The sequence below is a fragment of the Pinus tabuliformis genome, chromosome 9, assembly GCF_031772625.1.
Source record: "Pinus tabuliformis cultivar Carrire ecotype Pingquan chromosome 9, CPIR1, whole genome shotgun sequence".
Taxonomy (NCBI): domain Eukaryota; kingdom Viridiplantae; phylum Streptophyta; class Pinopsida; order Pinales; family Pinaceae; genus Pinus; species Pinus tabuliformis.
This window is the reverse complement of record NC_142307.1, coordinates 213,407,470-213,695,827: the sequence shown is the minus strand read 5'-3', so window position 1 is coordinate 213,695,827 and position 288,358 is coordinate 213,407,470. Positions and strand designations below refer to the sequence as shown.

Here is a 288,358-nt window from a genome sequence, read left to right as displayed (position 1 = left end):
CTCCTTCACGTTTTACACAGGTGTCATTTTTTTGAAGACATTTCAAAAAATAAAATTGTCTCGGGAGGATTGATGCACCTTTGGAGCGACCTCGGGAAAATAAAGTTTTCTCCTAGCTTGGTTGGCCAAATGACTTTTTTGATGCTCGAAAAGATAACTAGAGACAAGTATCTTTCTGATGAGCTATCATGAGCTCAATTTTGGGTTGAGGAAGGCATTCAAAAGTTGACCGCAACAGCACTCTGCCTTCAGGCAGCCTCATTTGGCACATTTTTACCAATCTTGGGAGCTTTGATTTTTGACAAGGAAAATTAACTCCAAAATGAAAAATTCCAGTTGGGTTAGAACGTAAACTCAAAGACCTTTCCAACGAGCTATTCTACGCTCAATTTGCACACTATGAAGGGCTCCAAAAGTTACCTAGAAAAGAGAGCGACACACAGGAGGAGGATTCACGACTTTTTGTAAGTGGGCCCACTCATATGCACTTCAGTTTTTCTGCATGGTCAGTTATCCAAGTGGCAAAGGAAGGCAAAGGGTCACCCAAGACATTTGTCATGATTTTGGTGCTGCACATGTAGCTGATGTTTGGCTCTCCACCTTCATTTTGTGACCCTTGGATGTTTTATCTCTTCATGGCACATTCTATATATTGTATGAAAACCATCTGCAAAGAATTGGTTGGTTGTTTTGTAACTTCTGGGGGACTATGGGAAAGAAACTTTGTTTCTGCACTGTATATTTTTACAGAGAATTAATGAAAGGCAACAGCTCTATTTCACGAGATTCATGTGGTTGTGAGTGTAGCAAATGTGTTCTTATGTTTCATATGTATCTTGTTATGTTCCATATTGCATTTCATGTTTCATTTCAGTGAAATTTTTCGAGTGAGATTAGGTAGAATTCAATTTTATTGCTTTACTTGTGGAAAAATTTCATGTACAGTGTTCATTCTTCTATTGACAAGGATTCATGTTGTCCATTCCATTTTCACCTTCTTAATCAATCTCTCCATTCTACCATATCTTAAAACTAAATTGCTATGCTTTCTTCCTACCTTGCCTCACGAAATAATCTGTGCCTTTATGTTAAGTTCTCTGTTCATTGAGGTCCAGTGGTCCCATAACATCCCAGAAACATAGTCATTCATAAAAATCACTCCTTATATTCATTTTCACTTACTAGCCTAAGACAAATAGTTTATTGTAAGTCATCTTAGGCCATTTCATTTACTTATTCACTGAGTGTGACTCGGAGAGAGCCCCCTCCTGTTCTGGTAGGGCTAGCTACCAGACTGAGCATGGTTTGTAGTTACCCTGAATTTTTCCTTCTTTTAGCTTGAGGCGGATTTAGGTGCTAACAGTTGGGAAGGGCATGAAAGGAAAAGGAAAGAAGGCCCAAATAATGCCAAAGTCTAGCCAAAAAAATGGCAAGAAGAAGGACTTAAGCAAGATAAAATGTTTTCATTGCCATGAATTTGGGCACTATGCGACGAAGTGTCCACACAAGAAGTCTAACAAGAAGCCTTCAGGAGGAGAAGGAGGTGAAGAACTTACCTCACAATTCGAATTATACTTCATGCATGGAAAGCATAGTAATAGGGAGTGTGTGGTATCTAAATTATGGTGCCTCATTCCATATGACAAGATGCACATAATTCTTCATTAGCCTAGGGGAGAAGGATCTCTAGATGCACATAGAACTTGGGGATGACAGACAGTAAAATACTATAGGATTGGTACCATAACCTTTAATAGGGAGTCAGGCTCCCATATTCATCTGAAAGATGTTATGTATGTATCTGGGCTAAAGAAGAACCTGATCTTTGTAGCTGTATTGGAGAATCATGGCTATGATGTTGTTTTTAGCAAGGGAAAATGCTTTCTAAGATATGTAGCTACTAGACAGGTGAAACATATTGGATTTCAAGTGAAGAATCTCTACAAACTTGAGGTGGAAGCTTGTGCTACATTGAGTAGCAAGACAAGAGAAGTGTAGATTTGAGATGTTGGAGAACTTTGGCACAAGCGCATGGGACACTTACACCATGGAGCCTTAAAAATCATGCAACATATTACCATTAGTCTCCATAAATGTACCCTTAACCAACATGATGTCTACAAGGGAATCACATTGGGGAAATATGTCAAATCCACCTTCCAGGGTTGAGATAGTAGATTTGGAGCAATCTTAGAGTGAGTCCACTCTAATGTATGTGGACCATTTTATACAGCATATACAACAAAACACAAGTATTATTTGATTTTTGTTGATAAATTGTCTAGAAAATTTTGTACCTTCTTCATGCAAAATAAGGATGAAGTTTTCTCAAAATGTGTTGTATTCAAATCATCGATTGAAAAGGAGATTGGTCAAAAATTGAAAGCCCTGAGAATTAATAGTGGAGGATAATATGTATCTAACACCTTAAAAGAGTTTTGTGCCAAAGAGGGTATTAAAAGAGAACTGATAGCACCCCATAACCCACAACAAAATGGAGTGGCTAAAAGGAAGAAAAAAAGCATAGTGGGAGTAGCAAGAGCCATGTTGCATGATCATGGGTTGACATTACACCTATGGGCAGTAGCACTCAACACTATAGTTTATTTGTAGAACAAGAGTCCTCATAGAATACCTGGCATGACCACACCTTAAGAAGATATCTCTCAGAGAAAGCTTGACGTATCCAATTTCATAATTTTTAGAGCTATTGTGTATTGTCATGTCTCTAAGGATAGCAAGAAGAAAATTGAGCCTATAGCTGAGATGAGAGTCTTTGTAGGATACACATAGACACCACATAATTATCGGGTGTATTTTCCCTCACTCAGGGTGACATTAGTGAGGAGAGATGTCAAATTTGATGAGGAGACAACTATGGGATGCTCTCTAGAGTGAAATTTAGTATCCCGCTATAGGAGGAGCCTCATGTAGAGCTCCAAGATGTTGTGGAGCAGCCACAAGTGGAGGAGCAAACAGGAGGTCGACTGGAGGCACCCACTCAACCAGAATATTCGAGAGAGGGGGGGAAGAGAACCAAATAAGATGACAATTTGGTACAAGATGCATGGGAGCATGTGGGAGCTCCTACATCTGAACACAAGTAGAGGATGTCACCAGAAAGGTACACTAGGTATATGGATCTCACGACAGATCTCATTGGGTCAAAACCTTCTTCATTTGACGAAGCAATTTCTCAACCAGTGTGGGTTGATGCCATGGTGGAGGAGTATGAATCCATCATGAAGAAAAGTGTATGGGAGGTGGTGCCAAGACTAGATAACAAGTCATTGATTGGTTCTAAATGGATCTACAAAGTAAAGGCTGTAGTTGATTGGAGCATTGAGAAGTACAAGGCCATATTTATTTCCAAAGGCTTCTCTTAGATAGAGGGAGTGGACTATGAGGAAACATTTGAAGCAATGGAAATATATTCCTTGATCATAACCATTCTAGAATTAGCTATGTAGAAGAGGGGGGAAGATCCATGAGATAGATGTGAAAAACACCTTTCTTAGTGATGTTGTTGAGGAGGAATTTCTCATAGACTAGCTAGATGGATTTAAGATATAAGACAAGGAGACACATGTGTAGACTCAAGAGAGACTTGTATGGTCTCAAACAGGCACCCAAAGCATGGTACACTTAGACAGACACATATCTCATTGGATTTTGCTTCACAAAAAGTGAAGCATATGCCAATCTCTATCACATTATTGTAGATGGAAAGTTGCTTATCTTGGTTGTGTATGTTAATGACCTGATACTTATAGGCGATGAGAAGTTGATCCACTCTTGAAAGGAGTACCTTGCAAGAGAATTTGAGATGAAGGACATGGGATTGATGCATTACTTTCTTGGGCTAGAATTATGGTAGGGTGATGGTGAGTTGTTTGTGAGTCAAGGGAAGTATTCCTCTGAAATATTTTAGATATTTCACATGGAGAACTGCAAGCCTATGGACACACCTCTAGCTACAAATGGAGGAAGGAGAGTGCTTCTTTAGGAGTGGAAGTAGATGCTATGATCTATAGACAACTTGTGGGATCCTTGATGTATTTGATGAACACAATCCCTGACATATGCTATGCAGTTAATCAGTTGAGTCGATCCATGGTGAAGCCTACTAAGCTATAACGGAAGGAAGCAAAGCATGTGTTGAGGTATCTCGTAGGCACAATTGGGTATGGGTTATGGTACATGAGGATAGAGGGAGTGAAGCTCCAAGGATTCACTGATGCAGATTGGGCAAGAAGCCCATAAGACAGTAAAAGTACTTAAGGTGTTATCTCCAATGTTGGGTTTGTAGCTATTTCATGGTATAGTGAGAAACAAAGGTATGTGGCACTTAGCTCATAGGAGGTTGAATAAATGGCTGAAATTCAAGCAACATGTGAGGCCATATGGATGACGAAAATACTTGTGGGTATTTTCATTCAGGGGATGGATCTAACATTGATATATTGTGATAATCATAGTTTTATCAAACTCTCTAAGAATCTAGTATTTCATGATAGGTCCAATCGCATTAACATAAGGTACCATCACTTGTGGGATTGTGTGTACAGGAGAACTATGATGATACAATACATTCAAACTAAGGATCTAGATGAAAATATATTGACAAAGGAATTTTAACGAGGCAATTCGAATTCCACGGGTGCAAGATAGGGGTGGTGCAAAATCCCTTTCTTTCTAAGAGGGGGTGTTAGAAATTATAGCAAGAAAGGTTAAATTTGACTTGTTCCTTAGTCACATTTAGTAATTCAATTTTCCACATTAGCAAGATGACTTGGATTGCGGTTAAGGTGTGTGACATGGCTTTATCTACTAGTTAAATCAATAAATTTTTGTTATATACTAGAAGCAAAGTTATGCATGTAGTGATTGCTAAAATTTAGTGATCTAGTTCAATTATTTTTAGTTTGACTCAGTTAACTGGGCTCAAGTACCTAGCTGAGTTAGTTGAAGGTCAATTGAGTAGCAGAATTGTTGTTAACTCAGTAATCTCCAAGTTAAACTTGTCAATCAGCTAAGAATGGCCCATACATGCATGGAATTTGAATTGTGTAGATAGAGTGGAGGAAAAGGCACATTATAATTATCAATTGTATACTAGTTAAGTGTACAAGCTTTGTAGTTAAGAAAGTGAATCATTCCTTGGGAATTGTGCAAGAAAATAGGAGGAAATTATTATCTTTTAGGAGCTAATTTCCTCAAGAATTGCACAAGGAAATAGGAGCAAGTTGGGGCCTTGAATTGGATAAGTGTTGGACAGAGTAGTATAGTCAGTAGGAGAACCAGTTTACAATGCAGCGTGTGCTTCATGATTGAAGAAAGAAATTGTAATAGTTTATCATTCTCATATGATTAATGAAAAGCAGCAGAGGGGTTTTTCCTAGATGGGTTACCCTATAAATCTTTGTGTTCTTGTGGTTTTTATGGTTGTATGTCATTGCACATGTTTCTAAATTATGATTTCCATTCTACAGAATAGTAGAGGAAATTTGTAATCTCTTGATTTCAGTTTGATTTCATCAGTAGTAGAAAATTTTATTAATTTCTACACTAAGCTTAGGAGCTTGAAGGTTGAACTGGAGATCTGCAAGGCCTAAATTAGGAAGCTCTCCAAGAAATAACAATAACTAGCTGAGTGGAGCTTTGAACTGCAAAAGAATTTGCAAGAATTGACATATCAAACTAAATCCTCAAAAAGGGAAAGGCATATTGGTAGGAAGAGGCCCCATGAGGATAAAAAGGAGGAGAGTATATTTCCCTGTTGGTATTGTAGAGAAAATCATCTAAGAATGGATTGTACCCACATACTAAAAACAAAGGAAATAGCCCCTACAAGCCACAGGGACACAAACTAGTGATGCATGATGCCGAGAAGGAGGAGGTGGCATTCCCTCAAGCTCCATGATATGTACACATGTGTGATGAAATTGTTCCTTATGAACTATTGGGAAATGTAAGACTTCAAGGTTGTTGAGAGCCTCGTAAAGAAGCCTTGAACTAATTTTGATGTGTGAATATACACATGTATATACATATGCACAATTATTTGATGGTTGAAAGCACCAAGACCTATGGAATTCTAGGGACATATTTTATTTTTATACTTATGTGTTTTGGTTTTAATTTTATTGATTTCATGGATTGATATCATTTTATTATACAATTGTGCATGGTCATGCTATTTTGTATGTGGTTTTATTTTATGATTGCTATTGTGGATTTGATTTTACAATGTTTCCCTTTGTTTCGTCTTGAAATTGTTTTTTATTTTATGCTTAGGGGGCTTGGGGAAAGTTGGTTGGGGTGGTAGGAAGACATGAAGGGATCTGGTAGAGGGTTGAGGAGGACCAACAAAACAATAAAAATTGAAAGAGGCATATGCATAAGCCGTGAGCATAAATGAAATGAGAAAGGTTTGGAATGGGCTTTATATGGATGGAATGAACAAGAACATGCTAGTGGTATGCAGATGGGCCAAAAAAAACCATCACTGGAAGAACTTGAAACATTACTCATAGAAATGAAAAAAAAACATAAATGAGGAAATATACATGGTAGTAATTTGACTTTGTAAATTCTGCTAGTTGAAATAACAATTGAGAGAATTGGTGTTAACAAAAAAGTCAAAGGATAAAGGGAGGAATTTGGAAAAAATATTTCCTTTAGCCAGAAACAACTGTTGTCAAAATTTCATGCATATTTGCATAAACACAGGGAGTTCTCTAAAGCTTGATTCTAGTTGACATGATTTAATGTTTGTTGATAGCCAAGTGGGTTAGTTGGTCCATGGGATAATGGACAGTGATATGGCAGTCATGTGAATGGCTCAAAGGAGGTTCTTGTAACCTTAGCCCAAGCTACATTTGTAAATTTGTGATATGTTCATGATCATGTCAATGGTTATATACATATATAAATGTAATTGTGATTGACATGTTATTATCTGGATGATTCTTGTGAAAGAATGATTGATCATGCTTATGAATTTAGCATGTGAAGGGATGGCATGTTTGTGGTTCTTGGTTATAAGATAAAACAATTGGCAAAATAGTAGCCCTAGCTAATTATGACTTTAATATCATGTGAATATAGTTTGTATATTGTGCCCATGTTTATATTATGAAAAGGGGATGTTGAAGGATATATCAGCAGAAGGAAAGTAGTGTGATCTATTGCATGTTGGGATAAGCATGGATAAACCACAAATCCTACATTTTAATTGTGGATGCATGGAGTGAAGCTTGGGAAAGGCACTAGAGCTAGTGTTTCATGGTGTCTATGGATGGAGATAATGTGGTCTCTATATTTTTAACATTGTTGTGTACATATCATATTGTGCCATATGTATTATGTATGTTCCATTTCACACATGTGTATTCATTATGTTATATCATGTGTGCATGTGTATGTGTTTTTTTTATGCTATGTATACATGCATGTGTTGTGTAATGTTTGGAATAAGAAGTTATGGGATTGTCTGGGCCCTTGTGTTTAGTAATGTTATTAGGACAAGTAGACTACCTGGAATGGGGGTTTCCTAGGTCTATTTTGGTTAGGACAAGTATACTGCCCATAATGGTGGTTTCTTGGCTCTACGAAGGTGTGGAATAGAACTATATTTCTATTGACATAAGACTATCTTGTTTAGTAGTGCCCATATTTGTAGGGTAGCCATTGGGGTTATTATTATTTATCTCTTACTAAGTGTTTTCCTTGGGGCTCACAAAACACCTAGTAAATTTGAAATCAAAGATAAGAGAAGAGAAGGAAATTGGTGCTTTCCAGGTTTGGAAATTGATCTAGTGTGTGTACATGGTTAAGAGAAGAGAAGGAAATGGGTGCTTGTTAGGTTTGGAAATCAATATAATGTGTGTGCAATCAAGAGAAGAGAAGGCATTGGTTTCTTTCAATGTTTGGCATTCAATCCAGTGTGTGTAGGTGGTCAAGAGAAGAGAAGGAACTAGGTGTTTTCCAAGTTTGGCACTCAATCCAGTGTATGTATAAGAAAAGAAGAGGCCATTGGATGCTTCCCAGGATGGGCAACCGATCTAGTGTGTGTGAAGAAAGGAGTAAATGATAAATTCAAATATCAATATCAATATCAATATTCCATTCATTTCTGAATTGTGAACATAATTTAATGCTATGATTTATGATGATTTGGTTTATCATCTAACTTGGATTTTTTGTGATATGAATCAAAATAAATTTCATGTTCACCTCATGGATAAGTTACTGATGAAGTATGATTTAAATTTATTACAAGTCATTTTTAGGGTCTAATGGAAATTATGTGCTCTGATGTAGGAAAGCATGGATTTTCCCGACTTGGGTGGTTGAAGTTGGCTACAAAATTGATAGCAACAACAACCAAAGAATTAAAACATGCAACAATATGCTTGTAAAATATTTCAAGAACAATGCGATTGTGGGACATTGGTATCCAATAGTGCCCATTTATTTCCATGAAGCATGCCATGACTAGTACAAAGGTGTTGAGGTAGGGACTTGCCTCAGTTATGAGATTATTTCGATGCAAGCGAGCCTTGATAAGGAATGGATCTCCCGAGGAACTGAGAGAAAAGAAGGGATGCTTGAACTTGGAAGGTCAGTGACTACATGGAAGGGGAGTTGACCAAATTTCTATAGGGAATAATAAGCAAAGGAGGGAAGGCTAGTAAGTAATATTGGTTTTTGGTCATGAGCATAATTGATTAGAATTGGAAGCACATTGGGGGTGTGCCCAAAAATAATGAGCCAAGAACTATTTGTTGAAGGAACGAGGAGCACAAGATAAAAATGTTGGACATTGGAGGCAGGAAACATTCCAGAGAAGAGGAAAAAATCCAATTTGGATTGATCTCAGCAAAAGCACCAAAATATTTCAAAAATGGCCATTGGGAGGTGGTTGAATAAATTAAGAAATGTTTACTAGGTGGTTGGGTGAGCCAATGTGCATATAAAATGTGTTTTAAAAGCTAAAATGAGTTGTGTATGTAAAGCTCCATATAATTTTTATTGTGTCCTTTAAGAATTTATTTTTATAATGATTTTGTGCGTTAAACACCAAGGATGATGTTTCCCCCAAGGGGGAGTGGACTATGACATCATGTGGTTAATAATTCTCTCTTTGGGGAAGGGACTGTAAATAATTGTAATTATTAAATGGCCGAGAGAGGGACACATATTACATTACTTAACGAAGGAGATTGTTTGAGAGAAATGTTATTCTAAATATCATTCCTTGGTTGGATGAGTGGCTTTAAATTGGCTTGACAGTGAAATAAATTAAATTGAAAGAAAAAGACAGGCCCAGGTGTCCTTTCAGCTCCAACCATTAGCAAGAAAAGGAAAAAATATAAAGACAAGCATAGTATTCGCTATCAGGAAGTTGATTGTTGTACAATTTTGGAGGAGGATGGGCAGTTAATGTGTTGGGGGGAAGGATGAAGGACCTTCATACATCCATCCATTTAGACATGTGCATTCACTCATGCATAAGTAGAGGCATAAGAAAATAAGGCAGTTTAAGAGTTGCTGTGAAAGAGAACAGAGAGAGGAGCATCTATAATATTTGCTACCAAGCATTGGAAAGTGATTTCTTTACCCACTGATGAAACTCTGTTATTGTGGGTTCTCTTCTCCTAAAAGTGAGCTAAATTTCTCTACATTGTGGTATGTCGACATGGACATTAACATGCTTGAGAAATGTGAATGATAATGTGTATAGCTAGTGGATGAAGGAAGTTTGTCCTTGTGGCATCCTATTTCACTTGTTTTGTTGTTTAAAATCTCTCAGAAGCACTCCACCTCAAGCTTTAGAATCTGGCTTGGGGGTGAAAACTACAAATAATAGTGGTTGTAGCATTTTTATGGTTGGGTGGTTATTTTAGAGTCCCAATTTTAGTTTCAAATCCTATTTTTCCTATCAGATAATTTATCTAACTGGGTTTCTATGGTTTGAATGACATGTAAATCCTCAAGATGATAAATACAAGCTTATGTTGGTTGAGAAAGGTGATTCTATGTGTGTTGATAGATACTAGGCTCCTTGCATAAATGCTTGAAGGAATGCCTAAAATTCTATGTGTGTTTTGTGAGCATGAGTAAGAATGATTTTTAGTTTTGATGACTAAATGAATCTTTGTGTGCATTCATGAGATTCAGTAAAATTGGTATACGAAATGAATTGTACATATCTATCTATGTATTCATTATGTGTATGACTAATAACAACATGATTATGTATTTGAAATGAATTTGAGAAAACTAGTTAATTTCCTTGTCATTTGGTTAATGGAACTAAGGTTCTTGTTTTGTATAGTCTAATGGGAAAGTCCCTTTCCTTCTATTATACCCTGCTGTATTACTTTTAAGATCAGGAAGGATAGCTTAACCTAAGGTAAAATGGGTTGGGCAGATCCCTATTGAAATCTTAGGAGGGATAACTCCTACTAAAATATTAGAAGAGGTAGCTCCAAAGTGAGCCATGTAAACACTCTAAATGTGACAAGCCAAGTCATGGAGTTAGGCTCAAATGGTCACAAAACCACCATGGCTAAGCCATATGTAAAGACTCTACAAATGTGACGTATACTTGATAATAGGTGTTTCCATACTATCGCTAGTGCTCATCACCTTTAAACTCCAGCTAATAACTGATTTCCTCATAACCAAGATCTCAGAATACCAGATCTCGTTAGTTCTTGTAGTACAAATCCTCCCATTCTTCCGAGATTTTTTTCTCTGAGGTTTTGTTCTGAGCCGAAAAAAGGGTTTCCATCATTTGTTGTACTTATAAAAAAATGAGCACATTGACTTGTCAAACTCCATGACTGTGAACATTCTCCATCTCTTAAATGATGCTTTTCCATCAACTGTCGACAAATTTCTTGATCTTGATGGTTTAGTAGATATTTTGTCAGATTTTATCCTGAGATAATTTTCTCCAAGAGCAGATTTTCCTCCGATGTAATTTTATTCTAAGAAGGGTTTTTGCTAAAAAAGTATTTACTGTAAGGTGGGTTTCCTCCGAGAATTTTTTTCTTTAAGAAAGGCTTTCATCCAAGGTGAGTTTCCTTAGAGAATGGTTTTCACTGAGAAAGGCTTTCCTTTGAGTTGGGTTTCCTCTGAGAAATTTTTTCGATGAGAAAGGATTTCCTCTTAGGAAGGTTTCCACTCAGAAAGGTTTCCTTCGAGAAGAGTTTCCTCCGAGTTGACCTAGTAGGAGTGGGTTCAAGCATGTGTTTACTCTGAGAAAGGTTTCCTCCCAGATATATTTTGCTGAGATGGGTCTCCACTAAGGTGGGTTTATACCAAGGTTAGTTTCCATTGAGGTGAGTTTCCTTCGACATAGTTTTTTTGAGTTTTCTTTCAAGGAGATTTTCTCCTAAGATGGAATTTTATCCGAGATGGGTTTTCTCCAAGATCTCATAATATCAGATCTTAGAAGTTCTTACAACTTAGAATTTCTTACAACTCTTTTCCTCTCAATCCTCTAATATTATTTACTTTGAGATATTTCCTTTTGAGATGGGAACTCCCTCTAAGTCGGGTTATTATGTAGTTGTCAACTAATACAACACTGTAAGGTGGCGGTGAAGAGGCCAACTAGGATAGACATGTGGGGGCCACGTGGTGGATTTATGATGTGGAACTAAACTTGAAATGGTCATATATTTCGATCGAGAGGTCATATCAGGACAAAATTTACATCACTAGAATTGTCTTGACAAGACAAATGTAAAGACACCACCCATTTGAAGTTTTGAGGAAGTTGGAAAGGATAAAAACATTTCGAACCCATTTCCATAAAACTACCTTGGATGGACCAACATAGTAACCACCTCCTTCAATCCTATTAAGTGCGCATGTGTTAGGGAAAATTTTAGGGGTCAAACTTCGCAAATGGGCTATTTTTTAGACATTTACTAATTTTAATAGTAAATTACATGTTTTTTATTGAATATTCACATACAGTCTATACATATTAATTTTCAAACTAGAATAGTCACCTACAATACTATATATAGGAAAATATCTAAATCCTTAAAAGACACCTTGGAGGGGGTTTGTTACAAATCAATGGTTCATAGTAACCACCTCCTTCAATCCTATTAAGTGTGCATGTGTTAGGGAAAATTTTAGGGGCGAAACTTCGCAAATGGGCCATTTTTTGGACATTTTCTGCAAAAAATATTCGCCAATTTGGTTAAAATTTCACTTACCTTTTACATAGGTTAAAATTTCACTTACCTTTTATATATATATATATATATATATATATATATATATATATATATATATATATATATATACATACATATGTATGTATGTATGTGTGTGTGTGTGTGTGTGTGTGTGTGTGTGTGTGTGTGTGTGTGTGTGTATTATTAAATGAATTATATTCACCAAAAATTTACTAATTTTAATAGTAAATTACATGTTTTTTATTGAATATTCACATACAGTCTATACATATTAATTTTCAAACTAGAATAGTCGCCTACAATACTATATATAGGAAAATATCTAAATCCTTAAAAGATACCTTGGAGGGGGTTTGTTACAAATTAATGGTTCAACTTCTAGGTTCTTCTACACTATGAGGAGTCTATGACATGGATGTATGATGCCTCCATTATTTGTCATTTGGTGAATTAAGGGTTCTTTAGGATGTTATTACCATGCAAGAGAAAAGGTTCTATTACTAGTATCAATATGGGAAACTCAATAAATACAACTCATTTAGTATTTGTACACTTTTCCATTTTATTTAGACAAGGATCATTAATGGAAGCTGCAAAGTATAAGGAAACTTTTGGAATTTTATAGTAAAGCTATACAAAAGAAGATGAACATTAACATATGGTTTGTTTTATTTAATGGGATACTAAGAAGAATTGAAAGATATTGGAAGACATTATTTCCACATTTTTTGACCAAGGCCAAAACTATTTAAGGTCTTTTCTAAAGCCTAATGATTATAGATTTAGAGACTCATACTGAATTTATGAAAACATTGAAGGAACGATAATTAACTAGTGATATAGTGGGTTATCAAAGGGAAGAAGGTTGACTTTGGTAAAATATGTATTCAAAGGTATTTTTATTTATTGGTTATCTTTAGATCATACTCCAAAAAGAATGCTAGGAGTATTAGGAAAAGTCTTTTTAGTTTCTTCTCGATAAGGAAATTATAGGAGCGGATCCCCTTGGTTGAGTGGAAAAAGTAGGAAAATACTAATGAGGCTAGAGGGGCGCTAGAGGGTCGGGCCTTAATAACAAGCTTTTGTTTGGATATCATTTAGATACAAAACTTAATGAAGAATTCAATTAATAATGACAATATGTGAAGAAACTAATGTTAGAAAAATTATAGCTTCTAGCTAGGTCAATAGATGATTGGATTTGAAAAAAGGTGAAGACTTTCAAGTGTATCAATTGTCTAAGAGGCACTAGAAAAAGAATTTCTATTGATAGATAAATGGGTATTGTTGAAGGTAGGTAGAGGGAACAATGTAATAATTAGGGAATACCATTAGATGGGGTGTTTAGACAATTTTAGGCTATATGGTATTCATACATTATAAATTTATAATTTTGTAGATGTAATAACACAAGTGATAGTTCCCTTTGGAGAAAAGGATAGATGTAACACCCCTCCCTTATGTACTACATTATTGTAAACCTAAGCTAAGTTAAAGCTAGGTATGATATCCTCCCTTGTGTGTTAAAAGTTGTAGACCTATGCTTAGGAAAGCTAGGTTTGATACCCTCCTTTATGGGTTAAACTATTCTACACCTAAGTTGAGGAAAGCTAGGTGATATGTGATACAAAAAGAAAATGTATTATTAAATAAATTAATAAAATAAATCACTTGGAGGGTGGAGCACCAAGAGAAAGGAGATGCTTGCCAAATCCAATGAGGAATGGGATAGAGATGAATCTTTCATGATAAGCTTTTAGATGTGATTCTATATAAGCTTGGATGGATTGGATATTCATCGGATGGATGGGAGATAAAGATCCATCGAACATAAAAGCTTTGCATGAGATAAAGGCAATATTTTATGTGGAAAAGCATCATGGGAGATAAAGACAAGCTTTTCCGGATAAGACCTAGGAAAATGGAAAAATCCATAAAGCGGGACACCGCTAATGGTAACCAAATCATGAAAGAGGGTATTAAATACCCAGTGCATTGGTCAATTGAGGATAGTTGATCCTTAGCAAGATCTTCGGCTCGGGGGGAATCAAAGGTGATTCATGGCTAGGTGGTGGTGCTCGTCCATCCAAGTGAGGTTTAGTTGGTGTCAGATGTGTGGAATGGGTGTATGATGATTCTTACTCTCTCTATGTTATTCATTCAATTGTTTATGAGAAAAGTTCTTACATTTCTTCTTCATGAGAATATTTGATGAAAAATGTATGATTATGACATGTCTCTCTAATCTGATGTGATTCACTTGCATGGTATGTGTTCCTTACCTGCTATGAGATAAAATAATTTAGCAAAGATATGAGAATGGTTAAATTTATCTCAGCTATGAAAAGGATGGTTTTCTTATGCATGTTGTATTATAGTGTAAAGATAGTCATTAAATTAACATCAAGTGGTAACTCTAGTGTATGTGGGACACTTAAGGTATCATGCTTCTAATTGAATAAATAGAGAAATTGTTTCAGATAAGAATGGTTTAATTAGTTAGTTATGCATGTTGAACCAAGGTTTGGTCAGATAACTTCGATGATGCTTAATTATATTAGTGTTGCATGGTCAAAGTCGGATATTGCTCCATTAATGACATCTGCATTGGAAGATTTTATAGGTTGCATGCCATGATTATTCCTTCATACTAAATGAAAATTCTTCTATACATAAGTTGTTTATATGAATCTAAGGGTTCCCAGTATGGATCTGATAAAGCATTAAAGAATGGTGTGATATTATTAGGTTGTTTAGACTATTAAGAAATGAGTATAGTAACAGGAATAATACTAGTCCCTGCCATGATAACTATGGACAATAGTTAGATATTAGTTGTAAAAATAAGAAAAAATTTAGATTGGGAGCCTTATACGCTATTATTCTGGGATAGGCCAAAGAGGTACGTTAAAAATGGTATTAGAGGCTAGGATGAAACACTGAGGCCTATGGACTCATCCACCTCCATAGAATTCCATTGACAAATTTTGGTTATAAAATTCCTATAAGAAAATTAACCCCAAAATTTTTAAAAGGGTGAAGCCGGAAACATAGAACATGATTTCTTGTCAATCAAAGGAAGTTACGATTCCAATATTAACATGGCTATTGATCGGTAAAAAAATCATTCTTCGTTCAAATGGATGTCAAGACAAATATACACGGATTCATGATCTAATATTCATCATTGGATGCAAAAACTGTAAATTTCCTTCACGGGGGACAGATTGGGTACTTCGCCCAGATGTTAGGTAGAACCCTTCCTTGTGCGTACTTTATCTTTGACTTCTAGTAAGTCGTTAACAAGGAATTCTTAAATGTTTGACTACACTGTGTATATGGTTTATGGTAGGAAATGGATGTCTTCCCCTCATGCATCACATTAAATCCTTGGGAAAATAAAACAAGCTGTCTCTGAACTCTCAAAGATGGTGATGGCTATGTCACCAATCAAAAAAAAATCCACTGGTTGAGGTTTTATTGTTAATGTGCTATGTAGCTGGTTGTTGGAAGGCAGGAAGAAATGGTGAGTCTATTTGCAACCAGGCTTGGTACGTCCTGCAGTTTGAAGCATGTACTCGTGCATCTTTCACAAGAAAATACGTCGGTGTGCTTTCCTTACATTCCCCATATTATCGATTTTATCTTTGCTACCTTTTTTGTCATATTGGTGGCCTTGTTTACCCTTTTCAAATGGAGGATCCCTTTTGTAATTTTATTAACAAGATGATCGCCTCCACACATAACCCACTTGCAATCCATTTGTGTATTGTGCATATTCTAGCTTTGATCTTTTCTCATAAGGCATCCATTTTAGGATATACAATATGCATTGATCGGTACTATTAGAATATGCACAACTTTCTTCTTGTTGTACGATGTTTTCTAGAAAGCCTCGTTTGATTCTAGCGGAATGTTATTTATTTTTAATATTTTTTCTAGCGGCCTTTATGGAAGAATTGGTTGCCTTATGTTGGGTAGCAAAGGACCTATGTAATGGTTTTGGGGCTTAAAGCCCATAATTTGGGGTAATGATATTGTAAATGTTCCGCAAAGTGCACGGAGTGCAAAATATAATAGGTCGAGTCAAAGGGTTGTCCACCTGAAAATAATGTGAAATAATAGAAAGTGAGTCAGCCTGCCCATGGTCCGCGGACCATGGAAATGTATAAATAGAGTGAGGCTCTAAGGGTAGGAGGTAGCTTTTGAAAAGAGATCCTAGATATTATGGGTTTGTGAATGGAATATTCTCTCTCAGTCTGGAAGTCTAAGTCTTGGGTTGTAGGAGGAGATAAAGGCTCCGCAGCTGTGTGCGCGGAGGCCTTGTAGAGTCCGCAGCTATGTCCGCGGACCCTTGCAGCTATGTGCGCGGGGTAGGAAGTGGATTGTACTGTAATGAAGACATTAATAAAGATAAGTTGGTCCTGAAATATTACTGGTGTATACATCTGTTATGATCTATCTGTTTCTTCTTTTGTATAGTGTTTATGTAATATTTATGGGTGCACGCACTGGTTATAATTGTTAAATGCTCTCTTAAAGACCTTAAGACCTAAAATAAATCCTTTAATAATAAGAATCTAGGAAGCACCTATTGCAGATCTACACTAAGGCCTGATAGTAGTATAGAGTAGCGCGAGGGCGTAGGTCGATCCGCGAACCTTCCAAGTTCCCATCAAGACATCCCTAGGCTGTGGAAGCCTGGTTCCAGCACCCTCCGATACTACCTTGAGTGATGTTGTTGGGAAAAGTATCCAATACGGAATGACCCTATCCCACTCTAAGGGTGATAGTACCTCAGCAACAACTAAATGTAAAGCTATTCAAGATTACTTCTTTATGAGATGAGAGAGAGAAGAGAAGGATGATCTACTAACCATTATCTTGCACTTAATAGTCGATCCAGTCTTCACTCCTTGCTGCTTGCTCCTAGCTCCTTGCTCTTTCACCGGCCCAGCTACACAAAGATCCTGTAAAAGCATAAGAAAAGGAAACTACAAGAAGCATACATCCATAATCGATTCAGGGATTAGCATAAATCAAATATACAAGCATCTATTCACCATAAAGACACATGCATATAGAAGAACCTCAAATACTTTATTAATGGAAGAAGTAAAGTTCTGAGAGGATTACAACCATAAGAGGCCCAATCCAGCAACACCTCCCAGCAGAAAGAAATCTCCTCTTCACCTCCTTCAAGCAATCACCCAATAGTTCTATACACAAACCAACAGCACTTCCTTACTTGCACAAAATTCCAGCCTCCCTAGACCTCATGAGAGAGCTCTATATATAGGGTTTTGGAGAAAGGATGAGTCATCTTGAGACTGGCATGAAGGTGACTAGTGTCCTCTCCCACTTTAGTTAACCTTCAGTTCTTGAGTCCACTTGGAGATTCTTGCTTCCACTTGGAGATCAAGACCCTCTTACTCATCACAAGGCGAATTCCTTGACCCAAGTGTCAGTTTGGAAGCTTCCTAGGCAGTTGACACCTTGCAGAATGACTGTGCCACTTGGCCAATCTCGCCCAGCACAGGTAGCCTTCATTAGTTTTGAAATTCAAGGCAGGTACAGAGTGGAGCAGTTGACATTCAGCGCAGATGCTCAGTGGAGCAGCTGACATGATCCAGAAACTGCTTGTTTTTTAGTGTTTTCAGGTGGAGAACTGATTTTCAGTGCTATGGTTTGCTGACCTTGTTCCTCTAAGGGTAAGAACAACATGTTTAGGGACTTTGGATCCCTCAGATTATTGACATTTCATGCTTCATGCTGTTAGGCACAAAAATGTCTATAACAGTTGCCCCCTAAAGTATGAGGTCGTTTATCGGGTGAAATGCTTTATCAGGAGGATCCGAAGTTCATTCAATCGCTGAGAGGTGCCCTGTAATAAAATACAATACAATACATTATTTTTCATTCTGCTTTCATGATCTAGCTGAGGCGGGCATTCCCATGCTCAGCTTTATAAATTCATTTTGGTACATAGAACAGATGATCGTCTGATGGTAGACTGATAATTCTCTGCTGAAATTATCATCCTTGGAGTAGGATGATCATCTGCTGCAATGATGTACATAACAAATGTCTTTATATTTCCTGAATATATATCGCAGCCCGGATGGATGAAACTAGATACGGGGTCTTCAAACTCGTTCGATCTTCACTCTAAGTACAAGTTGATCCATGTGAGAATTTCGCTGAAGTCGAACATGGAAAGACATCGCTTGATTACCGGTCAATAATGTAAACCGTTAACAAGCGCGAGAGGAATCACCAATAATGATAATGACCCTCAAGGTACTGCAGTACAATTCACGTGGTGTGAATAAAGGACTTGGCGTCGAACACCACGCAAAATATTCTGGTCGAAGGTCATAGATGTATACCTCTCGCCGGAAGTGAGAAACTTGCCATTGAGGCATGCAAGCTTCAAAGTACTGGGGGGTTTTGTTCCTAGATCAACTTCTTGGATAATGAGCTGAAGTCGACAAGAAGCGATCCGTCAAAGGAGGGCCTTAATGAATCCCACATCAGTGACACGGAACGGAGCTAATGATTTTAGTGGAGGTGAAAACAATCTGTGAAATATGATTCAGGGTGGCGATCATGGGTGCATGAAGGATAATGTATGGCAGTGGATGGGACACGGTTGACTCTTTCTGAACAACATCTCTTGAACATATAACGACACTGATGTGATGGATCGGTAGCATTACCCCAAATGTGGATGGTTTGGCGAGGACCATGGTGATGAGACCGGTGAATGAAACAACCCAACCCGATGTGATACGGAGGACAAAGTGTCATGTTCAAGAGCGACTTGCTACCATTAAAGCTTTGAGGTTCTCCCAATTTTTCCCAGTCATTTCTGACCAGTACCTCTTTATTTTTGTCAAGCTTGAGGAGGATAACATATGCTTGTTCTATAACCTGCCCTTCGGGCAAGCCCATCGCTATGTTTTAACGAGCCTAGCGATAGGGAAACTCGTTCTCGTCTAAAGACAAGTTTGTCGCTATTTAATCATTTTAACGAGTTTAACAACAAGGAAAACTCGGTCCTTTTCATTTTTAGAGAGTCTGAAAAGGTACAGAAAGTTAACTCCAAAATTCCTTTTTCGTCATCTAATCCCTTAAGTCCGAAAAAGTATAAAACAATACAGAAGGGATGAGTTTTCGATAATTTTAACGAGCCGAATAAAACAAGCGCTCGACCTTTTTGTGTAATAATCCCTCAGGTCCAAAAAGATTAAAATCTAGAGGAGGGATAGCTCTTCCAGTCACTTTTAACGAGCTGGAAGGCCAAAACTCGGCAAACTTTTCATATTTTACGAGTCAGGAGAAAAGAGCTCAAAGAAGACTCGTCTTTTGAGGAACGAGTGATAAACAGGGATAGCAGCAGATTCCAGGTACAGGTTGGAATTTCCAATTACGGCAGTGTCACAAGGATGGCTAAGTGAAATCACTCTTCGCAGCTGTTCCTCAAAATGGGTAAACAATCATATGGAGGTGAACGATAGGCCAAATGAAATGGAGGTGGCGGGTGCAAACACGACCAAGGCTTTTATGGCTAATAAATTTACGATCACAATGGTTATTTACCGGTACTGGGTTCATTTTTTAAAGGGCTTGAATGCGCCAAAACACTGCTCAAAATCTTATGTTTATTTTTTAACGAGCATGAACTATGACGCTAAAACTGCTCGGATCTCGCTTTTCTATTTTTTAACGAGCATAAATTCCGCGGTAAAACTGCTCGATTATACCAGTCATAAGATAAGAAATGTCTCTTGTGAGATAGCTATTTTTTATGGAGCTTTATCTCACGAAGCTATGCTCCTAATTTGGCAAATTTTGACCTTTGCCCCACATCCTTTCTTCATGTAAGTTAGGAAACGATCAATGACCGCTCTTTGCTTATACTCCAAAAGGTTTGCATGCCCCTAGGTATAAAATACAATTTCAAGGCTGCCCCTCCTCTCCTCCACCTTTGTTTTTCTTTGGGTGTTCACAGCTACTTGTCGTCTTGCTAGTCTAATGTTAACGATACTTGTCTTCTCGTTATTTTTTAACGGGTCTTACGTGGTACTTGTCTTCCCGTCGGCCCAAATTTTAACAGATCTTTTGCAAGATCGCAAGAGAACAGCTACTTGCGACAAGAGAAGAACACTACTCAAAGACAAAACATTAATGTTGTTGAGGGAGGCTTTCCTCTTTCTGGTTACCCAAAGAATGGTTTTATTTGCTGCCGCAAATGAAACTCTTTCTTCGACGATGTCTATCATTAGGTTACTCAAAGATGGTTACTATTTGTTGCAACAAAAGAATCTCTTTCTTTGGAGGCTACCCCTACTTATCCTCTAAAACATTAGTTTTAATGGGTGAGGCTTGCCTTTTACCCAAAGAGGGTTAAAATTTGCTGCCGCAAAAGAATCCCTTTCTTTGGTAGCCTACCTGTTTAGACAAAGTTGAATGACCTTTGTCAAACAAGTAACCTTGAAAAAAGAATCATGTTCTAGAACAACCCCTCTTCCTTCTTTCGGACGGGGTACGGACTAGTCATATTCTTTCGCGGAAATCCTACCTTATACCCAGGGTTTCTTCTGCCCGAAGTAGACCAGGATGCATGCCCCCTGGGTTCCAGTTCCATCTTTCTGAATCACTCGCACTCATCGGGAAGGAGGACTGGTGGTGGAGACATTTCTTGGGTGAATAGACCATTGAGGATTGGTATTTGACTATTTGCGATGCGTGATCCCGGAAATGAAAGTTGGTCTACGAGCTTGACCATTCTTCCTTCGTGTGGAAAACACATTACTCTAAAGAGTGAGGAGACTATAGCTTCCATGCAATATATATAGTCTCGTCCAAGGAGTAGGTTATAATCAAAGGGTCCTTGAACGACCATCACGTTCATTTGAACAGTCTTCCCTTTCAATGTAACAGGCACATTGGGGAGGATCCCTAACGGTCGACTGGTTCCTTTATCAAAACCTGAGAGATTTCTCATCTCAGGCAAAAGCGCCGGGGAACCCAGTGCTTTCCAAGCAATAGAGGAAAGGATACTCACAGATGCCCCTTCATCAATGATAGTTCCAGCCATTACCATTCTGTAGATTTGGACTATGATTCTGAATGGTATACTGGCTGGTAACCGGGGTCTGCCTAATTGGTTCCAATCAAAGGACACAACTAGGTTGCTTGGTGGTGGGACTGAATACACGGCCGGATACGACCCTGACGATGTTCCTTCCTGTGATAAAGGAATGGGCGCATTGCCCTGATGCTCATCAGAATTTGTGTTGATGAAAAGAATCTGGATGGTGTCATCCTTACTCTCTTTAGTAAGGGTGTCATTTGAAGATGAATCTTCAGTGACGGTGTCATTTGAGGATGAAACCTCTGAAGGAAGAACCGGGTCAACTGCCGTATCGACCTTTAGACTTTCGTCTGGTCTGGATTCAGTAGGTTCATTTTCAATGACTAACGCTTCAGCTGACCACTTGAGCGGGCCGGCTGTATTTTCAACCAACGAAGGACTCGGCACGAGTTTTTTGTATCCAGGAGGAAGTATTACCGGTGAAACCAGGCGATCTTCCAAAACTCTCTTCGCTTCGTCTAAGAAGGGACAACGGTGGATGGCGTGATCGCCTTCACACAGTCTGCAGGGGGATCTTGATCTCCCTCTTTGTCTTGAACCTTCACTTTCACTGGTTGACGGTAAGCAATCAACATCGCTGTCAGAGGTTGATGCTCCCGAATTGTGCAAACAAGGTGACCAGTCCCTTAGTATCCGAGGAATACAGGGACAATCTCTATGGAAGTGGTCTCCTCTACATATGACACATGGCGATTTAGGCCCGGTCTGTGCTGTGTGTGGGTTTTTTTCAGATGTCTTTTGTTTGCCCCCAGTCGCCTTAGGCTCCTTCTTCTTCTTTTCCTTCCTCTTCTTTTCCTTCTTCTCCATGGGAGCTTGGTTTTTGCCAGCCCCGCCTTTCGAAGATGAAGGATTGGAGGAAGAGTTATAAGAGGTAGAAGGCTGGTGGGCAGCTCTAGACTGATCTAACTGTTGACTCGACTGATCAGGAACCATGGTGGTCTGAACTACATTAGTTGAGAAAAGCCAAATAGGCAGGCCAATTGTCAGTCCTGGAAGCGACAATGTGGCCATGTGGGGCGCACCAACTTCTCCCCAAGAGGAGAATGGACTAGGATTTCCATCATGTGGAGTTCCTTGGTTGGGGCGTTCCATGTTCTCAACTTAAGATCAACGCGGGAATAGGAGGTGATTATGTTCCGTTTAAAATAAATTTTATAACGACGCTTAGACACAACTTGCTTTTTCACTTTTTAAGAGTCAAGAAAAGGCTAAAGATGACTCTAGTCTCCTTCGATGTTTTAACGAGCCCGAAGTGACAAATGCTCGGATGGACTTTTTCAGTTATAGAGTTTGAAAAAGGCCAAAAGAAACTGCTCTGGAGTTCTAGGCAGAGGGTGTGCCAAACTTTTCGCAAAACCACAGAATACGTTTTACGGTACGGGTGGTCGATCTTCGTGAATGTTGTGTTCACTGCATTGCGATCAGTAGGGCGGCCGACACGGTTTCCTATGGATAAAGGCTTTGATCCTATAGGGGTCTCCCAATATATACGCGACGGTACGTGGGAGCACAAGTCCGTATTGATACTTATCGCTTCACAGTGGAGGAATCACCCAACCACTCAACGCTAAGATATCACGTTTAACGACGCCGGAACACGTCTCTAGCTTAGACCTCTAGATGTTTGCGTTATGTTTCAATGCGTTGTTATGTAAATTCAATTTATTTTAAGGTTGATCTTGTTTAGCAGTTTGCCTTTATGGATCACCACGAGATGTATAGTAACACTCCTAAATGCAGTCTAAGATGATAAGCAATCTTTTCAATCTTTCAACTTTGAAAACCTTAACTACAGAGGGAAAAGAAAGATAACACCTTTTCTCACAGATCATAGAGCACACACTAATGCACTTTTTCCTAAATCAACATGCAAACTGTCCTAATGTATATGCACAATGCAAGTATTTCTTTTCTCTTTCTTAATGTTGGTGAAATGCAAAAAGAAAGCTGTTGTATAATTTTGAATTCAATTTCAAGTGAAAGCAAACAAGCTTGTCCAAAATCAAAAGACACCTTAAGATTTACTTGTTTCGACACTAGAAATATATAAATTCAAACCAATATGACGAAAGCAAAAGCTCAATCAGCTATGAACAACAAATAAACTAACTCTTAAGATCGAAACGACACTTTATCATAGGTCTAGATCTAAGAGGCCACAGCACGACTAGTTCACTTTCGTTATGGGAAACTGTAAATGTATAAGAAATACACAAAGAACAAACACAGTTTCTTTATAAAACCGAGGCAGAATAGTGACAAGGAAAGTTGGTTTCAGATAGGCCTACTGACTGGTAACAAACAGCAAAAACAAGAGTGAAAACAAGGCAAGACACAGCAGGAAACCCCAGCAGCACAAGGCAGGACTGGTCCAGCGCAGGTGGAACACTTCCTGTTTGACCTTCAGCGCAGGTAGCCCCTTCGGGAACTGCGCTGAAATGCAAACAGCTTTTGTACAGCCTGCACTGAAGAACGAAACTTTCGTTTCTGGTGGTTTCCGGGTCACAGATTGCTCAAAACTTCACAGTTTTTGCTCAAATCAGAAGCTATCAGTCAAGGACACACTAAGGAATGATAAGGAGGATGAAAAGCTATCACTAAGAGCTTATTAGAGTCCTTTTGAATCAGCTCTTCAAATTATAAACTTGCCCAAAAACTGAGCTAGAGTAGCTGCCCTCTACTTTGTATTTGAAAGATTCAAATACAATTCGATTCGGTACTCCCTTTGTTTATAAAATGAATAGCAAAAAACACAAGTAACCAACAAGATACGGTCCCCAGTGGAGTCGCCAATTTGTTGTTGGGAAAAGTATCCAATACGAAATGACCCTATCGCACTCTAAGGGTGATAGTACCTCAGCAACAACTGAATGTAAAGCTATTCAAGATTACTTCTTTATGAGATGAGAGAGAGAAGAGAAGGATGATCTACTAACCGTTATCTTGCGCTTAATAGTCGATCCAGTCTTCACTCCTTGCTGCTTGCTCCTAGCTCCTTGCTCTTTCACCGGCCCAGCTACACAAAGATCATGTAAAAGCACAAGAAAAGGAAACTACAAGAAGCATACATCCATAATCGATTCAGGGATTAGCATAAATCAAATATACAAGCATCTATTCACCATAAAGACACATGCATATAGAAGAACCTCAAATACTTTATTAATGGAAGAAGTAAAGTTCTGAGAGGATTACAACCATAAGAGGCCCAATCCAACAACACCTCCCAGCAGAAAGAAATCTCCTCTTCACCTCCTTCAAGCAATCACCCAATAGTTCTATACACAAACCAACAACACTTCCTTACTTGCACAAAATTCCAGCCTCCCTAGACCTCATGAGAGAGCTCTATATATAGGGTTTTGGAGAAAGGATGAGTCATCTTGAGACTGGCATGAAGGTGACTAGTGTCCTCTCCCACTTTAGTTAATCTTCAGTTCTTGAGTCCACTTGGAGATTCTTGCTTCCACTTGGAGATCAAGACCCTCTTACTCATCACAAGGCGAATTCCTTGACCCAAGTGTCAGTTTGGAAGCTTCCTGGGCAGTTGACACCTTGCAGAATGACTGTGCCACTTGGCCAATCTCGCCCAGTGCAGGTAGCCTTCATTAGTTTTGACATTCAGCGCAGGTACAGAGTGGAGCAGTTGAGATTCAGCGCAGATGCTCAGTGGAGCAGCTGACATGATCCAGAAACTGCTTGTTTTTTAGTGTTTTCAGGTGGAGAACTGATTTTCAGTGCTGTGGTTTGCTGACCTTGTTCCTCTAAGGGCAAGAACAACATGTTTAGGGACTTTGGATCCCTCATATTATTGACATTTCATGCTTCATGCTGTTAGGCACAAAAATTTCTATAACAAGTGAGACTTCAGTCTGTGCTCTGCGAACTGTTTGCAAAAGGGCTGGTAGTGGGGGATTTGTTTGGCTAAAACACTTCCGAACCAGGGTCAAGCCTCAACAAGCCAACAAATGGTTCCGTTGCTGGGACTGGGATCTGCCTAAGGGATGTCTGATATTGGAACGTTGGAACCTTATGAAGGAAGAAATTGAAAAGTGAGTGGATCAGAAGTTGTACGAGTTCGTGGTTGGCCTTAGCACACACGCCCACACCACCTCCACCAAACCAGAAGTTTAACATGGTGAGCGCAATCAAGTTGCCTGTATTCAGAGGAGTAGGAAGCAAAAATCCAGAATAGTTTTAGTTCGTAGTAAGGGTAGTGTGGAAAGCACACGTTGTTATGTATGATAACATTAAAAGTGATGACTTGGTGAGCGCACTGCAGGATCGTGCATTGACATGGTATATAAAGCACTCTAGCGATCATCCAAATGCGGGCATAACAGAGATCTAGGATGCCTTGAACAAAGAATTTGGCTAGCCAAAATCAGAGACGGATTCGATCATAGGGTTCAAGGAGATCGTGATGCTTTCAAGTGAAACCCCTTAGGATCTAGATCAAATACTAAAGAGTACGATCCATGAGGCTAACATGACGCTGACATATGCATAGCACCACGCGTGGTTTGTGGCATCTTTGACACCGCATCTGAGAACGACATTGTCATAACAGAAGATCTCATCACAGGCTGAAGCATTAGAGGTAGCCATGAGGTTGCATGAGACTCTGATACAGGATATTGGGTTGGGAGTTTAGCAAATCCACGTGCAACCACAAAGCCTATGCTTGGAGATGCAGAGTTTGAAACAAGAGAAGGCGCCCCATCCAGAAGCACAAGAAGAGGTGTGGTGCATAAAATTTAAAGTCTAGGGCCATGATAAGGATCACTCTCCGGTATTTGCAAACTATTTAGCAGGGGGGGACCAATGCCATTACGACCAAAGGCACAGGTGGGGCGAAGCACGGTGCCCTCGCATTGGTGCATGATATTTCAGGTGGGAGGAAGGCACACCACAAACAACTATCACCTACTGCAAAAATTTACCCAGACCCCCCAGCAGATATTTTGCATTTTTTGTAGATCAGTGGGCCAAGATGAATGAGACTGCTATAGTTATGAATTGTTGATGGATTGAATACCCACCTATAGGATGAAAAATGAGCAACGAGGTTAGGATCTAGCTGCCACGATAGCATGCCATGGGTTCAAGGGCTGAGGATGAGGACGGGGAGGAATGGGGCTAGGAAGGGGTTGTGGGCAACTAATCTATTATAACTATGGAGGACCAGGCCACTACACTCGTGATTGTGCCAACCCAACCAGAATATTGTGCCCCTACTGCAAGCAGTTTGATCATGAAATGATAGATTTCCCCATGCTGATAGCACAGATACGTGAGAAAAGGGCAGCAAAACCTACACCGATGCAAAACGTCCAAATGATGAGGTTTGAACCGCGTGAGGAAGACCCCAATGTGAACATGATGCTCAGAAGTGGTGTGGCACAGAGGAGGATAAGGGGAAACTAACCAAGGAAGACATAGGGGTTCGCAAGGAGACATGTATGGAAGCTAAGAAGAGCTTTGTAGAGGTCTCTACCCCAGGTAGTAAAGATCGACTTGAGCCCGAAAGGGATCCCTTTATGCTAACTACCTTTTTAGAGACATGTATAAAGTTGCTACATGAAAATAAGGCAGTTAAGGGATTACAAGAGCTAATAACCAGGTGCACAGGGACAGGTGAACCCTGTGTGGTCCGCAAACTCAGAAGGCATTGTTGTGGGGAAAAGTGCCTATGCAGGATGACCCTATCCACCTAAGGTGTGACAGTGCCTTAGCAACAAACAAAGTAACTACTTGAGTATTCTTCCTTATGAATGATGAACAAAGAAGGAAGGGATGAACTAATCGTTGTCTTCCGCTAGTTCCCTTGGCCCAGTTCCTCCTCTCTTTGATAGCTTTCAACCTCTTGCTCCTTCACTGGCCCAGCAACACAATACCTGCAAGATCAAAGGAGAGAGAGACTACACAAAGATATATGTTCATATGCATAAAAGCTTAGGATCAGATAATAAGCAAAACATACTAATGCAACATACATCAAAGAAACACAAGTATGTAGGAGAAACTCAAATGATTTTATTGATAGAGTAACAAAGGTTCAGGAAGAGATACAACCAAATGAGGCCCAATCCAGCATCACCTTCCCAGCAAAGGAATCCCTTCTTCACCTCCTTCAACGCAAAATCACCCAATAGTTCTAATCTCAAACCAACAGCAATTCTATGCAAAGTACAAAATTCCAGCGTGTGGATCTCTTGCATGAGGGATCCATATATAGTTATTTGCAAAGAGGATGAGTCAGCTTGTCACCTGACTAGTGTCCTTTCTCTCTGTCAGTTCTTACTTCCACTTGGAGAGTGAGAGCTTTCCACTTGGAGACTGAGAGCCTCTTACTCATCCTTGGTCGAATTCAGTGAGGCAAGTGTCATTGGAGAAGATTTTGGAAGCTTCCAGTGTCTTTCCACCTCGCATGATGACCTTGCCACTTGTCATTTCCCGCTCAACGCACCCTGGTAGTGCATTTAGGTGCGTTGCAACGCACCTAGCTAGTGTACTGGGGTGCTTTGCAACGCAGGTAGCTAGTGTAGCCTCTAAAATGATCCTGATTTGACTGTTTCTGAGTAGTTTCTGGTGGAGAACTTATGGGAGGAGCTGTAGTTTGCTGACCTTGTTCCTTTAGGGGTAGGAACAACATGTTTAGAGACTTTGGATCCCTTGGATTATGGACATTTCATGCTCAAAGCTGTAAGGCACAAAAATGTCTATAACAGTTGCCCCCTAAAGTATGAGGCCATTTATCGGGCGAAATGCTTTATTAGGAGGATCTGAAGTTCTTCCGATGCTGGGAGGAGACCTGTCATAAGATACAATACAATACATTATCTTCATACTTGCTTTTCATGATCTAGCTGAGGCAGGCATTCCCATGCTCAACTTTATAAATTCATTTACATGTACATAGGACAGACAATCGTCTGATGGTAGACTGATGGTTTTGATAGAGCCATCATCCTTTTGGTAGGATGATTATCTGTGCTGCAATGCTGTACATTTCAATGTCTTTATTTTCCTGAATATATATCGCAGCCCAGATGGATGAAACTAGATCCGGGGTCTTCAATCTCGTCCGATCTTCACTCGAAGTACAAGTCGATCCACGTGAGAAATGTGTTGAAGTCGAACATGGAAAGACATCGCTTGATTACCAATCAATGATGTAAACAATTAACAAGCGCGAGAGGAATCACCGATAATGATGATGACCCTCAAGGTACTGCAGTACAATTCACGTGGTGTGAATAGAGGACTTGGTGTCGAACACCATGCAAAATCTTTCGGTCGAAGGTCATTGATGTATACCTGTCGCCGGAAGTGAGAAACCTGCCATTGAGGAATGCAAGCTTCAAAGTACTGAGGGGGGTGTTCCTAGATCAACTTCTTAGATAATGAGCTGATGTCGATAAGAAGCGATCTGTCAAAGGAGGGCCTTAATGAATCCCACATCAATGACACGGAACGGAGCAAATGATTTTGATGGAGGTGAAAACAATCTGATGATATATGATTCAGGGTGGCGGTCATGAAATAATGAAGTATAATGTATGGTAGTCGATGGGACACGATTGACTCCTTTTGAATGACTTCTCTTGAACATATCGGCGACACTTGTGTGATGGATTGGTAGCATTTACCCCAAATGTGGATGGTATGGCGAGACCATGGCGATGTGACCGGTGAATGAAACAACCCAACCCGACTCGGGCATGGAGTGGAAGTGTCATGTTCAAGAGCGACTTGCTACCAATCAAGTTTCTTTGACTTTTTCCCAATTTTCCCCAGTCATTGCTGACCGGTACCTCTTTATTTTTGTCAAGCTTGAGGAGGATAATATATGCTTGTTCTATAATTTACCCTTCGGGTAAACCCATCGCTATGTTTTAACGAGCCTAGCGATAGTGAAACTCGTTCTCGTCTAAAGACAAGTTTGTCACTATTAATTCTTTTAACGAGTCTAACGACAAAGATAACTCGGTCCTTTTCAATTTTAGAGAGTCTGAAAAGGTACGTAAAGTTAACTCCGAAATTCCTTTTTCGTCATCTAATCCCTTAAGTCCGAAAAAGTATAAAACAATACAGAAGGGATGAATTTTCAATAGTTTTAACGAGCCGAACTAAACAAGCGCTCGATCTTTTTGTGCAATAATCCCTCAGGTCCAAAAAGATTAAAATCTAGAGGAGGGATAGCACTTCTGGTCGCTTTAACGAGCTGGAAGGCTAAAACTCGACAATCTTTTCATATTTTACGAGTCAAATGAAAAGAGCTTAAAGAAGACTCGTCTTTTGAGGAACGAGTGATAAACAGGGTAGCAGCAGATTCCAGGAGGCTTGGAATTTTCCAATCACGGCAGTGTCACAAGGATGGCTAGTGAAATCACTCTTCGCAGCTGTTCCTCAAAATGGGTAAACAATCAAATGGAGGTGAATGATCGGCCAATGGAAAAGTCGAGGTGACGGTGCAAACACGACCAAGGCTTTAATGGATGATAATGCTACATTCACGGTGGTTATTTACCGGAGGATAGTTCATTTTTTAACGAGCTTAAACGCGGGTTGAAACACTTGCTCGATCTTATGTTTATTTTTTAACGAGCATGAACTATGTGCTAAAACTGCTCGAAACTTATGTTTATTTTTTAACGATCATGAACTATGCACTAAAACTGCTCGAATAATCCAGTCATATGATAAGAATGTCTCATGTAAGATTCCATTTTTTATGGAGCTTGCGCCTTACAAAGCTTTGCTCCGGATCCTTTCTTTATGCAAGTTTGGAAACGACTAATCCTACGAGTTTAAAGGGTTAGAGCCTACAGGTTTAAAGGGAGGACCTAAAAATTTAAAAAATAAATAGTCGCCCTTCGCTTGCACTCCAAAAGGTTTTCAATTCAATTCAATTCAATTCAATTCAATTATAGGAAGCAATTCAATTCAATTATTTTGCTACCCTATTTTGGATCCCTTGGATTATGGACATTTCATGCTAAGAGCTGTAAGGAAAAAATATGTCTATAACAGGCATGCCTTGCACACCTAGCAGAAAATGCGATTGACAACATAGATTGGCGAATTTGAAATGGATCAGGTCATCCTGGACTTGGGTTTGGATGCAAATGTGCTTCCTAAACAGACTTGGGAACACATGGGCAGGTCGACATTACAATGGTCTTCTATTCAACTACAGATGGCAAACCAAAACAAGATCTCGCACATGGGGAGATTGCAAAGAGTAACCGTGGACATCGAAGGCGCGAGCACATAAACGGATTTTGAGGTAATATAAATTTTGGATGACAACAACCCTTACCCCGCATTGTTAGGGATAGACTAGGCCATAGATATGAATGGAGTCATTAACTTAAAGAAATGAAAGATGGTATTTGAGAAAAGGTCCCTGTGCATAGTTATTCCACTAGATCCATCTGAAGGAGCACACTACACTGAACCCATACACAACAATGAAAGTGATGATGAATTGGATCATATCTACAAGATAACTGTGCGGGATCAATATTGGGTAAATCTGACTGCAGAAAGAAGAATATCGTGGGAGTGCGCAACGTCTTGAACTTCTGACTCAGATGAAGAAGATGAATGATGGCATAATCGGCTGAACAAGGTAACAATGCTAAATTGTAATATGATGACTAAATCATTGCGTTGTGTATCAGTTCAGGATCGAGATCTACCGAATTATGATGGGTTGACAGTGGTGGATGAATTCCTGACCAAGTTTGAGAACACGGTACCAGAGCACCAGAGGTTCGATGCTTTGATTTTGGCGCTGCGTGCAATGCCTGCATGCTGGTGGGGAACACATGAAGGAACCTTTGAAAACTGGTGTGGTTGCAGAAGGATGATGCAGATAAGGTTTGGGAAGCCGGAAATATGAATAACTGTGAAATACAATGGACGTGATGATCCCCACGTACACCTCACAAAATGGACCAAAGCCTATGGAGAAGAACCCCAGTCGGAGTGGGTACACTTACTTTACCATACCCTAGATGTCATCCCAAGGAATTGGTATACTGAAACAGAACTCCGACATGGTACAGGTGAATGGGATATCTTGCGCGAAGGATTTTTATTAACGTTCTTGTTTGAGGACCAATGGATGGATACTGCTGACAATGTGTTGCAAGTTGTGAAGGCTGCCATTTTCAAAATACCACTAGAACTAGAAGAAATAGTGCAACCAGAGTGGTCGCATTAGTTGAGCCAGGCCCTAGAATGTTACAACGTGTAGGTAGAAGATGATGATGATGACCCCAGAAACATCAATATTCTGGAAACAGAGTGGAGTCATGAGGTTCGTGGACCAGCGATCGAGGACCTTGACATGACTGTGCCACTAAGAATGAAGCAGGTAAATATCGGTACAGATGAGGAGCCGAAGTACACGATGCTGGGAGACTATCGGGATGATGCCACAGTGGATAAGGTTGTTGAGTTTTTTTTTTTCCAAAGGAAAAAATAGTAACTTTTTATTAAAAAGATAATGAAAATTTACACTAGCATATGCTCTGAAACATTCTGTAAGCTGCCACAAGGGCACGAGTGCATTTGCACCCACCGCATCGTTAGAAGACTAACGTGCACAAAGAAAAAGAAAAAGAGAAAAGAGAGGAGAAGGAAAGAAAGAGGCAAAAAACTGAACTCACACTTCAAGTTTTTCTCCCCTTTTTCTTTTCGACCTTACGCCACTCTCCTTGAGTGGGCTCGATCGAAGCAATGACTATCTGTATTTCTGAATTTTGTGGGCCAGTTTCTTTGTCTGAGTCTGAAGTATCAGAGTGGTGCTGCCGTTTGATGCCTCCCATGCTTGGATCCACTCTTGTCATTTCTGTCTTGTTGTTCGGTGTGGTTCCCTTCTGATTCTCCATTTCTTGAGATACCTCAGTCTTCTCTGCAGGGGCCTCTTCCACCTCTGCTTCTGATTCTTCTTCCTCTGAGTCTGGGGGATAAGGTTGTCGAGTTACTTTGAGAATATCAAGAATTATTCCTGACCAAAACCACGGAGTTAAAAGGGATCCTTAGAGACATAGGATTGATGAAAATAACTTTGAAACTTGATGCGAAGCCAGTTAAGTAGCATCCATACAGCTTGAATTTGAAGTATAAGGAAAAGGTCCGTGAAGAATTGGAAAAAATGCTGGCAGCAGGAAATATTGAACTGATGGAAGAATCTGACTGGGTGAGTCCTATGATAGTGCAGGAGAAGAAATAGAAGGGTGAAATTTGAATCTGTGTGGACCTCCAAAAACTGAATGACACTTGTGTTCACGACCCATTCCCAACGCCGTTTACAGATGAAGTTCTAGAGAATGTTGGTGGACAAGAAGCGTACTCATTTATGGATGGGTTCTCAGGGTACCATCATATCAAGATTGCATCGAAAGATAGAAGCAATACCACCTTCACGATCAAATTGGGATGTTTTTAGTACATGGTTATGTCCCTTGGGTTTAAGAATGCCCCAGTGCTATTTTCATGCGTAGTAGTGGCTGCATTCAAGGAATTCGTCCATAAGTTTTTGGAAGTTTATTTTGATGATTGGACTGTATTTTGGCTAGTCAATAAACATAACGTGAGCTTATAGTTGATGCTGGATACGTGTCGATGACACCAGATTGCGCTAAACCTTAAGAAATGCACTTTTCTCGTCCCCTTCGAAAACTTGCTTGGTCATGTGGTCTGCCAACAAGGATTTATGGTGGATCCCGTGAAGGTTGTTGTCATACTCAATCCGGAGGTGCCACGAAGTGTCAAACAATTGCACACCACATTGGGACACACTGGGTACTACCGAGAGTTCATTAAGAGCTATGCACAAATCATGGCACCAATGGAACAGTTGTTGAAAAAGGACGCTACATATTGTTGGAATGAGGAATGTAAGAATAGTTTGGAGATTCTCAAGGAAAAAATGCCATCCACACCCATTCTGGTCTTCCCAAAGTGGGACATCGAATTTCATGTATATGTTGATGCGTCGTGTATTGTATTGGGAACTGTACTTATGCAGGAAGGTGCATAAGGCATTGATCACCCGATCGCATTCACGAGCCGGCAACTGTCAAAAGCTAAAAAGAACTATTCTACTACTAAGCATGAAGGATTGGCGATGGTATACGTGCTCCATAAATATCACCACTATCTGCTGGGTGGGCACTTTAAAATGTATAGTAATCATTCCGGGTTGAAATACTTAGTGAATAAGCCTGTGTTAGGGGGCGTATTTGTAGATGGTTGTTATTGTTTCAAGAATATGATTTCAAATTCATCGTAAAGCAGGGACATCTAAATGCAAGCCTAGATCACCTATCCCAAATTGAGAATACTGAAGAGCCCACAAAATTATAAGAATGACTACCTAATGCACAACTTTATGTAGTGCGTGTTGCGGATGGCCACTTTAAGGATATAATCCACTTCTTAACCACAGGGACTGCATTGCAGGGGTATTCAGTTCAACAGAAGAAAGAACTGGTGATACGTGCAACAGACTTTACTATTATTGCAGGGCACCTCTACAAAATGGGCAACGATGAAATATTACGAAGGTATGTACCTGAATTTGAGCGAGGACAGATCCTTGCCGAAGCACAATGGGGAGTTGCAGGAGGACATTACGCGGGATGTGCCACAGCACAAAATATTCTTCACACTGGACTATGGTGGCCAACTCTACATCAAGACTCAAAAGTGTATTATCGGGCCTGTGATGTATGTCAACCATCGAGAAGGGATGAAATGCTGCTCAAGCCACAGATGACATTGCAACCATTTAAAAAATGGGTGATCGACTTTATGGGGCCTATTACACCTCAAAGAAAGATGGGTGCACGCTATATCATCACTGCAACAGATTACTTGACTCGATGGGCAGAAGCACAGCCAGTTAAGGACTGCACGACTGTTACAGCTGCAAAATCTTTGTTTGAAAATGTGTTGACGCGGTTTGGATGCCCAAAAGTTCTAATGAGCGACTGCGGAACGCACTTCCTGAATGAGACTATCAGCGCACTCACTAAGCAATTCTAGATATATCATCAACAAAGTACGCCATACCATCTGGAAGCGAATCGGACCATCAAAGTTTTCTACAAGATTTTGGAGACTGCATTGACCAAGGTATGTAATGTAGCGAAATGATTGGGATTTGCGCATACTTGCTGTGCTATGGGCATACCGAACCACATGAAAGAAGCTGATGGGTCAGACACCTTTCTAGTTAGTCTATGGCATGGAAGCCATTATGCCAATGGAATATATCATACCTAGTTTGCGAATAGTAGTGATGACAGGCATGGCAAACTATGTGGCTTTGGAAGAGAGGCTCACGCAACTGGAAGAACTTGAGGAGGAACTATTTCTAGTAGGATTCCAACAATAGGTACAAAAGTAGTGCGAAAAGGCTTGGCATGATTGCCATATCAAGTTCTGCATGTTCAAAGAAAAATATTTAGTATTGTTGTATGACAGCAAGTTTGAGAAATTCCCTGGAAAGCTCTAAATGCATTGGTTGGGACCATATGTAGTCAAGGAAGTCACAAATGGAGGTGCGGTCCAGCTCAGCAGGCTTAATGGAGAGCCCCTCCTAGGAAGAGTAAATGGAAGTCACCTGAAGCTCTACATGAGTGGGCCAACATCCTAACTAACTAACCAAAATACAATCTCACTACTCCAGACAGTTGAAAGAGAGTGCGGCATGATAAAGCAGTCTATGAGGGAGCTACATGACAACAAGGGTGCATCTAGAATCAGTATGTCACAAGGGTCGTGGTTGGGCAGAAGGAGCTGCACTACTACGTCGATAAACACGGAGGTGACTGGTTTTTTCACTGTTCATGACAAGATGTTTGAGTTATGGTGAAAGGGAGCGGGCGATGGGCAATTAAGATACAAAGTATGTGCTAGATCTGGAATGATCTACTGTAGATTTAACATTAAAGCAACAGAAAAGGAGGGAAAGGCTGAATTTGAATTTCAATATGTCTATAAATCATAGGGGGCATCCACCGAATGCTTTTTGGTATCGAGAGAAGTGAGCTATTGTGCCTTCCCACCAGTATGGAACTGTTGATCATTAATGCTAAAGGAGAAAGCCCACGGGTTGTAATATGGATAATGGTGATGCAGGACCTTCTGGATAGTGTGTTGTTGAAGGCTACAGACGCCATGCTGAGTTCAACACTGACGGTAGGGAATGTACCAAAAATTCATAGACATGAAGCAGAATTGGTTCGGATGTCACTTCCTAACCCATGAGTTTGCCGCCAACCATTGAAAGATAAGGAAACAACCATGAATATGGAGAAAAATGATGAAATTATAGCTAACAGTTCATCTCTGATGCACCTTGAAGATTGGGACCTCGTAGACAGCAACATCTTTCTTGCAAAAATGCAACACAAGCTGCAACAGACAGTGCGTATAGTGGACTGAAAATTCGAGATTCACTCACGGGTTGTAATATGGGCAATGGCGATGTAGGACCTTCTAGATAGTGTGGTGTCGAAGGCTGCGGACGCCACACTAAGTTCAGCACTAATGTTAGGGGATGTACCAAAAATTCTTAGACATGAATAAGAATTGGTCCGAATGTCACTTCCTAACCCACGAGTTCTACGACACCGCCTGAAAGATAAGGAAACAACTATGAATATGGAGACAAATGATGAAATTACATTTAACAGTTCGTCTCTGATGCACCTTGAATATTGGGACCTCATAGACAACAACATCTTTCTTGCAAAAATGAAACACAATCTACATCAAACAGTGCGTATAGTGGACCGGAAATTGGAGATTTGCTGCTTGGACCCGAAGAGTTCCCGCATGCGGCACCCCAGCTTAAGCTAAAATCCTATGAGGGGGTGCTCTATGTTAACCGAGCAGAGTAGAATGAGCATCATTGGTCACGCTAATTAGTAGAGGCAGTGGAGCAGGAGCTTGAAGAAGAGTTGCAGGAGACAAGGAGGGAGCAGTAGAACATAGTGCATCACTCACAGGGATGGTGGATCGTGAAGCCTTGGCAGTGCATATCACCGCACCAACGAGTGACACTAGGTGAGTCACGATGATTGTGTTGGGGGCCTGTTGGGTAGCGGAGGCCCCCCATAATGGTTTTGGGGCTTAAAGTCCATAATTTAGGGTAATGATATTGTAAACGTTCCGTGAAGTGTGCGAAGCGTGAAATATAATAGGTCGAGTCAAAGGGTTGTCCGCCCGAAAATAATGTAAAATAATAGAAAGTGAGACGACCTGTCCATGTACTGTGGACCATGGAAATTTGTAAATAGAGAGAGGCTCTAAGGGTAGGAGGTAGCTTTTGAAAAGAGATCTGAGGTATTATGGGTTTGTGAATGTAATATTCTCTCTCAGTCTGGAAGTCTGAGTCTCAGGTCGTAGTAGGAGATAGAGGCTCCGCAGCTGTGTGCGCGGACCCCCATAGCTGTGTGCGTGGGGTAGGAAGTGGATTGTACTATAATGAAGACATTAATAAAGATAAGTTGGTTCTGAAATATTACTGGTGTATACATTTTTTATGATCTATCTTATTCTTCTTATGCTATGTGTTTATGCAAGATTTATGGGTGCACGCACTGGTTATAACTATTAAATGCTTGCTTAAAGACCTTAAGATCTAAAATAAATCCTTTAATAATAAGAATCTAGGAAGTGCCCGTCACAGATCTACACGAAGGCCTGACAACGGTATAAAGTAGCGCAAGGGCACAGGTTGGTCCGTGAACCTTCCAAGTCCCCATCAAGACATCCCTAGGGTGCAGAAACCTGGTTCCAACCCCCTCCCATACTACCTCGGGTGAGACTTCAGTCTGCACTTCATGGACTATTGCAAAAAGGGCCAGTAGTGTGGGATTTGTTTGTTGGAAATAATACTAAGAGGGGGAGTGAATCAGTATTATCAAGTCAAATATTCCTTTTTCAAATCCAGATGATATATGCTACTTCAGTTAATTAAAACCGCGTATATACGCAACTATGTAGAAGGAAACTTGCATATAGAATGCAAACTTATTATTTACGTTATATTTCAGATGTTGATTATTAATCTTTGTATCAGAATCCAGTAACCAGAAACAGTAAAACAGAGCATAGGACAATCACACACAAGAACAAAAGATATAAGGTGGAAACCTAATGTGGGTGAAAACCACCTGCTGCAATTCATCTCTATCTTCTTTTAATTAGAAACTTCCTTTTACAATGTACTAGTGTATTCCTTTACCAGTACGCAGGCTGCAACCTGCAGAGAGCTACAACCCTCTCTCATTCTCCAGCTTCTCCTGGAAGGGAGCTACAACCCCCTTAGCTCTTATACTAGCCAAGATACTAGTATGTAGGTGCTGGCCTACTGAAGGCTACAACCTTCTGTTTCTTCCAGGGATCACGTTTCATAAATTTTCAGAGTGGATCCATGAACATCAATCAATCATCAAGTATATATGCATCAAACAATCTCATTTTCCCAATTAGAACTAAATCAAGTAAACACTTCTCTGACAGTTGTACCCAGAACACAATAACAGTAACCACACACCAAATTCTGAACCCAGAATACTGCAGCAATAAAGAGAGGCAGCTAGATCATAGTTTAAAGATATACGCTAATTCAACAACCTGAAACCTGTGTGCAGATCTATAAAGGATAATTCATTCTTTCAAATATTCAGACACTATTTAACCCAGACTGTCAGATTTATAGATCAAGCATGCGCCTCATATAACAGATAAAAATCATACAAAGATACTGTCATTCAAGCTTAAATATTATGACCCATCAATAGAACTTATCCTTTTTTATGTGCTAAGCTTCCTCCTTCATTCAGATCCAGATCTACACCATAACCCAATCACAAATATTTCAAATCTAGCACTTATTAGATATTCAATTCATTCGATGATCCTTTGCCAAATGATCTCCTTCCTCTTTTATAGTCTTAGGCCTTCCACAATACCACGGTCCAAAACCGTAGGATCAAAAACTGTTGGACTAATACCATGAACTAACCATGAAAGTGCATGAGATCAACACTTTTGGATGCAATACCACGGACCAAAACAATAGGATCAAAAATTGTCGGACTAATACCATGAACCAACCATGAAAGTGCGTGAGATAAACACTTTTGGATGCAATACCACGGACCAAAACCATAGGATCAAAAACTATCGGACTAATACCATGAGCCAACCATGAAAGTGCGTGAACGTTTCTCTTCATGAAAGGAACTTTTCTCTGCATGAAAGTGCGTGAACTTTTCTCTACATAAAATAAACGTTTCTCTGCATAAAAGTGCGTGAATTTTTCTCTACATGAAATAAACTTTTCTATGCATAAAAGTGCCTGAAATTTTCTCTACATGAAATAAACTTTTCTCTGCATAAAAATGCGTGAACTTTTCTCTACATGAAATAAACGTTTCTCTGCATAAAAGTGCGGAACTTTTCTCTACATGAAAGAAACTTTTATCTTCATGAAAGTGCGTGAAATTTGCTGCACTATAATTTATCATCTGAGATGAGTGGGTTGCCATCAAGTACAACATATGTATCATAATGCCAACAATCTCCCCCTTTGGATTTGATGGCAACAACAACCAATCACTCTCCCCCTTTGACATCAAGGGCAAAGGGAAAACCAACATAATCTCTTTCCTAGAGAAACATTCCGCTACCCATACTCCCCCTGAGTACCTGCTGAAATCTCTGAAAGAGCTCCCCCTTTGAATATGCCAAGGTGTACCACTCTATCCATGCTTCCTCTGAGTACATGTTGAAGTCTCTGCTCTGTTGAAGTGTGTTGTTCATGCTCCCACTGACTATAAGCAAGGTCTACAAACAGATGTTTTACAAGAAGAACATGACTCTATCATAAATGACCTTCCTATCACCAAGGACTCATACATACATCCATTTCCCAACCAAGTGGGGATACATCAAAAGTTTACACATGATAAAACAAGAGCATTACATCTTCATCCCAGGCATAGTGGGGAAACCAAGATAGGGCGTTACATGACCTTGACACCATAAAAGAGATACATGACATAGAGACAAAATATCTAGAGCAAGACTTATGAAAGTCACCAATAACTGATAGTAGCAGCATCTGACAATCACCATTCAGATCAGCAACCATGATTTCCTTCTGTTCTCCCTCTGCATTTGTTCCACCTGAAACCAACAAGAGCTGTGAACTAGAACCAAAAGCTTCTAAGATAATGCCAACAATGCATCATTAGAATTTTATCTGCTCCCCTTGAACCTGTGCCAGATGGTCTTTGTCACACCCATATTAGACTATCTTCAACCAGAGCCTGTCCCTACTAATATCCATCAATCCTCCACATACACAACTGTCTCTGCACAAACCGGTGTATGTACGCAGATCCTCCTTAGGCGACTCGCGTATACCCATCTTTCTCTGAAACAGACAAGTTTTAACAGCAAGATGATGTGTCAACTACTCCCAGCTTCTGTCTGAGGTATTAAATGTCTCCCTGGGCAGTGGTTTGGTGAGTATATCAGCAACTTTTTCCTTAGAGGGAACATATTCCAACTTGAACTTTTGTTCCAACACTTGTTCCCGGAGAAAGTGGTACTTGATCGGTATGTGCTTGGTCTTTTAATGCATGACTGGGTTCTTTGAAATGCCGATTGCACTTGTATTATCACATAAGATGGAGGTAGGTGGTGTACAAGCGATTTGAAAATCCTGTAAGGTTTGCATCATCCAAAGGAGTTGAGTGTAGCAAGATGCAGCAGCCACATATTCCACTTCGGCTGTAGATAAAGCAATCGAACTCTATTTCTTGTTGAACCAAGACACTAATCTGGAACCCATAAATAATGCTCCACCACTTGTGCTCTTTCTGTCATCCATGCTTCCAGCCCAATCTGCATCTGTATAAGCATGTAGAGTGAGATCTGTATCTCTAGGATACCATAAGCCATAGTTTTGGGTTCCTTGAAGATACTTGAAAATTCTCTTTACTGCCTAAAGATGGGTTTCTTTAGGATTTGCTTGAAATCTTCGAACTATTCTCACTGCATGCATGATGTCTAGTCGAGTACCTGTCAAATAAAGAAGACTTCCAATCATGGATCTATAGGTTGGTTGAAGCACTTCTGCAGATTCATCATTTGCACTGAGGCTGCATCCTGTAACCATAGGGGTACACATTGGTTTTGAATCTTCCATGCCATATTTCTTCAAGATTTTCTTGAGATACTTGGTTTGAGACAAAAAGATACCGCCTTCATTTTGTTGGATTTTCAATCCAAGAAAATATGTTAGTTCTCCAAGAAAAGACATTTCGAATTCTTTCTGCATCACCAAGGCAAAGCTTTGACTCATAGCTTCTTCATTGCTGCCAAAGATAATATCATCTACATACACAACAAGTATTAGCAATTTGTCATTTTCAATTTTTATATAAAGATTGCTATCTGCTGATCCTTTTGAAAAACCTTGTTGATGAAGATATTTGTCCAAACGGTAGTACCAAGCCCTTGGAGCCTGTTTGAGACCATAGAGAGCCTTTTTTAGTCTGCATACAAGATTTGGATCATTCCCAAGAATGAAATAATCTGGTTGCTCAATGTACACTTCTTCTAAGTCTCCATTCAGAAAGGTTGATTTCATGTCCATTTGAAATACTTTGAGCTTTTGAAAGCTTGAGAGAGCAAGGAACGTTCGGATGGCCTCAAGTCTAGCAATAGGAGCAAAAGTTTCTTCAAAGTCTATACCTTCTTGTTGAGCATACCCTTTACAAACAAGTCTGGCCTTGTTTCTAATCACTTCCCCATTTTCATTCAACTTGTTTTTAAAAATCAATTTTGTCCCTATGACATTCTTATCTTTTGGTCTAGGAACTAACTCCCAAGTGTTATTCTTTTCGATCTGCTCAAGTTCTTCATCCATTGCCTTGACCTAGCATTCATCTTTGCATGCCTCTTTTACATTTTGTGGTTCAGTGGAGGAGAGCAATTCCAAATAGCTTGAGGCTTTTGCAATTGTTCTTCTTGTTCGTATACCTGCCTCTTTCTGCCCCAAAATTTGAGATTCTAGATGATTCCTCTGAACGTACCTGGATGGAGTCTTCTCTTCTATCCTTATCTGTTCCTCTGGTGCCTCTTGAGGTTCTTCTTCATCATCAGTCTGATTTGAAGGGTAGTCTTCATCCTCTTCAATATTTTCATAATTTACTTACCTAGGAATGTTTCCTTCTTCATCAATCACTACATCAATGTTGTCGACAATTCTTCCAAGTATTTTATTGTAACACTTATATGCTTTGCTGTGGGGAGAATAACCAAGGTGAATGCCTTCATCTGCTCTAGGTTCAAGTTTGCCAAGATGTTCATCATTGTTCTTAATATAGCATTTACTTCCAAAAATTTTGAAATGTTTCACTGAAGGAGTCTCACCATACCATAGCTCATGAGGAGTTTGAGTGTTATTCACTCGGACATTTTTTTTGTTGAGAATAACAACCACAACAAATGCAGCTTCACCCCAGAAGGTTGCGGGAGTTCCAGATTCATCAAGCATAGCACGAGCCATTTGTTGAAGCGTTCTGTTGATCCTTTCCACCACTCCATTTTGCTGAGGAGTCCTAGCTGTAGAGAATTCCCTTCTTATTCCATGTTCTTCACAGAAATCGAAAAATTCATTTGAGGTAAACTCCCCACCTCTGTCAGACCTGAGGCACTTAATTTTTTGATCTGATTCATTTTCAGCCAAGGCTTTGAAAGATTTGAATTTTTTGAATGCTTCGTCTTTGTGCTTCATAAGTCCTATCCAAACCATCCTGTAGATGTCGTCAATGACTAATATAAAGTATTCTTCTCCTTGAGGTGACCTTGTCCTAAATGGACCACATACATCTGTATGGACTAGTTCAAGAGACCTGATAGCTGATCCTTCCTTCTCAGGGAAGTTAGTTCTGGTTTGCTTACCAAACTGACATGATTTGCATATTGTATTGTTCGGAATTCTAATGTCTAGAAGACCACGAACTGCCTGGTATTTGCATGCTTTCCTTATCTGTGAAAAACTTAGATGCCCCAACCTTTGGTTCCATAACTAGTGTTCATCATTCTTGCTCAAATAGCATTGTTGTTGTCCTTCTTCAAATATGTATAAATTATTTGGAGTTCTTATGCATTTGATCACTATTTTTCCTGTATCAAGATCACGAACACTACATCCATTTGATCGAAATATTACTTTAGTTCCTTGATCGCACATCTGACTGACACTCAGTAGCTTATGCTTCAAGCCATCAACATACAAAACATTTCCAGCTTTGACCTTTTCTTTCAACTGAACAATGCCTTTTCCTTTTATGACTGCAAGGGTATCATTTCCAAAAGAAACTTTCTTTCCCTTTTCTAAAGCACTATATGATTGAATTTTTTCTTTATCACCTGTCATATGCTTCAAACATCCACTGTCGATGTACCATTGATTTTCTGTCCTTCTGCATAAAAAGCTATCCCACATCTTTTTGGTTGTGGTTCCTTCATTCTCCATGTTCTGTCACTTGAGGCTTGTTCTTTCTGAGTTGTTTGTCAAAACCTGCTCCTGCATTCAGAATCTTCATGACTGAAGTTATTGCAAATAGAACATTCGATTTCATTTTCAAGGGCGAAAAAATTGTTATAGGTCCTTTTCGTGATCCCAGTCATACTTCTTTGTTTTTGAGCTTCTCTAGTCATGATTGTCTTATAGGCAACACATTGTGCTACTTTGTGGCCAAAGTTATGGCAAGAGAAACATTGGCCATTGAAGAAACTCCTGCGATTATCAAATCGACCGGCCAAATGATTGTAGTTTCTATTGTCATACATTCTTGAGGAAAATTGAGAATATTTTACCTGTGGCTGGTCGTAGCTTTGGTTCATCCTTAAGGTGGATTGCCCTCGATTTACCTGGTAGTCTGTTGTAGGGAAAAGTATCCGACTCGGATGACCCTAACCCACTCTAAGGGTGACAGTTCCTTAGCAACAACTGTAAAACAAACTACTGAAGGTTTACTTCTTTATGAAAGCAAAAGAGGATGGAGAAAGCACTAACCGTTGCCTTGCGCTTAATGTCGAATCCAAACTCTTCTCTTTGGCCGCTTGCTCCTAGCTCTTTGTCCTTCTGCTCGCCCAGCTACAATGAGATCCTGCAAAACAACAAAGAAGGAAACTACAAGAGGCATGCAATCATAACTGGTTCATGGATTAGTGTAAACCAAACATGCAATCATCACAATATATAATTGAAACAAGAGCGCATAGAAGAACCTCAATAGCTTTTATTAATGAAGAAATAAAGGTTCTGAGAGGATTACAACCATTGCAGGCTCCAACCCAGCAACACCTCCCAGCAGAAAGAATTGCTCTTCTTCACCTCTCTCAAACAATCACCCAATAGCTCAATGATGAAACCAACAGCATATCATTACTTTGCACAAAATTCCAGCCTCCTGAGCTCATAGGAGAGAGCTCAATATATAGATGAATTGAGAAAGGATGAGTCAGCTTGCAACTGATGTGTAGCTGCCTTGTGTCCTCTCTCTCTTCAGTTAATCTTTAGTTGATCTTCAGTTCTTGAGTCCACTTGGTGAACCTTGCTTCCACTTGGAGAAACAAAGCCTCTGACTCATCACAAGGCGAAATACCTGATCCAAGTGTCATTTTTGGAAGATTCCAAAGCAATGACTCACTGTGCCACATGTCCAAACTCGCCCAACGCAGGTGGGCTTTGTTCTACCTGCTTTGCAACGCAGGTACACCATGGAGCAGTTGTGTTTCAGCGCAGAAGCCTAGTGGAGCACCTGCTTTGATTTCAGGATTGCTTGTTTTTGAGTGTTTTCAGGTGGAGAACTGATCTGAGAGATGTTGGTTTGCTGACCTTGTTTCTCTAGGGGTAGGAACATCATGTTTAGGGAACTTTGGATCCCTTGGATTATTGACAATTCATGCTTATTGCTGTAAGGCACAAAATTGTCTATAACAGATGCCCCCTAAAGTATGAGGTCGTTTATCGGGTGAAATGCTTTATTGAGAGGATCCGAAGTTCATTCAATCTACTGAGAAGTGTCCTGTCATAAGATACAATACAATACATTATTTTTCATACATTTTTCATGATCTAGCTGAGGCGGGCATTCCCATGCCCAGCTTTATAAATACATTTTGGTACATAGAACAGACGATCGTCTGATGTAGACTGATATTTCTCTGCCGAAATTATCATCCTTTGAGAAGGATGATCATCTGCTGTAATGATGTACATATCAAATGTCTTTATGTCCTGAATATATATCGCAGCCCGATGGATGAAACTAGATCCGGGGTCTTCAAACTCTTCCGATCTTCACTCGATGTACAAGTCGATCCATGTGAGAATTTCTTGAAGTCGAATATGGAAAGACATCGCTTGATTACCGGTCAATGATGTAAACCATTAACAAGCGCGAGAGGAATCACCGATAAGGATGATGACCCTCAAGGTACGGCAGTACAATCTACATGGTGGGAATAAAGGACTTGGCGTCGACCACCATGCAAAATCTTCTGGTCGAAGGTCATTGATGTATACCTGTCGCCGGAAGTGAGAAACTTGCCATTGAGGCATGCAAGCTTCAAAGTACTGAGGGGGGTGTTCCTAGATCAACTCCTTGGATAATGAGCTGATGTCGACAAGGAGCGATCCGTCAAAGGAGGGCCTTAATGAATCCCACATCAGTGACACGGAACGGAGCTAGTGATTGTGATGAGGTGAAAACAAACTGTGATGTATGATTCAGGGTGGCGGTCATGAAGTGGATGAAGGATAATGTATGGCAGTGGGCGGAACACGGTTGACTCTTTACAGAACCACATCTCTTGAACATATAACGACACTGATGTGATGGATTGGTAGCATTACCCCAATTGTGTACGGTGTGGCGAGGACCATGGTTCTGCGACCGGTGAATGAAACAACCCAACCCGATGCGGTACGGAGGACAAAGTGTCATGTTCAAGAGCGACTTGCTACCATTAATGCTGTGAGGTTCTCCCAATTTTTCCCCAGTCATTGCTGACCAGTACCTCTTTATTTTTGTCAAGCTTGAGGAGGATAACATATGCTTGTTCTATAACCTGCCCTTCGGGCAAGCCCATCGCTATGTTTTAACGAGCCTAGCGATAGGGAAACTCGTTCTCGTCTAAAGACAAGTTTGTCGCTATTTAATCATTTTAACGAGTCTAACGACAAGGAAAACTCGGTTCTTTTCATTTTTAGAGAGTCTGAAAAGGTACGAAAAGTTAACTCCAAAATTCCTTTTTCGTCATCTAATCCCTTAAGTCCGAAAAAGTTTAAAACAATACAGAAGGGATGAATTTTCGGTTGCTTTAACGAGCCGAACAAACAAGCGCTCGATCTTTTTGTGCAATAATCCCTCAGGTCCAAAAAGATTAAAATCTAGAGGAGGGATAGCTTTCCGGTCGCTTTAACGAGCTGGAAGGCCAAAACTCGGCAAACTTTTCATATTTTACGAGTCAGTGAAAAGAGCTCAAATAAGACTCGTCTTTTGAGGAACGAGTGATGAACAGGGATAGCAGCAGATTCCAGGTACAGGTTGGAATTCTCCAATCACGGCAGTGTCACAAGGATGGCTAAGTGAAATCACTCTTCGCAGCTGTTCCTCAAAATGGGTAAACAAACATATGGAGGTGAACGATTGGCCAAATGAACGGATGGAGGTGATGGCATATAAACACGACCAAGGGCTTTTAATATGGCTTTGAACTGTTAGGGAAAGATTGCTCACAAATTATGTTTATTTTTTAACGAGCATGAACATTGCTAAAACTGCTCGATTCTTGCGTTTATTTTTTAACGAGCATGAACATTGCTAAAACTGCTCGATTATTTTGCATGCCCCCAGCATCATAATAACGCATGTCAAAGGAGGGTGCCCCCCAAGCTTCATTGCATTCAACTTGGTGGTTGGAATGAAGGTTTACCTTTGAATTTTGAAAAGTGGATTTGTTTCATTTTTTGATGAGGTTGACATAGTAAAAGAACTATCCTCATGACTCCTTGTTTCATTTTTTAACGAGGTTGACACGAGATAAGAACCGTCCTCAGGGCCCACTGTATTTACAGTATTTCCATTAGGGCGACGATCCATGCTGACAAAATATTTAGGAATCTTCTGAATCCGTTGGATATAGAAGATTTCATATTGTAGGTTTCCACTGTGGCTACTTCCGCCAGATTACCTGCCAGCGGTAGGGCAAAAGTACCCATTAAGGCAGGGTCTTTTAGGAGACCTACTCCGATATTTTGGAGTGATTGATTACTTTCATGGATCATTGTGCTGCTTCCCGTAACTTGAGAACTGTTGGGGAGAAATGTTTGTTGGTCGACGATTGTAATTTTTCCTTGAAAAGGAAATACAATCCTCCTGAAGTAGGTCGACACAACTGCAGCCATGGCATATATCCAAGGCCTTCCCAGTAGGATGTTGTAATCGAGGTTTCCGTCGATTACTTCCACATCAACTTCTACTGTTTTGCCCCCCAGTTCAACTTGCAAGTTATTTAAAATCCCGTATGGAGTGTATGATCGTCCATCAAATGCTTTTAACGTCGTTGACGATTTCGACAAGGGTGGTGAGCCTAAATTTTTCCAGCAACTCATTGACATAAGACATGTAGATGCCCCCTCATCAATAATTGTTCGATGAACAGTTTTGTTGAGGGCTTCCACTTTAATAAGGAAAGCTAGTTGAGCTGGTAACTTAGGGTCATATCCTTTATCATCAAAGGCCACAAGATTGGAATCCATTGGGCCAATCCCACCTATGGCTGATAATAAAGCTTGCTCTTGGGAGGTGCAATTTTGCGCTACCTCAAGTGTCGACATAGCGGACGACGATTGGGTCAGGTCCTCTATTATATTATAATTCTGTGCTACTTTTGCACGAGGATTAAATGTCGACTTGTGTACTACTCCCTTTGGCGAGTTTATTATTGGCTTAGGAACGATGGGTGGCACAACTTCGTTCAAAGTTGTTGTCGAACTACTAGGTTGTTTATCAGCCTTGTTATTCGACCGTTGTGGATTCCGGTAACCTTTATTCCTTGTCAAAGCATTATTCTGCTGCTTTGAGGTGGACAACATAAGCACTTGGGATCGGGAAGCATTTTGATTCGCAACCAGATTGTGTCTTGGATTAGGAAACGGATCAGTCAATACTGCCGGGGTTTTTGAACTCTTGAAGAGTTTCTTAACCTCAGGTATATGTGGACAATCTTTTGTCCAATGATCCTCATCGCATATATGACACCTTGTCGGGGGTCTCCCGTTCCTTTTCTTTTTCTTCTTGCCCCCTGGTTGCTTCAGTTGTTTGCCCTTGTCGGTCGACATGGCATTTACTTCTAAGGCAAGAAGTCCCTCATTTGCATTTTGACTAGAAATTTTGCGTTTGCCAGTCACGCCATTACTGGCGTGAGAGTTAGTATTCGATTCAGGAGGGGGAGGAATTGAAAATTCAGGTCTAGGGGCGTCAGGTATTTTGTCGTAGAGCGTGCCCGACTGAGTATATACTAAGTCTAAATATTGAGCACGAGCAATGACTTGCTCCTCTGTTACGACTCCTCTCTTGGCCACATCTTCCGTTATAGCCGGAAGTAACGACTTTATAAACCATTCAGCTAACAGCTGATCGGGAACGTAAGTTTTCACCATCCTACGACAACGTCGCCACTCATGTATATGATCAGATATGTGAGTGGCCGTTGTCTGTTTGAAGTTGGTAAGGAGTTCCGTTCCTGTTTCATACCTTATCGGTAATTGAAAATGGGTTAAGAAAGTCGTGGCTAAGGAGCTGAAATTGTCGAAAGAGGCTCTTGGCAATTCAATGTACCATTTAGCCGCTGGACCTGTCAATGTCCTCTGGAAGAGGCGAAGTCTTATCGAATCATCATTCAGGGTGTTTGATGAACACCATAAGAGGAATGTCATCACATGATTCGACGGATCTTCACCTGGATTTCCATTGAATTTAGGAATATCCGATGGAAGTTTATGCGGAATCGCTGGCCACCAAGAGGCATAAGCAATTGGATCATTAGTCAGCCTGTTTAGATCTGGTAATTCTAGAGTTGCTATAAAAGGCAACTGTTGGTTCAGGTTAGGCGAAGCATATCCCGGATAAGATGGTATCGCCTGAGCAATGGGTCTTTGCAGACCAGCATAATGCTGACAACTTTGACAAGGTTGATGGGCATAACCATTATAGCATGGTTGCCCATTACTTACAAAGACTTGTTGCTCAGGTCCTTGATATGATTGTTGGAATGGCGGTTGTTGAGATTGAACCAGCTGTGGTTGTTGGACCATTTGCTGTTGACCAATACTGGATGATTGACCAAGATGAGGAGTCACAGTACTTGTTTGAGCCTGAGTCGCTCCAGATAAGGAGGCACTACCCTGAGGTTGTGATTGATCCGCTAAGACAAGAGGTTGTGGTATTACAACAGGTAGCGCTTGTACTTGCGACGCATTCTCCATAGCAGGTGTGGTGGTAATATTCGACACAGGGTGTACTGGTCGCACTGAATATGCAACTCCTGATTGTTGAGGCAGTATTGGTACCCAACTGCCGGATGTAATTCCAGTTTGACCTGATCCTTGTTGTAAACTCTCATATGGTTGTTCTCTAGGAGGGAACAATGAAAGAGCATACTGCCCTCCATATGGTGGAAATCCAGTACTTAAAGGGCAAATTGGCCCTTGAAGACACATTGGATCAATTTGTCGAGTTTCAACATAAGAAGTACCAGATGATAATCCGGATGAAGAAATAGGAACTAACCATATTGTCGTCCCTGATGGGACTCCGGCTTGTTGTTGACAATTTGCCGGGACAGATGGTATACCAGCGAACATCGTTGGAGTAGCAGCAGGAGGTTCTGCTGCTGCTGTGTCAGACGACACAGTCCTAGATGTCGACGGTTGTTCAGACATATCTAGTCTATCCAAAAGATTTCTTAGCGATTCTACAGGAACTTCCACTTGTGGTGGACTAACTTCGAAGATCAACGAGGGAAGGGTGATGATTATTCCGCTTAAAATAAATTTTATAACGACGCTTTAGACACAACTTGCTTTTTCAGTTTTAAAGAGTCGAGAAAAAGCTAAAGATGACTCTAGTCTCCTTCGATGTTTTAACGAGCCCGAAGTGACAAATGCTCGGATGGACTTTTTCAGTTATAGAGTTTGAAAAAGGCCAAAAGAAACTGCTCTGGAGATCTAGGCAGAGGGTGTGCCAAACTTTTCGCAAAACCACGGAATACGTTTTACGGTACGTGTGGTCAATCTTCGTGAATGCTGTGTTCACTGCATTGCGATCAGTAGGGCGGTCGACACGGCTTCCTAAGGATAAAGGATATATGCCTATAGGGGTCTCCCAATATATACTCGACGGTACGTGGGAGCACAAGTCCGTATTAGTGCCACCGACTCTCAGGAGGAATCACCCACCTTCTTCGAGATCGACAGTCACTACGTTTAACGACGCCGGAACACGTCTCTAGCTTAGACCTCTATGTGTTTGCGTTATGTTTCAAAGCGTTGTTAGGTTCATTCAGTATATTTTAAGTTGATCTTTTTAAAGTTTGCCTTTCAAGGTTCACCACGAGATGTATGTGACAAATTCCTAAATGCAGCCTAAGATGAGAAGCAAGCTTTTTCAAATCTTTTTGACTGATGAAAATCTTAACTACTGAGGGAAAAGAAAGGCAAATCTTTTCACACAGATCATAGAGCACGCACTAAATGAAAATTTTTCCTAAATCATTAAGCAAACAGTCAAATGCAAAATGCACAATGCATGTATTTTCTTTTCCCTTTCTTAATGTAGATGGGTTACAAAAAGAAAGTTGTTATATAAATTTGATTTCGATTTAAAGTGAAAGTAAACAAGTTTGTCCAAAATCAAAAGACACCTTAAGATTCACTTGCTTAATCACTGGAAATACATGAAATCAAACCATACTAACGAAAGTAAAATGACTAATCAGCTATGGACAGCAAACAAGCTAACTCTTTAGACCAGCAAAACGCCTAACACAGGTTCAGATCTAAGAGGCCAAAAGCATGACTAGTTTACTTTTCGTTATGGGAAATTGTAAATGAGTAAGAAATACAAAGAAAAAGTACAATTTCGTTATATAACAGAGGCGGAATGATGGCAAGTAATATTGGCTTCAAAACAGGCACAAGACTGACACCTAGCAGCAAAACTAAGTGAAAACAGGCAAGAGAAAGGAGGAAACCCCAAATGTACTAAGCCAATTTGGGTCAACGCAGGCTCTGCACAGTCAAACTGGCTCTCAACGCAGGTAGCCAGTTCGGGACCTGTGTTGCAAAGCAGGTAGCCTGTGTACTACCTGCTTTGGAAAACGAGAATTGCGTTTTCACAGTCTCCGGGTCATAATTTTCTCAAAAATGCACGGTTTTTGCTCAAATCAGAAGCATTCAGTCAAGCACACTCAAAGGGATGATTCAGAAGGTGCAAAGCTATCACTAAGAGCTTACAAGGATCCTTGTAGATCAGCTCTTCAAATCATGAATTTGCTCAGAAAATGAGGAAGAGTAGCTGCCCTCTACTTCGCTTTTGATATAGTCAAAAGCTTTTCGATTTGGTACTCTTTCGTTCAGGAAATGAATAGCAAAATACTACAAACACAATCAAATGGATACGATCCCCAGCGGAGTCGCCAGTTTGTTGTAGGGAAAAGTATCTGACTCGGATGACCCTAACCCACTCTAAGGGTGACAGTTCCTTAGCAACAACTGTAAAACAAACTACTGAAGGTTTACTTCTTTATGAAAGCAAAAGAGGATGGAGAAAGCACTAACCGTTGCCTTGCGCTTAATGTCGAATCCAAACTCTTCTCTTTGGCCGCTTGCTCCTAGCTCTTTGTCCTTCTGCTCGCCCAGCTACAATGAGATCCTGCAAAACAACAAAGAAGGAAACTACAAGAGGCATGCAATCATAACTGGTTCATGGATTAGTGTAAACCAAACATGCAATCATCACAATATATAATTGAAACAAGAGCACATAGAAGAACCTCAATAGCTTTTATTAATGAAGAAATAAAGGTTCTGAGAGGATTACAACCATTGCAGGCTCCAACCCAGCAACACCTCCCAGCAGAAAGAATTGCTCTTCTTCACCTCTCTCAAACAATCACCCAATAGCTCAATGATGAAACCAACAGCATATCATTACTTTGCACAAAATTCCAGCCTCCTGAGCTCATAGGAGAGAGCTCAATATATAGATGAATTGAGAAAGGATGAGTCAGCTTGCAACTGATGTGTAGCTGCCTTGTGTCCTCTCTCTCTTCAGTTAATCTTTAGTTGATCTTCAGTTCTTGAGTCCACTTGGTGAACCTTGCTTCCACTTGGAGAAACAAAGCCTCTAACTCATCACAAGGCGAAATACCTGATCCAAGTGTCATTTTTGGAAGATTCCAAAGCAATGACTCACTGTGCCACATGTCCAAACTCGCCCAACGCAGGTGGGCTTTGTTCTACCTGCTTTGCAACGCAGGTACACCATGGAGCAGTTGTGTTTCAGCGCAGAAGCCTAGTGGAGCACCTGCTTTGATTTCAGGATTGCTTGTTTTTGAGTGTTTTCAGGTGGAGAATTGATCTGAGAGCTGTTGGTTTGCTGACCTTGTTTCTCTAGGGGTAGGAACATCATGTTTAGGGAACTTTGGATCCCTTGGATTATTGACAATTCATGCTTATTGTTGTAAGGCACAAAATTGTCTATAACATAGTCTTTGTTTATTCTTGATGTAAATCGTCCCTGTTTTACCTGGTGATCTCCATTGCTCTTTTGCTCATTCCTCCTTGCTACATCAAGATAACTTTTTGAGGTGGATGGTTTCTGCGCTTGAGATGCTTCTTCATTATATCCTAGACCTGTCTTGATTAGTGGGGAACGCTGCACATTGATAATCTCATCTAGAGTTTCAGATCCTTTAACAAATCTAAGATTAAGAGCTTTAGTTTTCTCAATCTCTTTTCTAAGACCCACAATTTCACATTCCAATTTTTCATGATGTTTTTCCCTTTCAGCCAGTTGACATTGCAGAGAATCAATAATCACATTTTTCTCTTCTAAACAAATTTTGAGATTAGAAATCTCTTCATAAAGACCATCTACATCTATAGCATCCATGTAATCATCATCTTCAAAATCCATTAAAATTTTATAATTATTACCTCATTCATCTTCATCACTATTTGATAGTCCATCACTATCTTCATGAGTGTAGTAACTTTTCTTGGTTACATTCTGTTTCTTGTTCCATCTAACAGGTTCCTTCCCTTTGTCAATCTTATCCTTATGAGGACACTTGGCAGCATAGTGACCAACTCTTCCACAAGCAAAGCATTTGAAAGTTAACTTACCACGGAATCTCCCAACACCTCGTTGAAGGTTTTTGACAAAATTTGATTCTTCCACTTCTTCTGACATGTGTCCTGACTCATAGTAGTCTCCTTTGCCTGAAGCCTTGAAGGCAGCTTTTCTTCTATCTAATGGTACTCCTTTCCTCATTTCATAAGCAGTTAGAATCCCGTGCAGCTGTGACATGGTAAGGTTTCGTAGATTCTCTTTTTCTTCTATTGCAGAAACTTTAGATTCAAACCTAGGGGACAAAGATCTTAGAACTTTTTCAACCACAAAAACCTCCTTTATTTCTTCACCCAAGTTTTTCATACAATTAACAATCTCATCTACATGAAGGACATAGTTAGCCACACTTTCATCGCTGTGCATTCTAAGATTTTCATACTGAATTCTGAGGGTTTGAAGTTTTGCTCGTTTTACCTATTCATCTTGTTCATAGCTAAAAACAATCTTGTCCCATATTTCTTTTGTGGATTTATACTGAATAACCTTGATGAATTCTAATTGAGATAGACATCCTAATAAGGTATTGACTGCCTTTGCATTTGTTTCATATTTCTTCTTCTCAACCGGATCTGTAGGAGTTGCTGATGGAAAAGAGTACCCTATATCTATGATATCCCAGACTTCTGTACCACGACATTGAAGATAGGAAGTAACTCTTACGTTCCAATATACGAAGTTTGTCCCATCAAAAATCGGTGGCCTGATAGATGCTTCTCTCTCGTAGTTGCTCATGATGATGGATCTTCCTCCAAGTGATCAAGCTTCTTCAGAAGAACCTGGCTCTGATACCAATTGTTGGAAATAATACTGAGAGGGGGGTGAATCAGTATTATCAAGTCAAATATTCTTTTTTCAAATCCAGATGATATATGATACTTGAGTTAATTAAAACCACATATATACGCAACTATGTAGAAGGAAACCCGCTATACAATGCAAACTTATTATTTACCTTATCTTTCAGATGTTGATTATTAATCTGTGTATCAGAATCCAGTAACCAGAAATAGTAAAATAGAGCAGAGGACAATCACACACAAGAACACAAGGTATAAGGTGGAAACCCAATGTGGGTGAAAACCACCTGTTGTAATTCATCTCTATCTTCTTTTAATTAGAAACTTCCTTTTACAATGTACTCATGTAGTCCTTTACCAGTACGCAGGCTACAACTTGCAGAGAGCTACAACCCTCTCTCGTTCTCCAGCTTCTCCTGGAAGGGAGCTACAACCCCCTTAGCTCTTGTACTAGCCAAGATATTAGTACGTAGGTGCTGGCCTACTGAAGGCTACAACCTTCTCTTTCTTCCAGGGACCACGTTTCATAAATTTTCAGACTGGATCCATGAACATCAATCAATCATCAAGTATATCTGCATCAAACAATCTCCTTTTCCTAATTAGAACGGAATCAAGTAAACACTTCTCTGACACCTGTACCCAGAACACAGTAACAGTGACCACACACCAAATTCTGAACCCAAAATACTGCAGCAATAAACAGATGCAGCTAGATCATAATTTAAAGATATATGCTACTTCAACAACCCGAAACCTGCGTGCATATCTATAAAGGATAATTCATTCTTTCAAATATTCAGACACTAATTAACCCAGATTGTCAGATTTATAGATCAAGCATGCACCTCATATAATAGATCAAAATCATACAAAGATACTATTATTCAAGCTTAAAGATTATGACCCATCAATAGAACTTATCCTTCTTTATGCGCTAAGGTTCCTCCTTCATTCAAATCCAAATCTGCAACATAACCCAATCACAAATATTTCAGATCTAGCACTGATTAGATATTCAATTCATTTGATGATCCTTTGCCAAATGATCTCCTTCCTCTTTTATAGTCTTAGGCCTTCCACAATACCACGGTCCAAAACCATAGGATCAAAAACTATTGGACTAATACCATGAACCAACCATGAAAGTGCGTGAGATCAACACTTTTGGATGCAATACCATGGACCAAAACAATAGGATCAAAAACTGTCGGACTAATACCATGAACCAACCATGAAAGTGTGTGAGATCAACACTTTTGGATGCAATAGCATGGACCAAAACCATAGGATCAAAAACTGTCGGACTAATACCATGAGCCAACCATGAAAGTGCGTGAACTTTTCTCTTCATGAAAGGAACTTTTCTCTGCATGAAAGTGCGTGAACTTTTCTCTACATGAAATAAAATTTTCTCTGCATAAAAGTGCGTGAACTTTTCTCTACATGAAATAAACTTTTATCTGCATAAAAGTGTGTGAACTTTTCTCTACATGAAATAAACTTTTCTCTGCATAAAAGTGTGTGAACTTTTCTCTACATGAAATAAACTTTTCTCTGCATAAAAGTGTGTGAACTTTTCTCTACATGAAAGAAACTTTTATCTTCATGAAAGTGCATGAAATTTGATGCACTATAATTTATCATCTGAGATGAGTGGGTTGCCATCAAGTACAACATATGTATCATAATTCCAACATTGTTTGGCTAAAACACTTCCAAACCTAGTTCAGGCCCCAACAAGACAACACCTTACCTTCGGGAAATTTGTTATGCCACATTTACCTATATTTGCACATGACTGTCAGGGACCTCAACCCTACAGTGGTTAAATTCAACGGCCGTTTTCACACTGCAGCATGTCACTGAGGGCTTTGAACGTAGAGTATTTTGATTCAACCACTAGGCTAGAACAATCAACCACTTGACATGATCTTGGTGAACGTGGTTAAGCGAGAAAAGAGAAAATTACAAGTTTGATGGGATCGAGGAAAAGTTCTTTTCGTTCAATTTTCCCAATGGATGCATGTGTAAAAGCAATAACACATGATGTGTAGATAGGGAACTAGATTCTGTTAGCGCTTGAAATTTCACCTCAGGCTGAGAAAGGTAAACCTCAAGGCAACATCAAACCACTTAGCCTCGTAGCTAGCCCTACGGGGCAGGAGAGGGCTCTCTCCGGTCTATCTCAGTAAAGATCTTCAATTGGGGAGATGACCAATAGGGTAACATTGATTTTAGGCTAGTAAACGGATCAAAAGGGTTGATTTTGAGATTTCTAAAGTTTTGGTGGAAAATTGGGGAATGGCAATTTTGGGTGCGGGGATTGGACACAGTTTCTGCAGGGGGTTCTTTGGGGCGAGATAGGAGACAGTATTGATGCCTTAGACTGAGGTTAATGGATGAGAAAGACAGGTGAGGAGCTAAGGAGAGCAAACAATAACTTTGAATTCTCCTTAAACAGTAGAAAACATTGAAATTAAACAAACTTAAAAGCAGAGCATGACAGTCATGAATTCTACTTTAACACTTCATTTGTTTAATGTGCAGAAGGAAAAGAAAGGAAATGATTCACATAACACACTTACAGGTACATAAAGAAACACACCATCAATACAGGTAACCACAAGAATCCCAAAAAGGACTGCAAAACCCTGGTCTTCCTTAGCCAAAAATTGCAGAGATACAGTGAATAATACAATGATAGCTTCTCCCTCAAGAGTCCAACCTTCCAACCTCTGAAAATGATTGAGAAAATACATAATATAGGCAAGCCAACCTCTTCCCTTGCCTCTAGGGGTCGAGCTCATCATCCTAGGAGCTATTTCAACCAATTCTAAACTGAGCACTAAAATCTAGGCAGTCAAAACAACTTGCCTCTATAAGCTAGGAAACCAATTCATTCATTAAATTTTCACCTTTTTCATGAATGAATCTTCTAGAAGAGGTACATAAGTGTAAAAGTGTCATAAAAGTACATTAATTACATCAAAGAGGATAATAATCCACCCCAAAAAGTCAAACAGGGTCAAACTGCGTTTTTCTGAGCTGTACACTGAAATTTGGAGAAATTTGCCTGACGGGTCGCGCGCCTCTGCCTGACGGGTCGCGCGCCTTTGAGGGCATATTTGGGGCACTTCCAGGTGGCCAAATTGAGCAAGAGTAGGCTTGTTGGAAATGTCTGTGAGTCTACTTTCCAACCCAACTGGAATTTCGGAATTTGGTGGTCATTTTCCCCTCCAAAATTGCAATCTCCCAAGACTGCTTTCTGTGTCTCAAAAATGTGGCAGAAAGTCATTTGTTTCTTGTTTTTTGACTTTCTGGAGGCCCAAAACTTCATAAAATCTCTTGTCCATGGATGAGAATATGTAAATTCTCATGAAAAATCTGGAAATGCTGAGTTTTTGCAAAATGGAGTTGCCACGATGAAGGGTCGCGCGGGGGGTGAGACCCGTTAATGGAGAAAACCTGTAAATTGCCTGAAAAAACCAAAATTTACCCAAAATGCTCAAAATTTCTTGGGATTTGTGCTGTGGCTAGGCTATTTAGTGCCATTCGTAGTCAAAGAGGCTTTGGCCAAAATTTGGAGTGGATCGGGCCTTTTCCGTCATTTTAGTGCCTTGGCCAACCTCCTTGGATCTAGCGATTGCAATTTTGACATTTCTCTAAAACCATGACACCTGTGCAAAACATGAAGGAGGGTTTTCTTCTTTGGCATGTTATGGACAAAACCTCTCTCAGTTTCCCAAAATTCATCTTTTATTGCTCTGAAACATCATTTGAGTGCGACTTGTCCCAATGTGTGAAACAAGGAATTTTGTCGAAATGGAGCGAAATGAAGGGGATAGGGGGCTTCTAAATTCTTGGGGAAATTTTTGGGAGTGGGGAGGGATGTTAGGAAGTAGGGGAAAGTGGAATCTCAGAGATTGAGTTAGGAGAAGGGGTCGAAAAGGGAAAAACACAGGCCCAACCTAGAAAATTGCCAGGTTGTAGCTAGAAACTAGGGTTTGTGCGAAAATGAGGAATTTGGCGGATCTAAGGGATGGGAAGCATTTGGTAAAGTAATTTAAGGATAGGAGAAGGTGTATGAACATCAGGATACAAGTTTTGCCGATGATTTGACCGCCCAAGAGAAATTGCCTTCAAAACCCTAGGAGAGGGAAATGACCTTGCCTAGGTGCAACTGAAGCATGGACAAGATGTAAGATGACTCATTAGACACTGAGATGATAATCAAAACCCTATGAATGATGATAGACTCAGCTGAATGATGACATGGATGGGCCTTTGGGAAACTTTGAAAAGAGTGAGAGCAAACCCTAGACCTAATGCCTAGTGACCAAATTTTGCTTGAAGACTCACTGAAATGACAAAATTTGACCTTGACACTCTGAGACCAATTTGTAAGAGCATATTTGATCACTAGAGGAAGGCTAGAAAGACTGACACTAACAGATTCGACCTTATGTATGAAATCAACGTAAACTACCTCTCCGCTTGCTAATGAAAGTTATCCTCATTCCACATACGCAAGCTATTATCTGGTGAAAAAATTAGAAGGCAAGAATGCCAGAAAAGGCTCATTCCGTTACTTGTATATGTTAGGGATATATTCAACCTTTTCACGGCTTGGGAAACATCTCAGATTGATCTCATCCAATGATCCAGAGAGGTACAAAGCCAACATTTTTCTTATGGATATAGAAATGTATCCATGATTGCACTGCTAAAAGTAGGAAAAAGTTTAGAGATAAAGGAAATCAGCGTATAAGCCTTGCCAATATAGAAGCAGTGGCTTTCATATTGATTTTCTATTTTTTTGTTGAAAGAAAAAAGAAAAAAGAATCACGCCTTTCGGGTTGGCTAGAATTTTCCAGTTTTTTTAAGTTTAGCACAGCAATTGATTGTGTTCGCAACCACCCGAGATAAATCAATGAGGGGTTCCATAAAAATCAAATACTCAATCTTTCTTACAGTAAAATTTTTGAGGATTCAAAGAGTGTATGGGTAGTGGTTACAGTCTTTCATGGCATGAAATGCATGAAATGTTATGTTTAGTCTCATTTGAACTGTCGACTGCTGCTGAAAAATTTCTGAGCCAAGGGCCCCTTGGTTAGATTGATTATTTTGCAGCAACAAATGCCTATGTTAGGGGAATCGATGCATTGTGATCATCAATTTCACCAGTTAAGTTTCAATAATAGCTTGGGAAGAAAGGAAGGAGGGCTTCGAGGATATTATTTTATCATGTTGGCCATGGAATCCCCCTAGAGCATTGTTTGGGGCTCAAAGCCCACGTTTTTAGTAATATTGTTGTAAAAACTCAACAAATTGCAGGCACAGAGCGTGAATTGTATATTAGAGTCATAGGGCTATCTGCCCTAAGTTTTGAATGTAGTGTTGGCCTACCCATGTTCCACGAACCATGGGATTCTATAAATAGAGCAAGGCTCTAAGTTGTAAAGGAGTGAGTTAACCAACGGATGGAGTCTGAAAAATAGCGAAGCATAGAGAAAGAGTCTAGTATCTTGGGTCATAGTAGTAGGAAGAGGTTCTGTGGTTGAGTGCACAAAGGCCTAGTAGAGTTCGCAACTTAGTGTGCAAACCCCTGCAGCTGAGTGCGCAGGGCGTTTTTTTTTAAAGTCCATAATTTTGTTTGGGAATAAGTCTTGGTATTCGTGGAGTAACTCAGCAACCTTATCCACCATGGCATCATCCCAATAGTCCCCAAGCATTGCATACTTCATCTCCACCTCCGTTCCAATGTTTACTTGCTTTGTTTTTAACAGTGCGGTGATGTCAGGATCCTCAATCGATGGTCCTCAAACCTCATAATAGCCTTCTGTTTCTGGAATGTTAATATTTCATGGGTCCTCATCATCCTCCTCAACATTTACATTGTAACACTCGAGCGCGCAGCTCAGCTGTGTCGCCCATTTTGGCTGAAGTACTTCCCTTGGCTCTTGGGGTATTATGAAGATAGTTGCTTTTACTGCTTGTAGCGCATCATCAATAGTATCCCACCAACAATATTCAAATGTGAAATTTAACATAAATCCCTTGCGCAAAATATCCCATTCGCTCATTCCATGCCAGAGCTCCATCTCAAAATACCAATTCATGGGTATGACATCCAGGGTATGATAGAAAAAATGTACCCATTCAGGCTGTGGCTCTTCCCCATAGACCTTGGTCCATTTCACGAGGTGTGTATGTGGATCATCTCATCCATCATACTTGTCTACTAGCCGCATCTATAGTTTCCCAAATCATAGGTGCATCATCCTTCTACATCTGCGCCAGTCCTCAAGGCTTCTCTAATGCATACCCCACCACCTTGTGGGTGTCATGGGCAGTGCCCATTTCAGAGCATCGAACCGCTGCTATTCCAATACTGCGCTTTCAAATTTGTTTAGGAATTCATCCACCATTATCAACCCGTCATACTTATGTAGATCCCTTACCTCTATTGTCACGTAGCGCAGTGATCTAACCATCATGTTGCAATTGAGCGTGGTTTCCTCATGTAACTAGTTCTGCCATCGTTTTGTTTCCTCGTTCGAATTTGATGTGCAAGAGCTTTCGCGCTCCCACAAAATCCAACCATCCATTGTAGGATTCACCCAATCCTATTCCCGAGCGGTTATCTTATAGATACAATCGAGCTCATCATCGCTCACTGGCTCTGTGTAGCGTGCTCCATCCACAGGGTCTAAAGGCACCACTACGCGTAGTGACTATTTCTCAAAAATCATTTTGCACTTCTTTAGATTTATTACTCCATTCATATTGGTGACCCAGTCTATTCCCAATAGCACGAGATAGGGATTTTTGTCATCGACTATCTCTATCACTTCGAAATCCACCAACATGCTCGCACCTTCAATATCCATCATTACTCGCAATCTTCCCATGGGTAAGATCTTCTATTGGTTCACCATTCGCAATAGAATAGGAAACCATTTTAGCGCAAGTCTTCCCATGCATTCCATGTTTTTTTTGGCAGTACATTCACTTCCAATCCTAGATCTAGAATTACTTGATCCATTTCATAATCCCCAATTTGCACAGTCAATCTCATTTCCCTTCCTATTCACGATGTGTGCTTTCTGAGTTTCCGGACTACACACCGTTCTCATGATCCAACGCACCTAGTGATAAGTTCCTACAACCCTTTCATAGCCTTGCTATCGCACAACAATTTCATACATGTCTCCAGAAAGGTCGTGATCATTAAAGGATCCATCTCTGGCTCTAATTGATCCTTACTACCTGAAGTGGAGGCCTCCATGAAGCTCTTCTTAGCTTCCATGAATGTCTCCTTCGTGTGCTCCAGATCAAATTCAGGTTCCTTTGTAGGAGCCTTGCGAATCCACACACTGTCTTCAGGCTGCTTACCTTTGTCCTCTCCTATCATGATACCGCTTCTGAGAACTATGTTTACATTCGGGTCCTCTTCACACGGCTCAGATCTCATCATTTTCAAATTCTGAGTCAGGGGAGGCTAGAGTACGCCTTTCTCATGCAGCCTCACTATCAGTGTAGGGCAGTCCTTTGCCTCATGATCAAACTAAGTATAGTATAAACATGATGTTCTCATCAGATTTGTACAATCGCGGGCATAGTGCCCTGGCCCTCCGTAATTGTAACAAATTAGTTGTCTGCGACCCTTTCCTGGTCCCACTCCACCTCGACCTCATCCAAGCCCCTGAAATCCAGCATGCGCCATTCCCGTATTTGGGTCGAGGGCTCATGTTTTAGCCTGCACTCTATAGGCAGGATTTTGATCCATCATTAGCTCGTAACTTCTGCAGGTGCGCTCATCATGGCCTACCGACCTGCAGAAATTACAAAACAATTGTTGGGATGTCTGTGTATACTTTTGAAATAGATGAAAATTATCTGTAGCGTATTTTCCTCCTATCTAACAAATCACACACCATAGTGCAGGCACCACGCTCGGTCTTGCTTGTGCCTCTGGTCATAATAGCATTGGCCCTCCTCCCGCCAAGTAATTCGCGAAGACTGGAGAATGGTCCTTGTCATGGCCCTAGCCTTTGCCTTTTATGCACCATACCTCCTTATGTGCTTCTGAGCGGGTTGTCCTGTCCTGTTTCAAAATATGCATTTCCAGACACAAATTTTGTAGTTGTGCGTGGATTTGTTGGACTCCTAGGCCAGGATCTTGTATTGGGATATTGTGCAGTCTCATTGCAATCTACAAAGCTTCAGCCTAGGTGGATAAATTTTTCTACGACAACGTAGTTCTTAGATGTGGTGTTAGTGACACTACAAACCATGCGAGGTGTTGCCCATCTGTCAAGGTCATGTTGGCTTCACGAATAATACTCTTCAGTCTCTGATCCAGATCCAATGGGGTCTCTCCTAGAAGCATTGCGATCTCCTTAAACCCGATAATCGATTGTGTCTCTGACCTTGGCCTGCTAAATTCCCTGTTCAGCGCGGTCTGGATATCTGTGATCCCTGCTTTCAGATGGTCATTAGAATGCTTAATCTAGCATGTCAATGCATGATCTTGCAATGCACTCACCAACGTTGCCTTCTTTGTATTGTCATCTACAACTCCTTGTGCTTCCCATACAACCCTTACCATGAACCGAAATTGGTCCAGATCTTTGTTCCCTACTCCTTTGAATACCAACAATTTTATCACACTCGCCATATTGAACTGTGATGGTGGCGGAGGTGGTGTGGGCAGAGATGGAGGTGAAGATGGTGAGACTGGTGGTAGTGTAGGTGGAAGTGGTAGGCGCGGAATTTGCTACCTTATCAGACTGACCGCGATTCTCGAAGAAACTTTAGCAAGCTCTTCCTTACTTTCCTACCATGGTGAAATCAAGGGGTTATTCTCTATCTTTGTGCTACCTTCATTTCTATAGATCATCCCACCTCGCATAGCCCCAAACATCAATTTATTCGCGTAACCCACTTTTCACACAATAAAATCTTAATCCAAGTGTTCAGAGATTTAATGTACTTACCTCGCGGTCCTTTGAGGAAGCGTCATTTCGCCTCACTGTAGGTGATTTTTGTGTCTATCACAAACTTGGTGATAAACCCTCCTATAATTTGATCAAGCCAATGGTCCACAGTCCGTGCGATCTTATCTTCCTATGCTTCTAGTATATGCACTAATTCTGGAGTCCACACAATTGGTTTGTCAAGCCTACACCTTCGTTGATTGTCTGCTAGCTTCACAATCCACTCATACAACTTAGAGGGAAAGAATGCAAAGAACATTTCATGGATTTCCATATATAAGTAGCGCTCCAACCACTATTCCTTTGATACTCGTGGATTCTTGCTTTCCTGCATCGCTAACTCATGAATCTTTATATCTAACCACCCTTCAATTTATTTCTTTGTTGGATTCTAGTGACATGACATCAGACATCCCTTATGCAGATATCACTCCTAGCAATGGAACCATTTATTGGCTTGTTGGGGCCTGACCGAGGTTCAGAGATGATTTAGCCAAACAAATCCTTGTACTACTAGCCCTTTCAGCAATAGTCCATGGAACGCGGACTGAGGTCTCACCCGAAGTAGTATGGGAGGGCGCTAGAACTAGTTTCCACACCCTGGGGATGTCTGATGGGTTCCAAGTGGTCCACGGTTTGACCCTGCGCGCATGTCGCTACACGCACTTATCAGTACCTCGCAGCCAATGATGTTGCCTTCGCACAACCCTACTTGGGGGCCGAATAGTGTTATTATCAAAATCCTTACTAGGAACCGGATATTAGTTGATTAACTTATCTTATATGTATGCTTTCATGTATACATAACAATATTCACCATTCATACAAAAGTGTGCAGTAAATAAACAATATAATTGCACTTGATATCAAACATGTAATAACTTAAGAACGGATACACGAAATTCAGATAAGACTTCTCTTTATTATTCTTCTTCCTTGGTTACAGACTGGACTTTGCCCTGCGCACTCAGCTGCAGGGGTCCGCACACTTAGCTGCGGACTCTACCAGGCCTCTGTGCACTCAGTTGCAGAGCCTCTTCCTACTACTATGACCCAAGATACTAGACTCTTGCTCTATGCTTCACTATTTTTCAAACTCCATCCGTTGGTTAAATCACTCCTTTACAGCTTAGAGCCTCACTCTATTTATACATTCCCATGGTCCGCGTACCATAGGTAGGTTGACACTACATTTAAAACTTAGAGCGGACAACCCTATGACTCTAACATACAATTCGAGCTCCACTCCCGCAATTTGTGGAGTTTTTACAACAATATTAATGAAAACTTGGGCTTTGAGCTGAACATGACGTTCTCGATTAGGACTTCAATGGGAAGCTGGTGAATCAGACATTGAATCATGCTCCGTCATCCGATTTGTTGCATTTCAAGGATTTCGGTGGATTTTCTTTGGTAAAAATTTGAGCTAGAATCTCACTGTTATTGAGGTCCGCTCTATGTTTTTTTTCCAATGATTATCTTAAGTGCATTTTAACATTTGGTTTAGATGTTGGAATGGTTGTCGTTAGAGATATTGGACTTCATTTAAGCCAGAGTTTTGTCTTGATTGGAAAGCACGGGAGTATATTGATAGAAGGAAAATGCAAAAGATTGGATAATGGATTATCTCGATTTCGATCAAATTCTCACTCCTCTGATGCACATAAATAAGTGAGAAAACATGATCCTTAGGATGGGTTTGCTAGTTAGTGGAAATATTTCAGTTGTTCTCTGAATTTCGTCAAGAGGGAGTGCAGTGCAATAGCTAGTCGTGCTCGCAACATTTCCCTCAGATTCTCTGCATAAGTGAGTGCATTGCCTTGGGGGTAAGAAATCAGAATGAAGACTATCTACGCATAGTCTATGTGTGGTTTCAAACCTCACATCCAACAAAGTTAAAGGAGCAAGAGGTTTAGGAGAATAAAATACTCCAACCCTTTTTTACTGTAAATTCCTGTGGATACAAAGATATAGTATGGGTATTGATTTTTTTTTTTGATGATTTTTTTAGAATCTGAATCAGATAGATATATATTACAATTATGGGTTATGCAGGACAAGGTTCCCACCAATCTGATCATTGACCAAATAATGATGCACATGTTTAATTGGTCAATGTATATACCATAGTCTATGATATTGTTTTGAATCATTGTATGTATTATATGTAATCATGTCACAAGTTTCGTAAAAATATTGTTTTGAATTAGTATGTAGAATTATTTTTAAGAAGATAGTACATGCCTAAATCACATAAGGTCATGTGAGGTGAAGGAAAAGTATGCATAAGCATGTGTACGAGTGACATAAGCTATTTTGTTCCATGCATAAAACATGAGTAGATTTAAGTTATACATTTTTTTATGCTCCCATAAAATATGAATATTTATTGAATTTCTTGAATTACGTTAATCCTTGAAGGATTGTATCATAGCCTCATTGTACATATTTGTATTATGTGTTTACTATGAGCAGCAATGGTATGCATGACAAGGCTATGAGCATCTCTCATGTTTGAAAAAATAGATTTAAGATATTTTGGAAGAGATAGAGTTAGGCTGGATAAGTAAACGAAAAGCTATTAATACTTATAGTTATGTGAAAATTATTAAAACTAAGTTATTATTGAATGCTTTGGGAGCACATAAAAACTATATACCATGATGTACAAGTGGTTTAAGATGATAGACCTGGTTGTAAATAAGTATGATTGTGGTATTAAAAGATTGAATAAAGAATTCTAGTGGTGTGGAATAATACTAGTCATTGCATATTTTTATGATTTGAGAATGTTAAAGTTGCCTTGAGGTGAGAGGGTTGATAGGAGACATTGAGGAGTCTCACATATGGTCATATGTAATGAGAACATAAGTATTGTTGATGTTTAACTATTTTCTGCTATCATATAGACTCTTTAGAAAATAGGTTTTGATTATAAGTACTGATCAAATGATGCTCAAAGGGGAGCCTATCTGGTATATGGTTACAAGAAGTTGTTTTGGTATGTTTACATGCATAAAGCATTGCTAAGTGAAGAAGTAACATGTTATCAAGGTTAATAAGTTACTAATATTAAGTCCCCTTCTAAGATAAGGAGCTTAAAATTTTATCATATATTGTGGAAGTTTCAAAATTTAAGCTATAGTTGAGTGTGCCTATAAGGACACAATGACTATATGTCATGATTGGAAAGTGATGATTGCAGATATGCATAGAGAATAATTAAACAATTGGTAACCATGATAAAGCATGTCCATCATATTAATTCATACTAAATAATACATGAACAAAAATAAATGAGTACTTAAGTACACAAATACATGGATGCCTTGCATATAGAACTCATTGTGGGGGTTCAATGAGCTGAATGGATATGCTTGCATATGTGGTGTAATTGAGGTCAAATAGTAAACTATGTTTATCTTCAAAAAATCATTAACCAAACCTCTAAAATGGATGCCTATGTATAAAGGCCAAGTGGAGATTTAATCATCACACCTATGTTAATGGTATGATTAATTAGTGAATATGGTCAACATTTTACTCATATTTGTTCTGAGATGGCATGGATGCTATGCAAGGGAAAAGGGTAATACAATACAAATTCATTGAGGTAAATTAGTAATATCATCACCTCATTCTAATCGTATTCAAAATCAAATGATGATTTGTATGGTTTCTAGTTAAGAACATAACTTAATGAAATTAAGTTATGCTTAAAAGATCCCAAGAAGGGATAGAGGATGTGAAAAACAAGTGTTTATAACATACCTTGTGTGCATGCATGAATGGATGTCCGGCCAGGTAAACAAACTTGGAGGGTACCCAAAAGAAGGAAAGTAAGTTTGGTATAAGTAACTATGGTTAATCGCAGTTTGGCATACATACAATTACGATGAATATATGTATATGAATATATATTGTGATGTGAAATAATCTGTTATGACTTTGTAGGCATATTAATGTATAAAATATGTAAACTGATGTATTGTATGCAGAGAGACTGCAAGAAGCAGGTGTTCGACAAGAACACAAAGGCTTGAAAGAATGCAAGCAGAGGACATGAATTCTTCAGATAAAATAAATGATAAGCAATAGTTGCTTTAATAGTAACAGATTATGATATTTATCATAGTTAAACTTTGCATCGATAAATTCTCACAAATGATTTGAAAAATGTGTGACAGGTAGCTATGGAAGGAGAGATTCTAGTAGCACTCCTTGAGACCGATGTAGCTATGGTAGGAAGGATGTTGGGAGCACTCCTTGTGGCAGATGTACATCAGAAAATTTGCATCAGATGGCAGAGCCATGAGAGCTATTCATTTGGAAACCAACTACCTATGAACGAGGATATGATGTAGTGAAACACCAAGGACGGTGTAAAATTTAAGGGGGGAGTATGTAACACCCCTCCCTTGTGTACTAAATTATTGTAAACCTAAGCTAAGTTAAAGTTAGGTATGATATCCTCCCTTCTATGTTAAAGGTTGTAGACCTAAGCTGAGGAAAGCTAGGTTTGATACCCTCCTTTGTGGGTTAAACTATTCTACACCTAAGCTGAGGAAAGCTAGGTGATATGTAATATGAAAAGCAAATGTATTATTAAATAAATTAATAAAATAAATCACTTGGAGGGTGGATCACTAAGGGAGAGGAGATGCTTGCCAAATCCCATGAGGAATGGGATAGAGATGAATCTCTCGTGATAAGATTCTATATGTGATTCTAGATAAGATTGGATGGATTGGATATCAATTGGATGGATGGGAGATAAAGATCCATCGGACATAAAGCTTTGTGGGAGATAAAGGAAATATTTTATGTGGAAAAGCGTTGTGGGAGATAAAGATGAGCTTTTCCAGATAAGGCCTAGGCAAAGGAAAAATCAATAAAGCGGGACGTCGCTAATGGTAACTAAATCATGAAAGAGGGTATCAAATACCCAGTGCATTGGTCAATTGAGGACAGTTGATCCTTGGCAAGATCTTCGGCTTGGGGGGAATCATAGGTGATTCATGGCTGGGTGGTGGTGCTCCTCCCTCCAAGTGTGGTTTAGTTGGTGTCAAATGTGTGGAATGTGTGTATGATGATTCTTACTCTCTCTGTGTTATTCATTCAATTGTTTATGAGAAAAGTTCTTACATTTATTCTTCATGAGAATATTTGATGATAAATGTATGCTTATGACGTTTCTCTCTAATCTGATGTGATTCACCTGCATGGTATGTGTTCCTTAACTGTTATGAGATAAAATAATTTAGCAAAGATATAAGAATGGTTAAATTTATTTCTACTATTGAAAGGATGGTTTTCTTATGCATGTTGTATTCTAGTGTAAATATAGTTCTTACATTAACATCAAGTGGTAACTCTCATGTATGTGGGACACTTAAGGTATCATGCTTCTAATGAATAAATAGAGAAATTGTTTCAGATAAGAATGGTTTAATTAGCTAGTTATGCATGTTGAACCAAGGGTTGATCAGACCACTTCGATGATGCTTAATTATGTTAGTGATGCATGGTCAAAGTCAGATATTTCTCCATTAATTCCGTGTGCATTTAAGAGAAGATTTTATAGGTTGCATTCCATGCTTATTCCTTCATACTCAATGACAATTATGTTATACATAAGTTTTTTATATGAATCTAAGGGTTCCCAGTACGGATGCGATAAAGCATTAAAGAATGGTGTGATATTATGAGGTTGTTTAGAATATTAAGAAATGAGTATAGTAACAGGAATAATACTGGTCCCTGCCATGATAACTATGGACAATAGTTAGATCTTAGCTGTAAAAATAAGAAAATTTTTGGATTGGGAGCCTTATACGCTATTATTCTGGGATAGGCCAAAGAGGTACGTTATAATATAAATCAACTATATAATTATATGTTGAAAATGAATTAGTGAAATAATGGAAACAATACATCTCTAGGATAAAACATAGTGTTTTAAGATTAAGAAATGAATAATATGTCATCATATAGTTCAACAAAATAAATGGAATGTAAATATAAAAATTGGGATATGAGATTAAGTAGAAGATAATGTGGAAGGCGATAGGAAATGGAGGTTGAAGATGATATAGAAAGTAATTAGTTAATTGAGAACTCAGATATCAATCATTGTATCTATCCAATATATTTCTTACCTTAATTATGAGAAGAGGTCATGGGAAGGTATAGTAATATGTTCTCTTAAGAATGATGAATATCTAATAGATCAATTATCAGAGTATAGTTTACTTTTGAAATCATATCGGAGAGCAACTCTAAAATTATCAAATATTAATAGGAAATTGGAAAGGGTAGAATATGTTTTAGTTCTTCAAGAACTAATGCATTAATAAAATTATAATATCCCATAAAGCATTTACTTATACAATTGAATGTGCACTTTAACTTGCTAGGAATGAAATGAAATTCAAGGGAGATAACTATTACCAATTCACTTAAGTCATAAATAACATATGCATATGAAGTAAAATGAAATCCATTAAAGGTACATCTTATAATAATTAAAAAAAAATCATCATTAATTTCCCTAAATCTCGGGGATACTTTTGTAGTTCAAGCCAATGCTCCCAAAACATATGTGAATTTAATGAGCCTTCATTTTTTCTACAATTCATCACATTTCCTTCAAAGTTTCATTTGAACATGGCACAAATAAAAAAAGTGAGAAGTGCGTTACATGATTAAGCTTAAAAGTATAGTGGAAAAAGTGTTAATTTTGGGCTAGATTGATCTATACCATAGATAATTGCAATTTTCAACTATTTCAACAATTTCACATTACATTCACCCCATATCATAATAGGAAATTATATAGAGAGAATATTAACATCAACAATGTAACATAACATTATGGAACATTATAAAAAAACATACACAATGGAGACACTAGGATTTAGGTTAGAGACCAGGGCAAAGCCCCACAAGGGGTAAGACCCATAATTTCTTCTTCTTCTTCTTCTTCTTTAGATATTCATCAAATTTCCATCTAAGATACAAAGTAAAATAATCATGAGACATTAGTATTTCACCATAAATAATATTAGGCCTCCTAGGGCTAACCCTGGATCATACAAGATCCTCATAAGATGGCAGTAGATAAGTCTATCAAGGAGGAATTCACAATCCCTCTACAAGTCCTTTGATAGGTCTAAATCCATATCACTATCACAAGAGGATATATATAACTCAAGTAGTATACATGTTATTGTATCATGGTCATATAATTGTTAAGTATTTCTACCGTCACAATCATAAGCATCATTTCCATACATCATTGTCATACTACCATACATCATTGTCATAAGGATAGTTCCATACATTATTATCATAAAGATATTCTCATGCATCACTACAGATTATGGCACATAAACCCTTATCATAGACCTTATATAAGGATCATAACTTATGTTCCTTTAAGGGCTCTTCTAACCAACCCTCCAATATGTACACTAGCTACCTTATATGTCTATCCAAACCAGACTTACAACACCTAGCATCCATCAATATAAAAGAAACAAACACATACCTTTTAGGATTTTGATTCTGCCTTGAAAATACTCCTCAAGTTTAGTACATATGCCTAAATTTTTTGGCCCCTGATTAGGGCTTCTAAGTCCTTGTTCCATCCTTCTTGTCAAGTCAATTTTGGCCAAAAAACATACTCCAGTCTTGCCTCTTCACAACCTCAAAATTCATACTTCTTTTCTTAGCAGACCTCAGAGAAAATCCCCTTTATGTAGCTCACACACCACAAAACAATGTCTTTCTATAGCTTGCATATAATAGACTTTATATAGCTCACAAATTGTAGAACAAAAACTTTTTGTATCTCGCATATCACATACGTTTTTTAGCTCACAAATCATAGAATGACGACTTTTTGTAGTTCACATATCACAAAATTTAGTAGCTCACAAATCACAAAATGATGAATTTTTGTAGCTAGTAAATAGCAAAATGACGAATTTCTATAACTCACATATCACATATTTTTTGTAGCTCACAAATCATAGAAAAATGACTTTTTGTAGCTTGCATATCACATACTTTCTATATCTCTCAAATAGAAGACTTTTTGTAGCTCACAGTGTTGTGTGTGGAGCATGATTGTTCAGAGGTCTTTGTTTTAGCCAGATGTATACCCAAAAAAGTTTGTACACTCCTCCACTGTTAGCAGCACCCCCGAAGCTAAAAACTGATGTAAAATTGCCTTATAAAAGTATAGTAATTTCTAGTCAATCTGGGTCATTCATTAGGCGGATGATCTGATGGTAGAGTTTATGTTTAGTTTAGGGTTTTTTACCCTAGAAGGCAACCCATCTCTTTGTATGATGACATTGTATTGAGTCTATGTAATATATGTGTATTCCCTGAGCGAGAAACAAAGAGGTGAGACTATGAGAGAAAACAGAGGATATTACAGTAGATCTATTGTAGGTTGTGTCTCTTCATTTTGCTGGATAATAGAAAGGAAGGACTGGCTGTTCGAGGTGGACGTAGCCCAAACTGGGTGAACCGTGTATATCTGTGTCTCGCTTGTTTTATGAGTTTTTTGTGTTTATATTTCTACAATATTTTATGTGTTCCATTGCTCCGTAATATATAATGTTCTGACACACATATCATAGACTTTATGTAGCTTGCAAATCATAGAACGATGACTTTCTTTAGCTTGCATATCATAGACTTTCTATAGCTCACAAATCAAAGACTTTTTATAGCTCACATATCATATATTTTTGTAGCTTTTAGATCACAGACTTGTTTCCTTAGATCATTTGAAGTTATCACAGATCAAGATTATTGTGTGTGTGGAATGAGCTTCAAGGCTTGTTTATATATACCAGACTGTGGAGGAGCCATGGGGGGTCTTAATGGAAATGAGAACCGTCAACTAGTGAGGATGTATTGAAGAAAATCCTCTTCCAATTTTCTCTTGAGAATATTTAAATATATTTATCAAATTCCTTGATGGTTGATAGCTGAGACAAATTTTATGTCACATTAAATAATAGGAGGAATACCAAGTCGATTTGAAAAATTTAATAATAATGATTTTCCTTTATCCAAATTAAATTCTCTTTGGGGGCAATATGGATTCTCCTTGGGGTAATTTGGTTTCTCTTGGGGAAATTCATTTCAAAGCTACCCTAAATTTCAACACTCCCTCTCAGCTAGGGAGGAATATGTGACTACACCATTAGACTCATCTTGAATGTACATGTCTCAACATGAGATAAGTTCATATCATCTCATAAAAGAAGAATAATCCACAACTGAAGGTAGGGGAGATAAATTTACCAGAACCAAGTACAAAGAAATCACATTTGGACTTGGTAAATATCACACACCCTATGTCCACTAGCTGACCCTCTCCAACTTGATCCTTAATAATAAAGTGGTAGAACACCTGCATAAAATACTTAGGGGATATCAGTTTACCACAACCAAGTCTATGGCAGGTGCATCTAACCTTGGTAAAGATCACACACACCTAATTCTCCTCTACCATGTGGTCAAGATGGAAGCTAATTCCAAGAATCTTAACCGAGTCCATGACCCCTATATGAGGGTGACTTGTGGGAATGATGAAAAATGGAGTATGTATTCAAATAAAGTCTAAGTCCATCGATTTAAGGAGTACCCTCACCCAAGAGATATATTTCTCTTCTCCTCTCACCAAGTCCATGGATATTCGTAAAGATTGGGAGCTTGAGCATAAATCAATATTATTGATCAATAGTGTTCCCTCTTGGGGAGGGATACATTCTCCTCCACTCTAATATGCTCTCATAAAAATTTTGTTTCAACAAAGGCTTGGAGAGAATTTCTACAATCTGCTAATCTAGTGAAGCCCCACTAGTTCAGTTCTGTAACAAGTGATTGTTAGAGCCGCGTTGCTCTCTTTGTATTAGAGCCTCGTCACTCCCTTAGTTTCACCATGATGATCCTACGAATAAATTTTGAAGCCACATTGCTTGAAATATGATCGACCATTGTAGGACAAAGTGTAATGGAATTCCTCTACTTGCTCATCCAAGAAATCAAAATAAGACTCACATTGAAGCAACACCTCAATGTGTTTTTTTAATTCACAACAATCTCGTTTCACTTGGCATTGACACTGACTCAATCCATGACTGACTATGCCATGTACATATCTTAATACCATGTTTTCAGCATCCCTATATACATGTCTAGGCTCTATTTGGCTTAGGGTGTATGTTGCAAAGCAAGGACCCATCTGGCTTCTTTCTAATCATGATATCCACCAAATATGAATCTGAAGATGAGTCTCTCAACTGTTTCAGTGTAATTTATCATGCCAAGTCTCTAATAACATACTTCCCTTGACAAGTACTCATCATCTCTTTGTTACACTTATAATCTAAAGAAATGGATCACCAAGGCTTAGAGGTAAACTCCCTATGTTATTTAACAATGAAATGATTCGGTGCTATCAAAATAAATTATCATTATCATATTTAAAACCAAATATCAAAGACATACCTTCAACCTTAAACATAGGTTGGTGTCCGCAATCGATGTACATCAATCCCATCATACCAAGCCCAAGGGACTTTCTTCAATCCAAAATCATGAGTATCCTACTCATGCACCTCAAATCCCTAAGGTAGCCCTAATTATAATTCTTCCTTAAGTATCATGGAGGAAGCCAACTTTAGATACATCATAGGTGCAAGGATCTTGTCATATTTATTTATCACATATGATATTTCTATAACAAAAGTGCCTAACACTATTGCATCTTGTCATCTTGAATGGTCCTTGCAAGAAGAAAATGTCGCTCCTAGAATCTCATATGACTATTTCATTCATTCTGACAGTATATGCCCTCTAAATTGGAAGCCTCTTCAATCATAGTCAAGCTTGGGAGACTGATACTTCCCTAAAGTTCTGAGCTCTTGTTCATTTTCCATCACCACTCTAATCATGGGATGACTCTAAATCCACCTCAACCTCAATATTGAGGACTTTACATCCATATGATATTCCTATTGACGATAGAACAAGAGAAATAATAACAAAGTAAATAAACATAATAAAAGTGTACATGATGATGAGGCAATATTTTCTTTCTCCTTTAGATATAAGAGTGGCTCCTTCATTTTCTTGCACTAGCTCCCTATTTGAGATAACTCTTCCTGCATTACTCTACGTCTTGATGATCCTCAAGATGGATCTATGTTCCTTGATCACACCCTTAGAAGAAGTCTAGGAAAGAAGAATTAGTTTAGCCAATTACTCATGCAGGAAGACTAAACATTAGTCTAAGAAGATAAATCAATGTAAACAAGAAAAATGTCACAAAGAAATAAAATAATTCTTGAAAGAACTTATCTTTAATGAGTATTGTAGGAAGATATCAAATCCCTCTTGATCTTGCCTCTTTCTTAGAAATGATGCACCAGAGTCCATCAACCATATGTCAATGTCAACTGCAAAATAAGAAGTTCTTCCTCTTGAGCACCATCTGCATTCTCATTTGAAAATATTTAATATCCTTCTTGAGAAAGCAAGCCAAATATCACAAGATGACCACTAGATCTGCATCACACCATCTCTTATTGGATAAGAGACAAGCCCAACTAGGGGAACTATAAATCTATCATTGGTACTTGAATAACTCAATAAATTCTCATTGATCATATTATATCATGATAATTATAAATCACACTACGGTTTCAATGCTATAGAACCCATTCCTTTATCATATCCAAGGCCACTCCTAGGGTTTCTCACAAACCATAACCTTTATTTGTACGAACAATGGATCCCTAAGGTTTCATTCAAACCCTAACATTCTTTTAGGTCTCCAACACCTTCATATATTTCACTATGATTAATCAGTAAATCCATCATATGTGTCTACACGTGGGTGACCTCAATGAATTTTCTTCAGTGGATCTTTAACACCACGTTAATTTTGGGATAGATTATTCTTTGCTGTAGATAATTTAATTTTTAAACTTTTTCAACAATTTCACTTTATAGTTACCCTATATAATCATAAGAAATTATATAGGCAGAACATTAACATCAGCAATATAGTAGAATAGTAAGGAACATTAGAAGAAAATAATACACAATGGAGACACCACGATTTATGTCAGAGACCAGGGATCAATTCTTCTTCTTCTTTAGATATTCATCAAATGATCAGTTGATATAAACAATACAATAATCATGAGACATGATTCCTTCACCATCAATCACATTAGGCCTCCTAGGGCCTGTCAGGGTCTTGTAAATCATAGGATCTCAAGGTGATTCAGTATTTTGTATTTGTAATTTCATATTGTACATAAATTTCAATATTCAAATGATTTAAAAAAAAATGAAAAAAGAAAATTAAAAGAGGGTACGTTAAAAAATAAATAAGAAAAAAAGGAAATAAGAACCACATAAAAGAAAAAATAGAAAATAATATTGAAATTGTTGCAAGTCTAAATGCCACTACTGATAAGTTAGTTATTTTAATTCATTATCAAATAAGGTTGTGTGAAAATTGTTTTTGAATGCCACAATGACTAAAATTATGTTCAGGTCATACAATTTAATCATGACTGAACACATTTAATTTTTTGTTAAATAGGTTAGTGAATAAAGGTTTACCAAACAGTTTAATCTTGGTAAATCAGTAGCTAAGTAGAAATAAAATTGATTCAACAGTTTAATACGAGTCAATGGTGAGATAAGTGATAGGATAAGATAGATTTTCATAAAAGAAAAATGATTTGGGTATGCTAGTTTAAATGCACCCTGCAAAGCAAGAAGAGAAAATGTTAACCAAGAGAAAGAATTGAAATGAAAAATGGTAGGTAGAAGCACTATGGTGATTAGAGGAAAAACATGAAGATTTTATCCTAAATTAAATGTTAAATATTATTTTCATGTGCAGAAGAAAAAGCAAACGAATTAGAGTTTGACTCTAAAATTTGGTGTGTCAGATAATTTTTGGTATATTATCCCCTATCCCTAAAGTTTCAATACCCCAAAATTACCCCTCTGCTCATATTTTTCCTCCACTCCCTTACCCAGCCATACACAAATCATTCACCCGCTATGCAATAAATACTTTATTCTACCCCACCAAGTGCCCTATCACATCACGTTAACATCTCGTCACTTCTCCTCTCATCCGCGCCCACCTCCTAAAATCTGACAACCTACAGTATGTTTCGGCCCCCCTCACCATCTGAACTTTACCGTTGGGGGCGGGGGGGTCCGAAATGGGTGGTATTCAAACCCATGCCCACCCTAACGTGTCACTACCATATGATTTTGCAACCACCGCGACCGAAACCATTAACCGCCTGCCCCCCCCCCCCCCCACGAAAAGTGGTTTCTCTGCTACGAAAAACCACTACCCTATCTGTTGCGCTCCTGCCAGTCATCCTTCGCCACGTCATTCATTTGTTGCTCTGCCAATCATAGCCACTCCCTCCAAATTAATCCATTAAGCAATTAAATTGCTTCACTATTAATCCAACAGAACCACACCACCATCAACGGGAAAGCCAAAAAACTATATAATCCGTCCTTTCACTGGTTACTGATATTATACACTGTTATTGCTCTGTTATAGGTGTGGTAGTCCAAATTGCAACAATTTCACCAAGCCAAGGATATTTCCAGTTAATCCAATTTCAGGCCAGTAACTCTGTTGGCTTATATCGGCCTGACCCAGGTTCAGAAGAATTATTTAGCCATGAAAATCCACAACTACCAGCCCTTTTGGCAATAGCCTTCGAACCACGAACTGAGGTCTCACTCGAGGTAGCAGGGGAGGGTGCTAGAACCACGTTTCCACACACTTGGGATGTCTAGATGTCGGTTGGAGTTTTCGCGCCCCATTTTGCTACTTTGCGCTACGTTGTATTCACACAGATCTTGAATACCTCTGACTGTCTATTAGCACGCAGTCTACAGATCTAATCGATTGGGTGAAGTATTGTAGCTCAGATCTACTTAGAAGGTCTTTAAGCAAACATTTAGCAGATTTGGCTAGTTCACGTACTTAGAATACACTTAGATTCACTCATATCTATAACATAAGCATATGTACTTAGATTAAATAGTTATATCAATCATTCATACAATTAGATTCATGATAGCTCAAATTGTAACACATAATCTGCAAAAGAAACTTATCTTTATTTCGACTTATCACCAATACATCCAGATCTGCCCTACGCACTCAGCTGCAAGGGTCCGTGCACACAGCTGCGGACTCTTCCAGGCCTCTGTGCACACAGATGTAGAGCCTCTATCCACTACCCAAATTGTTGACTCGGACTTACAGATGCTTACAGAGTGTTCTCCTCAAAAACCCATTACAATTCAAATCTAAGATGAAACCCAAAACAAGAACTGCCTTTCCCTCATAGAGCCGCACTCTATTTATACCTATCTATGGTCCACAGACGAACTTACTTCCTATTATTTTATATTATTTCTTGGGCAAACAACCCTTTGACTCGACCTTTTACATTTTGCGCTTTAGAGGTTTACAATAATTTTATCCTACTTTCTAGGCTATCAGACCCAAAACTGTTACGTGGGACCTATGCTACCCAACAGTCCCCCAGCACAATCATTGTGACTTGTCTCGAGTCACTCGTTGGTGCGACTAGACGTGTTGCCATGGCTTCATGGTTCACTTCCCTCTGAGTGGCACTCGTCGTCCCACTGCTTCTTCATTGTCTCCTGGCACGCTCCATTCGGGTCCTTCTTCAGTGTTTTTACCACTCCTTGCAACCAATGATGCTCATTCTACTCTACTTAGTTAACACAAAACACCCCCTCACAGGATTTTAGCTCGAGTGGAGGAGCCGCATATGGGACCTCCTTATACCACTACAGCCACTTCCAACCATCATATCTGCTCTTTGCACTTTCTGTTGTAGCTTGTGTTGCAATTTTGCAAGACCGTTGCTGCTGTCTGCGAGATCCCAATCCTCAAGGTATTTTAGAGACAACTTATTAACTTCATTTCGACCCACAATCTTTGTTTGTCCATCCTTTCTCTGTATTTTTGTAGTTCGCCATCCTACCCGCTGGGGGGGGCGACGACATCTGGACCAATTCTACTTCATGTCACCCCTTTTCCGGTACATCCCCTACTGGTGATGTTGTAGCCTGTGGAATGCCCACAATTGTCAACATCCTACTCCTTAGGGAGTCTTGCTTCTCCCTCAGCCATATCACCGCCCTCGAGCTTACTCCTTGTGCAGAGATCATGAACTACTCCATATCAAGAACCAGCATATGTTTTCCAAAAGTGTAGGTCACCTGGTGGATACCCCTCGGTGATTTATAGGCAATTTGAATTTCAATTGCAATGGTTCCCACCTATTCTAACATCCTCGTGTAATATCTGTTGCAGCTCGTTCCATATCTGGCTCATACTCGGTCTTTTAATTGCCTGCCACCTGCTCCCTTTCACCCTAATGCAGACATCTTGTCATGAATAGTGACATAACCGGTCACCTTTCCTCTTGGAAATGCAGTAGCATACTTTGTACTGCATGACTGTGATCTTGGTGACAGGCCAGATCAATGTGTATCCTAGAAGTCGCGCCTCTTTCCCCCAGATTGCTTTACCGTCCCACACTCTCTTTCAACTGGTTGGAGCAGTGAGATTGTCCTTCGAATGGTTAGCCTGGCGGCTAGCCTGCCCGTATAGAGCTTCAGGTGACTACCATTCACTCAGCCTAGAAAGGGGTCTCCATTGAGTTTGGCAAGTTGAACCACACCCCCATCGGTATACATCCTAAAATGGCCTCCAAGCAGATAGTGGTAGAATTTGTGAAGCGCGTATACCATCGCTAAACCCTCGTGCTAGGTAGTGGAGTAATTCTCCTCATCTTTTGACAACCGATGAATTGCGAGTGCAATCAGTTGGTCAATTCCCTCCACTCCTGGTTGAGTAAGTACTGCCCCCACTACGATACATGATGCGTCGACATGCACATGAAACTCGATGTCCCATTTCGAAAAGACCAATATAGGGGTTGATGCCATCTTTTCCTTGAGTGTCTCCAAACTCTTGTTGCATTCCTCATTCTAGCAATAAGTAGCATCCTTCTTCAGCAATTGTTCCATCGGAGCTGTGATCTGGCCATAGCTTTTGATGAACTTCCGATAGTAGCCCATGTGTCCTACTGTGGCGCGTAGTTGTTTGACACTTCGCGGTGCTTGTAGATTGAGTATGACGGAAATCTTTTCCGGAACCACCATCAAGCCTTGCTTACAGACCACATGGCCTAGCAGGTTCCTGAATGGGACAAGGAAAGTACACTTCTTCAATTTTAGAACAATCTGATGTCAGCGGCAAGTATCCAGCATCAATCGTAAGCTCACTACGTGCTTCTTAACTAGTCCAAACATGGTCCAATCATCAAGGTAGACCTCTAAAAACTTATGGATAAATTCTTTGAATGTTGCTACCACTATTCGTGAAAATATCACCAACACATTCTTCAATCCAAAGGGAATTACCGTGTACTGAAAGAAACCCCATTCTGTGTCGAACGTTGTTTTACTACTATCCTCTGGTGCGATCTTACTTTGGTGGTATCCCGAGAACCCATTTGTGAAAGAGTAGGCTTCCTGCCCTCCCACATTTTCCAGTACCTCATCTGTAAATGGAGTTGGAAATGGATCGTTAATGCAGGCATCATTGAGCTTCCTGAGATCCATGCAGATACGAATCTCACCCTTTTGTTTCTTCTCCTGCACAACCATCGAACTTACCCAGTTGGTTTCCTCAACTGGTTCAATGATTCCTGCTGCCAACATCTTGTCCAATTCTTTGCGGACCTTTGCTTTATATTTTGGGTTCAATCAGTAGGGTCACTGGTTAACTGGTTTCGCGGCTAGCTTCAACATTATCCTTATCATTCCCAAGTCTCCTAGGATCCCTTTTAGCTCCATGATTTTGGTTTGGAATAAATCTTGATATTTAGGAAGCAGTTTGACGACCTTCTCCACTGTGGCATCATCCCAATAGTCCCCCAACATTGCATACTTCGGTTCTGATGTTGATTTATCTCGTTTTCAACGGGCCTATGATATCTGGATCTTTGATTTTAGGTCTGCGCACCTCACAGCTCCCCTCTAATTTTGGAATTTTGACGTTTCACAGATCATCCTCATCATCTTCTACCTAGACATTATAGCATTCGAGAGCCTGGCTCAACTGTCATGACCAATTGGGTTGCATAATTTCCTCTGGTTCCAATGGTGCCTTGAAAATGGAGGTCTTTACCAACTATAATTCTTTGTCCACGGGATCCATCCATTGATCTTCAAATAGGAATGTCAACAAAAACCTTGCGTGCAAGATATCCCACTCGCCTGTGTCATGTCGGAGCTCCACTTCAATATACCAGAATCTGGTAATGACGTCCACGATGTGATAAAATAAGTGCACCCATTCTGGCTAAGGTTCCTCCCCGTATGCTTTGATCCATCTGGTTAGGTGCATGCATAGGTCATCGTGTCTATTATCACAAAACCCAACCCTGATAGGCTACTAACCAGGAGGACCTTGAGTAACTATTTCAAACCAACTTTTGGCTTAGGCGTAGCCTCCCCAACCTAAGAGGGCTCTCTCACTAGGTTAAAGATTTCAGTAAAAGATTAGATGGCTAACTATATGAAACAAGTAAAGGAGTATAAATGGTTGAACATTATCAATAAACATCTATTGGGCTTATAGAGTGAGAAAATGTTTATTATGACAACAATATTAGCTTAACATGGAAGTCGGGGAATCAAGAGTTCAATAACTAAGTAACACATAAGAACACGTAGGAAACACAGTCTACAAGTGCATGAAGGAAGTTAGAGAATTTCCAATGAGTTCTAAGTAACATACATTCATACCACTTCAAATGAGGAAATGAGGACAACCATAAGACAATCAAGCATTGAACTCTCTTCTAAATCCTGAGTAGTAAAGCCAAACTCTCTATTACATAAAAACATAGTCTTCCACCATGACACAATATGAGTGTTCTTCTAAAAAATTTCCAACCCTGGGGCCTTCCACCTCTTGTCCTTTATGTATTTTTCATTACAATCTTGGATTCCTCCCTCCAACATGAGGGGAATTCAAGTTTGCTTGACCTGACACCTATAACCTAAACAGACTATTAATTACAAGAGACAGTTAACTAACAGTCCTAGAGTCCTAATACAATTAGGAGTACAACTCCTTTAACGATAGTAACAACCTAAACTATGAATTAAATTTGATTTTTGACAGCTGCTCCTCCTTCACTTCGACCTTGGTGATGTCCATAACCCCCCAACTAGCCTTCAATAGCTTCTCCTTCATCTGCCCTAAAAACTAGGAAACTGTCCCTTGCTCTGTTCTGGCCGAAAAATAGGTGTTGGGATAGAGCTTTTTTTCTCCTCATCAAAATTGTATTTTCAAAAATGGAAGGATGCTTTTGTAGAACACTATGTGTTGAAAACAAACCTCTCTTGTTTTTTTTCAATACCCTTCATGTTGCCCAAAAATTGTCTTTGAATATCAGGTGTAAACTGGGAAATTCTGATTTCTAAAAAACTACACCTATAGCAATTTCGTAGTGCATGTTGGGTCATTCATTTCTCCCATATCATAATGAATTTGAATAAAGTAGAAGATTTTTTTGTATTTCAGTATGTTAGGAATAAAAACCTCTTTCAGTTTTTGAAAATATGCTTTCAGTTGCTCAAAATACTTTCTGGAAGTTGACTACTTAAAATAGTTTTTCTGCTGAAAAAGGCTGCTTCAGTGATTTCGTAGTGCAAAACTGGTTTTTTACACTATCTGTGCTATGAAAACGTGGATTTGTAGCTTGTTACTGGGAAAAGTGTCTATTTAGAACTGCTCTATCCCACTAAGGTGTGACAGCTACCTTAGAAAAAAACAGAGAAAAACTACTTTTGTATTTCCTTTATGAATTATAAATAGAGAGGAATAGAAAGAACCAACCTGTGTCTTGCGCTAATCCTTTGATCCAATCCCTCTCTTCTTTGATAGTCTCCAGCTACCTGCTCTCTTGCTTGCCCAGCTTCACAAAGTACCTGTAAGATCACAGAAGAAGAGCACTATACAAAGACATGGATCTATATTCATAAACAACTTAGGATCAGATTTAAGTTAACCATACAAAATGTAACAAGCATCAATGATACAAAAGCATGGATGAAAACTCAAATAGTTTTTTTGATAAACAAGAAAAGATCCAAGAGGAGTTACAACCAGTGGTTCCGACTCAGCATCAATCTCCGAGCAAAGAAGCCCCTCTTCACCTCAAAAAAAGCATAAATCACCCAACAATTTGATGTTTATCTCGAGAAACCAACAACAATTCCTTACAATATGCAAAATTCCAGCCTCCCGATCTCTGGGATGAGGGATCCATATATAGATATATGTAAGGAGGATGAGTCAGCTTGTGATTTTATTAGTGTCTTCTCTCTGTCAGTTCTTGCTTCCACTTGGAGACTGAAGGGCTCTTACTCATCCTTGGTTGAATTCAATGAGGCAAGTGTCACAGGAGAAGATTCTGGAAGCTTCCATTGTCTCTCCACGTCGCGGAATGACACTGCCATTTGTCATTTCTCGCCCATCGCACCCCACAAAAGGGACTTTTGAAATGCAACGCACCCTCACACCGTATTTAGGTGCAATGCAACGCACCTAGCTAAGTGAGCAGCTGAAATGATCATGTTTTGACCAATTCTAAGCAGTTTCTGGTGGAGAACTTCTGGGAGAAGCTGTAATCTGTTGACCTTGTTCCTTTAGGGGTTAGAACAACACTTTTAGGGACTTAGGATCCCTTGGTTTATGGACATTTCATGCTTGGAGTTGTAGGGCACAAAAATGTCTATAACAGTTGCCCCCTAAAGTATGAGGCCATTAACCTTTTGGTGTCGGGTGAAATTCTTTATTATGAGGATCTGAAATTCTTTCAATGCTGGGAGGAGACCTGTAATAAGATACAATACAATACATTATCTTTATACTGTTTTCATGATCTAGCTGAGGTGGGCATTCCCATGCTCAGCTTTATAAATTCATTTCCATGTACATAGGACAGACAATCGTCTGAGTGTAGACTGATGATTCTGGTAGAGCCATCATCCTTTTGAGTGGATGATTATCTGTGTAGTAGTGATGTACATTTAATGTCTTTATTTCCCTGAATATATATCGCAGCCCGGATGGATGAAACTAGATCCGGGGTCTTCAATCTCGTCTGATCTTCACTCGAAGTACAAGTCGATCCATGTGAGAAATGTTCTGAAGTCGAACATGGAAAGACATCGCTTGATTACCAGTCAATGATATAAACCATTAACAAGCGTGAGAGGAATCACCGATAATGATAATGATCCTCAAGGTACTGCATTACAATTCACGTGGTGTGAATAAAGGACTTGGCGTCGAACACCACGCAAAATCTTTCGGTCGAAGGCCATTGATGTAAACCTGTCACCGGAAGTGAGAAACTTGCCATTGAGGCATGCAAGCTTCAAAGTACTGAATGGGGTGTTCCTAGATCAACTTCTTAGATAATGAGCTGATGTCGACAAGAAGTGATCCATCACCGGAGGGCCTTAAAGAATCCCACATCAATGACACGAAACAGAGCAAATGATTTTGATGGAGGTGAAAACGATCTGGTGATATAAGGTTTAGGGCGGCGGTCATGAAAGAATGGAGTATAATGTATGGTAGTGGGTGAGACACAGGTGACTTCTCTGGATGACTTCTCTTGAACATATCAGTGACACTGATGTGATGGATTGGTAGCATTAACCCCAAATGTGGATGGTATGGCGTGACCATGGCGATGTGACCGGTGAATGAAGCAACCCAACCCAACTTGGACACGAAGTGGAAGTGTCATGTTCAAGAGCGACTTGCTACCGACAAAGTTTCTTTCAGGTTTCTTCCCAATTTTTCCCTAGTCATTGCTGACCAGTACCTCTTTATTTTTGTCAAGCTTGAGGAGGATAACATATGCTTGTTCTATAATTTTCCCTTCGGGCAAACCCATCGCTATGTTTTTAACGAGCCTAGCAATAGTGAAACTTGTTCTCATCTATAGACAAGTTTGTCGCTATTAATCTTTTTAACGAGTTTAACGACAAAGATAACTTGGTCCTTTTCAATTTTAGAGAGTCTGAAAAGGAACGTAAAGGTAACTCCAAAATTCCTTTTTCGTCACCTAATCCCTTAAGTCCGAAAAAGTATAAAACAATACAGAAGGGATGAATTTTCGATACTTTTAACGAGCCGAATAAAACAAGCGCTCGATCGTTTTGTGTAATAATCCCTCAGGTCCAAAAAGATTAAAATCTAGAGGAGGGATAGCACTTCCTGTCCCTTTAACGAGCTGGAAAGGCCAAGGACTCAGCAATCTTTCCATATTTTACGAGTCAGTTGAAAAGAGCTTAAAGAAGACTCGTCTTTTGAGGAACGAGCGATAAAACGGGTAGCAGCTGATTCCAGGTAAGGTTTGGAATTTTCCAATCACGGCAGTGTCACAAGGATGGCTAGTGAAATCAATCTTCGCAGTTGTTCCTCAAAATGGGTAAACAATCAAATGGAGGTGAATGATAGACCAATGAAAAAGTGGAGGTGACGGTGCAAACACGACCAAGGCTTTAACGACTGAAGTATTACATTCACGATGGTTATTTACTGGGGAATAGTTCATTTTTTAATGAGCTTAAACACGAGTGGAAACATTTGCTCATGTCTTATGTTTATTTTTTAACGAGCTTGAACTATGTGCTAAAACTGCTCGATTAATCCAGTCGTATGATAAGAATGTCTCATATAAAAATGGAAACTTTTAGAGTTTTGCCCCACATCCTTTCTTTATGCAAGTTAGGAAATCACCAATCCTACGGGTTTAAAGGGTTAGAGGTCCTAAAAAATTTTAAAAAATAAATAGTTGCTCTTTGCATGCATTCCAAAAGGTTTGCATGCCCCCAGGTATAAAACAGAGTTTCAAGGTTACCCCTTCTTTAGTCCGTTAAAACATTTGTTTTAGCGAGAGAGGCCTACCTCTTACAGATTACCCAAAGATTGTTCTATTCACAGCGCAAACAAAACACTTCTTCGGAGATGTCTACCGAGATAAACAAAGGTGAGCGGCGGTGCTCGCCAACTCACATAACTTTGACAAGAGAATCTTGTTCCAGTCCAACTCCCTCTTCCAATCACGGATGGGAGTACAGAGGTCATATTCTCTCACGGAAACCTACCCTATACCCAAATTTTTCCTGCTGAAGCAGGCCAGGGTGCATGCCCCCTGGGTTTCAGTCATATCCCTCCGAATCACTCGCGCTCATCGGGAGGACGGACTGGAAATTGAGACATTTCTTGTGTGAAAAGACCATTCAGGGATGGTATATGACTATTTGCTCTGTATGATCCGGGAAATGAAAGCTGGTCCACGAGCTTGACCACTCTTCCTTCATGCGGAAAACACATTACTCTAAAGAGTGAGGAGACAATTGCTCCCATGCAATAAATATAGTCTCGTCCAAGGAGTAGATTGTAATCCAGGGGTCCTTGAACTACCATTACATTCATGTGAACTGTTTTACCTCTCAATGTTATGGGCACATCGGGAAGGATCCCTAACGGTCGACTGGTTCATTTATCAAAGCCTGTCAGATTTCTCATCTCAAGCAAAAGCGATGGTGAACCAAGTGCTTTCCAAGAAGTTGAGGAAAGGATACTCACAGAAGCCCCCTCATCTATGATGGTACCAGCCATAAACATTCTATATATTTGAACAATAATTCAGAATGGTACGCTAGTTGGTAAACGGGGTCTGCCTAGTTGATTCCAGTCGAAGGAGACAACTAGGTTGCTTGGAGGTGGGACCGAATAGACGGTCGGGTACGACTCTGACGACCTTCCTTCCTGCGGTAAAGGAATGGGTAAATTGTCCCCATGTTCGTTGGAGTTTGTGCTTATGAAAAGAATTTGGATGGTGTCATCCTTGTTCTCTTCAGTGATTGTATCATCTGAAGATGGAACCTCTGAAGGCAAGACTGGTTCAACTGCCGCCTCGACCTTTTGACTTTCGTCTGGTGTGGATTCATATGGTTCATCTTCAATGACAGATGCTTCGGCCGACCACCTGAGTGGGTCAGCCGGATTTTCAACTAGTGACGGACTCGGCAAGAGTTTTTTATATCCAGGAGGAAGTCATAACGGTGAAACCAGACAATCATCCAAAACTCTTTTAGCTTCGTCTAAGAAGGGACAATGGTGGACGGCATGATCACCTTCGCACAATTTACAAGGAAATCTATATTTCCCTTTTTGTCTTGGGGCTTCACTTTCACTAGTTGACGGTGTGTTTTCAACATGATCATCAGAGGTTGACGACACCGGATTGTGCAAACGAGGAGACCAGTCCCTTAAGATCCGAGGGATGCAAGGACAATCTCTGTGAAAGTGGTCTCCTTTGCAAATGACACATGGCGATTTAGGCCTGGTCGGTGCAGTGTGTGGATTTTCATTAGACGACACTCGTTTGCCCCCATTCTCTTTTGGCTCCTTCTTCTTCTTCTCTTTGTTCTTCTTTTCCTTCTTCTCCTCAGGAACTTGACCTTTGGCTTTACCAGCCCCATCAAGCGAAGAGGAAGGAGGAGAGGAAGAATTAGAGGAAGTAGAAGGCTGGTGGGTAACTCTGGACTCGTCTAATTGCTGATTCGATTGTTCAGGAATAGTGGTGTTCTGAACGACAGAGGTTGAGAAGAGCCATACATGCAAACCAATTGTCAGTCCTAGAAGCGACAATGTGGCCATATGGGGTGCACCAACATCTCCCCAAGAGGAGAAGGGACTAGGATTTCATCCAAGGGGAATTCCTTGGTTGGTTGACTCCATTTTCTCAACCCAAGATCAACGTAGGAAAGGGGTAATGAATATTCCATTTAAAATAATTTTTTATACGCTTTGACACAACTTGGATTTTCAGTTTTTAAGAGTCGAGAAAAAACAAAAGATGACTCTAGTCTCCTTTGATTTTTAATGAGCCTGAAGTGACAAGTGCTCAGATGGACCTTTTTCGTTAAGGAGTCTGAAAAGGAACGCAAGGGACTACTCTGGAAGTCTAGGTAGAGGGAGTACCAAACTAATCGCAAAACTGCAGAATACTTTTTACGGTACGGCAGTCGATCTTCCCGAATGTTGTGTTCAGTGCATTGCAATCGATAGGGCGGCAGACACGGCTTCCTATGGATAAAGGATTTAAGCCTATAGGGGTCTCCCAAAATATACTCGACGGTACGTGGGAGCACAAGTCCGTACTGGCACTTATCGTTTCAAAGTGGAGGAATCACCCAACCATCAGTGAGGACAATAGTTACCAGGCTTTACGACGCCGGAATACGTCTCTAGCCTAGACCTCTAAATGTTGTGCATTAAGTTCCAAAGTGTTGTTAGATTCATTGAATTTATTTTAAGTTGATCTTGCTTATGAAGTTTGCCTTTTGGGTTCACCACGAGATGTAGATGTAATTCCTAAAATGCAATCTAAAGATGATAAAAAAACTTTTATCTCTTTTGTGCAATGAAAATCCTAGCTACAAGGGGAAAAGAAAGACATAATCTTTTCACAAAGAGCAAAGAGCACACTGTAAATGCACTTTCCTAAATCAAGACAAACAGACTGTCTATATGTAAATGCACATGCATGTATTTGTTTTCGACTTTCTTAGTATTGATGCTAAAAAGAAAGTCGATGTACAAATCTGAATTTCTTTTCAAGCGACAAATATAAACAAGCTCTTTTTCGAAATAAAAAACAGAGATGATTACGACACCTTACGATTTTGAAATGAACACTTGTTCTTGACACTAGAAAATCAAAAATTCAGACCAAAGGCAATAGTAACAGTATAATCGACCATCAACAGCAATCAAACTTTCTCCTATGATTGAAATCGATACTTGCGACAAATCCAAATCAAAGGACAACAATACGACTATTCTACTTTTGCAATGGAAAACTGTAAACGACTCAACAAACACACAAAAACATCTACAGTTCTTTTGTACAAAGGAGGCGGAATAACAGCAAGGAAAAGAGGTTTCAAACAGACATATACTGATCACAGGCAGCAAAATCCAGGGATAGAACTGGAAAGAATGAAGCACAAGAACCACAGCTGCACAGAGCTAGTCTGATCAGCGCACCTGTAACACAGAGAATCTGAAATGCAGCGCAGGTTGCCCCTTCGGGAAGTGCGCTGAAATTCAGAATCTCTTAACAGTACCTGCGCTAGGCTAGAAACGAGACTCTGTCCGGGTTCCGGGTCAGAGTTTGCAGTTCAGTCCTTGGTTTTTGGCCGAGTAAAAGGCAATCAGTAATGCAACAATCAGGGGTAGATCTAAGGAGGGTCTAAGAGCTATCACAAGGGCAATCAGATAGTTTGTGAATCAGTTGTTGAAATCATAAACAGATCCAGTGAATGGATTGAAGCATCAGTTATCTACTTTGCATTTTTTATGGCAAATGCAATTCGAAAGCTACTTATAAGTTTATGAAACAAACTAATTAGACATTCCCCAGTGGAGTCGCCATTTTGTTACCAGGAAAAGTGTTTATTTAGAACTTCTCTATCCCACTAAGGTGTGACAGATGCCTTAGAAAAAAACAGAGAAAAACTACTTTTGTATTTCCTTTATGAATTATAAATAGAGAGGAATAGAAAGAACCAACCTGTGTCTTGCGCTAATCCTTTGATCCAATCCCTCTCTTCTTTGATAGTCTCCAGCTACCTACTCTCTTGCTTGCCCAGCTTCACAAAGTACCTGTAAGATCACAGAAGAAGAGCACTATACAAAGACATGGATCTATATTCATAAACAACTTAGGATCAGATTTAAGTTAACCATACAAAATGTAACAAGCATCAATGATACAAAAGCATGGAGGAAAACTCAAATAGTTTTTATTGATAAACAAGAAAAGATCCAGGAGGAGTTACAACCAGTGGTTCCGACCTAGCATCAACCTCCCAGCAAAGAAGCCCCTCTTCACCTCAAACAAAGCATAAATCACCCAACAATCTGATGTTTATCTCTAGAAACCAACAACAATTCCTTACAATATGCAAAATTCCAGCCTCCCGATCTCTAGGATGAGGGATCCATATATAGATATATGTAAGGAGGATTAGTCAGCTTGTGATTTTATTAGTGTCTTCTCTCTGTCATTTCTTGCTTCCACTTGGAGACTGAAGGCCTCTTACTCATCCTTGGTCGAATTCAGTGAGGCAAGTGTCACAGGAGAAGATTCTGGAAGCTTCCATTGTCTCTCCACCTTGCGGAATGACACTGCCATTTGTCATTTCTCGCCCATCACACCCCACAGAAGGGACTTTTGAAATGCAACGCACCCTCACAGTGTATTTAGGTGCAATGCAACGGACCTAGCCAGTGGAGCAACTGAAATGATCCTGTTTTGACCAATTCTGAGCAGTTTCTGGTGGAGAACTTCTGGGAGAAGCTGTAATCTGTTGACCTTGCTAATTTAGGGGTTAGAACAACACTTTTAGGGACTTAGGAGCCCTTGGTTTATGGAAATTTCATGCTTGGAGTTGTAGGGCACAAAAATTTCTATAACATAGCTAATTTAATTTTTTTTTCAAAATGGCTAAACACATGACTTTCAAAACATGATATCGGACCCATAAAGTGTAAAAAAAGGTTGTTGATCTTTATTTGATGATGGAAATGAGACTCTAACCTTATGACTTAGACTCTAAAAACCCTAAAAGTGACTTAACCACCATCTAACTTTATGACTTAGGAACAAATGTAAACTGTTCAAGTTTTAGAGAATTTTTGGTTGATAACAACATCCATCATATTTCTCTATTATGCATAGTTCCGCCTTCCCAAATCTGATCTTCATCATGCACCTATAGCCGTGACAATCATAGAAAGTCCCCTCATGTGTGCCCCACCATCGCACAGGTGTCGCGTGCAACACTAATCTCAATGCATCAAACCATTGGTTCTTTGGTACTATGATTTCGAATTTGGTTAGGAATTCATCTATTATCGTTAGCCCATCATATGTTAGCAATTCATGATCCTAGGCCCTTACACAGTACAAAGATTTAGTCATCATATTGCAGTGTAGCGTAGTTACTCCGTTCAACCTATTACACCACCACTCATCTTCTTTGTCTGAATCGGTGGTGCAAGATTCTGCATAGCCTCGTGATATTATTCTATCCTTCTATTATTCTTGCGTTTGTGCATCTATTCTGTAGATACCATCTAATTCGTTGTCACTCTCTTTATTGCACACAGGTTCAATATAGCGTGGTCCTTCAGCTGGATCTAACAGAATGACTACGTGGAGAGACTTTGTTTCAAATACCATTGTCCGCTTCTTTAAATTAATAACCCTGTTCATATTGGTGGCCCAGTCAATTCCTAATAGCGTAGGATAGGGCGTACTTTCATCCATGAGCTCAATAACTTCAAAATCCGTTGTAGTACTTGTGCTATCAAGGTCTACCGTAACTCCTTGCAACCTTCCCATGGGCAACACCTTCTACTAATTTTCCATTCGCAGTTGGATAGGGGACCATTGTAGTGTAGGCTTACCCATGCTCTCCCAAGTCTGTTTAGGAAGTATGTTGGCATCTGAGCCTAGATCTAGAATGAACTGATCCATTTCATACTCATTGATCTATGCTATTAGTCGCATTTCGCTCTCGGTCTGCGATGCATGTCTTCCCAACTTTCAAACTACATGAGGTTCATTCCATCCTACGTATCTATTTATCAGCTCCTGTAAGCCTTTAACTGACTTGTTATCCTGAAGCAATGTTATACATGTCTCTAAAAAGGTAGTTATCACCAAGGGATCCATGACCGGCTCAGGCTGATCCCTACTACCTAGGGTAGAGACTTCTGCGAAGCTCTCCCGAGCTTCTAGATATGTCTCCTTACCCACCCCTTCATCTTCCTTACTTAAGCTCCCTCTATCTGCTTCTGTGGTCATGCCACTTCTTAGTACCATGTTAACTTTGGGATCTTCCTCGTGGGGTTCAGACCTCATCATTTGCACATTTTTGGTTATTGTTGGTTGCGCTGCCTTTTTTTCTCAGATCTATGCTATCAGCATAGGACAATCTATCAACTCGTGATCAAATTTCTCACAATAACTACATGAAATTCTGGTGGGGTTGGTACAATCACGTGCGTAAGACCTCTGCAGTTGTAGCAAATTAGCTGTCCACGACCCCTTCTTGGCCCCATGCCACCCTGTCCTCGCCCACGGCCCTAGAACCCACCGCGCATGATCACTGTGACTGGATCCTGACCTCGCCCCTCAGTCTTCATTTTGTAAGCTGGTGACTGGTCCATTAACATTTGGTAGCTATGATAGTCTCTTTCTTCATGGCCTACGGACCTGCAAAAGTTACAAAATTGCTGCTGGGGGGTCTAGTTGTATTTTGGTAGTAAATTGCAGTTATCAGTGTTGTGCTTGGCTCCCACCTGACAAATTACACACTAGAGAGGGGCTACGGTGCCTAGTCATGCATGTGCCTCTGGTCGCAGCAATACAGGTCCCCCTGTCGCCACAAGATTCACTGAGACCGGGCAGTGATCTTTGTCGTGTCCCTGGATTCTGCACTTTATACACCATACTTCCTCCCGGACTTCCAGTTGTGGCACCTATTATTGTTTTAACTTCTTCATTTCTAAACAGAAGCTTTGGATCTGTGCTTGGATTTGCTAAACTCTCAACCCTGTGTCTTGTAACAGAGTTTCGTGTAACCTCATCGCTATCTCTAGTGCTTCGGCCTGGGTTGAGATCTTCTGTTGTGATAAAGCCATCCTCAGATGTGGTGTTAGGGATGCCATAAACCAAGCGCAGTGTTGCGCATCCATCAATGTCATGTTAGCCTCGTGAATAGTACTTTTCAGTCTTTGGTCCAAATCCCACAGGGTTTCACCAGGCATCATCGCGATCTCTTTGAACCCTATAAGTGACCATGTTTCTGACTTTGGCCAGCTAAAATCCTTCTTTAATTCAGTCTGGATGTCTTCTGTCCCCGTTGTTGGGTGATCGCTTGAGTACTTTATGTACCATGTCAATGCTCGATCCTGCTGAATGCTCAATAAGGTGGCCTTTCTGATATTATCATCTGCAATTCGCTGTGCGTTCCATACTAATGTTAGTACGAACCAGAATTGTTCCGGGTCTTCGTCTCTTGCGCCTTTGAATACTGATAACTGGATTATGCTCATCATTATTACCCCTGAGCTAGTACTGTTCCTGGTCCCTTCAATCCTCCAATTTTCTTCTCTCTCGAATCCCTGTGTTTCACATCAGACACCCCTTAGGTAGATCTCGGTCCTCGCAATGAAACCATTTTTTGGCTTATATGGACCTGACCCAGGTTAGAAAGAATTATTTACCCAAGCAAATCCCGCAGCTACTCATCCTTTCAGCAACAGCCCGCAAAGCGCGGACTAATGTCTCAACCGAGGTAGTAAGGGAGGGTGTTGGAACTAGGTTTCCACACCTTTGGGATGTCTAGATGTGGGTTGGAGGTTTCGCGCCCCGTTCTGCTGCTTCGCGTTGCGCCGTATTCGCGCAGATCCTGAATACCTCTTACTATCTATTAACGTGAAGTCTATAGATCTAATCGATTGGATGAAGTATTATAGCTCAAATCTACTTAGAAGGGTCTTTAAGTAAACATTTAACATATTTGGCGAGTTTGTGTACTTAGAATACATATAGATTCACACATATCTATAACATAAGCATATGTACTTACATTAAACAGTTATATCAATCATTCATACAATCAAATTTGTGATAGCTCAAATTGTAACACAGAATTTGCAGAAGAAACTTATCTTTATTTCCACTTAACACCAACACATCCAGATCCACCCTACGCATTCAGCTGGAGGGGTCCACGCACACAGCTATAGACTCTTCGAGGCCTCTGCACACATAGCTTTAGAGCCTCTATCCACTACCCAAATCCTCGACTCGGACTTACAAATTCTTATAGAGTGTTCTCCTCAAAAACCCATTACAATTTAGATCCAAGATGAAACCCAAAACAGGAACTCCCTTTCCCTCATAGAGTCGCACTCTATTTATACCTATCTATGGTCCACAAACCGACTTACTTCCTATTATTTTATATTAATTCTAGGGTGGACAACCCTTTTACTTGACCTTTTACATTTCATGCTTTAGAGGTTTACAATAATTTTATCCTACTTTCTAGGCTATCAGACCCAAAACTGTTATGCGGGACCTCCGCTACCCAACAACCTCTGTTTTCTTGTATAAAAATCCCAAGTCCACTCTATACACTGTAAGCCTGTACCATCCAAATGTCACCAGTATTTTAAATTTATCCATCCATGCCTCTGAAAGACAAGGGATCAGAGGAACCTGTGAGTCCTCTGATCCACCCTACCATCGACTTTCACCATATTCGTTTGGCAGACGGAGACTATAAAATCCATGAAGCCCTCTGTGAATTTGATCTTTTTGAGATGAATTGTTGTCATGAGGACAAGTTTATAGATAAATACACCCTATCAAAGTAGCCTTTATCATGGTCAAACTAGCCGTTATAACTAACTAATATTTTCATTTAACAGTTCAAATTTAATTTTATTCTTATTCTTATTAATTAATATATTTGAAATTATTTATTTATTTATTTTTAATAATTTACTTATTATAATATTTTATTTTGACTTATTCTAGTACACATTTCTAATAAATTTAAATTAATGTAAGTTAATAAATATATAAAAATTTCATTTTTTAATAACTAAAATTTCTGTTATATAAATAAAATAAATAAATAATATTAATACCTAGTAGGTCAAGCTAGGTGTTATCACGCCAAATCTAGCTGTTGTCTTTTTAGCTGTTACCTTATCAAGAAATTGGAGTCATTGGATATTCTGCCCTTTCTATTTAAAGTGCATAGGCGAGATCTGCTTATTCAACTTGTAATGACACTAACCAATGGAGATAGAGTTGAAATCTGAAGGGAGCAAATCCAGCTCCATGTCCAGATTCAAGACAGTGTGCGTATACTGTGGGAGCAGTCCATGGAAGAGAAATAGCTATGAGGAGGCTGCAACTGAATTGTGCTGGTAGTATATCATTTTATTACTCCTGTTTTCAATTGTCCGGAGATGTAATATATATGCCAGTAAGATTTCCGTGTGCATTCAAAGTTTACTCCATTTGGTTTTTGGTTAGGCATCATTGTTTAAATAAGCAATTCCCACTACCATTCCTTGCAAGTTTACTCCTCCATTTGGTGTTTAGGTTAGGCATGAAGAATCTATACAGTGAATTTGTCATTCTGTTTATAGTTCCATGGTATCCCAGGTTGATATTGGGAAAACTTCACAGAAACTCGGTGTCTTGCCTCCAGGCATAATAAAAGCGTGGAGGCAACACACCGAGTTTCTGTGAAGTTTTCCCAATATCAACCTGGGATACCATGAAACTATAAACAGAATGACAAATTCACTGTATAGATTCTTCATGCCTAACCTAAACACCAAATGGAGGAGTAAACTTCCAAGGAAGACAAGGAATCGTAGTGGGAATTGCTTGTTTAAACAATGATGCCTAACCAAAAACCAAATGGAGGAGTAAACTTTGAATGCACACTCGAATCTTAATGGCATATATATTACATGGCCAAACAATTGAAAACAAGAGTAATAAAATGATATACTACCAGCACCTTTACCAGTTCAGTTGCAGCCTCCTGATAGCTATTTCTCTTCCCTGGACTGCTGCCACAGTATAAGCACACGGTCTTGAATCTGGACATGGAGCTGGATTTGCTTCCTTCAGATTTCAACTCTATCTCCATTGATTAGTTTCAGTCTATCGATAGTTCATTCAAAAACTTTAATATGATAGATGAGATAGATCAAAAAGTTATTGATATCATATATATGTATGTATTAAACTGAGAGTTAATATGCAGATTACAGGTGAAACAATAGGTTAAGTGAAAGCTGTAGGCGACATGCATCAAAGAAAAGCAGAAATGGTGCGTCAATCGGATGCTTTTATTGCCTTGCCAGGTTGGTCTCTTCTCATTCTTACTTCTGTAAAAGCCTCTCATTATTTAGAACCCCAGGGTTGGTCTATTATCTTATTCTGTGGTTTGGGTTCACTGTATCTTCTCATTCTTGCTTTTGTAAAAGCTTATCATAATTTGGAACCTCAAGGTTGATCAATTCTAATAACAAAAACCTCAATTTAAAATACAGTCTATCTAAAAGCTTCTCATAATTTACAACCTCAAGGTTGGTCTGTTGGGTCGTGGTTTAGGTACACATTATCTTCTACTTTCTTCTGTAAAAGCTTCTCATAACTTACAACCTCAAGGTTGGTCCGTTGGGATGTGGTTGGGTAAACTGGTTAAGTCCATGTACACTGGTAACCATTATGCACAACGTAGGGGACCATTCCCATTTCTATGCTGCATGGACAGCATTATGCACTGAATGGGGCATGATTGAATATAATATCACAGGATATATGCTTCGAGATTTTAAATCTAACTGTATATATCTCAATATCTATTAATTTAATGTTTCAATATCAATAGGTGTAGAATTTAATGGTGCACAGTTCTCTTCTAACCCTGTTTGCATGATTCTCCATGCAGTTATATATATAAATAAACTTTAACCATGTATATATTCCAAACATCTATTGAATTTAATGTGTATAAAGTTTCACAGTGTATATATCCCGTATCTATTAAATTTAATATCGATCTTCACAATCTTTATTAAATTTAATATTGATCTACACCATCTTTATTAATAAGCATGTTTGATTTTTATATGAGAATTATATATTTTATTATTATAAATATAAAATTTAATACTGTTTTATAGGAGAACTTTTTATGTAGTTATTTGACTGATAGAGTCTATAAAACTATGGGTTTATTATTTTTTTTCCGATTTAGATTAAATCCATTTTATTAAAAATTGAGCAAATGATATTATAATTTTCAATATATGTATTATTAATATTTAAAATAATAATTAATTGATAAATTTAAAATTCTATTCAATTTATTAAAAAATTTATTTAATTAAAAAGCAAATAATATTATAAAATTAAATAAATATATTATTTTTAGTTAAATGAAATATATTTAATTAAAGATTGAGACAATAGTGTTATACTTATAATTTGAAATAATTGTTTTATTAGTATTTAAAACAATGAGTAGCTTTAATATAGATGAATTAAAAGTTCTATTCAATTAAAGAGCATAATATTATAATTTGAAATAATTATTTTATTAATATTTAAATAATAATTAATTGGTACCTTTAACTTTCACTTTCATCAATGAGAAGTTATTTAAATAAGGAAGAATTATTTATTTATTTTAGTGTTTGAAATTATTTTTTATATATTTTATTTTTCTTTGGACTCAAAATATTCATTAAATAAAACTATTACTTCAAATAATTTTATTTTTATTTTTATAATTATTTTATTAATAAATAAAAATATAATTAATTAAAATTGTTCTTTCAAATATTTTTTTATAATTATTTTATTAATAATTAAAAACATAATTAATTGATATTCTTATTTTTATAATTATTTTACTAATATTAAAATAATAATTAATTGATAGCTTTAATATTAATAAATTATAAAATAAAAAAGAAAAGAATAATTCTTTGAAATTGTATTATTATTTTAAATTATCTTATATATTTTCCAATTTTTATGGAATTAAACCTACTCAATTAGCATCCATGGTTGTTCATTGTTTGAATCTTGAAAATATAAGTTATTGGTTAATTTTATTTATTTATTTTCTGGATTAATTTTGGGCTCAATTTTGCTCTAAATTTAATAGAGATTTTTTAGAAATACATATTGAGATTTATGCTTTTTTTTTAACTTTTAAAAGCACATTCTAAATAAAAATAATACATATATTGGATTATGAAATCTGCATAATATTTGTATTTCAAATGGTTTTTAGAAAACATTTAAAAACACATTCTAAATAAGAATAATCTCAGCATTCCAATTGTTTTTAGAAGGAATTTAAAAACACATTCTAAATAAAAATAAAACCACTCACTATGCTAAAAATTCTATTACCTAATTTGTCACGACTCCATGACAACTATCCAACTCAAAAAAAATTTAATTAATTATCCTCGGCCTAACATATACCCATATATCATCAACACATAATATACTATGCATATACATGTAATTTGTTTTAATTGCTGCAACCAACGTATACATATGAACTATATTTACGTTACCATGGCGTATCAACCTGTTGATTGAATGTAATAATGTTTATACTAAAGGCTAAGTCAAAGGCACAATGACTTTACTACCCAACGAAGTTCTGGCACCAAGTGGTGAAGTCGTGTTAATATCTTCACCTACCTCTGCCAGGTGGCTAGCACCGTGCAGAGGCCATGTGAAGTATTGGTATTCCCGTGGGGTTTAGCGCGCCAGGTCTTTGATTCGATGGACGGCCCGGATCACTTACTCAGATCCAAGGGTTCACAGCAGTTCAAGGGTTTTAGGGCTTTTATAAACCTTCAAACCGGGGTTTTCGGTTTCATTTGCATCTGTCTGGGCCGCATCCTGCTCCGTTCAGCTGTCCTCCATGCATCGGTGAACAACCTGCAACACCCTCCAGGTATTCAACCTCCATTACGTGCCATATGCTGGTTCTCTGCACTCATACATTCATACTGGTTATGCTTTCGGTCTTATTTATACTCTGGAACTTGTTATGTCCTGAGCTTACCTTGTTTCATTTGTGTACAGGTCATCGATTGGGTTTCAACACCGCTCGGAGATTGATATGCAGCCCCGACACATACAGGTATTTACCCATACGATTTCTCAGCTGGAATCGTGGTTATTTTATTATGAGGGTTTGATAATACGGCTTCTCATATAGTGATTTAATCCAGCCTGAGGTATTCCTCACGGCAATCTATTTTAATGGCCCAGGGTTCTATCTTTCGATCAACCCTGGTTCGAATCAAGGACGGCTTTTCCATTCTTGAGCATACAGATGTGGGTTGGTTATCCTCTCGGCATTTTGCCAGGTTCCAAGTATTGTTTGCTTGAAGGTTCACGGCCCTCTGCCGGAACCATAAACCCTGAATGTATTAAGGTTTCCTGCTCGCTTATTTATGTTATTTGTCGAGAGGGTTTTCATTTGTTTTTTCCTAATGTTGGATGAACCCAGGACGACCAAGAGCCTCCTTCAATACTCTGTATTTTTTGGGATATTTATACTGTTAAGATACCCGAAAGGGTTTACTGTTATAGTACTTTTAAAGAATGGATTTGGAACTTTACTTTGCGTATATTTGTCAAAGGTTTCGTTTATTCGGCTTGCATGTATTATCAATGGTTTCGTCTATCCGACTAACATGTATTTTTCAATGGTTTCGTCTATTCGACTTGCAGTTATACTGATTCACAGTTAATGTTTTCTTATGAATATGCTGTGCTCAGTGCTTGACACCACGCACAGGTTCACTACCATTCATTTAGCTTAGGGTTTGATTTATTTATTGAGGTTTAAAGTAACAAACGCCTACCTCAGGTAGCGGCGACTAGATCACCGACCGTTCCCTCTACGGGTTGATGGCACGGTGGCCTCGCACCATTAACAGCTTATCTTTGTTATTTTGACCAGCTGATATTGTTAGCTATACTACTATGTCTCCATTACTTCACATAGTTTCTACGCATGTTGATATGCCGCTGTATTTTTCCTTCACAAAGGGTTTGAATATAACCCTCGCACAGGGTTTATTACATTCTTGTTACAGTTTTATGCTATGCTTATGAACACTGATATGTTATCATTTCACCGGTACTTTGTTTCCGTCGCATTACGGTCCGGCTATACAGTTCTGTGTTTGCACTCCAAATCATTCTAATGTTGTATTGTGCTGTAATCGATCCCTGCAAATCACTAAGGTCTCTGCCTCCGGATTTGCATACAGTTGGTTATAATAAAAATGTCTCCGTTTGTTACATATTCCAGTTATACATTTACATTGAATAACAGGTCCTTATTCCTGTGTCAACAACGTGTTTTGGTGCTCAGTTTATAAAGAAGTTTGTTTCGATTCTCTATATAAACAATGTATTTATTTTGCCTATAAATGATTTGTTTCTGTCCTTTATAGGTAATAATAGCACCTTTCATTCTGCGACATACATTGTATATATGACAAATAATCTCTGTTCTTCCTGTTTAAGTACCCAGTTTAGGTATTAATAAGGACTGTTTTGAACATATACATGTATTCTTGCATCTCAGAACGCAAGGACTTAGTTTACTGTATTTTCCTCCTAAACACCACTAAACTAATACAGAGATATAAATCTAATAAATAATGGCGTATAATGGTGAATAATGGTGTATAACTCGTACTTGGTTTACCAGCTACAAGAGTATTGCTCCAAAAGTTCACGTGCAACTTACATATTTTCTCTTAACCACCGAGCCATGAGATCCATCAGTTCATTGGATTCTCCCCCCGAGCTGTCCTGCAGACCTACAGCCCTCAACAAGACTCTAGCACCTTAGTGCTTAGGTTATCTGGTCCTCACCAGACTTAACCCTTTTCCTTTTCTTTTTCCTCTTTCCTCTCAGATTTTTCCTCTCCCTCTCTGTCACAACAGACCAGGGGTTTTCCCTCCCAGGACTTTTCCTGGCTGAGGGTTAGTTTCCTTTTCAGTTTCTATAACTGTTTCTTTTTCAAATCCTCCCTTAGGAGACTGCCAGCAATTATCCAAAATGTCTTCCATTTATAAAATAAAAATAGTATCTTTTAACAAAAGTAATTAGCAGTTCACACTAATTTCTTACCATGGTAACTTTCATAATTACAAGTTTTACGGGGTCATTACATCTTCCCCCCCTAGGATTGGACATCGTCCCGATGTCTATTCCCATTAAATAAGTTTGGGTACACTTTCCTCATAAGCTCCTCGTCTTCCCAAGTAGCCTCCTCAGGCCCATAGTGCTGCCACAGCACTTTAATTTGGGTAATGACCCGTCTCCGCAGCCGCACTTCTCTCCGGTCGAGTGGTTCGACCAGAACCTCGCCTTCCGGTTCGACCTGCTGACAATCAATATCCTTAATCAGTTTCCATTAAGTATATTGACACATTTAAACAACGAGGTTAATTCTTACCCGAACATCTTGCCATTGGATCACATGTTTGGGGTCGTATACATATTTCTTTAGAACAGAAACGTGAAACACATTGTGAATTCTAATATGGCTTGGCAAGGCGAGTTGGTAAGCCACCGACCCCACTCTAGCCAAGATCTGAAAAGGACCAAAGTACCGAGGAGCCAGTTTGGCGCATCCGCTCCATTGCAGTGTGCTCCTTCTAGCTTGGATCCTTACAAACACATGGTCACCAACCCGGTATTCCTTAAACCTTCTTTTCCTGTCTGCAAAACTTTTCTGCCGGTCCTGTGCAGCCTTCAAATTGGCACGCACCTTTTTCACCGTGTCTTCCATTTCTTTCAGCATTTCCGGACCCAAACTCAACTTATCCTCAGGCCCACCCCAACTTGAGGGTGTGCGGCATTTTCGCCCATACAAAACCTCAAAAGGGCTTAATTGTGTCGAGGTATGATATCCGTTGTTATATGCGAATTCAACCAGGTGCAAATATTCTTCCCATTGGTTTGGTTTCATCATCACATACGCCCTCAACATATCTTCCAAAACTTGATTTACTCGCTCGGTTTGACCGTCGGTCTGCGGGTGATATGCTGTGCTAAAGTTCAGCTGTGTTCCCAACTCAGCGAACAACGTCCTCCAAAAGGTGGATGTGAACTTGACATCCCGATCTGAAATGATTACCTTTGGTAGTCCATGCAATCTGAACACATTTTTCATAAAAAGATGAGCAATTTGCACTGCTTTAAAGGTGGATTGCACGGGTATGAAGTGTGCTGCTTTACTCAGCTTATCTACCACTACCATGATGGAATCATGGTTTTTCCTTGTTCGAGGCAAACCTGTTATAAAATCCATGGAAATGGTTTCCCATTTCCATTCCGGAATAGGCAAAGGTTGCAACAGCCCGGCTGGATGCTGATGTTCTGCTTTAATCTACTGGCACTCTAAGCACTTTGCCAAATACTCAATCACTTACCTCTTCATTCTAGGCCAGAAGTATTCTTTCCTTAGTGCAGTGACCATCTTTTGGTACCCTGGATGGCCAGTATAGTGGCTGGTATGGAACTCGTCCAAAATCAGGTTCTTAAGGTCATTTGAATCAGGTACATATAATTTCTTGTTAAAGTATAACATGCCAGCATTGTCCAATGTAAAACCTTGTTGCAGTTTTTCATTATTTGATTGTTGTACCTGCTGTTTTAGCTGCTGGTATTCAGCATCCTGATTTGCTGCTGATTTAATCCGCTCAAAGAGAGAGGTCCGCCACTTGCTGACTGAAAGTTCACACAAACACTGCACCTTTCGACTCAAGGCATCAGCCACCCGATTCTCCTTGCCCTTTAAGTGCTTAATCTTGAAATCGAAACCACTTAGGAAATCTGCCCAACGTCCTTGTCTTGCATTCAAAGTAGGTTGGCTGAAGTAATTGGTCAAACTATGGTGATCCGTTAACAACAGAAATTTCCTCCCCAAAAGGTAATGTCGCCATATTTTCAGAGCATGGATCACTGCTGTTAACTCTAAATCGTAAGCAGAGTATTTCTGCTCATGCTCTTTTAGTTTCCTTGATTCATACGTGACTACTCTTCCTTCTTGCATTAATACTCCTCCCACCCCCTCTTTACTTGCATCAGTGCATACCACGTAATCCTTATTAGGATTTGCTATACTCAAAATGGGTGCAGTAGTGAGTAAATGCTTCAACCGATCAAAGCTCTGTTGACATTCTGGTGTCCATTTAAACACCTTTCCCTTTTTCTGCAAGGACGTGATAGGATAGGCTATTCTTGAGAACCCTTCCACTAACCTTCGATAGTAGCCTGCTAGTCCCATAAAGGATCTAATATCAGCTACGTCCTTGGGTATGGGCCATTCCATAATAGTCCTTATCTTCTCCGGATCTACTGCTATTCCTTCTTTAGTAATCACATGGCCCAAATATTGGATTTCCTCCTTGAAAAAGTCACACTTACTAAATTTGGCATACAGATGATGTTCGCAAAGAGTTTGCAGCACCATCCGAAGGTGTTCTTTGTGTTCCTCATGGGAACGAGAATATATGAGAATGTCATCTATAAATATCAGCACGAGTTTGTCGAAAAACCTGTGAAACACGCTGTTCATTAAACACATAAAGGTGGCGGGTGCGTTGGTCAAGCCAAAGGGCAGCACCACAAACTCGTAATGACTGTAGCGTGTTCTGAAAGCAGTTTTGGCAATGTCTTCTTCTTTAATTCGGATTTGATGATAACCAGATCGCAAATCGATCTTAGAAAACACCTTTTCTCCCTTCACTTGATCGAAGAGTTTGTCAATCCGAGGCAGGGGGTACTTGTTCTTAATCGTGAGCTTGTTCAGCTGACGATAGTCTATACACATACGGAGAGTCCCATCTTTCTTTTTGACAAATAGTACCGGAGCTCCCCACGGTGACACGCTGGGGCGGATATAATTCTTTTCCAGCAACTCTTGTAGTTGCATTTTCAATTCTGTCAACTTAGGTACACTCATCCGGTACAGTGCTCGTGACACCGGTGCTGCTCCTGGTGTCAACTCTATAGTGAAATCTATATCCCGTTTCGGGGGTAATCCTGGTACTTCTTCAGGAAATACATCCACAAATTCTTGCACTACCGGAATATTGTCCAATGCAGCTGTCTTGTTCTTCTGATCTGCATAACCAACTTGAATAGCGTAAATCTGACACTTTTTCCTGAGACATTTAGCTAGCTGGGAGGCAGTGATAGGCCGGATCTGTACAGGGTGTTTAATCCCTTGTAATTCTTGCTGCTGTCCCAAGTCATCCTTGTAATAAATGGTTTTGGTCTTGCAGTTCACCAACGACCAATGTTTTTCCAACCAATCCATACCAATCAGAATGTCATAGGACCCCAATGGAAGCACATTCAAGTCTGCTGTAATTGACTGTCCAGCTATGCTAAAAGAACAGTTATTTATTTTGGCTAAGACTCTTCTTTTAGCTCCTGTGGCTAGCTGTACCAGCCATGGGTTCTTGAATTTTTCAGAAGATAGCTTACAATGTTCTACTACTTTTGGGCTAACATAACTTAAGGTAGCTCCTGGGTCAATAAGAACAGCTATGGAAAGATTGAAAATTTTAACTTCAAACTCCACCATGCTTGGTTGGTATTCCGCTTGACGGTCCTCCAGAGCCGCGTTAATTCTTGGCATGCTGCGCGCCACTTCTCCAACAGTTGATGCTTCTTGGATTTGAGATATCTGATCCACTCCTTTACGCTGAGGGCAATTCTTTACATAATGTGGGCCTCCACAACCCCAGCATTGGACTGGAGGTATGGCCATTCCTTCAAGGTCTGATCTGGCAGGTGGTTCACTGATTCTGCTCTCACTTGGTTTAGTCTAAAGGGTACTCTTTGCTACATTTCTGCCAACCTGTCCTTTACCAGCAACCTTGCTGCCATTACCACGACTTCCCTTGCTGTTACCAGCAATTCTGTTGCTTCTTCTTTCATTCCACCTTTTATTTGAAGTGTCTCCTTTCTGCTTGTTTTGCTGATAACAGATTCTTGCTTTACGAATCGCCTCGTCCATTGTCCTGGGATTATCGAACTCAATACGTTCTCTTATATAGGCTGGCAAACTGCTCACAAACCTCTGCACCTTGGCCTTCTCCTCCTTGATATATGGTACATAGCGAAGCAGGGAGGTAAAGCGGTTAATGAACTCGTCCATGGACTGTTGTCCCAGTCGTAAATCATGGAACTCCCATGCTTTCTCATCGTAGAAACGCTCCGTTAGATATCTCTCCTTGAAGTACTTCTGGAACTTTTCCCAAGTTATGTTCTGCTCACTTACTCCTTTTACAATTTTGATTTCTTCCCACCACAGGGTTGCTTTGCCCTGTAGCTGGAAGATGGCCAGCCGCGCCTTCAGGTTCTGATCATACTCATACAGCTGGAAGTACTTGTTAATGTTAATCAACCAAGCCTCTGCCGCTTCCTCCTGCTCTCCATCAAAATGTGGAGGTTTAATTTTTCAGAATTCTCCTTGTAATTCCATTCTCTGTCTCTTTGGCGTCTGCTGTTCCACCACATTGTCAGAATGATCTTCCTTCTCCTCTGAAAATTCAGGTGCGTAATTTCGCTCTTCGGTTGCCCTTTGTTGTTCCGCACTAGGATTGGCTAATGGTGGGTTTTGTCTTTCTGACAGACTCTTCAATATTCTTTCCTGTTCCACTGTCAATCGTGCGTTGTCTTCTCGCAGACGCGCCATTTCATCTTTCAGTTCTTGAACAGTTTGCAGTATCGCCAGATTGGTATTGCGTGTCTCTGCACCAAGCTGTATCCACAGCTCTGGATTTTCCCGAGGAACGCCGTCTGCCCCCTGCATTCCCTCCATCTTCACTGTTGGCCGTGATCGGTTTGCTGTTTCTGTATTTGTTTCCTAATTAATAAACAGAAACCAATTAGTCGAATTTAATTCTTTCTCATACATATATTATATGATAATTCTCATGCAGCTGGAAGTACTGCTCCAGAGGCCACAGATTTGAAACCTCTGCTCTGATACCACATTGTCACGACTCCATGACAACTATCCAACTCAAAAAAAAAATTAATTAATTATCCTGGGCCTAACATATACCCATATATCATCAACACATAATATACTATGCGTATACATGTAATTTGTTTTAATTGCTGCAACCAACGTATACATATGAACTATATTTACGTTACCATGGCGTATCAACCTGTTGATTGAATGTAATAATGTTTATACTAAAGGCTAAGTCAAAGGCACAATGACTTTACCACCCAACAAAGTTCTGGCACCAAGTGGTGAAGTCGTGTTAATATCTTCACCTACCTCTGCCAGGTGGCTAGCACCGTGCAGAGGCCATGTGAAGTATTGGTATTCCCGCGGGGTTTAGCGCGCCAGGTCTTTGATTCGATGGATGACCCGGATCACTTACTCAGATCCAAGGGTTCACAGCAGTTCAAGGGTTTTATGGCTTTTATAAACCTTCAAACCGGGGTTTTCGGTTTCATTTGCATCTGTCTGGGCCGCATCCTGCTCCGTTCAGCTGTCCTCCATGCATCGGTGAACAACCTGCAACACCCTCCAGGTATTCAACCTCCATTACGCACCATATGCTGGTTCTCTGCACTGATACATTCATACTGGTTATGCTTACGGTCTTATTTATACTCTGGAACTTGTTATGTCCTGAGCTTACCTTGTTTCATTTGTGTACAGGTCATCGATTGGGTTTCAACACCGCTCGGAGATTGATATGCAGCCCCGACACATACAGGTATTTACCCATACGATTTCTCAGCTGGAATCGTGGTTATTTTATTATGAGGGTTTGATAATACGGCTTCTCATATAGTGATTTAATCCAGCCTGAGGTATTCCTCACGACAGTCTATTTTAATGGCCCAGGGTTCTATCTTTCGATCAACCCTGGTTCGAATCAAGGACGGCTTTTCCATTCTTGAGCATACATATGTGGGTTGGTTATCCTCTCGGCATTTTGCCAGGTTACAAGTATTGTTTGCTTGAAGGTTCACTCTGTCGGAACCATAAACCCTGAATGTATTAAGGTTTCCTGCTCGCTTATTTATGTTATTTGTCGAGAGGGTTTTCATTTGTTTTTTCCTAATGTTGGATGAACCCAAGATGACCAAGAGCCTCCTTCAATACTATGTATTTTTTGAATATTTATACTGTTAAGATACCCGAAAGGGTTTACTGTTATAGTACTTTTAAAGAATGGATTTGGAACTTTACTTTGCGTATATTTGTCAAAGGTTTTGTTTATTCGGCTTGCATGTATTATCAATGGTTTCGTCTATCCGACTAACATGTATTTATCAATGGCTTCGTCTCTTCGACTTACATGTATTTTTCAATGGTTTCGTCTATTCGACTTGCAGTTATACTGATTCACAGTTAATGTTTTCTTATGAATATGCTGTGCTCAGTGCTTGACACCACGCACAGGTTCACTACCATTCATTTAGCTTAGGGTTTGATTTATTTATTGAGGTTTAAAGTAACAAACGCCTACCTCAGGTAGCGGCGACTAGATCACCGACCGTTCCCTCTACGGGTTGATGGCACGGTGGCCTCGCACCATTAACAGCTTATCTTTGTTATTTTGACCAGCTGATATTGTTAGCTATACTACTATGTCTCCATTACTTCACATAGTTTCTACGCATGTTGATATGCCGCTGTATTTTTCCTTCACAAAGGGTTTGAATATAACCCTCGCACAGGGTTTATTACATTCTTGTTACAGTTTTATGCTATGCTTATGAACACTGATATGTTATCATTTCACCGGTACTTTGTTTCCGTCGCATTACGGTCCGGCTATACAGGTCTGTGTTTGCACTCCAAATCATTCTAATGTTGTATTGTGCTGTAATCGATCCCTGCAAATCACTAAGGTCTCTCCCTCCGGATTTGCATACAATTGGTTATAATAAAAATGTCTCCGTTTGTTACATATTCCAGTTATACATTTACATTGAATAACAGGTCCTTATTCCTGTGTCAACAACGTGTTTTGGTGCTCAGTTTATAAAGAAGTTTGTTTCGATTCTCTATATAAACAATGTATTTATTTTGCCTATAAATGATTTGTTTCTGTCCTTTATAGGTAATAACAGCACCTTTCATTCTGCGACATACATTGTATATATGACAGATAATCTCTCTTCTTCCTGTTTAAGTACCCAGTTTAGGTATTAATAAGGACTGTTTTGAACATATACATGTATTCTTGCATCTCAGAACGCAAGGACTTAGTTTACTGTATTTTCCTCCTAAACACCACTAAACTAATACAGAGATATAAATCTAATAAATAATGGCGTATAATGGTGAATAATGGTGTATAACTCGTACCTGGTTTACCAACTACAAGAGTATTGCTCCAAAAGTTCACCTGCACCTTACATATTTGCTCTTAACCACCCAGCCATGAGATCCATCAGTTCATTGGATTCTCCCCCCGAGTTGTCCTGCAGGCCTACAGCCCTCAACAAGACTGTAGCACCTTAGTGCTTAGGTTATGTGGTCCTCACCAGACTTAACCCTTTTCCTTTTCTTTTTCCTCTTTCCTCTTAGATTTTTCCTCTCCCTCTCTGTCACAACAGACCAGGGGTTTTCCCTCCGAGGACTTTTCTTGGCTGAGGGTTAGTTTCCTTTTCAGTTTCTATAATTGTTTCTTTTTCAAATCCTCCCTTAGGAGACTTCCAGCAATTATCCAAAATGTCTTCCATTTATAAAATAAAAATAGTATCGTTTAACAAAAGTAATTAGTAGTTCACACTAATTTCTTACCATGGTAACTTTCATAATTACAAGTTTTACGGGGTCATTACATAATTTTTAAAATTCTATTACTGAATTGTAATTAAAAAAAGGCAAAAACTATAAATTTCTATTACTAAATTGCAGTCAAAAAATCAAAAAACATAAAAGAACTATAAAATTTTATTTTTGAACTGCAGTTAAAAAAGAAAAAAACATAAAACATAAAAATATATATATATATATATATACATATATAAGACTCTTGATAATAGATAATGGATCGCAGTCAAATGCAGTTATAAAAATGATAAGACTTTTTGATGAGAAATAATGGATGGTAGTCAAATGGGGTATAAAAATTATTAGATTCTTGATAGTAGATAAATGGATGGAGTCAAATGGGGTTATTTAGGGTGGTTAAGTGGAATTACAATTATCTTTGCTACCTAAATTTAAGATTTGGTAGATAATGGACTGAATTAAATTTTGATAAATATGATCAGCTTACATCCATCTTAAATACGGATTTAACATGTGCTGAGGGATACAATTTCTGCCGATGTACAATTTTAATAAGCTAATATTATTTAAATGTTTTGTATAATTATTTAATTTTTTTAGATTAAAAGAAAAATTGCGAACATGAACAATATTTCAATTCAATTTTGATGAAAGACTAACAGCATTACACATCATATTAAGCTGTAAAATAAACTTCTCAGCAAATTATAAGACCTTCCTATTTATAATAATTATTATTATATTTAGTCATAACCATGTTCCCAATTCCTCCGAATTGACATATTTATTTATTTATTTATATATATATATATATAACTAACTTCCCATCAAAAATAATCGTTAATTGTTTAACAGGAGGATACGGGACTCTGGAAGAGCTGTTGGAGGTCATCACATGGGCTCAGCTCGGCATCCACGACAAACCAGTAAATTAACATTCCCAACCTGTCATTTATTTCCTGGACTTAGTTTGAGATAGGGTTCAGAGAACTATACAACTATTTAGAATTTTTTCGAACAAAGTATGAACTTCCACAGGAGAAAGATTCCGAGTTAGTTTGAGACAGGGTTCAAAGAGCTATTTATTTTTCGATAACTCTTTAGATCCTTTTCAAATAAAATATGATCTTTCACGGAAAAATTGGACTATGGTCAGAAACCTTTGTTATTTGTCAGAAACCTTTGTTATGTGAAAACATGAACCTTTGTTATTGGTCAGAAACCTTTGTTATGTGAAAACATCATGACCTTCAATGTTTTTCTTTTTTTGCAACACGTTCAGGTTGTTGGGTTATTGAATGTGGAAGGGTACTACGGTTCGCTGTTAACTTTCATCGATCAGGCCGTGGACGCCGGATTCATCGCACCAGCTGCCCGTCATATCATTGTGTCGGCTCCCAATGTTCAAGAACTGGTACGAAAGCTAGAGGTAAGCCATTAGTTTATACACAGGTGTGTCATTTTCAAGGACAGATTTTATACTAACATTTACAGTTTTTGCTGGTTGGCAATTTGTTGCTGGTTGTCAATTTGCTGAGAAATTGTATATTTTGAATGAAATGATAAATGTTTGAAGTGGGTGATCCGGTATATTTTGAATAAAGTGATCGATGTTTCAAGTCGACACCTCACTCATCAGAACAACCTACATTCTAATTATGAAAATCTTCAATTTCTTGATAGATATTTGTGCAGGAGTACGTTCCAATGCACAAGAGAGTAGCGTCAAGATCCAGCTGGGAGAAGGGAGAATTGGAATCCATTGAGAGATCCAGCTGGGAGAAGGGAGAATTGGAATCCATTGAGAGATGGAATGAATTAGTGTGTGAGTCAAATCTTGATTTTACATGATTATATACAACTTCGGATATGTCATCTCATCTTTTTGTGCATACGGAAGGAAGATTTGGTGCTGGATATATTACTGTACAATCATCCAGCGCTGGTTTTCGCGTACGCTTGTCACTGTTTTGCTTGTGAGTCCATGCACGGAATACATCGATCGTTTTCCATATACGGTTGGAATTGAAATTGATGTGAGTTTAGCGCGAGTGGAGTACTGTACTTTGTTAGTCTTTGTCATCTGCCTCTTTCTTTTTCTTTGTGCTCCTAATGGTTTCCTTACACTTCTAAGAAAGAAAACAGAGTACTGGTAAAAAAAATTTAAGACATCAAGACATTAGTACTTCTAAGACATTAAGATTTACAATTGACTGATTATAAAAATTTTAATTTTCTACTTAAATTTTAGTTGCAAAATTGATGAGAAAAAAAACTTTGGAAAATGACCAAAACATCTTATTAGTTAAATTATGCTATGATGTGAACTAGATATCAACCTTGTTTAACAAATTTCTTATAACAGTGTAGTATAAATATATTTTAGGGTTCAATCTATCTATTTTACATTTTTTTTTTCAATCAAAATTTGACTATACAATTATTGGTGAGATTATAATTTTTAGTGATTTGAAGTGTATTTTTAAATGTGTGAATAAAGTCAATATTTTGAAAAATTCTTAAAGTATTTGGATTATGCATATTACACAACTGAAACTGACAATTCCAATAGATCCCTCTCAAAATTTCAACAAAATTGATTAATAAATACACCCAAAAAATAGCCAAAACATAAAACAATTGGATAATATTAAATTTGAATTTTCATGCCCAAATTGTCCATATCATTTAATACATAATTTTTTTATGTGATATATATATATATATATATATATATATTAATTTTTTTTTTAATGTTGAATCAAAATTAGGCATGCTAACAAGGTGTTCTCTTAAGGTACTATGTGGTGTAAAGGTCACTTGTTCCATGGAAAAACATCTAGTCATGCTAAGGGCTTGTGCTATCCTAGGTGATTTTGATGGCTTAAATGACCCTGGGTCACAACTACTCAAGTCACCCACGGCTAGTGCCATCCTAGGTGATTTTGATGGCTTAAATGCCCCCATGTCACAATTACTCAAGCAAGCCTATAAGTGTGGAAAAGATGTTGTCATGTCTTGTGTTGTTATGTAAATATTTAACTAGGTCAAATTACACAAATAAAAATAATAAAAATATAATAAAGACTTTGTCTTGTGCTATTATGTAATTTCAAATTCTAGACTAATGGCATGTCCTGTTATGTAAATATTTGACTACGTCTCATAATAATAATTAATAATAATTATAATAATAATAATTTCATTAATTTTTGTAAGCTTGGTGGGAATTGAATCAATGACATCATCATCTATTCAAAGCCTCATAGACATATTTTGATTAATTTTGACTCTATATAAATTTAATAAATAAATGAATTAAATTATTTTCAATTTGATAAATAAAAAATTTTAATTTCTTTCGATTTATAATAATTTTTTATTATAAAAAATATATATATTTTTATAATATAAAAAATGATCCAAAACAAATATTAAATATTTTATAATATGGTTAATTGGAAAAATATTATCAAAATTAGTATAAATCTCTAAAATCTAAAATAAAAAAATATTATAATTCTAACAAAATTATAATTCCAAACCTTTGATTGAAAAAATAACATATTAATATTTTATTTATATAAACAATTTAATTATTATAACATATTAATATTTTATTTATATAACATAGTTTAATTATTATAAGTTGTTTTCTCTTTTTGGGCTTTTTTATTTTGGGTTAATTTTGTGAGGCATAATTTTTTTTTTAAATCATAAATATGATTCATGTAATCTATCGAAACAAGTCATGTAATTTATAGACACTAAGTGTGATAAAGGTTTTCCAAAATACAAAATTTATTTAGAAATTTAAAAATACATTTAAATAACTAAAATTACAATTTTTCCTAAATTATATTGCTAAATTCCAAAAAAAAACCATTTAATAATTAGACACCTTTATATAATTGTAATATTTCAAAAATATTTATATACTAATATTTTATTTATATAATTGAATACATTATTATAATATTATATTACGAACATTTTGTTAATAAAAGTGGGGTTTGGAGATGGCTTTGCGGTTAGGGACATTGCGTCGGAAGCCTTCGCAAGAGGTTGGATGGGATTTTCTTCGTTAATGGGATTTTCTTCGTGGGAGATAACTGTGTGATCTATTTGGGCGGTATCACTTGCTTTTCCCAGCCCGTTGCATACACTTTAGGACTGCGAGGAAGGTTTCTATTTTCCATACTAGTGTGAAGCTAGGGTTTCAGTGATCGTAGGCACTGTTAGGTGCTTTGTCTTGCAGCAGAGAGTAGACACAGTCAGTTTAATTATCGATTTTTTTTCAAACGTGATAGGGTGGAAACTCGGTATGGAGGAGGAATTGGTGAGGAATTGGTGGATTATTCCAAAGATCCTATCGAGAATGCTTCCGTTTGGGTGAACCCTCCACATTAGCACTTGGGATGAAGATGGATGTGACACATGGTTCTCTCCATCTAGGAATTTGTACATCTTTATTAAATATTGTGGAAGGGCTCCCTTTTTCTCCTAATTAGTATATTAAAACGGTCGAATTTGAGCGCATCCATTAGGTTGGGGTGGTGCTCTCTAAGAACATAGAAGAGGGATGGGTAGAACCTTTGGATCACTTTGTCAACTAGGCCCATTTTTAATTAGAAGCTTTAAATTTCGTTGTGAATGGTATTAACCCTAACAATCCTTATCATTTAGTGGAGACCTCTGGATGGCAGAATTACATAGCTTGGTCAAATGAGTAAGGACCCCCATGTCAAGAGAAGCAATTTTTTGCAGTGTTGGTAGGAGTCGAGAATGATTTAACTGGTAAATTGAATCAGCTGATCCTATGCATCAACAATTGTCAACACTTTCACTCTCCTCCGTTGGATCAAGTGAAACACTTTCAACCGTTGATTTGAAGTGTCATAAACCGTTGATTTGAAGTGTCATCTCGCAAGCATGCACTGCACTTTCACTGCTTTTTCCAAATATTGATTAAATTCTGAATTCTAATGTACATTGAACCTGGCCCTGTTATGCAAAAACTTTGATCCCCGCAGGCCCTCAGTCTTACTACAAAGAGTTCTTCTGCATCACTTTCATGATCGCCTTTGCTGTCAACGACGACAACACGAGCAGATCTCCCTAGCCTAGGCGGCGCAATTTACAACGAAGGACATGATCGCCTAGGCGACGCAATTTGCAACGAAGGACAGGATCTTTGAGAAAAAATTTAATCTATTACGTACTGAGGAGGGAAACGATACTCCCCTGCTGCTGAAAGGATAGATTGTCTTCAAGTTTTATGCCAGCGGGCGCCGATATTGCCAGCGCCTGTTGGCGACCATGGAGCTTCAGAGCAGACATGATCTGATCTCGACGATGTATCATTCTATAGTGCCTTGTAAGGATGAGGTCAATATCAAGGTTTATATTAATGAGGATGGTATGGATGCTTTAGTATTTGCGCTCGCCAGGAAGAAGGCTGCCAAGAGTATGCACAAGGATACTAGGGATCTCCAATAGTATGCCAGCTTGCTTACGTCGCCTTCGAATCGGAAGTGGCTCAGCGAGGAGCTCGTTGGAATTGCCGAGTTTAACCTAATATTATCAACCATTTAAATTGGTGTATTTTTTTCTCATTGTACTCAGCCGTGCCGCTCCAATTCTAGCTCTGTGGCACCCTCGCATATATTTCTCAGACTGCATGGATTCAAACAGGAACGGTACGAGACAACATATTATTCAGACGCCACAAGGAGAAGCAGAAATATCAGGAGGTTATCTTAAAGTATTTGCTGTACAAATATCTCCTGAATTTTTCTTTTGGTGATCTGACTGAAATAGGAGAAAGAGCTATCAATCTCAGTGGTGGCCAGAAACAGCGGATACAGCTTGCCCATGCTTTATATCAAGATTCTGGTATTTATCTTTTGGATGATCTTTCAGTGTTGTTGATGCTCATACTGCTACTAGCTTATTTAAGGTTAATATGGTCATTTCCTTTTGATATAAAAGGTTTTGAAATTATTATGTAGCTAGTGCTAATTTTGTGCGTTGCAGCTTTCTATAGCAATGCTTTTTGTTTTTCTTAGCTTCCTAATAGACATATTTTGATGTGTAGGAATATATAATGGGAACACTGTCAAAAAAGACAGTAATTCTTGTAACACACCAGTTGATTTTCTCCCGGCATTTAATGCTATTATGGCTAGTAAACAGTTATCCTAGTCATGTGGAAGCTATTTGCTTGCTTGGAAACATCCTTTTGGCAAAGTTTTCTGATGGATGGCACATTAAAATATTTTCTGTAACTTTGACATATAATTTAATGCTAATAGTTTTGACCTCTTTTGTTAATTTCTACACTGAAGTTTCTCTCTTTTGCAGCTGATGTTGGACGGTGAGATTCATCAAGCCAGGCAATATCAGGAACTGTTATACTCAAGTGAGGCATTTAGGGACCTTGTGAATGCAAACGAGAACACTGTTGGTTCCAATGAATCAGCAGCGACAAAGCCATCCACAAAAGATGAACATGTCAAGGAAGAGAGAGATATTCAAAGCAGCAAGTCAGACAGAAAAACTGATTTCAAATATAGCTTCTAACGGGGATCAGCTAGTTAAAAGGGAAGAGAAGGAAGTTGGGGACACCGGTCTGAAGCCATACATTGACTATTTGAAACAGAATAAAGGTTTCTTATATTGTGTATGTGCTGGTCTTGGTCATCTTATATTCTTGATTGGGCAGATTTTAGGAAATACTTGGATGGCTGCTAAGTTGCAAAGTCCTCAAATCGGTGTATTAAGGTTAATAATAGTGTACTCAGCCATTCAGTTCACATCTATATTTTTCCTATTCCTTCGGTCACTTTTCATCGTTCTTTTGGGGCTTAATGCATCAACATCCTTCTTTTCTGAGCTTCTGACTTCTTTATTCCGAGCACCGATGGAATTCTTTAATGCAACTCCATTGGGAAGAGTTCTCAGCAGAGTAAACATAATTACGATAGGCTTCATTCTTTACGTAATTAAGTCTTTGACAAAAAGTGAAATTTAACATACACGAGGGTAGAAAGCTACTGACATTTATCTTGTCGACCTCCTTTTCCAGGTTTCTTCAGATTTCAACATTCTTGACGTAGACATTCCTTTCAGCTTTGTCATGTGCATGTCATCTACCATGATTGCTTACAACAGTCTTGGAGTTGTGGCTGTTGTGACATGGAAAGTTTTATTTGCAGCCATTCCATTGATTTATTTGGCCTTTCGACTCCAGGTAAATCGCTAATTCACACAAGTTTCTTGAGAAGACTCTTTACTTGACTGCCAATATTGTGAGAGAAATTATAACTGATTTTTTGTTTGTTCAATTTAATCAGAAATACTATTTTTCTTCTGCTAAAGAATTTATGAGACTGAATGGTACAACGAATCACCTATTGCAAATCATTTTGGCGAGTCCATAGCAGGAACAATGACCATTAGGGCTTTCAGGGTTGAGGATCAGTTCTTCAAGAAGAACTTAGACCTTATTGACAAAAAATCGAGCCCCTTTTTCTACGGTTTCTCAGCAAATGAATGGTTGATCCAGCGTCTAGAGATGTTAAATGCAACTGTTATTTGCTCCTCTGCTCTTGCTATGGTTCTACTCCCAAAGGGCAGCTTCAATCCTGGTATGAAGTTGAACAATGAAACTAAATGTCAACTGTGGGAGATTTCTGCTGTTACTGGACACTTTTATATATAAGTTAATCATGCCTAACAAATTGAAATGGTGCAGGTTTCGTTGGGATGGACCTATCTTATGGTCTATCATTGAACATATCGTTGGTTAAAAGTATTCAAAACCAATGTACACTTGCAAACTACATTGTTTCTGTAGAACGCATCAAAAAGTATATGCACATTCGTAGTGAGGCACCAGCCGTTATAGAAGATCACAGACCACCAGATAATTGGCCTTCGCATGGGAAGGTGGAGTTACATGACTTGAAGGTATCTGAGTTGTGTTTTCTAAAAAGATGATTGTTCAAATTATAAATTTGAATGGTTAATGATGTTTTCAATCAAATATATTTGATACGTGTGCGGATTAGATATAGATCCAACAGTCCCATTGTTTTACGGTGCATTACATGTGCATTTGAAAGAGGGCAAAAGATTGGGATTGTTGGCAGAATGGGAAGTGGGAAAACCGCTCTCATTAGTACTATTTTTCGATTAGTTGAACCTGCAGGGGGTAGAATCCATAGATGGTTTGGATATTACCTCTATTGGGCTTCATGATTTGCGGTCACGCCTTGGGATTATTCCTCAAGAGCTAACTCTTTTTCATGGAACTATTCGCTTCAACCTAGATCCATTATCTGAGCACTCAGAGTTAACAATTTGGGAAGTATGTAAATTCTATTCAACATAATCTCTAACTGAGTTTATCATATGTAGAATGAAAAAATAAATAATGCCATGAATTTATTTTCTGCTTTGATTAAGGTTCTGAATAAGTGTCAACTTGGAGACATTGTAAGAGGGAAGGTGGATGGCTTATATGCACCTGGTTATTTTTGTAGTAAATATATATTTTTGAATGCAATAAAATTCTTTGACATGGCCATGAATTTGGCTGTTAGATTTGGAAGTTTTTTGTGGCTCTAAAAGATCAATAAAATGCAGTGGGGAGTGATGGAGAGAATTGGAGTGTTGGGCAAAGACAATTGTTTTGTTTGGGACGTGCATTGCTAAGGAAAAGTCGAATCCTTGTTCTAGATGAAGCAGCAACATCAATAGACGATGCTACATATGTCATTCTCCAAACAATAATTAGAAAGGAATTTGCAGGTTGCACTGTAATTACTGTTGCACATAGGATACCTACTGTTATAGACAGTGACATGGTTGTTGCCATCAGTGATGGTAAGGCCCTATCATTCTATCTTATCTTTGTGTTGTATGCATGGATTGGTTTCATCTGAATTTGTTGTTCTCGAGGAAATGGACGGTACTGTACTGAAAGTAGATCTATTCACCTGTATCTAATTTGAACTATTATGATCTTGAATTCATGCAGGTGAGATGGTGGAGTGTGATCATCCATTGAAACTGATGGAGAGAGAAAGATCGTTATTCAGGAGGCTGGTGACAGAGTATTGGTCCCACACATCAAATGCTCTTCTTCATGCAACAACCAATAATGAATAACATTTCGATCTCTCCTCCTAGACCATAAGATTTTCGCTCGATGCTTTAATCCTTAGATGATGGGCTAATTGTACCATTAGTGACCTTACGTTGATGGTCGCTAAATTGATGTATTTTCTTGTCAGATAAGATCTCATTGTAACCTGCATTTTTTATGCACGAGCAAAAGTCTTCTTCTCTTTGTGATATTTTGATTTAGGGAATCTGGTTAGTTAGGAAGTTATGCCAGGGTGTCCTTAAGGGATAGATGTAGAAAATTTGTTAGGATTAGGTGGAAATAGCTTCTAGAAATAGGGACAGATGTAATTAGGGGAGACGGCCAAGATAATGGAAATTAGGGCAAATAAAGAGGTAGGAGGGCTTCTGAGTTTGTAGAAATTATGTGTATGTTTGTCTGTACTAATGCAATTGCTGGCTTGAATGTAGCTCGTATTATCAACGAACCCACAGCTGCAGCGATAGCTTATGGCTTGGACAAGAAGGGTGGAGAGAAAAATATTGTTGTTTCTGATCTTGGCGGTGGCACGTTTGATGTCATTGTTCTAACTATTGACAACAAATTTTTTGAGGGTTTGGCTACAAACGGTGATACCCATCTTTGAGGTAATCTGTCTGAACTCTCTCTAGCAGTTTTACCTTACGAATTTGAATTTGAATACGTGCACTGTGGTTATCATTGACTTTTTTGGTTGGCTTTCGAGCTTTGAACTTACCGGGATGTACACTAATATGCAGGTGAGGACTTTGACCAAAGGATAATGGAATCTTTCATCATATTGATCAAGAAAAAGCACGGAAAGGATATTAGTAAGGATAGCAGAAATAAAATAAGACATTCAATGTGTTCCTTGTAATATAGATATAACAAAACATCTAAAGAAAAGTAATTTCACGATGATCCAGTCCAAGAAAACAAGGTTTTACACAAACCAATTAACTCTTCTAGAAATATTCAACAATTCCAATTTAATAATTCTATCGGCCTCTCTTTGTACCTTTTGGGACAATTGCTAGTTATATGGTATTCTCTATATGCTTTGTATAATTTTGTTATGATTTAAATCATATATTCCTATGGATTTTCCCTTTCGTTGTGTATAAAGTTTGTGCCATATATTCTAAGTCGCGATGCTTCCAATAACTAACCATGTCCTGAACACCACTTTTAATGTAATGATTCGATTTGGCCACCAAGCCAATGCGCAGGGCTGCCATTGTTTCCATGATATAAATTAAAATTATCCATATTCTAAAGCTAGCTTGGAATTTAAAGATTCCATGTGAGCATGCCTTTCAAAAGAGTTTCTATTTCAAGTCTTTTTCTAACAGTAAGGCAAATGGCATGAAACATTCATATCCCAAATTTGGAGCTTTCTCACCTTCCTTTCAAAAAGCAACTAGTTTCTGTTTTTGGAAAAAAATCCAAGGAATGAATTGATCCATTCAATATTGCCAGTTATTCAGTGTTTCATGGTGGTTTCCGTTAGATTTTAGGTCAGTTTTATTCAAGATTCCCGTACCGTTTTTCAAAATAGAGGGTTCATGAGGGTTGGGATTTGCAACAATATAAAAGTGGTGAAACGCCCTTACATATAATGAGTCATGTCATGTCATGTCATGTCATGTTGGGTTACGGACCTTGGGATTGACACAGGCGCGTTGGAGCACAAAGGGAAAAGAGGACATCTTCCCCTGCAAAAGAGAGCTTTAGATATTTTGGGTTTTAGGGTATCGATAGACTGAAACTAATCAATGGAGATAGAGTTGAAATCTGAAGGGAGCAAATCCAGCTCCATGTCCAGATTCAAGACCGTGTGCGTATACTGTGGCAGCAGTCCAGGGAAGAGAAATAGTTATCAGGATGTTGCAACTGAACTGGGAAAGGAGCTAGTAGTATATCATTTTATTACTCCTGTTTTCAATTGTTTGGCCATGTAATATATATGCGAGTAAGATTCCTGTGTGCATTCAAAGTTTGCTCCTCCATTTGGTTTTTGGTTAGGCATCATTGTTTAAACAAGCAATTCTCACTACGATTCCTTGTGTTCCTTGGAAGTTTACTCCTCCATTTGGTGTTTAGGTTAGGCATGAAGAATCTATATAGTCAATTTGTCATTCTGTTTATAGTTCCATTGTATCCCAGGTTGATATTGGGAAAACTTCACAGAAACTCGGTGTCTTGCCTCCAGGATTTTATGGTTTGAAATCTCTGCCATTTTGTATTTCTGTCAGCTGATTAGGTTAAATAAAATTAGAGTTATGTATATATAGAAAAGTCCAAGTTTTTCAATGTAGTATGGGGTTACCGTATTCATGTTGCATAATATTCTTCTACCTAAATCTTTGCTTACCACTGTAACATATATCTTTCAGAAATAATTTGAACATGGTACATCTCAAAATTGCTTGTAGAGTCAGCTTATATGTCACAGGGTTTGGTGAACATCACGTTTCAGGTTCGAAATTCGACAAACTTGAAAAAAAAAAATTAAGTTCGTTCAGGTTCGAACCTAAAAGTCGAACCTCAAGTCAAACCTGAACCTCATCGAACTCAATCGAACCTAAACGAACCTAATCGCGAACTTAAAACTTTTACCATTTGAACTGCTCTATCGTTGTGTTCGGCAGCAAATGCACTCTTCGAAGTTTCATAAACACTTCTGAACTGCTACTTCTGCAACAACTAGGTTGACAACTAGTCCCTTCATTATCTGGTTGTTACTCGCTTTATTTCTATTCTGCAAGAAATGAAATGATAAAAAATGAAGGGTGAATTGGTGTTTTGGACATAGGTGAAAAATTTACAAAAAAAGTGTTTCAAAACCCAAAATAATATATCAGCCGCAAGGCTACACTATAGTAGAAACTAGAAACACAACTGAATGTCATATATATTAAGTAACAAACACTGAATCGAATTTAACCTAACTTAGTTAGTATAAAGAATGCTCATCTGAGAAGAGTTGTTAATTTGAAAGCCAGATTTCCATGCTTATCATTTCTTTTTTCTGTTTATTGACTGTTTGTAGTCATTGCTGAAACTAGGCACACATAAATGTCATATAAATAAGTAAAAAACATTGGATCAATTTTAACTTATTTTAATTTAGTATAAAGGATAAGCGTATGAGAAGAGGCGTTAATTTGAAATCCATAGGATTTCCATGTTTCTCATTTCCTTGTTATGCTTATTGGCTGTTGGAAATCATTGCTGAAAGCAATGTCTTTAAATTTCCTATTTCCACATAACAGTAAAAAAACAATAATACGTTTTAAAGTTTATATAAAACTATTGATAATCAAGTGCATGCATGTAAAACTTGCTTAAATGTCTTCAATCCATCCACCATTGTACTCAAAACTAGTGTTTTGTTCTCTTTAGAGAGTGACATCCCAAAAATTTCCATGAGATAAAGAAATTGCATTCCTTCTTCCCAAAATAGTTGGGAACTCCAACCACTTTTCCATGAGGTCTCTTTCCAGAACTGAATTGATACTTCTTTCAGAGAACTCAACATATAGCTCCAATATAATTCTGGTCTATGTAATGTTTTTTTAGTCAATTATTTATGTGCTTGTTAGAAGTGGAAGATAATGTCCTTCGTAAATATATCTTACTATTAATTTTGGCAGAATGAGCCTCATATGGGCATCTTCAATTATTATGACAACCTTATTCATGTATTGCTACTAATAAGAATTTGTATTCATGTGTTTATGGATCTATTTTGAATTTTGAATTTTTATTTTTTTTTCCGAAGAAATAGAGCGCATAATTTCCATTAATTTCAGAAAATTACATGTTGTAGATGCTGAAAACGCATATGCAGTATTGTGGGTAAACCACTTACAATAACCAATACTTCTGGGAAGTATGCAGATATAGCCCTCAGCAGGGCCTCCAGAAGATAAAGCCCACAGACAGGGCAGCCAGATACAGGGAGGAGTATACGCCTACCCTTTACAAGAAAATAAAACAGTAAATAAACTATAGCTCCAGAGGAGTACAGAAATATTTCAAAATGGCTGCCAAAATAACAGGGGGGAGAGGCACGAAATGGTAGAGGTAGACACCTCCCCCATCCCCTCAACTCTCCACCAATAACCTCAGAAGCCAGAGGAAGAAATCCTCCCATATGTCCAACCAGAAAAAGAAACAACCCGCAACAGCCATAGAAAGCGGCACGAATCGGTGCAGAGAAAGACTCCACACCTCAGATCCCTCAACACTCTCCATGGCTACAAAGGTTACAAGCAAAGGACCAAAAAAGAACCCAGCCTCAGCAAGGGAGCCCAAAACAGGTCCCGACAAGAGTTGAGGCGGGTCGGATTCGAGGGCAGAGGCGGCTAGGGCAGCCACCTCGCCCCCATGAAGAACGTCAGGAAGCCGAAACCCCGCGAACCCGCACAGCGGCGCAGTACAAAGAACAAAGGCCCAAAACCCTTGCTTAAACCGCCAAGACGAAGGGTCGGTGAACAGAGAAAAGCCGAGGAAGCCGAGGAAACGCCGCCGCCGCTAAGCACGAAACAAAACCCCGGACCACGGCCGTGCAGAAGGCAGCCTACCCGGATACACCAGTTGAGGTCGAAAGAATCGAGTCTCGCTGAGGAAGGATGAAGAAGGGCGCTGCGCGAGGGTCGCAGAACCACCAGATGCAGCAAGCCCCGGAGCAGGAAGAAACTGGCAGCACAAAGCACCAGACGAAGGCAGCCAGATGGGCAAGCAGTACCCCCACCAGCGGAAGCCCAGCCGCCGCAGGCACAGGCTGCAACCAGAGCCGAGATACCCTAGGTTTCCGCCGCGCCAAGAGCTCGCTTCGCCTCTCTCAGTTTTCACTGATTATGGGTTGCCAATTAGTTGTCCTTTTTGAATTTTCTATTATTTTGTCATATATATATATATATATATATATATATATATATATATATATATATATATCTCTATATATATATATATATATATATATATATTGAAAAATATGTATAATCGAACCTAATGCCGAACCTCATTCGAACCTGATTGGAAAATTTAAATTCAAATCAAACTTAATCATTATCGAACTTGAATTCGAACTCGAACCGTGTGAAATTAAGAATTACATTATAATAAAAACTAACTTTTTGAAATGTAATTATATTGAAATGATACATTTATGTAAGTGAGTATTTTTTAATACTTATTACAAATCCTGTGTATTCAATAAACATTACAAGCTTCTTTCATTCTTCACTTCATACCACACAAAGGTCATGAATAAGACATTATCATGGACATTCTTTCATTCTTCACTTCATACCACACATAGGTCATGACGGTTCCTGGTCAAGTGAAAAGATCTTCATTTCATGCGACAAATAGGTCATGGATAAGCAGACTGTTTCTGGTTTCCTCAATATATCTTCATTTCTTACTACAAATAGGTCACAAATAGGTCATGGATAGTATGGTAATCATGCATCAAAGGAATTTCTATTATCATTCTTACTAGTACTTTGAATATTTTCACCCTATATAGTCAATAGCAATTTCTATGATCATTCTTACTCGTACTTTGAATATTTTCATCAATATAGTCAATAAAGCATTTTTAATATTTTCACCCTATATAGTCAATAGCAATTTCTATGATCATTCTTACGAGTACTTTGAATATTTTCACCTAATATAGTCAATAAAGCATTATGATCTTTAGTTTTTAGAGTCAATAGCATTATGATGTTTTGTTTTTCCATGTAAGCATTAAGTGACAGATTTTTTTTATTTTTTTTTTACAGAATTGGTATTGTTCTGAGGATATTAGCACTTTTATTACTATAATAGTTAGTTGCTTTTAAGGTGATTATGTTGGTTTATCAGATTAGTTATTAATTTAATTTAATTTAATTTTTCTGTAAATATTCATATGAAATTGAACTTAGATTCTCACAATTTATATAATTTTTTATAATAAGGAAATCGTGTTAGTTTTTAAATTTTATTTAAAAGTTATAGTGATTTTTTTATAATAATTGATTAATTTATAAATTAATGATTTTTTTTGGTTAACTTGACTTATAGCGATTTGAACCTTTAATCTTATAGTTTTTATCACATTTCATAACAGAGAGATAGTCAATTAAAGCATTGATTAATAAATATTAATTTTAACTTTTAATTTATAATATATAAAAAAATATTTTTTTTTAAAAGAGTAGATTTATAGATGAGTAGAAATTGATGTTACCTCTAAATTTATTATAAGTGAAGAAAAGTATCAATTCTCTAAACTTGTAAATCCTTTTGCAAATTTTTTTGATTTCAAATAATTTATATATTAAAAAATTTATTATTTTAGATATATAATAAATTTAAAGTTAAAATGAATTTAAAACTATAAAAGAACATATTATATGTATAATTTTTAGTTATAATTATTTTATTTTTCTGTTTTAAATATGTTAATATAAAATTATTACTAAAATATTTTATCTATAATTAGTTTGTTATATATATATATATATATATATATATATATATATATATATATAATTAAATATTAAAAGAATTACACATCTCTTCATTATAAATTGTGGAAAACATTTTTTAATACAAAATATTTATTCCAATTACTCATTCATCTTTCTTCTTAACTTTTATAAAACATACAATTTTATAAATCCTAAACTTTAATACAACACCTATAACCTCTAATCTTTTTATATTTTTTTGTCCAATATAAAAACTTAAATAATAATAAAAAATAAAGCATCCATCTTCTATGAATTTTGTTGCAATACGTGTAAAACTTTCTTCCCTTGCCTCTTCTCTTCCATTAAGTGCTTCTATGTACCATTAAGTGGTTCTATGTATTATAAGGTTTCCATGTGGGTGGGTTAGAGCTATTTACTACCCGAGTCTAATTAGTGAAGAGTGCAGCTGCTTATCTGGATCCGAGAAGTCTTACTGAGGTAATCCATAGTATTATTCTTCTTAACATCATCTATCTCTTCCCCTTAGTCCTCTATTTTCACTTAAAAGTGGTAAGAGTTTAGAGTTGTATATTTCTGGTTATTCAGACTTATTTTCCTTTGAAAGAAATTTTTAAGTACATAATTCCTCTTGCTATTGAAAAGGGGTAAAGTGGTAAGAGTTTAGAGTTGTATATTTCTGGTTATTCAGACTTATTTTCCTTTGAAAGAAATTTTTAAGTACATAATTCCTCTTGCTACTGAAAAGCCTGAATGTTTTCTTCATTTACACTATTTTGTTTCGGTCTGGTTCCTCCCTTGCTTCTATATTATTTTTTTGCCAAATTAATGACTGACCTCTTGGCCATCGATTTTGAAATTATTTCAGGTTTCCAGGAACATAGATCTTGTTTATGGTGGAGGAAGCTTAGGATTGATGGGTTTGGTATCACAAGCAGTCTATAATGGCGATGGCCACGTATTAGGGTAAGTTATATTCATAAATTCCGAACTCCCCGAGTTTGTTTACAACATTGCTGCAAGGCTTTTATGGTGGAATTTTGAATAATTGTTCTTACGAAAAGCATACCAAAATACTATTTAGAATCTTGACGATGTTCTGAAAATGTATTCTCAATGGCAGGGTTATTCCCCATATCCTCATGTCTCCACAGGTGGTTGTCACATTTCATTTTCATTTTTAAGATTAGAAAGGTTTCTTGAGTTTTATGGTTCCGTGACTTGAAAAGCTTTGGATCAGTCTCTTCCAAATCCATTACATCAAATTATTTGTGTTGAGGTTTTGAACTAGCAAGTGTGAACCATAAAATGTTTCAATCATCTTGAAAATAAACAACTTTAATAATAATAATAATAATAAAGTTGACAATATTAATAATAATAGTAATAAGATCAATTTCATTGTTAATAATGAGGATAATAACACTATTAATAATACTAATATTGATAATAATAATATTAATATGATAAATAATAATGAAAGAGTAAATAAATATTGCTCTAGGAATAGGAGGATAATGAACTATGATAATAAGCTAACAAGGCTTAACTTACATAGAGACGTTAACTCTAAATCAAGGAAGAGTCATTTAAGTGATGTTAACCCTCCCTCTTCCTCTCATATTAATAATAAAGTTATTAATTTATCTAGTTTTTCTTTTCCCGCTTCTGTTTTTAACGTTTTAAGCAAAGGTCTAAACTTTGCCTTGGCCCCTAAAAAGATCCCTGTTGATGACATTATTTGTGACATAGAATATGGAATTCGGGGCTTACCTGATAGTATTAAGAATACTATTAGGCAGGATTGCGCTGTTATTCTTAGGAAGGCTAAGCCTCCTAGGAGCAACCTTAATAGAGATGAATTTGAAGCCCTAAAATCCTTAAATCAGAACAAAGATATTGTTGTTCTGAAGGCTGAAAAGGGGGGGGCTTCTGTCATTCTTAACAAGGAAGACTACCGCAATAAAATGTTAGATCATCTTCACAATAGTGGTAGTTATAAGAAGCTTCCCAAAAACCCATTAAAGAGGATATCCAAGATTGTAGCCCTTGCTATTAAATCCTTTGACTCAATGAGTTCCCTGCACCATAAACTCATTGAGAGCAATCCTCTCACGCCTAGAATCTATGGGCTCCCTAAAATCCATAAGGAAGGAGCTCCCCTTAGGCATATCGTCAACACCATTGGAGGTCCTACCTATCTTCTTGCTAAGTTTCTAGCCTTGAAGCTTAAGCCCTTAGTTGGTCGTACAGCATCCTTCGTGAAAGACTCGGCCTCCTTTATTGAAGAGCTCAAGGACATCAAAGTGGACCCTGGAGACATTCTGGTCATTTTTTATGTTGTTTCCCTCTACACTTGCATCCCTATAAATGAGGCAATGGATGTGATCAATCGTCTTACTGATCCTGATATCGCTCGGTTAGTTGAGATCTGCCTCACCTCAACCTTTTTCAGTTTTGAAGGAGAGTTCTTTGAGCAAACTTGTGGGGTTGCCATGGGCTCACCCTTATCCCCTGTGGTTGCTAATCTGTTTATGGAGGCTTTTGAATCTGAGGCTCTGAACTCAGCCCGTCTCCTTCCAAAACTTTGGAAAAGGTACGTAGATGACACTAATGTCATCTGGTCTCATGGCCAAGAGGAGTTAAATCTCTTCTTTGATCATCTCAATAATCAATCCTGAGCTATTAAGTTCACTATGGAACAAGAGGTTAATGGTTGCCTCCCGTTCCCTAATATTCTTATCTCTAAGAATGAGGATGGTTCCCTCTCCCACTGAGTGTTTCACAAGAAAACTCATACGGAGCAGTATCTTCATGCTAGTTCCCACCATTTCCCGACCCAGAAGTTGGGGGTTCTCAACACCCTTGCAACTCGTGCCTTAAGGATCTCTGATGATAAGAGCTTCGAGGAGGAGAAAGCCCACCTCCTTAATGTCTTTGTTGAAAACGATTATATTAGACACTTGGGACAAAAGGCTTTCCTCAAAGCAGCTAAGAATTCGTTAACCAAAAGAGGGCCTAAAGAGCGGATTCCTAGTGTCCATCTTCCATATGTTCAGGGGACCACGGATAAGATTGCGAGGATTCTTAAGAAGCATAATGTACCCGCATCTTTTAGACCTCTCAACACCATTCGTAAATCCCTCAGATCTGTAAAGGATCCCATCGACCCTAAGGACATGAAAGGGGTTTATATTATTCCTTGTTCGTGTGGGACCCCCTATATTGGTGAGAGTGGTCGCTCCATTAATCAAAGGATTAGTAAGCACGCAGCTGACCTCAAGCATATGAGAACTAAGTCTTCCGCTTTAGTAGAGCATGTGGAGAAAACCAATCATCATGTCTGCATCGAGGAGGCTAGTGTGATTGCTAGAGTGTCGCAATTCCATCACCCGAAATTTAAGGAAGCCCTGGAGATTGAAAAAAGACCGAACAATCTCAATAGAGAGGATGGTTGGAAGATCAGTAGTTGTTGGATCCCAGCCCTCTCCTCCTAGTCGTTTTCTTTCTTTTCCTCCCTTATTTCATCGATTAATTAATTTTTAATACGGTAATTTATTTTTATTTATTTATTTATTTTTATTTTTTTGAAAACTCTTTAACTATTAATTTAAACTTAATTTATCTAAGAAAATTAATTTTAAATCTATTTTAATTATTAATTTAAACTATTATTTAATTTTAATATGTTAAAATTATTATTATTATTATTATTAATCAATTCAAACTTAATTTACATAAGGTTAATTTTAAAATACTATTTTTACCATTAAATAGACCTTGAATTAATTTTTATATTTCCAAGCCCTGGGGTTCTCTAATTTTTTACTAACTAATATTTTTATCTAACAATTTAAAATTAATTTTATTCTTATTAGTATATATTTGAAATTAATTAATATATTTGAAATTATTTATTTATTTATGTTATTATTATTAGTATTACTTATTCTATTATGTATTTCAAACAATTTTAAATTAATTTAAATTTATTAATATATTAATATATTTGAAATTAATGTATTTTATGAGTTACCTATTATATTTTATTAATTTATTCTATATTAATAACCGAATTTAAAAAAAAATAAAAAATAAAAAATAAATTGTTATTAAATAAATAAATACACCTTATCAAAGTAGCCCTTATCATGGTCAAACTAGCCGTTATAATTAACTAATATTTTTATTTAACAGTTCAAATTTAATTTTATTCTTATTCTTATTAATTAATATATTTGAAATTATTTATTTATTTATTTTTAATAATTTACTTATTATAATATTTTATTTTGACTTATTCTAGTACACATTTCTAATAAATTTAAATTAATGTAAGTTTATTAATATATTTAAAATTAATTTTTTAATAACTAAAATTTCTGTTATATAAATAAAATAAATAAATAATATAAATTAATACCCCGTATCATGGTCAAGCTAGGGGTTATCAGGCCAAATCTAGCTGTTGTCTTTTTAGTTGTTACCTTATCAAGAAATTGGAGTCATTGGATATTCTGCCCGGTCTATTTAAAGTGCATAGGCCAGATCTGCTGATTCAACTTGTAATGACAATAATCAATGGAGATAGAGTTGAAATCTGAAGGGAGCACATCCAGCTCCATGTCCATGTCCAGATTCAAGACCGTGTGCGTATACTGTGGCAGCAGTCCAGGGAAGAGAAATAGCTATCAGGACGCTGCAACTGAACTGGGAAAGGTGCTGGTAGTATATCATTTTATTACTCCTGTTTTCAATTGTTTGGCGATGTAATATATATGCCAGTAAGATTCCCGTGTGCATTCAAAGTTTACTCCAACGGGTAAACTTTGATCCAATTATGTTCTCGCTCTCTCGGCACTAGTGCTATTTTGAACTAATGTATATTTTTTGGCATTTAGTTGCCAGGTTTTGGGGAAGGTGTTATCACCCCCTGTATTGTATAAAACATGGATCGTTCCTGTGCAAAGGGCTAGCCGTACCAGGATATGTATTGTAACCGTTTTTCTTCAGACTAATAAAATATAAATGCTTTGTTGTTCTATCTTCAGTTCTGAGTAAACGCAACTCTGATCAGAGAGTTGGGCCCGCTTTTCTAATCAGGTTTTGTGTGTTTCCTTTTTGTGTGTGTTTTTTACTTGTTGTATCTATTTCCTTATTGTTGTTGCAAATTACATAGATTGTTGTGATTGCATTTTTAAGTTCTATAGTTCATTTCCATTACTGTTACAACGATGCTTTGATTTCTTAATCATGAACCCTTGGTTGATGTAGAGTGTAACCTTGCTCTTTCATATACCTTGCATGTTACCTTGAAAAGAGTATGCACCTGGATTGATGAATTAATGTAGGAAAAGGGTAGACAAATTGTTCATACCTGGACACCAACATGTCACCAGACCAATTGGTCTATGGGATGGATGCAGTTTTTCCATCCTGCTTAGGAGTTCCAGTCATGAAGATCATTCAAGAAGTGCAAGTTGAACCCAATGATGTATATAGAATGATTAATCAAACTATCGAGTTGTAGCAGTCCAAGGAGGAAGTATACAATAGGACCCAAGTTATTCAAGAAAATGTTAAAAAGATCTTTGACAGAAGAACAAAAGCTGATGAATTTAACATTGGGGACCAAGTTTTAAGATGGGATTCAAGGAGAGAATACAAAGGAAAACATCGAAAGTTTGATAATCTTTGGAATGGGACATATATTGTTCATGCTTTCAGGGGAAATAATGCATTCTATCTTAAAGACCTAGATGGGGTAGAGATACCTGGAGGTCCTGTCAATGGAAGGATGTTGAAGCACTACTTTTCTTAGCCTACAGATTTTCATTTCATCATTGCAAATATCATAATATTTATGGTTTTTATTGGGTAACTTATTAATAAAGGTTGAAGGCTGTAGTGAAGGCCCTAAGCTTGGATTGATGAGTTGCCAATAGTATCTTAAACAAAAAAGAAATTAGATGAAGACATTACATACATGGAGTACTCAAGGCTATTGATCATATGTTCTTGACACTTCACTTGGAGAAGTGACATCCCCAGATAGAGCCACTATTAGGGTCCTATAAATTATAGGATCTCAAGGTGAATGAGTATTTTGTATTTGTAATTTTATATTGTACATAAATTTCAATATTCAAATGATTTCCCAAAAAAAAAATATGAAAAAAAGAAAATGAAAAGAGGGTATGTCAAAAAATAAATAAGAAAAAAAGGAAATAAGAACCCCACAAAAGAAAAAATAGAAAATAATATTGAAAGTGTTGCAAGTCTAAATGCCACTACTAATAAGTTAGTTCTTTTAATTCATTTTGCAATAAGGTTGTGTGAAAATTGTTTTTGAATGCCACAATGACTAAAATTATGTTCAAGTCATACAGTTTAATCATGACTGAACACATTTAAATTTATGTCAAATAGGTTAGTGAATAAAGGTTTACCAAACAGTTTAATCTTGGTAAATTAGTAGCCAGGTAGAAATAAAATTGATTCAATAGTTTAATCTAAATCAATGGCAAGATAGGTGATAGGATAAGGTACACTTTCATAGAAGAAAAATGATTTGGGTCTGGTAGTTTAAATGCACCCTGCAAAGAAAGAAGAGAAAATGTTAGCTTAGAAAAAGAATTGAAATGAAAAAGGGTAGGTAGAAGCATTATGGTGATTAGAAGAAGAAAATGAAGATTTTATCCTAAATCAAATGTAAAATATTATTTTCATGTGCAGAAGAAAACCAAAGGATTTAGAGTTTGTCTCTAAAGTTTGAGGTATCATATAATTTTTGGTATATTATCCCCTATCCCTAACCTTTCAATACCCCAAAATCACCCCTCCACTCATATTTTTCGTCCACTCTGCTACCCCACCATACACTTAAATCATTTGCCTGCTATGCACTAAATACTTTAATCTACCCCACCAAGTACCCTGTCACATCACATTAACATCCTGTCACTTCTCCCCTCGTCTGCACCCACCTCTTAAAATCCAACGGCCTATAGTACATTTAGGCCCCCCCTCACCATCCGAACTTTACCATCAGGGAGGGGAGTCCGAAATGGGCGGTATTCAAACCCATGCCCACTGAAACGTGTCACCACCATATGATTTCACACACCCCCCCGGGGTCGAAACCATTAACGGCCTCCCCCCCCCCTGAAAAAGTGGTTTCTCCGCTAAGCAAAACTATTTCCCTATCTTTTGCGCTCACGCCAGTCATCCTTCACCATGTCATCCGTCTGTTGCTCTACCAATCACATTCGCTCCATCCAAAATTAATCCATTAAGAAATTAAATTGCTTAACCGTTAATCCAACGGACCCATGCCACCATCAACAGGAAAGGCAGAAAACTATATAATCCCTACTTTCACCAGTTACTAATATTATAAACTATTATTGCTCTATTACAGGTGTGGCAGTCCAAACTTCAACAAGTTCACTCAGCCGAGGATATTGCCGGCTAATCGAATTTCAGTCCAGTACCTTTGTTTTCTTGTCTACAAATCCCAAATGCCCTCTGCACACTGTAAGCCTGTACCATCCAAATTTCACCAGTATTTTCAATTTATCCAATCATGCCTCTGAAAGATAGGGGATCAGAGGAATCTGTGAGTCCTCTGATCCACCCTCCCATCAAATTTCATCATATTCCTTTAGTAGACAGAGACTATAAAATCCATGAAACCCTCTGTGAATTTGATCTTTTTGAGGTGTATTACTAGCTTGAGGACAATTTTATAGATAAATCTGATGTTATTCAACTGTGGGAATCGAATTTTCCCCATTGTATCTTTCCCCGTACCCACAACACCCCTAAATTCATCAGGAAGTGTCATGCTTGCTATCTACCTAGCCAAAGAGCTATTATTGACCCTACTAGAGAAATTCTATTTACCATCACTCCCCAAGCTATAGACCAAATGATACAAGCTCCTACAGTAGAGAATGCCACCCCTTTTCCCATGAAGCACTTGTTGAATTATATCAAAAACTAGACTTTTCTAAAAGAGCCAAAACCCTTGAGTGTTTCTTGACTGAAGATGCCCTATTACCCAAGAAAAATCCTCCCTATCCATCCTCTATTTTCCGTGAGAGAGCCAAGCAAATCATCACAGTCATCTCCTATCTCCTTGGCTATTACTCAGATTAGTGGGTAGATGAGGAAATCATAGGATTTCTTTCCATTTTCTCTGCAGATTCCAAGCCTTACATCTTTTTCAACTTTAGCCAACTTCTTGCAGAGTCTATCCATGAATAGTTTATCAAATTCCAGACTCATGAAGTATTTAAATATGCTTATGTGTTAGTGTATATGTTTTTATATTTTTAGGGAGACAACCTCAAGCTTGCTCTGCAAAAGTTGGATGAAGAAGGGAATCAACAATCAGTCATCTTCTGGACTACACTGGTGATGAAGGAACAAAATGAATATTCATATAAACAATTCATAGAGATGTTTGTATATCTAGCACTCAGTCACCTAAGCAGCAGGACAGAGCCAAGAATCAGTGAGGAAATCAAGAAAGTTTTGCAGTTATCAGACCAAGTCTAGATAGGGCATTGGTACCTTTATCAAAATTACAAATTTGAGGATATTAGGATGTGAACTTGCCCCCTTACAAGCTGCCAAAATTCATCCAAATGAGGATTTTTGCCTTAGAATACATCAAGAAAATGCTTAATATGGATGAGATTCACTTTGTAGCTACCAAGAAGAAATCCCAATTCAAAAGCAAAACAAAAATAGGACCTTCTATTTGTAACAATAGGGCAGCAGGGGAAGAGGCATACAAACTATTGAAAGAAATGAAATTCATCCTCGGTTTCACCCCGTCATATGATCCATTAGGGGTCATCTCCAAGTTGAGGGTAGAGAAAAAATATACTGCTTGTTTTCACACATCCAGACTAGAGATTGAAAAGTATAAAAACCAGCTAGAATGGACTGAGAACACTCTACAAGAGGCAGAGGAGCAGTTGGTGTCCACTTCAACAATATAGACTCCCATCACAAAGGAGAAAACAACAAAGAGAAGAAGAGAATAAGAGTCACGTTCAGTGACTTTTTAGTGAAGGCTTCAAAATCATGTACAGGAATAAGGCCAAGCTACATTCCAAACTAATCCTAAAAAAGGATTCAGAGCAAGAGAATATTATCACCACTAAGGAGCCACTTGTTTCCTCATTAGTGGGCAATCAAACTACACTTTCTCCCACTACCAAGACAACTTCACAAGATCAGTAGTAGACCAGCACATCTACCATAGGGGAAATAGAAAAGAGTATATTTGATATATTCAAGGAGATTAAAGCAAGAAATGAGGCCTTGAAGATCAATACATACAATCAGCTTTGGAAGCAGACTTATAGCTCTCAAAGCAAACTGCGGTCAACCTTTGATTCAGAGAAAGGAAAAATGCAAATGGCCTTCCTTCAAGCATAGATCCCACAACCTAAGGCAACATAGATTAAAAGAAGACATCATTTGAATTTGATGTTAAAGACATACAACCCATTGACCAAATGGATATGCACAAGAATATTGGACAAATGATTTTATCTACTCTCACTAACACTGTTATGAGTTTGTCTAAATTGCAGGTTACATTAGACAATGCTCAATCATAATTGAAGATGGAGAAAGTCTCTGCACTAGCCAAAGACACCAAGATCAAAGATTTGGAGGACTTGGTGATCAAAGTAGGTTATGATCTTGCAAATATCAATGTTGCAGAAGAGCTCATAAGGAAAAAGAATACAGACATAGCAGCATTAAGGAAGCAGTTAAAATTACCAGCCATAGGAGATCCTATGGCCAAGGACATTGAAGAAACAGAGTCATAGAAGGCAGACATGATGAAGCTCATCATGGAGTAGAGTGCACAATTGAAGCAAATGGAGACAAAGATGGAAAATATAATTAAAGAAAAGGAGCAAGCTGCCAAAATGGCTATTGTCCCTTTGGAGGGATTGCCTATCATAGCCATTCCTACAACTACATCTTCTACAACAAACACAAGGGCAGTCGCAGATTAGTTGGAAAATGCAATGCAAAACATGTCTCTCCAAATTGAAGAAATCAAAAGATTGCAGGCTCAAGTCAATATTCTACAAGACCATGAGACAAAGGCTGAAACTTTTCATGCAGTAGAGCTACAAAGAGCTCAAAACCAAATAGAAGTATGGAGGAAGTCAACAACTGAGTCCTCTATTGGCCACACATTGGCCCAATTTAAAGAAATTATCTGGAATAATATTATTGAAGCAATGGATGAAATATGGCCTTGTATCCAGATTATATTTGAGTAGAAAGAGTTGATGGAGAAAGCCAAGTAGGCCAATTCCACTGTCAACACTGAATTGGTAGAAATGCCTACCATGGGCAACCACATTATCAAATTTCTAAGCTCTAAAAATAGATATGAATTGGATGATTTAGGAGTAGATGACAAAGCAAAAAAAATCTTAGAAGTAAAGAAAGTTCTGACAAAGAAGAATATGATTGTGCAGCTGATAGAGAAATGTCACACTTTGGAGGTAGCAATTAACAGGTTTTTCAGTAGAATAGAATAATTGAATAAGAAGGGCATGCCTTCTTTATTTGTAATCAATGACAAGGTGATGACCAGGGAAGACTATATGAGGAAGCTGAAAGACATTGCAAAGGATATGACCAAGTCTTCCCACATAAAAGGTTCTACGACAGGGAGAGATATTTATGAAGCTATCAGCAACATGAGTTTCATCCAGCATGAGATAAAGCACATTTTTGTAGTAAAACCCACATTCGCTTGGTATACTGAGGTAGATGAGATCTACCACAAAGTAACAAAAATTACCATTCTAGATGAGGAGCGGTGGTATAAACTGTGTGAATTCTAGAATTAAATAAAGGGCTAGCTTCACCAGCGCAACACCAAAATAGTGGCCACTCAACAGCTGTTCACCACCAAAGCTGTGCCAGATGTCCATATAACTTTGCCAAATCACCTCTTTTTGTCTCATTATTTCATTTCTGTTAGTTTGAAGTTAATAATAGAATGTCATGTCAATGAGGCATTAATTGTAACCTTTTTTGCAAATTATGTTTAAATACTTCATTTAGTCAAAGTATTGAGGGTCGGTTCCTGATCATTGTAACTCTTTTTATCAAGCACTGTACTTTTTCCACGCTGCTGGAGCACCATTAATAAAAAGACTTTTCATAGGATTCTTGTGTTGCGATTTATTAGTGATGTTTTTCTTATTGTAACTATTGTTTCCACTGTTATTCTTTGTATGTTTATCATGTGAAATATAATTGTAAAACAAGAGATGTGAAAAATAAGATATGTTAGCGAACACCGTATTTGGAACATGTTTACAATTTGTATGTTTTCTTCTGACGTCTGATTGAAAAATTCTTAAATTCTTTTCAATCACTACTGAAACACACTTTTTCTCCACTTCATAATTCAATTTAAAAGATCCAGTAAATGTAGCTAGCTTGCCCTGTGATTACTCTTTTAAACTTTTGGTGCAGCTTCCAACTTAATTTGACTCCATATCCCAATGGAAAGAAAGTGATTTGATTACATCAACCAACCAACGAATCAAAGAAATTCAAACAAACAACCAAGCATAATCATAACTAGCCTAAAATCAACTTAAAATCCAAGCTAAATCATAAAGAGAGATCCCTCTTTGAAGCTAGCAGGGCTAGATCCCAGCTTCAAAATTGGTTTGATGTTTTCCAATATATTTAATCCCTCAACCTCAAAAATATAGAACAATAACAGGGCCAACCCTATATCATACAAGACCCTCATAACATGGGAATAGATAAGTCTATCAAGGAGGCATTTAAAATCCCTCCACAAGTTCTCTGATAGTTCTGCCTCCATATCACTATCACAAGAGAATATTTATGACTCAACTATCATACATGTTATTATATCATAGTGATATAATTGTTAAGTATTGTTTACATCACAACCATAAGTATCATTGCTATACATCACTATCATTAATTGTCAAACATCATTATCATAAGGATACTTCCATACATTATTTTCATAAAGGCACTTCCATAAATCAATACATATCAGGGAACATAAGCCCTTATCATAGACCTTATATAAGAATCATACCTTATGCGCTCTTAAGGGCTCTTCTAACCAACTCTCCAAGTTGTACACTAGTTACCTTGTATGCTTGTCCAAACTAGACATACAACACTTAGCATCCATTAACATAAAATAAAACCAACACATACCTTTTAGGATCATGATTATTCCTTGAAAATAATCATCGACTTTAGTGCATATGCCTGAATTGTTTAGCCCCTGGTTAGGGCTTCCAAGTCCTTGGTCCATCCCTCTAGTCATGTCAATTTTGGCCTAAAACCATGCTCTATTCTTGCCTCTTCACAAACTCAAAACTCCTTCTCCATCCTTTACATACCTCAGAGAAAAGAACATTTCTATAGCTCGCATACTATAGAACAAAAATATATGTAGCTCACAAATCGTAGAATAAAAACCTTTTGTAAGGCACATATCATCGACTTTTTGTAGCTCACAAATCAAAAAACGACTACTTTATGTAGATCACCTATCATAGAACTTTTGTAGCTCAGAAATCATAGAACGATAACTTTCTAGAGCTCACATATCACAGAATTTATGTAGCTCACAAATAACATAATGATGGCTTTATGTAGCACGAATATCATAGAATTTATGTAGCTTGCAAATCGTAGAATTTTGTAGCTCATATATCACATAATTTATATAGCTTGAAAATCACAAAACAATGACTTCCTATAGCTCACATATCATAGAATTTCTATAGATCACAAATCACAAAATTTTTGTAGCTTGCAGATCATAAACTTGTTGCCTTAGACCATCCGAATTTATCTTAGATCAATATGATTATGAGTGTGTTGAATGAGATCCTAAGATATTTTTATATATACTAGACGGTGGAGGAGCCAAGGGGGGTCTTAATGCCAATGATACCCTTCAACTAGTGAGGCGGACTTGAGGAAAAACCTCTTCCAATTTTATCCTGAGAATATTTATGCCTTGATGATTGTTAGTCAAGACAATTTTATGCCACATTAAATAATAGGAGGTGTTAGGTTCCTATACCAATAGGAGTCATAATTTTTGAATGGCTGAGATTAAACCTATAATATATACATACCTTTGCTTTTTGCAAATGTTTTCCATATTTAAAAAATTAAAAAATGTAAACAAGGTATGTCCTAACAGAAAAATTAAGAGACAAAAAGAATAAAAAAGGTTAAAAAAGATGAAAAGTATGAACCCCAAGAAAGAAAAGACCATGAAAGTGTGCAAGTAAAAATGCCACTACTATTTACTTTTTGTACAAAATAAATGATTGTGTGCAGTTTGTAACCTATGCCACAATCCATGATAGTCAAAATGTTTAAACTTGGCTATTTCATGCTTTCAATTTCATGCTTATAGATAGAGAATAAAATCTAACCAAATAGTGTAATCTTGGTAGATAAGTAGATAGGTAGAGTCACTAAAGGAGCTCAACTGTTTAATCTAAGCCCTTGGATGTAATAAGCTTAGATTTAGCCAGATTACCATTGTAAAGAAAAGAAAATATTTGATAAGGGTTTTGTAGCTTAAATGCACCCTAATAAAGAGAAGTAAAAATGGTAGGATGAGTAGATTGGTAAGTAGAAGAAAGGTTGAAGAATTGTGATGATTGTTGGATAAAAGCATATTGATCACCATCATCATGAAAGTTCTAAGTACGAATAAGAAATGGGACTGGCATAAAGTTCAAAAAATCAAATTGATTAATTTTCCCTCACTCATTTCACCTTTTACTTAACTAATGTCCCAAAATAAGTTTCAAGTACCCAAAATCTTAAAGTCAAAGGGGCTAAGAGCATTTCTCTAACTTTTGGAGGGACCAAACCCTCAGCCCAATGACTTACAGATCTTAAGTACTAAAATCCCCTCATAAAAATTCACCCCCTTCAATTCATTCATTTTCCCCTAATAAATCCCTTTTCCTAAGGTTAAAACACCATTTTCCTAAGGAACAGCGATCTCCCGCCATGAATACACTTTTTGATAAAAACCCACAAAAATGCACTTAGCCTAAGTTATAATGTCTCTATGTAAAAAGCGAATGAAATCACAAAAATACATTATGTTTAGTGTCACTTAATTTATCCCCCGCAATTGTCATATTAACCATTAACATTATTTATATGGTAATTCTAAAAAAAAAAACCCATTTGCTGTATATTTTATTAAACCCCCTTAACATTAATATCCATACCGCTAAGTTTGAAACATAAAATTTATATTATATTCGAACCCCGACAAAGGACATAATTAATCAATATGTGATTAATTAAATTCATACCAATCAAATCACACCCGATACATTAAATCCCCGCCTTAACCCCTCATTAAACTAAAACCACCGTGATTAATCGCCTACTGAGCCCCTCCATTACCCTTCGTGCAACTCTCGCGCTCGATCACCGCACGATCTCCCCCCTCCCCATCCAACAACCCACGTTGATTTCAAAAGGGCCTGAAGTCTGAACAATACCTACCCAAAATGAATTGTTTTGCACCAGGCCCCCCACGCGACGTGGCGCTCGATGACTGGAATCCGGCGGCCTCCCCCCAATACCGCAAAGCGCCCAAAGGCTATGCAAAATAAACCACTTACCGCTAGCCCACTACCCGCCAAAACTATCACTATTCACTATGCTACACAACAAACCGCTACTGTTCACAAGTACCTACCAAATTGACTTTTGCACATAAATCCAAAAAAATCCCTAAATCATTGTTTTATCGTTTTTTAACTACAAAATTCCATGCACATGCCTCTAAACATTGAAAGCCATTAACCCACATGCACCCGCACTCTGAAGATGCCAAAAGCTCCTAGATTTCCTTCCAGCCTAATTGAATCCCTTTCAACCGTTCAGAATCACTAATGAACCAGTTCAGACCCAGTTTTGTCAATTCCAGGTATTTAAGCCAGAATCCATTGAAAGCCCTGTTAATTTCCAAACCAATCTCTAAAATGTTTCTTAAATTGAAATTAAAGGGAACCTTAGTAGCATAAAACCCACCTAGAATTAAACCACTAGTACCCTTAGAGACTGAAAATTTAGTTTCCCCCATTCTTAAATCCACAAGAACTAAGAATGTATGCCCCTATTGCCATGGATGTCAGGGAAATTACTACTCCTCACTTAGACCTGGACCACCTTCCCTTTGCTGATAAAGATTTCCAAATCAAGGACATCTTTGTCCTTGAAACGACTATCAAACTCTACTTCCGATACAGGGACGAATACCTAAACCAAGATGATAAAATAGGTCTATGGGAATCTAATTTTCCCAAGTATCAATTCCCTGAGGTGCACATTTTCCCTGAAATCATTCATTATTACCATCCAAACTACTTCCTAGTCAAATAGCAGTGATGTCCCCTAGCCAAACCATACTTTTCACCATCACTGCTGAGTCAATCAATGAAATGCTGCAATTACAACCAGGGAAAAACCTAACCCCTATTTAAATTGGAGACCTACTAGAAAAATTTCCCAAGCTTACCACTACCAAGATTGAAGAAATTCTTTAGACCTTCATTAGGGAGGAAAAGCATGTCCCAACAGAACCTCCTCCATATGTGGCTACCATATTTTCCCCATTTGGTCAGGATATAGTAGCAATGATCTCTTGTGTTTTAGGCTATACCACCAGTGAGTAAATAGATGAAATCATTTTAGCCTTCATGTCCATTTTTACTCCAAAACAGCCCCTTGTTGTCATGTATGACTATTCCAAATACATAGCTGATACGATGCATGAACAATTTCTGAGAATGAGTAATGAAAGAGTCTTTAAGTATTCTTCAGTTTTGTACCACCTTTTCTTATATTACCAAGCTAACAAGTTCCCTTTCACTCTCCAAAATCTTGACACTAAAGGTCATCCTAGGTTAGTAATTTTTAGGACTCCTTTGTTACATATGCATGATTCCCCATATCCATACACAGATTTCATTGATATGTTTGTACATCCTATAGTGACCATGTTGTTAGGAAGTCCTCCTCCAAGAATCAGTTCAGACATCAAGAGGATCCTGTAGCTGTCAAAACAACACAAAGTGGGAGATTGGTACTTGTACCAAAATCACACAGAAATTAGGATCTATGGTTGTGAGTCAGCCCCATATAAACTGCCCAGATACCTCCCAATGAGGTTATTTTCTCTGGAGTACTATAGGCAGATAATCAACTCATATGAGGTACATTTTGTTAAAGCCAAAAATAACGCTGAGTTAAAAATCAAAGATCAACTAGGCCCCTTTGTATGTAATAGCAGAGAAGCTGGAAGAGAAGCATAAGAAATCCTTCAGAGACTCAAACTAGAATAAAGCTTCATGCGAGATATGACCCCTGTGACTTCATCTGGAATAGAAAATAGAAAAATAGCATGACTCCCTACATTCACCACCAAATCCCTAAAATAGAGAAATATGCGAATCAGTTGGAATGGGTGGAGAATACTCTAGTGGATAGAGATAACATTGAAGAAGTTGTTGAAAATGCACTAATTGATTTAGAGAAAAGGCTTGATGAAGGTTCTTTCCTGCAGGTGCCAGGAGAATCTCAAGCACAAGGATAATCACATGTACATAGTGAACAACACACAGAAGAAGAATCCTAGGTACAAGAAGAATCAGAGCAGCCATACCTATCAGAGGAATTAGGTCAAACAGGTACACAACAGTCCAATATGAGTACTCCCCCTAACTTGAAAACTCCTCTAAATGAGGAAAGAAGCCTCAAAAGAAATAGCGAGGAGGCCACTACATCAGGCAGAGCAAACATACAAACATATTCATAAACCATCCTAGTCAAAGGGCAGAGGTTAAATCCTGTTTTGGAACAAGAATTCACAGAAGAAACAATGGGGGCCACAAACATAGAGAAAGAAAGAAGTAGGCCTGCTACTTCTTTCGAGGGCACACCAAAACCTTCCATATCTCATACTCAAATGTTGGAGAGGCAACAGAGTGTTGAAGTGTCCTCATTTAGGATGCTAGTAGACAAAGATCAAGACATTAAAGAAAGGTACAAGGACATCAAACCCAGGAATGAGAGGCTAAAGGCCCAGACTTATGCAAAGTAGCTCAAGATGGAACCTACCAACCAAACAAGGTTGATGTCAGCCTATGATGTGAAAGAAGGAAAAATGAAAATGACATTCATGAAGCCTACCACACAACAACCAAGATCAACAACTGACTTCCAAAAGATAGATTTTGAAGTGCTGACAAAGCACATACATCCTATTGACCAAATTGAGTTGCAAAAATAGACAAGGGAGATGATTTACTCCACCTTGATAGGGAAAGCCATCACAGCCCACCAATTGCAAAACTCCCTGAATAATATATCAACTCAGTTCGAATTGGAGAAGGCCCCTTCACAGGAAAAGGACACCAGAATCAAGTCTTTAGAGGACTTAATCATTGAGTTGGGACACGATCCCAAAGATGTGAAGGCCACTGAAAAATTGATCAAGAAGAAGAATGATGACATAGTTGCTTTGAAGAAGCAACTCAAAATTCCACCATTGCATCATCCACAAACAACAGAAGTCTTGCAAACACAAAAAGGATAAGAAGAGCTTATGGACTTGGTCCTAAAGTTAAACGACCAATTGAAAGAAATATAGAAAGAATTGGACACATTGATTTAGTCCAAACAGAGTGAATTGGCCACTACCTCCACAAATACCATTCCCACAGTAACAACTGCAGTCCCTTCAACATTGGTAGCCTCTTTAGCACCAACAACTCCACCTGCTACAACACTACCAGTCACAGCTAAGTCTACAACTATAGGTACCTCAACAAAAAGGACAGTAGAGTTAGTGAAATCCATGGATGAAATGTCCATCTAGGCAGTAGAACTTAAGAGACCTAAGGAGAAAGTGGCAAGCCTAGAAACTGACTGCAAGCTTGCCCAAATACAACAGAGAGAAGAAACAAAGAAATCCCTAAGGATGGGAGAGAAGATTAAGGTCCTAGAGAAGGATCTAACTCTACAAAAGCCACTAGGACATACTAAGGAGACGATCTAGGCCAATATCATTGACTCTGTCAATGATATTTGGCCATCAATTCAAGTGATATTTGAGCAAACAAAACTGGTGAAAGTGGCCACCGAAGCAATTCAGAAAGTAAAGGAGGACTTAGGAGACCAGCCTGAGGATGCCAACCGACTCATCCACTTTTCAAACAGCAAAAGCATGCATGAACTAAATGAACTTGATGTGGAGGACAGCGCTGAAGCCAACATTGAAGTCAAAAAGGTTTTGTCTAAAAGAAACCTTATGCTTAACCTGGAGGAAAAATATCATAACATGCAGGTTGGAATTGAAAGATTCATGGAAAAGTTTCAAGTTTGGAGGGATAAAGGCCTTCCAAGTCCCATGGTCATTAATGAAAAATTTATGACCCAATTGGACTATGTTGACAGATTAAAGAAATTGTCCAAGGAACAAGCAAGCACTTCAGGAATCAAAGCATTGCCAACAAGGAAAGTATTGTATGATACTTTAGAAAATTTGTTTTTCCTAGAGCACAAGGTGAAACATCTATTTGTCAGCAAGCCAATTTTTTCCAAATACACTGAGGCAAACGAGATATATAGAAGGATGCTCAAGGTAAAATTACCTAAAGATGAATGGTGGGAAGAAATGACAGACTTACTATAAGTTACCACAGTAAATCTGAAGGCAGGTGAAAGGATAGATAAACAGGGTCAAAGAGTAACAGGTTAAAGAGTATCAGTAAAATATTAAATGCAAAGGTGATTCCAGCATACAAATATCAGCGAGCTTAAAGAGCTCAAATTCGAACCGCAAACAGCCAACTTAAAGAGCTCAAATTCAAACTGCAAATAGCCAGCATTATCACAATAAAAGGGACAACATCATGCAGTTTTCCATCTGTCTCTATCTTCATGCTTGAAGATATTTTGATTTCCTAGATTAATTCTCATATTGCTTTAAGATATTTTGTAAATATTTTTTGTATAAATACTTCACCTTTCGAAGTATTGAGGGTGGATTCAAAGACATTTCTATAGACATTTTCCTACCAAGTTAAAGTGTTATTGTATCAAGACTGGATTGGCTCGCTGGATCAAAGAATAAAGTAAAGACTTTTCACGGGATTCTTGTGTAATGCGGAAATCAAATAAGTATTTTCTCTCTTGTGTATTATTGTTTTTATTTATGTTTATTAATAATCAAATTTGTTTCTATGAAATCTAAATGGTAAACTAGGAATGATATTTCAGAACTGGCTTTAATGCTCTTTGTCTTGACTATTTACATTCTTAATGTTTTCCGCTAAACTATCTTAGTTAGGGAATTCTTAAATGCTCCCTTACTTCTATAGTTTCCCTCTTGGTAAAGGATTCTTAGTTGCCCTTTGCTCATGATCACCTCTTTCTTTTCATCTTGATCCCGATCTAAGGATTCTTCATTAACCTTTCACCTGGTTAGGACTATCTCATCCATTGAACCTAAAGATTTGCCTTTTGCTTTGCTAGCCTGCCCTGTGAACACTCCCTTTATTGATCTGGTCCAGTTAGGCCATCCCTTGATTGACTCCATAGCCCAATGGCCGGAAGGCCTTCCTCCATCCATCTGTTCCTATAATTCCACCACCCAACCAAATTCAAAACCTTATGAACACTAAGAACTAGCCTAAAATCCCACCCAAAACAAAGTTAAATTATAAAGAGAGAGCCCTCTCTGGAATTAGGTTGGCTAGAACCCGAGTCTAAAATATTAGGTTTGTGGATACCTCAGGTGCTTCCTTCTTCTGATAACTTCTAGAGAAGACTTCTGAGTGATAACATAGTGGTGACCATACTGGTGAACTCAAATCCTAAGTCTTAATAAACCTTTGAGAAATTTGAAATCTTTATTTCAAGCCTCTTGAAGGGTTTATTAGAAGTTATTTATAAAAAATATTTTACAAAGAAAGTAACCAGAAAAGTTTGAAATTTTGGCTTCAAGGAGAACTCATTATACTAGGGCCAATCCTAATCCAAACCCTCCCCAAGTATTTGACAATCCTAATCTAATTTTAAGAATATCTAGTAGACAAGAAATTTCAATCAATCCTACACCTTCAATTAAAGAAAATTAATGCCCTTATGAGTGGTTTTTTTAGAAGACCTCCCCTTTGACGAGTCTTTTGACCTTTCCCTATTTAGAACCAGGCCTGAGAGTGCACTTGATGACATAGTTCTAGATCCAGAATTTATAGCTCAACTTGAAGTCCAAATGGAAAACTTGTCAATGGATTACTATATTCTAAATTCCCCTCAGTCATCCCTCACTACTGCTAAGATCCCTGAACTTTCTGAAATAGCTTCAACTCCCTTTAGTTCACCATTATTCCCTTCCATCTTTGAAGTTCATTCCTCACCTCTATTTATACCTTCACTTCCCCACCAACCTACCATTACACATCAGTGACCCATTACTCTCAATTCCTCATCACCCATTGTATCATCCTCAGGAATCTAAACTCCCCTTCTTATTCCAGCCCAACTTAGAGCCATGGCAAACATATATGCTCCTCTTATGCTACCCGCTCCACTAGGTGCTATGCCACAAGACTATTAGAACAAAATTGTCCAATTTAATGGCATAGGACCCTATACAGCATAGCAGCACAGAAGAAAGATGATAGATTATTTTGAATTACATGAAATTGATCTTGGAGATGTCAAAATGAGAATTTTTGCTCAAACTCTACCTGGTGATCTAAGAACATGGTTTAGATCTTTACCTACTAATATTATAGATAGTTTAGAAGTATTTTACCAGCAATTTTTAAATAGATGGGAAAAGAAAAAGAATCCTTTGTAGATCCTTTCAGAATATGAAAACATTAGGAGAGGACTAGATGAAACATTCCAGGACTACTGTACTATATTTAACAATATATACAATGCAATACTAGTTGACCTTAGACCCCCACCTAGCTTAGCTCTAATAAAGTTTCCTAACGGGTTTGACACTAATATGGAATTCCAACTTAGAGAGAGAAACCCTCCAACTCTAGAAGACATGCAAAGTGTAGCAGTTAGTGTAGAAGCTAATTTGCTAGAAAAAAGAGCTAGGGTTAGGAACGAAAGGAGAGCACCCTTGAAAGATGAAGCCTCACCCTTTGACCTTAAAATGGATGCCCTAGCCAAAGGAATGGAAATATTGATGGATAGGATGGAGAACGTTGAAAGGAAGCCTCACTGGGATAATCAACAGGCACGTCTAGTGAGAAATCCAAACTTTAGGAAGAATCAAAATCAGAACACTGGAAAAAATGGGCCTGATCACAATATTAGGCCTCGTTTTCAAGAAAACTTTGCTGAGGCATCCCATTCAGAAGACCTTAAACAAGACACCCAAATTAATTTAATGGGATTAGATGAGGAAGAAACTATTTTTTTGACTCAATATGATCAGGAATTACATATGCTTCAGCAATTACAGACCCAATCCAGAGAATCATTCAGTTACAAGCAAGGGTATGATTCTGCTATCTTCGAAGTGCACAAACAGTACAATTCGAGGAGTAAAAAGAATGTTGATACTCCTGACCAAAACAAGAAAGTAGTATCAAATCAACCTAAGAAAATTAAATCAGTCCAGTTACAAAAACTCTCCAAATCCTCTCTAGACCAAATCAGAACCCTCCTAGTACCACCATTGTAGATGTAACCAATGACCAACCCCCTCATAATCAACCATCCACTTCAATTCTTTCCAAGGAGACAGTGGAAGAAATTCCAAACATCATATCAGAAAATCCATAGACAAAGACTTCAAATGTAGAAAAAGAAGACCAACCTACTCCAAATCCTGCCATGAAAATTCTAAATCCTCAAACAGAGAAAGCCCCTCTGCCTTTCAATTTGGGAGCAGAGGTGGCTAAGCTGAAAATTTCAGTCCCCTTAATAGAGTTGATTAAAAATGAAACTTATAAATGTCAAATAAGCAAATCCTTAAACTTCGTTGAGAATGAAGAATCTGTTAACCTATATGATGATCAACCTAAGCTTATTTTCTGTCCTGATGTTAATGGAAAACCAGTGGAAGGAGGGATACCACCCTTTTACATTAGCCTTAACATTCACGATAAAATCCTACACAATGCTATGCTAGACTTTGGGGCTTCACACAATCTAATGCCTAAATCTGTTATGGAGAAATTGAACTTGGATATCACTAGGCCTTACAAGGACCTATTTTCATTTGATTCAAGTCATGTTAAGTGCTTAGGACTAATAAAAGACTTGTGTTTTTCCCTAGTACAATACCCTGCTAAGATCACTCTTATGGACATAGTTGTTGCTGATATACCACCTAAATATGGCATGCTGTTGTCTAGATCATGGGGGGAAAACTCCAAGGATCTTTGCAACTTGACATGTCATATGCCACAATATCAGTCTTTGGACATCCAAAAAAACTATACAGAGAGACCCTGATGAAGTATGTAGTGAGTAGCTAGGATAGGCCTCAAAACCTTCCTATATATTCCATGCATTCTGACATCGATTCTTTCATTTTGTAAAATGCCGAACCAAACCAAGAAAATACTTCAAATAACATTACTTTAGAACCAAAAGAAATTGCAGTTGCAGCAGAAAATCAAATTGTCCAAATTCAAGAGATTTCAGATAAAAAAGATGATCAAGATACCTTAATCAAAGAAGATTTTGTTCCCCCATATAGTAAGAATTATGAACATTAAATACTCAGGCATGTTGAATTTGATGGCCTAGTGAACAAAATAGGTGCAGGAGCAGGAGTATGGATTTACAATTTAGAGAACAATTACTCAGAGGCCCATGCCTACAGACTGAATTTCAAATGCACCAACAACATGGTTGAGTATGAAGCGCTTCTTTTAGGTCCCCATTTGGTTAAAGGGTTAGGAGCCATAAGAGTTTCTATTATGGGAGATTTTGATTTGGTTATCAAACAAATCAACGTTGTATATATGACCAAAGACCCTAGATTAAGTTTTTATAGAGGAACAATTGTAGAAATATTGAACACTTTTTTAGAAACTAAGCTTGCAGTCATTCCAAGGAAACATAATATGCAGGCTCATAGTTTAGCAATGTTTGCCAGCACTTGTAAGTTACCATTTCAACCTAACCATCAGTACACTGCTGAGGTTAGGCACAAACATGCTATCCCAGACAACTTGAAAAACTGGCAAGTATTCACTAATGACCAAAAGAAAAACAATTTTCTAACTTTAGAGGAAGAATTTGTAAATATCAACATAGATACTGACATAACATTAGATCTTGATTTCACAGACAAAATAGAAATTAAAAAATTTGAAGATGAAGAGATAGATAGATTCCATCCCACAAAGTTTACTAAATCAAATATTCAAAACCTAAAGCAAGTTGAAATTGATGAGATAATTGATGAAGACTCTGAAATCATCAATCTCAAAGAAAAGTTTTTGCCCAAAGGATTAAATCCTTTGGAAGACTTGTTTAATTCAAATAACGTCCCTAGAAAACCAAAAATGGAACCCTTAAAATATGACATAGAGGAGTGTAACATAGGCTTTGAGGAAGATCCTAAATTGATAAAACTTTCAAAATCCTTACCTCCTACTGAAAAATTAAAATACATAGAACTACTAATGGAATTCCAAGATGTCTTTGCTTGGAGTTATGAGGACCTCAAGTACTATGACACCAGCATAGTACAACAAACTATCCCCATAAAAGAAAACTAGAAACATTTTAGACAGAAACTTAGAAGGATTAATCCCATTCTATTTCCTTCTATTTAAAAGGAAATCAAATGAATGTAGGAATCCAAGATCATAGCACCAATTAGATTCTCTAATTGGGTTTCAAATTTGGTGCCCACAAGAAAGAAAACTGGTGAGATTAGACTGTGTGTTGACCTTAGGAATCTCAATAAAGTTTCACTCAAGGACAACTACCCTCTCCCCAAAATGGATTACATATTATAGAGGGTAGTAGGTTCAACCAGGATCTCATTACTAGATGGGTTTTTTGGTTACAACCAGATTTTAGTTCACCTAGATGACCAGGCAAAAACTGCATTCACTACTTCTTGGGGCACATTCGTGTATGTGAAGATGCCTTTTGGGTTAAAGAATACAGGGGCCACCTTTCAAAGAGCTATGGATATAGCTTTTGCTAAGGAAATCCATGACTTCCTAGTAATATACTTAGATGATATCACTGTATTCTCAAATTCAGATAAACAACACTTAGATCATCTAAGGCAGGTCTTCATCAAGTATAGAAAGTATGGAATTTCTTTGAATCCTAAAAAACCTTTATTTGGGTTGGAAGAGGGAAAAATGTTAGGCTACATAATCTTTAAAGTTGGTATTCGAATAGATCCTACAAGAATTGAAGCCATCTAACATATACAACATCTTAGGAGCATCAGAGAACTACAAGCCTTTTTAGGTAAAATAAACTTTCTTAGAAGATTTATTTCTAACTTAGCAGAACTAATTTGATTATTAAATAACATGTTGAAAAAAGATTCAACTATTAAGTGGACATTTGAGGCTAAAAGGTCTTTTGAATATATTAATCTAGCCTTAGCACAAACACCAGTTTTGATCAGTCCAAAATTTGATAGGGATTTTGTTATATTTTCTTTTGCCTCAAAACACACAATCGCTGCAGTCCTACTACAGAAGAATGATCAGGGTTTTGAACAACCTATTGCCTTATTTAGCAAAGCCCTGAGGGATGCCCCTTTAAAGTATAATATAATGGAAAAACAAGCTTTTGCTTTAGTCAAATCTATCAAATATTTCAGAGTTTAAATTCTATATTCTCATGCAATAGCCTATGTTCCCAATGTTGTGGTCAAAGACATCCTGATTCAGGATGGTCTAGATGGAAAGAGAGGGAAGTGGATAGCTACTATATTAGAATATGAATTAGAAATCAAACCTACAAAGTTGATCAAAGGCCAAGGTTTAGCCAAGCTCATGGCTGAATCGAACTATTAGGCCTTAGACATAAATTTTATTACAGAAATGGATAATGAAGAGGAGATGGCAACTCCACCAATCAGCCAAGACTTTATTGAATCACCATGGTATGCTAACATTATATGTTTTACAAAATCTACAAGCTCCTCCTGAATTATTTAGGACTGAAAGTAGGTTCTTAAATATGAAATCTTTAAAAGTCTGCATAATTGATAATTCTTTATTTTAACCACAAAGGCATCCTTCTTAACTGTTTATTAAAAGAATAATCTGACAAAATATTATAGGAGTTTTGTGCAGTTGACTATGGGGGACATATTTACTAGAAAACCACAGCTGACAAGATTCTAAGAGCCGATTTTTATTGGCCCACTCTATTTTTTAATGTAAAGAAATTTGTAACCTCATGTCATAAATGTCAGATTTTTGAAGGAAAGAAAAAACTTTTACCCTTATCTTTGAAGCAAATATCTGCTGAAGCACCATTTCAACAGTGGGGTCTTGACTTCATTGGTGAAATCCACCCACCTTCCTTTGCCAAACATAAATGGATTCTCACTGCTACATATTACTTTACGAAATGGATAGAAGCCATACCATCATGACAAACCACTGATACTGTTATAATAACCTTCCTTGAATGCAACATCCTATCTAGATTTGGGTGCCCAACCAAGATCATCATTGGTAATGCAACAGCCTTCAAATCTAAGAGAATGATTGATTTTTGTAATAAGTATCATATAACCCTCAATCACTCTACAGCTTAGTACCCTCAAGGGAATGGACTAGTGGAGTCCTCCAACAAGAGTTTATTGAATATCATCAAAAAAATGTTGGAGGATAATAAGAAAACATGGAACAAGAAGCTAGTAAATGCCTTGTGGGCAGATAGGCTAACCACAAAGAAATCCATTGGTACCAGTACTTATCAATTAGTTTATGGAATGAAGGTTATTTTCCCATATTCCTTGGGAACACCAGTGATAAATTACTCCAAGAGGTGCAGGTTGAGCCAAATGATATTCAAAGGAGAATCAACTAGACAGTTCACTTACAGCAGAACAGGGAAGAAGTGTACATCAGATCCCAACTTGTGAAAGAAAGGATCAAGAAAGCTTTTGAGAAAAGGACCAAAGTAGAATATTTCTACCTAAGAGACAAAGTTTTGAAATGGGATACAAGAAGAGAGGATAAAGGTAAACATGGGAAGTTTTAATTCCTATGGAAAGGCCCATATATAATCCATGAATTCAGAGGTAATAATGCTTTCTTCCTCAGAGAATTGGATGGCACAGAAGTAGAATGAGGACTAGTTAATGGTCGAATGCTTAAACACTACATAGAACCTAGTTACTGATTTCACTAATCACTTGTACATACTCTATTTTTAAAAATTTTAGAGTTGATTGGATGGTAAATTTTGGAGTTGAAGCCCAAAGAGAAGGCCCTAAGTTTCAAGAGTTTTACTGTCATAAATAGCAATAATGCAGAAAAATGAAAGGGAAATGTTGCATGCTAAAGTCACAACAATTTAGAAGGCCATTGATCTACAAGTTCTTGACATTTCACCAGGAAATTCCATCCCTAAGTGGAGCCAGTGGTAGGTTCCTATGCCAATAGGAGTCATAATTTTTGAATGGCTGAGATTAAACCTATAATATGTACATACCTTGCTTTCTGAAAATGTTTTCCATATTCAAAAAATTAAAAAATGTAAAGAGGGTATGTCCTAAAAGAAAAATTAAGGAACAAAAAGAATAAAAAAGGTCAAAAACGATGAAAAGCATGAACCCCAAGAAAGAAAACACCATGAAAGTGCGCAAGTCAAAATGCCGCTACTATTTACTTTTTGTACAAAATAAATGATTGTGTGCAGTTTGTAACCTATGCCACAATCCATCATAGTCAAAATGTTTAAACTTTGTTATTTCATGCTTATAGATAGAGAATAAAGTCTGACCAAGTAGTGTAATCTTGGAAGATAAGTAGACAGGTAGAGTCAATAAAGGAGCTCAACTGTTTAATCTGAGCCCTTGGATGTAGTAAGGTTAGATTTAGCTAGATTACCATTGTAAAGAAAATAAAACATTTGATAAGGGTTTTATAGCTTAAATGCACCCTAAGAAAGAGAAGTAAAAATGGTAGGATGAGTAGATGGGTAAGTAGAAGAAAGGTTTTAGAATTGTGATGATTTTTAGATAAAAGCATATTGATCACACTCATCATGAAAGTTCTAAGTATGAATCGGAAATGGGACTAACATAAAGTTCACAAAATCAAATTGATTAATTTCCCCTCACTCATTTCACCTTTTACTTAACTAATGTCCCAAAATAAGTTTCAAGTACCCAAACTCTTGAAGTCAAAGGGGCTCATAGCATTTCTCTGACTTCTGGAGGGACCAGACCCTTGGCCCAATGACTTATAGATCATAAGTACTAAAATCCCCTCATAACCATTCACCCCCTTCAATTCATTCATTTTCCCCTAACAAATCCCTTTTCCTAAGGTTAAAACACCATTTTCCTAAAGAACAACAATCAACCCCCATGAATACACTTTTTTTAACCCACAAAAATGCACTTAGCCTAAGTTATAATGTCTCTATGTAAAAAGCGAATGAAATCACAAAAATACATTATGCTTAGTGCCAATTCATTTATCTCCCGCAATATTCATATTAACCATTAACATTATTTATATGGTAATTCCTGAAAAAACCCCTTTCCCGTATATTTTATTAAACCCCCTTAATATTAGTATCCCTACCCATAAGTTTGAAACATAAACTTTATATTATATTTGAACCCTGGCAAAGGACATACTTAATAAATTCGTGATTAATTAAAGTTAGACCAATCAAATCACGCTCGATGCATTAAATCTCCTCATTAAACTAAAACCACCATGATTAATCACCCATCGGGCCCCTCTATTACCCTCCGTGCAACTCCTGCGCCCAATCACCACACGATCTCCCCCCTCCCCATTCGATGACCCATGTTGATTTCGAAAGGGCCCGAAATTTGAACAATACCCACCCGAAATGGGTTGTTTTCCACCGGGCCCCCGAGGCGATGTGGTGCTCGATGAGTGGAATTAGACGGCCTCCCCCCAATACCACCAAGCGCCCAAAGGTTGTGCAAAATAAAACGCTTACCGCCAGCCTCCTACTTTCCAAAACTGTCACTATTCACCCTGCTACGAGACAAACCGCTATTGTTCACCCATACGTGCCAAATTGTCACCTGTACTTGCCAAATTGACTTTTACGCATAAAGCCAAAAAAAAACCCCAAATCATTGTTTTATCATTTTTTAACTGCAAACTTCCATGCACGCGCCTGTGAACATTGAAAGCCATAAACCCACGTGCACCTGCACTCTGAAGATGCCAAAAGCTCCCAAAGTTCCTTCCAGCCTAATTGAAGCCCTTTCAACCGTTATAAATCACCAGTGAACCAATTCAGACTAGTTTAAATCGTCAATTCCAGGTATTTATCCATTGAAAGCCCTATTAATTTCCAAACCAGTCTCTAAAAACTTTCTTAAATTGAAATTAAAGGGAGCCTTAGTAGCATAAAACCCACCTAGAATTAAACCACTAGTACCCTCAAAGACTGAAAATTTACTTTCCCCCATTCTTAAATCCACAAGAACTAAGAATGTATGCCCCTATTACCATGGATGTCCGACCAATTACTACTCCTCACTTTGACCTAGACCACCTTCCCCTTACTGATAAAGATTTCCAAATCAAGGACACCTCTGTCCTTGAATCCCCTATCAAACTGTACTGTCGATATAGGGACCAATACCTAAATCAAGCTGATAAAATAGGTCTATGGGAATCTAATTTTCCCAAGTATCAATTCCCTGAGGTGCACATTTTCCTTGAAATCATTCATTATTGCCATGCAAACTAAATTCCTAGTAAATAGCAGTGATGTCACCTAACCAAACCATACTTTTTACCATCATTGCTGAGTCAATCAATGAAATGTTGCAATTACAACCAAGGCAGAACCTAACCCCTATTTCAATTAGAGACCTACTAGACAAATTTCCCAATCTTACCACTGCTAAGATTGCTGAAATGCTTCAAACCTTCATCAGGGAGGAAAAGCATGTCCCAATAGAACCTCCTCCATATGTGGCTACCATATTTTCCCCATTTGGTTAGGATATAGTAGCAATGATCTCTTGTGTTTTAGGCTATACCACCAGTGAGTACATAGATGAAATCATTTTAGCCTTCATGTCCATTTTTACTCCAAGGCAACCCGTTGTTGTCATGTATGACTATCCCAAATGCATAGCTGATAGGATGCATGAACAATTTCTGAGAATGAGTAATGAAAGAGTGTTTAAGTATTCTTAAATTTTGTACCACCTTTTCTTATATTACCAAGTTGACAAGTTCTCTTTCACTCTCCAAAAGCTTGACATTAAAGGTCATCCTAGGTCAGTTATTTTTTGGACTCCTTTGATACATAATCATGATTCCCCATATCCATACAAAGATTTCATTGATCTATTTGTACATCCTGTAGTGATCATGCTACTAGGAAGTCCTCCTCCAAGAATCTGTTCAGACATCAAGAGGATCCTACAGCTGTCAAAACAACACAAAGTGGGATATTGGTACTTGTACCAAAATCACACAAAAATTAGGATCTATGGCTCTGAATTGGCCCCATATAAACTGCCTAGATACCTCCCAATGAGGTTATTTTCTCTGGAGTACTACAGGAAAATAATCGACACAGATGAGGTACATTTTGTTAAAGCCAAAAAGAAGGCCCAACGCAAAATCAAAGATCAACTAGGTCCCTTTGTATGCAATATCAAAGAAGCTGGAAGAGAAGCAGGATAAATCCTTCAAAGACTCAAACTAAAACAAAGCTTCATGTGGAGCTATGACCCCTATGACTTCATCTGCAACAGACGACAAAAAAACAAGATGACTCCCTACATTCACCACCGAATCCCTGAAATAGAGAAATATGCAAATCAGTCGAAATGGGTGGAGAATACTCTAGTGGATAGAGATAGTAATGAAGTTGTTGTTGAAAATGCACTAATTGATTTAGAGAAAAGGATTGATGAAGGTTCTTTCTTACAGGTGCCAGGAGAATCTCAAGCATAAGGAGAATCACAAGCACACAGTGAACAATACATAGAAGAATAATCCCAAGTACAATAAGAATCAGAGCAGATAGACATATCAAAGGAATTAGGTCAAACAGGTACACAGTAGTCCAATATGAGTACTCTCCCTAACTTGAAAACTCCTCTAAATGAGGAAAGAAGCCTCAAAAGAAATAGGGAGGAGGCCACTACATCAGGCACAACAACCATACAAACATATGCAGAAACCAGCCTAGTCAAAAGGCAGAGGTTAAATCCTGTTTCGGAACAAGAATTCACAGAAGAAACAGTGGGGGCCACCAGCATAGAGAAAGAAAGAAGTAGGCTTGCTACTCCTTCCTGGGGCGCACAAGAACCTTCCACATCTCATACTCAGATGTTGGAGAGGCAACAGAGTGTTGAAGTGTCCTAATTTAGGATGCCAGCAAACAAAGATCAAGACATTAGAGAAAGGTACAAGGACATCAAACCTAGGAATGAGAGGTTGAAGGCCCAGACTTATGCACAGTACCTCAAGATGGCACATACCAACCAAACAAGGCTGATGTCAGCCTATGATGTGAAAGAAGGCAAAATGCAAATGACATTCATGAAGCCTACCACACAATAACCAAGATCAACAGCAGACTTCCAGAAGATAGATTTTGAGGTGATGGAAAAGGACATACATACTATTGACCAGATTGAGTTGCACAAACAAATAGGGGAGATGATTTACTCCACCTTGACATGGGAAAGCCATCGCATCCCACCAATTGTAGAACTCCCTGAATAATATATCATCTAAGTTCCAATTGGAGAAGGCCTCTTCACAGGCAAAGGACACCAGAATCAAGTCCTTAGAGGACTTAATCATTGAGTTTGGAAACGATCCCAAAGATGTGAAGGCCACTGAAAAACTGATCAAGGAGAAGAAATATGACATAGCTGCTTTGAAGAAGGAACTCAAAATTCCACCATTGCATCATCCACAAACAACAGAAGTCCTGGAAACAAAAAAAGGATAAGAAGAGCTTATGGACTTGGTCCTAAAGCTAAAGGACCAATTGAAATAAACAAAGAAAGAATTGGACACAATGACTGAGTCCAAACAGAGTGAATTGGCCGCTACCTCCACAACTGCCATTCCCACAGTAAACAACTGCAATCCCTTCAACATTGGTAGCCTCTTTAGCACCAACAACTCCACCTGCTATAGCACTGCCAGTCACAAATGAGTCTACAACTACAGGTACAAAGGATAGCAGAGTTAGTGAAAGCCATGGATCAAATGTCCATCTAGGCAACAAACCTTAAGAGCCTTAAGGAGAAAGTAGCAAGCCTAGAAATTGATAGCTTGCCCAAATACAACAAATAGAAGAAACATAGAAATCCCTAAGGATGGGAGAGAAGATTAAGGTCCTAGAGAAGGATATAACATTACAAAAGCCACTAGGATAGACTAAGGAGATGCTTTGTGCCAATATCATTGACTCTGTCAATGATATTTGGCCATCAATTCAAGTAATATTTGAGCAAACAGAACTGGTGAAAGTGGCCACTTAAGTAATTCAGAAGTTAAAGGAGGACCTAGGAGACCAGCCTAGGATGCTAATCGACTCATCCATTTTTTGAATAGAAAAAATAGGCATGAACTAAATGATCTTGGTGTGGAGGACAGAACTAAAGCCATCATTGAAGTAAAAAAGGTTTTGTCTAAAAGAAACCTTATGCTTAACCTGGAGGAAAAATGCCATAACGTGTAGGTTGGAATTGACAGATTCATGGAAAATTTTCATGTTTTGAGGGATGAAGGCCTTCCAAGTCCCATGGTCATCAATGAAAAACTTATGACCCAATTGGACTATGTTGATAGATTAAAGAAATTGTCCAAGGAACAAGCAAGCACTTCAAGAATCAAAGCATTGCCAACGGGGAAAGTATTGTATGATACTTTAGAAAAATTGTTTTTCCTAGAGCATGAGGTGAAACATCTATTTGTCACCAAGCCAAATTTTTCCAAATACACTGAGGTAGACGAGATATATAGAAGGATTCTCAAGGTAAAATTACCTAAAGATGAATGGTGGGAAAAATGACAGATTTACTATAAGTTATCATTGTAAATGTGAAGGCAAGTGAAAGGATAGATAAACAAGGTCAAAGAGTAATAGGTTAAAAAGTATCAATAGAAGATTAAAGACAAAGGTGATTACAACGTACAAATATCAACGAGCTTAAAGAGTTAAAATTCAAACTGCAAACAACAAGCACTATCACAATAAAAGGGATAGCATCATGCAATTTTCCATCTGTCTCTATCTTCATGCTTGAAGATATTTTGATTTCCTAGATTAATTCTATGCTGCATGGAAAGCATTATGCACTGAACGGGGCATGATTGAATATAATATCACAGGATATATGCTTCGAGATTTTAAATCTAAGTGTATATATCTCAATATCTATTAATTTAATGTTTCAATATCAATAGGTGTAGAATTTAATGTTGCACAGCTCTCTTGTAACTGTGTTTGCATGATTCTCGATGCATTTATATATATAAATAAACTTTAACCATGTATATATTCCAAACATCCGTTGAATTTAATGTGTATAAAGTTTCACGGTGTATATATCCCGGTATCTATTAAATTTAATAGGGACCTTCACAATCTTTATTAAATTTAATATTGATCTACACCATCTTTATTAATAAGCATGTTTGATTTTTATATGAGAATTATATATTTTATTATTATAAATATAAAATTTAATAATTAATAAGCATGTTTGATTTTTATATCAGAATTATATATTTTATTATTATAAATATAAAATTTAATACTGTTTTATAGGAGAACTTTTTATGTAGTTATTTGACTCATAGAGTCTATAAAACTATAGGCTTATTATTTTTTTTTTTTGGGATTTAGATTAAATCCATTTTATTAAAAATTGAGCCAATGATATTATAATTTTTAATATATGTATTAATAATACTTAAAGTAATAATTAATTGATAAGTTTAAAATTCTATTTAATTTATTAAAAAAATATTTAATTAAAAAACAAATAATATTATAAAATTAAATAAATATATTATTTTTAGTTAAATGAAATATATTTAATTAAAGATTGAGACAATAGTGTTATACTTATAATTTGAAATAATTGTTTTATTAGTATTTAAAACAATGAGTAGCTTTAATATAGATGAATTAAAAGTTCTATTCAATTAAAGAGATAATATTATAATTTGAAATAATTATTTTATTAATATTTAAATAATAATTAATTGGTATCTTTAGCTTTCACTTTCATTAATGAGAAGTTATTTAAATAAGGAAGAATTATTTATTTATTTTAGTGTTTGAAATTATTTTTTATATATTTTAGTTTTCTTTGGACTCAAAATATTCATTAAATAAAACTATTACTTCAAATAATTTTATTTTTATTTTTATAATTATTTTATTAATAATTAAAAATATAATTAATTGATATTTTTATTTTTATAATTATTTTACTAATATTAAAATAATAATTAATGGATAGCTTTAATATTAATAAATTATAAAATAAAAAAGAAAAGAATAATTCTTTGAAATTGTATTATTATTTTAAATTATCTTATATATTTTCAATTTTTTATGGAATTAAACCTACTCAATTAGCATCCATGGTTGTTCATTGTTTGAATCTTGAAAATATAAGTTATTGGTTAATTTTATTTATTTATTTTCTGGATTAATTTTGGGCTCAATTTTGCTCTAAATTTAATAGAGATTTTTTAGAAATACATATTGAGATTTATGTTTTTTTTTTTTTTTACTTTTAAAAGCACATTCTAAATAAAACTAATACATATATTGGATTATGAAATCTGCATAATATTTGTATAAACATTTAAAAACACATTCTAAATAAAAATGAAACCACTCACTATGCTAAAAATTCTATTAGGGAATTTTTAAAATTCTATTACTAAATTGTAATTAAGAAAAGGCAAAAACTATAAAAAAAAAACTATAAATTTCTATTACTAAATTGCAGTCAAAAAATCAAAAAACATAAAAGAACTATAAAATTTTATTTTTGAACTGAAGTTAAAAAAGCAAAAAAACATAAAACATAAAAAAATAAAAATATATATATAAGACTCTTGATAATAGATAATGGATGGCAGTCAAATGCAGTTATAAAAATGATAAGACTTTTGATAAGAAATAATGGATGGTAGTCAAATGGGGTATAAAAATTATTAGATTCTTGATAGTAGATAAATGGATGGAGTCAAATGGGGTTATTTAAGGTGGTTAAGTGGAATTACAATTATCTTTGCTACCCAAATTTAAGATTGGGTAGATAATGGACTGAATTGAATTTTGATAAATATGATTAGCTTACATGGATCTTAAATAGGGATTTAACATGTGCTGAGGGATCCAATTTCTGCCGATGTACAATTTTTATGAGCTAATATTATTTAAATGTTTGTATAATTATTTAATTTTTTTAAATTAAAAGAAAAATTGCGAACATGAACAATATTTCAATTCAATTTTGATGAAAGACTAACAACATTACACTCATATTAAACTGTAAAATAAACTTCTCAACAAATTATAACACCTTCATATTTATAATTATTATTATTATATTTATTATTATTATTATTGACTCATAACCATGTTCCCAATTCATAACCATGTACCCAATTCCTGGGGATTGATATATATATATAAAACTTCCCACCAAAAATAATCGTTAATTGTTTGAGAAAGGGTTCAAAGAGCTATTTATTTTTCGATAACTCTTTAGATCCTTTTCAAATAAAATATGATCTTTCACGGAAAAATTGGACTATGGTCAGAAACCTTTGTTATTTGTCAGAAACCTTTGTTATGTGAAAACATCAACCTTTGTTATTGGTCAGAAACCTTTGTTACGTGAAAACATCATGACCTTCAATGTTTTCCTTTTTTTCAACACGTTCAGGTTGGGTTATTGAATGTGGAAGGGTACTACGGTTCGCTGTTAACTTTCATCGATCAGGCCGTGGACGCCGGATTCATCGCACCATCTGCCCGTCATATCATTGTGTTGGCTCCCAATGTTCAAGAACTGGTACGAAAGCTAGAGGTAAGCCATTAGTTTATAGACAGGTGTGTCATTTTCAAGGACAGATTTTATACTAACATTTACAGTTTTTGCTGGTTGTCAATTTTAAATGAAATGATAAATGTTTGAAGTGGGTGATCCGGTATATTTTGAATAAAGTGATCGATGTTTCAAGTCGACACCTCACTCATCAAAACAACCTCCATTCTAATTATGAAAATCTTCAATTTGTTGATAAATATTTGTGCAGGAGTACGTTCCAATGCACAAGAGAGTAGCGTCAAGATCCAGCTGGGAGAAGGGAGAATTGGAATCCATTGAGAGATGGAATGAATTAGTGTGTGAGTCAAATCTTGATTTTACATGATTATATACAACTTCGGATATGTCATCTCATCTTTTTGTGCATACGGAAGGAAGATTTGGTGCTGGATATCTTTTTTTGCAAATACGGAGGCGGTGTTTTGCATCTTCGAATCGATAATCATATATTACTGTACGCGCTGGTTTTCGCGTACGCTTGTCACTGTTTTGCTTGTGAGTCCATGCACGGAATACATCGATCGTTTTCCATATACGTTTGGAATTGAAATTGATGTGATTTTAATTTGTTTTCAGATAAGAAAAAACGCTGGTTTTATTTAGACAGTAAATCAGTACATTGAGTTCCAATTGATGCATCATTTGAAACAGTATATTGTTTGCCAATATCATTATCGCGTGCCCAAATATTTGTTGTCAAGACCAGAAAACCATGTCTCCATAAAATACCATATCCAAAACAGAAAAAAGGGAGTACAGACCATATCCAAAACAGAAAAAGGGAGTACAGAGCCAGTCCAGCAAATAGAGCTAAGTTTTGGTATTTTTTGATTGGAATAAATCATACAATTTTAGACCAAGCTAGGGGTTATCAGGCCAAATCTAGCTGTTGTTTTTTTAGCTGTTACTTTATCAAGAAATTTGAGTCATTGGATATTCTGCCGGGTCTATTTAAAGTGCATAGGCCATATCTGGTGATTCAACTTGTAATGACAATAATCAATGAAAATAGAGTTGAAATCTGAAGGGAGCACATCCAGCTCCATGTCCATGTCCAGATTATATACGCACACGGTCTTGAATCTGGACATGGAGCTGGATTTGCTCCCTTCACATTTCAACTCTATCTCCATTGATTAGTTTCAGTCTATCGATAGTTCATTCAAAAACTTTAATATGATAGATCCAGAAGAGATAGATCAAAAAGTTATTGATATCATATATATGTATGTATTAAACTGAGAGTTAATATGCAGATTACAGGTGAAACAATAGGTTAAGTGAAAGCTGTAGGCGACATGCATCAAAGAAAAGCAGAAATGGTGCGTCAATCGGATGCTTTTATTGCCTTGCCAGGTTGGTCTCTTCTCATTCTTACTTCTGTAAAAGCCTCTCATTATTTGTAAAAGCTTATCATAATTTGGAACCTCAAGGTTGATCAATTCTAATAACAAAAACCTCAATTTAAAATACAGTCTATCTAAAAGCTTCTCATAATTTACAACCTCAAGGTTGGTCTGTTGGGCCGTGGTTTGGGTACACATTATCTTCTACTTTCTTCTGTAAAAGCTTCTCATAACTTACAACCTCAAGGTTGGTCCGTTGGGATGTGGTTGGGTACACTGGTTAAGTCCATGTACACTGGTAACCATTATGCACAAAGTAGGGGACCATTCCCATTTCTATGCTGCATCGACAGCATTATGCACTGAACGGGGCATGATTGAATATAATATCACAGGATATATGCTTCGAGATTTTAAATCTAACTGTATATATCTCAATATCTATTAATTTAATGTTTCAATATCAATAGGTGTAGAATTTAATGGTGCACAGTTCTCTTCTAACCCTGTTTGCATGATTCTCCATGCAGTTATATATATAAATAAACTTTAACCATGTATATATTCCAAACATCTGTTGAATTTAATGTGTATAAAGTTTCATAGTGTATATATCCCGGTATCTATTAAATTTAATATCGATCTTCACAATCTTTGTTAAATTTAATAGTGATCTACACCATCTTTATTAATAAGCATGTTTGATTTTTATATGAGAATTATATATTTTATTATTATAAATATAAAATTTAATACTGTTTTATATGAGAACTTTTTATGTAGTTATTTGACTGATAGAGTCTATAAAACTATGGGCTTATTATTTTTTTCCGGATTTAGATTAAATCCATTTTATTAAAAATTGAGCAAATGATATTATAATTTTCAATATATGTATTATTAATATTTAAAATAATAATTAATTGATAAATTTAAAATTCTATTCAATTTATTAAAAAAATTATTTAATTAAAAAGCAAATAATATTATAAAATTAAATAAATATATTATTTTTAGTTAAATGAAATATATTTAATTAAAGATTGAGACAATAGTGTTATACTTATAATTTGAAATAATTATTTTATTAGTATTTAAAACAATGAGTAGCTTTAATATAGATGAATTAAAAGTTCTATTCAATTAAAGAGGAGATAATATTATAATTTGAAATAATTATTTTATTAATATTTAAATAATAATTAATTGGTACCTTTAACTTTCACTTTCATCAATAAGAAGTTATTTAAATAAGGAAGAATTATTTATTTATTTTAGTGTTTGAAATTATTTTTTATATATTTTTTTTTTCTTTGGACTCAAAATATTCATTAAATAAAACTATTACTTCAAATAATTTTATTTTTATTTTTATAATTATTTTATTAATAAATAAAAAATATAATTAATTAAAATTGTTCTTTCAAATATTTTTTTATAATTATTTTATTAATAATTAAAAATATAATTAATTGATATTTTTATTTTTATAATTATTTTACTAATATTAAAATAATAATTAATTGATAGCTTTAATATAAATTATAAAATAAAAAAGAAAAGAATAATTCTTTGAAATTGTATTATTATTTTAAATTATCTTATATATTTTCCAATTTTTATGGAATTAAACCTACTCAATTAGCATCCATGGTTGTTCATTGTTTGAATCTTGAAAATATAAGTTATTGGTTAATTTTATTTATTTATTTTCTGGATTAATTTTGGGCTCAATTTTGCTCTAAATTTAATAGATATTTTTTAGAAATACATATTGAGATTTATGCTTTTTTTTTTTTACTTTTAAAAGCACATTCTAAATAAAAATGATACATATATTGGATTATGAAATCTGCATAATATTTGTATTTCAAATGGTTTTTAGAAAACATTTAAAAACACATTCTAAATAAGAATAATCTCAGCATTCCAATTGTTTTTAGAAGGAATTTAAAAACACATTCTAAATAAAAATAAAACCACTCACTATGCTAAAAATTCTATTAGGGAATTTTTAAAATTCTATTACTGAATTGTAATTAAAAAAAGGCAAAACATATAAAAAAACTATAAATTTCTATTACTAAATTGCAGGCAAAAAATCAAAAAACATAAAAGAACTATAAAATTTTATTTTTGAACTGCAGTTAAAAAAGCAAAAAACATAAAACATAAAAAAAATAAAAATATATATATAAGACTCTTGATAATAGATAATGGATGGCAGTCAAATGCAGTTATAAAAATGATAAGACTTTTGATGAGAAATAATGGATGGTAGTCAAATGGGGTATAAAAATTATTAGATTCTTGATAATAGATAAATGGATGGAGTCAAATGGGGTTATTTAGGGTGGTTAAGTGGAATTACAATTATCTTTGCTGCCCAAATTTAAGATTGGGTAGATAATGGACTGAACTAAATTTTGATAAATATGATTAGCTTACATCCATCTTAAATACGGATTTAACATGTGCTGAGGGATCCAATTTCTGCCATGTACAATTTTTATGAGATAATATTATTTAAATGTTTTGTATAATTATATAATTTTTTTAGATTAAAAAAAAATTAGGAACATAAACAATATTTCAATTCAATTTTGATGAAAGACTGACAGCATTACACATCATATTAAGCTGTAAAATAAGCTTCTGAGCAAATTATAACACCTTCATATTTATAATTATTATTATTATATTGACTCATAACCATGTTCCCAATTCCTGGGGATGGACATATATATATATATATATATATAACTTCCCAGCAAAAATAATCGTTAATTGTTTAACAGGAGGATACGGGACTCTGGAAGAGCTGTTGGAGGTCATCACATGGGCTCAGCTCGGCATCCACGACAAACCAGTAAATTAACATTCCCAACCTGTCATTTATTTCCTGGACTTAGTTTGAGATAGGGTTCAGAGAACTATACAACTATTTAGAATTTTTTCGAACAAAGTATGAACTTCCACAGGAGAAAGATTCCGAGTTAGTTTGAGATAGGGTTCAAAGAGCTATTTATTTTTCGATAACTCTTTAGATCCTTTTCAAATAAAATATGATCTTTCACGGAAAAATTGGACTATGGTCAGAAACCTTTGTTATTTGTCAGAAACCTTTGTTATGTGAAAACATGAACCTTTGTTATTGGTCAGAAACCTTTGTTATGTGAAAACATCATGACCTTCAATGTTTTTCTTTTTTTGCAACACGTTCAGGTTGTTGGGTTATTGAATGTGGAAGGGTACTACGGTTCGCTGTTAACTTTCATCGATCAGGCCGTGGACGCCGGATTCATCGCACCAGCTGCCCGTCATATCATTGTGTCGGCTCCCAATGTTCAAGAACTGGTACGAAAGCTAGAGGTAAGCCATTAGTTTATACACAGGTGTGTCATTTTCAAGGACAGATTTTATACTAACATTTACAGTTTTTGCTGGTTGGCAATTTGTTGCTGGTTGTCAATTTGCTGAGAAATTGTATATTTTGAATGAAATGATAAATGTTTGAAGTGGGTGATCCGGTATATTTTGAATAAAGTGATCGATGTTTCAAGTCGACACTTCACTCATCAGAACAACCTACATTCTAATTATGAAAATCATCAATTTCTTGGAATTGAAATTGATGTGAGTTTAATTTGTTTTTACATAAGAAAAAACGCTGGTTTTATTTAGACAGTAAATCAGTACATTGAGTTCCAATTGATGCATCATTAGAAACAGTATATTGTTTGCCAATATCATTATCCAGTGCCCAAATATTTGTTGTCAAGGCCAGAAAAGCATGTCTCCATAAAATACCATATCCAAAACAGAAAAAAGGGAGTACAGAGCCAGTCCAGCAAATAGAGCTAAGTTTTGGTATTTTTTGGTTGGAATAAATCATACAATTTTAGACTGATTTTTTTATGGTTTAAAATACATTTTTGAATAAATATATGGACTTATTGTATAATATATTTTTTTAATGAATATATGAACTTAATGTATTGAAAATTTTCTAAGACATTAAGATTTAGAATTGCCTGATTATAAAAATTTTAATTTTCTACTTAAATTTTAGTTGCAAAATTGATGAGAAAAAAAACTTGGAAAATGACCTAAACATCTTATTAGTTAAACTATGCTATGGAAAGTATACATGATATAGATGTGAACTAGATATCAACCTTGTTTAATAAATTTCTTATAACAGTGTATAAATATATTTTAGGATTCAATTTATCTATTTTACATTTTCCTTTTTCAATCAAAATTTGACTATACAATTATTGGTGAGATTATAATTTTTAGTGATTTGAAGTGTATTTTTAAATGTGTGAATAAAGTCAATATTTTGAAAAATAAGTATTTGGATTATGCATATTACACAACTGAAACTTACAATTCCAATAGATCCCTCTCAAAATTTTAACAAAATTGATTAATAAATACACCCAAAAAAATAACCAAAACATAAAACAATTGGATAATATTAAATTTGAATTTTCATGCCCAAATTGTCCATATCATTTAATACATAATTTTTCATGTGATTTATATATATATGTTAATTTTTTTTTAATGTGGAATCAAAATTAGGCATGGTAACAAGGTGTTCTCTTAAGGCACTATGTGGTGTAAAGGTCACTTGTTCCATGGTAAAAAATCTAGTCATGCTTAGGGCTTGTGCTATCCTAGGTGATTTTGATGGCTTAAATGACCCTCTGTCACAACTACTCAAGTCACCGAGGGCTCTTACCATCCTAGGTGATTTTGATGGCTTAAATGCCCCCATGTCACAATTACTCAAGCAAGCCTATCAGTGTGGAAAATGTGTTGTCATGTCTTGTGTTGTTATGTAAATATTTAACTAGGTCAAATTAGACAAATAAAAATAATAAAAATATAATAAAGATGTTGTCTTGTTCTATTATGTAATTTCAAATTCTAGACTAATGGCATGTTCTGTTATGTAAATATTTGACTATGTCTCATAATAATAATTATAATAATAATAATTTCATTAATTTTTGTAAGCTTGGTGGGAATTGAATCATTGACATCACCATCTATTCAAAGCCTCATAGACATATTTTGATTAATTTTGACTCTATATAAATTTAATAAATAAATGAATTAAATTATTTTCAATTTGATAAATAAAATTTTTTAATTTCTTTGGATTTATAATAATTTTTTATTATAAAAAATATATATATTTTTATAATATAAAAAATGATCCAAAACCAATATTAAATATTTTATAATATGGTTAATTGGAAAAATATTATCAAAATTAGTATAAATCTCTAAAATCTAAAATCAAAAAATATTATAATTCTAACAAAATTATAATTCCAAACCTTTGACTGAAAAAATAACATATTAATATTTTATTTATATAAACAATTTAATTATTATAACATATTAATATTTTATTTATATAACATAGTTTAATTATTATAAGTTGTTTTATCTTTTTGGGTTTTTTTTATTTTGGGTTAATTTTGTGAGGCATAATTTTTTTTTTAAATCATAAATATGATTCATGTAATCTATCGAAACAAGTCATGTAATTTATAGACACTAAGTGTGATAAAGGTTTTCCAAAATACAAAATTTATTTAGAAATTTAAAAATACATTTAAATAACTAAAATTACAATTTTTCCTAAATTATATTGCTAAATTCCAAAAAAAACCATTTAATAATTAGACACCTTTATATAATTGTAATATTTCAAAAATATTTATATACTAATATTTTATTTATATAATTGAATACATTATTATAATATTATATTAAGAACATTTTGTTAATAAAAGTGGGGTTTGGAGATGGCTTTGCGGTTAGGGACATTGCGTCGGAAGCCTTCGCAAGAGGTTGGATGGGATTTTCTTCGTGGGAGATAACTGTGTGATCTCTTTGGGCGGTATCACTTGCTTTTCCCAGCCCGCTGCATACACTTTAGGACTGCGAGGAAGGTTTCTATTTTCCATACTAGTGTGAAGCTAGGGTTTCAGTGATCGTAGGCACTGTTAGGTGCTTTGTCTTGCAGCAGAGAGTAGACACAGTCAGTTTAATTATCGATTTTTTTTCAAACGTGATAGGGTGGAAACTTGGTATGGAGGAGGAATTGGTGGATTATTCCAAAGATCCTATCGAGAATGCTTCCGTTTGGGTGAACCCTCCACATTAGCACTTGGGATGAAGATGGATGTGACACATGGTTCTCTCCATCTAGGAATTTGTACATCTTTATTAAATATTGTGGAAGGGCTCCCTTTTTCTCCTAATTAGTATATTAAAACGGTCGAATTGAGCACATCCATTAGGTTGGGGTGGTGCTCTCTAAGAACATAGAAGAGGGATGGGTAGAACCTTTGGATCACTTTGTCAACTAGGCCCATTTTTAATTAGAAGCTTTAAATTTCGTTGTGAATGGTATTAACCCTAACAATCCTTATCATTTAGTGGAGACCTCTGGATGGCAGAATTACATAGCTTGGTCAAATGAGTAAGGACCCCCATGTCAAGAGAAGCAATTTTTTGCAGTGTTGGTAGGAGTCAAGAATGATTTAACTGGTAAATTGAATCAGTTGATCCTATGCATCAACAATTGTCAACACTTTCACTCTCCTCCGTTGGATCAAGTCAAACACTTTCAACCGTTGATTTAAAGTGTCATAAACTGTTGATTTGAAGTGTCATCTCGCAAGCATGCACTGCACTTTCACTGCTTTTTCCAAATATTGATTAAATTCCTGAATTCTAATGTACATTGAACCTCGCCCTGTTATGCAAAAGCTTTGATCCCCGCAGGCCCTCAGTCTTACTACAGAGAGTTCTTCTGCATCACTTTCATGATCGCCTTTGCTGTCAACGACGGAAAAACGAGCAGATCGCCCTAGCCTAGGCAGCGCAATTTGCAACGAAGGACAGGATTGCCTAGGCGGCGCAATTTGCAACGAAGGACAGGATCTTTGAGAAAAATTTTAATCTATTAGGTACTGAGGAGGGAAACGATACTCCCCTGCTGCTGAAAGGATAGATTGTCTTCAAGTTTTATGCCAACGGGCGCCGATATTGCCAGGGCTTGTTGGCGACCATGGAGCTTCAGAGCAGACATGATCTGATCTCGACGATGTATCATTCTATAGTGCCTTGTAAGGATGAGGTCAATATCGAGGTTTATATTAATGAGGATGGTATGGATGCTTTAGTATTTGCGCTGGCCAGGAAGAAGGCTGCCAAGAGTATGCACAAGGATACTAGGGATCTCCAACAGTATGCCAGCTTGCTTACGCCGCCTTCGAATCGGAAGTGGCTCAGCGAGGAGCTCGTTGGAATTGCCGAGTTTAACCTAATATTATCAACCATTTAAATTGGTGTATTTTTTTCTCATTGTACTCAGCCCTGCCTCTGCAATTGCAAGTCTGTGGCACCCTCGCATATGTTTCTCAGACTGCATGGATTCAAACAGGAACGGTACGAGACAACATATTATTCGGACGCCACAAGGAGGAGCAGAAATATCAGGAGGTTATCTTAAAGTCTTTGCTGTACAAATATCTCCTGAATTTTTCTTTTGGTGATCTGACTGAAATAGGAGAAAGAGTTGTCAATCTCAGTGGTGGCCAGAAACAACGGATACAGCTTGCCCATGCTTTATATCAAGATTCTGGTATTTATCTTTTGGATGATCTTTCAGTGTTGTTGATGCTCATACTGCTACTAGCTTATTTAAGGTTAATATGGTCATTTCCTTTTGATATAAAAGGTTTTGAAATTATTATGTAGCTAGTGCTAATTTTGTGCGTTGCAGCTTTCTATAGCAATGCTTTTTGTTTTTCTTAGCTTCCTAATAGACATATTTTGATGTGTAGGAATATATAACGGGAGCACTGTCAAAAAAAACAGTAATTCTTGTAACACACCAAGTTGATTTTCTCCTGGCATTTGATGCTATTATGGCTAGTAAACAGTTATCCTAGCCATGTGGAAGCTGCTTGCTTGCTTGCAAACATCCTTTTGGCAAAGTTTTCTGATGGATGGCACATTAAAATATTTTCTGCAACTTTGACATATAATTTAATGCTAATAGTTTTGACCTCTTTTGTTAATTTCTACATTGAAGTTTCTCTCTTTTGTAGCTGATGTTGGACGGTGAGATTCATCAAGCCAGGCAATATCAGGAACTGTTATTCTCAAGTGAGGCATTTAGGGACCTTGTGAATGCAAACGAGAACACTGTTGGTTCCAATGAATCAGCAGCGACAAAGCCATCCACAAAAGATGAACTTGTCAAGGAAGAGAGAGATATTCAAAGCAGCAAGCCAGACAGAAAAACTGATTTCAAATATAGCTTCTAACGGGGATCAGCTAGTTAAAAGGGAAGAGAAGGAAGTTGGGGACACCGGTGTGAAGCCATACATTGACTATTTGAAACAGAATAAAGGTTTCTTATATTGTGTATGTGCTGGTCTTGGTCATCTTATATTCTTGATTGGGCAGATTTTAGGAAATACTTGGATGGCTGCTAAGTTGCAAAGTCCTCAAATCGGTGTATTAAGGTTAATAATAGTGTACTCAGCCATTCGGTTCACATCTATATTTTTCCTATTCCTTCGGTCACTTTTCACCGTTCTTTTGGGGCTTAATGCATCAACATCCTTCTTTTATGAGCTTCTGACTTCTTTATTCCGAGCACCGATGGAATTCTTTGATGCAACTCCATTGGGAAGGGTTCTCAGCAGAGTAAACATAATTACGATAGGCTTCATTCTTTACGTAATTAAGTCTTTGACAAAAAGTGAAATTTAACATACACGAGGGTAGAAAGCTACTGACATTTATCTTGTCGACCTCCTTTTACAGGTTTCTTCAGATTTCAACATTCTTGACGTAGACATTCCTTTCAGCTTTGTCATGTGCATGTCATCTACCATGATTGCTTACAACAGTCTTGGAGTTGTGGCTGTTGTGACATGGAAAGTTTTGTTTGCATCCATTCCATTGATTTATTTGGCCTTTCGACTCCAGGTAAATCGCTAATTCACACAAGTTTCTTGAGAAGACTCTTTACTTGACTGCCAATATTGTGAGAGAAATGATAACTGATTTTTTGTTTGTTCAATTTAATCAGAAATACTATTTTTCTTCTGCTAAATAATTGATGAGACTGAATGGTACAACGAATCACCTATTGCAAATCATTTTGGCGAGTCCATAGCAGGAACAATGACCATTAGGGCTTTCAGGGTTGAGGATCAGTTCTTCAAGAAGAACTTAGACCTTATTGACAAAAAATCGAGCCCCTTTTTCTACGGTTTCTCAGCAAATAAATGGTTGATCCAGCGTCTAGAGATGTTAAATGCAACTGTTATTTGCTCCTCTGCTCTTGCTATGGTTCTACTCCCAAAGGGCAGCTTCAATCCTGGTATGAAGTTGAACAATGAAACTAAATGTCAACTGTGGGAGATTTATGCTGTTACTGGACACTTTTATATATAAGTTAATCATGCCTAACAAATTGAACTGGTGCAGGTTTCGTTGGGATGGACCTATCTTATGGTCTATCATTGAACATATCGTTGGTTAAAAGTATTCAAAACCAATGTACACTTGCAAACTACATTGTTTCTGTAGAACGCATCAAAAAGTATATGCACATTCGTAGTGAGGCACCAGCCGTTATAGAAGATCACAGACCACCAGATAATTGGCCTTCGCATGGGAAGGTGGAGTTACATGACTTGAAGGTATCTGAGTTGTGTTTTCTAAAAAGATGACTGTTCAAATTATAAATTTGAATGGTTAATGATGTTTTCAATCAAATATATTTGATACGTGTGCAGATTAGATATAGATCCAATAGTCCCATTGTTTTACGGTGCATTACATGTGCATTTGAAAGAGGGCAAAAGATTGGGATTGTTGGCCGAACGGGAAGTGGGAAAACCACTCTCATTAGTACTATTTTTCGATTAGTTGAACCTGCAGGGGGTAGAATCCATAGATGGTTTGGATATTACCTCTATTGGGCTTCATGATTTGCGGTCACGCCTTGGGATTATTCCTCAAGAGCCAACTCTTTTTCATGGAACTATTCGCTTCAACCTAGATCCATTATCTGAGCACTCAGAGTTAACAATTTGGGAAGTATGTAAATTCTATTCAACATAATCTCTAACTGAGTTTATCATATGTAGAATGAAAAAATAAATAATGCCATGAATTTATTTTCTGCTTTGATTAAGGTTCTGAATAAGTGTCAACTTGGAGACATTGTAAGAGGGAAGGTGGATGGCTTATATGCACCTGGTTATTTTTGTAGTAAATATATATTTTTGAATGCAATAAAATTCTTTGACATGGCCATGAATTTGGCTGTTAGATTTGGAAGTTTTTTGTGGCTCTAAAAGATCAATAAAATGCAGTGGGGAGTGATGGAGAGAATTGGAGTGTTGGGCAAAGACAATTGTTTTGTTTGGGACGTGCATTGCTAAGGAAAAGTCGAATCCTTGTTCTAGATGAAGCAGCAACATCACTAGACGATGCTACATATGTCATTCTCCAAACAATAATTAGAAAGGAATTTGCAGGTTGCACTGTAATTATTGTTGCACACAGGATACCTACTGTTATAGACAGTGACATGGTTGTTGCCATCAGTGATGGTAAGGCCCTATCATTCTATCTTATCTTTGTGTTGTATGCATGGATTGGTTTCATTTGAATTTGTTGTTCTCGAGGAAATGGACGGTACTGTACTGAAAGTAGATCTATTCACCTGTATCTAATTTGAACTATTATGATCTTGAATTCATGCAGGTGAGATGGTGGAGTGTGATCATCCATTGAAACTGATGGAGAGAGAAGGATCGTTATTTAGGAGGCTGGTGACAGAGTATTGGTCCCACACATCAAATGCTCTTCTTCATGCAACAACCAATAATGAATAACATTTCGATCTCTCCTCCTAGACCATAAGATTTTCGCTCGATGCTTTAATCCTTAGATGATGGGCTAATTGTACCATTAGTGACCTTACGTTGATGGTCGCTAAATTGATGTATTTTCTTGTCAGATAAGATCTCATTGTAACCTGGATTTTTTATGCACGAGCAGAAGTCTTCTTCTCTTTGTGATATTTTGATTTAGGGAATCTGGTTAGTTAGGAAGTTATGCCACGGTGTCCTTAAGGGATAGATGTGGAAAATTTGTTAGGATTAGGTGGAAATAGCTTCTAGAAATAGGGACAGATGTAATTAGGGGAGACGACCAAGATAATGGAAATTAGGGCAAATAGAGAGGTAGGAGGGCTTCTGAGTTTGTAGAAATTATGTGTATGTTTGTCTGTACTAATGCAATTGCTGGCTTGAATGTAGCTCGTATTATCAACGAACCCAAAGCTGCAGCAATAGCTTATGGCTTGGACAAGAAGGGTGGAGAGAAAAATATTGTTGTTTCTGATCTTGGCGGTGGCACGTTTGATGTCATTGTTCTAACTATTGACAACAAAGTTTTTGAGGGTTTGGCTACAAACGGTGATACCCATCTTTGAGGTAATCTGTTTGAACTCTGTCTAGCAGTTTTACCTTACGAATTTGAATTTGAATACGTGCACTGTGGTTATCATTGACTTTTTTGGGTGGCTTTTGAGCTTGGAACTTACCGGGATGTACACTAATATGCAGGTGAGGACTTTGACCAAAGGATAATGGAATCTTTCATCATATTGATCAAGAAAAAGCACGGAAAGGATATTAGTAAGGATAGCAGAAATAAAATAAGACATTCAATGTGTTCCTTGTAATATAGATATAACAAAACATCTAAAGAAAAGTAATTTCACGATGATCCAGTCCAATAAAACAAGGTTTTACACAAACCAATTAACTCTTCTAGAAATATTCAACAATTCCAATTTAATAATTCTATCGGCCTCTCTTTGTACCTTTTGGGACAATTGCTAGTTATATGGTATTCTCTATATGCTTTGTATAATTTTGTTATGATTTAAATCATATATTCCTATGGATTTTCCCTTTCGCTGTGTATAAAGTTTGTGCCATATATTCTAAGTCGCGATGCTTCCAATAACTAACCATGTCCTGAACACCACTTTGAATGTAATGATTCGATTTGGCCACCAAGCCAATGCGCAAGGCTGCCATTGTTTCCATGATATAAATTAAAATTATCCATATTCTAAAGCTAGCTTGGAATTTAAAGATTCCATGTGAGCATGCCTTTCAAAAGAGTTTCTATTTCAAGTCTTTTTCTAACAGTAAGGCAAATGGCATGAAACATTCATATCCCAAATTTGGAGCTTTCTCACCTTCCTTTCAAAAAGAAACTAGTTTCTGTTTTTGGAAAAAAATCCAAGGAATGAATTGATCCATTCAATATTGCCAGTTATTCAGTGTTTCACGGTGGTTTCCGTTAGATTTTAGGTCAGTGTTATTCAAGATTCCCGTACCGTTTTTCAACATAGAGGGTTCATGAGGGTTGGGATTTGCAACAATATAAAAGTGGTGAAACGCCCTTACATATAATGAGTCATGTCAAGTCATGTCATGTCATGTTGGGTTACGGACCTTGGGATTGACACAGGTGCGTTGGAGCACAAAGGGAAAAGAGGACATCTTCCCCTGCAAAAGAGAGCTTTAGATATTTTGGGTTTTAGGGTATCGATAGACTGAAACTAATCAATGGAGATAGAGTTGAAATCTGAAGGGAGCAAATCCAGCTCCATGTCCAGATTCAAGACCGTGTGCGTATACTGTGGCAGCAGTCCAGGGAAGAGAAATAGTTATCAGGATGCTGCAACTAAACTGGGAAAGGAGCTAGTAGTATATCATTTTATTACTCGTGTTTTCAATTGTTTGGCCATGTAATATATATGCGAGTAAGATTCCTGTGTGCATTCAAAGTTTACTCCTCCATTTGGTTTTTGGTTAGGCATCATTGTTTAAACAAGCAATTCCCACTACGATTCCTTGTGTTCCTTGGAAGTTTACTCCTCCATTTGGTGTTTAGGTTAGGCATCAAGAATCTATATAGTCAATTTGTCATTCTGTTTATAGTTCCATTGTATCCCAGGTTGATATTGGGAAAACTTCACAGAAACTCGGTGTGTTGCCTCCAGGATTTTATGGTTTGAAATCTCTGTCGTTTTGTATTTCTGTCAGCTGATTAGGTTAAATAAAATTAGAGTTATGTATATATAGAAAAGTCCAAGTTTTTCAATGTAATATGGGGTTACCGTATTCATGTTGCATAATATTCTTCTACCTAAATCTTTGCTTACCACTGTAACAGATATCTTTCAGAAAGAATTTGAACATGGTACATCTCAAAATTGCTTGTAGAGTCAACTTATATGTCACAGGGTTTGGTGAACATCAAGTTTCAGGTTCGAAATTCGACAAACCTGAAAAAAAAATTGAAGTTCGTTCACGTTCGAACCTAAAAGTCGAACCTCAAGTCAAACCTGAACCTCATCGAACTCAATCGAACCTAAACGAACCTAATTACGAACTTAAAAATTTTACCATTTGAATTGCTCTAACGTTGTGTTCGGCAGCAAATGCACTCTTCGAAGTTTCATAAACACTTCTGAACTGCTACTTCTGCAACAACTAGGTTGACAACTAGTCCCTTCACTATCTGGTTGTTACTCGCTTTATTACTATTCTGCAAGAAATGAAATGATAAAAAATGAAGGGTGAATTGGTGTTTTGGATATAGGTGAAAAATTTACAAAAAAAGTGTTTCAAAACCCAAAATAATATATCAGCCGCAAGGCTACACTATAATAGAAACTAGAAACACAACTGAATGTCATATATATTAAGTAACAAACAATGAATCGAATTTAACCTAACTTAGTTAGTATAAAGAATGCTCATCTGAGAAGAGTTGTTAATTTGAAAGCCAGATTTCCATGCTTATCATTTCTTTTTTCTGTTTATTGACTGTTTGTAGTCATTGCTGAAACTAGGCACACATAAATGTTATATAAATAAGTAAAAAGCATTGGATCAATTTTAACTTATTTTAATTTAGTATAAAGGATAAGCATATGAGAAGAGGCGTTAATTTGAAATCCATAGGATTTCCATGTTTCTCATTTCCTTGTTATGCTTATTGGCTGTTGGAAATCATTGCTGAAAGCAATGTCTTTAAATTTCCTATTTCCACATAACAGTAAAAAAACAATAATACGTTTTAAAGTTTATATAAAACTATTGATAATCAAGTGCATGCATGTGCAACTTGCTTAAATGTCTTCAATCCATCCACCATTGTACTCAAAACTAGTGTTTTGTTCTCTTTAGAGAGTGACATCCCAAAAATTTCCATGAGATAAAGAAATTGCATTCCTTCTTCCCAAAATAGTTTGGAACTCCAACCACTTTGCCATGAGGTCTCTTTCCAGAACTAAATTGATACTTCTTTCAGAGAACTCAACATATAGCTCCAATATAATTCTGGTCTGTGTAATGTTTTTTTAGTCAATTATTTATGTGCTTGTTAGAAGTGGAAGATAGTGTCCTTCGTAAATATATCTTACTATTAATTTTGGCAGAATGAGCCTCATATGGGCATCTTCAATTATTATGACAACATTATTCATGTATTGCTACTAATAAGAATTTGTATTCATGTGTTTATGGATCTATTTTGAATTTTCTATTATTTTGTCATATATATATATATATATATATATATATATTGAAAAATATGTATAATCGAACCTAATGCCGAAAATCATTCGAACCTGATTGGAAAATTTGAATTCAAATCAAACTTAATCATTATCGAACTTGAATTCGAACTCGAACCGTGTGAAATTAAGAATTACATTATAATAAAAACTAACTTTTTGAAATGTAATTATATTGAAATGATACATTTATGTAAGTGAGTATTTTTTTTAATACTTATTACAAATCCTGTGTATTCAATAAACATTACAAGCTTCTTTCATTCTCCACTTCATACCACACAAAGGTCATGAATAAGACATTATCATGGACATTCTTTCATTCTTCACTTCATACCACACATTGGTCATGACGGTTCCTGGTCAACTGAAAAGATCTTCATTTCGTGCGACAAATAGGTCATGGAAAAGCAGACTGTTTCTGGTTTCCTCAATATATCTTCATTTCTTACTACAAATAGGTCACAAATAGGTCATGGACAGTATGGTAATCATGCATCAAAGGAATTTCTATTATCATTCTTACCAGTACTTTGAATATTTTCACCCTATATAGTCAATAGCAATTTCTATGATCATTCTCACTAGTACTTTGAATATTTTCATCAATATAGTCAACAAAGCATTTTTAATATTTTCACCCTATATAGTCAATAGCAATTTCTATGATCATTCTTACGAGTACTTTGAATATTTTCACCTAATATAGTCAATAAAGCATTATGATCTTTAGTTTTTAGAGTGAGTAGCATTATGATGTTTTGTTTTTCCATGTAAGCATTAAGTGACAGAATTTTTTTATTTTTTTTACAGAATTGGTATTGTTCTGAGGATATTAGCACTTTTATTACTATAATAGTTAGTTCCTTTTAAGGTGATTATGTTGGTTTATCAGATTAGTTATTAATTTAATTTAATTTAATTTTTCTGTAAATATTCATATGAAATTGAACTTAGATTCTCACAATTTATATAATTTTTTATAATAAGGAAATCGTGTTAGTTTTTAAATTTTATTTAAAAGTTATAGTGATTTTTTTATAATAATTGATTAATTTATAAATTAATTATTTTTTTTGGTTAACTTGACTCATAGGGATTTGAACCTTTAATCTTATAGTTTTTATGACATTTCATAACAGAGAGATATTAAAGCATTGATTAATAAATATTAATTTTAACTTTTAATTTATAATATATATAACATATTTTTTTTTTAAAAGAGTAGATTTATAGATGAGTAGAAATTGATGTTACCTCTAAATTTATTATAAGTGATAAAAAGTATCAATTCTCTAGATTTATAAATCCTTTTGCAATTTTTTTTTTTTATTTCAAATAATTTATATATCAAAAAATTTATTATTTTAGATATATAATAAATTTAAAGTTAAAATGAATTTAAAACTATAAAAGAACATATTATATGTATAATTTTAGTTATAATTATTTTATTTTTCTATTTTAAATATGTTAATATAAAATTATTTTAATTAAAATAATTACTAAAATATTTGATCTATAATTAGTTATATATATATATATATATATAAATTTTATATTAAATATTAAAAGAATTACACATCTCTTTATTATAAATTGTGGAAAACATTTTTTAATACAAAATATTTATTCCAATTACTCATTCATCTTTCTTCTTAACTTTTATAAAACATACAATTTTATAAATCCTAAACTTTAATACAACACCTATAACCTCTAATCTTTTTATATTTTTTTGTCCAATATAAAAACTTAAATAATAATAAAAAATAAAACATCCATCTTCTATGAATTTTGTTGCAATACCTGTAAAACTTTCTTCCCTTGCCTCTTCTCTTCCATTAAGTGCTTCTATGTACCATTAAGTGGTTCTATGTATTATAAGGTTTCCATGTGGGTGGGTTAGAGCTATTTACTACCCGAGTCTAATTAGTGAAGAGTGCAGCTGCTTATCTAGATCTAAGAAGTCTTACTCAGGTAATCCATAGTATTATTATTCTTAACATCATCTATCTCTTCCCCTTAGTCCTCTATTTTCACTTAAAAGTGGTAAGAGTTTAGAGTTGTATATTTCTGGTTATTCAGACTTATTTTCCTTTGAAGGAAATTTTTAAGTACATAATTCCTCTTTCTATTGAAAAGGGGTAAAGTGGTAAGAGTTTAGAGTTGTATATTTCTGGTTATTCAGACTTATTTTCCTTTGAAAGAAATTTTTAAGTACATAATTCCTCTTGCTACTGAAAAGCCTGAATGTTTTCTTCATTTACACTATTTTTTTTCGGTCTGGTTCCTCCCTTGCTTCTATATTATTTTTTTGCCAAATTAATGACTGACCTCTTGGCCATCGATTCTGAAATTATTTCAGGTTTCCAGGAACATAGATCTTGTTTATGGTGGAGGAAGCTTAGGATTGATGGGTTTGGTATCACAAGCAGTCTATAATGGCGGTGGCCACGTATTAGGGTAAGTTATATTCATAAATTCCGAACTCCCCGAGTTTGTTTACAACATTGCTGCAAGGCTTTTATGGTGGCATTTTGAATAATTGTTCTTACAAAAATCATACCAAAATACTATTTAGAATCCTGACGATGTTCTGAAAATGTATTCTCAATGGCAGGGTTATTCCCCATATCCTCATGTCTCCACAGGTGGTTGTCACATTTCATTTTCATTTTTAAGATTAGAAAGGTTTCTTGAGTTTTATGGTTCTGTGACTTGAAAAGCTTTGGATCAGTCTCTTCCAAATCCATTACATCAAATTATTTGTGTTGAGGTTTTGAACTAGCAAGTGTGAATCATAAAATGTTTCAATCATCTTGAAAATAAACAACTTTAATAATAATAATAATAATAATAAAGTTGACAATATTAATAATAATAGTAATAAGATCAATTTCATTCTTAATAATGAGGATAATAACACTATTAATAATACTAATATTGATAATAATAATAATAATAATATGATAAATAATAATGAAAGAGTAAATAAATATTGCTCTAGGAATAGGAGGATAATGAACTATGATAATAAGTTAACAAGGCTTAACTTACATAGAGACGTTAACTCTAAATCGAGGAAGAGTCATTTATGTGATGTTAACCCTCCCTCTTCCTCTCATATTAACACTAAAGTTATTAATTTATCTAGTTTTTCTTTTCCCGCTTCTGTTTTTAACGTTTTAAGCAAAGGTCTAAACTTTGCCTTGGCCCCTAAAAAGATCCCTGTTGATGACATTATTTGTGACATAGAATATGGTATTCAGGGCTTACCTGATAGTATTAAGAATACTATTAGGCAGGATTGTGCTGTTATTCTTAGGAAGGCTAAGCCTCCTAGGAGCAACCTTAAGAGATGAATTTGAAGCCCTAAAATCCTTAAATCAGAACAAAGATATTGTTGTTCTGAAGGCTAACAAGGGGGGTCTTCTCTCATTCTTAACAAGGAAGACTACCGCAATAAAATGTTAGATCATCTTCACAATAGTGGTAGCTATAAGAAGCTTCCCAAAAACCCATTAAAGAGGATCTCCAAGATTGTAGCCCTTTCTATTAAATCCTTTGACTCAGTGAGTTCCCTGCACCATAAACTCATTGAGAGCAATCCTATCACACCTAGAATCTATGGGCTCCCTAAAATCCATAAGGAAGGAGCTCCCCTTAGGCATATCGTCAACACCATTGGAGGTCCTACCTATCTTCTTGCTAAGTTTCTTGCCTTGAAGCTTAAGCCCTTAGTTGGTCGTACAACATCCTTCGTGAAAGACTCGGCCTCCTTTATTGAAGAGCTCAAGGACATCAAACTGGACCCTGGAGACATTCTCGTCAGTTTTGATGTTGTTTCCCTCTACACTTGCATCCCTATAAATGAGGCAATGGATGTGATCGACCATCTTACTCATCCTGATACCGCTCGGTTAGTTGAGATTTTCCTCACCTCAACCTTTTTCAGTTTTGAAGGAGAGTTCTTTGAGCAAACTTGTGGGGTTGCCATGGGCTCGCCCCTATCCCCTGTGGTTGCTAATCTGTTTATGGAGGATTTTGAATCTAAGGCTCTGAACTCAGCTTGTCTCCTTCCCAAACTTTGGAAAAGGTATGTAGATGACACTAATGTCATTTGGTCTCACGGCCAAGAGGAGTTAAATCTCTTCTTCGATCATCTCAATAATCAATCCTGAGCTATTAAGTTCACTATGGAACAAGAGGTTAATGGTTGCCTCCTGTTCCTTAATATTCTTATCTCTAAGAATGAGGATGGTTCCCTCTCCTCAAGGATAATTTTAGGGGCGATTGTTCGCCCTTTGGCGAAATTAAGGGGTTTTAAATTTTTAGTGGGCGAATATTTTGTATCATAGTACATTTTTACAAATCACCTCAAATAGCCCACCTTATTTTAAGGGAGAGAGTAAAAAAGGTAAATTTAGCCCTTGAAATTAGGACTTACAACCTTCCATTCGCCCATTTTCAAGAATAGGTTTTATTTAAATGAATCCATTCGCCCATTTTCAAGAATAGGTTTTATTTAAGTGAATCATGTGGGCCAAATACCATATTTATAAAAGAGGTATGGTAAATTAATAAAAATATAAATAAATGAGAGGTATGGTAAATAAATAAAACATTTTTTATATTTACTCCATAAGTCACCTTATATACATGTAAGGGTGTAAACAAATAAAAATATAAGTAAAGTGGAGGTATGGTAAATAAATAAAACGTCTTTTTATACTTACTCAAAAGGTATGGTAAATAAATAAAAATATAAATAAACTAGACGTATTGTAAATAAATAAAACCTCTTTTTATATTTATTCCATAACCCTCGTTCTATTTATGAAGGCTCAAGAAAGAGGTTTTATTTAAGTGAATCCTATGGGCCAAATACCATATTTGTAAAAGAGGTATGGTAAATTAATAAAAATATAAATAAACCAGAGGTATGGTAAACAAATAAAACATTTTTTTTTATATTTACTCCATAAGTCACCTTATATTTACTAACACTCAAAAAATGGGTTATATTTAGGTGAAACCTATGGCCAAAAGACTATGGGACAAATACCATGGACTAGATTGTTATTAATACCATGCAAAAAACCATTATCAACCCTAATATTAGAATTAATAAAAATAAAAATGGCACATGGTATTGACCCATGGTATTCACCAAAATGGCACATGGTATTGACCGATGGTATTCACCTGGAATGTAGCCTATTTAAATGGGGGAATTAAACCAGCATGTAGCCTATGCTAAGATTCACTAGGACTTTACAAAGTTTTATTATTTAGTGAAAGACTCGCCAAGATTTTACAAGAGTTTATAATTGAGTAAAATATTCGCCATGCCTAGTGAGAGATTCGCCAAAAAATTATATATACATATTATATTATTGATAAAATCGCCTTCAATTTTTCTTATATACCATGGAGATTCGCCCATTTATTATATTTATAAATTTAGGGGGGGTTCTTAAAATTTTCCCTGCCTCTTTCACTGAGTGTTTCGCAAGAAAACTCATACGGAGCAATATCTTCATGCTAGTTCCCACAATTTCCTGGCCCAGAAGTTGGGGGTTCTCAACACCCTTGCAACTCGTGCCTTAAGGATCTCTGATGATAAGAGCTTCGAGGAGGAGAAAGCCCACCTCCTTAATGTCTTTGTTGAAAACGGGTTATAGTAGACACTTGGGACAAAAGGCTTTCCTCAAAGCAGCTAAGAATTCGTTAACCGAAAGAGGGCCTGAAGAGCGGATTCCTAGTGTCCATCTTCCGTATGTTCAAGGGACCACAGATAAGATTGCGAGGGTTCTTAAGAAGCATAATGTACCCTCATCTTTTAGACCTCTCAACACCATTCGTAAATCCCTCAGATCTGTAAAGGATCCCATCGACCCGAAGGACATGAAAGGGGTTTATATTATTCCTTGTTTATGTAGGACCCCCTATATTGGTGAGACTGGTCGCTCCATTAATCAAAGGATTAGTAAGCACACAGCTGACCTCAAGCATATGAGAACTAAGTCTTCCGCTTTAGCAGAGCATGTGGAGAAAACCAATCATCATGTGTGCATTGAGGAGGCTAGTGTGATTGCTAGAGTGTCGCAATTCCATCACCGGAAATTTAGGGAAGCCCTGGAGATTGAAAAAAGACCGAACAATCTCAATAGAGAGGATGGCTGGAAGATCAGTAGTTGTTGGATCCTAGCCCTCTCCTCCTAGTCGTTTTCTTTCTTTTCCTCCCTTATTTCATCGATGAATTAATTTTTAATATGGTAATTTTTTTTTTTTTTTTTTTTGAAAACTCTTTAACTAATAGAGTTTAGGCTTCTGTGATCCATATCAAGTTAGAGAAAGATTTCGGCGAAAATCACATGGAATCTCATTTGTCGACGCGTTTCGAACCAACCCGTGTGGTTCATCGTCAGGACAAGTTGAAGAAACAGATCGAGCTTATCATGTTAAATAGACCGAGCAGAGCCTCCAACGGCTAGTTTGACCAACCTTTAATATTGACTAATGGACCGGGATCAAAACATTATTGATAATAAAAAGGAGATAAGTTATATAGGAGACCAATAAATAATTTAAATTAGTGATAATAGTTTATTAATAAATAGTTAAAAATAATAGGTTAATTATTTTTAAAAGGAATTAGTTGCAAAGGACCGCTTCTATGAGTAAATTAAATGTGAATACGAGTTAAATGTGAATAAAAATAACTAAATGAATAAAAATAATAATAAATAAATAAATAATAATAAAAATAATAACAAAATAAATAACAATAAAATAAATACAAATAAAATAATAAAATAAAAATAAATAAATAAATAAAAATAAAGATAAAATAAAAAATAATAATAATAATAATAATAAATAAATAATAATAAAAATAATAAAAAATAAAAAATAAATAAAAATAATATAATATATATATATATATATATAAAATAAAAATAATAAAGGAAAATAGAGTAATGTATAAAATTAATTTTATTATTTAAAATTATTATAAAAATTGCGGTAATAAAAAAAAAAAAAAAAAAAAAAATTAGTTAAAAATATAAGCAGTAAAAAATTAGAAAGGAAATTAGTTATATGGAGGCCCTTAAATAAAATACTCAATAAGAATAATAGGAATTAAAATAGAAAAAAAAGGCATTAGAAGAAATAGGTTGCTATATACATAAATAAAAATAATAAATAATAAATAAATCAATAAATAAATAAAATAATAATAATAATAATAAAATAAATAAATAAGTGAAACTAAATATAAAAGACATCAAAAACCAAAGAGGCCGAAGAAACGACTAGGAAGAGAGGGTTGGGACCCAACACCTACTGACTTTCCAACCATCCTCTCTATTGATATTGCTTGGTCTCTTTTCGATCTCAAGCGCTTCCCTGAATTTTCGATGATGGAAATGCGAAACCTTAGCAATAACACTCGCTTCTTCAATACAAACATGATGATTGGTTTTCTCAGCATGTTCACCCAAAGCGGAAGACTTAGATCTCCTATGTTGTCTTGTGCTATTATGTAATTTCAAATTCTAGACTAATGGCATGTCCTTTTATGTAAATATTTGACTACGTCTCATAATAATAATTATTAATAATTATAATAATAATAATTTCATTAATTTTTGTAAGCTTGGTGGGAATTGAATCAGTGACATCACCATCTATTCAAAGCCTCATAGACATATTTTGATTAATTTTGAATCTATATAAATTTAATAAATAAATGAATTAAATTATTTTCAATTTGATAAATAAAATTTTTTAATTTCTTTCAATTTACAATAATTTTTTATTATAAAATATATATATATTTTTATAATATAAAAAATGATTCAAAACAAATATTAAATATTTTATAATATTTTATAATATCGTTAATTGGAAAAATATTATCAAAATTAGTATAACTCACTAAAATCAAAAATCAAAAAATATTATAATTCTAACAAAATTATAATTCCAAACCTTTGATTGAAAAAATAACATATTAATATTTTATTTATATAAACAATTTAATTATTATAACATATTAATATTTTATTTATATAACATAGTTTAATTATTATAAGTTGTTTTCTCTTTTTGTGCTTTTTTATTTTGGGTTAATTTTGTGAGGCATAATTTTTTTTTAAATCAGAAATATGATTCATGTAATCTATCGAAACAAGTCCCAAGTCATGTAATTTATAGACACTGAGTGTGATAAAGGTTTTCCAAAATACAAAATCTATTTAGAAATTTAAAAATACATTTAAATAACTAAAATTCCAATTTTTCCTAAATTATATTGCTAAATTCCAAAAAAAACCATTTAATAACTAGACACCTTTATATAATTGTAATATTTCAAAAATATTAATATACTAATATTTTATTTATATAATTGAATAAATTATTATAATATTATATTAAGAACATTTTGTTAATAAAGGTGGGGTTTGGAGATGGCTTTGCGGTTAGGGACATTGCGTCGGAAGCCTTCGCAAGAGGTTGGATGGGATTTTCTTCGTGGGAGATAACTGTGTGATCTGTTTGGGCGGTATCACTTGCTTTTCCCAGCCCTCTGCATACACTTTAGGACTGCGAGGAAGGTTTCTATTTTCCATACTAGTGTGAAGCTAGGGTTTCAGTGATCGTAGGCACTGTTAGGTGCTTGGTCTTGCAGCGGAGAGTAGACAGAGTCAGTTTAATTATCGATTTTTTTTCAAACGTGATAGGGTGGAAATTTGGTATGGAGGAGGAATTGGTGAGGAATTGGTGGATTATTCCAAAGATCCTATTGAGAATGCTTCCGTTTGGGTGAACCCTCCACATTAGCAATTCGGATGAAGATGGATGTGACACATGGTTCTCTCCATCTAGGAATTTGTACATCTTTATTAAATATTATGGAAGGGCTCCCTTTTTCTCCTAATTAGTATATTAAAACGGTCGAATTTGAGCGCATCCATTAGGTTGGGGTGGTGCTCTCTAAGAACATAGAGGAGGGATGGGCAGAAACTTTGGATCACTTTGTCAACTAGGCCCGTTTTTAATTAGAAGCTTTAAATTTCGTTGTGAATGGTATTAACCCTAACAATCCTTATCATTTAGTGGAGACCTCTGGATGGCAGAATTACATAGCTTGGTCAAATGAGTAAGGACCCCCATGTCAAGAGAAGCAATTTTTTGCAGTGTTGGTAGGAGTCGAGAATGATTTCACTGGTAAATTGAATCAGTTGATCCTATGCATCAACAATTGTCAACACTTTCACTCTCCTCCGTTGGATCAAGTGAAACACTTTCAACCGTTGATTTGAAGTGTCATAAACCGTTGATTTTAAGTGTCATATGGAAAGCATGCACTGCACTTTCTTTGCTTTTTCCAAATATTGATTAAATTCTGAATTCTAATGTACATTGGACCTGGCCCTGTTATGCAAAAACTCTAATCCCCGCAGGCCCTCAGTCTTACTACAGAGAGTTCTTCTGCATCACTTTCATGATCACCTTTGTTGTCAACGACGACAAAACGAGCAGATCGCCCTAGCCTAGGCGGCGCAATTTGCAACGAAGGACAGGATCGCCTAGGCGGCGCAATTTGCAACGAAGGACAGGATCTTTGAGAAAAAATTTAATCTATTAGGTAATGGGGACGGAAACGATACTCCCCTGCTACTAAAAGGACAGATTGTCTTCAAGTTTTATGCCAGCAGGCGCCGATATTGCCAGGGCTTGTTGGAGACCATGGAGCTTCAGAGCAGACATGATCTGATCTCAACGATGTATCATTCTATAGTGCCTTGTAAGGATGAGGTCAATATCGAGGTTTATATTAATGAGGATGGTATGGATGCTTTAGTATTTGCGCTCGCCAGGAAGAAGGCTGCCAAGAGTATGCACAAGGATACCAGGGATCTCCAACAGTATGCCAACTTTCTTAAGCCGCCTTCGAATCGGAAGTGGCTCAGCGAGGAGCTCGTTGGAATTGCCGAGTTTAACCTAATATTATCAACCATTTAAATTGGTGTATTTTTTTCTCATTGTACTCAGCCTTGCCTCTACAATTGTAGCGCTGTGGCACCCTCGCATATATTTCTCAGACTGCATGGATTCAAACAGGAACGATACGAGACAACATATTATTCGGACGCCATAAGGAGGAGCAGAAATATCAGGAGGTTATCTTAAAGTCTTCGCTGTACAAATATCTCCTGAATTTTTCCTTTGGTTATCTGACTGAAATAGGAGAAAGAGCTGTCAATCTCAGTGGTGGCCAGAAACAGCGGATACAGCTTGCCCATGCTTTATATCAAGATTCTGGTATTTATCTTTTGGATGATCTTTCAGTGTTGTTGATGCTCATACTGCTACTAGCTTGTTTAAGGTTATTATGGTCATTTCCTTTTGATATAAAAGGTTTTGAAATTATTATGTAGCTGGTGCTAATTTTGTGCATTGCAGCTTTCTATAGCAATGCTTTTTGTTTTTCTTAGCTTCCTAATAGACATATTTTGATGTGTAGGAATATATAACGGGAGCGCTGTCAAAAAAGACAGTAATTCTTGTAACAAACCAAGTTGATTTTCTCCCGGCATTTGATGCTATTATGGCTAGTAAACAATTATCCTAGTCATGTGGAAGCTGTTTGCTTGCTTGGAAACATCCTTTTGGCAAAGTTTTCTGATGGATGGCACATTAAAATATTTTCTGCAACTTTGACATATAATTTAATGCTAATAGTTTTGACCTCTTTTGTTAATTTCTACACTGAAGTTTTGACAAAAGATGAACCTGTCAAGGAAGAGAGAGATATTCAAAGCAGCAAGTTAGACAGAAAAACCGATTTCAAATATAGCTTCTAACGGGGATCGGCTAGTTAAAAGGGAAGAGAAGGAAGTTGGGGACACCGGTGTGAAGCCATACATTGACTATTTGAAATAGAATAAAGGTTTCTTATATTGTGTATGTGCTGGTCTTGGTCATCTTATATTCTTGATTGGGCAGATTTTAGGAAATACTTGGATGGCTGCTAAGTTGCAAAGTCTTCAAATCGGTGTATTAAGGTTAATAATAGTGTACTCAGCCATTCGGCTCACATCTATATTTTTCCTATTCCTTCGGTCACTTTTCACCGTTCTTTTGGGGCTTAATGCATCAACATCCTTCTTTTCTGAGCTTTTGACTTCTTTATTTTGAGCACCGATGGCATTCTTTGATGCAACTCCATTGGGAAGAGTTCTCAGCAGAGTAAACATAATTACGATAGACTTCATTCTTTACGTAATTAAGTCTTTGACAAAAAGTGAAATTTAACATACACGAGGGTAGAAAGCTACCGACATTTATCTTGTCGACCTCCTTTTCCAGGTTTCTTCAGATTTCAACATTCTTGACGTAGACATTCCTTTCAGCTTTGTCATGTGCATGTCATCTACCATGATTGCTTACAGCAGTCTTGGAGTTGTGGCTGTTGTGACATGGCAAGTTTTGTTTGCAGCCATTCCATTGATTTATTTGGCCTTTCGACTCCGGGTAAATCGCTAATTCACACAAGTTTCTTGAGAAGACTCTTTACTTGACTGCCAATATTGTGAGAGAAAATATAACTGATTTTTTGTTTGTTCAATTTAATCAGAAATACTATTTTTCTTCTGCTAAAGAATTGATGAGACTGAATGGTACAACGAAATCACCTATTGCAAATCATTTTGGCGAGTCCATAGCAGGAACAATGACCATTAGGGCTTTCAGGGTTGAGGATCAGTTCTTCAAGAAGAACTTAGACCTTATTGAAAAAAATTCGAGCCCCTTTTTCTATTGTCTCTCAGCAAATGAATGGTTGATCCAGCGTCTAGAGATGTTAAATGCAACTGTTATTTGCTCCTCTGCTCTTGCTATGGTTCTACTCCCAAAGGGAAGCTTCAATCCTGGTATGAAGTTGAACAATGAAACTAAATGTCAACTGTGGGAGATTTCTGCTGTTACTAGACACCTTTATATATAAGTTAATCATGCCTAACAAATTGACATGGTGCATGTTTCGTTGGGATGGCCCTATCTTATGGTCTATCATTGAACATATCGTTGGTTAAAAGTATTCAAAACCAATGTACACTTGCAAACTACATTGTTTCTGTAGAACGCATCAAACAGTATATGCACATTCCTAGTGAGGCACCAGCCGTTATAGAAGATCACAGACCACCAGATAATTGGCCTTCGCATGGGAAGGTGGAGTTACATGACTTGAAGGTATCTGAGTTGTGTTTTCTAAAAAGATGACTGTTCAAATTATAAATTTGAATGGTTAATGATGTTTTCAATCAAATATATTTGATACGTGTGCAGATTAGATATAGATCCAACAGTCCCATTGTTTTACGGTGCATTACATGTGAATTTGAAGGAGGGCAAAAGATTGGGATTGTTGGCCGAACGGGAAGTGGGAAAACCACTCTCACTAGTGCTATTTTTCGATTAGTTGAACCTGCAGGGGTTAGAATCCATAGATGGTTTGGATATTACCTCTATTGGGCTTCATGATTTGCGGTCACGCCTTGGGATTATTCCTCAAGAGCCAACTCTTTTTCATGGAACTATTCGCTTCAACCTAGATCCATTATCTGAGCACTCAGAGTTAACAATTTGGGAAGTATGTAAATTCTTTTCAAAATAATCTCTAACTGAGTTTATCATATGTAGAATGAAAAAATAAATAATGCCGTGAATTTATTTTCTGCTTTGATTAAAGTTCTGAACAAGTGTCAACTTGGAGACATTGTAAGAGGGAAGGTGGATGGCTTAGATGCACCTCGTTATTTTTGAAGTAAATATATATTTTTGAATGCAATAAAATTCTTTGACATGGCCATGAATTTGGCTGTTATATTTGGAAGTTTTTTGTGGCTCTAAAAGATCAATAAAATGCAATGGGGAGTGATGGAGAGAATTGGAGTGTTGGGCAAAGACAATTGTTTTGTTTGGGACGTGCATTGCTAAGGAAAAGTCAAATCCTTGTTCTAGATGAAGGAGCAACATCAATAGACGATGCTAGATATGCCATTCTCCAAGCAATAATTAGAAAGGAATTTGCAGGTTGCACTGTAATTACTGTTGCACACAGGATACCTACTATTATAAACAGTGACATGGTTGTTGCCATCAGTGATGGTAAGGCCCTATCATTCTATCTTATCTTTGTGTTGTATGCATGGATTGGTTTCATCTGAATTTGTTGTACTTGAGGAAATGGACGGTACTGTACTGAAAGTAGATCTATTCACCTGTATCTAATTTGAACTATTATGATCTTGAATTCATGCAGGTGATATGGTGGAGTGTGATCATCAATTGAAACAGATGGAGAGAGAAGGATCGTTATTCAGGAGGCTGGTGACAGAGTATTGGTCCCACACATCAAATGCTCTTCTTCAAGCAACAACCAATAATGAATAACCTTTCGATCTCTCCTCCTAGACCATAAGATCTTCGCTCGATGCTTTAATCCTTAGATGATGGTCTAATTGTACCATTAGTGACCTTACGTTGATGGTCGCTAAATTGATGTATTTTCTTGTGAGATAAGATCTCATTGTAACCTGCATTTTTTATGCACGAGCATCATATTAGATATTTTTTCCTCCACTTAGAGCAGAAGTCTTCTTCTCTTTGTGATATTTTGATTTACGGAATCTGGTTAGTTAGGAAGTTATGCCAAGGTGTCCTTAAGGGACAGATGTAGAAAATTTGTTAGGATTAGGTGGAAATAGCTTCTAGAAATAGGGACAGATGTAATTAGGGGAGACGGCCAAGATAATGGAAATTAGGGCAAATAGAGAGGTAGGAGGGCTTCTGAGTTTGTATAAATTATGTGTATGTTTGTCTGTACTAATGCAATTGCTGGCTTGAATGTAGCTCGTATTATCAACGAACCCACAGCTGCAGCAATAGCTTATGGCTTGGACAAGAAGGGTGGAGAGAAAAATATTGTTGTTTCTGATCTTGGCGGTGGCACGTTTGATGTCACTGTTCTGACTATTGACAACAGAGTTTTTGAGGGTTTGGCTACAAACGGTGATACCCATCTTTGAGGTAATCTGTCTGAACTCTGTCTGGCAGTTTTACATTACGAATTTGAATTTGAATACGTGCACTGTGGTTATCATTGACTTTTTTGGTTGGCTTTCGAGCTTTGAACTTACAGGATGTACACTAATATGCAGGTGAGGACTTTGACCAAAGGATAATGGAATATTTCATCATATTGATCAAGAAAAAGCACGAAAAGGATATTAGTAAGGATAGCAGAAATAAAATAAGACATTCAATGTGTTCCTTGTAATATAGATATAACAAAACATCTAAAGAAAAGTAATTGCACGATGATCCAGTCCAAGAAAACAAGGTTTTACACAAACCAATTAACTCTTCTAGAAATATTCAACAATTCCAATTTAATAATTCTATCGGCCTCTCTTTGTACCTTTTGGGACAATTGCTAGTTATATGGTATTCTCTATATGCTTTGTATAATTTTGTTATGATTTAAATCATATATTCCTATGGATTTTCCCTTTCGTTGTGTATAAAGTTTGTGCCATATATTCTAAGTTGCGATGCTTCCAATAACTAACCACGTCCTGAACCCCACTTTGAATGTAATGATTCGATTTGGCCACCAAGCCAATGCGCAGGGCTGCCATTGTTTCCATGATATAAATTAAAATTATCCATATTCTAAAGCTAGCTTGGAATTTAAAGATTCCATGTGAGCATGCCTTTCAAAAGAGTTTCTATTTCAAGTCTTTTTCTAACAGTAAGGAAAATGGCATGAAACATTCATATCCCAAATTTGGAGCTTTCTCACCTTCCTTTCAAAAAGAAACTAGTTTCTGTTTTTGGAAAAAAATCCAAGGAATGAATTGATCCATTCAATATTGCCACTTATTCAGTGTTTCATGGTGGTTTGTGTTAGATTTTAGGTCAGTTTTATTCAAGATTCCCGTATCGTTTTTCAACATAGAGGGTTCATGAGGGTTGGGATTTGCAACAATATAAAAGTGGTGAAACGCCCTTACATATAATGAGTCATGTCATGCCATGTCATGTTGGGTTACGGACCTTGGGATTGACAGAGGCGCATTAGAGCACAAAGGGAAAAGAGGACATCTTCCCCTGCAAAAAAGAGCTTTAGATCTTTTGGGTTTTAGGGTATCGATAGACTGAAACTAATCAATGGAGATAGAGTTGAAATCTGAAGGCAGCAAATACAACTCCATGTCCAGATTCAAGACCATGTGCGTATACTGTGGCAGCAGTCCAGGGAAGAGAAATAGCTATCAGGACGCTGCAACTGAACTGGGAAAGGAGCTGGCAGTATATCATTTTATTACTCCTGTTTTCAATTGTTTAGCCATGTAATATATGTGCCAGTAACATTCTCGTGTGCATTCAAAGTTTACTCCTCCATTTGGTTTTTGGTTAGGCATCATTGTTTAAACAAGCAATTCACACTACGATTCCTTGTGTTCCTTGGAAGTTTACTCCTCCATTTGGTGTTTAGGTTAGGCATGAAGAATCGATACAGTCAATTTTTCATTCTGTTTATAGTTCCATTGTATCCCAGGTTGATATTGGGAAAACTTCACAGAAACTCGGTGTGTTGCCTCCAGGCTTTTATGGTTTGAAATCTCTGCCATTTTGTATTTCTGTCAGCTGATTAGGTTAAATAAAATTAGAGTTATGTATATATAGAAAAGTCCAAGTTTTTCAATGTAGTATGGGGTTACCATATTCATGTGCCATAATATTCTTCTACCTAAATCTTTGCTTACCACTGTAACAGATATCTTTCAGAAGGAATTTGAACATGGTACATCTCAAAATTGCTTGTAGAGTCAGCTTATATGTCACAGGGTTCGGCGAACCTCAAGTTTCAGGTTCGAAATTTGACAAACCTCAAAAAAAAATTTGAAGTTCATTCAGGTTCGAACCTAAAAGTCGAACCTCAAGTCGAACCCGAACCTCATCGAACTCAATCGAACCTGGACGAACCTAATCGCAAACTTAAAACTTTTACCATTTGAACTGCTCTATCGTTGTGTTTGGCAGCAAATGCACTCTTCGAAGTTTCATAAACACTTATGAACTGCTACTTCTGCAACAACTAGGTTGACAACTAGTCCCTTCACTGTCTGGTTGTTACTCGCTTTACTGCTATTCTGCAAGAAATGAAATGATAAAAAATGAAGGGTGAATTGGTCTTTTGGACATAGGTGAAATATTTACAAAAAAAGTGTTTCAAAACCCAAAATAATATATCAGCCGCAAGGCTACACTATAGTAGAAACTTGAAGCACAACTGAATGTCATATATATTAAGTAACAAACACTGAATCGAATTTAACCTAACTTAGTTAGTATAAGGAATGCTCATCTGAGAAGAGGTGTTAATTTGAAAGCCAGATTTCCATGCTTATCATTTCTTTTTTCTATTTATTGACTGTTTGTAGTCATTGCTGAAACTAGGCACACATAAATGTCATATAAATAAGTAAAAAGCATTGGATCAATTTTAACTTATTTTAATTTAGTATAAAGGATAAGCGTATGAGAAGAGGCGTTAATTTGAAATCCAGAGGATTTGCATGTTTCTCATTTCCTTGTTATGCTTATTGGCTGTTGGAAACCATTGCTGAAAGCAATGTCTTTAAATTTCCTATTTCCACATAACAGTAAAAAAACAATAATACATTTTAAAGTTTATATAAAACTATTGATAATCAAGTGCATGCATGTGCAACTTGCTTAAATGTTTTCAATCCATCCACCATTGTACTCAATACTAGTGTTTTGTTCTCTTTAGAGAGTGACATCCCAAAAAATTCCATGAGATAAAGAAATTGCATTCCTTCTTCCCAAAATAGTTGGGAACTCCAACCACTTTTCCATGAGGTCTCTTTCCAGAACTGAATTGATACTTCTTTCAGAGAACTCAACATATAGCTCCAATATAATTCTGGTCTATGTAATGTTTTTTTAGTCAATTATTTATGTGCTTGTTAGAAGTGGAAGATAATGTCCTTCGTAAATATATCTTACTATTAATTTTGGCAGAATGAGCCTCATATGGGCATCTTCAATTATTATGACAACATTATTCATGTATTGCTACTAATAAGAATTTGTATTCATGTGTTTATGGATCTATTTTGAATTTTCTATTATTTTGTCATATATATATATATATATATATATTGAAAAATATGTATAATCGAACTTAATGCCGAACCTCATTCGAACCTGATTGGAAAATTTAAATTCAAATCAAACTTAATCATTATCGAACTTGAATTCGAACTCGAACCGTGTGAAATTAAGAATTACATTATAATAAAAACTAACTTTTTGAAATGTAATTATATTGAAATGATACATTTATGTAAGTGAGTATTTTTTAATACTTATTACAAATCCTGTGTATTCAATAAACATTACAAGCTTCTTTCATTCTTCACTTCATACCACACAAAGGTCATGAATAAGACATTATCATGGACATTCTTTCATTCTTCACTTCATACCACACATAGGTCATGACGGTTCCTGGTCAACTGAAAAGATCTTCATTTCGTGCGACAAATAGGTCATGGATAAGCAGACTGTTTCTAGTTTCCTCAATATATCTTCATTTCTTACTACAAATAGGTCACAAATAGGTCATGGATAGTATGGTAATCATGCATCAAAGGAATTTCTATTATCATTCTTACCACTACTTTGAATATTTTCACCCTATATAGTCAATAGCAATTTCTATGATCATTCTTACTCGTACTTTGAATATTTTCATCAATATAGTCAATAAAGCATTTTTAATATTTTCACCCTATATAGTCAATAGCAATTTCTATGATCATTCTTACGAGTACTTTGAATATTTTCACCTAATATAGTCAATAAAGCATTATGATCTTTAGTTTTTAGAGTCAATAGCATTATGATGTTTTGTTTTTCCATGTAAGCATTAAGTGACAGATTTTTTATTTTTTTTTTACAGAATTGGTATTGTTCTGAGGATATTAGCACTTTTATTACTATAATAGTTAGTTGCTTTTAAGGTGATTATGTTGGTTTATCAGATTAGTTATTAATTTAATTTAATTTAATTTTTCTGTAAATATTCATATGAAATTGAACTTAGATTCTCACAATTTATATAATTTTTTATAATAAGGAAATCGTGTTAGTTTTTAAATTTTATTTAAAAGTTATAGTGATTTTTTTATAATAATTGATTAATTTATAAATTAATGATTTTTTTTTGGTTAACTTGACTTATAGCGATTTGAACCTTTAATCTTATAATTTTTATCACATTTCATAACAGAGAGATAGTCAATTAAAGCATTGATTAATAAATATTAATTTTAACTTTTAATTTATAATATATAAAAAATATTTTTTTTTTTAAAGAGTAGATTTATAGATGAGTAGAAATTGATGTTACCTCTAAATTTATTATAAGTGAAGAAAAGTATCAATTCTCTAAACTTGTAAATCCTTTTGCAATTTTTTTTGATTTCAAATAATTTATATATTAAAAAATTTATTATTTTAGATATATAATAAATTTAAAGTTAAAATGAATTTAAAACTATAAAAGAACATATTATATGTATAATTTTTAGTTATAATTATTTTATTTTTCTGTTTTAAATATGTTAATATAAAATTATTTTAATTAAAATAATTACTAAAATATTTTTTGTATATATATATATATATATATATATATATTTTATATTAAATATTAAAAGAATTACACATCTCTTCATTATAAATTGTGGAAAACATTTTTTAATACAAAATATTTATTCCAATTACTCATTCATCTTTCTTCTTAACTTTTATAAAACATACAATTTTATAAATCCTAAACTTTAATACAACACCTATAACCTCTAATCTTTTTATATTTTTTTTGTCCAATATAAAAACTTAAATAATAATAAAAAATAAAACATCCATCTTCTATGAATTTTGTTGCAATACGTGTAAAACTTTCTTCCCTTGCCTCTTCTCTTCCATTAAGTGCTTCTATGTACCATTAAGTGGTTCTATGTATTATAAGGTTTCCATGTGGGTGGGTTAGAGCTATTTACTACCCGAGTCTAATTAGTGAAGAGTGCAGCTGCTTATCTGGATCCGAGAAGTCTTACTGAGGTAATCCATAGTATTATTCTTCTTAACATCATCTATCTCTTCCCCTTAGTCCTCTATTTTCACTTAAAAGTGGTAAGAGTTTAGAGTTGTATATTTCTGGTTATTCAGACTTATTTTCCTTTGAAAGAAATTTTTAAGTACATAATTCATCTTGCTATTGAAAAGGGGTAAAGTGGTAAGAGTTTAGAGTTGTATATTTCTGGTTATTCAGACTTATTTTCCTTTGAAAGAAATTTTTAAGTACATAATTCCTCTTGCTACTGAAAAGCCTGAATGTTTTCTTCATTTACACTATTTTGTTTCGGTCTGGTTCCTCCCTTGCTTCTATATTATTTTTTGGCCAAATTAATGACTGACCTCTTGGCCATCGATTTTGAAATTATTTCAGGTTTCCAGGAACATAGATCTTGTTTATGGTGGAGGAAGCTTAGGATTGATGGGTTTGGTATCACAAGCAGTCTATAATGGCGATGGCCACGTATTAGGGTAAGTTATATTCATAAATTCCGAACTCCCCGAGTTTGTTTACAACATTGCTGCAAGACTTTTATGGTGGCATTTTGAATAATTGTTCTTACGAAAAGCATACAAAAATACTATTTAGAATCTTGACGATGTTCTGAAAATGTATTCTCAATTGCAGGGTTATTCCCCATATCCTCATGTCTCCACAGGTGGTTGTCACATTTCATTTTCATTTTTAAGATTAGAAAGATTTCTTGAGTTTTATGGTTCCGTGACTTGAAAAGCTTTGGATCAGTCTCTTCCAAATCCATTACACCAAATTATTTGTGTTGAGGTTTTGAACTAGCAAGTGTGAACCATAAAATGTTTCAATCATCTTGAAAATAAACAACTTTATTAATAATAATAATAATAAAGTTGACAATATTAATAATAATAGTAATAAGATCAATTTCATTGTTAATAATGAGGATAATAACACTATTAATAATACTAATATTGATAATAATAATAATAATAATATGATAAATAATAATGAAAGAGTAAATAAATATTGCTCTAGGAATAGGAGGATAATGAACTATGATAATAAGTTAACAAGGCTTAACTTACATAGAGACGTTAACTCTAAATCAAGGAAGAGTCATTTAAGTGATGTTAACCCTCTCTCTTCCTCTCATATTAATAATAAAGTTATTAATTTATCTAGTTTTTCTTTTCCCGCTTCTGTTTTTAACGTTTTAAGCAAAGGTATAAACTTTGCCTTGGCCCCTAAAAAGATCCCTGTTGATGACATTATTTGTGACATAGAATATGGTATTCGGGGCTTACCTGATAGTATTAAGAATACTATTAGGCAGGATTGCGTTGTTATTCTTAGGAAGGCTAAGCCTCATAGGAGCAACCTTAATAGAGATGAATTTGAAGCCCTAAAATCCTTAAATCAGAACAAAGATATTGTTGTTCTGAAGGCTGAAAAGGGGAGGGATTCTGTCATTCTTAACAAGGAAGACTACCGCAATAAAATGTTAGATCATCTTCACAATAGTGGTAGTTATAAGAAGCTTCCCAAAAACCCATTAAAGAGGATATCCAAGATTGTAGCCCTTGCTATTAAATCCTTTGACTCAGTGAGTTCCCTGCACCATAAACTCATTGAGAGCAATCCTATCACGCCTAGAATCTATGTGCTCCCTAAAATCCATAAGGAAGGAGCTCCCCTTAGGCATATCGTCAACACCATTGGAGGTCCTACCTATCTTCTTGCTAAGTTTCTAGCCTTGAAGCTTAAGCCCTTAGTTGGTCGTACAGCATCCTTCGTGAAAGACTCGGCCTCCTTTATTGAAGAGCTCAAGGACATCAAACTGGACCCTGGAGACATTCTGGTCATTTTTTATGTTGTTTCCCTCTACACTTGCATCCCTATAAATGAGGCAATGGATGTGATCAATCGTCTTACTGATCCTGATATCGCTCGGCATGGAAAATTTTAGGGGCTAATGTTCGCCCAGTGGGCTAATTTTCCATGATTTTTCCACAAAAAAGATTCGCCAATTTCCAATTTTATAAAAGACGATTCGCCCAAATTTTAGAATATAAAATTATTTTACCTTAAAAATCGCCAACATTATATAGAGACTATATATAAAATAATTATAAATTTGATTAATTTTACAAATATATCAATAAACATTTATAATTTGCATATTAGGGATTAGTGAGATTCGCCAATGTTTTAAACTTCAAGAAAATTTTCCATCCTTAAAATTTTCCTTGTCGCTCGGTTAGTTGAGATCTGCCTCACCTCAACCTTTTTCAGTTTTGAAGGAGAGTTCTTTGAGCAAACTTGTGGGGTTGCCATGGGCTCACCCCTATCCCCTGTGGTTGCTAATCTGTTTATGGAGGATTTTGAATCTAAGGCTCTGAACTAAGCCCGTCTCCTTCCCAAACTTTGGAAAAGGTACCTAGATGACACTAATGTCATCTGGTCTCATGGCCAAGAGGAGTTAAATCTCTTCTTCGATCATCTCAATAATCAATCCTGAGCTATTAAGTTCACTATGGAACAAGAGGTTAATGGTTGCCTCCCGTTCCCTAATATTCTTATCTCTAAGAATGAGGATGGTTCCCTCTCCCACCGAGTGTTTCGCAAGAAAACTCATACGGAGCAGTATCTTCATGCTAGTTCCCACCATTTCCCGACCCAGAAGTTGGGGGTTCTCAACACCCTTGCAACTCGTGCCTTAAGGATCTCTGATGATAAGAGCTTCGAGGAGGAGAAAGCCCACCTCCTTAATGTCTTTGTTGAAAACGATTATATTAGACACTTGGGACAAAAGGCTTTCCTCAAAGCAGCTAAGAATTCGTTAACCAAAAGAGGGCCTAAAGAGCGGATTCCTAGTGTCCATCTTCCGTATGTTCAGGGGACCACGGATAAGATTGCGAGGGTTCTTAAGAAGCATAATGTACCCGCATCTTTTAGACCTCTCAACACCATTCGTAAATCCCTCAGATCTGTAAAGGATCCCATCGACCCTAAGGACATGAAAGGGGTTTATATTATTCCTTGTTCGTGTGGGACCCCCTATATTGGTGAGAGTGGTCGCTCCATTAATCAAAGGATTAGTAAGCACGCAGCTGACCTCAAGCATATGAGAACTAAGTCTTGCGCTTTAGCAGAGCATGTGGAGAAAACCAATCATCATGTCTGCATCGAGGAGGCTAGTGTGATTGCTAGAGTGTCGCAATTCCATCACCCGAAATTTAAGGAAGCCCTGGAGATTGAAAAAAGACCGAACAATCTCAATAGAGAGGATGGCTGGAAGATCAGTAGTTGTTGGATCCCAGCCCTCTCCTCCTAGTCGTTTTCTTTCTTTTCCTCCCTTATTTCATCGATTAATTAATTTTTAATATGGTAATTTATTTTTATTTATTTTTTTATTTTTTTGAAAACTCTTTAAATATTAATTTAAACTTAATTTATCTAAGAAAATTAATTTTAAATCTATTCTAATTATTAATTTAAACTATTATTTAATTTTAATATGTTAAAATTATTATTATTATTATTATTATTATTAATCAATTCAAACTTAATTTACATAAGGTTAATTTTAAAATACTATTTTTACCATTAAATAGACCTTGAATTAATTTTTATATTTCCAAGCCCTGGGGTTCTCTAATTTTTTACTAACTAATATTTTTATCTAACAGTTTAAAATTAATTTTATTCTTATTAGTATATATTTGAAATTAATTAATATATTTGAAATTATTTATTTATTTATGTTATTATTATTAGTATTACTTATTCTATTATATATTTCAAACAATTTTAAATTTATTTAAATTTATTAATATATTAATATATTTGAAATTAATGTATTTTATGAGTTACCTATTATATTTTATTAATTTATTCTATATTAATAACCGAATTTAAAAAAAATAAAAAATAAATAAATAAATTATTATTAAATAAATAAATACACCTTATCAAAGTAGCCCTTATCATGGTCAAACTAGCCGTTATAACTAACTAATATTTTTATTTAACAGTTCAAATTTAATTTTATTCTTATTCTTATTAATTAACATATTTGAAATTATTTATTTATTTATTTTTAATAATTTACTTATTATAATATTTTATTTTGACTTATTCTAGTACACATTTCTAATAAATTTAAATTAATGTAAGTTTATTAATATATTTAAAATTAATTTTTTAATAACTAAAATTTCTGTTATATAAATAAAATAAATAAATAATATTAATTAATACCCAGTATCATGGTCAAGCTAGGGGTTATCACGCCAAATCTAGCTGTTGTCTTTTTAGCTGTTACCTTATCAAGAAATTGGAGTCATTGGATATTCTGCCCGGTCTATTTAAAGTGCATAGGCCAGATCTGCTGATTCAACTTGTAATGACAATAATCAATGGAGATAGAGTTGAAATCTGAAGGGAGCACATCCAGCTCCATGTCCATGTCCAGATTCAAGACCATGTGCGTATACTGTGGCAGCAGTCCAGGGAAGAGAAATAGCTATCAGGACGCTGCAACTGAACTGGGAAAGGTGCTGGTAGTATATCATTTTATTACTCCTGTTTTCAATTGTTTGGCGATGTAATATATATGCTAGTAAGATTCTCGTGTGCATTCAAAGTTTACTCCAACGGGTAAACTTTGATCCAATTATGTTCTCGCTCTCTCGGCACTAGTGCTATTTTAAACTAATGTATATTTTTTGGCATTTAGTTGCGAGGTTTTGGGGAAGGTGTTATCACCCCCTGTATTGTATAAAACATGGATCGTTCCTGTGCAAAGGGCTAGCCGTACCAGGATATGTATTGTAACCGTTTTTCTTCAGACTAATAAAATATAAATGCTTTGTTGTTCTATCTTCAGTTCTGAGTAAACACAGCTCTGATCAGAGAGTTGGGCCCGCTTTTCTGATCAGGTTCTGTGTGTTTCCTTTTTGTGTGTGTTTTTTACTTGCTGTATCTATTTCCTTATTGTTGTTGCAAATTACATAGATTGTTGTGATTGCATTTTTAAGTTCTATAGTTCATTTCCATTACTGTTACAACGATGCTTTGATTTCTTAATCATGAACCCTTGGTTGATGTAGAGTGTAACCTTGCTCTTTCATATACCTTGCATGTTACCTTGAAAAGAGTATGCACCTGGATTGATGAATTAATGTAGGAAAAGGGTAGACAAATTGTTCATACCTGGACACCAACATGTCACCAGACCAATTGGTCTATGGGATGGATGCAGTTTTTCCATCCTGCTTAGGAGTTCCAGTCATGAAGATCATTCAAGAAGTGCAAGTTGAACCCAATGATGTATAGAGAATGATTAATCAAACTATCGAGTTGTAGCAGTCCAAGGAGGAAGTATACAATAGGACCCAAGTTATTCAAGAAAATGTTAAAAAGATCTTTGACAGAAGAACAAAAGCTGATGAATTTAACATTGGGGACCAAGTTTTAAGATGGGATTCAAGGAGAGAATACAAAGGAAAACATCGAAAGTTTGATAATCTTTGGAATGGGACATATATTGTTCATGCTTTCAGGGGAAATAATGCATTCTACCTTAAAGACCTAGATGGGGTAGAGATACCTGGAGGTCCTGTCAATGGAAGGATGTTGAAGCACTACTTTTCTTAGCCTACAGATTTTCATTTCATCATTGCAAATATCATAATATTTATGGTTTTTATTGGGTAACTTATTAATAAAGGTTGAAGGCTGTAGTGAAGGCCCTAAGCTTGGATTGATGAGTTTCCAATAGTATCTTAAACAAAAAAGAAATCAGATGAAGACATTACATACATGGAGTACTCAAGGCTATTGATCATATGTTCTTGACACTTCACTTGGAGAAGTGACATCCCCAGATAGAGCCACTATTAGGGTCCTATAAATTATAGGATCTCAAGGTGAATGAGTATTTTGTATTTGTAATTTTATATTGTACATAAATTTCAATATTCAAATGATTTCCCAAAAAAAAATATGAAAAAAGAAAATGAAAAGAGGGTATGTTAAAAAATAAATAAGAAAAAAAGGAAATAAGAACCCCACAAAAGAAAAAATAGAAAATAATATTGAAAGTGTTGCAAGTCTAAATGCCACTACTAATAAGTTAGTTCTTTTAATTCATTTTGCAATAAGGTTGTGTGAAAATTGTTTTTGAATGCCACAATGACTAAAATTATGTTAAAGTCATACAGTTTAATCATGACTGAACACATTTAAATTTATGTCAAATAGGTTAGTGAATAAAGGTTTACCAAACAGTTTAATCTTGGTAAATCAGTAGCCAGGTAGAAATAAAATTGATTCAATAGTTTAATCTAAATCAATGGCAAGATAGGTGATAGGATAAGGTACACTTTCATAGAAGAAAAATGATTTGGGTCTGGTAGTTTAAATGCACCCTGCAAAGAAAGAAGAGAAAATGTTAGCTTAGAAAAATAATTGAAATGAAAAAGGGTAGGTAGAAGCACTATGGTGATTAGAAGAAGAAAATGAAGATTTTATCCTAAATCAAATGTAAAATATTATTTTCATGTGCAGAAGAAAACCAAAGGATTTAGAGTTTGTCTCTAAAGTTTGAGGTATCATATAATTTTTGGTATATTATCCCCTATCCCTAACCTTTCAATACCCCAAAATCACCCCTCTACTCATATTTTTCGTCCACTCCGCTACCCCACCATACACTTAAATCATTTGCCTGCTATGCACTAAATACTTTAATCTACCCCACCAAGTGCCCTGTCACATCACATTAACATCCTGTCACTTCTCCCCTCATCTGCACCCACCTCTTAAAATCCAACGGCCTATAGTACATTTAGGCCCCCCCTCACCATCCGAACTTTACCATCAGGGAGGGGAGTCCGAAATGGGCGGTATTCAAACCCATGCCCATTGAAACGTGTCACCACCATATGATTTCACACGCCCCCCCGGGGTCGAAACCATTAACGGCCTCCCCCCCCTGAAAAAGTGGTTTCTCCGCTAAGCAAAACTATTTCCCTATCTTTTGCGCTCACGCCAGTCATCCTTCACCATGTCATCCGTCTGTTGCTCTACCAATCACATTCGCTCCATCCAAAATTAATCCATTAAGAAATTAAATTGCTTAACCGTTAATCCAACGGACCCACGCCACCATCAACAGGAAAGCCAGAAAACTATATAATCCCTACTTTCACCAGTTACTAATATTATAAACTATTATTGCTCTATTACAGGTGTGGCAGTCCAAACTTCAACAAGTTCACTCAGCCGAGGATATTGCTGGCTAACCGAATTTCAGGCCAGTACCTTTGTTTTCTTGTCTACAAATCCCAAATGCCCTCTGCACACTGTAAGCCTGTACCATCCAAATTTCACCAGTATTTTCAATTTATCCAATCATGCCTCTGAAAGATAGGGGATCAGAGGAATCTGTGAGTCCTCTGATCCACCCTCCCATCAACTTTCATCATATTCCTTTAGTAGACAGAGACTATAAAATCCATGAAACCCTCTGTGAATTTGATCTTTTTGAGGTGTATTACTAGCTTGATGACAATTTTATAGATAAATCTGATGTTATTCAACTATGGGAATTGAATTTGCCCCATTGTATCTTTCCCCGTACCCACAACACTCCTAAATTCATCAGGAAGTGTCATGCTTGCTATCTACCTAGCCAAAGAGCTATTACTGACCCTACTAGAGAAATTCTATTTACCATCACTCCCCAAGCTATAGACCAAATGATGCAAGCTCCTACAGTAGAGAATGCCACCCCTTTTCCCATGAAGCACTTGTTGAATTATATCAAAAACTAGACTTTTCTAAAAGAGCCAAAACCCTTGAGTGTTTCTTGACTGAAGATGCCCTATTACCCAAGAAAAATCCTCCCTATCCATCCTCTATTTTCCTTGAGAGAGCCAAGCAAATCATCACAGTCATCTCCTATCTCCTTGGCTATTACTCAGATTAGTGGGTAGATGAGGAAATCATAGGATTTCTTTCCATTTTCTCTGCAGATTCCAAGCCTTACATCTTTTTCAACTTTAGCCAACTTCTTGCAGAGTCTATCCATGAATAGTTTATCAAATTCCAGACTCATGAAGTATTTAAATATGCTTATGTGTTAGTGTATATGTTTTTATATTTTTAGGGAGACAACCTCAAGCTTGCTCTGCAAAAGTTGGATGAAGAAGGGAATCAACAATCAGTCATCTTCTGGACTACACTGGTGATGAAGGAACAAAATGAATATCCATATAAACAATTCATAGAGATGTTTGTATATCTAGCACTCAGTCACCTAAGCAGCAGGACAGAGCCAAGAATCAGTGAGGAAATCAAGAAAGTTTTGCGGTTATCAGACCAAGTCTAGATAGGGCATTGGTACCTTGATCAAAATTACAAATTTGAGGATATTAGGATGTGAACTTGCCCCCTTACAAGCTGCCAAAATTCATCCAAATGAGGATTTTTGCCTTAGAATACATCAAGAAAATGCTTAATATGGATGAGATTCACTTTGTAGCTGCCAAGAAGAAATCCCAATTCAAAAGCAAAACAAAAATAGGACCTTCTATTTGTAACAATAGGGCAGCAGGGGAAGAGGCATACAAACTATTGAAAGAAATGAAATTCATCCTCGGTTTCACCCCGTCATATGATCCATTAGGGGTCATCTCCAAGTTGAGGGTAGAGAAAAAAATATACTGCTTGTTTTCACACATCCAGACTAGAGATTGAAAAGTATAAAAACCAGCTAGAATGGACTGAGAACACTCTACAAGAGGCAGAGGAGCAGTTGGTGTCCACTTCAACAATATAGACTCCCATCACAAAGGAGAAAACAACAAAGAGAAGAAGAGAATAAGAGTCACCTTCAGTGACTTTTTAGTGAAGGCTTCAAAATCATGTACAGGAATAAGGCCAAGCTACATTCCAAACTAATCCTAAACAAGGATTCAGAGCAAGAGAATATTATCACCACTAAGGAGCCACTTGTTTCCTCATTAGTGGGCGATCAAACTACACTTTCTCCCACTACCAAGACAACTTCACAAGATCAGTAGTAGACCAGCACATCTACCATAGGGGAAATAGAAAAGAGTATATTTGATATATTCAAGGAGAGCAAGAAATGAGGCCTTGAAGATCAATACATACAATCAGCTTTGGAAGCAGACTTATAGCTCTCAAAGCAAATTGTGGTCAACCTTTGATTCAGAGAAAGGAAAAATGCAAATGGCCTTCCTTCAAGCATAGATCCCACAACCTAAGGCAACATAGATTAAAAGAAGACATCATTTGAATTTGATGTTAAAGACATACAACCCATTGACCAAATGGATATGCACAAGAATATTGGACAAATGATTTTATCTACTCTCACTAACACTGTTATGAGTTTGTCTAAATTGCAGGTTACATTAGACAATGCTCAATCATAATTGAAGATGGAGAAAGTCTCTGCACTAGCCAAAGACACCAGGATCAAAGATTTGGAGGACTTGGTGATCAAAGTAGGTTATGATCTTGCAAATATCAATGTTGCAGAAGAGCTCATAAGGAAAAAGAATACAGACATAGCAGCATTAAGGAAGCAGTTAAAATTACCAGCCATAGAAGATCCTCTGGCCAAGGACATTGAAGAAACAGAGTCATAGAAGGCAGACATGATGAAGCTCATCATGGAGTAGAGTGCACAATTGAAGCAAATGGAGACAAAGATGGAAAATATAATCAAAGAAAAGGAGCAAGCTGCCAAAATGGCTATTGTCCCTTTGGAAGCATTGCCTATCATAGCCATTCCTACAACTACATCTTCTACAACAAACACAAGGGCTGTCGCAGATTAGTTGGAAAATGCAATGCAAAACATGTCTCTCCAAACTGAAGAAATCAAAAGATTGCAGGCTCAAGTCAATATTCTACAAGACCATAAGACAAAGACTGAAACTTTTCATGCAGTAGAGCTACAAAGAGCTCAAAACCAAATAGAAGTATGGAGGAAGTCAACAACTGAGTCCTCTATTGGCCACACATTGGCCCAATTTAAAGAAATTATCTGGAATAATATTATTGAAGCAATGGATGAAATATGGCCTTGTATCCAGATTATATTTGAGTAGAAAGAGTTGATGGAGAAAGCCAAGTAGGCCAATTCCACTGTCAACACTGAATTGGTAGAAATGCCTACCATGGGCAACCACATTATCAAATTTCTAAGCTCTAAAAATAGATATGAATTGGATGATTTAGGAGTAGATGACAAAGCAAAAAAAATCTTAGAAGTAAAGAAAGTTCTGACAAAGAAGAATATGATTGTGCAGCTGATAGAGAAATGTCACACTTTGGAGGTAGCAATTAACAGGTTTTTCAGTAGAATAGAATAATTGAATAAGAAGGGCATGCCTTCTTTATTTGTAATCAATGACAAGATGATGACCAGGGAAGACTATATGAAGAAGCTGAAAGACATTGCAAAGGATACGACCAAGTCTTCCCACATCAAAGGTGCTACGACAGGGAGAGATTTTTATGAAGCTATCAGCAACATGAGTTTCATCCAGCATGAGATAAAGCACATTTTTGTAGTAAAACCCACATTCGCTTGGTATACTGAGGTAGATGAGATCTACCACAAAGTAACAAAAATTACCATTCTAGATGAGGAGCGGTGGGATAAACTGTGTGAATTCTAGGATTAAATAAAGGGCTAGCTTCACCAGCGCAACACCAAAATAGTGGCCACTCAACAGCTGTTCACCACCAAAGCTGTGCCAGATGTCCATATAACTTTGCCAAATCACCTCTTTTTGTCTCATTATTTCATTTCTGTTAGTTTGAAGTTAATAATAGAATGTCATGTCAATGAGGCATTAATTGTAACCTTTTTTGCAAATTATGTTTAAATACTTCATTTAGTCAAAGTATTGAGGGTCGGTTCCTGATCATTGTAACTCTTTTTATCAAGCACTGTACTTTTTCCACGCTGCTGGAGCACCATTAATAAAAAGACTTTTCATAGGATTCTTGTGTTGCGATTTATTAGTGATGTTTTTCTTATTGTAACTATTGTTTCCACTCTTATTCTTTGTATGTTTATCATGTGAAATATAATTGTAAAACAAGAGATGTGAAAAATAAGATATGTTAGCGAACACCGTATTTGGACCATGTTTACAATTTGTATGTTTTCTTCTGACGTCTGATTGAAAAATTCTTAAATTCTTTTCAATCACTACTGAAACACACTTTTTCTCCACTTCATAATTCAATTTAAAAGATCCAGTAAATGTAGCTAGCTTGCCCTGTGATTACTCTTTTAAACTTTTGGTGTAGCTTCCAACTTAATTTGACTGCATATCCCAATGGAAAGAAAGTGATTTGATTACATCAACCAACCAACGAATCAAAGAAATTCAAACAAACAACCAAGCATAATCATAACTAGCCTAAAATCAACTTAAAATCCAAGCTAAATCATAAAGAGAGATCCCTCTTTGAAGCTAGCAGGGCTAGATCCCAGCTTCAAAATTGGTTTGATGTTTTCCAATATATTTAATCCCTCAACCTCAAAAATATAGAACAATAACAGGGCCAACCTTATATCATACAAGACCCTCATAACATGGGAATAGATAAGTCTATCAAGGAGGCATTTAAAATCCCTCCACAAGTTCTCTGATAGTTCTGCCTCCATATCACTATCACAAGAGAATATTTATGACTCAAATATCATACATGTTATTATATCATAGTGATATAATTGTTAAGTATTGTTTACATCACAACCATAAGTATCATTGCTATACATCACTATCATTAATTGTCAAACATCATTATCATAAGGATACTTCCATACATTATTTTCATAAAGACACTTCCATAAATCAATACATATCAGGGAACATAAACCCTTATCATAGACCTTATATAAGAATCATACCTTATGCACTCTTAAGGGCTCTTCTAACCAACTCTCCAAGTTGTACACTAGTTACCTTGTATGTTTGTCCAATCTAGACATACAACACTTAGCATCCATTAACATAAAATAAAACCAACACATACCTTTTAGGATCATGATTATTCCTTGAAAATAATCATCGACTTTAGTGCATATGCCTGAATTTTTTAGCCCCTGGTTAGGGCTTCCAAGTCCCTGATCCATCCCTCTAGTCATGTCAATTTTGGCCTAAAACCATGCTCTATTCTTGCCTCTTCACAAACTCAAAACTCCTTCTCCATCCTTTACATACCTCAGAGAAAAGAACCTTTCTATAGCTCGCATACTATAGAACAAAAATATATGTAGCTCACAAATCGTAGAATGAAAACCTTTTGTAAGGCACATATCATCGACTTTTTGTAGCTCACAAATCAAAAAACGACTACTTTATGTAGATCACCTATCATAGAATTTTTGTAGCTCAGAAATCATAGAACGATAACTTTCTAGAGCTCACATATCACAGAATTTATGTAGCTCACAAATAACATAATGATGGCTTTATGTAGCACGAATATCATAGAATTTATGTAGCTTGCAAATCGTAGAATTTTGTAGCTCATATATCACATAATTTATATAGATTGAAAATCACAAAACAATGACTTCCTATAGCTCACATATCATAGAATTTCTATAGATCACAAATCACAAACTTTTTGTAGCTTGCAGATCATAAACTTGTTGCCTTAGACCATCCGAATTTATCTTAGATCAATATGATTATGAGTGTGTTGAATGTGATCCTAAGATATTTTTATATATACTAGACAGTGGAGGAGCCAAGGGGGGTCTTAATGCCAATGATACCCTTCAACTAGTGAGGCGGACTTGAGGAAAAACCTCTTCCAATTTTATCCTGAGAATATTTATGCCTTGATGATTGTTAGTCAAGACAATTTTATGCCACATTAAATAATAGGAGGTGTTAGGTTCCTATACCAATAGGAGTCATAATTTTTGAATGGCTGAGATTAAACCTATAATATATACATACCTTTGCTTTTTGCAAATGTTTTCCATATTCAAAAAATTAAAAAAGGTAAACAAGGTATGTCCTAACAGAAAAATTAAGAGAGAAAAAGAATAAAAAAGGTTAAAAAAGATGAAAAGTATGAACCCCAAGAAAGAAAAGACCATGAAAGTGTGCAAGTAAAAATGCCACTACTATTTACTTTTTGTACAAAATAAATGATTGTGTGCAGTTTGTAACCTATGCCACAATCCATGATAGTCAAAATGTTTAAACTTGGCTATTTCATGCTTTCAATTTCATGCTTATAGATAGAGAATAAAATCTAACCAAATAGTGTAATCTTGGTAGATAAGTAGATAGGTAGAGTCACTAAAGGAGCTCAACTGTTTAATCTAAGCCCTCGGATGTAATAAGCTTAGATTTAGCTAGATTACCATTGTAAAGAAAAGAAAATATTTGATAAGGGTTTTCTAGCTTAAATGCACCCTAATAAAGAGAAGTAAAAATGGTAGGATGAGTAGATTGGTAAGTAGAAGAAAGGTTGAAGAATTGTGATGATTGTTGGATAAAAGCATATTGATCACCATCATCATGAAAGTTCTAAGTACGAATAAGAAATGGGACTGGCATAAAGTTCACAAAATCAAATTGATTAATTTCCCCTCACTCATTTCACCTTTTACTTAACTAATGTCCCAAAATAAGTTTCAAGTACCCAAAATCTTAAAGTCAAAGGGGCTAAGAGCATTTCTCTAACTTTTGGAGGGACCAAACCCTCAGCCCAATGACTTACAGATCTTAAGTACTAAAATCCCCTCATAAAAATTCACCCCCTTCAATTCATTCATTTTCCCCTAATAAATCCCTTTTCCTAAGGTTAAAACACCATTTTCCTAAGGAACAACGATCTCCCGCCATGAATACACTTTTTGATAAAAACCCACAAAAATGCACTTAGCCTAAGTTATAATGTCTCTATGTAAAAAGCGAATGAAATCACAAAAATACATTATGTTTAGTGTCACTTAATTTATCCCCCGCAATTGTCATATTAACCATTAACATTATTTATATGGTAATTCTATAAAAAAAACCCATTTGTTGTATATTTTATTAAACCCCCTTAACATTAATATCCATACCGCTAAGTTTGAAACATAAAATTTATATTATATTCGAACCCCGACAAAGGACATAATTAATCAATATGTGATTAATTAAATTCATACCAATCAAATCACACCCGATACATTAAATCCCCGCCTTAACCCCTCATTAAACTAAAACCACCGTGATTAATCGCCTACCGAGCCCCTCCATTACCCTTCGTTCAACTCTCGCGCTCGATCACCGCACGATCTCCCCCCTCCCCATCCAACAACACACGTTGATTTCAAAAGGGCCTGAAGTCTGAACAATACCTACCCAAAATGAATTGTTTTGCACCAGGCCCCCCACGCGACGTGGCGCTCGATGACTGGAATCCGGCGGTCTCCCCCCAATACCGCAAAGCGCCCAAAGACTGTGCAAAATAAACCACTTACCGCTAGCCCACTACCCGCCAAAACTATCACTATTCACTATGCTACACAACAAACCGCTACTGTTCACAAGTACCTACCAAATTGACTTTTGCACATAAATCCAAAAAAATCCCTAAATCATTGTTTTATCGTTTTTTAACTACAAAATTCCATGCACATGCCTCTAAACATTGAAAGCCATTAACCCACATGCACCCGCACTCTGAAGATGCCAAAAGCTCCTAGATTTCCTTCCAGCCTAATTGAATCCCTTTCAACCATTCAGAATCACCAGTGAACCAGTTCAGACCCAATTTTTTCAATTCCAGTTATTTAAGCCAGAATCCATTGAAAGCCATGTTAATTTCCAAACCAATCTCTAAAATGTTTCTTAAATTGAAATTAAAGGGAACCTTAGTAGCATAAAACCCACCTATAATTAAACCACTAGTACCCTTAGAGACTGAAAATTTAGTTTCCCCCATTCTTAAATCCACAAGAACTAAGAATGTATGCCCCTATTGCCATGGATGTCAGGGAAATTACTACTCCTCACTTAGACCTGGACCACCTTCCCTTTGCTGATAAAGATTTCCAAATCAAGGACATCTTTGTCCTTGAATCGACTATCAAACTCTACTTCCGATACAGGGACTAATACCTAAACCAAGATGATAAAATAGGTCTATGGGAATCTAATTTTCCCAAGTATCAATTCCCTGAGGTGCACATTTTCCCTGAAATCATTCATTATTACCATCCAAACTACTTCCTAGTCAAACAGCAGTGATGTCCCCTGACCAAACCATACTTTTCACCATCACTGCTGAGTCAATCAATGAAATGCTGCAATTACAACCAGGGAAAAACCTAACCGCTATTTAAATTGGAGACCTACTAGAAAAATTTCCCAAGCTTACCACTACCAAGATTGAAGAAATTCTTTAGACCTTCATTAGGGAGGAAAAGCATGTCCCAACAGAACCTCCTCCATATGTGGCTACCATATTTTCCCCATTTGGTCAGGATATAGTAGCAATGATCTCTTGTGTTTTAGGCTATACCACTAGTGAGTAAATAGATAAAATCATTTTAGCCTTCATGTCCATTTTTACTCCAAAATAGCCCCTTGTTGTCATGTATGAATATTCCAAATACATAGCTGATAGGATGCATGAACAATTTCTGAGAATGAGTAATGAAAAAGTCTTTAAGTATTCTTCAGTTTTGTACCACCTTTTCTTATATTACCAAGCTAACAAGTTCCCTTTCACTCTCCAAAATCTTGACACTAAAGGTCATCCTAGGTTAGTAATTTTTAGGACTCCTTTGATACCTATGCATGATTCCCCATATCCATACACAGATTTCATTGATCTGTTTGTACATCCTATAGTGACCATGCTGTTAGGAAGTCCTCCTCCAAGAATCAGTTCAGACATCAAGAGGATCCTGTAGCTGTCAAAACAACACAAAGTGGGAGATTGGTACTTGTACCAAAATCACACAGAAATTAGGATCTATGGTTGTGAGTCAGCCCCATATAAACTGCCCAGATACCTCCCAATGAGGTCATTTTCTCTGGAGTACTATAGGCAGATAATCAACTCATATGAGGTACATTTTGTTAAAGCCAAAAATAAGGCTGAGTTAAAAATCAAAGATCAACTAGGCCCCTTTGTATGTAATAGCAGAGAAGCTGGAAGAGAAGCATAAGAAATCCTTCAGAGACTCAAACTAGAATAAAGCTTCATGCGTAGATATGACCCCTGTGACTTCATCTGCAATAGAAAATAGAAAAATAACATGACTCCCTACATTCACCACCAAATCCCTAAAATAGAGAAATATGCGAATCAGTTGGAATGGGTGGAGAATACTCTAGTGGATAGAGATAACATTGAAGAAGTTGTTGAAAATGCACTAATTGATTTAGAGAAAAGGCTTGATGAAGGTTCTTTCCTGCAGGTGCCAGGAGAATCTCAAGCACAAGGATAATCACATGTACATAGTGAACAACACACAGAAGAAGATTCCTAGGTACAAGAAGAATCAGAGCAGCCATACCTATCAGAGGAATTAGGTCAAACAGGTACACAACAGTCCAATATGAGTACTCCCCCTAACTTGAAAACTCCTCTAAATGAGGAAAGAAGCCTCAAAATAAATAGCGAGGGGGCCACTACATCAGGCAGAGCAACCATACAAACATATTCATAAACCATCCTAGTCAAAGGGCAGAGGTTAAATCCTGTTTTGGAACAAGAATTCACAGAAGAAACAATGGGGGCCACAAACATAGAGAAAGAAAGAAGTAGGCCTGTTACTTCTTTCGAGGGCACACCAAAACCTTCCATATCTCATACTCAAATGTTGGAGAGGCAACAGAGTGTTGAAGTGTCCTCATTTAGGATGCTAGTAGACAAAGATCGAGACATTAGAGAAAGGTACAAGGACATCAAACCCAGGAATGAGAGGCTAAAGGCCCAGACTTATGCCAGTAGCTCAAGATGGAACCTACCAACCAAACAAGCTTGATGTCAGCCTATGATGTGAAAGAAGGAAAAATGAAAATGACATTCATGAAGCCTACCACACAACAACCAAGATCAACAGCTAACTTCCAAAAGATAGATTTTGAAGTGCTGACAAAGCACATACATCCTATTGACCAAATTGAGTTGCAAAAATAGACAAGGGAGATGATTTACTCCACCTTGATAGGGAAAGCCATCACAGCCCACCAATTGCAGAACTCCCTGAATAATATATCAACTCAGTTCGAATTGGAGAAGGCCCCTTCACAGGCAAAGGACACCAGAATCAAGTCTTTAGAGGACTTAATCATTGAGTTGGGACACAATCCCAAAGATGTGAAGGCCACTGAAAAATTGATCAAGAAGAAGAATGATGACATAGTTTCTTTGAAGAAGCAACTCAAAATTCCACCATTGCATCATCCACAAACAACAGAAGTCTTGCAAACACAAAAAGGATAAGAAGAGCTTATGGACTTGGTCCTAAAGCTAAACGACCAATTGAAAGAAATAGAGAAAGAATTGGACACATTGATTTAGTCCAAACAGAGTGAATTGGCCACTACCTCCACAACTGCCATTCCCACAGTAACAATTGCAGTCCCTTCAACATTGGTAGCCTCTTTAGCACCAACAACTCCACCTGATACAACACTACCAGTCACAGCTAAGTCTACAACTATAGGTACCTCAACAAAAAGGACAGTAGAGTTAGTGAAATCCATGGATGAAATGTCCATCTAGGCAGTAGAACTTAAGAGGCCTAAGGAGAATGTGGCAAGCCTAGAAACTGACTGCAAGCTTGCCCAAATACAACAGAGAGAAGAAACACAGAAATCCCTAAGGATGGGAGAGAAGATTAAGGTCCTAGAGAAGGATCTAACTCTACAAAAGCCACTAGGACATACTAAGGAGACGATCTAGGCCAATATCATTGACTCTGTCAATGATATTTGGCCATCAATTCAAGTGATATTTGAGCAAACAAAACTGGTGAAAGTGGCCACCGAAGCAATTCAGAAAGTAAAGGAGGACTTAGGAGACCAGCCTGAGGATGCCAACCGACTCATCCACTTTTCGAACAGCAAAAGCATGCATGAACTAAATGAACTTGATGTGGAGGACAGCGCTGAAGCCAACATTGAAGTCAAAAAGGTTTTGTCTAAAAGAAACCTTATGCTTAACCTGGAGGAAAAATATCATAACGTGCAAGTTGGAATTGAAAGATTCATGGAAAAGTTTCAAGTTTGGAGGGATAAAGGCCTTCCAGGTCCCATGGTCATTAATGAAAAATTTATGACCCAATTGGACTATGTTGACAAATTAAAGAAATTGTCCAAGGAACAAGCAAGCACTTCAGGAATCAAAGCATTGCCAACAAGGAAAGTATTTTATGATACTTTAGAAAATTTGTTTTTCCTAGAGCACAAGGTGAAACATCTATTTGTCAGCAAGCCAATTTTTTCCAAATACACTGAGGCAGATGAGATATATAGAAGGATGCTCAAGGTAAAATTACCTAAAGTAGAATGGTGGGAAGAAATGACAGACTTACTATAAGTTACCACAGTAAATCTGAAGGCAGGTGAAAGGATAGATAAACAGGGTCAAAGAGTAACAGGTTAAAGAGTATCAGTAAAATATTAAATGCAAAGGTGATTCCAGCGTACAAATATCAGCGAGCTTAAAGAGCTCAAATTCAAACCGCAAACAGCCAACTTAAAGAGCTCAAATTCAAACTGCAAATAGCCAGCATTATCACAATAAAAGGGACAACATCATGCAGTTTTCAATCTGTCTCTATCTTCATGCTTGAAGATATTTTGATTTCGTAGATTAATTCTCATATTGTTTTAAGATATTTTGTAAATATTTTTTGTATAAATACTTCACCTTTCGAAGTATTGAGGGTGGATTCAAAGGCATTTCTATAGACATTTTCCTACCAAGTTAAAGTGTTATTGTATCAAGACTGGATTGGCTCGCTGGATCAAAGAATAAAGTAAAGACTTTTCACGGGATTCTTGTCTAATGCGGAAATCAAATAAGTATTTTCTCTCTTGTGTATTATTGTTTCTATTTATGTTTATTAATAATCAAATTTGTTTCTATGAAATCTAAATGGTAAACTAGGAATGATATTTCAGAACTGGCTTTAATGCTCTTTGTCTTGACTATTTACATTCTTAATGTTTTCTGCTAAACTATCTTAGTTAGGGAATTCTTAAATGCTCCCTTACTTCTATAGTTTCCCTCTTGGTAAAGGATTCTTAGTTGCCCTTTGCTCATGATCACCTCTTTCTTTTCATCTTGATCCCGATCTAAGGATTCTTCATTAACCTTTCACCTGGTTAGGACTATCTCATCTGTTAACACCCAGGTTGTTCCCTATGACTCCCAAGGGAATACGGCCGGGGTAACCACTAACCAATCTTTGGATCACTGTTTCTAGCCAAACTGTGATCAGAGAGGGCTCTCTCTTTATGATTTGTAACTGTTTATGATAGGGTTTTAGGCTAGCTATTATGCACAGGTTTTGTTTATGTTTTGGTTGATGAAACTCCTTTTAGATTCCAGTGATGTAGTTTTCAGAGAAGTTGAGTACCATTGGGCAATGGAGTCTGTGGCTATATGTGTTTGAAACTTTGAGATGAAAGATGGAACTTACAAGGCCATTTGAGTGCTTAATAGAACAGATTTTTGATTAAATGACTGGAAACAGGTAACACAAACAGTGAAAGCATTTAAGAATTTTCACTTATTGTTTATGTATTCCCAACAGACAGGTTTAAGAGGAAAAGACAGAGGTCTCAGGGGCAAAAATTGAATCCCTGAGAATGCCTATCACAGTAAAAGACACAGTTTTGAAATGCAGCAATTAAGAATTACAATTCTGTCACTGTATCTGAGGAAAACATGTATAATAGCTCAGTTTGAGTCCAGGGTAATCATGGGTTAAGTCCTGGAACTATCCTTTCACCTTGCTATCAAGTGTAAAACATTTAAACAACAAAGAGAACAAAAGACTCGAAAACATATAACAAAGAGATTTGAGAATACTTATTGTTTTATGCAACACCCTGGAATCCTGTAACATTCATCTTTCACCACAATACATCAAAGTACACCACGCCTTGGAAATTCCATTCTTCCTTTGTATTACTTCTCTGAAAATATTACAGTAAGAGAGAGTTCTCAAAAGAAAATTACATCAACCACTTCAACTGCTGTGAAGGGTGAATATATACTTGCGGTGATTTACAAAATATCTGAGTTTTGAGTTATCTCAGATTGTACATTCTTACCAACTACTTAAGATATTATGACCAAAATTTAATACAGCATTGATTACAGAGTACAGGCATTTTAATGCTCTGTCAGAAGATATTTTAGCCTTTGGGAACAGCTAAGTCGGTCGAGATATTCTGAATAAATGCTGGAAGACCTGTTTTTAAGGCTTGTACGCTGTATCCTGGACTTTTCACCTGTGATTGTGACTGCTGCTTGTGGTGAGTCAATGGTCCTGCTGAGTTGGCTCAGCCTCTGCCTCTTCCTTGTAGATATCTTTCTTCAAAATTGTGCCTGCGCATGTATGCTTATTTGCCTGGAGAATTAGCGCTACTGATTCTGGCCTGACAAAATTGTCTGTGACAAATTTCTCCAGACATCCTGTGTGGGCAGTTGGTGTGCTAAGATTGCCCCTAGAGTTTCATCTGCTTCTGTGAATTTGAAGAAGTTAGGTGGTGTATCAAACAGATGCTCAACTTCATTCATGAGGAAAAATAGGTTCTCCACCCTGTCATACATAGTCTGCCCGGTTGCTGGCCCTGCGTCTGCTGAAGTGCTGGGCGGTTTTGCAATCTCTGCTACTGCATGGGCATCAATTCTCTTGTTGTAATTGTCTAGGGTGAGCAGTCTTCCTACACTGCTTAAAATGCTGGGGAGGCCTCTGTTCTGTAGTGCCACGAATTTTTCCAGGAATCTGTTGATTTCAGTCTGCATATCCTGTGTCCTCCTCTCCAGTGTTCCAACTAAGTTCCTCAATGTTATAACTCTTTTGGCTACAGCAATTGTTTCTGTCCTGTTGGTGATTCCCATGACAGCTAATTGAGAGCTAGTCTTATAGTTCAGAATATTGATCATCCTAGTGGCAGCTTCTGGCATGTGTCCAAGGCTTGCCCTGGCTCTCTGTACTTCTCTGTTTGCTTTAGTGATGAGCACCATTTGCTCATCCATGGTCTCAATATATTGCCACTGGTTGGCAATGGACCGCCCAATGTTGCTCCATAGCACTGCCTTCATTTCAGCTGTCACTTTTTCTAGTGCAAGCTCTTTCTCTAGTTCAGCAATTCTCCTCTTAAGAGCTCTTACCTCTCTCTCCTTGGCTGCCTCATTCTGTTTGCTCTTGTCAAACTTTTCATTTACCTTAGCCAAGGTTTTCTTAAGTTCACCCAGCTCTTTCATTTGAGATTCCATGGCTTGGATCTCAGCTTGCAGCTTTTGCATGTCTAAACTAGTAGCCTGTTCCGATGTTGTAGTTGTTGTTGCTGTGGATGGCGCTGTAGTTGGTGCTGTAGCTTCTGTTTGCTGAGGAGGAGGAGTAGTCTTTGGAGGGACTTCCTCAAGATTTATTATCACAGGAGGAGGCTGGGAGGGTTGGCCCTCTTCTCTTTGCTTCAGTGCTTCTTGTAGTGCTGCCTTTGCAGCTTCAGTTTGTCCTAACTGGTCTTGAGTCCTAACCAGCTCTTTGTATAGGGATACCAGCAGGTCTGTAGTATCCTTTTCTTGCCTTTGCTGGGCAACTTCATCTGTTTGTGGATGGATGGTGGCCGGGAGTTTGATTTTCTTTCTTAGGGCCGCCATGTCTGCATCCCTTATCTTCAGGAGTTCTTGGATGCCTTTGACATCTTTAGGATCATGCCCTATATCTGTAATTACCTCTTCCAAGGATTTGATCCTATTGTCCTTGGCTTGTGATGATGCTCTTTCTAATTCCAGCTGAGAAGCTGTGTTATCCAGGCTGCTCTTTAGTTTGTAGTTCTCCAATGTCTCATCTTCCAGGCAGGCATACACCATTTCACCAGTTTGTTTATGTAATTCAATCTTGTCCATAGGGTGTATGTCTTTGGCAAGAACCTCCATGTTGGTTCTTAGATAGTCCGAGGTGGACTGAGGATGCAAAGTTGTGGGCATGAAGTGGCTCATTGTCATTTTGCCTTCGCTCACATCGAAAGCAGACATGAGTCTCTGCTGGTTGCTAGGAGCTAGGTTTAACAAGTGATTATACAGCTGCACTTTTATGGGATCACTCCTCCTTTTGATGTCAATGAATTGCTGCTTTATACTTGACTGCCCTTCTCTATGTTGACCGGAGGAGCTGACCTCTCCTCCCATAGTCATGTCATGTCCACGCTGAGATGAGCTGGCCGAAAGTTCTCCACTGGGTGGGCCCATGCCCATGGCTTGCCTTACTGCTATGTCCTCCTCTTGGGAGTCATTCAGTCTTTGTCTCTTCTCTCTTCTGATGAAGGATGAGGTGTGGGGGGTCTCTCTCTCCCCTTTCCTGGTCAAGTCCTCCTTCTGTGGTGTTTGGAGGACTGAGGTGTCTACATTGGTGTCTGTCCTGGGAGGCACCTCTGTTTGGGGCTGCTGCTCAGTGTAACTAGGTAGATCTGTCCCCTTTTCCTGCTGCAAGGGCTGCTGTTCACTGGACTGTGCTTCTTCTTGTTGCTGCCCCAGTTCTTGCTGTTCCATTTCTTCTTGCTGCTGTAGCAAGGTGTCAACTTGTTCTTCTGTCAATATAGGTGGCTGTTCCACCTGTTTTCCTTTGTCTTTGCTTGCTGCCTGGGGTGTCTTCTCAGTAGTTTGCTGCTGTGCTGCTGAAGATTTAGCAGCTGTTCCAATTTGCTTTCTGTAGGAGAGGGGCACCTGTCCACAAGTTTCCAAGTCAGCTTCTTTTTGCACATTCCTAGCTTCTTTCTCAAGTAATTCTTCCTTAGTGACTTGTTCTACTAGTGTACCCTCTTCCCAATCTAGTGCATTGGCATACTGTTCAATTTCAGGTTGTCTTTTATGTGCATAGTTGCCCAATTTGTATCTAATTCTTCTGAGGGAGATAGAATGATTGGGGTCATAGGGAATCCATTCAAAACTGGTCTGCAATCTGAGGCCTTCCAGGATGCTGTCTGCCTCTTTCCACCCTTCCTCTTTCCTGTTATATAGGAAGGAACCTAGCTGGTTTCTTACCTTCAATTGTGACTTCTTGTTTCTACTCTGAAAGTGAAGGTAATCTGAGTTCCCAAACTGCCTGAAATATTCTAAGGCGAAAAGCCTCATGGGGACATACCTTGGCAACCTAAATGGGTTCAATTCACAGCCATATATCCTAATGACTGTGTGGTTCTGGTAGAAGTACCAGTTGCCAATATTGTAAGATTTGTTCAAATGTAGAATCCTCTTCATTTCATCGGTTAATCTAGGAGGAGGAGTACCTTGCAGCGCTGTTAGGGCTGGATGAACAAATAAATCAATAAACTCACAGTATGTATAGGGTGATACTGAGGTAGAATGAAAGACAGAGGTCCAGAAAACAACTGATCTTGGGATTCCTTGGGCATTGAGTGGCCTCAAAGGAACTGAGAAGGTAGCTGGCTGGTAGAAAAGGAATAAATGATATATATAGGAGGAGTACCTGAACAGTCTCTCCCTTTTCAAATTCATGAACTGCTCATGGATTTTCTCTGCTATGTAAGTTGCATAATCATACTGCACAGCTGGAGGCTTACCAGGGGCAAATATAGACAGCATTGCCATTATGCTGTCATCTACATCTTCCAACCCCCTGAATCCTAGGACATAGCCAATTAGATCCACCAACATTCTGCCCAACTCATTTAGATATTGGTACCCAATAGGAGGGGTTCTGACTGTTTCAGAGCCTGGTGTGACAAACAGTTGGTTGATTTTGACAATCTGGTCACTGGACAGCTTGATCCCTCTGTTAATCAGATTCTGCATGGATAGAGGGGTCAATTTCTTGGCTGTTTTGAAGCGCAGCATCTGGTTTATGCTCTCTGGGGTGATCTGGAACAGGACTAGGCCTGTGGGGCTCATGACTGCTCTTTAGCTGGGGTCATAGCATTCCTGGCAGCTATAAATGAGCTCTGGCATAGGATTGACTTGGGGAAGGTTGTATATGGGCAAATTTGACTCCCAAATCCCCAAGATATCTGCCCCACTGAGGTGCTGGGCCCTTAATTCATTCAACATTTGAATATTGTACTTGGTTCCCATGGGGAACCAATCCAGCATTTGGTAGTCCATGTCTCCCAGGGCTTTCCATGCTAATTCCTGGTGAGGAGCATTGATGGGCTTAATATTCAGTGCAATAGGGGTCTCCATAGCTCTTCAAGATGAAAGAATTGCAGGTGGACAGGTGGAATGGTAAAAACACAGTCTGGAGGCAGTTCTCTGTGGAAACAGTTGATGTTTTGAGTATCCAAGGGGAATTCTCTCAATAGCAATTGAAATACTACTGGAGTCTAGTGACAGAACTTCTCTGTGGTCTAACTGAACTCTCCAATCGGGTGAATTATATCTATTAGGAGCTCTGCCGGGAAAAATGGTGAATTACAGTGGTTTTATGTGAATTGCAGGTTTCTAAAGCTCTGCAGGTACTTCTTGGCCCTCACAATGACAATGGTGGATGAACAAATGGAAATGAACGGTGCAAATAGCGTTTTTATGGTTCTACTATCCCTCTGAGCAATTTCAAGCTTAATGAAGGTCGTATGGAGGGCGAAACGGTCTAAATACCTGTAATTCGATGAGCAGAGGTTGAAGCAAAGGTGCACAGTTGCTGCTTGAGGAGGTCGCCCGGGCTAATAGACTGGTTGGCGAAAATTAGAGTGCAAACGGTCATGCAGAGCGTCCAACAGAAATAACAGTGAAAGTGGTAAAAAACACGGGAAAATTGGTAAATATGGGTTATTTTACCAATTTGGCGCTTTTTTCTGCTGACGTCAGCATGACGTCATTGGTGGGTCATGGTGAGGTGACGTCAGCTGACGTCATCGGGCGACGTGGCAGTGGGTGACTGGTCAAAGGGGCGGTGAGGTGGCAACCCAGTCAGCAGCGAGGTGGACCAATAACAAAGGCAGGTACGAGCAGACAAGGACGTGGCGGCGAGTCAGCGACGGGTAGGTGGCAGTCAAACCGCAGCGGTCACGGTTAAGGCCTTAACCGCCGTGGTTTCTCGGGGCGGTTTAGGTACGGCGCAGAGGCTGTCAGACTTGGCTCCGAGATGGTTCATCGATCGACGCGTGGAGGAGGCGTGACAAGGCGCAACGTCACTTTCCCGGAGGTTAAAGTGCCGCCATAGGATGCGCTCCGATATTGATGTGGACCGTCGGATCTGATGGGCTTGATCCGACGGCTGGCGGAGGAGAAAGATGCGCGCTTCATACTGCGGGCGGAAAAGATTAAACTTTGTGGGTTTTTATGGGTTTTTTCAAATGTTTCGTTTAACCAATAATGTGGTAGGATTGGGGAACGTGCCAGAGGCGGGTATTAACCTTTGCAAAGGTTTTTATAGGCAAAAGGGGTTTGGAGAGGGGGTTTTATCAATGCAGAGGTGATTTGAGGGTAAATTATCTTGCAGCAAAGGGGGAATAGGGTGGAATAGGTTCACCAAAGTGGCCAGATGCCATTTGGTCCCTTTTGAAAAATACACGGCTATTATGCCTAGGGGAGGGAATATACATAAGATTTGGGGTTTTATACACCTTAGTGTTAATATTATTAGGGGTGGGGGTAAGATAGGGGAGGTTATATAGTATAATTAGGAGTTAATATGAATGAAGGAGGGGAATTAGAAAGGGGGTGTTAGTGATGGACTAGAGAGGGAAGAAAAAGAAGTTAGTGATCCTCTTTGCTGTGAGTTCATGGAATTCACCACTTTGTTTGCTGATAGATTTATTGCCTTGGCAAGAGACCTATTGATACCTGTGTAATGGTGATCATATTCTTTCTGCAACCACAACTGCCTACCCAACTATTTTGCCTAGCATTTTTTGTTTCTTCTTGGAGGGGCACTTGGACTTGCAACCCTCAATTGCCTTTCCTTTTCTTTGGCTTTTTCCTTTTCTCTCTACCTACTTCTACCCTTATGTCTTCCAAGGTCCCAGATTAAACTTTTGGGAACCTTTGCTTCTCTACCTGAACTACTTGTCTGCCAAGATTAGGCTGTTTGGACAGACTTCTTTCTCTATTCTAAAACTCAAAATTGAGACATGGCATGATCCAGATTAGACTGTTGAATCATCCACAAAATTTGAAATAAGGTCCTCAATACTTGAAACACTTTACCCAGCTCTTGCTTTCTAAGAAATATGGGATCTTTGGGACACCAGAGCAGAGCATATTTGGCTTTTCTCTTGCCAATCATGAAATATGAAACCTATTAGTATAGGTATCCAACATCATCCATTGAACCTAAAGATTTGCCTTTTGCTTTGCTAGCCTGCCCTGTGAACACTCCCTTTATTGATCTGGTCCAGTTAGGCCATCCCTTGATTGACTCCATAGCCCAATGGCCGGAAGGCCTTCCTCCATCCATCTGTTCCTATAATTCTACCACCCAACCAAATTCAAAACCTTATGAACACTAAGAACTAGCCTAAAATCCCACCCAAAACAAAGTTAAATTATAAAGAGAGAGCCCTCTCTAGAATTAGGTTGGCTAGAACCCGAGTCTCAAATATTAGGTTTGTGGATACCTCAGGTGCTTCCTTCTTCTGATAACTTCTAGAGAAGACTTCTGAGTGATAACATAGTGGTGACCATACTGGGGAACTCAAATCCTAAGTCTTAATAAACCTTTGAGAAATTTGAAATCTTTATTTCAAGCCTCTTGAAGGGTTTATTAGAAGTTATTTATAAAAAATATTTTACAAAGAAAGTAACCAGAAAAGTTGGAAATTTTGGCTTCAAGGAGAACTCATTATACTAGGGCCAATCCTAATCCAAACCCTCCCCAAGTATTTGACAATCCTAATCTAATTTTAAAAATATCTAGAAGACAGGAAATTTCAATCAATCCTACACCTTCAATTAAAGCAAATTAATGCCCTTATGAGTGGTGTTTTTAGAAGACCTCCCCTTTGACGAGTCTTTTGACCTTTCCCTATTTAGAACCAGGCCTGAGAGTGCACTTGATGACATAGTTCTAGATCCAGAATTTATAGCTCAACTTGAAGTCCAAAGGGAAAACTTGTCAATGGATTACTATATTCTAAATTCCCCTCAGTCATCCCTCACTACTGCTAAGATCCCTGAACTTTCTGAAATAGTTTCAACTCCCTTTAGTTCACCATTATTCCCTTCCATCTTTGAAGTTCATTCCTCACCTCTATTTATACCTTCACTTCCCCACCAACCTACCATTACACATCAGTGACCCATTACTCTCAATTCCTCATCACCCATTGTATCATCCTCAGGAATCTAAACTCCCCTTCTTATTCCAGCCCAACTTAGAGCCATGGCAAACATATATGCTCCTCTTGTGCTACCCGCTCCACTAGGTGCTATGCCACAAGACTATTAGAACAAAATTGTCCAATTTAATGGCATAGGACCCTATACAGCATAGCAGCACAGAAGAAAGATGATAGATTATTTTGAATTACATGAAATTGATCTTGGAGATGTCAAAATGAGAATTTTTGCTCAAACTCTACCTGGTGATCTAAGAACATGGTTTAGATCTTTACCTACTAATATTATAGATAGTTTAGAAGTATTTTACCAACAATTTTTAAATAGATGGGAAAAGAAAAAGAATCCTTTGTAGATCCTTTCAGAATATGAAAACATTAGGAGAGGACTAGATGAAACATTCCAGGACTACTGTACTATATTTAACAATATATACAATGCAATACCAGTTGACCTTAGACCCCCACCTAGCTTAGCTCTAATAAAGTTTCCTAACGGGTTTGACACTAATATGGAATTCCAACTTAGAGAGAGAAACCCTCCAACTCTAGAAGACGTGCAAAGTGTAGCAGTTAGTGTAGAAGCTAATTTTCTAGAAAAAAGAGCTAGGGTTCGGAACGAAAGGAGAGCACCCTTGAAAGATGAAGCCTCACCCTTTGACCTTAAAATGGATGCCCTAGCCAAAGGAATGGAAATACTGATGGATAGGATGGAGAACGTTGAAAGGAAGCCTCACTAGGATAATCAACAGGCACGTCCAGTGAGAAATCCAAACTTTAGGAAGAATCAAAATCAGAACACTGGAAAAAATGGGCCTGATCACAATATTAGGCCTCGTTTTCAAGAAAACTTTGCTGAGGCATCCCATTTAGAAGACCTTAAACAAGACACCCAAATTAATTTAATGGGATTAGATGAGGAAGAAACTATTTTTTTGACTCAATATGATCAGGAATTACATATGCTTCAGCAATTACAGACCCAATCCAGAGAATCATTCAGTTACAAGCAAGGGTATGATTCTGCTATCTTCAAAGTGCACAAACAGTACAATTCGAGGAGTAAAAAGAATGTTGATACTCCTGACCAAAATAAGAAAGTAGTATCAAATCAACCTAAGAAAATTAAATCAGTCCAGCTACAAAAACTCTCCAAATCCTCTCTAGACCAAATCAGAACCCTCCTAGTACCACCATTGTAGATGTAACCAATGACCAACCCCCTCATAATCAACCATCCACTTCAATTCTTTCCAAGGAGACAGTGGAAGAAATTCCAAACATCATATCAGAAAATCCATAGCCAAAGACTTCAAATGTAGAAAAAGAAGACCAACCTACTCCAAATCCTGCCATGAAAATTCTAAATCCTCAAACAGAGAAAGCCCCTCTGCCTTTCAATTTGGGAGCAGAGGTGGCTAAGCTGAAAATTTCAGTCCCCTTAATAGAGTTGATTAAAAATGAAACTTATAAATGTCAAATAAGCAAATCCTTAAACTTCGTTGAGAATGAAGAATCTGTTAACCTATATGATGATCAACCTAAGCTTATTTTCGGTCCTGATGTTAATGGAAAACCAATGGAAGGAGGGATACCACCCTTTTACATTAGCCTTAACATTCACGATAAAATCCTACACAATGCTATGCTAGACTTTGGGGCTTCACACAATCTAATGCCTAAATCTGTTATGGAGAAATTGAACTTGGATATCACTAGGCCTTACAAGGACCTATTTTCGTTTGATTCAAGTCATGTTAAGTGCTTAGGACTAATAAAAGACTTGTGTTTTTCCCTAGTACAATACCCTGCTAAGATCACTCTTATGGACATAGTTGTTGCTGATATACCACCTAAATATGGCATGCTGTTGTCTAGATCATGGGGGGAAAAACTCCAAGGATCTTTGCAACTTGACATGTCATATGCCACAATATCAGTCTTTGGACATCCAAAAAAACTATACAGAGAGACCCTGATGAAGTATGTAGTGAGTAGCTAGGATAGGCCTCAAAACCTTCCTATATATTCCATGCATTCTGACATCGATTCTTTCATTTTGTAAAATGCTGAACCAAACCAAGAAAATACTTCAAATAACATTACTTTAGAACCAAAAGAAATTGCAGTTGCAGCAGAAAATCAAATTGTCCAAATTCAAGAGATTTCAGATAAAAAAGATGATCAAGATACCTTAATCAAAGAAGATTTTGTTCCCCCATATAGTAAGAATTATGAACATGAAATACTCAGGCATGTTGAATTTGATGGGCTAGTGAACAAAATAGGTGCAGGAGCAGGAGTATGGATTTACAATTTAGAGAACAATTACTCAAAGGGCCATGCCTACAGACTGAATTTCAAATGCACCAACAACATGGTTGAGTATGAAGCGCTTCTTTTAGGTCCCAATTTGGTTAAAGGGTTAGGAGCCATAAGAGTTTCTGTTATGGGAGATTTTGATTTGGTTATCAAACAAATCAATGTTGTATATATGACCAAAGACCCTAGATTAAGTTTTTATAGAGGAACAATTGTAGAAATATTGAACACTTTTTTAGAAACTAAGCTTGCAGTCATTCCAAGGAAACATAATATGCAGGCTCATAGTTTAGCAATGTTTGCCAGCACTTGTAAGTTACCATTTCAACCTAACCATTAGTACACTGCTGAGGTTAGGCACAAACATGCTATCCCAGACAACTTGAAAAACTGGCAAGTATTCACTAATGACCAAAAGAAAAACAATTTTCTAACTTTAGAGGAAGAATTTGTAAATATCAACATAGATACTGACATAACATTAGATCTTGATTTCACAGACAAAATAGAAATTAAAAAATTTGAAGATGAAGAGATAGATAGATTCCATCCCACAAAGTTTACTAAATCAGATATTCAAAACCTAAAGCAAGTTGAAATTGATGAGATAATTGATGAAGACTCTGAAATCATCAATCTCAAAGAAAAGTTTTTGCCCAAAGGATTAAATCCTTTGGAAGACTTGTTTAATTCAAATAACGTCCCTAGAAAACCAAAAATGGAACCCTTAAAATATGACATAGAGGAGTGTAACATAGGCTTTGAGGAAGATCCTAAATTGATAAAACTTTCAAAATCCTTACCTCCTACTGAAAAAGTAAAATACATAGAACTACTAATGGAATTCCAAGATGTCTTTGCTTGGAGTTATGAGGACCTCAAGTACTATGACACCAACATAGTACAACACACTATCCCCATAAAAGAAAACTAGAAACCTTTTAGACAGAAACTTAGAAGGATTAATCCCATTCTATTTCCTTCTATTTAAAAGGAAATCAAATGAATGTATGAATCCAAGATCATAGCACCAATTAGATTCTCTAATTGGGTTTCAAATTTGGTGCCCACAAGAAAGAAAACTGGTGAGATTAGACTGTGTGTTGACCTTAGGAATCTCAATAAAGTTTCACTCAAGGACAACTACCCTCTCCCCAAAATGGATCACATATTATAGAGGGTAGTAGGTTCAACCAGGATCTCATTACTAGATGGGTTTTCTGGTTACAACCAGATTTTAGTTCACCTAGATGACCAGGCAAAAACTGCATTCACTACTTCTTGGGGCACATTCATGTATGTGAAGATGCCTTTTGGGTTAAAGAATAAAGGGGCCACCTTTCAAAGAGCTATGGATATAGCTTTTGCTAAGGAAATCCATGACTTCCTAGTAATATACTTAGATGATATCACTGTATTCTCAAATTCTGATAAACAACACTTAGATCATCTAAGGCAGGTCTTCATCAAGTATAGAAAGTATGGAATTTCTTTGAATCCTAAAAAACCTTTATTTGGGTTGGAAGAGGGAAAAATGTTAGGCTACATAATCTTTAAAGATGGTATTCGAATAGATCCTACAAGAATTGAAGCCATCTAACATATACAACATCTTAGGAGCATCAGAGAACTACAAGCCTTTTTAGGTAAAATAAACTTTCTTAGAAGATTTATTTCTAACTTAGCAGAACTAATTTGATTATTAAATAACATGTTGAAAAAAGATTCAACTATTAAGTGGACAGTTGAGGCTAAAAGGTCTTTTGAATATATTAATCTAGCCTTAGCACAAACACCAGTTTTGATCAGTTCAAAATTTGATAGGGATTTCGTTATATTTTCTTTTGCCTCAAAACACACAATTGCTGCAGTCCTACTACAGAAGAATGATCAGGGTTTTGAACAACCTATTGCCTTATTTAGAAAAGCCCTGAGGGATGCCCCTTTAAAGTATAATATAATGGAAAAACAAGCTTTTGCTTTAGTCAAATCTATCAAATATTTTAGAGTTTAAATTCTATATTCTCATGCAATAGCCTATGTTCCCAATGTTGTGGTCAAAGACATCTTGATTCAGGATGGTCTAGATGGAAAGAGAGGGAAGTGGATAGCTACTATATTAGAATATGAATTAGAAATCAAACCTACAAAGTTGATCAAAGGCCAAGGTTTAGCCAAGCTCATGGCTGAATCGAACTATTAGACCTTAGACATAAATTTTATTACAGAAATGGATAATGAAGAGGAGATGGCAACTCCACCAATTAGCCAAGACTTTATTGAATCACCATGGTATGCTAACATTATATGTTTTACAAAATCTACAAGCTCCTCCTGAATTATTTAGGACTGAAAGTAGGTTCTTAAATATGAAATCTTTAAAATTCTGCATAATTGATAATTCTTTATTTTAACCACAAAGGCATCCTTCTTAACTGTTTATTAAAATAATAATCTGACAAAATATTATAGGAGTTTTGTGCAGTTGACTATGGGGGACATATTTACTGGAAAACCACAGCTGACAAGATTCTAAGAGCCGATTTTTATTGGCCCACTCTATTTTTTAATGTAAAGAATTTGTAACCTCATGTCATAAATGTCAGATTTTTGAAGGAAAGAAAAAACTTTTACCCTTATCTTTGAAGCAAATATCAGCTGAAGCACCATTTCAACAGTGGGGTCTTGACTTCATTGGTGAAATCCACCCACCTTCCTTTGCCCAACATAAATGGATTCTCACTGCTACATATTACTTTACGAAATGGATAGAAGCCATACCGTCAAGACAAACCACTGATACTGTTATAATAACCTTCCTTGAATGCAACATCCTATCTAGATTTGGGTGCCCAACCAAGATCATCATTGGTAATGCAACAGCCTTCAAATCTAAGAGAATGATTGATTTTTGTAATAAGTATCATATAACCCTCAATCACTCTACAGCTTAGTACCCTCGAGGGAATGGACTAGTGGAGTCCTCCAACAAGAGTTTATTGAATATCATCAAAAAAATGTTGGAGGATAATAAGAAAACATGGAACAAGAAGCTAGTAAATGCCTTGTGGGCAGATAGGCTAACCACAAAGAAATCCATTGGTACCAGTCCTTATCAATTAGTTTATGGAATGAAGGTTATTTTCCCATATTCCTTGGGAACACCAGTGATAAATTACTCCAAGGGGTGCAGGTTGAGCCAAATGATATTCAAAGGAGAATCAACTAGACAGTTCACTTACAGCAGAACAGGGAAGAAGTGTACATCAGATCCCAACTTGTGAAAGAAAGGATCAAGAAAGATTTTGAGAAAAGGACCAAAGCAGAATATTTCTACCTAAGAGACAAAGTTTTGAAATGGGATACAAGAAGAGAGGATAAAGGTAAACATGGGAAGTTTTAATTCCTATGGAAAGGCCCATATATAATCCATGAATTCAGAGGTAATAATGCTTTCTTCCTCAGAGAATTGGATGGCACAGAAGTAGAAGGAGGACCAGTTAATGGTCGAATGCTTAAACACTACATAGAACCTAGTTACTGATTTCACTAATCACTTATACATACTCTATTTTTAAAAATTTTAGAGTTGATTGGATGGTAAATTTTGGAGTTGAAGCCCAAAGAGAAGGCCCTAAGTTTCAAGAGTTTTACTGCCATAAATAGCAATAATGCAGAAAAATGAAAGGGAAATGTTGCATGCTAAAGTTACAACAATTTAGAAGGCCATTGATCTACAAGTTCTTGACATTTCACCAGGAAATTCCATCCCTAAGTGGAGCCAGTGGTAGGTTCCTATGCCAATAGGAGTCATAATTTTTGAATGGCTGAGATTAAACCTATAATATGTACATACCTTTGCTTTCTGAAAATGTTTTCCATATTCAAAAAATTAAAAAATGTAAAGAGGGTATGTCCTAAAAGAAAAATTAAGGAACAAAAAGAATAAAAAAGGTCAAAAACGATGAAAAGCATGAACCCCAAGAAAGAAAAGACCATGAAAGTGTGCAAGTCAAAATGCCGCTACTATTTACTTTTTGTACAAAATAAATGATTGTGTGCAGTTTGTAACCTATGCCACAATCCATGATAGTCAAAATGTTTAATTTGTTATTTCATGCTTATAGATAGAGAATAAAATCTGACCAAGTAGTGTAATCTTCGAAGATAAGTAGACAGGTAGAGTCAATAAAGGAGCTCAACTGTTTAATCTGAGCCCTTGGATGTAATAATGTTAGATTTAGCTAGATTACCATTGTAAAGAAAATAAAACATTTGATAAGGGTTTTATAGCTTAAATGCACCCTAAGAAAGAGAAGTAAAAATGGTAGGATGAGTAGATGGGTAAGTAGAAGAAAGGTTGTAGAATTGTGATGATTTTTAGATAAAAGCATATTGATCACACTCATCATGAAAGTTCTAAGTATGAATCGGAAATGGGACTAACATAAAGTTCACAAAATCAAATTGATTAATTTCCCCTCACTCATTTCAACTTTTACTTAACTAATGTCCCAAAATAAGTTTCAAGTACCCAAACTCTTGAAGTCAAAGGGGCTCATAGCATTTCTCTGACTTCTGGAGGGACCAGACCCTTGGCCCAATGACTTATAGATCTTAAGTACTAAAATCCCCTCATAACCATTCACCCCCTTCAATTCATTCATTTTCCCCTAATAAATCCCTTTTCCTAAGGTTAAAACACCATTTTCCTAAGGAACAACAATCAGACCCCATGAATACACTTTTTTTAACCCACAAAAATGCACTTAGCCTAAGTTATAATGTCTCTATGTAAAAAGCGAATGAAATCACAAAAATACATTATGCTTAGTGCCAATTCATTTATCTCCCCCAATATTCATATTAACCATTAACATTATTTATATGGTAATTCCTGAAAAACCCCTTTCCCATATATTTTATTAAACCCCCTTAATATTAGTATCCCTACCCATAAGTTTGAAACATAAACTTTATATTATATTTGAACCCTGGCAAAGGACATACTTAATAAATCCGTGATTAATTAAAGTCAGACCAATCAAATCACGCTCGATGCATTAAATCTCCTCATTAAACTAAAACCACCATGATTAATCACCCATCGGGCCCCTCTATTACCCTCCGTGCAACTCTTGCGCCCAATCACCACACGATCTCCCCCCTCCCCATTCGATGACCCACGTTGATTTCGAAAGGGCCCAAAATTTGAACAATACACCCCTGAAATGGGTTGTTTTCCACCGGGCCCCCGAGGCGATGTGGTGCTCGATGAGTGGAATTAGACGGCCTCCCCCCAATACCGCCAAGCGCCCAAAGGTTGTGCAAAATAAAATGCTTACCGCCAGCCTCCTACTTGCCAAAGCTGTCACTATTCACCCTGCTACGAGACAAACCGCTATTGTTCACCCATACGTGCCAAATTGTCACCTGTACTTGCCAAATTGACTTTTACGCATAAAGCCAAAAAAAAGTCCCAAATCATTGTTTTATCATTTTTTAACTGCAAACTTCCATGCACGCACTTGTGAACATTGAAAGCCATAAACCCACGTGCACCTGCACTCTGAAGATGCCAAAAGCTCCCAAAGTTCCTTCCAGCCTAATTGAAGCCCTTTCAACCATTATAAATCACCAGTGAACCAATTCAGACTAGTTTAAATCGTCAATTCCAGGTATTTATCCATTGAAAGCCCTATTAATTTCCAAACCAGTCTCTAAAAACTTTCTTAAATTGAAATTAAAGGGAGCCTTAGTAGCATAAAAACCACCTAGAATTAAACCACTAGTACCCTCAAAGACTGAAAATTTACTTTCCCCCATTCTTAAATCCACAAGAACTAAGAATGTATGCCCCTATTTCCATGGATGTCCGACCAATTACTACTCCTCACTTTGACCTAGACCACCTTCCCCTTACTCATAAAGATTTCCAAATCAAGGACACCTCTGTCCTTGGATCCCCTATCAAACTGTACTGCCGATATAGGGACCAATACCTAAATCAAGCTGAGAAAATAGGTCTATGGGAATCTAATTTTCCCAAGTATCAATTCCCTGAGGTGCACATTTTCCTTGAAATCATTCATTATTGCCATGCAAACTAAATTCCTAGTAAATAGCAGTGATGTCCCCTAACCAAACCATACTTTTTACCATCATTGCTGAGTCAATCAATGAAATGTTGCAATTACAACCAAGGCAGAACCTAACCCCTATTTCAATTAGAGACCTACTAGACAAATTTCCCAATCTTACCACTGCTAAGATTGCTGAAATGCTTCAAACCTTCATCAGGGAGGAAAAGCATGTCCCAATAGAACCTCCTCCATATGTGGCTACCATATTTTCCCCATTTGGTTAGGATATAGTAGCAATGATCTCTTGTGTTTTAGGCTATACCACCAGTGAGTACATAGATGAAATCATTTTAGCCTTCATGTCCATTTTTACTCCAAGGCAACCCGTTTTTGTCATGTATGACTATCCCAAATACATAGCTGATAGGATGCATGAACAATTTCTGAGAATGAGTAATGAAAGAGTGTTTAAGTATTCTTAAATTTTGTACCACCTATTCTTATATTATCAAGTTGACAAGTTCTCTTTCACTCTCCAAAAGCTTGACATTAAAGGTCATCCTAGGTCAGTTATTTTTTGGACTCCTTTGATACATAATCATGATTCCCCATATCCATACAAAGATTTCATTGATCTATTTGTACATCCTGTAGTGATCATGCTACTAGGAAGTCCTCCTCCAAGAATCTGTTCAGACATCAAGAGGATCCTACAGCTGTCAAAACAACACAAAGTGGGATATTGGTACTTGTACCAAAATCACACAGAAATTAGGATCTATGGCTCTGAATTGGCCCCATATAAACTGCCCAGATACCTCCCAATGAGGTTATTTTCTCTGGAGTACTACAGGAAAATAATCGACACAGATGAGGTACATTTTGTTAAAGCCAAAAAGAAGGCCCAACACAAAATCAAAGATCAACTAGGCCCCTTTGTATGCAATATCAAAGAAGCTGGAAGAGAAGCAGGATAAATCCTTCAAAGACTCAAACTAAAACAAAGCTTCATGTGGAGCTATGACCCCTATGACTTCATCTGCAACAGACGACAAAAAAACAAGATGACTCCCTACATTCACCACCGAATCCCTGAAATAGAGAAATATGCAAATCAGTCGAAATGGGTGGAGAATACTCTAGTGGATAGAGATAGTAATGAAGTTGCTGTTGAAAATGCACTAATTGATTTAGAGAAAAGGATTGATGAAGGTTCTTTCTTACAGGTGCCAGGACAATCTCAAGCATAAGGAGAATCACAAGCACACAGTGAACAATACATAGAAGAATAATCCCAGGTACAATAAGAATCAGAGCAGATAGACATATCAAAGGAATTAGGTCAAACAGGTACACAGTAGTCCAATATGAGTACTCTCCCTAACTTGAAAACTCCTCTAAATGAGGAAATAAGCCTCAAAAGAAATAGGGAGGAGGCCACTACATCAGGCACAACAACCATACAAACATATGCAGAAACCAGCCTAGTCAAAAGGCAGAGGTTAAATCCTGTTTCGGAACAAGAATTCACAGAAGAAACAGTGGGGGCCACGAGCATAGAGAAAGAAAGAAGTAGGCTTGCTACTCCTTCCTGGGGCGCACAAGAACCTTCCACATCTCATACTCAGATGTTCCACATCTCATACTCAGATGTTGGAGAGGCAACAGAGTGTTGAAGTGTCCTAATTTAGGATGCCAGCAAACAAAGATCAAGACATTAGAGAAAGGTACAAGGACATCAAACCTAGGAATGAGAGGTTGAAGGCCGAGACTTATGCACAGTACCTCAAGATGGCACATACCAACCAAACAAGGCTGATGTCAGCCTATGATGTGAAAGAAGGCAAAATGCAAATGACATTCATGAAGCCTACCACACAATAACCAAGATCAACAGCAGACTTCCAGAAGATAGATTTTGAGGTGATGGCAAAGGACATACATACTATTGACCAGATTGAGTTGCACAAACAAATAGGGGAGATGATTTACTCCACCTTGACATGGGAAAGCCATCGCATCCCACCAATTGTAGAACTCCCTGAATAATATATCATTTAAGTTCCAATTGGAGAAGGCCTCTTCACAGGCAAAGGACACCAGAATCAAGTCCTTAGAGGACTTAATCATTGAGTTTGGAAACGATCCCAAAGATGTGAAGGCCACTGAAAAACTGATCAAGGAGAAGAAATATGACATAGCTTCTTTGAAGAAGCAACTCAAAATTCCACCATTGCATCATCCACAAACAACAGAAGTCCTGGAAACAAAAAAAGGATAAGAAGAGCTTATGCACTTGGTCCTAAAGTTAAACGACCAATTGAAATAAACAAAGAAAGAATTGGACACAATGACTCAGTCCAAACAGAGTGAATTGGCCGCTACCTCCACAACTGCCATTCCCACAGTAAACAACTGCAATCCCTTCAACATTGGTAGCCTCTTTAGCACCAACAACTCCACCTGCTATAGCACTGCCAGTCACAACTGAGTCTACAACTACAGGTACAAAGGATAGCAGAGTTAGTGAAAGCCATGGATCAAATGTCCATCCAGGCAACAAACCTTAAGAGGCTTAAGGAGAAAGTAGCAAGCCTAGAAATTGATAGCTTGCCCAAATACAACAAATAGAAGAAACATAGAAATCCCTAAAGATGGGAGAGAAGATTAAGGTCCTAGAGAAGGATATAACATTACAAAAGCCACTAGGATAGACTAAGGAGATGCTTTGTGCCAATATCATTGACTCTGTCAATGATATTTGGCCATCAATTCAAGTAATATTTGAGCAAACAGAACTGGTGAAAGTGGCCACTTAAGTAATTCAGAAGTTAAAGGAGGACCTAGGAGACCAGCGTGAGGATGCTAATCGACTCATCCATTTTTTGAATAGAAAAAACAGGCATGAACTAAATGATCTTGGTGTGGAGGACAGAACTAAAGCCATCATTGAAGTAAAAAAGGTTTTGTCTAAAATAAACCTTATGCTTAACCTGGAGGAAAAATGCCATAACGTGTAGGTTGGAATTGACAGATTCATGGCAAATTTTCATGTTTTGAGGGATGAAGGCCTTCCAAGTCCCATGGTCATCAATGAAAAACTTATGACCCAATTGGACTATGTTGATAGATTAAAGAAATTGTCCAAGGAACAAGCAAGCACTTCAAGAATCAAAGCATTGCCAACGGGGAAAGTATTGTATGATACTTTAGAAAAATTGTTTTTCCTAGAGCATGAGGTGAAACATCTATTTGTCACCAAGCCAAATTTTTCCAAATACACTGAGATAGACGAGATATATCGAAGGATTCTCAAGGTAAAATTACCTAAAGATGAATGGTGGGAAAAATGACAGATTTACTATAAGTTATCATTGTAAATCTGAAGGCAAGTGAAAGGATAGATAAACAGGGTCAAAGAGTAATAGGTTAAAGAGTATCAGTAGAAAATTAAAGACAAAGGTGATTACAACTTACAAATATCAACGAGCTTAAAGAGCTAAAATTCAAACTGCAAACAACAAGCACTATCACAATAAAAGGGATAGCATCATGCAATTTTCCATCTGTCTCTATCTTCATGCTTGAAGATATTTTGATTTCCTAGATTAATTCTATGCTGCATGGAAAGCATTATGCACTGAACGGGGCATGATTGAATATAATATCACAGGATATATGCTTCGAGATTTTAAATCTAACTGTATATATCTCAATATCTATTAATTTAATGTTTCAATATCAATAGGTGTAGAATTTAATGTTGCACAGCTCTCTTGTAACTGTGTTTGCATGATTCTCGATGCAGTTATATATATAAATAAACTTTAACCATGTATATATTCCAAACATCTGTTGAATTTAATGTGTATAAAGTTTCACGGTGTATATATCCCGGTATCTATTAAATTTAATATCGACCTTCACAATCTTTATTAAATTTAATATTGATCTACACCATTTTTATTAATAAGCATGTTTGATTTTTATATCAGAATTATATATTTTATTATTATAAATATAAAATTTAATATTGTTTTATAGGAGAACTTTTTATGTAGTTATTTGACTGATAGAGTCTATAAAATTATAGGCTTATTATTTTTTTGGGATTTAGATTAAATCCATTTTATTAAAAATTGAGCCAATGATATTATAATTTTCAATATATGTATTAATAATATTTAAAGTAATAATTAATTGATAAGTGTAAAATTCTATTTAATTTATTAAAAAAAATATTTAATTAAAAAATAAATAATATTATAAAATTAAATAAATATATTATTTTTAGTTAAATGAAATATATTTAATTAAAGATTGAGACAATAGTGTTATACTTATAATTTGAAATAATTGTTTTATTAGTATTTAAAACAATGAGTAGCTTTAATATAGATGAATTAAAAGTTCTATTGAGATAATATTATAATTTGAAATAATTATTTTATTAATATTTAAATAATAATTAATTGGTACCTTTAGCTTTCACTTTCATCAATGAGAAGTTATTTAAATAAGGAAGAATTATTTATTTATTTTAGTGTTTGAAATTATTTTTTATATATTTTAGTTTTCTTTGGACTCAAAATATTCATTAAATAAAACTATTACTTCAAATAATTTTATTTTTATTTTTATAATTATTTTATTAATAATTAAAAATATAATTAATTGATATTTTTATTTTTATAATTATTTTACTAATATTAAAATAATAATTAATTGATAGCTTTAATATTAATAAATTATAAAATAAAAAAGAAAAGAATAATTCTTTGAAATTGTATTATTATTTTAAATTATCTTATATATTTTCAAATTTTTATGGAATTAAACCTACTCAATTAGCATCCATGGTTGTTCATTGTTTGAATCTTGAAAATATAAGTTATTGGTTAATTTTATTTATTTATTTTCTGGATTAATTTTGGGCTCAATTTTGCTCTAAATTTAATAGAGATTTTTTAGAAATACATATTGAGATTTATGTTTTTTTTTTTTTACTTTTAAAAGCACATTCTAAATAAAAATAATACATATATTGGATTATGAAATCTGCATAATATTTGTATAAACATTTAAAAACACATTCTAAATAAAAATGAAACCACTCACTATGCTAAAAATTCTATTAGGGAATTTTTAAAATTCTATTACTGAATTGTAATTAAGAAAAGGCAAAAACTATAAAAAAAAAACTATAAATTTCTATTACTAAATTGCAGTCAAAAAATCAAAAAACATAAAAGAACTATAAAATTTTATTTTTGAACTGAAGTTAAAAAAGCAAAAAAACATAAAACATAAAAAAAAAAAAATAAATATATATATATATATATATAAAAGACTCTTGATAATAGATAATGGATCGAAGTCAAATGCAGTTATAAAAATGATAAGACTTTTGATAAGAAATAATGGATGGTAGTCAAATGGGGTATAAAAATTATTAGATTCTTGATAGTAAATAAATGGATGGAGTCAAATGGGGTTATTTAAGGTGGTTAAGTGGAATTACAATTATCTTTGCTACCCAAATTTAAGATTGGGTAGATAATGGACTGAATTGAATTTTGATAAATATGATTAGCTTACATCGATCTTAAATAGGGATTTAACATGTGCTGAGGGATCCAATTTCTGAGGATGTACAATTTTTATGAGCTAATATTATTTAAATGTTTGTATAATTATTTAATTTTTTTAGATTAAAAGAAAAATTGAGAACATGAACAATATTTCAATTCAATTTTGATAAAAAACTAACAGCATTACACATCATATTAAGCTGTAAAATAAACTTCTCAACAAATTATAACACTTTCATATTTACAATTATTATTATTATATTTATTATTATTATATTGACTCATAACCATGTTCCCAATTCCTGGGGATTGATATATATATATATATATATAAAACTTCCCAGCAAAAATAATCGTTAATTGTTTGAGAAAGGGTTCAAAGAGCTATTTATTTTTCGATAACTCTTTAGATCCTTTTCAAATAAAGTATGATCTTTCACGGAAAAATTGGACTATGGTCAGAAACCTTTGTTATTTGTCAGAAAACTTTGTTATGTGTAAAACATCAACCTTTGTTATTGGTCAAAAACCTTTGTTACGTGAAAACATCATGACCTTCAATGTTTTTCTTTTTTTCAACACGTTCAGCTTGGGTTATTGAATGTGGAAGGGTACTACGGTTCGCTGTTAACTTTCATCGATCAGGCCGTGGACGCCGGATTCATCGCACCATCTGCCCGTCATATCATTGTGTCGGCTCCCAATGTTCAAGAACTGGTACGAAAGCTAGAGGTAAGCCATTAGTTTATAGACAGGTGTGTCATTTTCAAGGACAGATTTTATACTAACATTTACAGTTTTTGCTGGTTGTCAATTTGCTGAGAAATTGTATATTTTAAATGAAATGATACATGTTTGAAGTGGGTGATCCGGTATATTTTGAATAAAGTGATCGATGTTTCAAGTCGACACCTCACTCATCAGAACAACCTACATTCTAATTATGAAAATCTTCAATTTCTTGATAAATATTTGTGCAGGAGTACGTTCCAATGCACAAGAGAGTAGCGTCAAGATCCAGCTGGGAGAAGGGAGAATTGGAATCCATTGAGAGATCCAGCTGGGAGAAGGGAGAATTGGAATCCATTGAGAGATGGAATGAATTAGTGTGTGAGTCAAATCTTGATTTTACATGATTATATACAACTTCGGATATGTCATCTCATCTTTTTGTGCATACGGAAGGAAGATTTGGTGCTGGATATATTTTTTTGCAAATACGGAGGCGGTGTTTTGCATCTTCGAATCGATAACCATATATTACTGTACAAGCATCCAGCGCTGGTTTTCGCGTACGCTTGTCACTGTTTTGCTTGTGAGTCCATGCACGGAATACATCGATCGTTTTCCATATACGGTTGGAATTGAAATTGATGTGAGTTTAATTTGTTTTCAGATAAGAAAAAACGCTGCTTTTATTTAGACAGTAAATCAGTACATTGAGTTCCAATTGATGCATCATTTGAAACAGTATATTGTTTGCCAATATCATTATCCCGTGCCCAAATATTTGTTGTCAAGACCAGAAAACCATGTCTCCATAAAATACCATATCCAAAACAGAAAAAAGGGAGTACAGACCATATCCAAAACAGAAAAAGGGAGTACAGAGCCAGTCCAGCAAATAGAGCTAAGTTTTGGTATTTTTTGGTTGGAATAAATCATACAATTTTAGACCAAGCTAGGGGTTATCAGGCCAAATCTAGCTATTGTCTTTTTAGCTGTTATCTTATCAAGAAATGGGAGTCATTGGATATTCTGCCCGTCTATTTAAAATGCATAAGCCAGATCTGATGATTCAACTTGTAATGACAAAAATCAATGAAGATAGAGTTGAAATCTGAAGGGAGCACATCCAGCTCCATGTCCATGTCCAGATTCAAGACCGTGTGAGTATACTGTGGCAGCAGTCCAGGGAAGAGAAATAGCTATCAAGACTCTGCAACTGAACTGGGAAAGGTGCTGGTAGTATATCATTTTATTACTCATGTTTTCAATTGTTTGGCGATGTAATATATATGTCAGTAAGATTCCATTCAAAGTTTACTCCTCCATTTCGTTTTTGGTTAGGCATCATTGTTTAAACAAGCAATTCCCACTACGATTCCTTGTGTTCCTTGGAAGTTTACTCCTCCATTTGGTGTTTAGGTTAGGCATGAAGAATCTATACAGTGAATTTGTCATTCTGTTTATAGTTCCATGGTATCCCAGGTTGATATTGGGAAAACTTCACAGAAACTCGTAAGCAGTTGCAATTATTCTATTAAGTGCTTGTAGATTATGCTGTTCGAGCATATCCAGCAGCAGCTTCCATTTGCCCAGTTCCATACCCATAACCATAAGCAGTCGGTTAAGCAGTTATATACCCAAGAGCAGCAGGTACAGTTTCCTCATTAACCCTATCTAATAGATGCGCAGATCGATACCCAGATCCAGATACTCCACCAGCATCAGTAGCGTAAAGAGCAAAGGAAGGAGTATCAATAGGAACATATCCATAAGATCCGGACTTATCGCAGCAGAACTACTAGTAGTAGACTCAGTAGCTTACCTTGATCTTGGCCCAGCAGTTGCTTAGCTTGACGACTCTGTTGAGTTAATAGATCCAGTTACGGATCCATATCCATGCCGAGATGGAGGCCTAGTAGCCGCCTGGGTTGATTCATACCTTGTTTCAGAAGCACCACCAATTTGAAGATCCCACAGAGGCAGATTTTTCTGTAGATGAAGCATTTGATCCTGTCGATTAGGTTAACCGACCACCTACCCCTCCGACTTTTGGTACATCTGTAGACGACTCTGTTGATCCGGTTGAAGCACCAGAAGGAAGGGCATATACATTTCGTGATCGTGCATCGAGCCATGTGTTGCCTCCAGGCATAAAAGCCTGGAGGCAACACACCGAGTTTCTGTGAAGTTTTCCCAATATCAACCTGGGATACCATGGAACTATAAACAGAATGACAAATTCACTGTATAGATTCTTCATGCCTAACCTAAACACCAAATGGAGGAGTAAACCTTGAATGCATATATATTACATGGCCAAACAATTGAAAACAAGAGTAATAAAATGATATACTACCAGCGCCTTTCCGAGTTCAGTTGAAGCGTCCTGATCGCTATTTCTCTTCCCTGTACTGCTGCCACAATATAAGCACTCGGTCTTGAACTCGGTCTTGAATCTGAACATGGAGCTGGATTTGCTCCCTTCACATTTCAACTCTATCTCCATTGATTAGTTTCAGTCTATCGATAGTTCATTCAAAAACTTTAATATGATAGATCAAAAAGTTATTGATATCATATATATGTATGTATTAAACTGAGAGTTAATATGCAGATTACAGGTGAAACAATAGGTTAAGTGAAAGCTGTAGGCGACATGCATCAAAGAAAAGCAGAAATGGTGCGTCAATCGGATGCTTTTATTGCCTTGCCAGGTTGGTCTCTTCTCATTCTTACTTCTGTAAAAGCCTCTCATTATTTAGAACCTCGGGGTTGGTCTATTATCTTATTCTGTGGTTTGGGTTCACTGTATCTTCTCATTCTTGCTTTTGTAAAAGCTTATCATAATTTGGAACCTCAAGGTTGATCAATTCTAATAACAAAAACCTCAATTTAAAATACAGTCTATCTAAAAGCTTCTCATAATTTACAACCTCAAGGTTGGTCTGTTGGGCCGTGGTTTGGGTACACATTATCTTCTACTTTCTTCTGTAAAAGCTTCTCATAACTTACAACCTCAAGGTTGGTCCGTTGGGATGTGGTTGGGTACACTGGTTAAGTCCATGTACACTGGTAACCATTATGCACAAAGTAGGGGACCATTCCCATTTCTATGCTGCATGGACAGCATTATACACTGAACGGGGCATGATTGAATATAATATCACAGGATATATGCTTCGAGATTTTAAATCTAACTGTATATATCTCAATATCTATTAATTTAATGTTTCAATATCAATAGGTGTAGAATTTAATGGTGCACAGTTCTCTTCTAACCCTGTTTGCATGATTCTCCATGCAGTTATATATATAAATAAACTTTAACCATGTATATATTCCAAACATATGTCGAATTTAATGTGTATAAAGTTTCAGTGTATATATCCCGGTATCTATTAAATTTAATATCGATCTTCACAATCTTTATTAAATTTAATATTGATCTACACCATCTTTATTAATAAGCATGTTTGATTTTTATATGAGAATTATATATTTTATTATTATAAATATAAAATTTAATACTGTTTTATAGGAGAACTTTTTATGTAGTTATTTGACTGATAGAGTCTATAAAACTATGGGCTTATTCTTTTTTTTCGGATTTAGATTAAATTCATTTTATTAAAAATTGAGCAAATGATATTATAATTTTCAATATATGTATTATTAATATTTAAAATAATAATTAATTGATAAATTTAAAATTCTATTCAATTTATTAAAAGAATTATTTAATTAAAAAGCAAATAATATTATAAAATTAAATAAATATATTATTTTTAGTTAAATGAAATATATTTAATTAAAGATTGAGACAATAGTGTTATACTTATAATTTGAAATAATTGTTTTATTAGTATTTAAAACAATGAGTAGCTTTAATATAGATGAATTAAAAGTCCTATTCAATTAAAGAGGAGATAATATTATAATTTGAAATAATTATTTTATTAATATTTAAATAATAATTAATTGGTACCTTTTAACTTTCACTTTTATCAATGAGAAGTTATTTAAATAAGGGAGAATTATTTATTTATTTTAGTGTTTGAAATTATTTTTTATATATTTTATTTTTCTTTGGACTCAAAATATTCATTAAATAAAACTATTACTTCAAATAATTTTATTTTTATTTTTATAATTATTTTATTAATAAATAAAAATATAATTAATTAAAATTGTTATTTCAAATATTTTTTTATAATTATTTTATTAATAATTAAAAATATAATTAATTGATATTTTTATTTTTATAATTATTTTACTAATATTAGAATAATAATTAATTGATAGCTTTAATATTAATAAATTATAAAATAAAAAAGAAAAGAATAATTTTTTGAAATTGTATTATTATTTTAAATTATCTTATATATTTTCCAATTTTTATGGAATTAAACCTACTCAATTAGCATCCATGGTTGTTCATTGTTTGAATCTTGAAAATATAAGTTATTGGTTAATTTTATTTATTTATTTTCTGGATTAATTTTGGGCTCAATTTTGCTCTAAATTTAATAGATATTTTTTAGAAATACATATTGAGATTTATGCTTTTTTTTTTTTTTTTTTTTTTTTTACTTTTAAAAGCACATTCTAAATAAAAATAATACATATATTGGATTATGAAATCTGCATAATATTTGTATTTCAAGTGGTTTTTAGAAAACATTTAAAAACACATTCTAAATAAGAATAATCTCAGCATTCCAATTGTTTTTAGAAGGAATTTAAAAACACATTCTAAATAAAAATAAAACCACTCACTATGCTAAAAATTCTATTAGGGAATTTTTAAAATTCTATTACTGAATTGTAATTAAAAAAAGGCAAAAAAATATAAAAAAACTATAAATTTCTATTACTAAATTGCAGGCAAAAAATCAAAAAACATAAAAGAACTATAAAATTTTATTTTTGAACTGCAGTTAAAAAAGCAAAAAACATAAAAAAAATAAAAATATAAGGCGCTTGATAATAGATAATGGATGGCAGTCAAATGCAGTTATAAAAATGATAAGACTTTTGATGAGAAATAATGGATGGTAGTCAAATGGGGTATAAAAATTATTAGATTCTTGATAATAGATAAATGGATGGAGTCAAATGGGGTTATTTAGGGTGGTTAAGTGGAATTACAATTATCTTTGCTACCCAAATTTAAGATTGGGTAGATAATGGACTGAACTAAATTTTGATAAATATGATTAGGTTACATCCATCTTAAATACGGATTTAACATGTGCTGAGGGATCCAATTTCTGCCATATACAATTTTTATGAGCTAATATTATTTAAATGTTTTGTATAATTATTTAATTTTTTTAGATTAAAAAAATTTGGGAACATAAACAATATTTCAATTCAATTTTGATGAAAGACTAACAGCATTACACATCATATTAAGCTGTAAAATAAACTTCTGAGAAAATTATAACACCTTCATATTTATAATTATTATTATTATATTGACTCATAACCATGTTCCCAATTCCTGGGGATTGACATATTTATATATATATATATATAACTTCCCAGCAAAAATAATCGTTAATTGTTTAACAGGAGGATACGGGACTCTGGAAGAGCTGTTGGAGGTCATCACATGGGCTCAGCTCGGCATCCATGACAAACCAGTAAATTAACATTCCCAACCTGTCATTTATTTCCTGGACTTAGTTTGAGATAGGGTTCACAGAACTATTTATTTTTTGACAACTATTTAGAATTTTTTCGAACAAAGTATGAACTTCCACAGGAGAAAGATTCCGAGCTAGTTTGAGATACGGTTCAAAGAGCTATTTATTTTTCGATAACTCTTTAGATCCTTTTCAAATAAAATATGATCTTTCACGGAAAAATTGGACTATGGTCAGAAACCTTTGTTATTTGTCAGAAACCTTTGTTATGTGAAAACATGAACCTTTGTTATTGGTCAGAAACCTTTGTTATGTGAAAACATCATGACCTTCAATGTTTTTCTTTTTTTGCAACACGTTCAGGTTGGGTTATTGAATGTGGAAGGGTACTACGGTTCGCTGTTAACTTTCATCGATCAGGCCGTGGACGCCGGATTCATCGCACCAGCTGCCCGTCATATCATTGTGTCGGCTCCCAATGTTCAAGAACTGGTACGAAAGCTAGAGGTAAGCCATTAGTTTATACACAGGTGTGTCATTTTCAAGGACAGATTTTATACTAACATTTACAGTTTTTGCTGGTTGGCAATTTGTTGCTGGTTGTCAATTTGCTGAGAAATTGTATATTTTGAATGAAATGATAAATGTTTGAAGTGGGTGATCCGGTATATTTTGAATAAAGTGATCGATGTTTCAAGTCGACACCTCACTCATCAGAACAACCTACATTCTAATTATGAAAATCTTCAATTTCTTGATAGATATTTGTGCAGGAGTACGTTCCAATGCACAAGAGAGTAGCGTCAAGATCCAGCTGGGAGAAGGGAGAATTGGAATCCATTGAGAGATGGAATGAATTAGTGTGTGAGTCAAATCTTGATTTTACATGATTATGTACAACTTCGGATATGTCATCTCATCTTTTTGTGCATACGGAAGGAAGATTTGGTGCTGGATATATTTTTTTGCAAATACGGAGGCGGTGTTTTGCATCTTCGAATCGATAACCATATATTACTGTACAATCATCCAGCGCTGGTTTTCGCGTACGCTTGTCACTGTTTTGCTTGTGAGTCCATGCACGGAATACATCGATCGTTTTCCATATACGGTTGGAATTGAAATTGATGTGAGTTTAGCGCGAGTGGAGTCTTTGTCATCTGCCTCTTTCTTCTTCTTTGTGCTCCTAATGGTTTCCTGACACTTCTAAGAAAGAAAACAGAGTACTAGTAAAAAAAAAATTAAGACATTAAGACATTAGTACTTCTAAGACATTAAGATTTAGATTTACAATTGACTGATTATAAAAATTTTAATTTTCTACTTAAATTTTAGTTGCAAAATTGATGAGAAAAAAAACTTGGAAAATGATCAAAACGACTTATTAGTTAAATTATGCTATGGAAAGTATACAGGATATAGATGTGAACTAGATATCAACCTTGTTTAACAAATTTCTTATAACAGTGTAGTATAAATATATTTTAGGGTTCAATCTATCTATTTTACATTTTCTTTTTTCAATCAAAATATGACTATACAATTATTGAATTATTGGTGAGATTATATTTTTAGTGATTTGAAGTGTATTTTTAAATGTGTGAATAAAGTCAATATTTTGAAAAATTCTTAAAGTATTTGGATTATGCATATTACACAACTGAAACTTACAATTCCAATAGATCCCTCTCAAAATTTCAACAAAATTGATTAATAAATACACCCAAAAAAATAACCAAAACATAAAACAATTGGATAATATTAAATTTGAATTTTCATGCCCAAATTGTCCATATCATTTAATACATAATTTTTTATGTGATTTATATATATATATATATATATATATATATATATAGATATAGATTAATTTTTTTTTTTATGTTGAATCAAAATTAGGCATGGTAACAAGGTGTTCTCTTAAGGCACTATGTGGTGTAAAGGTCACTTGTTCCATGGGAAAAATCTTGTCATGCTAAGGGCTTGTGCTATCCTAGGTGATTTTGATGGCTTAAATGACCCTCGTCACAACTACTCAAGTCACCTAGGGCTAGTACCATCCTAGGTGATTTTGATGGCTTAAATGCCCCCATGTCACAATTACTCAAGCAAGCCTATAAGTGTGGAAAAGATGTTGTCATGTCTTGTGTTGTTATGTAAATATTTAACTAGGTCAAATTACACAAATAAAAATAATAAAAATATAATAAAGACTTTGTCTTGTGCTATTATGTAATTTCAAATTCTAGACTAATGGCATGTCCTGTTATGTAAATATTTGACTACGTCTCATAATAATAAATAATAATAATTATAATAATAATAATTTCATTAATTTTTGTAAGCTTGGTGGGAATTGAATCAGTGACATCACCATCTATTCAAAGCCTCATAGACATATTTTGATTAATTTTGACTCTATATAAATTTAATAAATAAATGAATTAAATTATTTTCAATTTGATAAATAAAAATTTTTAATTTCTTTTGATTTATAATAATTTTTTATTATAAAAAATATATATATTTTTATAATATAAAAAATGATTCAAAACAAATATTAAATATTTTATAATATTTTATAATTCCGTTAATTGGAAAAATATTATCAAAATTAGTATAAATCACTAAAATCTAAAATCAAAAAATATTATAATTCTAACAAAATTATAATTCCAAACCTTTGATTGAAAAAATAACATATTAATATTTTATTTATATAAACACTTTAATTATTATAACATATTAATATTTTATTTATATAACATAGTTTAATTATTATAAGTTGTTTTCTCTTTTTGGGCTTTTTTATTTTGGGTTAATTTTGTTAGGCATATTTTTTTTTAAATCATAAATATGATTCATGTAATTTATCGAAACAAGTCATGTAATTTATAGACAGTGAGTGTGATAAAGGTTTTCCAAAATACAAAATTTATTTAGAAATTTAAAAATACATTTAAATAACTAAAATTACAATTTTTCCTAAATTATATTGCTAAATTCCAAAAAAAACCATTTAATAACTAGACACCTTTATATAATTGTAATATTTCAAAAATATTTATATACTAATATTTTATTTATATAATTGAATAAATTATTATAATATTATATTAAGAACATTTTGTTAATAAAAGTGTGGTTTGGAGATGGCTTTGCGGTTAGGGACATTGCGTCGGAAGCCTTCGCAAGAGGTTGGATGGGATTTTCTTCGTGGGAGATAACTGTGTGATCTGTTTGGGCTGTATCACTTGCTTTTCCGAGGCCGCTGCATACACTTTAGGACTGCGAGGAAGGTTTCTATTTTCCATACTAGTGTGAAGCTAGGGTTTCAGTGATCGTAGGCACTCTTAGGTGCTTTGTCTTGCAGCGGAGAGTAGACACAGTCAGTTTAATTATCGATTATTTTTCAAACGTGATAGGGTGGAAATTCGGTATGGAGGAGGAATTGGTGGATTATTCCAAAGATCCTATTGAGAATGCTTCCGTTTGGGTGAACCCTCCACATTAGCACTTGGGATGAAGATGGATGTGACACATGGTTCTCTCCATCTAGGAATTTGTACATCTTTATTAAATATTGTGGAAGGGCTCCCTTTTTCTCCTAATTAGTATATTAAAACGGTCGAATTTGAGCGCATCCATTAAGTTGGGATGGTGCTCTCTAAGAACATAGAGGAGGGATGAGCAGAACCTTTGGATCACTTTGTCAACTAGGCCCATTTTTAATTAGAAGCTTTAAATTTTGTTGTGAATGGTATTAACCCTAACAATCCTTATCATTTAGTGGAGACCTCTGGATGGCAGAATTACACAGCTTGGTCAAATGAGTAAGGACCCCCATGTCAAGAGAAGCAATTTTTTGCAGTGTTGGTAGGAGTCGAGAATGATTTCACTGGTAAATTGAATCAGCTGAAGGATGTGGGGAATCTGTAAGAATCTTCAATCCCCAAGGGAGGAGAAGGGGTGCCCCAGCTTTCATGCTCAACTAATGGAGTAGGGTTTGAAAGCAACTTACCTAATCACAAAAAATAAGGTATAGAGGTCTGGCCGGTGGGAGATGGGGTTCCCTAGTTTTTAGGTTCGATTGATGGAGTAGGGTTTGACAACAACTTACCTAATCCCAAACAATAAGGTATATAGGTATGTCCAGTTGGCAAACCCTCGTTGGAGATACACCTTTTGGACACGCTAAAGAGGTAGGCTCCAAGAAGAAAGCTAAGAAGATAAATTGTCCTAAGGTTAAGGAAAGAGATCAAACCCTAGTTCTAGGCGATGGTATTAGATTTGATGATATATTGATATTGTTAATAGGGTCTTGGTTGGAAAGATTTAAGGTAGGAACTATTCCTCCTCTCACCTAATGAAATGGACTCAGGAGATATGGGGACATGCCTTGGACGTTCTTCCTTCGGTATGCACTATGTTTAAATGGCAGTTCGCTTTAAGGTTCAACAAAGAGGAGCACGTGAGTTGGGTCCTCTCATGCTATTGAAATATTGAAATGGCTCAAGTATTACTGAAGCTTTGGACTCCCCTATTTGATCTAATGAAAGAGAAACTAGGGGCAGGCTTGATATGGGTTAGATTACTCGGACTTCCCCTTCAATTATGGTCGAAGGATGTTTTTTGCCATATAGGGGAAGACCTTGGGAGATATTGGATTATGAAAAATCTTATTTGGAAATAGGAATAATGTAATTTACAAGGGTGGTGGTGTATCTCAGTACGAGGGAGGGTTTGGTAGCCAACCTAGTTCTGCATTACAAGGGTTATGTTCATAGCCAAATATTGGATCAAAAGGTGTACCCTTCAGATGTCGCCATTGTCATGAGGTTGGAGATGTGTATAAATAATTCCCATTGATCCATAAAGAAGACCAGGGTGATGGTGGGGATAAGGAAGGAAATCAAACATATGGGGGTTTGGTGTCTGTGGAGAATATTTCCCTAGGAAAATCTCGTAGCAAAGTTCAACTTAGTTTGGAAGGGACAAACTTACCAAAGGCATGATTTAGAGGCAACCTGAGCTTCGGGAGCACCTATGTGAGGAGGGTTTGTGGTCGGGACATCCTACACTCTCTAGTCATATGGGTATTCCTTCCTCCACTTCGCCTCATACTTGTATTAGTTTATCTATTGTTTCTGCTTGTATGCCCATGTATATTGCTTCTTCTGTTTTTGGAGTTTTTGTTTCATCACAAAAGTTTGGGGTATTGTCCTACCTGGTAAACTTCGTACCTATATGTTTCCTGACACCCATTCCATCCATATATGCATCAATTGATGATACCTCAGAGTTGGACAAGGGTCATAGATATAATATTAGAACTCTGTCCAAATCCTCTAGCCGATCTATAAACCTATCCAGCCCTGGGAAAGGATTAGGCCCCCTTTTGCCATCCAGGATTCCCAAAATCCATCATGGGCATCAATCCCATATCTCCAAAGCCATTAGTGGGGCCTTCCAAGATATGGTAGCAGGGAGACAATTATTGTTGGAAGGGGTACTTAGAGCAAGGAACAACCCTTTCTTTGATCAATCATGAAGTGAATCTCTTTCAATTGTCAAGGTTTAGCTAGCCCCTCCAAGAAGCTATCTCTGAAGCATGTGATCATGTCAAACAAACTCGATATTATCTTCCTACAAGAAACTTTGGTTTTTCGCATTGATGTCGAGCATATTTTGGAAGGATTATATAAGGGTTGGTCATTTTTTGTAATTGATGCAAGGGGACGATTGGGGGGTGTGGCTATTGGTATAAATTGTAGAACTGTGAAATTAATCAACATTTGGGGATATCATAGTATTTTTGCAATAGATATTTTTTCTGAAGAATTTGAATTTCATTTTAGGATAGTCAATATTTATGGTCCATGCCATGATAGAGCGAACTTTTGGAATGATATTGTAGATAAATCCTTCATAAAGTTTGATTATTTGATAGTGGGAGGGAGGGGGATCTAAAAATTTCCTTGGGAAGGGTTTAATGCTAGAGGGATCATGCTCATATGGAGTTACTCTCAGATTACTTTTCTCACTTACTTGTCACCCACAATCTAATTGACATTGACATGGCTAGGATCATGCCTACCTAGAGAAATCAATGGGTGGGGAAAGCTATGATTGTGAGAAGATTTGTCCGCTTCTTGATTCAAGAATCCCTCTTGGAAAAATTCTCCTTTTTCAGACAATGGGGAAGATCAGGGGGTCTATTAGATCATCATCCTAAATACATGGAATTGATCGGTCATATAAAAAAGACTTAAGGCTCCCTTTAAATTCAACACGACTTGGTTAAAGGAGGATGCATTTAGAACTTTGGTTCTAAATAATTGGCACCATTGTGAATGTAGGTAGGAATGGCCGATTACATAAAAGTTTAATGAAAATCTTAATAACATTAAAAGGAAGACGTTGGAGTGGTTAAAAACAAAAAGGTTGAGAGACGAGGAAGCTCTGAAAAATATTGAAGTTGAATTGGAACAGCTGGAGAAGCCTGGTGGTGGGGGTTATGCATCAAATGTATCAAAATTGCAGCTCATTCAATTAGAGATTACTAAAAGGAGATTTTTGGAAGCAAAAGAAGAGACTTGGATGCTTAAAAGTAGGGAAATATGGCTACAAGCTTGGTACGATAATACAAAAAAAATTGAACAATATGCAAAGGGAAGGAAAGCCATTAACACCATTTGTTCTCTCGAAGATGGATCTGGAGTCAGGGTTTCTAATTTCAGGGACTTGGCTAAGATTGGTGTTCAATATTTTCAATCTCTCTTCACTACTCATAGGGAGGCCATTCTAGCTGAGATTATGAGTATTTCTCAAGTTTTCTCTAGATTTGTTAGTGAGGAGGATAATGAGGACTTAACACAATCGGTATTATCTAGAGAATTGAAGGCAATATTACATTGGTTTAAGAAGGATAAAAGTCTTGGGCCTCATGGATGGCCCATTGAATTCTATCTTAGTTTTTATGAATTACTTAGACCTAATTTTTTAAAAGTCATCGAGGAGTCTCGGATCTCTAGGTAGATGTATTGGGCCTTCAAATCCACATTTATTGCACTCAACCCTAAAGTTGACAATCCGAGTTAATTTGATGACTACAAACCTATTTCACTTTGTAACATTATATAAAATATCATTTCAAAAATCATCGCCAATAGAATCAAACCGATTATGTCCCATCACATATCAAAGGAGAAATTCTCCTTCTTGAAGGACCATGAGATTCACAAATCTATTCGTGTTGCACAAAAGGGGTTACACGACTTGAAGACTAATAAATTGAAAGTCTTGATCCTTAAAATCGATCTTTCAAAAGATTTCGACATGGAAAATTAGCTTTACATCAGAATGATGCTTACTCATCTGGGTTTTCACATCAATTTATCAATTGGATAATGTGTTTTATCACCTTTGCATCCTTTGCATTTCTGATCAATAGAGTTTCTTCATATTTTTTCATGATGAGAGGGGACTTCAACAAGGTTGTCCTCTATCCCCTCTCCTCTTCCTATTCATCATGGAGGGACTGAGAAGGTTGGTCAAGAATGTGAAAAGAAGAGGTATATTAAAGGGTGCACCTATGGTAGGTGAGATATTTCTTACACCTTTTATTCATAGATGATGTCCTTATCTTCCTCGATGGATCATGTGGTGACTCGGCTTCTTTTAAAGAATTACTAGATTTATTTTGCAATGCAACTAGTGTGGTGTCAAATAACCTAAAATTTACTCTCACAACTGTTAGGTATTCCAAGGATGAGATAAGCTTTGCCAACAGTCTGTTCCATTTTCAATTCAAACCTTTAAAGAAATCATAAAGTATCTTGATTTTTAGCTTAAACCAAACCACTATAAAAAAGATGACTGGATGTGGCTGGTAGCCAAAATTGAGAAAAGGATAAAAATTTGGAGTCATAAGTGGTTGTCTCGTGCAGGTATATCGGTTCTTATCAAATCCGTCCTTGAAGCCACATCAGTGTTCTAGATGTCGTTATCCTAGATCCCTAAGGGCATTTTGAATATTATACATAGGTTCTATTGTGGCTTTCTATGGCATGGTTCAAAATAAGGACAAAATTTTTCCTGTGCCAGATGGGATAGAATCACATCTCCCAAAAAGTGGGGTGGATGTGGTATTAAAAAATTATTTCGTTTTTCTCAAGCCTTGGCAGCAGAGGTGGGTTGGAGATTAATTAGATGTAAGAGTGTTTGGACAAAATTTGTTTCCAAGAACTATATATACCCACTTTCTACTCAATATTGGATTTTACTTCAGAATAAGTATATATCTAACATCTCAATGATCTAGAAATTCATTGTCAAATCCTTCAACATTATTGATTCTGGTCTAGCTTGGTGTATTGGAGCTAGTAGTTGTGTCTGTATAGGGGTTGATCCATGGTTTGGATGAAGTAATCATCATATACTTCACCCGGGTTTGGTATATTTTTTTTTACTTCTCATGGGATCAAAATTTTGAATCAAATTACAGATATGGAACATTGTTCTATATGGGGCTAGTTCTGGTTAACTGCCAGAGAATTGAATATAACTTATTAGTGGAAACAAGCTTGGGATGATTAGATAAGTGCGCTTTCTCCATTACATATTAGATTATAGGTTTGAGAGGACAAATTTCTCTAGGTACACTCAAAGTAGGGTGTATACATGCCTAAAGATGGATATTTATATGTTTTTAGGACAAGGGAACCTGAAATACACTCTTTTTGGTGGAATCACCTATAGAAACAAAAGAGTCCATCTAAAGCCATAATGTTATTATGGTGTTTGCTGGAGAATAAAATACCCACGTGAGAAAACTTAAAAAGGAGATATTTCCATGGCCCATCTTGGTGTGCTTTATGTAATGTTGTAAAAGAGTCGATAGAACATTTATTCTTATATTGTTAAACTACAAACCAGGTACGGAACATGGTTTATCAAGGGTTGGAAATTAGTATCAAGTGGCAAGTCAAAAATGTGAGTCAAGCATGGAAGAAGTGGTGGAATGGGCCTTCCCCAAAAAAGTTATGGAACATCCCTTTGATTACTTATTAGGCTATCTGGATAGGGAGAAATTAGAATATCTTCCTAGACAATAATTTCTTTCCCAAAGATATTAGTGCATAGATCATAGAAATATATAATCTTCTTCCTCATGAGGAGAAAAGTTATAGTCCTTGTAACATCTCTGAAGAGATTAATAACCACTTAAAACCGTGGGCATACTTTGATGGATCTGCACATAATGGAAGATGTGGAGAGGGATTTTTTCTTTATCTAAATGAAAATCATCATTATGAACTAAAGTTTGGATTGAGACCTGGCACAAATTTTTTTGTAGAATTATTCATTCTTAAGTTACTCCTTCTTCATGTCACACACACATGCACACTCAAAAGAATCTTGGATGAGTGTATTATGTTAAAATCACATTTTGATTACATAACTTGTCATCGTATTTACAGGGAAAAGAACACACTTTATGATAAGTTATCCAAAGAGGGAACACAGTAAGCTTATGGCATATGGCATGTGACAGAGTATAATGGGCCCAATCAATATCAATACTATCATCGTCCTTTTTCTCAGACAACACATGATATGGAAGTCCTTGAGTGACTTCATATTTTTGACACCTTTTTTGTTTATTTGATTTATCCTACTATTTGTTTATGATGACAGACAATACATATCACCACAGATGGACTTATCATGGACATGACTTAGCTTATATTTTTTTTATTATACTATGTATATTTTTATTACATAACAGTTTACATAGATTCAAATGATTGTTGTTTTATCAAAAATCATATTTTGGTATGCTATGTAGCACACACAACATGTCATTTCACTAATATTTAATGGAAATTACAATTTTTTCTTAAAGACAAAATATCACATAATTTCACTAATATTTAATAAAAATTAAGATTTTTCTTCGAAAAAAAGTTATTATATTCATATTTAACTAATTTACTGAATAGAAATTAAAAATAAAAATAAAAAAAAAAAAATAAAAAATAAAAAATAAAAAAATTGTGATATCCAACTAAATTATATAGTATATAAAAGAATACTTTAAAATTGAGTTATGCATTTATAAAAAAGTTTCACCTAAAGATATGCATTAAAAATATATACAAATTATGAGTATACTTTTGGTAGTGGCCACAACAATGTGAAGCCATATGCAAGATCATTCTTTGTATAGTTTTATATATCCTGGAAGGTTATAGGGGTAGCATAACTTATCATATGTGGATATCATGGATAAAATTTAAAAATTCACGGTGCCTCAATACCCCCACAATGTTAGGTCTCTTCAAATACAAAAGTTCGAGAGAGCCCTTTCATGTCATTCGTATGTTATGGTGATCAAAACCAAATTTCCAATTGGGTCTACTTGCGTTTTCCAATTGGGTCTACTTGCGTACAACTATTTTGGAATAGGGCTTGGACAATTTTAATTCTCTACATTTATTTTTTGACTCATAAAGTTTCAAGGTTTCTCTACATTTGTTTTTTCAATCCTTATTATGGGTTTACAAAACTTCTTCTCAAGTGTTAACTCTTTAATAGATATCAAACTCCAAAAACTACTCCATCCCCTTCAATAGTTGGCCCCTTTCTCTTCTAACTTTATTTTATGATCTAGTTAAGGGAATAGCTCCCATTCTCTGGTCACAACTTAGGGGATTTCACATTTCTTTACTCATGTAGAAATTGAATGTTATAATTGTTATTTTTAATTATGGTTATTGAGCTTGAATACTAGGAGATGTTTTTTTGTACTCATCATCCACTTCTTTCTTTCTTCTATATATGATTAGTTATAGACATAAATATCCATGGTCCAATTGATTGTGGTGAGCATTGATATTCCTTGTTGATGATTTACTTACAATTGATATTCTTAATAATGGATGTGTAACATTAATGTTATTTGATGATTATTTATTTGTTTATTTTTCAGGACTTTCTAATTCAATAATTACTTTCCAATGATTATTTTATAATTCATATTATGACATGCTCATCATTAAGTAATTATACAAGAAAATCCTAACATTAAACAATAATGATAGTAGGATCATGAGGGGACAACCAAACACAAGGGACACAAATTTATACCTTGGTAAAACTTTAAATAGGGATAAAACCTAGCAACCTTTTTTTAGAGATATTATTCAATTCAACAAGAGATACAATATGATATTTCTGGTCAAACTAACCAACAACAAAACCCGAGTCAAACCTGATCAAACTGAGAAATTCCAACCTCCTGAAATTTCAACCTCTCGTACTTTCCTCAAAATTTGTTTTCTACTGCCTAATGAAATTGCCATAAATACATCAACCTCTTTCTGCATGTGTGAGATCAAATAGAGTCAAAAAAAAGATACAATTTCTTGGACTATGTGGTAAAATTTTAGACTTCTCCTTTTGTCCTTCATTTGCATAGGTGAACAGAAGAGGTTTTATTTTTGTGTGATCTGAATGGGTGCTCAATAGAGGAAGATGAATGGTGTATATATAGTATATTAGAGTGCTCCAATGGGCATGTCCCTTAGGTTGGGTTGACTTAAGAAATTGGATTTGACTTGAATTTATAGGGGAAATTTAAAGTTAAAAAATAAAATCTTTTATATTTCTTTTTTTTGGGAAAATTTGGAGTAGTTGGGAATGTCAACCATAGCTACCCCAAAATTAAACACTCCTTATTAGTTAGGGAGGTATTCTCTTAAAATTCTTTAGATTATCTCTTGTTGAAAAATTTCTCTTAAAAGGTTGAATGAGCTAAATATCTTGATGATTCCGTCCACCTCATGTTCCATACCAGAATCACATGGAAATCATCCAGCATTAGCATCATGCAAATGAATCTAGCCACCCACTAAACATATACCCTTTGCAAAGGATTTGGTCACTCACAAGCTAATTACCCATTGGCCGCACACACACCCCCTGCCATAAGACTAGTCCTTGTTTCACCAATCCACCAAGTCATCACTTGGAATTAGGCACCCGATGACACATGGTGGAACCTTGGGCCCATTTACCATTCCCACATGTCATCACATGCTATTGAATGGAAAATCACTTGCTTGATGTTATAGGCACTCATTCAACCCATTAGAAAAATAACCATTAGCAATATTGTCAGGTAACCACTGACTAGGAGAGCACTCTGAGCCTTGATGCTATTTGGGCCAATCTCCCTAGCCACATTACATGGCCCCCTGTCAATACCCATTACCTATCAATATTCTGACCTAGGGAGAATATTTGCCCCTTGATGCAACAATGTCAACATTCTCTTTAACTAAGGGAAGCATTCTCAACCACTCCAAGCTTGTCCCTCAAGTATACAAACTTCATCTCGAGAAAAAGGCTTTGTGAGAATGTCAAAAATCCTACTTATTTGTAGAAATGCATTGGAGCCTCATTGCTCTCATGTGTACCATATCTCGGTACTTGACCTCAACGTGCTTCAACCTATTATCATGGTCATCTCAAAAATTTGATTTAACAATATCGTGAATAGCTTTTGAACCCACAATACTTCACAAGTTTCCAAACTAGATGCAATAGCCTCTACAATCTTGAGTGTGATAGATGTTTACTTCTTGCCCAAGTGGAATCCAAATTGAGTCATCATCCTTATGTGCTCTTCATGTCTTCAACACTCTCCACCCAATCTAATATGTATATCCCTGCCTCAATATCAACATATGTTATGCCTCAACTCAACCATAAATTAATCGGTTTCACTGGATCCATCACCATAACTAATAAAGTAGATCTTGCTGCAACAATCTTGGTTACTTCATTTACCAATTAGCTTCTTCAGGTTAGTTACTATGGGAGTGGCCTATAAAAGGCCTTTTCATGTGCTAATTGGAATCTATTTCTTTAACCCTTTCTCCTTTGATTCATTTTGTAACATCAAGGACTAAGAGATGGAACCCTAGCACCAACAACATAATTTACTCAATACATTCATAACCTCAATAGTGCAATACTATTAGCATATACAAGGCATATTCGACATAATTTACATGATCCCTTACTCTATCATACAAGATATTTTCACAATAGTACAAGGCATATGAAATTAGAGGCTTATATCTCCACAACAACATTATCTTACAATATAATGTGACCAAAGGAAATATCCCTAGTCAGGTTTCTACAAAAAATTCAATTCAAATGATCTCGACACATTTTGTCCATCTGTAGGCCTTATCTTGCCCTCATTAGTGACACTTTTGAATCTACCTCTAAATAGCTTTCTAAACCAAATTTTAACACATACTTTTAAGGCTTCCTAAGTAGACCAAAAAGAGAAGTCACATTTAAGCTAGGCTCTGTTATACTACTTACTAGAGCTCTATTCAGTGCTACACTTAAGTTCTGCCCCTTTTTCATTGTAAATTTATGAATTCCCTTGATTTTCACCTTGATTATGCTTTATGACAGATGGCATAATCTTTACATTTTCATCCTTGTTTACACTTACAAAGGTACATATTGAACTTGAGATTGAGGTAGTTAACTACCTATGTAGTCCCCCAAGATACAATTTGAGAGAAATCATCCTAATATTACTTCGTTCAAGCCTTATTTCATCAATCTAGAGATTAGCAATAGCTACAAAGAAAAAACGTGATACAACTCTCAATATAGACCTTTGAACCATACCTATACTTGGTCCTGCAATTCAACTAACAATCCTATGTAATTTTTATCCCCTCATTGACAATCATTTTAATGTGGACAAGACTATTCAATGTTGGCAAGTGGGAATCAATATATACTTCTTCTTGAATCAATAAGGTAGTTGCAATCTACAACAATGTTGACAAAATAACTTTGAGCCCAAACAAAATCAGCGTGAGTGAACCAAGTGATGGTACATACTTCACATTCTAAGGATTGCAATTCAAGGAAGTATTAAATCATGCTTATTTAAACCTCATTTGCAAATAGACTTTAGTAAACCTCTTTGCTAGATTTTATATTTATTGAGGTGCCTTGGGCATGTCTTCCCAAACCTCTCGGCTTCTTTTGATCACCCCGTGAGTTCTCTCAACCTCCTTCTGTCTATGTCTTTCCATAGATAGTTTGTGGCCAAGTCCTTAGTTTTTTCATCCTACTAAGAGACGGATTTCATCCCTAAAGCTAGGGATTGAACCTTTTTCATCATATTCACTCATATTTCAATTCAAAATCAAGGATTTAGACTAGGGCTTCTCTTCATTAGGATGATCTTCCAATTGAGTGAGAGATTAAGCCATAAAGGATAACTTCAAACAAGTTTGCTTCTTCAAGGATGTTATTTGAAACCATGGATTTGATACCATGTTGTTTTTTCAAGAATTTCTAATTCGATGATTACTTTTCAATGATTCTTTATCAATTAATATTATAATACATTTATGCTTAAGTAATTATACAAGAAAATATCAACAATAAATAATAATGACAATAGGATCATGAAGAGATAACCAAACAAAAGAGACAGAAATTTTTACATTGGGAAAAACCTAACTAGGGAAAAGCCAAAAAATAATTCTTAGAGAAATTATTCAATTGAATAAGAGATACAATATGATATTTCTAGTCAAAATAAAGTTAAATTGATCAGCAAAAAAACCCTAGTCAAACTTGGTCAAACTGAGAAATTTTGGCCTCTTGAGGTTTTGACCGCCTGCGCTTTCTTTAGAAACTTCGGTCCATTTCCCAATGAAATGTCTAGAAAGACTTCAACCTCTTTCTACACGTTAAAGGTCAAACATAGTCAAAATGAAGATGCGATTGTTTGGTCAATGTTGGGGTTGTGTGGTCAAAGTTTGAGACTACTTTTCTCCTTCCTTCACATAAAGGAACAAAAGATATTATATTTTTGTTTGATATGAATTGATTCTCAATGGAGGGAGATGAACGATGTATATATAGTAGATTAGATTGCCCGAGTGGGCACATCCATTGGGCTGGGTTGACTTAAGAAATTGGAGCCAACTTGAATTTTTGGAGGCAATTTAAATTCAAAATTTTTCTTTTATATTTCTTTTGTGGGCCGATTTATAGTAGTTGGGAATACCGATCACAACAACCCCAAAATTCAACGTTATCATTGTTAGTCTTTGTAATGATATGGTGTGATATTTTTATCACTTGTTGAAAAACATGCATGTTGATGTACCTCCTCGTTATGCCACTTTTGATGTATGCTAACTACGATAACGTTGCATTTGTATCTATATTATTAGAAGGACTAAGTTGTTACAGGTTGATACACTCATGGAAATATAGGGAAGTGCACTCAAGGGAAAGGTGCCATATCTCATGGAGGATGACCATCTCATCCTAGAGATTGGAAATCCCCAGGGAAGGGGAAAGCATGAAAAAAATGGACATTAAAGTTAACTAGGGTAAATGTACCAAGGGTAATAAGTTATAATTTACTTTTATCATATTATTGACACTTGTATTTTTGCTATTAAGTCCAATTTTTCCCTTGCATGAGCTAGTAAGGGGAAGCAAAATGAAAAAAACCATACCTTTGAAAAGTTGTTACACTTAGGAAGAATTACAAAATAATAGTTCAACATAGAGGGATTGGTTGGCCTAAGGGGGGAATGCTTTGAGACTTTACAATTATGCAATAAATTTATGGTTCTAAATTTTATCCTTGATACAAAAAATTATTTGTTTCTCTAACCTAGGTTGAGTGGATTATGTGGTTGGGTATGTTCTTCTCATTCAAGGTTAATAAAGCTCGCATTTTTCTTAGCTACTTGTATGCTTTCTAGACACTTAGAATGCCAGTACTAAATGTGCTTTTCTTATCGAGGGAAAGGGTGATACCCTAATGGGTTTTATGGGTGTTGTAGACAAATGACTTCTCAACCACATTGAGGTTGATTATCCAATAGTTTGATATGTGAAAATACTTGAGGAATTTATGATAAATCAACAAATAATTTTGTATACACTAATTTCCCCACCTTATTGAGCTTGAGCTCCACTCATGGAGTAAGAGGTAATAGATATGAAAGTGGTTGCAGTAGTTGGGTGGAAAATCAACCCTTTAGTATGATCCCCCTCTCTTTCTTAAAAATAAAATCATGGGGCACTAGAACATTAGCCCGATTAACACTGGGACTTTAATAAACTAAGGACTATAGGTATATGATATCATGTTTAATTTATGTTATCTTTAGGTCTTACTAATTTATGGTGATTAAGTGGGAACCTGTAGGTTCTATTGTTAGACAATGGAATGCCTTCCTTAATTGCTACTTATTGTGATTAATACTCTATTTGTTTATATATGGATTCTATTATTGGACAATGGAATGCCTTCCTTAATTTCCAATGATTGTGTTTAATACTCTATTTTTTTAGATATGGATTACTTAGTTATGTTTAATACATAAAGGGAAAAAATGGTTATTGAATCAAAACGCTTCTAAGGTATTATACATTGATACAATAGCCTTAGCTTCCATAATTGGGATCCTCTAGGGGCGATGAAAGAACTAATGAATTCATTGTTTATAGCAATCAATCTAGGAGTCTAGGATAATTTGGTATTTAATAGTAAATACTCAAAGTGATGACAAAATGTATTAAATTATATTAACTGTTTAACATTGCATTCACTAATTGATTATGGCATGTTAACTATATTTTTATACTTGTTTATGGCAAGTTATATTGTTTTTGGTTTTAGTAAAAAAACAATTGAGTCTCAATTAGTTCTGAAATTTTTAAATAGATTTTATAAAGTCTATTAAAGTTTTGAAAAATAAATATTAAATTTAATATTTTGAAAATTAAAGATAGATTTTGAAATTTTTTAAATTTAAATTTCTTTTTTATTGGTTCATATAGATGAAGTGATTAATTTCACAGGGTTATAAATATTATTTTTCAAAAAAAAAATCAATAATATATATATATATATATATACCACCAAGTGTTATCATAGTACACATATCAATGTTAATATTTATTACCAAATTTCAATCAAATCTCATTATTTGTGAATATTTGATTTGACATGTTATCATTTAAATATTTTATAATTAAAATGTCATTTACAATTTTTATTGATTTGACATATCATCTTCATAAAGTAAACACATATTTTTTATTATGAAATTCAATTTTATAGTATATATCTTTATTTTTAATTTTAAATATCTAATAAACATAAAATTATTATTTTTTTATAAAAAATAAATAATAAACATATGGTAGTAAATTTACAAAATACAATTTTAATTCATTAGATATATATATATATATATATATATATATATTATTTAAGTTGAAATTCTATTCATTTTTCAAAAGGATGTACATCAAGAGTAGCAGCAAAAAAAATAGGTGGTCTCATCTTGACCAGGTTTTTGACCACCACATACAACATATGAAAAATTTACAAAAAGTAAATCAAGGACATCGTCCAAAACTGAGAAGGCCAAAGGCACCAAAAGACAAGTAAAACATAGAAAGCACATGTAGTCTTTCTATACATCCGACGTAATGGGGGTTGGGTTGTCCGGGGCTATGCCAAGAGGAGGCAGAGGTCGAAAATGTCATTGGGCATGCTCCTCGAAATGAGTCATCCAAGACTCTAGCTTCTCCACCTTCTTTGATAGCAAGTTCTCTCCTCGCTAGACCAGCAAAATACACTCCTGGATGTGACATTGAAAGTAGTGCGATTTATCCAAGGTAGCTCCTAGTTCTGCATGTTCCTGCTGTCAGATCCTTTTAGCAGTTTCCAATCGCTGTAGTAGGGATTGAATAAAGTCTCTACAATTTTCTAGGTAATAATGTTGAATGACCCTCGAACCAGGAACTAAAGACTTTTCACCCTCTCATTGTTCTGAGCCGCTACACCACTGAGCCCCACCCCTCGCCAGTGTTTGCCTCGACCAACCCACACACCAACAACCATCCTCCATGATCTTCCCACCGACTTTCCAACCTGATGAACCACAAATACCTACACCCCCTGCTTTGTGTTCTACAATTGGGAAGCCTAGTCCCTGAGTCCCTCCGAGCAAGGCTTTGGAGGAAGGGAGGACCACCCTATTCTTGGGGCTAGACGCATCGATGCTAAACTAGCAGCTTAACCTTTTATATAGAAGACCCTCCAGGCACACTCAAACCACACCCACCAGGCCTGCCACACCCAATGCAGAAACCAACAGTGTCCCAGGCAAGGTTGCAGACTCACACCAAGCAAAACCACACAGCACCACATAGACTCAGGAGATATGCCACCCCACAAGTCACGCCACTCCAGGATCGAACATAGAGAGGTAGTGAAATTTTAATAATTTGAACATAGGAGGGCTGACAGAAGCACAAAATTTCCCACCACATTTTAAGGACCTCCCCCCCAACCACACCTGCAGCAGAAGATCACTTCTGCCTCCAATATTATTGCTCCCTTCCCCCCAAAAGATGCAAAAAACCTCACGTAGAGAATCCAAACAACACAATTATGGGCCCACAAGCCAAAAGACGAAATACATCTACAAAACCGCCACCCCTCCCAGGAGCAATGTGTTGTACTGAAAATTGTCACCTTGACATTCTGTTATGTTTGTGAGTTCATTACCACTCATATTTTCCTCCTCTGCAAGTCTAAAACATCAGTTCCTCATATCAAGTCTATAAAATAAGAGAAAAGCTCTCAAAAGTCTTTAAAACTCTGATTCCGCACTTTCTCTATGTCTTACCTGCGGTCCCGCACCTAATGGCCATGTCTCCTGTGCAACTAACTGCACTGTATTTGTGTTAAAGGTGTGGACTCCTGTAAAATTAAAAAGGCACGAGTATACTCTGAAAAACTCACTTTCAGTTATTTCTGGAAGCTTCTAGAAGGAATCTTGAGGTGGCAATTTCGCTCTTTTCAGGCTCATGCACCCCATACCTTAAGGAGCTAACCCCTTGATGTGAGGAGATTATCCCTTTGAAGGAGGATTCTATCCCTTCATAGGTGGACCTGTAACCTCCTCCTTTGCACTATAAAAAGAAGCATTGGGCTAGTTACTTGGGGAGTTAGAAGCTGAATATTTTTTGAGGTGAAATGCTGCTCGAACTTAGTCTTCTTTAGTTGATTTTTTATGAGGAGAGATTACATACCTCGAAGATCTCATTTGGAAGAGTGAAAGGCTTGTCAAAGTAAAGGAAATTCCCATTTCGGACCCCAGGAAGAGCTTGTTCAACATCAAGGCTGAAAAGGTTGTAAGGTTCTTCTACTTCAAAGTTAATACAAATAAATTTGTTTTTCTCAATAAGTTGTTGATTCATGGTTTATTTTATGGATTCCTTGATCAACATAATAGACATGATTTATAATATTTTCTATGCAGGTGCTATTTAATGTTTTCTTCTTTGTGATTGCAGGTATTTAAAGGTAACTCTCTCGAACGATTGGAGGATGACTACTACGAATAAGCATTGGATCTAAGGTAGGATCTTAACACCTTTGTAGCATTTACTTATAAATCGCATATGTCTAAAGAAAGATAGGCTTGTTTATCCGTTTGTTGCTAGACTATCTTCTGATACTAGGGAGATCAGCCTTGTCCACAAGATTGATTTATCTGGCCAACAAATTGGTGACTCCGCTGGGGAAATTTTTGATTTTTTGATTTTCCTTTGTTTTGACTTGAGAATTTTTTTTTTTTTTTTCTTTCTCTGGTTTTTGTTGATGTATACTGGCTTGGGTAGTTTTTAAAATCTGGAAGTATTTTTTGTTTTTTTTAAGTTTTCGAGGGACCACACTTTCTCTTTACAGACAGTGCGGGCATCTCCGCATTTTTCCTTTAGTAAATATAGTGGAACCGCACCTGTTACTTCTAGAGCCTACGGACCCTGTTAAAATTTTTTGAAAAACCTAAAATATCTTCTTCCAGTTAAGTTTAGGTTTCATTTAGGATTTTTAGTGTCTACCCAGATCTGTATTTTTTCTATCAAAAATCTCTTGTGAGTGAGTTCCGATAGTATTTTTGTTTTGGATGATTTTCTAGAAGTTTTGCGTTCTTGGAGTGGTTTTCACTTTGTCTCTGTAGTGACTCAAAGATCAGAAGCTTGAGAAATCTTAGATCACCCTGGTGTCGTTTTGTCTTCTTGATGAATCTGACTTGGTTGTGAAATCTATCCTTTGTGAGAAATAGATTTAGTTTTCTCGTTGCAAATCTTTGAGCAAACTTTGTTATAAGTTCTGAATTTCATTTTTATAAAAGAAAACATATCTAGATGTTTTTTGATTGATTTGTTATTCTATGCAAATGAATCCTTAGTTTATTGAACAACTAAGTAAAATGTCCTCAAAAAAAATTGAAGCTTTTACTCAATTATATTTTTAAAGTTTTAGATCTCAAAATTAATTTTTGTAGTTTTGAGTGTTTTTCTAGAACTTGTAGATCTCTTTTGAATATTTTTTTTTTTTTTGTAGTTTCGAGTCTTGAAAGTAAAAGGGATTTATTGTGAGCATTAATTATTTGTCTCATTTTGAGTTATTATTGAAAAAAAAAAAAGATTCTCTTTCCATTTCCATGTTGAAAGAAAGGATTGTTTCTTAGAGAATTGCATACTCGAACTCTTTCTTTTAGCTAGAATTTCATTGAAAGAAAAATGAATTGCTTATCATTTTAGGTTCATTTTTTAGTGTGTTTGGAGTCAAGTCTTCACACCATCAAAGTTTCATTTCCATACCCATCAACTTAAAGAACAACCAATAAAAACAACGCTTAATTAAAATTGATCTAGTAATCTTTTCTATTTCTAGGGCTCTTATCACCAATATAGCTTAGGCTAGTATCTTGGAGTAGGGAGTAATTAACTCTCCAAGATAGTTAAAACAAACAAGTAGATACATCTTGTGGTAGGAAGTAAATCCAATTGTAATTGATACATTCTGGGAAGCTTCTCTTAAAGGATTCAATCACGAGATCATGTCTGAACCTTTGAGACAATCAATTATGTTTCATTGGGAAAGATAGAAGATTTGTGCGTATTATAAACAGTAAAACTCGGATTAACCATCGTCTAGGAGCCTAGGGTCACTTGTTGGTAAACCTCGGATTGACCATGTCGAGGAGCCTTCAAGGGGATTGAGCTTTGTTACTCTACCCTTACGCGTAGATCAGATCGTAGACTGTACCCCCAGTAGTATTTTTTTTTACTGTTGGTAACCTTAGTGCCCATAAACTTAAGATTATTTCCTAAACTGACAGTGAAGGAAAGATCTCATTATACCTGGAGCAGACGTCGACTAGACTCACTTGGACTCTCTGGGGGGTTCTCTTCACTCAAGATGGTTTTGTGAAGAAACTTGTGCCAGACTGTTTCATTAAGCAGGTTGTTGGGGTAACTATTCCAACCGCCCTTTTTGTATTAAACTTCTACTAAGTTGAATTTCATCACCAAATAGTGTTTTTAGTACAGGAAGTTACTGTTTGTGTGGGTTTTGAACTCTTAGATTTTCTTTTTTTAGGTGTGTGATTTAGTTGTTTGTTTCTTTAGAGACTTTAGGTGTTTTTATTGAAATTTTATTTGTTTGTGTGTGATTAATTAATATTTAATCATGGATGAATTACCGAGACAGTCTCATAGAATTCAGGGGAAACCTCCTGAGTATACACCAAGCCAACTTGAATGGCTACGAGCTCTCGTATCACCTAGTGACAGTAGAGTTGGATCACCAGAAACCGGAGAGTCATCTTTAACTTTTCATCTTGATTATCAAATACAAACAACAGAGCATATTCAAGAGCCAATTTCATTTTCCGAAGTTACTAGTAGTATTTCTCCTTCCAATGAATTAGCTGAAGAACTTGAAATTTCTGAGCATGACACTGAACCTACTGTTACTCCAACTTCAGGATTTGCTACTCCAACTTCTAGTGATCTTGGTTCACCTAGGGTAAGAAATATCATTACTCAAAATCTTCCTTTTAGCCTTATTTCTATTGAAGAACTTACTAGTCCAGACAAAGTCATAACTCTTCTCAAAAACCAACAGACTTTAAATCTTAGGGAGCATGAATCAATATTCTACAGTCCTTTCAGGAGTGATGCTTGGTTTTTATCATTGACAAACTTTTTAGAAAACCCGGGTCTTAGTTTTTCACCACCTCGAATTCCTTTTCATCCTACACCAAGAGGTTATTATCCTTCATCGATCATTTCAACATAGTCATCTATGTTTTCCAAATCACTGGAAACATTTTTATCTGGCGGTCCTTCTATTCCTTCGGGGTTCCAGTTACTCTCTGGTACTTTTTCAGGAGCAACTCCTCGACCGATTGAACAAGAGTTATCATTTGGTAGTAATGGAACTCAAACGTTGAACGCAAAGAAAATCCTTATGATGTCTGGTAGTATTCTAAATCCTTAACCTCAAGGTAGTCATTTACCGCCTAGAGGGCTACCTCAAGGTTTTCAACCTTCAGGACAGTACATACCCCAAGGTCAACTCCAGAGTCAGTACATACTCCAAGGTCAACCCCAGAGTCAATACATACCCTAACGTCAACCCCAGATTTAGTACATGCCTAAGGTTATCAACCTCAAGGTCAGTACCCAACTCGAGGTTTCCAGCCACCTTCTCGTCAATCATTTTTATAAGGAGTGGAAATGTACTGCTTAATTATCAGCCCTACATTCAACCAGGTTATGGTCCTTCATATGCACAACCTTTTATGGGTCCATACTTCGGAATGAACATGGTGTGGAATCCATCTCAAACTCAACAGACTTTGCAACCTAATGTGCAGTTACTTAATCAACCTAGACAGCCTTTGATTTCTGGTTCCACCTAGCAACCTGTCCAACCTACTGTTCAAACCCCTACATCTAGTTTAGTTCCGTAGCTTGGGCCTAGCTCACCTCGTACTTCACCTCAAACTGTTGCAACTACTGCAACCTCTATTCAACCTACAACACCTATTTCTGGGGTATCTGTAGCTCTGGTTTCTACTATCCCTACATTAATGCAAATTCCTCAAGTCTCTATGCCACAGTCAAGACCTACAATTCAGACTTTGGTCCAGATGCCTACAAGACAAGCTAGTACAAGTATGATTACTATAATTGCCACAATTTAGCCACAATTCACATATAAATCTTACCAAGGACAGTATCAATTTGGTCCTACTGTAACCGAGTTTATCAATATCAACCATATCCTGGCTATACTTATCAATAGCCTCAACAACCCCAGTTTGGTCTGGTTAATCCTGGTTTTCCAGGAGGTTATAACATTCCTAATGCAAATCTAATTCCAGGTTATCCTAGATATCATCCTCCTAGAACTGGTCTCATTACTCAAGGTTTTCGCAATTCTAACCATCAGTTACCATTTATTGCAACTTTGGATTTACCTGATTTGTCACGCCTTACGAACGATCCGATTTACTATCTTCCATATTGGCCACCAATGCCTATTAAGTTTCTTAGTGATATCCTGAAATTCGAGGGTAAGTCAAGAGAGGATCCGTCAAATCACATTATGACTTATCACCTCTGGTGTGCATCTAATTCAATCATTGATGATTCAATTCGATTGCATCTTTTTCAACGAACACTTATTGGTCTTGCTTCCAAATGGTACATTGAGTTACCACGAGGATCTTTTAATAATTTCAATTAGTTAGCCATTGCTTTCTTAACTCATTTTCAGTTGCCTGTCAGATACGACAATGGCACGAGACTGTTAACTTCATTGAAACAATCCACATCCACATATATATATGATCATATTCATGAATGGTGACGTAGAAGGCGTTTAGTGAAAGTTTTCATTCCGGATCATATTTTAGCGGAATGGTTCATTAAATCATTGTTACCCAAAATCACTGAAGATGTAGCTAAGGGAGGAGTTGCCACTGAAGAGCAAGTCATTGCTCAGGCTTAGTACCTTGACCTCGTCTATACACAGTCAAGTACTTTACATGAAAAAATTCGTGATCTTCCAAAACACGGTCAAATAAATACAGCTCCTTCAGGGTCTCATGCCGCTGATGGTATGATTGGTTCAGTTAGTACTAAAAGTAAGAAGAAATATTCAAAGAATTCTTCTCCTATAATAAGTTTCCCTAATACCCTGACAAGAGATTCTTCTGCTGAAATTTCTACCGACATCCATGTCGTAGAATCATCTACGACCAAATCAAAATCCGGTAGTAAAAAGAAGGGGAAGAAGAAAAACAAACAAAATTCAAAAGATGAAATGGATAAAAATGAATCTTCTGACGAAAAATGGAAACCTCGCTATCCTTGTTTCATTTTTGATGAGGATCATTTTACCAAAGAATTCCTGCATCAAGCAGAGATTTCGAAATTCGTTAAAGGTTCTCAAACGTCTGCTGTCTTGAAGGATCCTTTTCCTACTCAAAATAGTAAGGTTATTGCTTCTTCCTCGAATGCCTTAGAAGAGCCCATTATGATGGTGTCTGATGTCACGATTGCGATGCGATCACAAGGTTATGGTAGTAAAAATCCTATTGATGGTAAAGAAGCAGAATCTTCTAATTCAAATGCATCAAATGCACCTCCTCCTGGTTCCGGTCCACTATAGATCGAGAAACCCAACCTTGACTTAGTAATCAAACTGCCTGCTAAAGGTGTACTTTGTAAATCAGCTTTTTATCAACATACGAGAGCTGCTCAGAATTACAACATTGTTGAAGACTTAGCTATTTCCCCTTCAACAATGTTGGCTTTGGAAGTGCTGCAATTGTTCCCAACACAGTGTAAATACTATTGTCTGTTATAGGAGTTGTCGATATTCAGGATTCGAACCTAATAATATTTGATTTAGAGAATAGTACACCGTACCTACCTCATCAAATGGCTTTCCAAAATCCAGTTTTAGTCAAAAAAAGGCCTTACTTTTGGATTTTGATTGATGAAGGGGCTTCTACATGTATTATGTCGATCCAGTGTTGGATATCGCTTGGTTCTCCCACACTCAATGAGTCTTTGATAATTCTAAAGGCTTTTGATGGCCGAGGGTTGCATCCTTTTGGTATATTGTAGGATTTACCAATAGGGGTCGAAGGCAAAACCAGAAATTTAGATGCGGAAGTGGTTGATACCCTCTAGATTACAACCTTCTCCTGGGTCGCAGTTGGTCTTATGCTATGACTACTATTGTTTCATCGATTTTTCGACTTATGAAGTTTCCTCATAATGGAAAGATCATTACGATAGACTAGGTGACTTATTTCTCATTCGACCCAGCCTCTACAGATAGTATTTAGCACATCAGTAAAACGACTATCCCTTACAAGGATGTTGGCATAGATTTGATTAAAGATTTTGGTTTACTAGGAACTTTTTCCTTCCCTCTTCCTAGCGTATCTCCTTCTATTGCAAATATTCATATGATTTCATCTAATACTGTTACTTTTGATGATCCTTGGATCGTACCTTTCGATTCTAAGGTGGATTCATTTGGTGGTGCGATGCCTTTGAGTCCCTTTGAAATTTCATATCAGGCTATATAGTCGATTTCTGATTCCTGTTCAACCGAAACTGATCTTCACCCTATAATTGCTATCGGTCCTTTTGTAAAGTGGGGTATTGACTTTATTACATGTAACTCTCACTTGGCCATGGGCCATGCATATATTATCCTAGCGGTAGATTATTTTACTAAGTGGGATGAGGCAATACCTACATTTTCGGCAGACGGAAAGACTGCTTCAACTTTCGTATTCAATCATATAATTGCTATATTTGGTGTTCCTCAAGCCATTATTACTGATCATGGAAGTCACTTGCGAAATATCATGATGACTGAACTGACAGATCAACTTGGCATGTGCCACGATAGTTCTACTCCGTGTTACACTAAAATTTGTCACCATGACTATTTGCAGTCCGTATGGCTCCATCAACTGTCATACTATCCTCCTTGCCAAGTCTTATACCTCTGCTCCTCATGTCAAACTCCAAGAAAGAGAGAAAAGTCCTCAAAATCAATAAAACTCTGGTTACGCAGTTTCTCTTATCTTTACCTGCGGGTACGCACCCCAAGTTCACAAGACCTGCGTACTTGTACGCTCTGTATGTAAATCCATGGGTGCGTACTCCTGTAAAGATCAAAAGGCGCAAGTTTTACTCCAAAAAAGTTACTTGTGGTTGATTCTAGAGCCTTCTAGAAGTTTGTTTGACGAGGATGGAGCGCCTCCAGTTGGTTCATGCACCCCAATAAAAGAGGAACTTATCCCATGAAGAGGGGAGCTATCCCATTGAAAGAGGGGCTTATCCCATTCATGGTGGACCTGATTAACTTCCTCCCAAGCACTATAAATACAGGTCTTGGGCCAGAGGGAGGAGAGGTTGAAAGCTGAACATTCCTAAGGGTAGATGCTGCTGGAATTAGGACTCCCTTATAGAGCTTGAGAGGAGAGATACCCATCCTTTCTTAGCTTCATTTGGAAGTGGGTGAGCTTATCAAAGTAAAGGAGAACTCTTGCTGGACCCTAGGAGGGACCTGCACAACACCAAGGCCTGGTTGTAATGGTTTCTTTGTTTCCACTTTAATACAATTCAGTCCATTTTTCTCAACGAGTTATTTCATATAGTTTGTTTCATATATTCCTTGGTCTGTATGATGAACATGTATTGTTTTATGAGCTATTTAGATATTATTTAATTGTTTGCTTGTTAGTGAACGCAGGTTTCGAAGAGAAGGAGGAGCTCATCTGGATCTACGGGGCTGGACTACAACAACCAAGCGTTGGACTAAAGGTATGTTTCAAAACACCTGATTGCTTGTCTTTTAATGCATGTTTAGAGAAAGATAGGATTAAATTGTCTTGTTTGTCACTAGAAAGCCTTAGCTTCTAGGGAGGTCGGTTTTGTCTGCAAAATTGACTCTTTCCGCATGAAAAACTCGCGACTCCGCTGGGGATATCCATGGATTTGATTGACTTCTCTTTTGAATCATACTTTGATGTGAGAAACTCGAATTTGTTTTCTAATTTTTGACTGATTGACTGTGAATTTGGGTGGAATATCTTAGGGTTAAGTTAGATTTTAGTTTTTCTTGGTTTTGCTAGCAGTACGCACCCTCTGCGTTAAGCACAGTGCGTACCTGTACGCACTGCAGCTTTGTGCACAAAGCGGGGCCGCGCCTGTCTGAACAGGTCGCCTGCGTACCCTGTCAAAAATTGAGAAAATTCCAATTTTTTCCTTTTTGCCTCTTAGATTTTGTTTATAATTTGTTTTTTACAGCCCAGATCCACTGGTTACCTATCAGAAGTCTTCATCTAAGCTTGTTTCATTTGCATTCCTACTTTAAGCTTTCATCAATTGGGTGTTTTGAGTCTCTTTTTTGAGAAATTCTTAATTTGATTTCCTTTGGTCATTACTTGGAGGTTTGTCTCAGTCTTTTCACAATTTTTCATCTTTTTGCTTTTGTTTTTGCAAAAAAATTTCCCCCTCATTCGCCGAGGGGGGGGCTAAATTGTGTATGAGTGTTAATCGCCTTTGAGTGTTTTTATTTTTGATCTTTGGAACTCTCACCCAATTTTCTCGACTTGCACTTGATTGGTTCTTAGATTACATTATAATCATCTTGTGTTTGAGAATTCTCTTACATAGATCACATTTGCATAATTAGAATTCTCCTTTTCGGAATATGAATGAAAAATGTGCATAGATTACATTTGCATGCTTTTCAAGTGAATTGTGCATAGATTACAATTGCATAGTTTACATTCTGAAAAATCAATTGTAGATTTAGATCAGCTTTCTTTGATTTGAATTTACACAAAAAAAAAAAAAATAAAAAAAGGTTTGGAATTGATTTGCATTAGTTTGTCTTGATGAAATTAGTGCATTACAGAATTCATTATATTTTCTCTTAGTGATCAATTTTTTGCATTGTTGGAAGTGAATGGAAACTCTCTCCTTACTTTAGTTAGGATTCATCGAATTGAAAAGATTACATTATCATATTCGATTGCATTCAGTTGAGTCGGGTCATAACACCATTGGTTTCGTATCCATTTACCCATTTGAGTAATAACAACCTTAATAACACAGCGCTTAATTAATATTCATCTAGTAATTTTTACATTTCTAGGGCTCTGATACACCAACTAGCTTAGGCTAGTGTCTTGGATTAGGATCTAGTTAACAATCCAAGACAGTAAAACAAACAAGTAGCTCATCTTGTGGTAGGATAAATCCAATTGCTACATTTATGCTCTGGGAAAGCTCCTCTTAAAGGAGAAGCACGAGATCGTGTCCAAACGAGTGAGGGGATCAATCCTCCTTCATTGGGAATGACGCCAGATATGCACGTACTACAAACGGTAAACCTCAGATTGACCATTGTCGAGGAACCTGGGGTCACTTGTCGGTAAACCTTGGATTATTGTCAAGGAGCCGATAAGGGGATTGAGCTTGTTACTCTGCCCTTGCGTGCTATCGGATCGTAGATTGTTCCCCCAGGTATATTTGTTGTGGTTGGTGACCTTAGTGACCATTATCTTTAGGGTTCTACCCAAGGTGACGGTGGAGGGAAGATCCCACTGTACCTGGAGTAGACGTCGACTAGACTCACTTGGATTTTCTAGGGGGTTCACTTCACTCGAGACGGTTAAAGTGGAGGAACTTGTGCCAGTCTATTCATTAAGCAGGTTGCCGGGGTAACTGTTCCACCCACCACTTCTGTATTGAATTCTGCAATGTTGGATTTCATCACCAACTAGTGTTTTCGGTCCGGAAGGTTACTGTTTGTGTGTGGTTTGACTCCTAGATTTGATAGCGCGTGTTAATTTGTTTGTTTTTACTTTTAGAGACCATAGGTATGAATTGTGAATTTTAATTGTTAAGTGTGAATTGTGAATTGTTAATTTTAGTTTTAAATTGTTAATAAAATTCACTGAAGTTGGATATAATGGCAAATGTTCCGGAATTTATCAACCTAGGAACCCCTCCTAACGAGAATCCTAGTACTTTTCCTTACTTTGGAAATGTTGGTCCTCCTTACATGGCTACTTTGTCATTACCTGGATTTACAATAGGTTTACTGATATGGTTATTTTCAACTTCGTTGGCCCCAAATACTCCAATTGTTCCACCTCAACCGAATGCTTCACCTCAATAGAGTTCACCATCTCAACATCACCAACCTTCTATTGATCCTTTACCTTCTTCGCCTAATTTTTCCTCCTCCATTTCTTCCTCTTCGCTTGGTAAACGCCTTGATGCTAGTAACCAGGTGTCTAAGAAGAAGAAGAAAAGGAAGAAGAAAAAGAAGAAGACAAAGCAAGATAATAAAGAAGTCAACCAACCAACCACGACTGTAAGTGTTCGTTGTGTTGAGGAAAACTCCAACATGCATCGTAAACCCAAATACCCTTGCAGGCTTTGTAAGGGTGACCACTTCCTTGTCAATTGTCCTGGTATTCCAAAGGTCCTGGAAGTATGGTCAGAAAACTCTCATCAACTTTCCATTGATCCATGAACCAGTGATAGTCAGGTTCTTGGGAAAAAGGGTAAAGTTAGGTTTCCTTGTAAGTTATGCAAAGGGAGTCATCAAACTCACATTTGCCCTCACATGGATGAAGCCTCAAAATTGTTGGAAAACCTTACTGTTCCACAGTAAGAATTTCCAACTGGTTACCGTAAACTTTCTCCCAACCTACCGTCAACTGACGGAGTGTTTGATCTAAGTTCAAGTACAGTCGATCACACTCTTCCATTGGAGAGTGAAACTCATGTCACTCAGGTTGATGATCCATTAGTTGATCAAGTGGTCGATTCGATTTCACACTCGGTCGATCCCACTTTCCCTTTAGAGAGTGAACTTCATACCGCTCATGTTCTTCTTGTTACATCAGATTCTTCTATGCCGGGGGGCATTTTACCTGTTTCTACAGAACCCCCTCCAAGTACTGAGGTATTTTCCTTTGATTGGAATAGACTGACAGAACCTCGTCTTCCTTCCTCCATCCCTTTCCAAATCATTTTCAAGGCTGGTGGTAGGGACATACATCGTACTCAGGTAGATGAAGGTGCTTCTGTTAGTATTTTATCCTCAACTGTTTGGAAAGCTTTGGGTTCCCCTCAACTTGCACCTATTACGCAGAATCTGAAAGCTTTTAATAGAACCATTAGTGAACCTTTAGGGATCCTTCCTAATTTTTCCATTATCTTGGAAGGTAAAACTGTCTGTATTGATCTTATGGTAGTTCGAGGTCCCTTGGATTTCAATTTACTCCTTGGGCGAGACTATGTTTATGCAATGAAAGCTGTCTTATCGACACTCTTTCGCGTGATGTCTTTCCCTCACAATGGGAATATTGTGACTATAGACCAGCTTTCGTTCCCTAGTCTTGTTTCAACTACCAATAATATGACACCCCTAAATGTTCCTGATTCTAAAGTGTTATCTACCCTACCACGGGTTAATTATGTGGCAACTGGTCCCATGTTTTCAGTTACCGATGTAAGCGAGCCTCTCACTGTTTGTTCATCTTCCTTTGATTTAGATCCGGTAATTGACATGGAAAACTCTATGGGATTACTTGAACACGATGTTCTTATCCCTTTTGAGTCCCTTGACATGTGTTCCTTCCAGAGAATTATTCTTCCTTCTGATGAAGACCTCTTGGAAGCCATGATCAAGGTGTGTCCATTGACATGTCTTTCTTCCAGTTGGAAGCCATGATCAGTGAGTGCGAGGATAGTTTTTTCCTGTCTCAACCTCGTTAAAAAATGAACCTGGATGTAGCGAGGATAGTTTGTTCCTCTCTTAACCTCGTTAAAAAATGAATTAGGTGCGAGGATAGTTTGTTCCCGTCTCAACCTCGTTAAAAAATGAAACTGGATGTTATGAGGATAGTTCTTTTTACTGTGTCAACCTCATTAGAAAATGAGTCAGTGAGTACGAGGATAGTTTTTACCTGTATCAACCTCGTTAAAAAATGAAACAGGCTAGCATGAGGATAGTTCTTTTACTGAGTCAACCTCATTAAAAAACGAATCAGGTAGATTTTAGGATATGTAGGTAGATTGTAGAAAGTAGGCTTTTGCGAGGACAATTCCTGTTACTAAGTCAACCTCGTTAAAAAATGAATTAGGTTAGAGGATAGTTCCTATTACTGAGTCAACCTCGTTAAAAAATGAATCAGGTATGAGGATAGTTCTTTTCTTGTGTCAACCTCCTTAAAAATGAAACAACTCCCTTTTCAAGGTAAATGTTGAAAGTAAACCTTCATTCCATCCATCTGGTTGAATGCAATGAAGCCTGGGGGGCATGTACCTCGTTTTGCATCATTATACTGGGGCATGCAAACTTTTTGAGCATAGTTCCTTGTCTTGTGTCAAGCTCGTTAAAAAATGAAACAAGGGTAGGTTAAGTAGCTAGATTGTAGAGAGTACTCATGAGCATAGTTCCTTGTCTTGTGTCAAGCTCATTAAAAAATGAATCAAGGATTTTAGAGCATAGTTCCTTGTCTTGTGTCAAGCTCGTTAAAAAATGAATCAAGGTTTTTAGAGTAAAGTTTTTTGTTAGGTAGATTGTAGAGAGTAGTTATGAGCATAGTTCCTTATCTTGTGTCAAGCTCGTTTAAAAAATGAAACAAGGGTTTTGAGGATAGTTCTTTTCTTGTGTCAACCTCACTAAAAAATGAAACAACTCCACAAGTCTTTCCAAGATCTTGAAAGTAAAGCTTCATTCCATCCACCTCATTGAATGCAATGAAGCTTGGGGGGCATGTACCTCGTTTTGCGTCATTATGCTAGGGGCATGTGAACTTATAACAAGCATAGTTTTTAGTTTCAAGCTTGCGTAAACATGAAACCGAATCCGAGCATAGTTCTTTTCCTGTGTCAAGCTCGTTAAAAAATGAAACAAATCCTCCTCTAATTGAGTCGAGAGTTTGACTAGATCTCATGTTAAGTTGAATATTTAGGTTAGTTATTTCAGTTTTTGCATAATTTTCTTCCAGTTTTAGGTTGAGTCTTTCAAATGATCTCGTAACTGAACCTTCATTTCATCCACCTGGTTGAATGAAATGAAGCTGGGGGGGCATGCGCTCTAGCAGTTACGCTTAGGGGGCATCAAGCACAGTTTTTTTTTTTTTTTTTTTTCAAGCTTGTATAAAAATGAAACTACTTTGAAGCATAGTTTTTCTCTGTTTCAAGCTTTTGTAAAAATGAAACCTATCTCGAGTCAATTTAAGTTATTTTCAAGACTCGTTAAACTCATGAAAATCCTGAGATTATTTTGCTATCTTTCATTCTCGTAAAACAAATGAAAATGTCGAGTTCTTTCCGTCTTTTCTTGCTCGTAAATTAAATTGAAAGTCGGCCATATGAGTACATTTTTATGATTTTTTCAAACTCATTAAAACTTACGAAAAAGTGAAACCTCAGAGTCACCTTTAAGCCCTTTTCTGACTCCTAAAACATGAAAATATTGCCGAGCGTTTTTTTACACTCGTTAAAATGGAATTAAAATACGGTCCTCTTATAGCCCTTTTGATCGCTTTTTTACTTTTTCAGATCAGAGACACTAATATGAAAAGTACTCCTTGGTCGTAAAAGATCAAGCGGTTCTCTCAAGTATTATTTTATACTTTTTCGGGCTTGGGAGACACAAATCTACAAAAAAGGTCAACCCTGGAGTCTTCTTAAATTTTTTCAGACTCTCTAAAATTGAAAAACGCCGAGTTTCTCCTATACTGGACTCGTTAAAATTTCACAGTAAAGGACCTGTTCGATTACAAACAGGAACGAACCACTCCTTCTTAGGGTTCGAATCTAAACTAAGTTGGACTCATCCGAAGGATGAGCTTATAATCAAGCAAATGTTATCCTCCTCAAGCTTGTCAAAAATAAAGAGGTACTTGCCAGAAATGGTGGCGGAAAAGAGAGAAAAATGAGCCTAATTGTTATCCTTTGTCTCAGAGAAACCTTATCACCACTCTTGAACACGACACTTTTCATTCACCTGGGTTGGGAAATCTTTTGCCTCACAGTTAATCAAACCACATTGAAAGTCTTCAGCCGGGTTCCGGGTATTAACTTTGGGTCATTCGTCACCAAGCCATCTGTTGTGTCGTTATGTGTTCAAGAGGTCTGCAAACAAAACATTCATCTGCAAAATACCTGTCATCCATCTTGACCATCCCTGAGTCAGTCCTTATAGCAACATTTCTTCAACTTTATCTGTGATTTCGTGTTGTGGGCTTGCCTGCAACGGGTCGCTTTCTATCGACATCAGCACATTATCTAGAAAGATGACCTAGGAATCGTCAGTACCTTGAAATATGCATGCATCAATCGCAGGTTTCTCGCCTTTGACGACGGTTTACATCATTGAATTTCGATCGAAGGATTCCGTGACATGTTCGACATCAACTCACTCATTCACATCTCATGGATTGTACTGGGTACTTTGAGAACCATTGACATCACTGGTGGTCTCTCTCACACTTGTTAACAGTTTACATCATCGACTAGTAATCAAGTGGTTTCTACCATGCTCGACATCAACTCATTTATTCGCATGGATAGAATCGTACTATTTCGGGAAGTAGAAATGAAGACCCTGGATCTAGTTTCCACCATCCAAGCTGCGAGGAGTTTTGTATTCATTATATAGTAGACCAATTATAAACAGATGGTTGCGCCCATACTGTTTCTACATGAGTCTATGATTATGATGTACTCCGAAATCATTCCTGTATCAGAGCAGTAGTTAGTCTGTAGTTAAAGTTTTTTGATCTGAGTATGGGAATGCCTACCTCAGCGATGATATGATCTCATACATGTATTTTGTGTTGAACACTTGCAGGTTCTGACTAGGCTCTCCACGAGATAATCCTTGAAATGATAAAGCACTTCACCCTTCCTAGATGATATGAAACCCTAATCTACTACAGGCTTCGCACTTTAGGGGGCAATCTGTTACACTAAAATTTGTCACCATGACTATTTGCAGTCGGTATGGCTCCATCAACTGTCATACTATCCTCCTTGCCAAGTCTTATACCTCTGCTCCTCATGTCAAACTCCAAGAAAGAGAGAAAAGTCCTCAAAATCAATAAAACTCTGGTTACACAGTTTCTCTTATCTTTACCTGCGGGTACGCACCCCAAGTTCACAAGACCTGCGTACTTGTACGCTCTGTATGTAAAGCCATGGGTGCGTACTCCTGTAAAGATCAAAAGGCGCAAGTTTTACTCCAAAAAAGTTACTTGTGGTTGATTCTAGAGCCTTCTAGAAGTTTGTTTGACGAGGATGGAGCACCTCCAGTTGGTTCATGCACCCCAATAAAAGAGGAACTTATCCCATGAAGAGGGGAGCTATCCCATTGAAAGAGGGGCTTATCCCATTCATGGTGGACCTGATTAACTTCCTCTTAAGCACTATAAATATAGGTCTTGGGCCAGAGGGAGGAGAGGTTGAAAGCTGAACATTCCTAAGGGTAGATGTTGCTGGAATTAGGACTCCCTTATAGAGCTTGAGAGGAGAGATACCCATCCTTTCTTGGCTTCATTTGGAAGTGGGTGAGCTTATCAAAGTAAAGGAGAACTCCTGCTGGACCATAGGAGGGACTTGCACAACACCAAGGCCTGGTTGTAATGGTTTCTTTGTTTCCACTTTAATACAATTCAGTCCATTTTTCTCAACGAGTTATTTCATATAGTTTGTTTCATATATTCCTTGGTCTGTATGATGAACATGTATTGTTTTATGAGCTATTCAGGTATTATTTAATTGTTTGCTTGTTGGTGAACGCAGGTTTCGAAGAGAAGGAGGAGCTCATCTGGATCGACGGGGCTGGACTACAACAACCAAGCGTTGGACTAAAGGTATGTTTCAAAACACCTGATTGCTTGTCTTTTAATGCATGTTTAGAGAAAGATAGGATTAAATTGTCTTGTTTGTCACTAGAAAGCCTTAGCTTCTAGGGAGGTCGGTTTTGTCCGCAAAATTGACTCTTTCCGCATGACACTCCGTATTACCCGTAAGCTAATGGTCTGGTTGAAGCTATCAATAAAGTTTTAGTCACTATGATCAAACGAATCATTGGTATTCATAAGTCAAATTGGCATACCATGCTATTTTCAGCACTTTGGGCATATCGGACCTTAGTGAAAACATCAACTGGTTTCACTCCTTTTCAACTGGTATACAGTTTGGAAGTAGTGTTACCTATTGAATGTGAAATTCTGTCATTAAAATTAGCCATAGAATTACTCCCATCTACTTATGAAGAAGAGAAACGTTTTTTGTACTTAGCTTAGCTAGATGAGAATCAACTCACTGCTGCAATAGCAAACAAGACTAATGTCAAAAAAATGAAAGCTCAGTGCGACAGAAGTGTTACACCTCGTAATTTTTCAGAAGGAGACCTAGTTTTAGTATATGATCAAGCGAACGATAATCTAGGGGTTGGAAAATTTGTACCTATGTGGCATGGTCCTCACATTGTTAAGTGAAAGCTAGCAAAAGGGGCTTATGAATTGATAGATTTTGACGGTGTCTCTTTGAATAAACCCAGAAATGGACTTTATCTAAATAGATATTATGCTTAATTTCTGTGTGGAGATTTTTTGTTGGATTCATTTATTTATAGCTGGTGTGTTTTAGATTAGAAAAGTGTGCCTAGTTTAGAGAGTGCTCTTATCATTATTCCTGCTTAACTTGATTTTACTCTTGATATTGCAGATGTCGATGTCTCTTCAAACATACATTGTTTTTGCTGATGTGCTTGTCATAGTACATGGAACATTTCTTCCAGAGCTTAGGTTATTTATTCACCCTTTGATGAGTTAGTGTCGATGCATGGGGTAAGCCTCGGTCAAACAACGAATAACATTGTAGAGTATACTGTAGTGATTGATTTATTATCTAAATCCATCTCGTTTGGGATTCAGAGTTTGATTGTTTGGTTGGATTCTGAACTCATTGTATTATAGCTTAACAGGGTTTATGCCATTAGAAATCCAGTGTTATTAAGGTTATTTTTGATAGTTCATCTCTTGGAACGTGAATTTGATTACATTGAATACCAGCATATTCCAAGATGTTTAAATACATTAGCAGATGTAGTTGCTTCTAGTATGATAAATAGACATTTGCAATAATCAAAACATTAAATTTAATAACATTCGATAACATGTTACATGAGATAGCCGGTAATAATGACATATCATAGCATAGAAGTGTGTTCCAAAATATACATTGTCTTCGAGCATAGGTTGAAAAACACATTATGATTGGAAAAAATGATAATACAAAAACGCAAAAATGTTGTGAGTCTACAAAATCGATCATCCTATCCCTGGCGATGATCACGATAAGAAACCACTACTCGGGCCACCCTACATAGGAACCTCCTAAAAGGTCATGGGACCCCAATCACATATCTCTGTAATCTAAGTGGAATATAATCTATATCAGTTTCTGGAATGTCTAGTGTCAAGTGCTCTAGATGATGTTCCAAGTCAGTTAGGATCTCTGCTGATTGGTCCTATGGGGCTGGTGTTGCTGCAGTTGGTTGTCTCCTCTTGTAAGGCTAGACAACAACTGGTCGTCATGGACCCACATCTACATTTAAACTTTTGATTGTCAGTTTTGGACAATTTAAAATACAAAAAAAATTAAAACTTAGAAATTGTTGAAAATGGTAATTACCTTAATCATCCCATTTCTCTCCTGGTGGAAGAACCATGTCTGAGTCACCACGGTAATCCATCCTGGTGTATGGAAAGTCTTGAATCACAAAAAGTTGGTTGTTCAACCAACAAAAATATTCAAGTAGAAATCGAACAACCTCTATGCCCTCCTCAGGGTGACGGGCCATCAAAGCAACCCAACGAACCATTCTAGGCTCTCGAGGAAGACCAGCATCAGCAGGAATATGTTGTGGGGCTAACATGGGGATCCTCTCTAGAGCAAAGTTGACGACAATAAATCCATATCCAAAGTTTTTCAGTTGTCCATTCTTTGCTCTAGTTAGTTGGCCTTTCAATTTTCCAACACAGCCTCGCACTAGTTGTATATGGTGCCTCGAAAACAGTCTACAACCATCTGCATCTGGGATCTAGTAGCCACATGCAATGCTACATTCCCGCATAGTCTAGTAATAGTTAATGCAATAACTTTAAGCTTAGGACGACTGATAGTTTTAATATCAATCTGTTTATCCTTGGGGTCTGCTTGATCATTGCAAAACTCCAATCCTGACAGACTGGCCACCTGGCCTAGTCCCGAAAAGAGATAATTGTTTGTCGCTCTTGGACAAACTAGTCAAAAAGTATATGTCCTCCAGCTCGATTTCGAGCCGGTGGCCACGAATCACAAAGCACTGGTCCTGTGTGTTCCATCTGTCTACCAGCCATGTCAGGAGGTCTATTTGGGCCCTCATATCCTGTATGGTCTAGAACTCATACAATCTGCATGCTCTCAATGCCTACAATGTGGGCATATGATCCATTGTGGCAAAATATACATCCTTGTGCTCACGTTCTCGCCAAATAAGCATTTTGAATGTCCTACAATGCAGAAAAAGACATATTAGAACAAGCTTGTTCGAAAAATTTTGGGCAAATTTGGATAAATTTAAGGTTTAAAATTCATTGCGCGGGGTCCGCACCCACTGCTTACAAATAGTGCGTAGGTCCGCATAGGTTGTGAGAAATTGGTGCGGACCAATGACTTTTTCTTATAAAAAAATTTGGGGTCCGCAGGGGCCGCGTGTTGCAGCTGCGGACCCCCGCGAGCAACTTTCTAAACCTATTTTTCCTTCAAAAATCAAATTTTAAGCCTAAAAATGAAATGTAAACAGATGAAATGCAAGTTAAGGAGGACGTGGATTACCTGGAGATGACGGTTTTTGATTCCGATAGACGGATTTTCCAGAATCTTCACAGGAACGTTTTTACCCAAAAGCTCTCACTTCTCACTCTAAACTCAAATGGTAAAAGTCAAGTTAGAAAAGGCCTTTTTATAAGTTTTTTTGAATAAATGAATCTTTTATTTATTTATTTTTCACGTTAAAAAAGAAAAATTTTAAAAATCATTTTTATTTATCTTAAACAAGTATGTGTAATGTTTTGCGTTTTTGTGTAGAATATTGGATTTTTCAGGGAAATTGATCATTTTTCAACAAAGAGCATATTTTTATCACTTTTTTCAGAATCTTTCAAAAATTTACGAAAAAGTGAAAAATTGGAGTCCTTTTTAAGCTCTTTTTAGACTCTTGAAAATTGAAAAGATTGTCGAGCACTTGGTTGTTCAAACTTGTTAAAATAAATGAATAATCGTCCCTTCAGTATAAGTTTACCCCTTTTACGGAATGAAATGGAATATTTATGAAAAAGGTATACGTTGACTAATTACGGTCAATAGTGTCCTCTTTAAACTCTTTTTAGACTCTTTAAATAAGAAAAGGTTATCGAGCGCTTGTCTTTTCCAGCTCGTTAAAGTATTGGAAATGTCGTTCCTCCTGTATTATTTTATCCTTTTTCGGACCCGAGGGATTATTTTATGAAAAAGTACCCCTATGGAGTTTTCTTAAGTTTTTCTTTTGACTCCCTAAAATTGAAAAACACCGAGTTTTTCCTATACTTGACTCATTAAAATTTAACAGTAAAGGACATGTTCAATTTTAAACAGGAACGAACCACTCCTTCTAAGGGTTTGGATTTTAAACTAAGTTGGACTCATCCGAAGGATAAGCTTATAAAGAAGTAAATGTTATCCTCCTCAAGCTTGTCAAAAATAAAGAGGTACTTGCCAGAAATGGTGTGGGAAAAGAGAGAAAAATGAACCTATTTGTTACATTTTGTTTTTTAAAGAGGCCGTGAACCACTCTTGAACACGACACTTTTTGTTCAACTAGGTTGGGAAAATCCTTTGCTTAACAGTTAGTCAAACCTCATTGAAAGTCTTCATCCGGTTTTTGGGTATTAGCTTTGGGTCAATTGTCACCAAACCATCTGCAGTGTCGTTATGTGTTCAAGAGAACAGTTCAAAGAAACCATTCATCTGAAAGATATTTTTCATCCATTTTGACCATCCTTGAGTCAGTCCTTGCCAATATATTTCTTCAAAACTTGATCTATGATTTCGTGTTGTGGGCTTGCCTACAACGGATCTCTTTCTATCGACTTCAGCTCATTATCTAGGAAGTTGATCTAGAATTTGTCAGTACCTTGAAAACTGCATGCCTTAATGGCAGGTTTCTTGCCTTCGATGATAGGTTGCATCATTGACCTTCGATCGAATGATTCTATGACATGTTCGACTTCAGCTCATTTATTCACATTTCATGGATTGTACTGGGTACTTTGAGAGCCATTGACATTACTGGTGGTTTTTCTCACACTTGTTAACAGTCCACATTATTGACTGGTAATCAAGTGGTATCTACCATGTTTGACTTCGACACATTCATTCACATGGATAGAATCATACTAATTCGGGAAGCGGAAATCAAGACCCTGGATCTAGTTTCTACCATCCAGGCTACGAGGAATTTTGTTATTCATTATATAGTGGATTATTCATAATCAGATGGCTGCATCCATACTATGTCTACACATGTCTATACTCTTGATGTATTACAAAATCATTCCTATATCAGAACAATTTAGTCAGTTTTCTAGCCAGTTTTGATCTGAGTATGGGAATGCCTACCTCAGTGATGATATGTCTACATATATATATTTTTCATTGAATGTTTTTACAGGTTCCGACTAGGGTGTCCACAAGATGATCCTTGAAATGATAAAGTACTTCACTCTTCATAAATGACAGACTCTATCTTCATCTATTACAGACTCCGCACTTTAGGGGGCAATCTGTTGCACTGAAAAACTGTCACCTCGACATTCTGCTATCTGTGTAAGTTCATTACCACTCATACTTTCCTCCTCTGCAAGTCTAAAACATTAGTTCCTCATATCAAGTCTGGAAAATAAGAGAAAATCTCTCAAAGGTCTTTAAAACTCTGGCTCCACACTCTCTGTGTCTTACCTGTGGTCCCGCACCTAATGGTCATGTCTCCTGTGCACTTGACTGCACTATCTCTGTGTTAAAGGTGCAGACCCCTGTAAAAGTTAAAAAGGTGTGAGTTTACTTTGAAAAACTCATTTTCAGTCATTTCTAGAAGCTTCTAGAAGGAACCTTGAGGTGGCAAGTTCACTCCTTTGAGGTTCATGCACCCCATACCTTAAGGAGCTAACCCCTTGATGTGAGGAGCTTATCCCATTGAAGGAGGAGTCTATCCATTCATAGGTGGACCTGTAACCTCCTCCTTTACACTATAAAAAGAAGCATTGGGCTGGTTACTTGGGGAGTTAGAAGCTGAATATTTTTTGAGGTGAAATGCTACTAGAACTTAGTCTTCTTTAGTTGCGTTTTTATGAGGAGAAATTACATACCTCTAAGATCTCATTTGGAAGAGTGCAAGGCTTGTCAAAGTAAAGGAAATTCCTGTTTTGGACCCCAGGAAGAGCTTTTTCAACATCAAGGCTGAAAAGGTTGTAAGGTTCTTCTACTTCAAAGTTAATACAAATAAATTTGTTTTTCTCAATAAGCTGTTGATTCATGGTTTATTTTATGGATTCTTTGATCACCATAATAGACATGATTTATAATAGTTGCTATGTAGGTGCTATTTAATGTTTTCTTTTTTGTGATTGTAGGTATTTAAGGGTAACTCTTTCGAACGATTGGAGGATGACTACTACGAATAAGAATTGGATCTATGGTAGGATCCTAACACCTTTGTAATATTTACTTATAAATCGCATATGTCTAGAGAAATATAGGTTTGTTTGTCCATTTGTTGCTAGACTATCTTTTGATACTAGGGAGATCAGCCTTGTCTGCAAGATCGATTTATCCGGCCAACACAATGCCACCTACATGATCCACTACAACCACCGAATGACCCGTAACTACAAAACACCGATACACATATCATCGAGAAGCTCCTGAAGGCCAATTCCAAAGCGAACAACAGTCAACAACCACTAAAAAAAAGCCCTTGTAGTAGGAAAGTTACTAATTTATAGAGCCAACAAAGTATGGGAGAACCATGTTTTGGAGGGCGCCACTGTTGTGCTGTGGAAAAGGTATGTTTTATCCTCATATTAGTTTAATTAATCATTTGTATTTATGTATTTATCTTTGTTTTAGGAATAAATAATGAAGGAACAATTACAGAAGTTGGATGGAATTGATCATTAACAGATTGGGTAAATATGGGCATGAAAAACTAACTTTCGCTATATTTATATGCAAAGACATGAATGGAACGATTGTTGCTCAAATGACAGAACAACAACGACCAAGAAAGGAAAATGAAAACATCTCGATTATGAAGGATAGCGGAAGACCAAGAGGATCAATTCTATTTTGTGATGAAATCAGATCAACGGTTGAGAAATCTTCAGGATCTCCTGATCCTAAGGATTCACTTATATCCATCTATCTTTCCAAAGTTATATAAAGCCATCAGGCAAATTGAATAGTTAGTTGGGAATTGTAAGATTGTAATTATTCATTTTGGACACATAACACTTTCATTACTGTGACGTTGTAACTCTATTAGCAAGTTTAATGAAGAAGACTGTGTTTTACCTATAACCGCATTTTGAATATCTTTCAGCAGTGACTTCTGGAGACTTTGGGCCTGATTGATAGGAGATTTACTACTTTAATTGTGTCATATTTATTTTTGCTTATTCTAAGAATTGTTTATTATGGTTAGTTTGTGAAATTAACATTATTTTGATTGCTGTGAGTATTGATGATTATGATTTTCTTTTTCCATTCAAACTAGATTTTAGATCTTGTCATGTTTTACATCTACAAGTCAATCTTTACTAAATTGATCAAGTTCGTTTAAGTATTCGATTGTTCTTCATTCTATAGTAGTGTTACCAGAGATCTCAAGCTGATAGTTGATTGATTTCCATGAGATGTTTCAATAGTTATTTGTTGTTCAATTGTTGTAGCTTTCCTTCATGCTAAACAAATTATTGTCAATACTAGTTAGATTGCTAAGAGTGATTCCTTTTACTTGAATTTTGATTAAGTTTCTTGCATAATAGATTAAAGTAGATTTGAAAATGATTTAAAGATTTCTTTCAGATTTTTTTTGGATTAAGCTTCAATAATTAGATATTAATCATTGCAATGATTCTAAATCATTTCATTATGCCTTTGAATTCACTTGCATAGATAATGTTGAACACTCTTGAAATAAACAGACTTACCCTGGGTTGATGATTAATGTAGGTATTAATATTACTTTTAATAGTCATCTTAGTGTACCAACATTTTGGTGAGCCACGCCCGTAACCATGGTTAATCCGGATGAGCTCATTGACCTAGATCCTGCAATAGAGGATATTCTTTCGGTCTGGGGGAAAGACCCAACTGCACAGAACATAGAGCGTTATTTTGGAGCGACTCAAACCCTAAGCTCCGATCCCCTTTCTCTGGAAACGCTTAGATATAACCAATCCTTCTTACAGTCATCTAAGAAATTGGAGGTGAGTGTAGCTGTTCACTAGGGCACAAAGGGCCTGCAGCAAATCAAAAGGTCGAACGAGGAATATCTTCATGCAGGATTTCAACAACCCTCTCATGGCAGCAAGGGGAAACCCTCGTCCATCGGCCCGATTCTATCTGGAGGTTTAGAGGACATTGTAAACCTTGGATCGAGCTTAGGGCAAAGAATAGAAGGGGGTTTGGGAAGGCTCGCAATAGTTACCAGAGAATCCATTGCCAAAGGACAGGGCAAATCTAAAAAGACAGACAGGTGGAAGGAACTCGGCTTCGAAGGACATCAGGACCTATGGGAAAACCTTAATGGAACAGATCAGGGGACTCAGGTAACAAAACAACCCCTAGCAGAGCCATTTATTTTTTCTATCAGCAATTCGGTTCTGGACACTCCCGAGCAAAGGCCTTCCCCACTGATCTCTGGGCCAGATTTTCAAGGAAGGAATGAGGAAAATGAGGATTTAAGGGGAATTGATTTAGGAACAAGGAAAAAGGGGAGAAAAGGAAAAAGCAGAGACCGATTAAATCTCAGGATATAGAAGGGAATCTGGTATTAGGAATGGATGTGCAGATAGAAGAGGCTCTGTAGGTGGCAGAATGCACCTTGGTTGGCAGGGCAAAGGGGAAAAAATTCAATTCCACCTTCATCCAATCATGTTGGGAAAACAATTGGTAGACAGATCTCATTAGAGATTTTAGGGTTACAACTCTAGCCAAAAGATGATTTATGGTGAGCTTTGAGCACAAAGAGGCAGCTGAATGGGTCATAAATAGAAATTGGGCATTCGGGAACATTCCGGTTCTGTTTAAGAAATGGAGCCCTCTGTTCTATGCAATTCATGAGAAAACGGATGTATTCCCGGTTTGAGTAAGGGCACCAGGGTTACCATCTTTCCTTTGGGTCGAGTCGGTCTTCAAAGCAATTGGGAACAGGTTGGGCACCTTTCTGTAAGTAGATATGTCATTCTTGCAAACACAAAATAGGGCAATGGCACGGATACTAGTCAGCCTAAATCCAACTAGGGGGCTAGCAGAGAAGATTAACCTCTAGTACAAAGACTATGTCTTTGAACAAATTCTCGACTACGAATACTTGCCCTTCTGATGCCATAGATGCCATGTCTATGGCCATTTGGCCAAGGAATGTCCCTTGGGCAGGCGACGGAGAAGATTTCAGAGGAGGGCGACACATTTGGAGAAAGAAAATAGTCAGAACCAGCCTCTTCGGAGAAAGGAGACTTCAGTGCACCAGACAGAAGAAGAAATGGAATTATACCCTCAGCAGGGGCGACAGACTCCGATCACAACAATTCAAGATTCACCGAGAAGAATGGAAGAAGAAGGTTTTGAGCTTGGGAGTGCTAAAACAGTCACGGAGCCCATCGAGGAAGCAACAACAATCCAAAGTCCCACCTTTGGCGAGGACTCAAAGGGTACGAGTTTAGCTCCTAAAAACCCCCCTTTTTTTAATTCAGATAAAAAAGATGATTGTCTGGTTCCTGAATCTCTTTCAAAAAATTCCATTCCTGATAATAAAGATAATAATGGAAACAATGTCGAAATCAATATGGAAAACTGCATAGAAAACATCTATGCTGCTAAATCCTCCTTAGATCTGAATTGTGATGGGTGTTCTCCTGAACCATCTCCTCTGGTCCTGCATCCCATATGCCCCTATAATCTCAAAAACTTGGACAGCAAACCCGATCCCTTCACTTCTGTGGGTGGTATAGACTCATCCCTCCCTCAGAGCCTGATTAGGAAAAAAAGGTGAAGGAAATCAAATCTTTCCATGGCCCAGGTAAAAGCAAAGCATGATGTGGCAGATGGGAAGCAACAGTCAATTCCTGGGGCACTTAGAGCGGTGCAAGGCCCTGAAACTGTTTTAAAATTATTATAACATCATGGAATTGCAGGGGTTTAGCCAGTAAACCCAAAAAATTGGCTCTTAGGGAGATGGTCATGAACTCTAAAGCGGATGTCTTTCTACTTCAGGAGACTTTGGGGAGTGGAGCAGAAGTAGAGTTGATGCTAAACGCCCTCCTTCCAGGTTGGAAATTTTCGGCCATGGACTCAGTAGGTCACTCTGGAGGACTGGCTGTAGGTTACAGAGAAGGGAGAATCAAAATAAGGAACCAATGGGGTATGAAACAGGCGATGGGAATGGAATTTCAATCTCCATAATTCGAATTTCCACTTACAATTCTAAATATATACAGACCATGTTAGGGAAGGGTGCCCTTTTGGAATGATCTGATGGAAAAATCGTTAGTGAAGAGAAAATACATGGTGCTGGGTGGAGACTTAAATTTCTCTATAGGAAGAGTGGAGGCCTGGGGTCCATCGGCAAGGGAGGATTCACTAACAGATTTCTTCCAGAACCTTTTAACAGCAAACAATTTGTTAGATGTTAACCTCATTAAGTTAAATCCGACTTGGAGGAACAGAAGAGTTGGAGAAGCAAAAGTGGCGAAAAGACTGGATCGTTTTCTCATAAACGAGGACCTATCTTCTATGATCCCATTATTTAGGCAATGGGTCGAAGAAGGGGGGCCTTCTGATCATTTTCCAATTTACCTAGAACTCTCCAAGATCCCCCCGAAGCCACCAGCACCTTTCAAGTTCAATGCATCTTGGTTGCAAGAAGCTTATTATAACAAACTATTCAAAGGAACATGGATACACCCTCATAGAAACTCCACTGAGGATAAAGGGTTTTTATTCATGGAAAACCTTAAAAGATTGAAGAAAGAAACAAGCATATGGGCAAAGGATAGGAAGGAAAAGTAGAACGAGGAAATAATCAGGATCAGTGAGGAACTTCAAAAGCTGGAAAGTATAGAGGAGGACGGCTATGTGACATAGGAATCAAAAGAGAGGATCCTAAACTTGGAGAAACTCAAGAATTAAATCTTGTTGGCAAAAGAGGAGGAATGGAGGCTCAAGAGCAGAGCGATATGGCTAAAAGAAGGAGATGAAAACATGAGTTTTTTCCACAACTATGCAAAAGGGAGGAAGAGCGCAAATACCATTTCGGAACTAAAAAATGATGAAGGAAGGGAGGCTAAGTCGTTTGAATCTTTATCAGCACTAGGGCAGAGCCATTTCCAGAACTTATTTGCAGATCAAGGTGAGGCCACCATTGCTGAGGTTATCAAAATAGCTCAATGTTTCCCTAGGTACATGAAGGAGGAAGAATCAGAGGAGGTAATGAGCCCTGTAATAAAGGAGGAAGTGGAAAGTGTCATAAAATCTACGGCAAAAGAGAAGAGTCCTGGGCCGGATGGCTGGACCATAGAAATATTTCTCCATTTTTTCAAGCTGATAGGAGAAGAAATAACTGAAGTAGTAGAAGAATCCAGAAAGAAAGGAGAGGTGTACAGTCCTTTCAATGCAACATTTATAGCTCTCATCCCAAAGAAGGAAGCCCCTAAAACCTTTTAAGACTTCAGGCCTATTTCATTATGCAACAATATATACAAAATAATTGCAAAAGTGATTGCGCTCAGAATCAAACCAATTCTGTCAAGGCATATTTCATCTGAACAATTTGGCTTCTTGAATGGCAGACAAATCCACGAAGCTATAGGTGTGGCACAGGAGGTTCTACACAGCGTAAAGTAGAAAAACAAGAAGGGTGTTGTTATAAAAATTGACTTATCAAAAGCATACGATAGGATAAATTGGATATATATCCGTCTGATTTTAACTCACCTAGGCTTTAAAGTGGATTTTATCAGTTGAATTATGGGGTGCATCATGAATGTCAGCTATGCAATCCTCATCAATGGTGCAGCCACTCCTTTCTTTAAAGTACAGAGGGGTTTGAGGCAAGGTTGTCCCCTATCCCCTCTGTTATTTCTTCTCATTGCAGAAGGATTAAGCCAGCTGATTCAAAAGTCTAAAAGAGAAGGTAAGGCAAGAGGTATAGAAGTAGCGGTCAACATGTATATATCCCACCTTCTTTTCATAGATGACATATTGGTTTTTACAAATGGAGCCTTGAACGAAATAAAGGA

At 36.7% G+C, this 288,358-nt stretch overlaps 1 protein-coding gene and 5 pseudogenes across 1 annotated transcript; all 6 read left to right on the top strand.

Annotated features, from left to right (window-relative positions):
- Positions 1–94,807: 94,807 nt before the first annotated feature.
- On the top strand, positions 94,808–109,273 carry LOC149147914 (cytokinin riboside 5'-monophosphate phosphoribohydrolase LOG1-like). The gene is made up of 4 exons (XM_089442003.1): positions 94,808–94,930; positions 108,278–108,348; positions 108,705–108,851; positions 109,118–109,273. The coding sequence occupies exons 1-4, from the start codon at positions 94,873–94,875 to the stop codon at positions 109,271–109,273; spliced, it is 432 nt and encodes a 143-aa protein (XP_089298129.1). The 5' UTR covers positions 94,808–94,872.
- Positions 109,274–112,777: 3,504 nt separating this feature from the next.
- On the top strand, positions 112,778–116,596 carry LOC149147913 (ABC transporter C family member 10-like; annotated as a pseudogene).
- Positions 116,597–118,348: 1,752 nt separating this feature from the next.
- On the top strand, positions 118,349–166,022 carry LOC149147912 (cytokinin riboside 5'-monophosphate phosphoribohydrolase LOG1-like; annotated as a pseudogene).
- Positions 166,023–166,931: 909 nt separating this feature from the next.
- LOC149147911 (ABC transporter C family member 10-like) lies at positions 166,932–170,787 on the top strand (annotated as a pseudogene).
- A 380-nt stretch (positions 170,788–171,167) lies between these two features.
- LOC149147910 (ABC transporter C family member 10-like) lies at positions 171,168–188,416 on the top strand (annotated as a pseudogene).
- Positions 188,417–189,809: 1,393 nt separating this feature from the next.
- Positions 189,810–242,759, top strand: LOC149147909 (cytokinin riboside 5'-monophosphate phosphoribohydrolase LOG1-like; annotated as a pseudogene).
- Positions 242,760–288,358: the final 45,599 nt, after the last annotated feature.

Excerpts from the sequence above, each read along its gene's own strand:
- LOC149147914 (XM_089442003.1), top strand. The coding sequence starts at position 94,873 with ATGCATCAAAGAAAAGCAGAAATGGTGCGTCAATCGGATGCTTTTATT. Across the intron at positions 94,931-108,277 it reads TGCTTTTATTGCCTTGCCAG|GAGGATACGGGACTCTGGAA; the intron begins GTTGGTCTCTTC and ends ATTGTTTAACAG. Across the intron at positions 108,852-109,117 it reads AACTGGTACGAAAGCTAGAG|GAGTACGTTCCAATGCACAA; the intron begins GTAAGCCATTAG and ends ATATTTGTGCAG.